A 288,358-nucleotide genomic window follows, 5' to 3' on the forward strand; every position below is an offset into this window, starting at 1 on the left:
AAACACTCACACCCAGTCAAAAGATCTGGGTTTAATCCATCACCGTTCTTTAGCCCACTCTGCCACCCCAGTTCAGACATGGCTATATGCAAATCAGTCTGACCCTGTGCCTCATGGGAACAGTCCAGCCCGAACTGCCAAGCCATGTCTTCCCTGGACCGGAAACAAGCTTCCGAGGACCGGTTTCTGGCATTCCAGCCGTCTTCAGCCCGGCTTGCTTGAAACCAGTGGCAAAGTGAGAAAGGGACTCAAGTCTGAGCATACCCTGCCTCACTTATGGCGGCAAAAAGCGGTATAAAAGGGGGTGGCTAAAGAACGGTGATGGATTAAACCCAGATCTTTTGACTGGGTGTGAGTGTTTGATTGATTCAGATGCTCCGTCCATCACCACCCCCTTTTGTACCAATTCATTCCTATGGGCCTCCTACTATTTACGATTCAGTATTACAGAATCGCAAATAGCGGGAGCTATTTCAAGGGTGCCAGGGTGTCTAAAGGACACCTTGTTGTATCCTTGAAATGTGCATGTGTGCACATGTGGCGCACATACATGCCCTAAGGGCATGAATGTGTGCCACATGGCACTTTAAAAAAAGCAAAATAGTGCTTTTTTAAAGGAAATTGCTACTTACCACCAACTTGAAGTTGGTGGTAATTAGCGATTCCTTAAGGCTGAAGTGCACTTTTATTAGTGCTACTTAGATTGCATTTAAGGAATCGCTATTTGCGATTCCTTAAATGCAAGAGCAAAATAAGGAATTGCAATTTTGCGATTCCTTATTTTGCAAGTAGGTTAAAACTTACCTACATTGCTGTCAGCCAAATACCGGTCAGTAACGCTGAAATTCTGCGAATTTCTGCGTTACCGCTTGGTATTTGGCCACCTACATCTGGCTCTAAGAGAACTACAAGACTAAGGTGAACAACACCTTGCAAACTAGATATGTCTTTTACATCCTTGCAAAATAGATGTGTAGTTTCCTACCCAGGTGCTTAACTGAACCTTACCCATAGATCCATCAAACAGCGGAATGCCATGGGTCGGCGAAATGACCGTTACGGTCAAAATTCAGGTGCTTTTGTTAGCGTAGCGTTGTTGGCCAAAGATGATAATGAATGTCACACTTGTAGGTAGAGCGCCGGATGGCACCATGAACAACAACAAAGGAGCACGCTGGAGCTAAACAAAGATATTGGCACGCTGTCACGACTGCCTTGGGTGGTTTGCTGTCACAGCGTGCTCCCAAACGTTGCACAGCAGCAGACTGTGCCGCGGAGAAGAGGAAACTTCACAGAGGATTGCGCAGAGCTGGAGGAAACGGTGACATGGAAGATGCCACAAAGCTGCGTGCGTCTTCATGAAGGTAGGTGTGCGTGCGCTGGTTGTAACACGCACCTCATTTTTTGGAACAGCAAGAGGCGGTTCAACTGGCACCATTGAAAAGTTGGTTATAAAAAATAAAATAACAAAAGACGAGAAATGTCTCACAGCCAAAGTTCCACATCACATGAACACCTCATAGTTGGCCAGCATAGCAGACATAATTAAACAGGTTGCCACTAGGGCACAACTCCTACCTAGTACTTGCGCCTCCTGTGCTCTTAATGGCGCTGTTGCTGTGTTGCCCAAAGAGGTCTTTACATTGGGACCCGTTCCACATTACCATCATCAGCAAAAGCACACCTTGAACATTGTAGTAGCTCCAACAAGACCAACCGAATATGTGTGTACGCCACCAAGCACGTTTCTGTGAAAGTGCCATTGTGGAAGGACCACTGCTCCAGAGCAGGCACAAATTAGGTTGTAGACACCAAAGCTCACACAATTGAAGGCACCTCCCTTCTCCTGAACGCGCAGTTCTTGTTGAAGTGGCCATTTGACACATGTACATGGGAAGCACCCTATGCGCAGCGTCCATGTAATAAAAGAAGAGTCTTACTGTACTTGAAGGCTCACTATGTGCAGCATCCATCAAGTAAAAGAAGTGGCTCACAGTATTTAAAGGCTCAGTTCTTGTTGTTGCGGCCTTATGAGAAGGGGTATGGCACGCTGGAGTAGGGGCTGTCCGTTGTAATGGACACTGCTGGGGTTGCATGGCGTGCTGCACCAGTTTCATTAGTGCCCTTTGTATCATAAAGTGTTTCAAGTTATCCTCTTGTGTGGCCAATAGTGACTCATACTTGTTGCGTCTTGTCCTTGTTGTCTGCTCCTGACATCTTCTCCCTGTTGTAGTTTCTTCCAAACATGTTATAGAAGGCATCGTTACGTTTCTTCAGGCTACTTGTACCACTTGTAGTGAGTGGGTAGGTCTCCAACTCATCACCAAAAATTAATGTAGTAAAGATGACACGCTGGTAAGTTGTAATCCAAGTAGGTTTATTCAGGTAGATAAACAGGTTATCATTAGCAAGTATATAAGTCCTGTAGGGCAGCCTGTAAGCTCATATCAGCAGCCCCACCAGGAGCAGCCTGCTAGCTGCTCAGCCCCTCTCACCAACTGTCTCTCCTCATCCAGTCACACAGGCATTCTACTCAAGGTCCATTCACCAACATTCCATACAGAAGACACACACACAGGCTGAGCAGCAATAACAGCTAGGACAGAGAAACATAGGGAATAAAATAGCATGCAAGAATACTACATATTGTTTTTGCACTGATTTAATTTTGTTTCTAAAATCCATAACTCCAGTTACACCTATCCCATTTACTTTGTTTTGGGGTCTAAATTTATATTAAAATCTGCCTTATTTGTATAAATTGGTGTTGGATTTCTTTTGAGTCATGTCAATTACCTATCGTCCAGGTTGGTACTCTGAAATGCTTAACACATGTCCCTCTAGTAAAGCCTGACTGCTCTTTGGCACTATACCAGAACTGAGCTAGGGATTATTGTTGTGAATCCAAGGACCATCTTTGGGGTACTGTGCGAGTGTTGCACATTGAAGCCTAAGCAGCATCACCACATAATACTCTACCTTCCTACAGAAGAGTTCATGGAAGGAAGAGTCGGCAATTCTCAGTCCATACCAGGCGGGGTTTCGAAAAAATACTTCAGGAATCAGACACTAATACCAATGATTGACTCCTACCTGACTCGTATCCATAGACGGCACCATTTTAATTGCATTAAATTGTATGCAACTGCACACAAATTACTTTGCAATATTTTTTCCTAATGCATACACACAATATGGCATTTGGCTCTGTGCTAATCACCGTCGTTTATATTACTTCCATAAATAAGCCCCAGCAGCAATCTGCACGTTTACTAGCAAAGAAGTTTCAATGTGTCACCTTGGGGAAAACTGAAAATGTATAGTGAAGTGCCACTTGCTCTGTGTCCTCTCGTCCAACTCAACTGCTCCTTCTCTATTCAGGAAGATTCCTTTGCGGCAGGGGGCTTGCATGGGGACAACCAACCAGCTCTCCGCTGCCAGGAGTGCCCGGAAGTCGTTTTGCGATGAGCTCTGCCTGTTACGTTTGAGCTGATGCCTGCCTGTTCCATCTGCGCTGAGGCCTGCCTGTTGCTGCTGAGCCTTGAAGGTGCCTTCGACCACAGCCCTGCTCACCACTTCACTCCTTGCTCGGCAGCTGACGGACTCCGATCAAGTCTCAAGCAATGAAAGAAACAGTCCACCCTGAAAAAGTCGGCACCTGCAACGCTCCTCTGTAGCATACCTATGCTCATCAATACTATAGACCCGGCCCCGGGAAATAGGTGCCGGTGCTTAGCACCTGAAAGCACCGGCACAGATTTGGCACTGGGCAGCATTCTGCTCGGGCGGCAACACAGGTCTGACTGCCTCACCTCGCTCCGCTAAGCGATTCCTTAATAACGAATCGGTAATTGAGATTCGTTATTAAAGAATACCTAGCCATTCATTCCTATGGGCCTCCTACTATTTACGATTCAGTATTACAGAATCGCAAATAGCGAGAGCTATTTCAAGGGTGCCTGGGTGTCTAAAGGACACCTTGTTGTATCCTTGAAATTTGCATGTGTGCACATGTGGCGCACATACATGCCCTAAGGGCATGGATGTGTGCCACATGGCACTTTTAAAAAAGCAAAATAGTGCTTTTTTAAAGGAAATCGCTACTTACCACCAACTTGAAGTTGGTGGTAATTAGCGATTCCTTAAGGCTGAAGTGCACTTTTATTAGTGCTACTTAGATTGCAGAGGTAGAGCGCCGGATGGCACCATGAACAACAACAAAGGAGCACGCTGGAGCTAAACAAAGATATTGGCACGCTGTCACGACTGCCTTGGGTGGTTTGCTGTCACAACGTGCTCCCAAACGTTGCACAGCAGCAGACTGTGCCGCGGAGAAGAGGAAACTTCACAGAGGATCGCGCAGAGCTGGAGGAAACTGTGACATGGAAGATGCCACAGAGCTGCGCAAGACTTCATGAAGGTAGGTGTGCGTGCGCTGGTTGTAACACGCGCCTCGTTTTTTGGAACAGCAAGAGGCGGTTCAACTGGCACCATTGAAAAGTTGGTTCTAAAAAACAAAATAACAAAAGACGAGAAATGTCTCACAGCCAAAGTTCCACATCACATGAACACCTCATAGTTGGCCAGCATAGCAGACATAATTAAACAGTTTGCCACTATTCGATTGGGTAACTTTTTGTGCACTTGGATTGGGTAAATTTTTGAAGGGTTTAAAAGAATATGGAAGGGTGATTTCGAAAGAGGGGCATTGTTTTTAAGTTGTTTTAAAGTTTTATAAAATGAAGAAAAAAAAATCTTATCCTTTTAGTGATTTTGAGATTTCTGTTAAAATAGGGCGTATTGTATGTTGTGTTGCTGAGGGTGTCACCCTCTTTTAATTTTCTTTTAACAAGTATTGAATTTTACCTATTTAAGATGTAGTAATATTTTGTCTGTCCGTACTTTTTGATCTTAATTGTGTGTGTTCTGTATTGTTTAAAAGACCATGGTCTAAATAAACAAGTTTCTCTCTCTCTCACTAGGGCACAACTCCTACCTAGTACTTGCGCCTCCTGTGCTCTTAATGGCGCTGTTGCTGTGTTGCCCAAAGAGGTCTTTACATTGGGACCCGTTCCACATTACCATCATCAGCAAAAGCACACCTTGAACATTGCAGTAGCTCCAACAAGACCAACCGAATATGTGTGTACGCCACCAAGCACGTTTCTGTGAAAGTGCCATTGTGGAAGGACCACTGCTCCAGAGCAGGCACAAATTAGGTTGTAGACACCAAAGCTCACACAATTGAAGGCACCTCCCTTCTCCTGAATGCGCAGTTCTTGTTGAAGTGGCCATTTGACACATTTACATGGGAAGCACCCTATGCGCAGCGTCCATGTAATAAAAGAAGAGTCTTACTGTACTTGAAGGCTCACTCTGTGCAGCATCCATGAAGTAAAAGAAGTGTCTCACAGTATTTAAAGGCTCAGATCTTGTTGTTGTGGCCTTATGAGAAGGGGTATGGCCCGCTTGAGTAGGGGCTGTCCGTTGTAATGGACACTGGTGGGGCTGCATGGCGTGCTGCACCAGTTTCATTAGTGCCCTTTGTAGCATAAAGTGTTTCAAGTTATCCTCTTGTGTGGCCAATAGTGACTCATACTTGTTGCGTCTTGTCCTTGTTGTATGCGCCTGACATCTTCTCCCTGTTGTAGTTTCTTCCAAACATGTTATAGAAGGCATCGTTAAGTTTCTTCAGGCTACTTGTACCACTTGTAGTGAGTGGGTAGGTCTCCAACTCATCACCAAAAATGTATGTAGTAAAGATGACACGCTGGTAAGTTGTAATCCAAGTAGGTTTATTCAGGTAGATAAACAGGTTATCATTAGCAAGTATATAAGTCCTGTACGGCAGCCTGTAAGCTCATATCAGCAGCCCCACCAGGAGCAGCCTTCTAGCTGCTCAGCCCCTCTCACCAACTGTCTCTCCTCATCCAGTCACACAGGCATTCTACTCAAGGTCCATTCACCAACATTCCATACAGAAGACACACACACAGGCTGAGCAGCAATAACAGCTAGGACAGAGAAACATAGGGAATAAAACAGCATGCAAGAATACTACATATTGTTTTTGCACTGATTTAATTTTGTTTCTAAAATCCATAACTCCAGTTACACCTATCCCATTTACTTTGTTTTGGGGTCTAAATTTATATTAGAATCTGCCTTATTTGTATAAATTGGTGTTGGATTTCTTTTGAGTCATGTCAATTACCTATCGTCCAGGTTGGTACTCTGAAATGCTTAACACATGTCCCTCTAGTAAAGCCTGACTGCTCTTTGGCACTATACCAGAACTGAGCTAGGGATTATTGTTGTGAATCCAAGGACCATCTTTGGGGTACTGTGCGAGTGTTGCACATTGAAGCCTAAGCAGCATCACCACATAATACTCTACCTTCCTACAGAAGAGTTCATGGAAGGAAGAGTCGGCAATTCTCAGTCCATACCAGGCGGGGTTTCGAAAAAATACCTCCACTGTGGACCAAATTTTTCGGCTCCAATTAATATACTGGAAAACACTGAGAATTGAGGGTGGCAGCCTCTATACAGTATTTTTAGACCTTCGCTCCGCCTTTGATCTTGTCCCCAGGGCCAAACTTTGGGCCGTCCTTCTTGATCTTGGCATCCTACGCACCTATTGACGGTTTTGATGAGGCTCCACAAGGTGAACTTTGGGCAGGTCAGGTGTGGGAAAAATGGTTCACTCTCATCTAGATGTCCCGTTGACAGGGGGGTAAGACAGGGTTGTGTCCTTGCACCGACCCTGTTCTGCCTCTATGTCAACGGAGTGATCAAGCATCTTAATGACGTTCCCCACAATGATGCTCAAAGGTTGGCTGGCAACAGGGTACCGGCAATTATGTTTTCCGATGATACCCTTTTGCTATCCAAAACCCAGATGGGGATTCAGAGAATACTGGATGGTTTCCAGGATTTTTGTACCATTCGTGGCTTGGAGATAAACTCTTTAAAAACGAAATTTGTGATCTTTAATCCACCACGAATTACCAGGGCTAATCCCAGGTTGGAGCGGATACCCTTGGAAAGGGTCAGTGTCTTTGATTACCTTGGGGTCACACTAAATAAAAATCTTACTTGGGGCCCCCAACAGATAAAATCTCAGTTAAAACTGGCCCAACTTTCGGGTGGCATCCTCAAAACATCCAACAAATCTTCAATCAAACCTTTGAGACCACCTATTGAGATCTACAAGGCAAAAGCTAGGGGTGCTATTATGTATGGGGGTGAACTGTGGGGTTACTCATTCATCATGACCGAAAATAAATTCCTAAGAGGGCTATTAGCTCTACCTCCGAGTACACCGCTGCTTCCCCTGAGGCTCGACCTGGGTATAAGACCAATACAAGAGGAGCTAGCACTTAAACCCTTGAGATTTTGGCGCAGACTCTGGGTTACCCCGGAGCTGCTACATTATAGAGACGAACTCAAGGAGATTCTGTCTTTTCCCGGGTCAGGGAAATTCCCCTGGCCTGCTCACATAAAGAAACAATTCATAAGGTTAAAACTTCCAGAGCTTTGGTTTAATCCAGAACAGGGGTGCACTAAACTTTCACGTACACAGCTTACAAATGTCTTTCGTGCAGATAGTCTGATCACTTCACAAAGTAATCCACATACTGGTTCCATAACAGCTTCCTTTCTTATGGTTAAAGATTCTTATCTTTATGAGGATTTTTAAGATAACATCTACCCTCTATTGGCAAAAAAATTATACGTGCAGTGAAGACACGTGTTTTGCCGCTCCGAGCCTTTACCTGCAAGTGGTCACTCTCCGCCCCGTCTAGCTGTCCAGCTTGTAAATCTGCCATTGAAAATGAGTTGCATGTCCTATTTTTTTGCCCAGGTTACTCTAAGGCAAGGAACTACTGGCTGTTTCCCCTATGTAAAAACCTAGGCCTTCGAAGATGCATGCAGGCATTCAGAATTTTAAAAACGGACACTTCCGGATTAACTGTATTTGCTGTGTCAAAATTTTTGGCTGCTATATGGTTTAAACGCAGGTTATTGATTGAACGAACTTAACCCTGTATCCTTATCCCTTGGCACACAGTGTTTTTTTTTACATGTTCTTAAATGTCAGATGATGTCATATAGCTAATTCTTTTTCTATATACAGTGTTAAGTTAGCATGAGCTTATTAAATGTTTAAACGCCATTTTTCCTTTCTGCTTCATTTTGCACACAACACATAATTGTTGTTTTAGCTTTCAACCCAGAAGAGCTTTGTGATTTACTTGAGAAATAATATGTTATTGCTCTGATATCAGTTTTGCTCGGTACACTGTCTGCACAGTGAGTGCTGAAGGCTCCAAGGATAACTCGACACGATGTTGTTGTGAGGTCTGATCTTCGCACTTCCATAGACATAACACACATGCTGCTGCCAAAATCTGGCTCTAGGTGAGTTTTATATTGTTGTGCTGAACACACACGTAACACACTTGATGGTGCTTTGCATGCAGAGAGCTGGTGGAAGATGATGTGATCCTCTGCCACTGAGATTTTGAGGTATGGGCCCGCCCTGCTAAAACCCAAATGAGACCTTCATAGATATAAAATACTATGCTAAATAGGGAGGGTGAGAATTAGGTGTTGTTAATTCCTATTCATTACAGCATCTTAGTATGCTGTCACCATTCGCCTTTTATGGACTAATAACTATGCTGATAACTTTGTTGCTTATAATATGTTTGCTAGTATTGTACAAGATACTGCGTTTGAGAACCTTGCATTAGTAAAGAAATATTTCAAATATGCATGTGTCCTCATTTACTCCACGTTCTGGTTTGCAATGATTATATAACGAAAGAGTGTTCATGTGTTCCACGATACCTGAGGTAATCTAAGTTCATGTTCTGGTCTGTCTAAGCATTGGGAGTTTGTTATGACCAATGAGACACTAGCTAGCTCGGTAAGGGGATTTTGGGTACTGAGGTGAGTTTTGGGCCATCCTAATTCACTGAGGTTCCAGGTCTCTATGCACAGTTCTGTAGGAGAACGGAATTCCCGCTACATGGCACCCATACGTTGTTGGCCTTATATCATGACACTCGAGTAGTATAGCATTTAATCCTTAAACCCTTCACTGCCTTTTCCGGAAAGCGGTGGTGTCGGAAAAACCTACCTATTTTTGACATAGGTCTTTTCAAGCTTGAATCTTAACTAAAACGGTTTCCTTGAAATTTCTACCCAGTTGTGCTACAAAGTTTACTTTGTTTTTCATATTTCTTGTGCCGTCATGGCTGCCGTGGACTTCCGCAGCGTAGTCGCATTGCGGTGCGAGATCATTTGCGGATGTACAATGTGCCTTTGGAAGGCTTGGCTGTGATCATGGTGGTGAGTGCAGATGCTGCTTACCCTTACGAACTGTTTTATTCGTGGGTGACATTTCCGGAGGTGGACGCTAATTCTCGTGTGTTCCACACGTACACTCCCACGGCTGTACCTAATGAGTATACCCCGTACAGGGCACAGGAAGTTCCTATTGACGTTTGGCAGCATCGAGTTTGGTTTGGTGGCGCCCTACCCCATTTTTTAACCGCTCCGAGGTTAGGTCCTTTGTCCATTCCAGGCGCTAGTTGGCCAGTTTTGGCTGGATTTACTACTCATCCTCTACACAGCAATTGTAACGTGGCTGAACTTCGACGACTACATGTAGTCGCAATTGCCGTGATTAGAGCCTTAGTGCATTACATGGGTCGTAATCTTCCGGGTGGAGCCCCGGGGGGTGCGGCGCTTCCGGCCGGACAGGGTGGTTTGAAACTCAGTCCCGTCATGGTCAATGCCGTAATGGGCAAGAAGCCCCAGGATAAGGATGATTTTCCTTCTGGCTGGCTGAGAAATTTGACCAGCTGGAAGCTGTATTTCCTAACACGACTCCTGGTGAAAAACACCGGATTCTTACGCTTAGTTTGCCGAAAGATTTGGCCCCTGAGCTTGTTGACTGTGAGACCTGGGGTAAGACTTGTGCAGCGGTCTATGCTAGGTGCTACGGCACCCCGTCTATGTCCGTGCTGTCTACGGTCCTTAAACGTGTTCTATATGTTCACGGACCGGAGTCTGCGGTAGAATTGGGCATTCGCCTGTGTGGCACCTTTGATGTAGTTTGCGATCTGATCCTTGCTAATGTCAAGGGTGATGCAGTGAACTTTCAGGTTGCTAACGCGTTGGCAGCGCTTCCCGATGCCGAGAAACCCCGACAATTAGCGAAAATTATTGTGGCGGCTTATAAAACCGTGGGTTGCAATAGTAAGGTTCTTAAGCCTTTTTCTGTTAAAGAGAAAAAGCAGCCCCAGGGACAAACTTCGGAAATGGAAGTTCAGACCAAGTCCAAAAAACAGAATTGGCCTAAAAAACAGAAACAGGGTAAGCATCAGCAACAACAACAAACCCAGGCTTCTCGTCCTGCGTCTCCGTTGCCTGCGCAGTAGGAACGTGTTTATGACTTGCGCTATCGCGCGACGATTAAAACTCCTGATCGATTTCAGGCTTCTGACCAACGCTCTCCTCGTTCCTTTCAGGACTCATCGGCCCGACAACCGGTGGTGGAGGGGGTGGCAGGGGTCGGGGTGGCCAACAAGGACGTGACCAGCCCCGCCCGAGGAACGGTGCAGAAAAGCAGGAGGGCTCTACGCCTAAACGACCGCAGTTTGCCAAGGAGAAATTTGCAGCCTTAACAGCGCATCGTTATGCCACAGATAGTGAGAACGCGGCTTCGGAATCTGACGTGGGTTCTGACCTTGCTGGACAGCGCGGCGGATATTACCATAGTGAAAGAGGCCCTGCGTCCACTACTGAAGGTGACAGCGACTGATACTTATGTTGTGATTGAAGCAGCTGATACAAGAGTTGCTCCCCCTGATAGACTTTTTGAAATTGTCCTGTTAATCGAGGGTGACATACAGCGAACCATAAAAGGAGTATTTTGGGAAAATCGTTCGTCTACATATGACATTTTGCTTTCGGAGGCTGACTGGCCCACACCTTTTGTGCTCGCAGCTCCGCGAGGGGAGGGAGGTAATCCTCCCCAGTTTCGCGAAGACTGTCTCGAAATAGGATGCGCTGCATTTTGCAGAAGAGTGGGCTCTGGCTCTAGCACCGGCTGTGTACCGCAATCAATGTGGTTGGGATAAATTGTCCCCACGCCACGAGATTCCTTTACGGTCTCAGCCACAACCTCAACCTCAATATCCCATACGGCGTGGAGCTAAGGCTTCCGTCGCGGCTATCCTTGAACAATTGGAATATCAAGGTGTAATTGAAACATGTGTGTCACCGATGAATAACCCTCTTTTTACTGTAAACAAGCCAGACGGTTCATATCGTTTGGTATTGGATTATCGGCATTTAAACTCGCATTGCCATAACTGTGCGATACAGAATACCCACGGCTCTGCTCTAGTGAATAGTCTTGTGCTTAAGAGGTATAAAACCACGCTTGACATTTCCAATGGTTTTTATGCCCATAGATTGGATGGTCTTAGTTCCCAATGGACCTCCTTTACTTGCGGCGGTGTCAAAAAACAATTTCGGCATTTGCCTATGGGCTATAAGAATAGTCCTGGGATTTTCACTGTCCGCATTGTCTCTCTTTTGGAGAGAATCGACCCGGATGCTTGTTCGTATGAGGATGACATATATCTAACAGACGACGAAATATGGGAGCATCTGTGTCGAGTCAACGGGATTGTTTGTACCTTTGCCAACTTAGGTTACAAATTCAACTTTGCAAAATCGCACATTGCAGAGTACACAGTGTTGTTTCTGAGCTACGAGCTCAACAATGAGGGAAAGGGATTGGCTCCTCACTTCCTGGAGAAATGCGCACAACTGCGCGCTCCGACAACACTGAAAAAATTACAATCTTTACTGGGCTTTTTGAATTTCGGGAGGACATACATTCCGGAATATGCCCAGAGTATCAAGCCGTGGTATGCTTTGATACAACCATCTTTTTCCAAGTCCTGCTGGCTGCCTGAGCATTCGGCTATTCTGCAGTCTTGGCAGGCTGATCTGCTCGCTTCTAAATTCTTACTGACTCGTGATAATCAGACCAACCTGGTGATAAGAATTATCCCTGGGACTGTAGGTTTCACGTGCCTGACTTTTAATGAAGGAGACACAGTACCTATTGCTTACAAGTCACACTTGTACACTTCGGCTGAGTTGTGCTTTTCCACTGTGGAGAAAGTTTTGACGGCTGTGCAGATGGCAATTCTTAAGGAACGTGCCCTGTCACAGGGAAAGCGCATCTTGGTTATTACACTGTGTCCTGCCTTGGAGGCAGTCACTAAAGCCAGTGTACCAAATTCTAAAGCTTTGCACCCTCGGTGGATACAATGGGCTGTATCCTTGACATCCCAGGATGTCACGTTTATCTTTGACGCCTCATTACGGTCGCAGGAGTACTTACAGTATGAATTTGTTCATCCAGCTCCTTTAGCAATGCGACCCCTGGAGGATTTCCATTGCATCATTTACACTGATGGTTCGGCGCAGGTTGCGCATGGCTCTAAACATGCCTATGTTTCCGCATGCGCCATTGTGGTCGGTGCCATGGTGAACGATGAGTTCAAGTCCAGTGTTGTGCACACGCAGACACTAGGGGACTGCACGGCACAATTAGCAGAGCTTCGTGCGCTGATGCTTGCATTGGAGTACGCTGATCCTAGTGTGACAACATTAATCGTAAGTGATCTTACTACTGTGTCCAGTCTTACAATGAGAACTTGTTCTTTTGGATTCAGAATGACTTTCATGATTCCAAGGGTAGCACAATAAAACATAAGATGATCTGGGTCCGAGTGGCTGAGCTTAAAGAGCAGTTGCCACTTGTGTTTGTGATTCATACACTCGGCCATCAGCGTGTAGGAGTCCACTCTGTCGGTAACTCACTTGCTGATGAAGCGGCGAAATCTGCAGTATCAAAATTTTTTGTTGCAGCAGTTACACGGTCCAAAAGTAAAATAGATGATGACATCTTGGCGGCTGTAGCTGCCACTGAGAAGGGAGGTAAATATCCTGCGGGGTTCCCTTCGAAGTACACATACCACTTAAGTCCCGATAAGGTTCCTTATGTGAAAATTCCTGATGTTGAGGAACGGTTGATTCCCAACTCAGATCGCAGAGCTACTTTGATTACAGCGGCGTATGAAGGTGTGGCGTCTGCGCATGCGGGCGTCTCAGCCACTGTAACTCAGCTACAACAAAGGTTCTGGTGGCAGGGACTGTACAAACAGAGGCGCGATTATGTCCTTCAATGTGACATTTGCCAGCAGATTAAGCCTTCAACTGCTGCGCGTCCGCCACAAACACAGTTGTACATATCTAATAAACCACTGGGTTGCGTTTATTTAGATCACTGCGGTCCTTTTTCTTCTGATACTGCGTATAAGTACATCTTAGTAGCAGTTGATTCATGCACACGCTTTGTGTGGGTATGGCCCCATCGCAGCGCTGATTCACTGACTGTCATAAGAGATTTGCGTGTCTTTGTAGGGATTTTTGCCTGTGGTACCTTCCATTCGGATCAGGGTCCGGCTTTCGCCTCTAAGGCGTTTAAGGATGCTATGATTTCGTTGGGGGTCCAAGTCAAGTTTTCGTCTCCGTACAGACCTGAGGGTAATAGTGTAGTGGAGCAAATGAACCGTGACTTAAAGCAATCTTTGACAGCTCGAGTAATAGGCACTGTCAGAAACTGGTTGGCCCACCTTAATGGCATGCAGCGTGCTCTAAACAATCTCCCTAGAAGGTCTCTGGGTGGGCGGACCCAGTACAAAATGCTTTTTGGTATCAAGATGGATGTCCCTGACCTCGACGGTCTAGACAGCGTGGCTCAAGCCACGGCCTTTGACGTAGATGAACATTGCAATGTTTTACAGGATCCACAAAAGACCAGAGACAGTCTTGCAAAGGAACATATGCCCTCCACATCGGATGATGCCTTGCAGATCCCGGTAGTTAGCTGGCTACCCAAAGTTGGAGAACTGGTTCGAGAGAAGATCGATAATAAGAAAGAACATGGTCCTTCCTATCGAGCACCGGTTCCCGTTCTTGGAGTGAAGGACACAAGAACAGTCATTTACCACCACTTCCAGGTCGTAAGGAAAACAGGTTTATCTCTATTGACAATGTCAAGATACACAGGGTGGCCGATTCTTCATAGTATGACACCGGCAGTCTCCTGTCCTTCGATTGTGAGAAATTCTGTTTTGGCCACTACTTCTAAAGCTGATCCAGGAGTGGCCCTTGAGATGCCTGCAGTTTCCAATCCATTATTGACTGCTTATCCCGTTGATGACATTGATGGCCTAGACTATGCCTATCCTGCTGATTTGTCGATGCCTCATCTGCAAACACGTTTGGCCACAGAATCCAGATTCTCCTTTGACTCTGTTTCAGTGACTTCGAAAAGACCCTCAGGTTGTGAATTTTATGCCTCCTTATTTAAAAAACATTTTTTGATTCCCCCTTGGACATATATTTGGCTGGTGCTTTTTTCAATTTACCTTTTTATGTCAATTGATTTTGTGTTTTATTTTTTCCGTATCATCGATGGACACTATGTCGAGGAGAGAACATGCATTCGGCATCTTAATGGAACTATGGCCCCCTTTTCCTCATCACATTCAGCTCACAGACTGAGAAGAGACTTGAATTGTGTTAACATCACTGCTTGGCCAGTTCTTGGTGGGATTGTGTGGGATGCTGTTAAATTTCAAATCCATGGCCCTACAGAAGTGGTTAATGTCCCTGGTGTACTGAGAGTGAACATGGGGGATGTGGTGAAACAAAACATACGTTCTGATGATTGGGATGTTCAGGCCATAGAATCATTATTCTCTGATTTGAAATATTATGCTGCCTTTGATGCTGAAGATTTATATTTAGAATCTGCTAATTATGGTGATTTATTTTGCTTTCAACATTTTGGTAACCATTTTCTGCATAAAACGAGTTCCAGAAGGGGTAGTGTAAATTACACACAGTGGGAACATTGTCCAGCACCATTACAAGGCAGCTCCAGTACATATTTGAAGAAGTACACTTATTTTACAGACTTTAATCAATCAAGTCCTGAGTCCTTTTATTTTAGGATGACACAGAAGTCCATGTCCAAGGTTAGACTTACCGATACTAAATTGTTGTATTCGAAGTCCTTTTTAGACAAATTAGCTGTTGAGGGCTACGAGCTATGGAAGGAAACCTTAAATCGGTTTGGGGTTCTAAAAGTTGGCAGGTACAAGGCAATTAGGCTTTGCACCGTGCATGTCTCATCCCAAATCATATGTTGTTTTTAAATTCTACTATTTCCCAGACAACATGCTTTGGATTGGCTACTTCAAAAAAATTGAATACCCCTACTATTCCTGATTTGGAAGAATATTCAGGTTGGAATAATTTCACAAAGTTTTCCATTCGAGAGTTGCAAACATTATTGCATAATTCATCCTTTAATATATCCAGTCTGTATCCGAAGGGTTGGCTGATGTGGCACAGAAGCTCTGATTCTTGCCAACGTCGCTTTCTGGGCTTAACTGAAGGTTTTACGCAGGTCAGGCCTGATCCCCGTTTTGATACTGATCATATGTCACCACTTACTCCATGGGCAAATTATGTCAGAATTGGCTACAACATTCTACATTAACTGCAGTTAAACTACATCGATCCCAGTTAACTGACAATGTTGATTTGAATGATTTCATTAAAAGGCCCTGCTAGTGGTAGATCTAAACGATGGATTTATGCTGTTTACAATGAAATCTGGAAACTTTCTCAAATTGAGGCTGCTAAGCACCTGAGGGCTATTGATCAAGCTAATTTGGAAAAGGTGCTTGCAGTTGTCGATAACAGTATTAACATGCTTTCTTCCCGCATTTACACGTTGAATAATATTGTTTCTTCTGTGGTTGATTTTGTAAATGAAGAAGTGTCTGTGTTATACCATGGTCAAAATCAATTGCGTTCTGTAATGCAATTTGCATGGACCCTGAAGACACTTAAGGCAGGTAGAGTGCCCTGGAGTTGCATGAACGTGTCCTCCCTCTTTGCCCCATTTAATTTGACTAACAAACAGCGCTTGCTTTCAATGCGTGATGCATCCTTTTCCATGTTACATATTGAGAGGTTGGAATCTTTACCGTTCTCTGTAGCTGAGGCCACTGCTGCAACGTGGCTTATCCACGGATTAATCACGTTACCTTTCGCCTTGTACAAGTTTACTAATTGTATGCGATATCTCGCGATAGGGAGATATGAACCATTAGGGAGCTCATTCCTCCACGAGGCATGGTCTCTTCCGTTCACATAGAGGTGCTTGAAAGACGAGAAAGAAGTGTATCTTAATGGGGAAGAATGTACAGAGTCCCCTGACCGTTCATTGATATGCAGGCACATCCAGTTACATGGTTCCTGTAATCAGGACCGGCCTAATTTAGCCTGTGTTTTGAAAGGGACTCCAGTTCCCGCAATTGTTCCCACATTCACATTACTGGCAAATGGTAGTTATTTACTGTTGAATAACGAAGAGTGTTGAGGTTTAATTAAAGGTATTGCTTATGTGGTAACTGTATCAGAACGTGTAGTCTGTTGCAAAAACGTTCTGTATCCCCCTACACATGGGAATTCAGTTATTTCCATCTGGCCGCGCATCCCAACCTTGAAAGCGGAGTTCAATGGTATGAGTAGAATAAGAGCCCTTTTGTCTCAAAAAGAGGTGGCCCTGAGTTCGGCCCGAGAAACATTCGTCATTCACATAGCTAACACGTGCACAGATGTGCAGGCGCTTTTAAATACTGATTTACCGTTACATTTTAGCGAGCTGGTTCTTCAAATCTTTAATGCCTCCTCCACTTCTGGCCTGGCTCACTTTTTTAAATTAGTTAGCAGTGGTCTCGTGACTTCATTTGAAAAAGTATTTGTAGTCATCCCTGCATTCTTTCATTCTATATTTTCAAGTCTGTTCAGTGGCATCCCTGTTTTGCTGGCATTAGCTGCGGCCGTTTTGGTGATATTTTGCTTTATTAAGCATGGATGCCCGTCCTGCGCTGGAAGCCACAGAGCCCCTCCTGCCACTGTTTCGCAACCGGATGCTTGATTACTATGGCATCCTGCCGCTGGCGACTTTAAGCACGGCATTTGGATTATCGTTTCGATTTTCCTATTTCACATGTGTCCAACCTGTGTTTCATTGCCTGAGATGCGAATTCGAATGGGCCCTTGATTTGTGTCTCTGCTTGGCGGTGTCTCCTGACGTCGATTTTAATCAACTGATGAGTCCCGTAGTTGCTCACGAGTTGGTTTGTACTGGCGAAAGGATTATGGCCTTGGCAGCGATGCATGGACTAATGGGTCATTGGGACATATTCGCGGCGGCGCATGAGTTCTTGGCGCACAGCTTTCTTGAGAACCCACTGAGTTGTCCTCTGATGATGCTAGAGGATCCAGTGCTGGAGGAGCACGTATGTTCTTTGCCCCTACTTAACTGGATGGCTGAACTGTTTTCGGATGATGACAGTGATTTCATGCTGGAGGCTGTTGCTGCATATTTTGCATATTCAGTCGTATCCTAAGATACCATGGAGACTTTAATTATTTGGGCACGTACCTGTTTGTATTTTTGGAAGGTGCCTTTTTCTTATAAACATTTTTTTATATACGCCCCGGGCCTATTGACTTAAACTAAAGGGGCCTTATATTCAAAGTAGTTTAGACCATTCCATTTGGCCACTGTAGGCCATCATGTATGCTTTTGAAAATTAGCTTAGCTCATTATTATTGAACTCTGCTTTCATGTTATGCCCCCATTCTGGTCTTTCCTTACCTTGATTTTTGCCCGTGCTCGGATCATTGGGGGGGTGTCATATAGCTAATTCTTTTTCTATATACAGTGTTAAGTTAGCATGAGCTTATTAAATGTTTAAACGCCATTTTTCCTTTCTGCTTCATTTTGCACACAACACATAATTGTTGTTTTAGCTTTCAACCCGGAAGAGCTTTGTGATTTACTTGAGAAATAATATGTTATTGCTCTGATATCAGTTTTGCTCGGTACACTGTCTGCACAGTGAGTGCTGAAGGCTCCAAGGATACCTCGACACAATGTTGTTGTGAGGTCTGATCTTCGCACTTCCATAGACATAACACACATGCTGCTGCCAAAATCTATTCAGAAAAGGGGGTGGTGATGAACAGAGTGTCTGAATTAAGCAGACCACTCTTACCCAGTCCAAATATCAGGGCTTGATCCATCACCGTTATTTAGCTCACTGCACCATCCCAGCTCAGAACCTGGCTATATGCAAATTAGTCTGTCCCTGGCCCAGTACATCATGAGAACAGGGCAGACCAAACTACCAAGCCAATTCTTCACCAGAAAGGAGACAAGCTACCGGGGACCGGTTTCTGGCATTTCAGCCGTCGTCGGCCCGGCTTGCTTGAATCCTGATGGTGCAGTGAGCAAGGGACTCATGTCTGAGTATACCCTGCCACACCTATAGTGGCCAAAAACGATTCAGAAAAGGGGGTGGTGATGAACAGAGTGTCTGAATTAAGCAGACCACTCTTACCCAGTCCAAAGATCAGGGCTTGATCCATCACCGTTATTTAGCTCACTGCACCATCCCAGCTCAGAACCTGGCTATATGCAAATTAGTCTGTCCCTGGCCCTGTGCATCATGGGAACAGGGCAGACCAAACTACCAAGCCAATTCTTCACCAGAAAGGAGACAAGCTACCAGGGACCGGTTTCTGGCATTTCAGCCGCCGTCGGCCCGGCTTGCTTGAATCCTGATGGTGCAGTAAGCAAGGGACTCATGTCTGAGTATACCCTGCCACACCTATAGTGGCCAAAAACGATTCAGAAAAGGGGGTGGTGATGAACAGTGTCTGAATTAAGCAGACCACTCTTACCCAGTCCAAAGATCAGGGCTTGATCCATCACCGTTATTTAGCTCACTGCACCATCCCAGCTCAGAACCTGGCTATATGCAAATTAGTCTGTCCCTGGCCAAGTGCATCATGGGAACAGGGCAGACCAAACTACCAAGCCAATTCTTCACCAGAAAGGAGACAAGCTACCGGTGACCGGTTTCTGGCATTTCAGCTGTCGTCGGCCCGGGTTGCTTGAATCCTGATGGTGCGTTGAGCAAGGGACTCATGTCTGAGTATACCCTGCCACACCTATAGTGGCCAAAAACGATTCAGAAAAGGGGGTGGTGATGAACAGAGTGTCTGAATTAAGCAGACCACTCTTACCCAGTCCAAAGATCAGGGCTTGATCCATCACCGTTATTTAGCTCACTGCACCATCCCAGCTCAGAACTTGGCTATATGCAAATTAGTCTGTCCCTGGCCCAGTGCATCATGGGAACAGGGCAGACCAAACTACCAAGCCAATTCTTCACCAGAAAGGAGACAAGCTACCGGGGACCGGTTTCTGGCATTTCAGCCGTCGTCGGCCCGGCTTGCTTGAATCCTGATGGTGCAGTGAGCAAGGGACTCATGTCTGAGTATACCCTGCCACACCTATAGTGGTAAAAAACGATTCAGAAAAGGGGGTGGTGATGAACAGAGTGTCTGAATTAAGCAGACTACTCTTACCCAGTCCAAAGATCAGGGCTTGATCCATCACCGTTATTTAAACGGTGATGGATCAAGCCCTGATCTTTGGACTGGGTAAGAGTGGTCTGCTTAATTCAGACACTCTGTTCATCACCACCCCCTTTTCTGAATCGCTGCCAAAATCTGGCTCTAGGCGGGTTTTATATTGTTGTGCTGAACACACACGTAACACACTTGATGGTGCTTCGCATGCAGAGAGCTGGTGGAAGATGATGTGATCCTCTGCCACTGAGATTTTGAGGTATGGGCCCGCCCTGCTAAAACCCAAATCAGACCTTCATAGATATAAAATACTATGCTAAATAGGGAGGGTGAGAATTAGGTGTTGTTAATTCCTATTCATTACAGCATCTTAGTATGCTGTCACCATTCGCCTTTTATGGACTAATAACTATGCTGAAAACTTTGTTGCATATAATATGTTTGCTAGTATTGTACAAGATGCTGCGTTTGAGAACCTTGCATTAGTAAATAAATATTTCAAATATGCACGTGTCCTCATTTACTCCACGTTCTGGTTTGCAATGATTATATAACGAAAGAGTGTTCATGTGTTCCACGATACCTAAGGTAATCTAAGTTCATGTTCTGGTCTGTCTAAGCATTGGGAGTTTGTTATGACCAATGAGACACTGTAGCTAGCTCGGTAAGGGGATTTTGGGTACTGAGGTGAGTTTTGGGCCATCCTAATTTACCTAGGTTCCAGGTCTCTTTGTACAGTTCTGTAGGAGAACGGAATTCCCGCTACAATGATATTATTTATTGTTTTAAAAAAAATTAATTTTAAATTTCTTTTTTACGGCTGATACCTATGTAACCTGTTTAACCCTTTTGTGTCGCTAATTCTGCTGTAATTGCTTCTCCCATGATGAACTTATACTGTATAATACTATAATGTTTTTTAACTACTGTCTTCTTTTATGGCGCAATACCGAAATAAAGATCTTTTGAATGAATGAACTTAAATTGCTGAAAACTGCTGGGTCGGTGTTACATGTAGAAGCCCACCCTCGTCCAAAACAACAACGCTGAAGCCAGGTACAAACACATTATAACCTCTTCAAAAACATGTTGAATGTGGAAACAGTATATTTTCGTCACAGGAGATGACTGGGCGAGAAGGGAAAGACAAACAGCCTGTTGCCTTTAACATCAGGGGTATAATGGCACTGTGACATCCCTGCATGAGCTATCACTCCATATGACATCATTGCTCACTGTCACTGACTATGATAATTCCCCTCCCCCGCCCATACACACACATATTTTTAGGATTTGTGCTCTTAGCAAGTGTTAATATTAATATATACGTTTGAACTTAAAAACGTAAGCACATCGGTAGGGAATGTATCCAGTCCTCAACCCTTGAAATCTAACCATCCCATTTTGCTGCAGGAATCCAGCCTAAAGAAGAAGGAATAAAACAATTAAACCCTGCCTTCCATCTGTTTTAGTAGCAACAGCTAGAAATTCAGGGTAGAAGCAGTGATGCACTAACTTTCACTTCCGGACTACAAGCTACAGCTGTTTCCGGGATAAACAGAATTCCACTTCCGGGTTCGCGCTGCTGCAGCAGAGAGGCAAAGATGGTGAGGCATCGGAGCACTGTGGACGAGAAGATGAAACTGCTGGAGGAGATTGACGGCATGGGCAACATCCAGCGCTTCATGTCCCCCCGCATGCAGACGACGCGGGCCGTGTGGAGCGTCATCAGCCAGCAGCTGGAAGACAAGGGGGTGCAGTTCTCGGCCTCTCAGTGCCGAGTCACCTGGAGGGATCTCAAGCACAACTTCTTTAAGGACCTGACGCAGCAGGGCAGCACATGGATGGTCAAGATGTCATCCCCCATCTACGAGAAACTGCTGGAGATGTGGAATAAAGCCGGTCGGCCAGAGGCCAACAAATCCCGTGAGTCTGTTCGGTTTAGTGTTGAGGTTACCTGGTTTGTTCGCCAGCCGGTTCTTTGCTCCCATGCTGAGTCGATGCCACCCCATGTGTGTTTTACAGTTCTTAAACGTAACACCAGTTTCCCGTTGCCTGTCGTTTCTTGTGGTATGTGTGTGCATGCATACATCTCTTTTTTCAATGTCTTGTGATTTCGTTTTTATTTGTAAACCTCTTTTTTTGCAGGTGTGTGCATGTTTCATTATGTCAATATTGGTATGTTTTACCTTCTGCCGAAATGTGTTTATTAGGGTGACCAACTGGCATGGGTGCAAATTCAGGACGGTGAGTGTAAAAATTCAGGACAATGGGTCAAAATTCAGGACAAAAATTCAGGACAAAGGGTAAAAATTCAGGACAAAACTTCGGGACATAAGGTACGTTTGAAAGAGATATCGGAGGAGGTTGCACTATAGTATATAAGTAATCCCATCTATATCCAAACATATTCATCCATTTGCAAACCTATCCATTATGTCTTCTTCCTTCCATCCAACCCCCATCCACACTTTCACTCATCCATCCATCCACCCTTTCACCCTATCCATCTGTACACTCATCCATCCTGTCTTCCACCCATCGATCCATCTAGCCATTAACCCTTTCAAAACATCCAGTCATTGTGTCACTTACTCATTCATTAACCCAGTCACTCATTTTACCACCCATTCACCTTTTCAGTCATCCATCCTTCCTCCCTTTCTCTCTCCATTGACCCTTTCACTTAGCCATCCTTCCTTCCATCCACCCATCCTTGTACTCATCCACTTGTGAATTCATCCATTAACCCTATCACTCATCCATTCTTTCACTCATCTATCCACCCATTCACTCGCCCATCATCCACCCTTTCACTCATCCATCCATCCTTTCGCTCATTATCCATCCATTCACCCTTTCATTCATCCATTCACCCTTTCACTAATGCATCCATCCATCCCTTCACTCACTCACTCGCCCACCTTTTCATATTAATTATGAGCTGAGTCTTTATCTGCAGAGTTGCATACAGAAGAGGCCCATCAAGAATTTCACCCTTGTTGTAGTTCCTAAGGCAAGTTCTAGGATAGGCCATGGGACGGACATACCCCTCACCCTCAATCTAAAATGGCGAGCTTCTTCTCCGGATATTGATGAACGCAGAAATTGAGCAGGGAGGTTGAGTTCAGTAACTTGCAGGCAATAAACACGACCCCTTAATCGGTCACAATGGACTGAGGGACTCCTAAAGTTCCAACCAGGCACAGGCTGCTGGCCGCCTCCAGTACGCGCCGGGGTCCACCTCAGATGCTTACCCCTTTATTGACCGGTGAAAGTCGAGGTGGAGAGCCATAAGGAGTCCTGGGGCAAAGGTATGGGTGCCAATTGCACAGCAGACTTCTCTATGTATGCGGTGGGGTAGGAGCAACGCAACCGATATAGCAGTGCTTCCGAAGAGCTGCTAAAGCCGGGAAATATCCCAAGCCTTGGAGCCTAAGCGCGGCTCGACCTTCTGTTGGCCATTCTTTGTACAGTGTATATACATGAATAGCCATATGAGCTATAAATTAAATACATGTGAGAGGAGGGCTAAGGAGAGATGAGGGGCACCATGGTGGGTGGTGGTCTGGGAATACATAAAGAAGGTCATGGAAGGGGCACCAACAAAGATTGATGCCTGGGCTCCACTAATGGACATAGTTTAGAGTTCGACAGTTCTTCCAGAGCCTTTGCAGCAACCACCTATAACGTTTTTGTGATACACAGTTACACAAAAACTACGCCTCATTGTTTAAAAAAAGTTTGCCATTTGCAAACAAATACAGAACAGAGACGTTTTAAGGCAAGGCCAAAGTGTGCAACTTCCAAGGACCCCCAGCTATAAAGCTCGCTCCCTCCCCTAGGAAGATATATTTCTATAATATTTATGTCTATTTATCACAACGTACGCCCTTCTCCTGTGTAGTTTTAAGGCTTGTTGGGCCCCAAGGCAACACATTTATCAGCTGTTTCTGCATGATTCAGTTTCTAAAACTTTAACATAGCTTAATATTATTGTACATTAAGTAAGCTTCAATTTTCAGAAAATGGTTAATAAAATTCACAAATGTTCCGAACAGGGGGGCTCTAAACATGTCATGCACAGGGCCACGAAAATCATTAAGATGACAATGATACAGGGCAATACCTATCAACAGTGGATCAGGAGCATCGACACTGGGTACATTGCACAACAATTACTGCTGCCTTTTACAGTGCAAACAGACAGCGGGGGACATTATCATTGCTTGCACTGGGGCCCAGTGCTCTCGTGTTACACCACCGCACACAGACCATATTTGAGCTGTCATTTAATCTATTTAATGTGTCGTGCAATGAAAAATTCTTGAAGAATAGCCAGAACTGCAGGAAAACTAAAAAAATGCATTAGGCTCGGATTCTGACATTAACAGTCCCGCAGCCTCCAATCCAGCAAAAGGAGCCTTGCGGCCTGGTCCCTTTAGGACGCGTTTTACTGAGTCTACAGGTCAGGGGTCGAGTAAGTGTCCCGAAAAATGTTAAAAGGGAAAGTCAAAACGTGCTTTGCGCGTTTCAGAAGTACCGGGGCTGGGTACATTAAAGCTGCTCTCATTGGCCCTGAATAAGGGCTAATGAGAGCCTTCCTGCACGTGCAGTGTACCTGCGAGCTCTAGGGTTGGCTGATGTCTTTCAAGCCAATCCTAAATCGCTTTTCTTGGTCTCCACAGCAAACGGTTGGGATTAGAAAGGCACATGATTGGCTGTGACCTAACAGCTGTTAAAATTACGGACAAATGGCGTCCGTTAAAGAAGCCTTCACGGACAACGGACAGACGGCCGAAATTACGGACTGTCCGTGAAAATTACGGACGGTTGGTCACCCTAGTGTTTATATGTGCATGTCAGCTTTGCTCCCATTACCTTATTGTAATACCTCTATCTTCATTTGCCTATGCACTTGTTAATTTCTTGTGGTTGCAGGTGCGGACGTGTTCTCGTTGTGCTTGAAATCTGGCTGAATTTGTACTTTCTGTATCTTATTAATGATGCGTGCGCTCTGTTGCTGGGAGGTGTATTGATTTGGGAGTCCTATTTACTGGGCACAAGTCCTAAACAATCATTGAAAATGCAATAGGTCTCGCCCTCATTTAAGTTAAAGCAATTCTGTTTGTAATTAGGTGGCTTGTTAGCTTTGCTTTTTTTGTGTCTTTCAAACGTTTATGTACATAACATGCATATGTATGTATGAATATATGTATATGTATGCATGCATTTATATTTGTATTTATATAGATATGCAGATTATAGATATGTTTATATAAACATATACATATATATATATATATAAATGCATATATATACGTATATATAAATATATGTGTGCGCGTAGAGAGTGGTAGAGAGAAGAGAGGTAGAGAGTGAGTAGTAGAGTGAGTAGTGGAGAGTGAGTAGTAGAGAGTAGTAGAGAGTAAATAGTAAGGTGAATAGTAGAGTGAGTAGTAGAGTGAATAGTAGAGTGGGTAGGACGTTGCAATGTCATTCATAACTTCTAACCTCTCCTCCCAAACACATGTCCCTTGGAAACACGCCCCCACTCAGACCTGAAGGTCACGCTCTGTAGACTCAGACTTTCACAGGTCTGTTGATAAAAGGCGGGTGAACCACTTCAATGGGTGATAACAGGAATTCCATTTAGTTCCTAGACACGGCACCCCTATTCCACCAGCTTTCAGTGCCAAGAGGGGTAAAGTGCCTGAATGGGGTTCATGTCAATGTGAGTGATTAGAAAGACGCTCACTTGCATACTGTATATGCACGCTTCCATTCTGCACAGTGCACATATTAATAGTGCTGTAAATTGTAAAAAAAATTGTAAAATATATGAAAGGAATACACTTTCCCAGTCCTTTGCTATTCTATCTGGGAGGCAGCCAGGCATGTCAGGGAGGTGGTTGCTTGTCTGGAGACGTCGCTGTGTCCTATAGGTGCGGTGACTGCCAGATAAGAAATACCCCCTGAGCTTCCTTCCTTATTTTATAAGAGTATGGTTGGTCCTAAATGGTAATATTCTATTTGGACTAGACCACAAACCTTCTATTGGGAGGCTGATTGCCGCGATATTACCTGGGATCCTGATTGGACAGCTCACGTCTTTGTGTCCCTTTTCCACTACGTTGTGATCTTTTGGAGAACGGCGGGGAACAATACAGAGGTTAGTGTCCCTCTTTCTAGTCACCTTGTGCCCGAGCCGTTGTTCTTTGGGCAGCTTAAACACAGCTACGTGCGTCCCTTCTCCCAGAGGGACTGACATGAGTATCATTGTCTGCTGTGAAGCTGAGCCCCAGCCGGCACCTCTAGTGGGAAACCAGTACAGCTCTGTGCAATATTTCAACGTCAGCAGCCTCTGTGCTAATGAACAGAAAGGAGAAACGACAACTTGATTCACCTCACTGATTAGTCGACTCTTTCCAAAATGCATGCTAGTCTTAAAAACATGACCCAAGACTGCTACGTTTAACAGATGGGCAGGGAAGTTTAAAAGACAGTTTCTGCTTTAACTGTTCATAAATACAGTATAACTAATAGTTTATTATCAATAGACTAAATATGAACCTTAAAGTAGCGCAATTTAATGTTCATCTCATGGGAGACTATGCGGTCTATTGCTTAAGCTGACGATTCTGAACCCTAATTGGGGGGAACAAGTAATCTGGCGGCTTCACCAGAGAAGCCGTGTGATCCTAGGCAAGTTGTTTAAACAAAGATGTCTTAGTTCTCTTAAAGCACAAAAGGAGATTTTAAATAGGGCGATTGACAGTATTCAGAGACACATAACACAATTACACAAAGAACCAATATTAAAATTTCTTTAAATTCATTTTGCACTCACACACAGATATTTACACAGCGCGTAACGTGCAGTATAGTCCATACTTAATGATGGAGTTCTGGTGGCATTACCCCTGAAATAAAAGGTCATAAGAAAGTGGATTTGAGCGCATACATCTTTGAATGGCTTAAACATAAATCTGTTCACATTTATCTATATGAACACACGGAATGCACATGCATGCGTACATTGCCGGCAATGGTGTCTGGTTTTCTCCACATATCAGCTCACCCTCCAAGGTTAAGAACAAACTCGCAGCTCCTTGATTTGTACACTATCTTGGTGTGATCTTGTTGCTGTTCGCATGGGGAATACTCAACTGCTACCAATCTGGCTCTTTTAAGTACTTTCCATGGTATGCGTTCACTCGATACTGCCAGAGGATTGCTCAAGGTTGATTTAAACGCATAGATTACACGTGTGGAACTTTGAATAGAACTTAAGTCAGGGGTGCGATACAAGTGGGCTCGGGGTGCTCGTCAACCCCGACTGTTCTCGTGCCTTGTTCAGATGGGGCAGAAGATCAGCCGCCAGGCTACATCTGGTGCCAGGGTGTGTGGCACGGGAAGAATGCCCCTGGTTCCCACACTCATGCGAAACGTGCATCCAAGGCAATCTTTTTAGATGGATCCCATTTTATGTGCAGGTAATCCCCACTTGCCATGATTCCCGCAGATCTGATCCTTCATTTCGTGCCGTCCGCGTCTTCCATAGGCCTGGACTATGCAAGTAGGGAAGGGGAATGCAGTGCGCGTGGGTGAGGGGGAGGGTGGTAGCGATAACCCAAACCATGACATTTATTCCAACCTTATCGAAACGTGTCCCTGTCTGTTTCTCTTTAGTGCATACAAAGAGGAGGCAGGGCTGACAGGGTGTTCAGTCTGCACTGACTTATTCAATTTAAGCTTCAAAATCAGACACTAATCAAGAAAAAAAGGATAGCGAATAAGAAGGGAGGCACAGAAAAAAGAAACTGAGATAAAAGTATTCTCGGTGCTCTGATTATTTAAATACGAGGATTGTCCCGAGGTCGTATATACATTCTACCTTTGAGTTAAATCGTTGGAGCATTCATGCGGTCAGGGGGACGCAAGGCCTGGAACTTTGATCTTTTTTTGCAGTAATAAGTGTCTCCGGGTCCATCGACGCCTTGCCATTTTTAGGTTTCGCCTGGCGTTCGCTGCGCAGCAGCGTTCGTGCAGGCGAAATCCTATATTAGAACAGTACGGGGGCTTTGGCCCGCCTGCTCTTCCATTGGCTAGCTCCATAAATGGAGGCTAGCCATTGGAAGGCATGGTTGTCCATCACTCTTTCCCCCATCGCGACGCGATTCGTGGGCGTTTCTGGGTCTTTTTTTAAGACCCGCCCCTTTTGTCGTCATGCCTTTCTGGGCGTTTTTTGTTGCCGGGACTTCATACTACAGGTAAGCATTTCTCCTTTCCCCACCATTAACCTCGGCGATTCCGAGTACACCCTTTCACGTTCCCCACGTTTCTTTTAGTGTTACGAGCACTTTTCACTGCTTGTTCCCCTTTGTTGCACCGCGCGCCTCCGTCGCACGATGCCTTTCCCCACCCGCCAACGCAGCCTCCCTGCAAACCCGGCCGCGGCTCCTGCGGGGTCCCTTCGGGGGGCGAGGGGTTCAGAGGCCTCTCACCTGGGAAGGGGGGGGGAGGGTATTTATTTCTCACCCAGGCTTGTTTTCTTTTTAATGCAAGCGGGTGTGCTCTGAGACATACATAAATCACTGCCACCATCTCCTGTGTGCGGAGTCAGGCGTTTTGATGCACAAAGACCCGGATTGCTTCGTGACCTTTAATGAATAATATAGCAACTCATTTGCCTGCAGCGGTGCTCTCTCTTCCGGATCAGCACTGTCATTGTAAGCGCCCGGATCCCACCTCCCCTGCGCGCGCCATGATGCTTGGGAGCTCACCAGATGCCAGGCACGACCCCCTGCAACGCCCCAGAGCGAGGGTCCTGTTACCTGGCTGGGGCTCCCACTGCGCCTCTCTTTGAGTCGAGTGGTATGCTGGGGCGGTATAAAGTGCAGGCTTTGGGTATCGTCCTGTACACTTCAAAACCTCTGTAGAGCAGTCATGTGGTAAGCTCTCCAATGCAAAGGACTATGGAGTCCCTGTGCCCCCTGTTGGGAAGTAAACCAAAGTCATGATTTGGGTAAAGTGGGGGGCATCCACAACCCCCCCCCACCCCCACTAATGATAGCTACTCCCTGGGTGAGGAAACCCGTGGGCACCACCCCTAAAGCATTGCTGGTTTTGTTATGCTCTTTTATTACATTACTGGTTGTATATAGCATTTGCTGTGCCGGTGAAATATTGCAACCCTACTTGCACAGTCTCTCTACAGCAGATGCTTTAACCCTCTGAGCTATCGTACTGGCGCCATCTTACTGCAGCTGCATGAGGCTGGTCCACTAAAGGCGACCACTGCCTAGAACATATGCCAACGAGGGGAATAATGTGGTAAATGTTATCAAAAGCGTGATCAGAAAAAGAATTTTCAATTATAGTGTAATAGCCGCCCCTCCTCACCCGAAATCCTGCCCAAATTATGTACATATTTATGTTGCGCTTTTGATACATCAGGGCCTCTGATGACAGGCTCTGATAGAAATAGGATTTGAGAGTGGAGCGTGCATAATTTCTCGCTTGCCTGGCCACTGCTCCTGGCCGTCATTAGGCCGCCAGCAGCTAGTAACTTATTGTGTAATGGTGGCATTAGCAAAAGAAAGTAGCCGGCCCGGCCAGAGGCTCATTACTACCTGACTGCTGCAGTAGTGTGGGAACTTGCTGATTAGGCCCAAACAACCACGGCATTCTGCTGAGTGCAGAGTTACTAGAATGTGGGTGCAGTATTTCCCTTGCGGTGATTCAGGTTTTGACGGTGTATCTCCGTGCACCTTTCACCTCGCCTTGTTTCTTTTGGTTTTGAAATGCGCAGTTATTTATGTAATATATGGCAGCAAACAGTCGAGCGCTCTCATCTGCGAGACAACATGAGTGATTGCCCCGGCGCTCACCATGATGGGAGGACCACCATATTTTGTTCTCTAGCCGGATCTTAGCATCGCTGTGGCGCGCCTTCTCCAGGCCCACTGTAGACTCCAGCGGCACAGCCTCTGTGACCCACAGCACACAAATGTATCCAGACACAGCACATGGTGCAGCATGACAACTGTTCCAGGAACCAATATTTTTTATTTACTTTATTTTGGGGTGTTCGATGTTTGTGGCCCTCTCCCTACGTAGTGTGGCACACTCTACATGCTGTACCGGGGAAACGGCAGGGTTTACAAAACCCTTAGTTGTACAGTATGGGGACAATTCAACGATTCTGTATGAATGCATGTGTTGGGGAGGGGTGATCAAGAGGGTGAGCGAGGGTCGTAAGGATGGAGCTAGGATGGAGAATCAATTATTTTTCATGACCTCCTCATCACTTCCTCCACCCAGCTCTTACAAAATGAGATGTTTTCACAGGCACCCAGTTGCCTATCTAAAAGAAAACATATATCAATTCTTACTCCGTATAAAGGAGAATTTATACTCGTAACCCCCTTGTTTTGTCTGTCGTCTTTAGGGGGCAGCTGCCCTGTTCCTCATTTCTCCCAAAGAAGTTCCTGCTTACCTTTTTGGCACTGTTTGAACTTCTTTCTGCTCTCTGTGGATTGTGTTCTTGACTTTTTCTGGACTTGTGCCCTGATTTCTGCTGGGTTTGCGTTCATCCACAAATCTGTGCTGGGATTGTTGGGGGCTGGGTGGTACATCTCCTGTGCTTGGCCTTCCCTTCACTGCTCACCCTGGGGCTTGGGTTGTTGTTTCTTTTCTGCATGGTGCTGTCAGCCTCCCTTTATTCAGGTGGACTTCCTCGCCCCCTCCCCTCCCAGGCTATTGGGGGCGGGTAACTAGCTTACTCCTTTCCTATCCTCCTACTGCGCTTGGGGCTGAGGTGTCCGCTGAGCAGCTCTTGCTTTTGTTCACCAGACAATTGGAAACAAGGGAAGTTCACGGAGGTAAATACAGCGTTAATTGATTCACATTTCTTACAAACAGTCGTCCTTCGCACCGGGTGTGCCAGGAAAGTTAAACCCCCAACTTCCTGTCCTCCATTCAGCTAGCACTGAGGCAGTTCGAGACCCTGCATGCGAGGACAGACACTTGTTAGCAAATCTGGCAGACCGGCCTTTAAAGAAAGAGAAAAGGTGGGGGGTGGTTTCACCTCCCCTATGACATTATACACATTCTTTTATCTTCCGAGGTTCAGTTATTATCATGCATTTTACGGTTTTTGTGCTTATTCGGGACGCGACAGGGAACCAATTGCGTTTGAGCATGTGCAGTTATCTTAGACGAGAAGAAGGTTAGAAAGAAACTGCCCCATGAAAGACACCGAAACGGGGAACAATGTAGCAAGAGCAATATACAAATTAATGATTTGTGGGGCGTGGCTTGAGCCCGAGCAAGATCGCATCTTAATCCGATTGCCCCGCTCCTTCTCCTGCATTTTTAAGGAAGTGAAGTCCAATTCTCACATCAGACACCCGATTTCGACACGCTGAAATAAGCTGAACACACAGGGCTGACATGTGATCGTGTTTCAAACCGTAGATAGATGGCTCAGATTGGATTTTCCTGCCTAGCACTCCAGTGCAGGGAAAGCAAAATGGCAACCTACATCAGCTCCGCACCTCACGGAACGTCCCACAGCCGTATATAGCAATAAACAAAGAGGTAGGGGGCTTATGGCGCTGAGACCAATCCGTAAACCCAGTAAAAGCAGTAACTCGCCCAAACAATTGCATATGCACGCGGCCTAGAAGCTCTGACGGACGTGCTCACAGCTTCACACAACAGCAGCTGTCACCTACAGCTGCCGTATCGCGTGGAGTTCTCCGAGCCCTAACATCGATGGAGTTTGCTGCGTGTGCCTGTCCTCGACAGAGACTTTTCTCTTTTGGAGCTGTCCCACTTGGACGGACTGCCATGCTGGCGTAAAAGGTTTCTTATCTTCTTTATGGGGCGAAACAGATGGCCCCAAAAAAGAAGATAAGAAACGTTTTACGCCAGCAATAAGTCGGGGAAGTTCGTCTGAATGGGACGGCTCTAAAAGAGAAAAGAGTACGTCACTTGAACCTCTTTTCCAATGGCTGGCCACAGTTTAGCATGAACTGTGACGCCAGCCAATGGAAAAGAGGGGCGGGGCTTAACCTCCCTAGTGAAATCTACCCAAAAACATAAGATCTCGCAAGAGATACTGCGCATGCGCAGCCTACGCTAGCCAAGACCTAAAAACAAAAGTGGGGGGACTGACCTAGTTTGGCAGCATGTAAGTGACATCACAGGAATTGACATCATAGAAAGTGGCATCACAATCCAGAACTTTACAGGAAGTGGCAGCACAAGAAGTGTAACATAAAAATCACAGATTTTTATTTTATGTAGCTAAGTAAGTAAGTTACTGCTTTTGAAAGAGTGATGCGTTCCTTGCAGCTCATTAGTTGCGATTATTCTAAAATAGCACAGTGAGCTATGGACTAGAATCAAAGCGCTTCATGCAAACCGCAAAGAATAGGTTTAGAACGTAATTGTTTTTTTCTCAAACTGTCCTTGTTCTATAGTTGCTAAAAAGGATTCTTTTGGGTACTAATAGTCTTATTTGTGCGGAAATCTCCGACCACTATGTTACTTTTTAAATGCTGACTTGCGTTTGTCGGTCCTGCACTGGTAACCTATGATCCCTCTAATTAAATTTGTCCGTGTGCGGCATGAGACCCTCTGTGGGCATGATTCCCCTGGCCATTTGCAAAACTCTTCCCGCGTAAGCTAGCTGTAGGGTTGAGCGCAAGATAAGGGTGGTAAAACAAATTATTTTTATTCATCGTCCAAATAGTAAAATTGTGTGAGGTTCTTTTTTACCAAATGTTTTGCCTCAATGCTTTTTGTACACAAATATTTTCATGCATCACAAAACAAGCACAACTTCCTTTTAGATTGCATACCTTTTTGATTCTCATGCTGCTTTTGAGCTCCCTGCCTATTAAACAAGACTTTATTTTTCACATAGCTCGAGCTCAGTTATCAAATAGATCATTTTCTAACTATGGCTTGCTTAAAGTCAAGGAAATGCAACCAATGCTGAAAATAAAAACAAACACCTATTCATCGTGCATCAAATGTAGGCACCTTTGCTGTGTGACTCATTTAGGGTGATGGGTTGAAAGAGTTTAAGCATCATGCCCTTTGTCAAGATATTAATAGAGCTGATAAAAAGGCAGAGGACTTGCCCTAACATTTTACATGAATTGCATTGTTTCGCACAGCACTCTAAGGCCATACCATTGGCAATGCAGGGCTGAGCATGTGTATTTTAACATGACTTAACAAAAAAAAGAGGAACTAGAGAAAAGTTCAGAAATAGTCAGCTGGGCACAACAATTTGACATGTCCCACAATTAAATAGTTTCTCTAGTTAGAAAAGTAATCTCTGTGCTGATGAGCAATCTGTTGATACATCCTTATACTCGCTTTATCTGCAACCTAAGTCCCTGAACTAAAAAGCAAATAATATTGTCAGTCGGTAAGAAATAGCGAATGCCCTGCTTGGACTCCTTAAAATTAATGATATTAGCAATAAAAAAAGTAACATCAAATAAAAAGCATTGGCATAGTCAATAGGTTTTGCCTTTTGAACCTTATAAGTTGGCAGTACGCAGTGGAGTAGGCAGTGTGTCATTGCCCCAAGTGCAAGGAAGGGAGTAGGCTCCTTGGATCCTGCATAAAATAAAAAATGAAGCGTTAATTAGGACAGTGCTTAGTGTCCTAGTGCTGCTGTCCCTGCTGTACAGCTGGAAAGTACTCCCATGGGAGTGCAGCATTAAAGTCAGGGCGAAGCGAGAGAGGCATAGTGAGGGGCTATAGGAGAGCATTGATGTTTTTTTTTTTTTTGCCTGAAAACGCTTGCATAGATTTGAGGTGCTCACATACTAAGCCACAAACATTTTTAGAAAGTGCACCGTAGTTTAACCAGTGTGTCATTATGCATTGGAATGGCTTTTGTGAGAGTGTAAAACACACCATGCAGTATTATTAAGGGTTCCTTGTCTGCAGGCGGGAAGTCAATCGATGGCCCGAGCTGGTGAGGCAGTTGTAAAATATAAGCCCTATGCAACCCGCCTTCAGCCCCCAAGCAGAAGAAATACAGCTTCAGACTGCCAGAAGGTGTACATTTTAAAATATTTTTTCATTCTATACATTTTAATCTCATGTGCAGTGTTTAATCCGTATGATTAACTAGTGTATATTGTACAGCTGTTGTCTTGCTGGATTGTTAGAAATCAGTTTAGAAAACAAACAAAACTTAAACCTTGAATGTATAAAGTTTGTAACTGAGAAGTCTGGTTTAAAGAAAAAAATACACCGCTATGGTATGTCTAGATAAATTGAAGGGGTGCTGACGTAAGAAATGAACTTGATTTTAACAAGATGTCTGTCTTCGAATCAAACTGTTTGCAATAAGTGTTCTTCCGAGTACATAAATGGGTAAACAGATCTTTTAATACAACTGACAGCACTCTTTTAGGTAGGTTATCAAACCAAAAATCGTAGAATGACTTGCAACAGATAAAACTGGAAGTCGTCAAAATGACTGCTATTCTTACATTTCCTGCGATTGCAGAAATGCGGGAATCATTTTACAGAAAAATCGTCAGTCGTAACTCCAGATACTTGGTAGAGCTGCTCTGCTTTCACAGTGTAGCATGCTATCCATGGAAAACGGTACAAAAGGGGGTGGTGATGGACGGAGCATCTGAATCAATCAAACACTCACACCCAGTCAAAAGATCTGGGTTTAATCCATCACCGTTCTTTAGCCCACTCTGCCACCCCAGTTCAGACATGGCTATATGCAAATCAGTCTGACCTTGTGCCTCATGGGAACAGTCCAGCCCGAACTGCCAAGCCATGTCTTCCCTGGACCGTAAACAAGCTTCCGAGGACCGGTTTCTGGCATTCCAGCCGTCTTCAGCCCGGCTTGCTTGAATCCAGTGGCAAAGTGAGCAAGGGACTCATGTCTGAGCATACCCTGCCACACTTATGGCGGCCAAAAGCAGTCCAGCCCGAACTGCCAAGCCATGTCTTCCCTGGACTGTTCCCATGAGGCACAGGGTCAGACTGATTTGCATATAGCCATGTCTGAACTGGGGTGGCTGAGTGGGCTAAAGAACGGTGATGGATTAAACCCAGATCTTTTGACTGGGTGTGAGTGTTTGATTGATTCATATGCTCCGTCCATCATCACCCCCTTTTGTACCGCTTTTGGCCGCCATAAGTGTGGCAGGGTATGCTCAGACGTGAGTCCCTTGCTCACTTTGCCACTGAATTCAAGCAAGTCGGGCTGAAGACGGCTGGAATGCCAGAAACCGGTCCTCGGAAGCTTGTTTCCGGTCCAGGGAAGACATGGCTTGGCAGTTCGGGCTGGACTGTTCCCTTGAGGCACAGGGTCAGACTGATTTGCATATAGCCATGTCTGAACTGGGGTGGCTGAGTGGGCTAAAGAACGGTGATGGATTAAACCCAGATCTTTTGACTGGGTGTGAGTGTTTGATTGATTCATATGCTCCGTCCATCACCACCCCCTTTTGTACCGCTTTTGGCCGCCATAAGTGTGGCAGGGTATGCTCAGACGTGAGTCCCTTGCTCACTTTGCCACTGAATTCAAGCAAGCCGGGCTGAAGACGGCTGGAATGCCAGAAACCGGTCCTCGGAAGCTTGTTTCCGGTCCAGGGAAGACATGGCTTGGCAGTTCGGGCTGGACTGTTCCCATGAGGCACAGGGTCAGACTGATTTGCATATAGCCATGTCTGAACTGGGGTGGCAGAGTGGGCTAAAGAACAGTGATGGATTAAACCCAGATCTTTTGACTGGGTGTGAGTGTTTGATTGATTCAGATGCTCCGTCCATCACCACCCCCTTTTGTACCTTCCATGGAAAACGGCACTTCATCGCCACACCTAAGGATATGGAAGGCTTTTTAAATGCCACAATACATACAGGTTGGAAGCATTTAACCTACTTGCAATCCAGGCTACAGTATAGTAACCTTGATAAGCCAGTGGCGTAATTCAGAATGCAACTACTCTAATTCTTTCACTGACTTACCCTTTGTCTAAAGCTTGATGTACACATACTAGTAACATAATGGTTGGCGGTAACATGATTTTAAACGTATGTCGTATGACCAGGTTTTAATAGATCAAATACTAATGAAAACTAAATCTAAGAACATTGTGGTCATGTGGGGAAAAGACTTTAAAGGCAGTAGTGAATATTGCTAGAAGCATAGTGGTGTCTGATTTTTTTTGTGAGAGCGCTGTTTCAGTGTGTGCAGTTGGTGGAGGAAAAGACTTTAGAGACAAAGGAGGGAGTATAGAAACAAAAAATAATGAAGGGCTGCGGACGAATGGCAAGAGTATGTCAAGTGAATCAAGTAGCCATTTGGCTAGCTCTAAAACGTGTCTTGCAATAAGCAAAGTATGTAGTACTTATAAGAAGAAAGGTCCCTTTAGCAGGATTTGTAAGAGTGTAAGTAGGAAAGTTAATCCTATTACAGAAGATGTTGACGATGATGAAACAAGTATGCAGGAAGTTGTGTTCAGTGTACAGGATGATAGTGTGTGTGTCAGGAGAAGAAAACTATGAAATGGCCAGCTGTACCATAACAATGGATGGTGTACAAATTTAGACAATGATTGATTTGTGTGCTTGGTACACTATTATGAAAAAGGACATGTTTGACCGGTTGTGGCCTTGTAGAGAATGGTATGAATCAGATGCTGGTCCGAGTAGTTATTTGGGCCACAGGAACCCTGTGAAGGGGTTTGGATTCAGAATGTGTCATGGCAAGGTTTATGTGGTCACCAAGGGTGATATGATTTTGGATTGGCCGCACATAATGGAACTAGGTATAAAAATAGATCCTTTCGTTAACCGTCCAGTGTATTCTGTGCATGATATCGTAGAAGTGAAGAATGCAGGGGGTAAGGAAAATATGGATTTGGAAAATGAGTTCTCATGTGTGTTTAGTGGTTGTTTGGGCAAGATGAAAGGCTTCAAACACAATTGTTTTGTGTGATAATGCTATCCCAGTTAGACAGTTAGTAATTGAGAAATGTACTCTTAAACTATAGAGCCAGAATTGAAGGAAATTCTGCAGGACTTGAGTAGGAAGGAAAACATTGAGCCTTTCGAGAGCTCCTTCTCTCAAGTGCAATGGAGATTTAAGACTTTGTGTGTATTTAAGGTGCTTGAATGAAGCCATTTGGGTGGACACCTTTCCTCTACCTAATCTACAAGTACTGATGTCATCGATTGGTGACACAAATAGTTTTTAACTAATGATCTCACAAGTGCATATCATCAAGTTGAATTAGGCGATGAATCCAAGCAATGTACAGATTTCTTAACACCAGAATGAATGTTCTAGTACAAAAAGATGCCTTTTGGTGTAGCTAATGCTACTGCAGTTTTCCAATCCAAAATGTACGGAATTTTTCAAGGGCTAAATGTTATTCCTAGACGATATTTTAATATTTTTGAAAATCAATGTGAACATAATAGCAATTTGAGACATGTTGCATTATGAAATTGTGTATACACTAGGACTGTCACGATTACCACTTGATGGTGAGGATGAATTCTTAAACAGTGAGAATGAATGTGATTGTGCCTTTACTTATGAGGATGTTGTGTAAAGGAGAGGAGTGTGGAAGTGGGCAGGAATTGCCAGAAATGGTGTGGCTACAGGAGATGGAAAAGGATGGGGTGTTAAGGCAAATTGAGGAGTATATTTCAGGTAGTTGGCCTAGAGAATGCCAACTAAGAGGGGAATGTACTGCTTTTTGGAAAGTAAAGGATGAATTGTCCACATGCAATACTATTGTGTTGGGAGGAGACAAAATTGTGCCCCCTTGTAGAGTACGTGAGTGTATTATCAAACTAAGCCATGAGGGGCACGGAAGAACGTGTAGTACTAAGCAGAAGATAAAGGAGAATCCAAGTTGTAGAACGCATCTTCTTCAGTAAGAGAAGCTTTTACTCAGGGGCGTGGCTAAGATGGCCACCATGGCGGACGTACTGAGCTGAGGCTCTGCGAGAGGGCTTCCACCTCGCTCATTAATATGCAGCCTGGCTGACTGTTGTTGGCGTTTACTGGCACAAGACCGTGCCAGGCATCCAGTACCGGTACTGGCGATCGCCGGGATGCCAGGAGATGACAGGAATCGGGTGGCAGGGGACGGCGTGGACAGTGAAATGGTGGCCATTGTGTTGGATGCTCCCCGCCTTGGAGCCTGAGCTGCTGGGGGCTTGCGGAGCCTCTGGGACCCCGGGGAGGACCGTGCATGCAGAGAGTGACATCCGCCAATGCCAAGACCACGAGTGAGGGGCCCGATCTCTATGGCCGAATTCAAGTACTCTGCACCCGACGTTAGAGGCCTGAAGTGACCGCCACCCAATCCTTGGTAGTCTGCCGCCCCAGAGGCGGTCGAGACCCTCCACCCCCCCCCCACCCCCACCCCCCGACTCACCTGCGGTTCGGGCGGCATCGCGGGTGGCTTGGCAGGGTCGTCCTGATTCCGGTGACCAACCTTGTTTGCCCTAGGAGTTGAGGAGGAGCCCAGGTGGGAGCGCTCGCGAGGTTGGCGGGAGGCCCGGTGCAATCAGTATACTTGGAGGCACGCCGCGACGGTTGGGCGGCCTGCCTGACTTGAAGGTGGCGGCCCTGCGGGACAAATGCTGTCATACTGTATAGGAGTGCAGCGCCAGAAATCCACAGGTGGCATCCACAGTTGCGTCTGCCGGGGAGTGGGCACCAGTCAGCGTGCACTGCCATGTTACTGGAAATGTGGAGAGGCCCAGCCTGACAGAAGCAGGGTAGGTTCCTCACTGGCTCCCTGGGGGCACTGGAACTTGGGAGACGGCCAGCCAGACCGCAGTCTGGCACTGTGACACGCCGGGGGAGATCTGGTGACTGCCAGGGGCCCCGGTGAGAACGACACCAACGCAAGGGTTAGTACCAGCGGCACCTTCTGCCTGGAGGGGTTGCCTGCCACGTTGCTGCCCAGGCGGAGAGTTGCTGAAGAGGCGTGCTGCGTGTGGTCCCACTTGTAGGGCGGTGGCAGCCAGGAGTTCGGCGACTGGAAGAACCGAGTGAGTTACACCCGACTGCACGACATGGCATGATCCGGAGGTCCACCCCAGAGGCCTGCTGTGTGTTCACGCTGCATGCCTCCTGGTGCCTGCGGATGCCACCATACCTTGGCTCCTCTCTGAAATATTTCCAGTGACAAGGGACTCAGATTAGTTACACTAACAGGAGACGCGGGACCGGTCGAACCGACACTTCGCCTGGTAGTCACTGCCGGACGCCAGTGCACGACCCCAGGGGCGAGAATGGGCAAACCAAGGGCGACGAAGGCGCCCCAGGGGGCTACATCAGACGCTACCAGCGGTCACTCTGCGGGGCCCCCTAAAGATGATACTGCGACAACAGATGTTTCCCTCTTGGCCAAATTGGACAGGGTTTTCCTGGCCATAGAGCAATCCTGGCAATCTATGGAGCAGCAACTGGGCACCCTCACAACGGACATTAGCCTCCTCCGCGATGACCACCACAAATTGTCAGATAAAGTCTCGGACACTGAAAAAAATGTCACTTCCATCCAGCCCAGGGTACAGACTCATCAAGACACAATGGTGGGCCTTATGTCTACCATGGAAGAACGAATTGATGTCTTTGAAGGGCGGTCGAGACGCTGCAATATACGTGTCCTTGGCCTGTCGGAGGGAATCGAAAAGACTGATGCTGTGGAGTACATGGAGACATGGGCTAAATCATTCACGCCCGCTGAGGCGCGGTCAGCGCTCTTCTCCATCGAGCAGGCTCTTCGAGTCCCGGCACGGCGCCCCCGGCCGGGCGCCCCGCCGCGCCCCATGCTGGCAAAGTTCTTGCACTTCAGATACCGGGATGCGGTGTTCACGGCGGCTCGTCAGGCGGGGCCACTCCGAGTGGAGAACAGAACCATCATGATTTTTCCTGACTATTCCCAAGCAGTCCAGCGCCAAAGGTCGTCCTTTCTGGAAGTGAAACGGCGGCTCATAACAGAAAAGATGCAGTGTTCCTTGCTATTTCCTGCCCGCCTCAAAGTCATGCAAGGCGGTATCACTCACTTCTTCGCGACCCCGGAGAAGGCGCATGATTGGTTGGACCAGCGCGGTGCCTCAAGTCCCCGTACGGAGTGTGCCCGCGAGCAGCACGCAGGAATGTCGGGATCCAGAAGACAGCGCTCAAGACCATGCAACCGACAGGGCACCTCCAGCTCGCTCCCACGCACCCTGGGGTCGCCAGACCTGGAATTAATCATGCAAGAAAGAAGGAAAGCCCTGAAGGCTGCGGCCAGCCTCCATTCTGCTACTCCAGCAACGGACATTGAGCAGGCTCCTCTCATATTTCCTCGTAAGAGAAGGCGACAGCGAAGCAACGCAGTCCGGAGTGGACTCAATGGCCTTGCCTGCGGTCACCCCAAGATCAGCTGATGACCTGATATGAATGGACGTTCGTCACTGGTAGAAAGTACCGGGGGAGGGAGATGTTTATTTGGTGCTGGCGCGTGTGATCCCTTTACGCGCGCATCCACTTATCACGGTACACCTGGTTGGCTATTTCACCACTTAAGTCAGCCAATGAGCAGCCATTACCTTGCACACACAGCCCACACGCTGAGGTACCTCGCAGGCACAGGCCACCACCCCCATACTGTGTTGATGTACTCGTACCGGTTGAGAGCTAGTTTGGACGTATCGCCCTTGTCGATAGGTCCCCCGCTTTGGGGCTGTGTTATGCCCCACCCCAGTTTCCCCTTCCCACTGAGTGTAGCCACACTGCACTGTGTCCCTATTAACGCGCAGAGAAGCAACAGCACTGACACCATGGCAGCACGGACATGGGAGGGACAGCTTAGAGCCCGGGGTCCTATGGAGGATACAAATTGATACTTGTATAGCACACTACTCACCCGCAAGGGTCTCAAGGCGCTTGTACGAATACCGCTGTGGAACCCTTCCTGGCTTTCCCTGTGAGGCTTCCACTCCTTGGCACCCCCAAGGTGGAGGCCAGGCATCCTTAGCGTTGTGGGGGCCGTTGTGGAGATTAAGCAAGCTATTGCCCAGAGTTGCAGAGTGGGACTCCATGATTGGAATAGGCACCGAGGCGAGAATTATCAGGTCCGTGGAATTTTTGAGCCCAAGACCCGCCGAGGCGGGGAATTGAACCCTGGTCCCGGGCCAGACCCCTGCGCATCATGTACGCACACAGATGGCCCAAAATGACACTGGTCCTCTGGATTTTAGGGGGTGACTACAATTGTGTACAAAACATAACACTGGATAGATCCCACCCCCCCCTCCGACATCCACTGTAGTGGCGCAGGGGAAGCAGTTTGCGACATGGGCGCACCATTGGGCTCTCGGCGATGCCTGGCGCACTCGTAACCCCACAGTTAGGCTTTACTCATTCCACTCAGTGCCCCATGAGCTTAGAGTGTGCTTGGATAGCTTTCTGTGCTCTACCGCATCATACCTCTCATTTCTGATGCAGACTATCTAGGCAGGACCATATCAGACCACGAAGCACTCACAATACGATGGTGCTCGCCACATCCCTCTGTCCCTGCATGACGTCTCCTTAGAGAATGTCTAGAAGACCCGGTTTTCCAACAAACACAGGCAGACCACATCAGCCAATACTTCCAGGAGAACACTGGTACTGCAACCACACGCCCGGCGAAATGGGACGCCTTTAAGGTTGTTATTCGGGGTACATGTATCCGACAAATCGTAGGAGTTCGTCAAGTTCTGGAGCGAGACATAAAAAGAAGGGAGCAGGCCTTGGCCTCTCTTACAAAGTAGACTAACCCAGATGGGGACGCAACGGCCCGAATTGCCGCCGCAAAAACGGCATATGAAGAGGCTTTAGTAAGCTTGCGTAGGTACAATTTTGTGGCATACGCGGTGCGTGTTCACTGGGATGGCGACAGGGCGGGAAAGCTACTGGCGTGGATGGTCAAGCAGGACTCTGCTCTTCCGCCAATCACAGCCGTTCGTAATGCTCTAGTTATCTTCTTATACTCCCAAGACTCTATACTGACTGCCTTTCAGGAGCATTACACATCATTATATGCCTGCTGGGCTCCGATACACGAGGAGGCCCTTTCCCAATTCCTGGCTCGTCATCAGTTACCCCAGATTGATCGAGACACTCGTCGAGACCTTGATGACCCCACCAGAGTGACGGAAATCAGACATGCTATGAAGACATTGGCTACCCACAAGGCCCCTGGATTGGACGGCCTTCCGTTGGAATTTTACCGCACCTTTGCATCCCAATTGATCCCCCAGCTGGAGAGACAATTGCAATCAGACCTGGATGGAGGCGCTCTGCCTCAATCCATGTGTGAATCGGTCACAATGTCTCTCCTTAAACTGGATAGAGATCCCCAGCAGTTTGGTTCTTACTGGCCTATAGCCCTCTTACCCGTGGACTATAATATCTATGGGAAGGTTCTGGCAGATAGGTGCGCCACCATCCTTCCGCAGCTGATCCATCCGGATCAGAATGGATTTGTGCCGGGCAGGAACACTTCCTCCAATATCTGGTGGCTGTTCCACGTGCAGGACCAGATCCGGGATCATTTTCCCCGTGCGGCATGTCTGGTCCTGGATCTGGAAAAAGCCTTCGATTCTCTATCATGGGTATATTTATTTCGGGTCTTGCAGCATGTGGGGATAGGTCCTCGCCTTCAGGCATACACTAGGCTTATATACACTGCTCCCACATCCAGAGTTAGGATAGGCCCCTTTATCTCTGCCTCCTTTTCTGTCCACGGTGGCACCCATCAGGGCTGACCGTTATCCCCCCTCCTCTTCGCCATGGCGATGTAGCCCTTAGCAGCCTGTCTTCTGGCCGAGTGGGAGGAGTGGGGAATTCCTGTTGCCAATTCCGTACATACATTGTCATTATATGCTGACTATGTCCTCATATATGTTTGAGAGATTGCAGCAGACCTCACCTCAATAACACGCATCTTGCAAGACTTTGAGGATGTGGCTGGACTACGCGTTAACTGGGTCAAGTCCCCAGTTTATCCCCCGGTACAGGCAATGCCTCAGTGCCAGCTGCGGCTGGGTAATGTTAACCTTTCGTGGAGTTCTCAGGCAGTACGGTACCTGGGTGTCTGTCTGTATCACACGCCGCAGGACATCTACGAGGGCAACTATTCTGGAAAGGTCTTTGACTCGCAGTTGCGGGTAAGAAAGCGGTCGCCAAAATGATCCTAGTCCCAAGACTCCTATATCTCTATTCTAACCTCCCGGTGGTTCCCCCTCGATCGTTCTTCAGCGAGCTGGATACCTTGCTGGGGACCCTTATCTGGGGTACTGGCTGTAGCGCATTGCCCTGGCAAAGTTGCAGTTGCCTATTGACCAAGGAGGGCTGGCTGCGCCATCCTTTGAGGCTTACTTTCTGGCCACCCTATTACAATGGGTGTCCAGCTGGATGGCGGGTCGGGCGCAACGAGAGCTGACCACGGCAGCTGGACAAGTGCAGACTCCCGCCGTCCACCGCATGCTACTACTGGGAGCTGCACCCCCGACCAGGCCACTCCAATTGATGACTGCGCGTGCCTGTCTTGCACGCATCTACAGACTGAATCGAGCGGCGCCCCCGTATTCCCCTCTCCTGCTGTTGATAGGGCTACCCAAAGGTCGCGTGGACTACACGGAGAAAATGCTGCACATATGGACGGAGCATGCCCTGACAGATGTTAGGGCCCTCTAGTTTGACGGACAACTGCAGACGTTTGAGGCGATCATAACGGACTTTGAGCTTCCAAGGGGGCAATTTTTGCTGCATAGACAACTGTTAAATGACTGTCGCAAACATTGGCACATGCTAGAGGACGAGCCCCCGACACAACCTGTCCTTCACACGATCCTACAGATGGGCCCGGGGAGGCACCTAGTTACTTGGATATACTAAACTATACGTTCCCTTCAGCAACCCTCACTTGCGTCCCTCAGGAAACAATGGGAAGACTACTTTCGCAGGCCGTTACATGATAGGGAATGGGTCAAAGCACTAGCGTACACCAAGAAAGTCTCCAGCAGCTACCGCTTCAAAAACATACAATTACATATCCTACATCGGGCATATCTCACTCTTGCGAAGCTTCAGAAGTACTTCCCCTGAGGGCACCTTCGTCTGCCCAAGATGTCGGGAGCCTGCAGCCTCCTTCTTCCACATGATGTGGGACTACCCGTCCCTCCATAGCTATTGGTGCACCGTCCATACTACTCTTGGAACGGTCACTGGTCTCCGGAATCTAAACACGTGGGAAGTTAGCGCCCTTGGTGTTGGCAGGCGGCGTAAGCACATGAAGGTCGAAATGCGCTTTGCCTCCCTTTTACTCCTTCTGGCCAAACGATGCATAACAATGCACTGGAAGGCACCTGCCGGTCCAGAAAACATTACATTATGCGCAAAGAGTTCAATCATTAATAATTATAGATAAAATAACACAGTCAAGTTCAATTAAACCCTCATTCCTCGTGGGAGGATGGTGGGATAAAGTTAGCCTCTGTTGTCTTTAATTAAATCAAGATTCTCTCTGCATAGTAATTGGAGAATCGTCATTTCATTACAAGACTGTAAGCTATCGTTATGCATGTTTAAAACCACTCAAGGCTACATTACTAACATGCTCTACTGATCTTAAATGGAACTTGGCGAAAGTACCAGCATTAGACCAGTCAGCCGCTTTAAGAATTTCTGGGAGAGAACCCCCTGCCCAGAAAACCTTACTAGCCTTAGCTCCCCTTGAAGAGTAGATCTCACTAAATCTAGTGAGATCTACGCCTGCTTCATTCATAATTGAGCAAATCCATCTTGGCAAAGTAGCATTTGAAACGGGTTTATGTGGTCTAACATAAGACAGGAGCAATTGATCAATGCCATCCACCCTAGGACTTTGAATTTTTAAGTCATACAGTTTCATGCAATTAACCACACACAGTTTTTCACAATCGTGGAAACTGGGATAGAATATGGACTGTGACATAGTCCTAGTTCTCCTCCAAATGTCAAAATTTTTAACACAAACTTTATTCCGTTTTTCAATCATAAGAATTTTTTTTTTTTCCTTAATCACAATAAATCACAATGCAGATCGTGTGGCATATCGTCGCACACTCCGCTAACACGTACATTAACAAGGTGCCAGTACAACTTTACAATGTGCGTACTTTTACAACAATACATTGTTGTATGTACATCACTTGACAGCAGGTATTCCCGTCTATATCTTTACCTTACGTTGTGAGAGTGTAATCATGCCGGATAGAACAATAGAACTACCCTGGATCCCTCCCTGCACACCTCACCTGCAGTTATCTAACTGGGGGCACCATCTGTATCCGCCTCACTGACCGAGTAAAAAAGTAACATTATGCGTAAAGACATGTACAAGACCCAGGATTCGGAACATATTCCTCCCCAATCTGGGGCGCTTAGGGATATTTTATGAGCAGCATCTATCCCCGTTACAGTATTGCTCAGCTACAGCCACGCTCATGCTACTTCTAACTGCGTTGGTTCCTCCTATCTTTTAAACGCATCACACAACACATCCCACGCCATTGCTATTGGTATTTTACTCAGTCCTCTCTGTTCTTCTCTGCGTATCGCAACACTTTCAGCGAGACTCCTTTTTATCACTTGCTCCCTCCAGGATTCTAAGCTAGGCGTCCTAGCAGCCTTCCATCAACCAGTTATTTGTCTCTTCGCTAGTAAGAGCGCTAGGTTGGCAAAACGCACTTTCACCTTGTACCCCTTGGGTTGGCGGTATAACCCCAGCAAACAGCTCCTTGCCGTGTTCCAAGTATTGTCTCCTATAATGTCTGTAAGCACACGCACAATCTGCACCCAACAATGGGATAGCACTAGACATGACCATAGCAAATACACAAACTCTGCTGCTGTCTCATCGAAGCATGGGCAATCAGGAAGGGTGGTTGGGAACATTTTGTGAAGCCTATGTGGAGTGAGGTATGCTCTCTGAAGGATCAGAAATTGCCTAAATTTGAACCGCGCATTGCGGGACACTATCTTTGGGTATGCCAGTACTCTCGCTCAGTCTTTGTCCCTCAGTCCCTCTGTTACATCAGCTTCCCATTACGCCTGCAATGCCCCAAGGGGTGGTGTTACTGTCCCTCTTATACCCACAGAAAGCCATTTTGTTAAATGTCTACCATTGCCCATTAAATGGAGCATGTGCGCTAATTCATTCGCAGGTGGCTCCTGTCCAGTTGGGGCCCATAGCTGTTTCACACAGTGTGACAATCCCGCGTTTAAGAGGAACAAGGTGTCCGTCAAGCCATTAGCATTTGTGAAATCAGCTTGTGACATTAATGTGCCCTCTTGAAATAGTGTTCCCACCATTGCTAATCCCCCCGTCTCACAGCTTGCAATTTGCCTCTGAGTAATTATTCCAGTTGGGATATAGGTAGTCCTACAAAAGGAATATTTGGAGCATATGGTACACGTTAGTGAGTGTGCTGTTTGGCGTAATTCCAGTATTTCAACGCTATTTGTAGTAGTGGTGGGTCTGTCGTAACACTTGGGTGCTTGCTCTGTAGTTTCACATGTCATTTATCTTGCGATCACATCCTGGTCGTGTACCCAATCTCCTGCAAAAATGAACACCTTCAGGAGAATAAAACCTGTTAGAAATTTCAAGAGCATTGATGTCAGAAACCCTTCTAAAGGAGATTAACCCGTTCCGTTCTTGCATCGGGCAACGGCCGACGCAAGCACTACCTCCCTGTTGCTGAGCATGACCGTTGGCAGACGCAGCCCCGCCCACCAAATAGAACGCCCGCACCACGGCAGAATTTGCACCACAGTCAACGGGTTAAACAAAGTAGAGTAGCACGTTTCATGGAGATTTGCTTGAGACATTAGCGTGTTGTCTTGCCAATTACAGAAAAGTTGAAAATCAAATTGACATCCCAAAGAGAGTTAAAACGTGATTTAGGGGGTCTTCTTAAGGTAACCCCTTTCATGACTCTTTTAATTAAGGCATTACTACCAATCGCTAGATTATTTATCAAAGCGTGACCTGAGGAAATTGCGGATTTCTAACAGTTTATAGTTCTGTAGGAAAGACCAGAATCAAAGAAATGTGCTTAGTAGTTAGCTGTTAGTTGAACAGGGGCTTCCATATGATCCAAATTCCTCTCCCTGCACCAACTACACCACTTTGTCTAAATGTCCAGGTATCTCTTCCTGGTGCCTGGTACCCAAGACTCGTCCAGTAAGCTTTTAGCTTCTCCTGAAGGGCTAGGATATCTCTCTGAACTCCTGAGATCCTCGAAGCAAGAAGGTTCATCTTCCCTTCTAGAATATAAGGATGCTTCTCTCAGTCTAAGCCCAGAAGCAGACCCAAAGATGCTGGGATAAAGCTGTGGATGTCTATTGAGAGTTCCATTACCCCGGGAAACCACACCTGGGACTTCCAAAAGGGAGTTATTTGGATGATATTGGAGAATTCTTGTCTCACTTTCCATAGCCCTCTCTGTATCATGGAGAAGGGGGTAAAAGCATAAGCCCTCTTCTTCCCCCAATCTTGTAGGAAGGCGTCCACTTCCAGGGCATACAGGGCTGATCTCCAGCTGAAGTAAGGCTGAACCTGACTAGTTAGTCTGCTGGCAAAGAGGTCCAACAGTATTGGGCCTCAAAGATTGTCTATCAAAGAAAAAATATCTGGATGTAGCATCCAGTCGCCCAAGTCTTTGAGATATCTTGAGTTCCAGTATGCTCCTACATTTGATACCCCTGGGATCAATTCTGCCCTGAGAGTAATGTTGTGTTGCCAGCAGAAATACCAGATTTGAGCTGCTATATCTGATAAGGTTTTGAATTTCGCTCCCCCAAACCTGTTTATATAGGAGACAGCTGAGAAGCTGTCTAGGCGAAACAGGGTGTTGGAATTCCCTAACTGCCCACTGAAGCTCATTATGGCATTCAGACCTGCTAGCGTCTCCAAGCAGTTTATGTGAAGAGATTGCTTCTCAAGGGACCATTTTCCCCAATTTCCATTTCTCCTAATCGTGCTCCCCAACCGCTTTTGCAAGCATCTGACTCCAGGATGAAGCCCGGTAGGTTCCCGTAGATGGCCTCGCCATTCCAAGCTTCTAGGTTCATCTGCTACCATAGAAGATCTTGTTGTGCGTCCTTGGAAAGGGGAAGTATGTCCCCGTACCAAAGACCTTTCTTTAAGCCCCACGCCGTGAGGGGACCAGGAGAGATTGCCTAAATTGACGAGGGGAGGAGGCCCAGAACTCGTGCTAGAGCCCTCAGAAGGATGGAATCTTTGGATAAGACTGACTTCAGTTCCTTCTTTATCATCAAAGCTTTTTTGTGTGGTAAAACTAACTGTGACAGGATGGTATTAGCCTGAAAACCAAGGAATTCTAGTTCCTGAGAGGGAGACATGACCGGCTACTCTGTGTTTACAATGAAACCCACTTTTCCAAGAGATTTATAGTTCTGGATAAGTGGGTCAGTACTTCTGATTTGCTCTGCACCATAATAAAGATACCGTCTAGGTAAAAAATTAGTCGAACTCCTCTTTCCCTCAGAAAGCTTACCACTTGAAAAAGAACTTTGATGAAACACCATGGAACTTACGAGAGGCCAAATGGGAGACAAAAGAATTGATAAAGAGTTCCCTTCCACAGAAAGTGGAGAAACTTTCGGCAATCCTAATCCATAGATATTGTAAAGTAGGCATCCTTGAAATCCAACTTTACCAGCCAATCTTGAGTTGGATTCCTTCCATCTTGAAGTGTCTGTAACCAAGAAACTATTTAGCTCTTTGAGGTTTATTACTGGTCGCCAGCCCTTGCCTTTCTTTAATACTAAAAGTATTGTGCTTTTAAAACCCTTTTTTGAAGGATCAATCAGAGTAACCTTCTCCCAAGCTCCTTTCTCTAACATTTGAGAATTTTCTAAGTCTATCAACATTGTTTGATCTGCATTCACGCACCTTTCTCTGGGTGTTTTCATCTGGATTGAGGTATCCCAGAAATCTATCTTGAAACCCGCTACGTTTTCCAGAACCCAAGTTTCTTGCGTTATTTTTTGCTATTTGTGAGGAAAAAACCTAGTCACCCCTCACCTTTAGGTTTAAATCTTTTTCTTGATATTTATCAACAAAAAAATCATCTCACTTTGAAGTGTATGCCAGATCATGGGCTACACAGAGCCCTTGCAATTGACTTACTGGTGAGTCAAACAATAAACGGGAAAGAACAGGAAAAAATAAACCGTCAACCCACTCCCTCCCCTCTCGCACCCGCCCTAGTTCACTGCGATTCTATAGTCTTATTTTAGGCCAGTGGTACTTCACTGCTGATTCGTATCTTGGTTAGCAAGGGTGTTGGTTTCAGGAAGGCGCAAGATGCCAAAGTACCTAGGCACGTAAGTTCTCGGAACTCTGGTGTGAATAGGGCCAGAAATGGCTGCCAGAGATCTCCAAAAGTCGAGCCATTCCCTGCCAGTGTAAGGGTTATCTTCTCCATCCCCAGTACATGCCATAAGCGTTGAAGCCAGCCCGTGTGGGTGGGAATTTGGGAGGTTTTCCAGTGGATCAAGATGTTTTGAGTAGCTGTTCCCAAGGCTATCGCTATCTGACGACCTCTTCTGTACTTGAGGGGGTATGTTAAAGGATTTGATACTCCTAGAAGAACATAGGCTGGGAATCTCATCTAATATCTGAGACCAGTATTGTTGTATGTGCTCACATTCCCACAGGAGGTCGGCCAGCGTTCATGTTTACCCGAACCCTCACCAGCAATCTGTGCTTTGTTTGGGGTCCGCTCTGTGAATGCGTTCTGGAGTGTAGTACCAGTAGGTTACTATTTTTGTTAGCGTTTCAGTTGGTCCCATATTGCTTGCCCTGCGTCGGGCCCTGTAGTATGCACCCCCCCATTCTTTACTGCTAAGTTCTCGTCCCAGGTCTGTCTCCCAGCGTATACGGCTTGCATTGTATGCATGTGTATGTTGAGTGAGTAGCATCCTGTATCGATCCGAAATTAATTTCTTATCCGACGTCCTTGTTATAAGCCATCTTTCATAAGATGTGAGATGCCTCAGTACATGTGGCTTATTGTCTGGCTGTAATGCCCAGTGTCTAAGTTGCAGGTAGTGTAACCTTTCTGACTCAGGGATTCCATAGTCAGATCTGACTTGTGGGAAGGAGAGCACTCCTCCTTCTTCGTCGAAGAGGTGCCCCAAGGCGTGGCATTCTGTAGTGCACCAATGTGTGAAGGCAGTCTCATCCAACCCTGGGCTAAATTCTGGATTGCCAAAGAGCGGGGTGAGGGTAAAGTGGTTAGCTTATGTTTCGTGTTAGTCTGGTCCCACGCTACTAATGTTGTTTGTGTGATGTAGGAGGCGTAAAAGTGGGGGAGGTGAATGCGGTTTCCTCAGAATGGGAATCTTCTGGAGTGATGTGCCTCCCACTGCTCGGTCCTGGAACAACCAATGTCTCTCCGACTCAGTGCGGTTCCACTTGACTAGATGTTGTAGTTGCGCAGCATCATAATAGAGTTGGAGGTGGGGGGTCCCCAGCCCCACCTCGCTAGGTGAAAGAGCACTAATAGTTTTCCTCATTCTTGGTTTGTGGCCCTACCAGATAAAGTGGGAGATCTCTTGTACCCGGTGTAGCCACCCTGGGGGAGGTCGCAGAGGGAGTATCTGAAATAAATATAAGATCTTTGAAAGATGGTCATTTTGATTGTGGCTACCCTCCCTAGCCATGAAATTGGGTAATGCTTCCACCGCCGCAAGTCTCGGCGGACCTGGGTGTGTAGCCTGTTATAATTGAGTGACGCTGTTGTTTGCAGAGTGGGCGCTAGTTGAATTCCCAGGTATGAGACCATGCTACCTGTTCACTGTATGGTATGCTTGTAGAAGTGAGATTCTGATCAGCCTCACTCGTGCAGGGACACCCTCTTGTCTACGGTCTCAGTAAATGAGGATCGACGCTGGAGTGGACCAAAATACAAGTTTATTATATCTCATGATATAACTCTGTCATACAGACACTGCAAGTGCCTGAGAGGGAACGAACTAGAACGGTTTAGAGTCTGTCTTTTATACTTTTTGGGTATCATAGGAGTTCACCAAAAAACCGAAGTCATGGTTACATCACATTTTACATGACCCTCTTATGTCATTTTTACATATGCTTACACAACCCCTACATGCTTGTACTGTAGAATCCTGATAAACTCCTACCCACGTCATCTTTGTAGATAGGCAAGGGAGGTTTCAGGCGTTGGCGGGCTAACAGATTAGACATCTGTGCACGTAGACCCTTCGGCAGGGCAGAGCTGCTGACTCTGACACATGAGCCTTATCAATACAACCAGCTTTCAGTGAACATGTAACTTCTAACTTCACCAGTGGCCCCGCAGAAACGCAAAATGGGGCTGGTAGACAAAATGGCTAGGAGCAGTGGCTAATTTAACAAGATCCAATTTTTTACCGTTTAACAATCCCTCCTTTTAGTCTCTGCTAAATACATTTTGTCCAATCAAAAATATATTTTAAACCTATATATATAAAAAAAACTTTGCAAATCCAGAGTACATAAAAAATGAAGAACCACATCAACGTTATACTGCAACAGTCGAAGATGTTCTATCTGCATCGTTCAAGCTTTCTATATCTATTTTCATAAATTCATCTAATTGTTGCTGGAGCATAAGCTGCTTGTTAACATCAGGAATATCCACTTTCATAGGAATGCAACACATGCATAAAGAAGTACAGAGGGGGCATATAATAGGCATACATTGAATACAAAGGCAACATCCTAGAATAGCACCCATTATACAGGCTGCAATAATAAGTAATTTCCATCCCCACTACATAATAATGCCCCAAAACCAACTAGACCAGGTCCATGTTCCAGTGTCTTGGTGTATCACAGTCGCTATGTTATGTAATTTAGAAGTGGCCTGATAAATGGAAGGTGCTTTGTCTGGTATATAAACACAGCAACTGGCACCAATAATTCGGCATGCACCTCCATGATTTGCAAGAATAACATCTAGAACCATACGGTTCTGCAAAACTACAAGACTTTCTGCCTGGAGTTCCACAGTGATGTTACCTAGAGCTGTAGTTGTCTGATTAACTACTGCCTCAACTACTCTAGTGAGTCTTCGTATGTTTCTACTGTTAAGAGGTGGCCCAACAAAGAAAAACATTCCCACGTTTATGTCAACATATTTTTGCATTGAGGTGTCAGTCTTATCCACTGCTTTGGCATCTATCATTCTCTTGGTCCGAGTTAATAAAGGATTGAGAGGCGATAGTCCAGTCTTATGATAAGAAGCTGGAGCTAAATAAACGGAAGGGAGGAGGAAAGATACATAACCTATCCCTGACCATCCTGGACGTAGGTAAAAATAACCCTTGTTCCCACAAATAAAATATGTATTGTGGGATGCTAGAAAACTACTTAGAGCCGGACCTGTTATTGTCAATACAGTGTTACAATCACTATTACCTATACAAATGGGACCAAAACTTTTTACACATAGGGGAGCTTGTGTGTTTGTTACTGTTATAATAGGGAATCCTTTCTCTAGTTTGGACTGTGTCCTTACAAAGACCTATCTCGTGACAGAGGTACCTCTAGCATATTCCTCAGTTTCCCATTCCGATCCCTTTGCTTGCAGATTACCATCATCGTCTGGATAACATCCTGTATTAATTTTTTTATTAAGACCCCTACATCAGCACTAGAAACGCCCCTAATTTTTGCTTCCCACAAAAGTGCAAACCAAGCACAACAAGAACCATTGTGGGAGAATAGGAGCGGAATGAGAGGAGTCCCCCTGCACCCTGATGTGCAGGTACCAATCCACAAACCCATCAATTAGAAATGTTAGTAATGCTATGAGTGTAATGTAACATTTGAATAAATTAATTATTTTTTGTAGGAGAGTATGTTTTTCATCTATCGGTGACAGTGTGAAATGGTAATGTTCGGACGGTGTGGATGTTGGAGGTACAAGTATGCACAGGAAATTTCACATGTACAAACCAGGTTATTGCACAAATTCCTATAACACTAATTAAACTTGTTGCTAAACAGATGGACATCCGTTTTCGTTTTTTCTCTCTCGAAGTGAAGCGTTGAATATCCTGGTGTTCTTCCTCCATATTTAGCGACCGAAAACCAACAATGTTCTTAACTGTATTGTCTCTTTTAAAATACTGCACAAAATGGTATTTTTTTCCTAAAGAGTCTATGGTTTATATCCAATGCATGTATCATTCAATGGGGAATTTTAGAGGAATAGCAAACATTTGAATTAAACAATACTTATTCACCTCAACAAAGTCCAAAATAAACAATAAAGAAAAAAAATTGTTGAAGGCTTGCAGTTCAATAATAGCAACATAAAAAATAAGTCAATATAGCAAGTACTCAGGAAAAATCGTCCACCAGCTAATTCCCTATCGCTTCAAGGATTGTTAGATATACTGCTTCTTTCCAAGGATGTAATTCGGGTCCCCTATAAAATCCTGTCGGGGAAAAGTCAAGGAACTGAAGCTCTGGGCCAAAGCAAACAACAGCTATCTTACTTCTGACTGGATTCCTTGGCCAAGAAGTGGAAAGTTCTGACTCTTCTCCAGCCCTGGGCAAAGTAGATTGATAATCACTCGAATAGTGTCAGGGTTTTCCTGTACCAAAAACCCTTAACTTCTCTCCATTCGAATACTGTAAGATGGATGATTTTGCCACAACTCAATTTGTAGTTCAGAAGGTTGGGTTCTTCCACGGATTCAGAATATCCATGCCGCAAACCACACCAAACCTAGTTCGGCCGCCTCTGCCGCACAGTCTCTTGCCAATTAGGCCCTCTAACTGGACCAGGCTCGCCGCACCCTCTTTTCAAAGTCCTTCATTCAGTGGGTAACACAAGGTCTCGAATTGTACCTCTCTCTTCCAGCTATCTTGGATCAGTGAAAAACAATTCTTCAGGTGTGGTAAAGTAATGATCCGTCTTTTCTTCGTTGCTGAGAATATTGTGTGCAATTCCTGCGTTCCCGGTTTCTGTAATATGAGGCAGATCGGCTTGCACTTTTTTACAGTGTGAGACATGTATCCAACTCCTTCTGTTCGTAACTCAGACTGCTGTTCTTGTTGCCAAGAGGACCTTTTCAGGCCCCTTCCAACGAGGTTCCAAGTTCTTCGAACTCTGGAAATTTCGTGTTAGAACCCAATCACCCAGGACCTTCAGAATTGTGAAGAAGTTAGTCTTGCACCTGTTGATGAATCAAAGAGAGATCGTCTGTAAGTTCCTTCATGTAATCGAACAAAATCGGATACTCAAGTTTCTCATTTTCTTAGGACGTGGGGGACCCCATATATTCATTTGCCTCCCAAATACCACCTCATGAGGTGTAAGGCCGGACTTGCCTTGTGCCACTGCTTGTGTGGATATGAGGGCTAATGGCAAAAAATCAGGCCACTTAAGCCCCGTTAAGGCCTGCACCTTAGCTAATTTAAGTTTCAAAGTCTCATTATAACGTTCCACCAAACTGGCAGATTGTGGATGATTAGCAGCATGACATTTCTGATGTATGCCCAAACGCTCAGTAATTAATTTAATAACATGTGCAATAAAATGAGGTCCATTATCACTCCATAAAATTCGACAAATCCCAAACCTAAGGAAATACTATTTTAAAAGGATCTTAGCTGTGGTGAGTGCAGTATTATCTTTCGTAGGATATGCCTCCACCCACTTACTGAAGGCACATACGATAACCAGGACATACTTAAGGTTATTGCATCTTTCTAGTTCAATGAAATCCATCTGCAGGGCTTCAAATGGTTCACTAGGTGGAGAGGACCCTCCCTTTGGAGTAGCCACTTTCTTCCCCGGATTGTGTTGCAAACAGATAATGCAGTGTCTAACATGACGCTAAGCTGTATTCCTTATATCTGGATGCTCCCATATTTGCTCTAACTGTGTGGTTATACTTTTTGTGCTAACATGTGCTGGGCCATGTGCCATAGTGACAAACGGTAATACATAAGAACTGGGTAATTTCCACCTGTCCCATCTGGCCCTTTTATCCAACAATTTTCACTGTCCAATATTCCTGTCTTTTCCCATTGTTCTTTTTCCTCCTTTGTTGAATCTCTCTAATTTCTTCGTTTACATCCTAATTTTTTTCTGCAGAGGAATACATTACATACTTTTTTCCTTGTTGGTTAAGTGCACTTTTTTTTTGCAGTACTGTCTGCAAACGCATTGCCTCTTCCCACATCATCTACTACTTTCTGGTGTGCGCTACACTTAACAATAGCCACCTGCTTTGGTAACGTTAATGGAGTCAATAATTCTGAATTAATTCTCCATGTTAGATCTTTGGTCCGTGTGACGTCAGAAACCCCCTTTCCTTTCTTTTTCATCATTTACTTGATTCTCATAATACTGGGCCATGTCCAAAATCTTTGGCGGAGTAGAGGAAGCCCACGTATTTTCAGCTATTCGTAATTTTTGCGAAATTTCAGGCTACAAGTTAGCTACGAGTTTGCCTACAAATAAATGTTGTCCTGTATTAGAAGATGTGTCTTGACCATGAAATGTCATTTCAAACCTTGTGAAGAAATCAGGGACGACTCCTCTTTCCTTTGTTTGCAAGCTACCAATTTCGCCATTGATATTTTCTTTGGTGACACAATCTTTTTTCAAATAAGTAATGATGTGGCCCAGTAAATCTAATCTAAGCTGTGGTGGTTTCTCCCTCGCTTTCCTATCAATATTCGCTTCTTGTAATTGCACCCAAGTACAACCAAAAGCCGCATGGTCCTGTTTGCGGACCATACAGCAAAGATCAGGGGGCAATCTCAATCCGAAAAACATATCTATATCAACTAAAGTCATAGCACAAGAAGTTACAGCGGCATTTAATTCCTCACAAAATGCACTCAGGTTTTTTCTAGGGTCAGGTAAAGAATTTTTAAGGGCCAATACGTCTGATTGCTTCCAAAGGGAATAAATCCATTGGAACTGGAAGCCGCATTAGCACCTTGACCGTCACCTACAGCTGCTTGAAACACAGGGGTCGCTTCTCGCATTGGAAAAGCTTTAGCCGAGGGTGACATGAGCCTCTTAAGTTTTCTTAAAGTAGAGTAAATATCTCTTCTACCACTAGTTTAAAAGGAGCAGCGGTCAGCGCTCCTTCATTTGTCCTTTTACATATCCTAATTAGTTCACAAGGAGCTTCCTCCTCCATGTTAGTCCTCCAGTCCTCTATTAGTGTATTAGCCATTTCCCCTACAATATACTGCTGAGTTATTTGTGGGTATTGTGTTAAAGTCGTGAAAACCTCATCCAATCGTATATCGTCATCCCGAACCCATTCACAAGCCCTAACCACTAATACCACTTTGTCATCTTCCTGAAGGGTAGATCTATGATGTCGTTTAGGAGCTGTGGGTGTACGGGCTCTGATCTTTCTATCAAGGACAGAGGTTACAGCAGAGACAGCAGGCAATGGAGGATACATTTTAACTACTGGGGGCAACTGGGGAGGCGCTGTCGGTACTGCATTATTCCCGAGAGGGTTTGGCGCATAAGGAGGCGGGGCTGGTCTGCAAAGCATTTCTTCTAGTTCTGAATCCTCCTCCTCTAAACTCTTAAACACTGCTTCTTCTTTAGTCACATATGCTTTCTGCAATTGAAGTTTAAACCGTCTCTAATCACTTTCTATGCTTTCTTCTTGTATTTTTAATTGTAACTCTTTAATCTTTTGCACAATAGTCTGCTCTTCAGCTTTCTTCCTCTCCTTGTCTTCTTTAATCTGTTTCTGTTTAATGTATTTTTTCCATAACGCTAAAGCATCACACATACTCTGCCTACTATTCTTTTTAAAAAGTTGTTCTTCTATATATTACAATTTATTTAAATCAAAGGTACCATGAAGTGGCCACTGTAAACTAGCATCTGGTTTTGTATATTCCATAATGCACTAAACAGTATGGAAGAAATACCATATTTAATGTATATTTCATAATTGAGAGTGCCTTCTAAAGGCACTGGCTGTCTTTTTTCTAAACCATTATTTTTGTTGCAACAACAACATAGTGCATGAAGAGTACTCAAAACAGGCATGTTTACCAAATACTTCCTAACAATAGCGTTAAGAGACTCTTATACCAAAACCAAAAGATGAGAAAAAAATTCTCACATTACCTGTCAAAGGCATTTGCGCAAATGACTTTTAATAACAAAAACCCCAAAAGGCAACCAATTCGATCCTACCTGATCGCAGTACTCCAACTCCCACCTGCCGATCTTCGGATCAATAGATCACCTCCAAAATGCCAACTGAAAAGCCCCAGTTGAGACACACAGCTGCCACAAAGGTCAGGTCTATAAGCTGAAAACCACCTTGGCCGCGAGAACAAATCTCAATCTGCGGGGTGCCCCTTAGTGTTTCTGTCCCGTCGAAACGACCTCCTTCTGGTCCAGCTGTGTCCCCCAATGGGGTACTACGTTGGGCGCCAATTGTAGAAGTGAGATTCCTATCAGTCTCATCGGTGCAGGGACACCCTCTTGTCTACAGGTTCAGTAAACGAGGATCGACATGATCATGAGATGACTCTGTCATAGAGACACTGCAAATGCCTGAGAGGGAACAAACTAGAACGGTTTAGAGTCTATTTTTATACTTTTTGGGTACTGTAGGAGTTCACCAAAAAAACCCGTAGTCATGGTTACATCACATTTTACATAACCCTCATGGCATTTTGTACATAACGCTTACACAACCCCTTACACAATGCCTACATGCTTGTACTGTAGAATCCTGATAAACCCCTACCCGCGTCATCTTTGTAGATAGGCAAGGGAGGTTACAGGTGTTGGTGGGCTTACAGATTAGACATCTGTACTCATAGGGCCTTCGGCAGGGCAGGGCTGCTGACTTTGACATGCAAGCCTTATCAATACAACCAGCTTTCAGTAAAAACGTAACTTTTAACTTCACCAGAGTCCCCTCAGAAACACAAAGTGGGGTTAGTAGACAAAATGGCTGAGAGCAGACGCTAATTTAACAAGATTCAATTATTTTGCCGTTTAACATGCTGATTCTGAAGGCTTACCTGTGCTTGTGGTGAAAAAGAGAGATTAAGTGCAACTGATTTCTCAATGTTAACCTTGAACCCTGAGGCCTTCGCAAAGGAGTCTAACTCCGACAGGAAGGTTACCAAGGCCACAGCTGGGTCTGATAATGTCACCAGTACATCGTCCCTGTACAAGCTTATGGTATGTACATCTCCCCCAAACCTCATCACGGTGATGTGTCAGTGCACTCTGACTCTTTGGGCCATGGGCTCCAAATACAGTGCAAAGAGCAGGGGTGATAGAGGGCACCTCTGTCTGCCTATGGGGAAGGGGTTCGACGTGTATCCGTTGACCCTGACTGACGCTGTGGGAAAACAATAGCAGTTTAAAATTTGCGTCCTCATTTTCTCGCCCAGACTGGAGCACTACACCGCCTGCTCTAGGTAAGGCTAGTGGACCCCATCGAAGGCCTTTTCCGTATCGATGGTGAGGAGCATATAATCTCCCTTGGATCCTTGAGACCTTCTCTATAATGTGTAAGACCCTCTATAATGTGTAAGACCCTCTTGGTGTTGTCACTGGTCTGTCATTGCGGGATAAATTCCGCCTGATCGGGATCGATCAAGCGTGACCTGTATATGTAGCCATCCTGTGTGTTAGAATCCCTGTATATAGTTTCAAATCGATGTTCAAAAGAGATATAGGGAGGTATGCACCGCAATTGGCCTTATCTTTCCCTGGTTTAGGGATAACAACTATAGCAGCCGCCAACATGGACCTTGGGATCGCGAAAGTGTTGCAGAGCCTAGTTAATAGTGCATCTAACACGGGACAGAACTATTTATAAAAGGCCGCTGTGTAGCCATCCGCCTCAGAAGATTTGGCTAATGTAAGTCATGATATGGCTCCTATGACTTCTTCCACTCATATGTCTCTCTCTAGATGATACGTCTGTTCTGGGGTTAATGCAGGGAGATGTGTCTCCGCTAGGTAGGCATCCCTATCTGCACCCTCCAACTTCTGTCCCGAGTATAGATGGGTATAAAAGTCACGGAAGGTCTCAGCTATTGCTGCGTCATCTGTTACGTGTCTCCCCATTGGGTCCTGTATCTTGTGTACCACTTGCAATTGTCTAGTCTCGCGCAATTTGTGTGCTAGCATACGACCACATCTGTCCCCTCCGACATAAAACGAGTGGTGTAATTGCCACGCTGAGCACTCTGCTCTTTCCTGATCGATGGCTGCTAGTTGTGTTCAAACTGCATTTAATTGGCGCCAGATTCTGGGTGCCCCCATCCTCTGGTGCATTTGTTCTAGTTCCCTTATTCTCTATGTAAGGTTTTCCCTGTTCTTTCTATGCTCAGCTTTATCTGCCGTCGAAATTGCATTTAACTCGCCTCTAATAACCGTCTTTATGGCCTCCCATCGGATCAACATGTGTGTGTTGGGGTTATAATTGTGCAATAGATAGTCTTCAATAGAGCTCTGTATTTGTGCAACTGCGTCCGGGCGCAGTAGGAGGGTGTCTCGGAGACGCCACTGCCGTGTGGGCCATTGAGTAGGGAAAAGAACTAGCGTGGACACGACCGGAGCGTGGTCCGATAGTGATGCCACTAAAATGTCGTCATCTGAAGTAAGGTCGCGGAGCGCCTCAGAACCTATCAGATAATTGAGTCTGGCGTGGGTTTGTGAGTGTTGGAGAAGAAGGAATATTCTCTGAGGTGGGGATGGCTACAGATCCACCAAGCCCAGTTCCCTCAGTCTGTCTAGTTCCTCTGTTGAGAGCGTGCCTGTATGACCGAAGCGCTGTGCTGACCTGTCGAGGGAGTTATTGAGCACTATGTTGAGGTCACCCCCCAAGAGTATCTTGCGCTTGACCGTTGCAGTGGCCTCTGTTAGCGCCTCATGGAGGAATCTCTCTTGGCCCTCATTTGGTGTGTATAGGGACCCGATGACTAACATGTGACCCCCACTCGCAAACTGGTAGGTCAGCAGCCTCCCTCTGACTTCGGCCACTTTCTGAACCACCCTTCCCAGAAAGGCCCTAGAAACCAATATTGCCACCCCTGCTGTTTTAGAAGAGCCGGACGAAAAAATCTGCATTGGGAACATACACGACTTAGTCGGTGACAGTCGCGCGAAAGCAGGCGCGTCTCCTGAAAGAGGCATATGTCCGCTTTGGTGCTTTCCAGGTGTGATAGAATCGCCGTGCGCTTGATAGGGTTGCTGAGACCTCTCACGTTCAACGTGAGAATCTTGAGTTTAGTGAGGGGCATCTAAGAGTCTGGAGACAGAGAGTGTAGCTAGTGACCCAAGGCTAAGCCAGTGTGTGCGGTCAAGGTCGTAGTCTCCATGGAGCACCTGCGCCTTATTACAAGACCCTTTTGTGTCAATAAGCAGTGAACGAGGAACCCAAAAAAAACCCTTGTAAACTAATATAACATGCATATGGGTAAGCGGGGAGAGTTCAAGAAACAGTCCGTCACCCAAGGACGACCGGTAGGAAGTTTTTACGGGGGTCCATAGTGTGGCCCTGTACTGCCTGTCCAGATGCGATTAGAGAAAAGGGAAGAAACCTCCCATATCGTGCACACTAAGTTTGCATCTTCGACATGGCCCTTGGTAAAGACTCCAGCACATATTGTTGTCCCTTTGTGATCTCTGCTGTGTCAAGTCTTTTAATGCTTCTTATTCGGCCATGATGCTGCCATCTCAGGGATGGATCGCCAGTGCCAGGGGTAGGGCTTTGCCTCCTACGTCCTCTTCAGGGAGGGCAACACCCAACAGACGACTTGCTTCCGAGAGTGATCTCAGCTGATGAAGTTTGCCATCCAGGCGGAAGATGAGCCGGAACGAATGACCCCAGGAGTATGAGATATCATGCTGGTGTAGGTGTGTAGTGATCAGTTGAAAGTCTTTACGTTTCTAGAGAGTGAGCATGGCGAGGTCTTGGTATAGCGTTGGGGTCTGATATCTAAAGGTGACCTGGTGCATAGATCTGGTCTTGCCGAGGGTTTCTTTTTTTGTTCAAGAGTCTTGTACACAGACTAATATGTGCACTGGCGGGGCTTTATCTGAACGGGGTGAACCCACCCTGTGTGCTCTCTCCCACTTTAGATCCGTGTTAGGCGGGTTGCAGAGAATGTGGTTGAACAGGTCTCTTGTGTAGGCGAAGATGTCACCTGCTTCCTCGTTGGTATTCAGCCCTCAGATCCTAATGTAATGTCTGCGTGAGCGATTTTTGAGATCCTCGAGGTGCGCCTGGAGATCTATATGTTCATCATGGAGGCGGATTACCTCCTGTTGCAAGGCTGCCATTTCAGTTTCTCTGCTGGCGCCTTTATCTTCCAGGGCGGGCACGCACACACCAATTTCGTCCACATCCCTTCTGACATCTTTGATTTCCGATGTTAGGTCGCGTTTGACTGCTTGCAAATTTTCGCGAAGGGTCGTGTACAGCGACTCACGGAAGGCACGGGTCACTGGTTCCTCCTTGCCGTTTTCCACCTGCGCTTGGATTGGGTCTCCCTTGTTTAGGTGCCCCCTTGTTATTTCCATCCTGGGGCGTGCAAAGAGGTCTTTTAATACTTAATCTTTTTCCGTCATGTGGATGTATGTCATAGTCCCGTTGACCGTCGGGCTGTCGTGTCCCCTACACAGGCAGGTCCGATACAGTCCCCAGGAGCCGAGTGTCCAGCTGGGCCAAGGGCATAGGGAGTCTCGCGAGGTGTCTCCTGGGTGGGTCCGGTGAGCGGCTGTCATCTCTCACTCCTCTGGGGGCTGGGATTCTCAAGCACCCCACTTCCAGAGGGAACCTATATTTCCCGCACACTCGGTGTCAGTCGCGGCCCGTGCAAAGCAGTGCATGGGTGTGAGCTGTCTCCGGAAGTCCCTGGTGTGTTTACCGGGGTGGTCCTCTCTTTGAGCCTGCCAAGGTGAAAGCCATGGATTACTTCTCCTCTGCAGCGGCTCCCTTTATTATAGACCCTCGCTTTGTGCACCTTCAGGCCCCTGTCAAGTTATGTCCAGATGGGCCAAGCTCATCCCTTTGTAGTCCGACTTGCTCTCTGGCTGGGGACCCCTCTCTTTGCTTTATGGCTCAAACCTGTGCTCGAAGCCTCTGCTCTCTAGCAGTGTGGTATGAGTTTCTTCCCCAATGCTTCGCTTCCTGAGTAATGCCAAGTCCACCATCCAATCAGACCCCGCTTCCTTAGTGAGGCCTGGCCAGAAGATGCCACTAGGATGGGCGGTAATTTACTGCTACCATCCCAGGCAGCCGAGTTGAGATCTCCTAGGCACGCAGCCACGCTCACCTTGTCTGGGCAACCACTGGCCTCTTCTGTGTCTCACTTCCGTCCTTGCCGTCTCCGCTGAGTCTGTGCCCTCCGTGCTTGCGTGTCTTCCAGGTTAGCATCAGGGGTCCGTCCTTGAGTATCATGGATGAACGGACCGATTGAGAGGTTGACGTGGTTATCTCAGCCGGTCCCCTGCCTAAGTGTTTAGTAGGATCAAGGAAACAAGTGGGGGAATTCACAGTGCATCGGCAGGCCGCACCCAAGCCTAGCCGAGCAGCCTCCGCAGGCCGCTGGGTCCCACCAGCTAATGGCGGCCACGCTCATGCTCTCCTTTGGCCCTCTTTTCCGGTCCCCTGCCTAAGTGTTTAGTAGGATCAAGGAAACAAGTGGGGGAATTCACAGTGCATCGGCAGGCCGCACCCAAGCCTAGCCGAGCAGCCTCCGCAGGCCGCTGGGTCCCACCAGCTAATGGCGGCCACGCTCATGCTCTCCTTTGGCCCTCTTTTCCGCTCCTCTGGTCCGGGTTTCCCACCTCCTGGGGTTTGAGCAATCTGACGGGCAAGCGGACGTTGCTCATACCAGTTACTCAAACTTGGGCGAGGCTCGGCGGGCCCGCTCACTCGCTTTTCGCAAATCGCAACTCTGTGCTGCCCCACCTTATGCGGGGAACGTCAGACCTCAACAATCCAGGGGGATAAAGGCAGCATCAGATAAGGCCTCTGTTCCTCGTCTGATTATTTGATGGAAACACCAGGCTCACCCGGGCCCGGCTTCACTGCTCCACCACGCCCGGTGCCGGTCCATCAACGTTCATACAGGCCGCTACGCGTAGGCAGAGAGTAGGCCCTTGTCGGTTCACGACCCCGGGCTCTCTGATTGCGGCAGCCACGTCTGTCTAAGACTTCTCCGTGCTCACCTCAACTGGGCCCGCCAGTGTTGGGCATGCAGGCCAGCTGACCGCCCCTGAAATCGCACAGAGTCTGCGGAGCCGGTCGCCGCGGTCTGTGGCCTTGCCCGTCACCGCTTGGATCACAGGCCGCTCCCCCTTTCATCTGGAGCTCTTTCTGCGCGATGCCACTGTCTCAGGAGCTCCCAGATTGTTCCCGGAGCCTCCAGGGATGGGACTGAACCGCATTCTGCCCTTTGTGCCCGGTCTGTGCAGAGGGAGTCACAGTTCTGGGCCGACTGCTGGGGGGAGCGAAGAAACAGCGTCCTAGCCTGCCACAATTTTGGCCACGCCCCCTCCCTCCACCTTTAGGGGTTTGTGAAAAGTAGGGTTGCTTACCTTGGTATCCTTGGTTAGAAGGTCTTGATCTTCCCCCACGAGATCTTGTAGCTCTTCCCCTTTGAGGGAAGAAGTTTGAGCTTGGGCGAAAGCCTCTTGAGTAAGCAGAGGGGCCCCTCTGTTCTTAGGAAGTAGAAATTGCGTCTGTAATTTCCCCGGCTAGCGGTTGGTCCTCTACTGCCAGCCGTGGAATGTACTGCTTTTTTTAAAAGAAAAGGATGAATTATCCACATGCAAAACTATTGTGTTGAGAGCAGACAAAATTGTGCCCCCTTGTAGAGTAAATGAGTGTATTCTCAAACTAGGCCATGAGGGGCACGGAAGCAGATCTAGTACTAAGCAGAAGATAAAGCAGAATTTTGGGTGGCCAGGAATGGATGCCTTGGTTGACAGTTCGGTAGGAAATTGTAGAGCATGTAGCGTGATTGATAAAAACCCTAGATTATACCCTTGAATACAGTGGAGTTACCGGAGAGACCTTGACTCAAACTTACAGTACACTTTATGGACCCTTTTTTCTACTTTGTCTTCTAAGTAAACTTATGCCATAGTACTTTATTGATGATTATTCGAAATGGCCAACAGTATGCACGGTGAGCAATGTTACCACTGATGAGGTTATTGAATTTCTTGAAAATGTATTTTCAAGGGAATGTATTCCAAAGTTGTTGGTATCAGATAATGGTGCACGGTTTACATCTGAGAAAATGCAATCGTTTTTGAAGAGCTCTGTATTTTAGCATATGAAAGTATTTTTGTACTTCCCGGAAGGTAAAGGTCAAGTAGAACGCTTCAACAGAACTATAAAGGAGACCATTCAATAGGTCTTAATCTGGTTTGCTATGGAAACAAGCACTGGCATTGCCAATAGGTCTCGCAGTAGGAAAGTTGGAGCTATTACAATTGCAAATAACAATGCCTTTTATTTTTGTTTTCATTTTAAAAACATAAAGGGCTTTGTCATTTACAAAACCAATAGCTCCAACTTTCCTACTGCGAGACCTATTGTGCACTGCACAGTGTGGGTGTGAGTGGTGTTGCGTGGGTGAGTGGCGTTGCGTGTGTGAGTGGCGTTGCGTGTGTGAGTGGCGTTGCGTGTGTGAGTGGCGTTGCGTGTGTGAGTGGCGTTGCGTGTGTGAGTGGCGTTGCGTGTGTGAGTGGCGTTGCGTGTGTGAGTGGCGTTGCGTGTGTGAGTGGCGTTGCGTGTGTGAGTGGCGTTGCGTGTGTGAGTGGCGTTGCGTGTGTGAGTGGCGTTGCGTCTGAGTGGCGTTGCATGTGTGAGTGGCGTTGCGTGTGTGAGTGGCGTTGCGTCTGAGTGGCGTTGCATGTGTGAGTGGCGTTGCGTTGCGTGTGTGAGTGGTGTTGCTTTGTGTGAGTGGCGTTGCGTGTGTGAGTGGCGTTGCGTGTGTGAGTGGCGTTGCATGTGTGAGTGGCGTTACGTGTGAGTGGCGTTGCGTGTGTGAGTGGCGTTGCGTCTGAGTGGCGTTGCATGTGTGAGTGGCGTTGCGTTGCGTGTGTGAGTGGTGTTGCTTTGTGTGAGTGGCGTTGCGTGTGTGAGTGGCGTTGCGTGTGTGAGTGGCGTTACGTGTGAGTGGCGTTGCATGTGTGAGTGGCGTTGCGTTGCGTGTGTGAGTGGTGTTGCTTTGTGTGAGTGGCGTTGCGTGGATGAGTGGCGTTGCATGTGTGAGTGTTGTTGAGTGGGTGAGTGGCGTTGCGTGTGTGAGTGGCGTTGCGTGGGTGAGTGGCGTTGCGTGGGTGAGTGGCGTTGCGTGGGTGAGTGGCAAGTTTGAAGTTCGGTGGTATTATATTTACATAATGCAGAGTGAAGTTCCCTCCTAATTCTGGCATATAAACATATATTCCCAGCATAGGTTTTATTTCAAATGCAGTGCTACGATGAATGAGCGCCAGGTCTGCTGGTGTTTCGAAAACATTGGCTGATTGAGTCTTGGTGTCAAAAACAACTGTGTAAGATGCTAATAATTTAATTCACTTGTGGTGGGTGCTGCACAGATGATGAGACAACAACAAATACACGTCTGCGAAGAATAAAGCTCTAGAAAGACCCTGAAAAGAGAGGCGGCCCTGAGTCAGCTTCTTCAGCACAGCAAAGGACAGTTGACTTCCCCACACTGGCAGATCTTCAGGCACCGCCGACTAAGGGGTCATTCAGCTGCTGCTGCAGGATTATACGAAAGACATCCCTGCCTGCTTTAGAATACTACCAGGGAACCCTTGTACTCGGATCTCTCTTTGGAGAAATCAAAGGCACAAACTGATCACGGTGAAACATCCTTGGCGAGCACGAGAACAAGATGAAATCGAGTCAGAGACCTTGGGGAAAACAAGCTCTTGGCATTGCTAAGATTAGGGGGGGGGAGGAGAAATGCGGCTCGGGAGCAAATGGTAACGAGCGCGTGAATGGGAAGAGCCGTGGGAGGTGGGAGGGGAAGTCGGAAAGTGCGAAGTGCAGGCGGGGGGCGGGGAGTGGAGCCTTTTGAATTGTGTGTGGCTTTCATGTGGAGTTCTGGGTGGGGTGCAGCCTGCGTGAGGAGGTGGTTGATGTGGTTGATGCATAGATACCGGCCTCTATCTGGTTGGTAGGTGTGCGGGCAGGTGCAGGTGTCATGAAATCGTATGTGGCCGTGTCCCTGCCTACCTACTCTGGAAATCGGAATGGCCCGAGGGTGGGGAGTGTGGGCCTGGAGTGGTTTGCCAGTGATGGGCAGATGAGTCACTGCTGTGAATGAGCTGTGCCAGCGTCCCGGAGATAAGAATTAACCCTTCACTGCCCAGGGCTGCACGAGGAGGATACTGCCAGTGGCGGGAGGCTGCGAGAGTGGATAGCAGTAGAGAATCGAGGTCTGCTGCGGGGGCACTCAGTGGTGGGCGAGGGGAAGTTGAAAGTTCTGCGCAGCACGCGTGCCTCCGCCTCGAAGCGCTTCCTGCCCTCGGGCAGGCTGTGTTTTGTCCCCATCGCGCGCTCTGGCCCTGGTCTCGGGAAGGCCCGGTATGAATGGATAGGAGGAGGGCACTTTCACAGGCTTGTGAATGGACCTATCGATTATCAGTGACGCTGCGTGTGCTGACGTCTGGCACCGCTTCATTCACCCTGTAGAGCGGTCTCGCGGCTCGACGTGGTGCATCCCGCGCACTCACGTCTGAGGAGCGCCAAGAACAGTCAATCAATGCGAGCTACGGAAACCCTGGAAGCAGCAATGATCTAGTTATTGAGTCTGCACTACACACACGCAGCTGTGCGCGCAGGAACAATGCCACAGTCCTGCCCCCGCCCAAGTCTCTGATGGTAATAAAGAGTTGAAATGAATCCATATTTCTTTAGTTTTCCATGCCCGTCTTGCATGGTAGGGTGGTGATAGCTACACAGTCCTGCCCCCGCCGAAGTCTCTGATGGTAATAAAGAGTAGAAATGAATCCATATTTCTTTAGTTTTCCATGTCCGTCTTGCATGGTAGGGTGGTTATAGCTACCCATTCCCCCTGACGGTTGTAAGTCTGAGAACTGTGCTGGCAGAGGCTGACGGGTGACATATTCTGAACCCCAGGAAGCCGCTCTCAGGGCAAGGCTGTGTTTGCGGGGAGAGAGAGGGGATGTGCTGGTGTGGGAGGGGGGAGGTGCTGGTGTGGGAGGAGTGCTGCTAGGGCAAGGCTGTGTTTGCGGGGAGAGAGAGGGGACGTGCTGGTGTGGGAGGGGGAAGGTGCTGGTGTGGGAGGAGTGCTGCTAGGGCAAGGCTGTGTTTGCGGGGAGAGAGAGGGGAGGTGCTGGTGTGGGAGGAGTGCTGCTAGGGCAAGGCTGTGTTTGCGGGGAGAGAGAGGGGAGGTGCTGGTGTGGGAGGGGGGAGTTGCTGGTGTGGGAGGAGTGCTGCTAGGGGAGGAGAAGCCCTGGCCGTGAATGCGCATGCATGTTTGCTCACGTGATTCACATGAACTGCAAGAAAACCGCGGGGCTGAAAGCCCTTGGTTTGTAGAGGATTTTGCCGACTTGAATTCTCCCCATTTCCCATTCCTGCGGAATGGTAAAGGCGAGACCTAAAAATATCTTCCGAATATGTTATGGTCTTATAGAGATACTCCTCATTCTGTGACCGGCAAGATGCCTTTTTGAGCTTGTAAAAGGAAAGAAGGTGTCCTCCAACCCCGTGGTGGTTGAAGAATAAGAATGAGGTGTTTCTAGTGCAAGTGGATAATGAAATGAGGAGGATGGTAGGGTTGTTGCAAGAACAAACGAAGTGTAAACAGAAGTGACATAAAAGAATGCTCACCATAAATGTGGAAGAGTATGTACATGTAAAAAAAACAGGTTTGGTGGAAAAGGGTGCATCACCTTTGTCAGAGCCTTTGAGAGGTGTTAAGGTTTTGGGGAGTGCAGATGAACTTGTGAATGGTAAGAGATGTAATTTACATTGTGTGAGTCTGTGTGGTATGAAGGAATGTGATGGTGAAGCAAGTTGTGAAGATGGTAGTGAAAGTGGGTGCATGGTGGGCGATGAAAAATGTTCAGGTAGGCTTCTGATGGATCCTGATGTTATAAATGAGAGGGAGGAGGAGGTGGAAGACAGTGAGTGTGACGTGACATTAGTAAATGATAATGGAGTTAATGGCAGTAGGATTAGACCAGATCTCTGTGAACTGCACAGTGCAAAGGGACAAGAGGTATGCGTGCAATGCAAGAGAGAAGAAATGACCTGGTCACTTGGAAGGGTATCTTCTGGGGTAGTTCTTGGTGTGTCCTATAGTGTTGGACTTTAACTCTGTTCAGATATAAGGTACATTCTATTGAAATCTTGATATGCATTTTAATTAGTGTATGAATATTCTTTCATTTAATTTCTTGTATTGTAATTTTTGTTTGGTTGTGTTACTGTGGAACGTGAGTGGTACATGAGTCGATGGCATTTTGGGCTAGAATGTGGAATATAACAGGGCATGGAATTCTAAGTGGGTCAATTGATGTTGGAGAATTGGAGCTGGGAGCTTGGCTCTTGGACGAGCCTGCACCGCTCCATTACTAATGCATTTCTTGAAATAAAAGTTGTTCCCTGAACATTCCTGTGTGGATCGTCTTTCCTACATCTACCCTTCCACACTTTTAACAGTGCACCCCTTTCACAGAGTTTCCAGTCAGCATTCACAGAGCTTTAACAGTGCCCCTTGGTTATACAACTGACTTTATACATTGACTAAACAATTGTTAGGCTCCACAGAATTATATATATATATATATATATATATATATATATATATATATATATATATATATATATATATATATATATATATATATATATATATATATATATATATTATATATATTATATATATTATATATATTATATATATTATATATATATATATATATATATATATATATATATATATATATATATATATATATATATATATATATATATATATATATATATATATATATATATATATATATATATATATATATATATATATATATATATATATATATATATACAAAAACACAAAGTTTACCCTCTGTGAGGACGCCCACTCGGAAAGTAACCTCTAACAGTGAGGACCGCAGCGCAGACAGCTTTCAGCCTTCAAACCTTTTCAAAAAAGCCAAACAGCAAACTGCTGAGTAGAGCACCTGCATTTTATTCACACAGTCACGCCCCAGTGGGCATGTACTTTCACATTGATGGGCGTGTGCTACAATGCATCTCGGTATTGGCAGTCTCTACACACAATCATATCCCACGTGGGTGTTTGCAGTTTTCGTGAATGTCAAAATGTTAAATCCAATGTTGGTTGCTGAATGCTGAGCAAACTGAATGTGCATGCCATAGTTCCGTCAATCACATTGAGCTTTCCGTTCAATTCTGCGCCCGAGCTTGCAGGCACTGAAGATCCGCTTTTTGGGCGGCAGTTCGTCCTCGTGGCTGGGTAAAGCCACAAAACATCCAAAAACACAAAGTTTACCCTCTGTGAGAACGCCCACTCGGAAAGTAACCTCTAACAGTGAGGACCGCAGCGCAAACAGCTTTCAGCCTTCAAACCTTTTCAAAATAGGCTTTACGCGTTTCAGACTTTCGCCCTTGTTCACAAGCCAAACAGAAACAGCAAACTGCTGAGTAGAGCACCTGCATTTTATTCACACATTCACGCCCCAGTGGGCATGTACTTCAGGGCACAAGTCCTAAAAAAAGAAGTGGGGGGACTCTCCAAGGTAGGCGTGGTCACAGGAAGTGACATCACGACAGGAAGTGACATCACAACAGGAAGTGACATCACATGTAAGGCAGATCTATCATTTGCATATAATGCAAGATTTAACAATTGAAGCTGCTTGGTACTTAAGCCTGTGACTTAAGGTCCCTGTGTGGAGGAATTAGCAGCCCAAATGTGGATGAAGTTTGGCGAAGGTGACATGAACACATTTTCAAAACGCTACAGGAAAGTTTGACTGCAAGATTTTGTATACATTACAGGTTCCCAGGGAGGCTGCTTCCCACACTCGGCAATGACTATTACACACAGTAGGGCTCCATATTCACGTTATTCTATCGATGAGTGTTATATGTTATCTCCCCACCTATTGTAAACTAGCGACTCTGTATTAAATAGTTTTGTCCCAGCTGCCTCTCTCCAGCTGTGGCTAGATTTATTTATTTTATTTATAAAGTTTTATATAGCGCGAACTTGATCCCGAAGGATATCAGAACGCTTCACAATTTGCAGCAAAGGTAACAAATCAGAACATTAGTCTAACATTGGGAATCTTGGCTGAAGACAATGGAGCTGCCGGGGCATTAACTTGGGTCAATGCCTAAATTTTAGATATATTAACTGGCCATTGTATTTATTTTAGCAGATTTATTTATTTCTATTTATTTTAGGAAATGTATTTAGTTTTGGTATATTTTAGTTTGACTTATTTGCCTTCATTTACTTCAGTGCAACAAAATATAAACATTGCTTTACTTTGTATTAATACTGTTTATTTTTGTGATAGTTCCTAACAAAAGGGCCGATTATGACTCATGCATTGTAATGGTTGTTTCCCCCTTTACAGAGACTACTTACTATAAAATCGGGGTGGGCCTAGCTCATGATGTCATTTTGTGGGGACCCCTTGAAGAAAGCGGGCAGAACCTTTGCAAAACTTTGTGCCCCCCTATCCAGTAGTGCAATTATCCAAACACTGACAGGATTGAGCCTAAATTAAAAATATACTGACATACGTAATGCCAAGTCAGACGTCATTATGGAGTCATGTTTAAATGAACAATCCAGCGCCATCCAACACCTCCCCATTCCACAAAATTATACAATTCAGACCGACAACACAAACTAGAAGGGGGCGTTGCTGTCATCATTAAACATTCCATGTGGAAAAAGCGACACACGGAAGAACACACAAGGGTACACCATCATACTACTTACATTTTGTAGCCTATTGTCAATTGTTCAATGCAGGGCTTAATTTGTGCCAGTGCTTAGCGCCGGCACTTAATTGGCAGGTCCGGGTCTAGTGGGACTCTGATTCTACACGCACGAGGCGCACAGTGCATGTAAAATGTTTTAATTTAACTTACAGCACACTTGCTAGTACTAATACTTAATTAACTCCTCAAGTCTCGTGCAGCCGCATCGCATTGTGTTTAGTTTTTCACATCTCAGTTTACCCTTAATTGTTCACGATCACTTGAATAATGAAATATTCTGAGTGGGAGAGCTCTTTGGCAGCACTCTGCCAGGTTTCTCTCTCGTCACTCTCATGCTGCTGTGTTAAAGAGCCTCGGTTCTACCGCACAAAGAATTAGGGTGACCAACTGGCATTGGTGCAAATTCAGGACGGTGAGTGTAAAAATTCAGGACAAAGGGTCAAAATTCAGGACACAAATTCAGGACAGGAGGTCAAAATTCAGGTCAAAATTCAGGACAAAACTTCAGGACAATAGGTACGTTTTACAGACACATCAGAGGTCGCGCAATAGTATATAAGTAAGCCCAGCCATTTCCAAAAGTATTCAACCATTTGCAAACCTATCCATCATTTATCCTTCCATCTATCATTTCACTCATCCATCCCCTCATCCATCCTTTCACTCATCCTCCATTATCCATCCACCCACCCTTTCACCCTATCCATCTGTACACTTATCCATCCACTCTTCATCCCATCCATCCATTCACTCATCCATTCAGCCATTTACCCTTTCACCAATCCAGCCATCCTTTCACTTACTAATCCTTCCACCCATGCACTCTTTTAGTCATCCATCCATCCTCCTTTTCTCTCTCCATCGACCCTTTCACTTAGCCTTCCTTCCATCCATCCATCCACCCACCCATCCATCCATCCATCTAACTCATCCACTCATGAATCCATCCATTGCCCCTATCGCTCATCCATCTATCATTTCACTCCTCCACACATCTATTCATCCTTTTGTCCATCTACCCTCCCTTTCACTCACTCATCCATCCTTACACCCACCCTTTCACTCATATGTCCATTCATTCACCCTTGCACTTATCAATCCATCAATCCATCCATCATTTCACTCATCCACCTACCCCCCATCATCCACCCACCATCCACCCACCCACTCATCCATCCTTTCACCCACCCACCATCCAATCCACTGATCCATCCTTTCACCCATCCACCATCCACCCACCCACTCATCCATCCATCCTTTCACCCACCCACTCATCATCCATCCTTTCACCCACCCACTCATCATCCATCCATCCTTTCACCCACCCACTTATCCATCCATCCATCCCTTCACCCACTCTCCATCCATCCTTTCACCCACCCATCCATCCATCCCTTCACCCACTCTCCATCCATCCATCCTTTCACCCACCCATCATCCATCCATCCATCCATCCATCTGTCCTTCCCCTCATCATCCATCCATCCCCTCATCATCCATCCATCCTTCCGCTCATCATCCGTCCATCCTTTTCCCTCATCATCCGTCCATCCTTTTCCCTCATCATCCATCCATCCTTTTCCCTCATCATCCATCCATCCTTCCCCTCATCATTCATCCATCCTTTTCCCTCATCATCTATCCATCCATCCATCTGTCCTTCCCCTCATCATCCATCCATCCTTTTCCCTCATCACCCATCCATCCTTTCCCCTCATCATCCATCCATCCTTTCCCCTCATCATCCATCCATCCATCCTTCCCCTCAACATCCATCCATCCTTCCCCTCATCATCCATCCATCCTTTCACCCACCCCCTCATCATCCATCCATTCCCTCATCATCCATCCATCCATCCCCTCATCATCCATCCATCCACCCTTCCCCTCATCATCCATCCTTTCACCCACTCCCTCATCATCCATTCATCCATCCTTCCCCTCATCATCCATCCATCCATCCTTCCCCTCATCCATCCTTCCTTTCATCCATCCTGTCCCTCACCCATCCATCCATCCCATCCATTTATCCTGCCCTTCATCCATCCATCCTTCCCCTTACCCATCCATCCATCCCATCCATTTAACCTGCCCCTCATCCATCCATCCTTCCCCTCCATCCATCCATCCATCCTTCTCCTCATCCATCATCCTTCCCCTCACTCATCCATCCGTCCCATCCATTTATCCTGCCCCTCATCCATCCATCCTTCATCCTTCCCCTCATCCATCCTTCCTTTCATCCATCCTTCCCCTCACCCATCCATCCATCCCATCCATTTATCCTGCCCTTCATCCATCCATCCTTCCCCTCCATCCATCCATCATTCCCTTCATCCATTTATCCTTCCCCTCATCCATCCATCCTTCCCTCCATCCCTCATCCTTCCCCTCATCCATCTTTCCCCTCATCAATCATCCAGCTACCCTTCCACCCATACATCCAGCTATTTACATTTTCTCTCCATCCTTCCCCTCACTCATCAATCCATCTATCCTCTCTCATTATCCATGTATTCAATCTTTCATTCATCCATTTACCCTTTCATTAATTCATCCAGCCATTAACACATCCCTTCACTTACTTACATGCCCACCTTTCCATATTAATTTTGAGCTGAGCCATTTTGAGAAGAGGCCCATCAAGAACTTCACCCTCGCTGCAGGGGCCGTTCCAGGACTGGGACAGAAGCCACCCAGGGCGGAGATAGGATCCACCACAGGGGGGGACAAGAGCCATCACAGGTGGGGGTGGACTGGAGCCACAACAGGCGGGGACAGTAGCAGGAGTCATCACAGGAGAGGGAACGTGATCCACCAAGGTGGGCACAGGGGTGGGCATGCAGTATTCTAATATCATCTTGGGCTTCTCGCCCCTCCTGCACAAGACAACGAGAAGACAGGCTCTCTGTCCAAAATGCCATCCCCCACTGTGATATACAGTACTTACAGGAGATACTACGAGAGAACTGATTGAACTGATTGTCCTCCATACTTTGTTAATCAGTGTGGGTGCGATTGAGCCATTTCTTTATTGTATTACATTATGCATGTTTGAAGAACCGAGGTTTGCTTACAAATTAGTGACAGTAATTAAGCTCGGGGAAGAGAAGCAGGTGCTGCCTCGGTGTAATCAGGGGTGTAATCTGGCCGAGTCTAGGATGTTTGGGGCCCTGGGTAGAAATGGAATGTGTGAGCCCCCCTCTAAATAGCAGATACAAGACGCATTCAGGGTTGTTTGTGTGTGAATGGATGCCCCCTGCTCCTGAACCTGCCGCCCCTCCCTCTCAGTCACCTTCAAGTACCTCTTAACAGCTCATCAAGGGCTGGAGGTGTGAGGGTTGCCTCTCAGTCACCTTCAAGTACCTCTTAACAGCTCATCAAGGGCTGGAGGTGTGAGGGTTGCCATCCCGCTGTGCCTCTACGGTGCTGCTGGGGGTCTGAGCTTTCATACAGCATCGGAGTCAAGAAGGGAGGTGGGGGCAAGCTGTGCCCGGTTAAAATTATGGACAAATGGTAGGTGCAGGGGCGTGGTGACCACCGGCGTGCTTGGTAACTTCCGGATTCAGCCAGCCACTCGCCCACCCGGAAATGCTTTATTTACTTTGTGCGCGCCGTGCTCCCGTTTCTTAATGGTGGACGCGGTTTTGATTTAGCAGGGTGGACGGCGTCCACCCTGAAAAACTCTCGGAAATAAGTGGGGGGGATGCCGTCCACCCACGTGGTACCCCGACTCGTGCCCTGATGTACTTTCACATTGATGGGCGTGTGCTACAATGCATCTTGGTATTGGCAGTCTCTACACACAATCATATCCCACGTGGGTGTTTGCCGTTTTCGTGAATGTCAAAATGTTAAATCCAATGTTGGTTGCTGAATGCTGAGCAAACTGAATGTGCATGCCATAGTTCCGTCAATCACATTGAGCTTTCCTTTCAATTCTGCGCCCGAGCTTGCAGGCACTGAAGATCCGCTTTTTGGGCGGCAGTTCGTCCTCGTGGCTGGGTAAAGCCACAAAACATCCAAAAACACAAAGTTTACCCTCTGTGAGGACGCCCACTCGGAAAGTAACCTCTAACATTGAGGACCGCAGCGCAGACAGCTTTCAGCCTTTAAACCTTTTCAAAATAGGCTTTACGCGTTTCAGACTTTCGCCCTTGTTCACAAGCCAAACAGAAACAGCAAACTGCTGAGTAGAGCACCTGCATTTTATTCACACAGTCACGCCCCAGTGGGCATGTACTTTCACATTGATGGGCGTGTGCTACAATGCATCTTGGTATTGGCAGTCTCTACACATATATATATATGTATATATATATATGTATGTATATATATATATATATATATATATATATATATATATATATATATATATATATAGATATATATATAGATATATATATATATATATATATATATATATATATATATATATATATATATATATATATATATATATATATATATATATATATATATATATATATATATATATATATATATATATATATATATATATATATATATATATATATATATATATATATATATATATATATATACCGAAACAAAAGTCCAAACGCCACCTCCAATCAATCCGATCGGCGAAGCAGGGAGAGACGGACCACCAGAACTGGGTTCAAATATATTTAATAGTGCAGGTAAGGTGAAACCGCAGCAGCATGAACCGTTTCGGGCCCAAGGGCCCTTGATCACATATATCCCTGTGGTGCCTACCAATATTACACTTGGGGACCCTTTAACGGACTTTACTCATGGGGGCTGTGAACTTACAGCTGTCCTGAGGGCAGTCCTTTAATGAATGGCAGCCAGGCTGTCTTTAACTGTGCAGGGAAGACATGGCTTGGCAGTTCGGGCTGGACTGTTCCCTTGAGGCACAGGGTCAGACTGATTTGCATATAGCCATGTCTGAACTGGCAGAGTGGGCTAAAGAACGATGATGGATTAAACCCAGATCTTTTGACTGGGTGTGAGTGTTTGATTGATTCAGATGCTCCGTCCATCACCACCCCCTTTTGTACTGCTGTCTTTAACTGTGCAGGCAGCACTCGCAGCTGAGCTCCAAAGTGTGGAAGTTGTTAACCGCGATCCCCTACAGCCGGGTGCAGTGAGTGACTCCACCCACATGCATTAGGATTTCTGGAGTGGTTTATGAGATTCCCTTTTAAGAGGGTCCCTCGCGTTTGGACACACACTTATTTTTACACCACTTTTTTCTGATGCAGTTAGTACACCTCCTTATGGTCTCCCTGCCTCTGCATCCATAATATGGCATGGCGCAGAGGAAGTAGAATTTGGTCATGTTCTCATGCGAAAGATGGTGCACTCTTAAGATAGTGCAGCGTTATATGCGCACCTGTACTGTGTGTATTTCAGGTAGGACTGCACCAGCGTCTGCACCAACTCCTGCCATACCAAAGTGCCCAGAAAGCTCAAGAAATGGCTATAAATGCCTGTCGCCCCTGTATGGAGTGCTCCAATTTGCTTGTAGCCAAGCACGTCTCATATTGCCCTCACAGTTTGAGGGTAATGCAAGACCTGTGGGCATCCTCCCCAAAGTGGATTGTATAAATCGGGCTCCAACTCCAACCTTATCAGTCAGCGGTTCATTTGTCATGGTCTTTTTGTATGTGTGGGGCTCCATTTTAGGGATACCTCTACTTCAGAATAGTTCAGAACGCTACTGGCTAGTAAACCAAAAAAATAATGTAGGTACATTTGCCAGTGGACTTTTGATGTTTTCCCCGGGAAAACCTACATTGTTTCAGAATGTTGGGAAGTGGACTAGGATGGCATGACAACCGCGCCAGGAGTTTTTGATCATAGAGGTAGGGTGGAAGGTTGTGCCCATACCCATCACTGGTAATCAGGCTGGTTGTGATTATTATATCTTACACATAACATTCTTTAACATATGGTTTCTTTTTTCCATTGAATATTTTACCTACTGCGTGTTTGATAAACAAAAGATTAGTGTTGTTATACTTCAGAGATTTAAAAGAGGGTGTTGTTGGCATATAGATTCATTCATTTCAATCGGGAGGAGACCGGAGGATGGTAATAAATAACATGACCTCTGAAGCTACTTATCATTTACCTCTGGTAGATGGGAATTTATTCTATTAGTATGTGTAAAAATAGTCTGTTTCCTCTTGTCTTTTCTCTTGGGAATCTTATTCTTTTCATAAATCTTGTTGAGAAAGATATCACCTAGTTTGACCATGGGTGGAATCTGACATCGGCTTAGTGTTCTAGTGCAGGGCACTACCCCCTGCCCCTACAAATTAAGATTTTGCTAAAGAGAACAGCTTCTAGAATAACAAACGTTTTTAGACTCCATTATTAGGTATATACCCCCCAAATGTGCACTTTGTTCTTACAAAGTGTGGCTCCCACTATATCCTCTTCAAATATTGGGCAGGTAATGGTAAAGAGCTGTTTGCCTTTCGCTGATGTTGCATGTGTTGACCTGCATCTTTGTGTTGTTATTTTGTATACAGTGTGCTTGCATGTTGCTTTTGTCATTGCCTACCTCGGTAGGACTTGCCCTCCTCATTCCTTTTAGATGCATTACTATATTGTTTGCAGGCGCCTGCTCTATGCTCCTGTGGCTCTTTGTATTGCCCGATTTGAAGCAGTTAATAAGCAATTCTTTTCTTTTCTTTCTTTTGTCTCCTGCAGCTGAGGATCCGATAACTTCTAGTAAGTGAGATCCAACACTACATTATTCTCAAATTTCTTTATTGAGTTTTCATCATGAACAACAGTAGAAGTGTTGTACCCACCAGCCCGCTTGCGGTCCAGTATGTCTTCCAAGCCATGACAATACATCTTTTCGCTAGTACCAAACCCAAAGGTATAACTGTAGTGGTGAGTTACTTTTAATCAGAACTAAACCCAGTAAACATATCTTAGTTGTGGGCACATGTTTCTAGCAAGACAGCTCAGACAATACACAGGTTATCACATGCAACCAACTCTCAGGCTTATCAAATATGCTGACAAAAGTGTGTAGGAAATCCGCCTTTTTTGCAGCGTCACCCCGTATTTCTCTACTTTTGCTGGACCCTATATTTTTGCTACCTTTACAACTCTGTGCACTTTAACCTTGCTGTAAGTATTAAAGTGCTTTGGCTGCACCTTTAAACATGGTCAAATTGGCATATTTTTAGTTGTTATATTGAAAGTAACTATAGGTCCCTAGTATATGGTACCAAGATGTGCGAGTGTTAAATGCCACTAGTGGACTGCAATACCCATTGTGCCATCCACTACTATGGTAGTGCAAACATGGCTTCATGCATACAGGTGTAGCTGAACTGTGGCAGTTTAAACACTAAATTCAACATGTCAATGTAAACCCTTTCAACAGACCAAAATATCCCTTTGTTAATAATAATAAATCACCCCTATGTTTGCTTTGTAGTCCACAAAGCAAGGTATTCAAAAGTAGAATATGTAGAAATCTAATGTTTACTTGTCCTTACAATGACTAGACCCCAAAAGCTACTTTTCCTTATGTGGGCCTAGCTGTACTATGTCGAAAATCAGAGTACACCGTCAGACCCTAATACTGTATCTCGGGAATGGGGCTAGCTAGAAGAATAGTTAAGCAACTTTTTTAATAGTGATTACAATCGAATTCAATTTGAAAGGTACATTTTCCCTTTCCGAAGGTCCTAGATTCTAATTTGCATTTGCTGTAAAACTTCTCCCAACCAGGGATTATCATTTGAAAAGGTGTGAGAAAAGTGTTAATGCTTCCTGGCAGCAAACAATTGACTCAGCTGAATGGGCAGACATGAGTACTGTGAATTTCCCAGAATATGCAGGGTGAAAGCTGTGAGCATTCTTTTTAACATTACAGTGTCAAATCTTCTTTGAGTGTCACAACCTGCTTGATGGGTCTGCCAGGTGAACATATAACACATTTCAGGTGCACTTGAAAGGCAGAGACCAGGACACCAAGATAATTGTTTTGTATCCACTGTCGGATTGTTGAAGGACTTAGTTTTATTTTACTGGACACCTGTCTCTGGGTTTTACTTCTAAGGCTGGAGGCACTTGAAAAAACTATAACAGGATGACAAGATCATTATTTTTTATCGACTGTCTGGTTGCTCATGAACCCTATTTTGTTCCACCAGACTTCGGACTTTGGGTTTATTGTGGGTGCTGTAGCTGCCCCAAACTGGATGTTAGTGTTCGATGTGAGAGTATATGAGGAATAACATATTACACTCACTACACATCACACCAGGGCACAAGTTTATTGTGGTCGAAGACTTTTGTCATCTTGAAAATGCCCAAAGTGAATAAGGTTAGTCCTGAGATATTTAATCCCTTTAGTTAAGTCCGTCCCACCCACAAGCCCACTCTAGGCAACTCCAGGCACCCACTTCAGATCACTCATGGTTCTGCGGAAAAACAGAAGGGTACTGGACCAGCTGACTGTGGTCTAAGAGTAGCCGTGAAGTACTGGATCTTCTTCCTCTTGTGCCCATGACATAGAAGTGAAATCATAATGCTGACCTCCTGTTCAACCTACTGGGAGACTGCACCCTAAAAGAAGGCCTGCAACTGCCCAGCCAACCAGTGGCAGGACTGTGCTGTTGGTCTCTACCTAACACCCATTGCATGTGAGTCTTTTTGCCTCCCCTGAGGGCCTAAGATCTTTAGAAGTGTACTCCTGCTGTGGATTGGGACTTAATGTGCTAAATTTAGAAGATGAAATCGTTTACCAGGATGAACATGGTTGGTATATCTGATCTTTGGTCCATCATAGTCAGTGTACAATTGCACCTAGGTCCCAGTTTACTGTGACCATTGACTATCATTGGCACTTTGTGCTTCTTTGCGCTATTCCTACTCCACTTAACACCATCGTTGCTGCAGCAATTCCCCTCCTGTGCTGTAGATCCTTGATTCCAGTTGTTCATGACGGCTCGGCTCGTCATCAGCACAGCTCAACCGTGCCTCATGACGAGCTTAGCTCATCATGAGCATCGAAGGGGTTAAAAGCTCAGAAATTCATATCACCAGTTCCTCCTATTATATTTTTGTTATTTTGGTGTCATCTTAATTCATTAAATGCTCTTATTTTTTATTGTTTTGCATTTTCACTTTATTCCCCTTAGTGCTTCTAAAGACTTGGGGATTCCAGGAGACCAACCATTATATAATACAGTGACTGGTGGACCACTCTCTCACAGCTGTCATAGTACCAAGATGAGTGGATGCATGTCTGCCCTTCTCATAAATGCCTGCCTGGCCTTGGAAACCCGGCCACTGTTCCATCTAAGTCAAGAAATGTATGTGTCTTATGTTCCACCTGTCACACCACTCTTAGCTCCAGCGCTGTACTGTCCTTGTATAGAACAACAAGCACATTAAGGTCATTTATCACCCTGTGTTAAGTGATGAGTAGTATAAATAGGGATTTAGGTCCGGCAGTGTAATAGCCATTGTCTAAAATTGTATCCTAGGCGCATACAAATATTTACAATGGGCAGCTTGGTAGCTGCAGGCAAAACTCCACAGACATTATGGACATGCCTTATAATGCTATATACTGGGTGTGAGTGTTTGATTGATTCAGATGCTCCGTCCATCACCACCCCCTTTTGTACTGCTTTTGGCTACAGTGTCAGCAACAAGAAATCCATCAAATAGCCCAGACAACTTTGACACCACTTGTTCTTGCAACAAAATATTGTTGAAAGTCTGGCACCACTAGATCGCTAATTTATTGGTTTCGTCAGCACTCTCTGTTCTGATTTCCCTTGCAAGAGTAATTTCAATTGTTGCTAATCTGGAGCCTGCGGTACGAAGCCATTTACCAGCTACAAATCCTGTGATTCGCTAAATCATAAGGTTTGTGACCGTCAAATGACTTTTACAAGTGTACTAAACCCATTTTGCAATTTGGTAACTAGTCACCAAATTAAAAAGGTGGTTTAGAAATTCTTTACAAATCGCAGTTTGGAAGAAGCTTAACTTCCAAATCCCGATTTGCAATGTTATGTATCAATGATTTGCGACTGTAATGCCAGCCGCTAGCCACAGATAGGTTGTTGATATCTGAAAGGAGTGGTGGCCCATTTGCTTTGTGAATGTAAATAAAAAGCTTGTGTGGATGTCGACAGTGTTCCGGTGGACCAACACCAGCTCTTAAACAAATTAAAAATATCGACTTTTTTTCTTAAATGCAGACAATTTCCTTAAAAGAAAACTGGTGCATTAAAAATGTTTACTTTATTTAAATACGATCACAGGTGGTCTGCTAACCAGCGCGCAGGCCCATTATGCTTACCATTGGATAAACCAAACACTCTATATGCCGCAGATTGCAGCAGACCACTGGCTAGCTCACCCTACACCTTTAGATGGCATGCTTTGTGCTGCTCCCTGCCTTAGGGACAAAAATCCAACTACTGTCACCTGCACAATAAATGCTTGGAACAGCCTCAACGTTCAGCTACACAGCCCACTACTCTACTCCCCACTGCTCCCACTTACTTACCACCCAGCCATACCACTCCTTCAGGAACAGCTATTCCACCAATTCAGGAAACAGACTAAAATTGCCACATGGGGGGACCTCTACCAAGACGGCCAATTCCGCACGCCTGAGCAGATATTCCAGGGGCTTCATCCATCCCCACTAGATGTCTCCTTATACAACCGCCTTCGACAGGGCATCCGATCTGTCACACCAGAGTTCCCTGTGGAGCCGCCTCCCCTCAATCCCTTACACCTGATGCTCAAAGCTCCTAGTTCGAGACATCTTGTATCCCTACAATACCACATAGTACATACGCAGCGGGTAGAACCTCTGACCCACTCACGCACAAACTGGAACTTGGAACTGGGCTATGAACTATCTAACGACCAATGGGAGTACTGCTGCTAACAAACTGAGCAGGTCTCAACCAGCAGCAGACTACGCATAACACATTAAAAGTTCCTCCATAGAATATACTATACCCCGGCCAAAATGTATAGATACAAGGTGCGAGAATCCGACAGATGCGACAGATGCAGGACCCCAGGTGCCGATTTCCTACATTTAGCCTGGTCCTGCCCTGTAATACAAGACTACTGGACTCAAGTCTTCAACGCTATAGCGTTAATGACGATGCCTGATATTGAACGTTCCCCGCTTTTGGCCCTTTTGGGATACACCAAACCTATCCCTGCGCTATACCTCAAATATATTGCCTTAGCGCTTCTGATGGCCAAGAGACGGATTGCCTGTCGATGGGGCAGGAGGAGGGTACCCAAGTTTAAAGACTGGCTTAATGACTTAATATTCTGCCACAAACAATTTTCCACTTATGCAGAGTTGCTACTGCTGTCCTCCCGACCACGGGACCTATGGGGACCCCTTACAGATTATCTATTGGCGCACCGGTGCACACCCCAGCTCGCAGATCCTATGGTTGGCATGCCCTGAAATAGTCCCCTTTACCATGTCTAGACGAACTACAGGCTCATGCTTATCACATAACACTTGCGCACCTCCCCTGCGCACCACCTGAACTTTATGCTGCAATGTTGGACCGGGACGTTCCCTGTTTCCAAACACAGATATAATAGAACTCCACAGCAAGCCTGACTCGAGATGTCAACCAGATACCCATTGATGCATAATGTAATGACTACGCACTGTCCTATCATGATACTGACTGATTAATAAACTGCTCATGTTTGTTACCACATAATGCAACGTCCCACATTGTTATGTACTCGCCTGTATCAGATAATGCAACCCAATGTCTGTAAGTTGTGCCCATAGCCAAGCTATCAGTGAAATTGATGTAATGTTCTATTGATAATCAATAAAAAAAAGACATGGTGGTCTGCTAACCCCAGCAGGCCCCCATCTCTGCGATAAAATACGATTGGAGTGAGTTGTAATTTACGACCTACCTCCATGAATATTGATGACATAGGGCCAATTGATACCTACTCTGAATGGGGATTTTGCAAACCAACCTATTAGTACATAGGTCGGCTCACAAAATCGGAATTGTTTTGGAAAAAGTCAATGTGCAATTTGTTAATTTTTTTGCATATCAATTCTTGTACATCTGGCCCCTGGTTCTTTATGGATTGCTCCCGGAACTTTCAGTGGGGTTATTATACAGGGCTGTCCTACCGATCAGACACATTGGCAATGCTAACCAAAAGTTAGAGAATTCTTTAATTCTAGAATGGCAAACAACACATTTTAATTAAATAGTTTTTCTAGGTTATGCCTAAATAGCCCAATACCTGCATCCCCTTCTCTGGAACGAAAGTGATTGATTTCCCCGGAAATCCAGATACCGCCTCAAATTCCTGCTAGTATTTACCTGGAATTGCAAACGGTTATCTCATATACTAGGTCATCCTCCGCATAAAGCAAAGTCACATATGCCTTATTTCCTATTACGCCTCCCTCATCAATAAGCCGGTTCCTCAGCAGTTATGTCAACATCACCAATAATGTTAGAAAAATCAAGGATGATAGCAGATTTTCCAGTTGCATGGCCCATTATATATTCCACTTTGATGTCAGCTTATCGTTTGATTTAACCCCTGGCACCCTGTTCTGGTACATTAATGATACCAACAGAATATATACTTGCCTCATCCATTATGTTTCAGGACTTTGGGTTTGCAGTGTTTGTTCACAGTACCAATTGCTTAATTAGCATTCAGACCAGCAATGGCATGTCAGTTGGCTCCCTAATGTAAAATGTCCAATTTCCAAAATAGTTGTATGATGTTCTTAGCCATATTACGCTGTCTGGTGACTCATCGTTTACCAATCCAACCATCATTCTTGTCAGCCTGTTTGTTAAAACTGTGCTTAATGTTTTATTGTCCACAATAATCGTGGACGGGGAGGTGCTATGCGTGACACTTTAATGGATCATTCCCAGCATGGGAAGTATTAGGCACTACTTTGATGGAGTCTGTCAGTTTCTCAATTTTCAGTGCCTCGTTATGTAACTCTAGAAATCTAGGAGCCTAACATCTGAGTATGTTTTAGAAAACTGGTGTGCAGACCTTTACCTTCTGGGTTCTTACTTGAATTTATGTGGTAGACCACCCGGTAGATGCTCCGAGTTGCAATATGTCAACCAATGTCCTCCTTCAGGTCTCAAGATCCTGGGAAGGGCTTGCAGACTCTGCATAGTACAGCAGAACCTTTAGTTGATGTTGGCCTGTTTCTGTGCTACTATCAGGAACTATAATGGGGGCCTCAAGCCCTCTGTTCCTTGTTGCCAACCAGGTCAGCAGTTAAATGCGGCTTTTTTAACATAATTGTAGATACCCATTTCATACGCACATATAAATAGATCCTTTGACTCTTTACTAGCCTCTTGTTGTCTTTAATATTCCACATCAGTATGACGTGCTCAGCTACATTCCATACACTCAAATCTTTTGTTTAGCATGTTTTCATTGTCTTATGGTGTTACACATTGATCTAGCGCCTCCATCAAATGAATGTGACGCCCAGCCCTCTCCGTCCTTCTGTGCAATTGCATTTGGTTTATTTATCAAGGAGGCTGTTGCACGGAGGTACTTCTGTTGGACATCAAACTGAAATGAGCACAAATATTCTTTGTGCAGCCCCGTAGGATACTTTGTTGTAGTTGATAACCCCTTAATTGCGAAGAAGATTCTATGTTCTCTGCTCATACTCTTTTTATTCAAGTAGCAAATATATACAACTTAAATCCCCTGTTCTTTTTATTACAGCAGCGGAAATACCTCTCTTTGATGATGAACCCGTTCAGTGTGCAGCATGTAAGTCCTTCCTAAGAATGCCTCGTACTGTCATTTGCCATAAATTTTGTATTGGTGGGGATTTGAGAGGCAAAGAGAATTGCTCCATTTACAGGCTTGTTCTTGGAAGTATCCTGGATAAAGCCCAGGTGTTCCTGAACTCATGTGAATCACCCCGATATTAATTGAAAGGACTACTTCAAGATATTTAGACTTCTTATGCTCAAAATTATTTTGGAATTGTAATAAGTCTCCCATAAAGATATATCTTTAGAAGTATCCCATACGTGTATCTCCCAATCGTTCCTGATTCTGATATGGTATTATCAATTTTGGATTTTCATTACTTTCGTAAATCATTGTGAGATTTTCCCTCTTTCTGACCCATTGTGTCCCACTCATTTGTTATTCTTGTGTTATCTTGTAAAGAATGTTTGCACAGTTTAACCCCACAGAGTAAATCACCTGTTGGTGCTTCATGGCTGAGAACTTGATGGTTTGAGAGTTAGAAGAGGTAAATTCTTAAAACAATAGGCTTGTTATCAGAATTACCCATGGGAGGACATCACTTTGATATGAGTAAATTTCCTTTCTTCTTTGGGCCACTAAGTGGAGGTTACACTCTTCAAATGAAACACACGAGAAGGGATTATTAATATCTGCTTGTGTAGCGTGTACAGTGAAATAAATAAATGCTTTTAAAATAGACTTTGAAATTAACTTTTAAGAATTCTGTCTCGAGATTAGTACAACAGGTAATTAAAACCAGTCCACAAAAATTGGTAATCTGGAGCAGACTGAGATGGAGAAAGATTAATGAAAGTTCTGTCTTTCCTCTTTAATTGTAGGAAATAGGATTCGGAAAAAAGAGGAAGTGTTTGTCTGAGTTAAATGGGGGTCAAGTTTTGTTCAGAATGAATGAGCTTGATGATGTGATTATTGGTTGAAGTAGCCCCAAAGTGTGATGATAATTGAAGTATTGGTGCACCGTGGGGTTTGTGGGCTGTTGAGGTATAACATGGATCAGATAGGCCAGTTTATAGATGTGCAGATTAATTATAATAAATACAGACAGTAAAGGGCTGAAATATTGTTTATCATTTGTGGGCCTGTTCAGATGCTTTATTACATGTATCAGGTGTATGTTTGGAGACAACCTGAGTAAGGCATAAATATTGCTGAAGGGCACCGAAACACTGCTTAAAGGTGTATTGAAACGTTGTCAATAAGTCAGAAAAAACGTCCCTTTGGGCTGTTTAGAAGCATACCATCACTTATACGTGTCACATCCATACATATCCAACCTATATCACCAACGATTGTCACAGAAACCAAAAGCTAATATAGAAATATTTTATTCAATGGATCCTTTGTTCAATATAAACCCATTAAAAATACTAATAAACAATAAAACAATAATTATCACAATAATCAATGATTCACATGTGTGAAATAGTACTCATTACATTCAAAACAAGGGAGAATGCAATTAATAGTAAAAAATAAATTTTAAAACACACAAAGCACCAAACCAACAATCATTACAGGTTCAACATGTCATAATAAGCTGTTATTATTTTGTCAATGGGAACCAATTTGGTTTGGTGCCTATAAGTAGCGACTCTTTTCAGTGGTATAAGCTGATCCGACTGTGAGAGAAACATATTGAGTTTTTTATGATTAATATTTTCATACCTTTTATGTCATTAATTGATGTGATTGTATTATGTTTTGTTAAATGGATGATTTATAGGATATATATTGATTTGTAATACTTGTATCTGTTTTTTATGAGTTACACTTTTATCTTATCATATAGCTTGTTTACCTATATGATTTTTATTCATACTAATTAAATATATATGTGTATACAGTTCATTTTTTGTTATTTCTTCACACTACTGATTCTGGTATAATTGGTCATTTACTCTGCTGACGTCCTAGGTCTGTTTTCCCACATAAGCTGATCCGACTACCTTCTTAAGGGTCAATGATTCGACATTTCCCAACACTTCATCAACAATGGTGATGAAGTACTGATAATGAGTTTTTGTACAGGGATCTGGCTCCTTCAATTTGGCAAATCTTCTTTCTTGTGTATTCCACAATCGAATGAAGGGAGAAAACCCCACTAGTGCCCTTTAATACACGGGGCATATGCAGAAACAGATAACCTGCCTTTAGGTATAAAACCGGACACTCCAAGTTAACAGATTCTCCTTGTGGCACCAACTTCTCCTTAGTCCGAAGCCGAATTGCTGGAACTCAACAGTCTCCTGACGCCTTCTGGTCGTAGTTGGTTACGCTTTATACTCTGAACAAGGTGAAATGTTGACCAAGTCCAAGCATGCTAGTTTATAAAACCATGTTAGGGATGATGGCATGAAGCAGGCAGTTTGGGCACCAGTGTATTTTTATGGAATAGGAGCCAATGTGACATGCATGTTGGATGAGTGAGTAGTGACAAGTGACATGTTTTTTAAAGAAAATAATTGTTACGTTGTATGAACACAATGTGCATTAAAATAATAAATGTATAGTGGAGAAAAGTATAACTCATGTATACATTGCCTCCTTCATGCAGGAAGGATAACACTGCGAAAGGAGACTTGGCAGAGATCTTCTGTGAGGGCATGTTCATGACTAAACTCAGAATATCAATATGAATCAGAAAAGCCAAGTTCTTCAACAGAATGCAAGAATAAAAATATTTACTTTTTGTGTTTTTGTGACTCTGTTACTTGCCACAGAGAGTGACTGATGGATTCTTCCATTCTTTCTCAGCTCCACCCAATCTTAAAAGGCAACCCAGACAGAAGACAACATTTAGTAAGTGTAAAATAAGTGTAAGACATCCAAAAATGATTGGGTCCATTTCTATTGTGCATTTAAAGGAAACCCAAAACTTGAAGAAGCTAATTGTTGGGCAGGTGCTGGGGACTAGGCGAGCCCTCAGCTTTCAGATGACTGCTCAAGACCTGATTTCACTAAAGGCTGACGCTCATGGCCCTGCAGTCAGACTTTCCATGAAAGTGTGATTCATAGCGGTATTTATCCTCAATGGGTACTTCTTTTTTTTGTAAATCTTTTTATTGAAATAATAAAAACAAGCAAGGCAAGTACACAATACAGACGGATATCAGTTCAGAAGAGAGGGAGAACAAAACACCATACAGTAGGATGCTCAAGTCATATTAGGGGATGGGAGCAGGGAAGAGACAGTATACAGAATCAATTATTTCACATATTCAACAAAGGAATGGCAGGCTAGGGGGAAAGTGGAATTTCAGGGGCCTCCGCGAGAGGAGGAGTGCAAATGTCTCCACAATAAGTATTCCAGTGGCCCCATACCTTACCCCATTTCCTGGGTCTTCCCCTTGATACATAGGCCGTTTTCTCCCTAAATATGCACCAGTCCATGTTTTCCACCCAAGCCTCAACAGAGGGAGATCTGGGAGAGCCCCACAGCTGCGCTATATCCCTCTTTGCTACCATATTTCCTAGGGTTGCCCAATGTGTCTGTGGGACATTGTAGTCATTTGGTTCCCACACATTGAGGAGACAACGTCTGGCCTCGGGCAACAAATCAACTCCAGTAGCCTCCCTCATCCTATTGTGCACATCCTTCCAAAAAGTGGCTATTGCTGGACACTCCCAAATTATATGTAGGAATGTCCCAAGCAGCCCACACCCTCGTTTACAAAGACCATCATTTGAGTAACCCATTTTAACCAAGCGTGGGCCAGTAACATAGACTCTATGCAGAATCTTCAATTGTATAAACCGGAAATGGGCCGGAATCGCGACCTCCTTGGGAGAAGAGATGGCAGATTGCCAATCCTCGTCATCTAATTCAAGACCGTCTCGGGTCCACATCTCCCGGAGGGACACCAACAGGTCAGTCCTACCATTAATTAGCTTTTTATAAATCAGAGAGATAGTACTATCTGGCACATGACCATCCAATATTCTATCCTCAAGTGGAGAAGACTCTGGAATATCGGCACTAAAAGCGAAGTCAAGGCATGATAAGCCTGTGCATATCGAAAATATTCCCTGTCACTCAGGTCGTACTCCGCCTTCAATTCCTCAAAAGTCTTAAATTTGCCTTTCACCCAGAGGTTACCCACAGTACTAATACCGATCATATCCCACCTTTCAAATCCTTTAGTTTTCCATAGGTTACCTAGCTTCTCGGAAGCGAAAAGTGGGGTAGCACGGGTCAGTCGATCCCTCCATCCCATCGCATCATTAGCACTGTGCCAGGTCCGAACAGCAATCTTTGTGGGCCCGGAAAGTTTCCCTCTACTCAAACGTGAATAAAGCGCTCTATAATAATCACCCCCCGGTAATTCCCACTTATCCAAGGCAAACGCTGGGTTTATTCCGGGGCTATACATACCGTGGTTAATGGCCCCCACTTGTGACGCCCAATAATACAACTTGATATCAGGGAGGGCGATGCCACCGTCGTACCACGGAAGCGTCAACTTAGCGAGGGCGATACGCGAACGCCCATCCCAGATCAACTTTCTCTGAAGACCCTCAATAGCACGAAAATAGCTCGCAGGAATTACATCAAAAGTATTCTGAAGGGCATACAAAAATCTTGGTAGCGACATCATCTTAAAAAGCGCAGCACGGCCGAGCGGCGAGCGCGGTAGCTGACGCCAGCGCACTACGTCCGACTTCAGCCAGGTTAACGGTGGAAGCAAATTCTGTTCATACCGGTCAGCCGGATTTAACGAAACATAAACCCCAAGATACTTAAAACCTGTCTGTGCGATCTGGATGGAGCAACAACGCGGCAGAAGAGGGACATCCCCTGACAGGACATATAGGCAAGACTTAGTCCAATTAATGACTAGACCCGGTTTTTTCCTGAAGGAGGCGAGGACATCGAACAAAACAATTAACGAAGTTAGGTACAACAATATGTCGTCCGGGTAAAGCGAAATACGATCCTCGAGGTCAGGGGCCCACCGGATACCCTTCATCGACGGTTCCCATCTAATCCATGCAGCAAGAGGCTCAAGAGCAAGAGCAAACAAAAGCGGAGATAATGGAAAACCCTGTCTCGTGCCCCTGCCGAGAACAAAGGGCTCCGAGACCCTACCATTCACTACCACTTGCGCCAATGGCTCCTCATACAGGAGCTTGACCCAGCCTATGGAGCCAGGGCCAAACCCGAACTTGGCAAGTACAGCCCACAAATATGGCCACTCCACCGTATCAAAAGCCATTGTGGCATCCAGGGAGGCCAAGATGGCCGGCTCACGCAACAACGAAGTCCTCGCGAGAACACCATGTAAACGTCGCAGGTTCAGAGCCATATTCCGATGCGGAATGAAACCGGACTGGTCCGGGTGAATCAAGTCACCAATTACCTATATCACTCGGTTAGCCAGTATCTTAGAAAGGATCTTGGGTTCCGCATTAAGGAGTGATATAGGCCTATAGGAGGCACATCGGTCCCTTGGTTTCCCCTCCTTATGTATCATCACGATGGTCGCGAGACGCTGGTCACGAGGAAGGGAGCCACCATCTCGCGATTCCAGGAACATGTCACGGAGATATGGCACGATCTTGACGCGGCGCAATTTATAAAGTACAATGGGGAGACCATTAGGTCCCATTGCTTTTCCTGAACGGATAGAACGGATAGCAAGAGCCACCATATCCGCCGTTATTGCGGCATCTAGCAACTCTCTATCAGTCAGATAAGCTGGGCAACGCAATGTCACGTAACAATAAATGGGAGTCTTCCTCCGGCCTATTAGATATGGGCGAATACACTTCTCGGAAATGCTCCGCGAAACTCTGGACAATCTCTTCGGGTTCAGTCACAAGCGTACCATTTAATTTCTCTCTCGCAGGAACCACACGATTGGCCCTCTCTTTTTTATCTAACCATGCTATCAGCTTGCCAGCTTTATCCCAGACATCGTACAATCAACCTTGTTGTTCCCTGCCCATAACTTTTGCAGCGTCCGTGACCAGACCCTATAGTCAAATTGCTTAAGACGCATAACATGTACCTTCTCACGGGTGACTCCCGATTCCAATTCACTCTCCAGTTCGGCGATCTCTGCCTCAAGCCTAACGACCTCCTCGCGGCTACTCTTCTTAGATCCAGCAATCAATGATAGCGCCTGACCTCGGATGACTGTCTTAAAGGCCTCCCAGAGCGATATTGCGGAGGTGACCGATCCCAAGTTCTCAACAAAATACTGGTCAAGTGACCTGACCATCTCCGAACGGGTCTTAGGGTTACAGAGATACCACGGATTAACTGGGGCTACTCGCCCCTCTGACCTGATATTTACATCTAATCCGATCCACAGTGGAGAGTGGTCGGGTATTCCCCGCGCCAGGTGTCTTACTTCAGTTATGGAGGGGGTGTGCGCCGCCGGTACTAAAAGGTAGTCAATCCTGGAAAGGCTACCATGTGCGCCTGAGTGGAAAGTGTACTGATTCTGCGCTGGGTGCAACAATCTCCAACATTCCACTAACCCCAATGTGTCAATAAAGCCACTATGCCAATTCTGTGACCCAGCAAGGTCTCTGGGTGGGTGTCGATCCTCCCTGCCAGAGACGACCGAGTTGAAATCCCCGCCCACCACCAGAATTCCCTCGGGAAGTCCCAACACTAAGCGCCCCAGGTCAGCAAAAGTTGTTGACTGTAGTCCCGGGGGACGTAAACTGAGATCAAGGATATGGTCTTAAACTCCCATCATCCAGTGAGGGCTGCGTAACGCCCCCTATCATCTAAATCTGTTACATCTATTTCTAAGGGGAGGGACTTCCTAACTAAAATACCCACCCCTCGGGATCCAGAGGTGAACCCTGCATGGGCAACAATATGATATCCCCTCCGGTTTATGGCACGACAGGTGTTACCGATCAAATGCATTTCTTGCAACAATACCACATCGGGAGACAGCCTTTTCAACAATTGTGACACAACCCCTCGTTTTATCTTATCCCCCAACCCATTCACATTCCAGCTCCGTAATCTCAGTCCCCTACTCCCATCCCAGCAGCGGTAGCAGATCCACCTCCCCTCCGAAACCAACACCCACATCAGATAATAAAACAATACGTTGCCTTGCAATAAACTTAAACACACCCACTGAAACATCCCCCCACCCCCAAACCAAATACCCGTTACAACTCCCACCACCTTGCACCCCTGCGGAATTTCAAATAACCACCCCAATTTGCAGTGTGCCTGTCGCCCTTATATCAAACAAGTCTACAAAAAGAAACCCCCTAGGAGGAGGAGAGTCAACCTATCGCCCCGCCACTCCCAGACATGACACATTAAATCCTACATCCAATGTCCTCGAACCATTGCAGTATGCTCAGTAAAGTTCGGTGGCCGGATACCATGTTTCTATTCCTGTTCCATCGGGCCGCCCTCCGCTCCTCTAGAATGTTCCTCCCGGTCACATTGACGTGGTAGAGTATCAAGCCACTCTCCCGCATTCTCTGGTCGATCAAAGAAATATGTACGTTCCTTGTATTCCACACGAAGTCTAGCCGGGAATAACATTACGTATTTCAGTTCCATGTCTCTCAATCGTCTTTTGATGCCCAGAAATCCAAGTCTCTGTTTTTGGACTGCCTGTGTAAAATCCGGGTAGAAACTTACAGTGGTGTTTTCATATTTTGTAGGTCCATTCAGCCATGAGGCCTGCAGGATAGCGTCTCTATCTCGGAAATTAAAAATTCTGGCGATGAGAGGTCTCGGTGGGGCACCCACCTTTGGTTTACCTGCCGGAACTCTGTGAGCTCGCTCAACTGAGAAGAACTTGATCTTCCACAAACAGATCGGCAGCCGGATCTTCTGACTTTTCCGGGACCCCAATAATGCGTACGTTGTTACGCTGGGCCCTACTTTCAAAGTCTTCCAACCGGCGAGCAAAAAGATCATTTGAGGTCCGTAAGTTGCGAACCTCGGTCTGCAAGTCAGATACGTCACCCGCTAGGCTGGCAGTTTTCAGATCTAAAGATTTGACCTTTTCGTTAGTTTTTGATAAGTCCGTACGGATCAAATTCACATCGATCGAAACTGTGTCCAGCTTGTGGGCGAGAATCTCAAATTACTGGCCGATGGACGCCTTCATACTATCAATGGCGCCCATGACGTCTTGCAAAGTCAATTCCGCCAATGAGGAGGGATCCTCCCTAGAACCATCAAGTGATCTGCTCGGTCCACCAGGGGATCCTTTAGAGTGGGCATACCGGTCCATATTGTTTGCTTGGGTATAGGTACCCCGCCGAGTTGTCTTAGATTTTGTCTTGTCGCCATCAGGTTTGGTCGCCATTGCAGACAAGATGGCCTTCCACAGTATGTTCACTCGGGAGAAATGGCTGCGATCAAAGCATCTGCAGCGACCAGAGGCCACAGTCCGTTAGGGCCCTTTATCCAATGTCAGGATAACTCCTTATGATTGTCAAGCCGTCAAAAAAGGGGCCTCCGCTGGTATCAGGCTGCACTTTCAGAGAGGGTCTGTACAGAGCCACGAAAAAACGAAAGTGAAAGTACAAGTCTGTGGTGCCCCAGGCCGCTGTTGTTCAACTACTGCCCGGATGGCATGTCAACTCGAGCTCCGGGCATCTCCGAGGGGCAGGCCGCAACCTTCAAATCGATGTTATTCCGGTTCCCGGAGTCCGTTTCAAATTTGGACATCGATGTCCGCCTCAGCTATGGTTCGTCTTCAATTACCCGTCGATTTAGTCAGGATAATTTTCAGGATAGATGCGGGAGGTAGCGAGGGTATCGGGAGCCCTGTGCTCACGCGACCATCTTGGTTTGCGTGCAAAGCTCCTCCCCCCTCAATGGGTACTTTAAATAAATACTTAACAGGTGCCCTACAAGTGAAAGGCTGAGATTATGTAAACTGGTTCTAAGAAATAACCCCCAAAAATACTCGAATTTCAGGTAAGTCTTGAATCTGCCATTGGATAGAAATGGTCCCATTTTGAGACTGCTGCTGAGAATTTGAGATTGAGGTAAGAGAAATGCACACAGGTCAAGTAGGAATTAGGATTCTGTGATTTCTTAACCACATCAATGCTACAGCAATTCTCCCTCTGTGCTGAGAGCCTTTGAATCCCATGGTTCATGACAAGCTCAGCTCGTCATGAGCACACAAGCAGTGTACTGCATGACGAGCTGAGCTCGTCATGAGCATGGAAGGGGTTAAATAGATGCAGAATGTTACTAGTTTTAATATGCAACCTGCATGCAAGTGGTGATCTAAATTCAGGAATTATGGAGCACGGTGCTCAGTTCAAATATTGAGTTTGCTGTAAAACTTGGCTATAAATTAACTGAATGTTAGAGTATTATATTTAACATTTGAATACTAAACGTGTCTCAAAGTAGCAGGGAGAGAGAGTAGGATCAGAGCACTAGGATAACCTTGTGCCCTAGTTCTTAGTCACTAAGGTGTCTGAGTAAAAGGATGTAACAAGGAGATCTTCCGAGTTTGTTAACTAGCAACACTTTGGGAGGAGATGGTCATGCAGCCAGGTGTGGGTTTAACCCGCTCGAGAAGAGGCCATTATGACCAGCATTGCTGTATTAATATTGCAATGTGGTATAAAGAGGGCTGGACAGGTGGTCTAGTTACCCCATACATTCCTAATGGGCTAAGAAATAGGCCATCATTTTATTTGAATAGAAGTGAATTGTAAATAGCAAATGGGTAAGTTGATCGATCAGTAATGTTGTTCGATCGAGCCTGAATAGGTTAATTTTCAGAGTGTATATACAGATGTGTTGTCTACTCTAGTGTGAACAATCCTAATCACAGTACTTTCCATCTCCTTCATATAGAAGATGCCATTGATGAGAAAATTAGAGAGCAGAAGACTGAATTAACAAAGAGAATAAAGTTAGAAGGTAAGTTTTGAGAGACTTTAAACACCAATGTCTTTGTTTTGTTTTGTTTTTGATGTGCTTTTTTAAAGTTGGCATAACTTTTAAGTCTTTGCCTCATGCATAAATACTGCTTTCTGTTCCATTAATATTAACTGCACCATAATATTGGGCTGAACCACTACTATTAAGATACTGGAGATGTATAGAGCTTCAGTGTTCCTCAGCCTGTAGACAACACCTTTTCTATTGGATTAAGGTGAACTAGATGCAGCTCTGACAGTGCCCCTCCATTTTGAACAGCAGCAGGCAATTACTCCTGTACCAGGATCTTCCCCCAGCCTGGGAGTCTGTATATCATGTAAAAAGGCCCGATTATCTTCCACTGTGGCCGTAGCCACTGGCGTGTATACCGATTCGTAGTGACGTGCTAGTTCGTCTGCAATCTGCTGTGGGCCCTGTACCAGTGTGTCTTCCTGCGTACGTATTTGTGCTATCCAATTTTTTTCCTTTTCTTTCTTTCCTAATCATGCCAGTAGTTTCCCTGCATTGTCTCCCTGCCCGTAAATAGTATGCTGGGTTTTTGTAAGTCTGTCAGCGACCTTCTCTCGTGTGTATGCCCTGTATTCCTCCTGTGCTAGCTTCAATGCATGTGCCGTGTCTTCAGTAGTATCTATTGTATGTGCTCTCTCTGCCCTGTCTACTGCTTCCTCGAGGTCTCCTATATATTTCTGCTGATCTCTCTTTTTGCCTGTAAATGCCGAAATACCCTCGCCCTGCAAGACCGCTTTATATGCCTCCCACAGTGTCGATGGTGACGTGACCGAATGCTCGTTTTCCTCAAAATAGTGCTTGGTTGTCTGGAGTAATGCTTTCCGAATCGTCTTATCTTGTAAATAGCCTGGTTTAATGGGGAAGAGTCGCCGATCCTGTAGGTTTGACGACGTGTATGTGACGCTGCCTGGGGAATGATCAGAGATACTCCTCGGGTGGTGTTGTACTTCTGTCATGCCCAATATCCCAGTGGCTAGAGTGAAGACATAGTCAAGTCTAGAGAGATTATTATGGGCCCGCGAGTGTTACGTAAACTGTTTATCTGTTGGGTATCTAGTTCTCCACACATCCCCAAGACCCATCGCTTCCACAAAGTCCCTTAATCTTCGTGTCTCCCGCTGGCCTCCCTCGCAGGTTGTCTATCAAAGTCTGCGTTGAAATCTCCCCCCATAATCAATTCTCCCTCAGGGAGGGCGAGAAGGAACTTCCCCAAATCTGCCAATGTATCCTGGTGCAGCGTCGGTGGGACATACACCGAGACCATATTATATTTCTTGCCATCCCATTGACCCGATATAGTAGCAACCTTACATAGTCATCATTATAAGTGTGGGACACCACCATTGGAAAACGCTTGTTCACTAAAACACCAACTCCCCTGGACCCTGAGGAGAATTCTGCATGTGCCGCCATGTGGAGCCCCCATCTATTCAGTGCCTTGACCGCTGTACCCTGCATATGTGTCTCCTGAATCAGTGCTCATCAGTTGTATTTCGCTGCCTCCCCACTGTCACTGGCCCTCACCGGGTCTTGTCACCGGCCTCAGAGGCCCTTCCTGTGTATATCGCCCCCGTTTCACCTTTTGGGCCACACCAGCACTGAAGGCGTCGCACTGCCTTGGGCGTCCCTCTGTCACCTGCGCTGTAGTTTAACCCCCCGGGTGTTCCTCCGGCTCCCTCGCTGTGCTCCGTCCAGACACTCTGCTCTGATGTCGCACTATTTATCTTGCGGTACAAAAGGGGGTGGTGATGGACGGAGCATCTGAATCAATCAAACACTCGCACCCAGTCAAAAGATCTGGGTTTAATCCATCACCGTTCTTTAGCCCACTCTGCCACCCCAGTTCAGACATGGCTATATGCAAATCAGTCTGACCCTGTGCTTCATGGGAACAGTCCAGCTAGAACCGTCTATCACCAACCCCTTTTATACCGCACTATTTATCTTGGCCCGGGGGGGTCCGCTTCGAGCCGCCGCAATTGTGCCAGCTGTAAAAAGTACTTGCGATCGGCAACAATCCAGCCCGGCTCCTTGAAACAGGAGCGGGTCGCCGCCCTGCCGTCCGTCCGGCCGCCGTGCGTGCTCCGACGTGCGGCCCTGGCTTTCACTGTGGGTCCTGGCTTCGTTTATGGATGTTAGGCCTCAGCTCTACCCCTTCTCCTTTCCCAGTTCTGGGGACACTGCGCTCCTTACCGGATCACATTTTCAGGTAGCGGGACACACACTGTCGCTGTTCCTACGCTCTGAGCACTTCAGGTCGCAGGATTAATTCAGGATTTGTGGGTCAAGGCTGTCTGGTATCGGGAGCCTCTCTAGGGTGCGGCTATCTTGAGTCGGTCGCCAGCCACGCCCCAGAAATTGTGTTTCTTTAACACACAGATAATTGTCCAGAGGAGAGACTTCAGACAAATACAAAAATCTATTTAAATCTCCTTAGTACCTGAATATGTTTTGACACACATCTAATTACTGCTCAGCTTTTTTCACTCTTGTATTATCACTGTATTACCAAAATTTAGTCACAAATCATTAATGTTTTAACACCAAATCTGATTTGATGGTAACCATTCGCAAATGGGATGGGGGACCCAAGTGACCCCTTCCCCTTTGTGAATGTAAACAAAAACCTATTTTAGAAGCAGGCAATGGTCCAAGAGATCCTGCATGGTCCTAAAAGAGTTTGTAAAATTCTTCTTCTTTTTTTTATTTTTTATAAACGCATCCTGTTTTCCTTACCGGAAAACGGGCTACATTTAAAAACAAAAACAAAAAAAACTATACTTTATTAAAATGTAAAAACAGACATGGTGGTTTGCTGACCACAGCAAACTACCATTCTTGTGACTTTTACAAATCATAGTGGGTCTCAATTTTCGACCTATCTTATGCATATTAACAAAGTAGTTCAAATTGTGACCCGCCACAACATATCGTTATTTTGCGAAGTAGCCTTTTAATTCATAGGTAGTTCACAAAATACTGAATCCCTTTTAATAGATTCCTAATAAGAAACTAAAAATCGTTATTTTGTGCTATTTACTATTTCTTATTGGGGATCTTTGTACAGCAGACCTTTAGCTACTAGCTAGGTGGTGCTGCCCAATTCGAAAAACTTCTGCAGATTGCAAATTCTGACAACCTCTCTGTGGGGCTGGCCTCAGACGTTTTCCATCTTTATTTAAAACAGTCCAGGGACACAAGTTTTTTTAGGCTTATGGTATCATTAATATCTGTTCATTAGTTGCCTGTTGCTAATGTCTGAAGGGTGGCACCATTGCTTATATGAACTGGACACCAGGCTTCAAATCACAGTAATTTGGTAGTTTTCCCAGTTCATTCAATTGAAGAATGCCTACATTACAATCATTAGAATGTTTACAATTGTTCAGTGAAAGCCCATGACTGAATATATTATGTTTTTCTTGTAAGATGGAGCCATGTGGTGATCATCATGGCTCACAATGAGAGCATGGGAAGGGTTCTGAACCACACTGTAGTGGAGCCAGGATGGCTTGCCTCTGGATGCTGACAGTCTTTGGCACACCAGCAGCAAATACCTAAAATATACACTGACAACGTAATGTGTCAATCAACTCTTCTCTTACTTTTTCAGACTCTGATGATTTTTCTGGAGTCCCCACCTCTTCCTCCGGTGAGTTGTTTTCTTATTCGTTTATTACCTGCTCTCTCATCCTTTCATTCCATTTTGCTATCTTTAATTGTGCACTTATCCTATGTTTTCATCGTTCTCCTATGGGTGTCAGTGTAGACAGTGCCTATGTCACGATGTAGTGCAAAACTATGGTCAACACGATAAACCCTCTGACACTTGGCTAACTAATCTATATATAAAATGGTTCCCTTCAGTACTGATTTAGCCTGTAGACGGTTTAGCACAATAAAGGGTGAACCAATATTGGCAAAGTAATTGGAAAATTCCTTTTTAACAATCATTTAAAAAAAGTTTCACTTGTGTGTCAACAATATTCGAATTGTCATGAACACAGTCAGTTGAGTCGTAGCTAGACATTTTATTGACATCAAATACACAATGTATTTCTTTGGAAATGTTAACTGTTACTCTGTTACATTCACATAGCTGTCTTAGTTACACAGAAAATGCAGGTGCATAACGTGCAGTGATTCCACAACATCCTAAAATGACAAATCCCATTGTAAACATTCACCTGAGGTATATGCATTTTTCTCAAGTGTCCATAAATGCACCCTGAGGTAGTTCAATTCATAAAGTCCGAGACCCTCACTTTTCTTAAAGGCCCAAGTCTTATTTAGTGAATCGAGTCAATTCATCAATTAAATGAACTTAAATGAACTTCACGAAGCATGAAAACTATGATCCATTTTGGTCTGACACTTTAAGGCCTCATTAGTAAAGTGTTACAGTGGACCATCCAAAAACGGCCTGGGTGAAAGGGTAAAAACAGTGTCATGTATTGTTAGTGACCTCACACCACCGTCTCACTGTGAGGGAGATGTGAGTAATCGTGAGTGTCAAAAAGGAGCTGCATTAACAGAAGCTCGTGGCCATCGAGTGCGGTGCAGACTGGGCTGCAAGAATCGTACTGGCCTCATTCAGCCAGGTCTGTGTGTAAAAAGCGACTTTGAACATCTGCAGACTGCTCTCATCAGGCGCCGACTACCGCAACAGGCTGGGCTCAGCTGACTGCATTGATTTGTAAAGAACCGAAACCCGCCGCGGCTGCCTCAGAGGTGGTACTATTTCAATTGGCCTGCAGTTCATTTCTGCTCGTAGCAGTGAGTTTTGAGAAAACCATTGAATCCGGGAGTGGCGCCTCCCTTGTAATGTTGCTTTTCAGCAACTAGCAGTTCCCCACCCACCAACCCCCGTTAATGCCAATAACACCTTTTGGTGGCAGCGGGTGGCATTATCTGCAGAGGATCACATTTAGCACTGACTGTTCTTTCTATCTTGAATGGGCACTCGCCGCCAGCGTTAGAGTTTCCAGTCCAGGGAGGACCTGGCCTGGCAGTTCGGGCTGGACTGTTCCCATTAGGCGCAGGGTCAAGACTGATTTGCATATGGTTGGGTCCAAACTGGAATGCACGGTGAGCAAAAAACGATGGATTTAGGCCCAGATCTCTGTACTGGGGTGAATGTATGACATTGATCTGCATTCTGTCCATCAATCGGTGTTTTTGCATTTGTCACCCCGAGTGGGACGGGTATGCTCAGACGTGAGTCCCGTGCTCTCCATGCCACTGGAATCAAGCTATCCTGGCTGATAAGGGCTGAAAGCCCAAAACTGGTCCTAGGATGCTTGTTTCCAGGCCAGGGAGGACCTGGCCTGGCAGTTCGTGCTGGACTGATCCCATTGGGCGCAGGGTCAAGACTGATTTGCATATGGCTGGGTCCAAACTCGACTCGCATGGTGAGCAAAACAACGATGGATTTAGGCCCAGATCTCTGTACTGTGGTGAATGTATGACATTGTTCTGCATTCTGTCCATCCATTGTTCTTTTTGGAGTGGGGCCACAGGCACATTTTGTTGGTGCACTTAGACAGACTCTGTCTCACTGTAACGCTGCTGGGTGCATAACCCCCCGCACTTGGCCCACTAAGTCCATACACACACACACACACATGTACATTTCCATGTATATATTGCACCAAACAGATTACCCAAGACGTGATTAGTTTTAGTTGTGGAAAAACATGGGCTCAATTTGTTAATTTCATATGCATGCTCACCTAACCCACGTTATAAATCAAGATGACAAGCTCTCAAACAGTTAATGTCATAAATCAGGGAGGCGCAAAACATCATTTGTCACCACATGGCCATAAATCATTCCAAAATGACAGGGCATAAATCATGCATTGTTCCTAGATCATGAATCAATGTTGTCACGTTGCCATCCTGTCATCTGCTTGTCATCCTTTCTGGCTGAGGCAATCGTTGTTGTGTAGTTCCTATAAACTATATGGGATCGGGGTGTTTAGACCAAGTAGACTGTGGGAATGGTGTCCAGACTGATTCCAGACACCGCCACCGGGTATGTTAGCCTGTATTCCAGCTAGCTCATAGTCCAACTCAAACTCCTCTTACTAAGGAGAGAATAGTTCTTGGCAACTATTGCACATGACCACTCTGTCCCATCAGAGATCGTGGAAACAGTACCGTGCTTTTCACTCAGTCACCCGTGTTCACTTTGTCTCAGAGAGATACACAGAATAAACGGTGGGGACGTTTTTAATAAGCATTTATTGAACCAGCGTCATTCTAGTGTAAAATAGGTGTGCTGAAACAACCCTAAGACAGAAACAGACATCATTGATTGTAAGCACCATCAGAGTAAAAAGCTGGTAGATTTCTACCATAATAATAACACAATGAATACAGGTAGGTATAAAAATACATGACAGTAATAATGCGTACTCCTACGATGCGACCCTAACTAGATGTACCTAACTGTACCTAGCATGTATGTAGTTGTAGAGCCAAGAATCCCTCTAGGATAAAGTCAACCCCTTTACTTGAAGTGAGAGACTGTGGGACCCCGTCTTGGTCTTGAGATGGAAACCCCGCGAGGTGGAGTGTCTGCGTGCAGGAACCTCAGCGTCTCGCGTCAGTGTGTCAGCATGGACGTCCTTTTTTCCTCTTCCTGTCTCAGCACAGATATGGCGTGTGTTTATATACCCAAAGTGTTATCTTCAGGGGATCTACCTTGCTGTGTCATGTCGGACTTAGGATGATGGAAGGAATGACCCTTATACATAGTTATTATGCAGGAGATGGTAGTCCTGCTGAGTTTACAAGAATCCTCATGCATAATGAATGAGGCAAGTTTTCAGGGAAAACCCCACGTCCTGTAAGCAGTAACATAACTAGGTAAAAGGCCAGTCCCAAGAACCGTTATGTAGTGTAATGGCAGGGGAAATATAGGTGAAAGGTTTGGTTGCTACCTGAGCCTATATTGGGGTACCTGTATGAAACATAACATCATACACGCCGCTTAAGGGGTCAATATGTTTTTTGTTAGTTTAACTCTCTTGTGAGGGGGGTAGCTTCTTAATGCTGCTTAGTCCCAACTCGCTACCTAGTCTGTGTTTTTTTTGCCCTGCTGTAAGTCTGGGGGGTGTTGGCTGCAAGGGCTTTGCTCTGCTTTCTCCCCCTGTCGGGCCCACTCACCCTGCCTTAAGACATCCCCCTGTTGAGTGGCTTTTTTTTGGGCACAAGCCTAACCAGATGAGCCACCTTTCCAAAAAATGCCCCTCATTTTTACTGCCAGCACATAGTGGTACTTTGGTGGGTCTTGCAGTACTGCACACTGTCCCTCCTATTTTCAGTGTAACCTGGACCGGGGGGACACTGTGACTTATAACTCGCCTGGTGACTTTGAGGGTTGCGTGGCAGTCCGACCCCCTACATTGAAGGGGTCAAACCATTACTGTGCCCTTATTGCTCATTGGCTGTGCTCTAAACCTGGTGTGTTTTGGCCTAGTCAATGGGTCAGTGGGGCTATTTCCCCTTTGATTTGACTGTCGGGCTGCCACCAAAACCAGACAAAACCTTTCTTACGGGCCCACAGCAGCTGTTATGGCGCCGGCTCTCTATGCCCCCTTCAGGGTGGCCTCTGCAATAACCCCGCACTTGGTTGACTCTAGAACACACACCCACATGTACATTTTCATGTATAAATTGCATCAGAGTAACCAAGACATGATTACGTTTAGTTGTGGCAAAATATAAGCGTAATTTATTAATTTTGCATGCATGAACACCTAATCCAAGATATAAATCAATATGACAAGCTGTCAGTTAGTGTCATATTTTATGGAGGTGCAAAACATTATTTGTCACAAGGTCATAAATCATTCCAAAATGACAGGTCCTAAATCATGCATTGTTGCTAAATTAGTGTTGTCACATCACCATTCAGTTATGTCATCCTCTTGTCCTCCTTTTTGGCACCTTTTACTGCTCAGGCAATCATTAATGCTACTTAAGGGATCAATAGGTTTCTTGTTGGATTAACTCTCTTTGGAGGGGGTAACCCTCTAGTGTTGCTTAGGCCGAACTCGCTACCTAGTCTCCGTGTTTTTGTGCCCTGCCGTCTGTCTGGCGGGTCTGGACTGCGAGGGCAGTGCTCTGCTTACTCTCCCTGTTCGCCCCAATCAGTCTGTCTTAAGGCATCTCCAGGTGAGTGCCCTTTCTTTTGGCACACCGCCTTACCAGGTGAGCCACCTTACCAACAAATGTCCCCCATTTGTACCGCCATGCTGCTAGTGAGGTCACATCTCTAGCAGCTCCCTCCTTTTATAGTCCAGTGGGGACAATGGCGTGCTCTCGTTTAGTTCAACTCTCTCTTTCTTTTTCTTTTTTTTTGTTTGGTTTGCATGCATCTTGCCAAGACCTTGGCCGCCTACAGATTGGCCCTAAACACACTCATCCCCTCCTCTGACAGGTGCACTCCATCGGGCGCGTACACCTCCCGGCGTCTCTGATGGATCAGCCGCTGCTGTATCCTCTCCAGGCCTTTTGGCTTTTCAAAAGTTGTTCACTGCAATATTCAGCTTCCTCCTGGAGTTGTCCCAGCACTGTTGGAGATGCCCCCCTCCCCTGCCATGTGAGCCCGGGGATAATTTCTGACCAGATTATGATTGATCTGCAGAAAGCCCTTCCTGCCAAACTGGGCTAGGTCCTTGTTCCCTAGGTAAATGATCAAGACCTCCAGGTACCTGAGGGATGATGCGCACAAATATCACGCGTTGCAGAATTTTGCCCCCATCCCATCCCTGGGTAGCCCCACCTTCTGATATCCGTGGCTTTTAGCCAATCGGCTGAGCTGCCAGCAGATTTTAGTTACAATATAAATTATTTGTGGGTGGTACCATACTAATTTTAGGAATTGTGGAGTGTTCTAAGGTGATTTTACCCCGTGAAAAGGCCTTCTGCTGGTATTTCATGAATCATGTTTGAGAGAAAACTCTTTTTCTTATGTTTTTCCCATAGAGGTCATGAAAGGTGCTCCATGAGCTAAAATGACAGCATATTTTCTGTAAATTAAGACTATCTTTCTCAGCTGTATGAGAAAAAAAAATTCCTAGCTATCGAGAAGGAAACTTTAAATTCTATTAAGGACAAGGAGGCGAAGATTATGCATTTTATTCTAGACTTCATTAAATCATCAGCCTTCAACCAGCACAAGTAAGAAAAAACATTAAAGACTACAACTCCCATGAAACGCTGGGGATGAGTCGCAATAGCAACTGTAGTCCAATCATAACACAGTCCGATCTATATAAATGTGTGATGTGCCTTCCTGTTCACCATCTTCGCTGGAGGAAGTTTACCTTGAATGCCTGTCCTGTTAGAATTTCTGATTATTACCTACAAAAAGGAGAGGTAACCCACATTATCCAATCCTTTATAAGGGTTTACACAAATGTTTGTCATGTGTATAATTCAGTAACATTGAATCTTTTGCAGCATGAATGAGAACATCAAAACCAAGCTCAATAGATATCCATTTACATACTTAAATCAATTATTAACTTTACTTACTGGTAGCGAAGTATAATAGGGAGGGCCAAGAGATTGTTCGGTGATGTCTCTGGGCGGGATAATCCTCACTTCCTTGTCCTTAATAGAATTGAAACTTTCCTTCTTGTTAGCTAGCATTTCTTTTATTCTATGCCCGATCTGGAGGTGAGGACTATGCATTTTAAAAGCATGCTTACCAACATACCTGCGGCCTCAAAAATGGGTTTGAAATAAAACTTCTTAAAGGTCGACTTGGATGACCAGTCCGTTGCACTTATAATGTCCTCCAGACTGCCACCTACCTGGATGACCTCAGACGCCCTGACCTCCCTTGTGGAATGACCCCCAAAATATCCATACCGGCTTCCGCTATGATCCATCGTACCCACATGGCTATGGAAGTTGAGGATACCGCCTTAAATGATTTCTGCATGGCAATCCCAAATTGCCTCTCACCTGCCGGTCTGCTGTCATATACTCTTATCCCCTAATGCATCTTACCACACATAACTTAGGGTTCTCTGAAAATGCAGAGTAAGATACTGAGACTTAGTTCTCCTAGATATGGTAAACGTGACCCTTTCTGGTGTGAAAACTCTAGCTGAAATATCAAGTGCCCTTACATCCGACAATCTCTTGCATGATATTAGACATAAAGGGATGGTAAGCTTTGCAAAAAGTTATTTTCGGGAGAAGTACTTATTAGTCTCCCCTTGCGAAGCTCCATTGTTGCGTCTCTGCCCCGCACCTCTCTGGTTCAGGTCGGTGTTCGAGGTCCTCCTCCAGTCGCAGGCTCCTGCCTTTGCCTCATTCCTAGTGGTCCAGCTGTGCCAGCCTTTCTGTTTGTTTTTCAGTTTTTTAGGTCTTGCCAAGTCAGTGCATGCACTGTCTGGTTGAGAGATGCTGTATACACTATAGTGGGGGAAGCTCCACCCACTTTCCGCCCATCTTTTAGATTGGCTCTAATCATAAATTCTGCATTGTGATTGGTGTTTGGCTTGTTAGTCCCGCCTCCTGACGCCTATGTCGTCATTTTGCTCTTTCCGAGGCTATCAGCCCCTTTACTCGAACACTATTTGCTGCCCTGTGTGTCCCCCCTGCCCCTCTCTCAGTTCGCAGATTTTTCGCTCCCCCCCCTCACCCCACCACTAATGTTCGTGCTTTTTTCAACATGGAAGCTGCCATTTGTAATGCAATACGTCTCACCTAAATGCGAGTTGTATTGCATTGCAAGTACTTGTTTGAAAATATTGCACAGTCACAAGCACGCCCATTTCGCGAAAAGGAAGCGCAAACACCTGAAGTGAGGTGTTTCACGCCTGAGTGTGTGCAGGGCTCCCGTGCACTGAGGAGAGCCCCGCACACTGGGCAGAGGAAGATGGAGCTTCCCTGATTGCTTCGACGTCGGAGAGGGGAATTCAGAAGCTGCTCTGATTGTGATAGAGAAGCCGAGGATGCTGCGTTGGCAGTCTGCCCAGTGTGTTACACGGTGTAGGCCACGAGCATTGCGCAGGCTCTTTTAAATGCCGCCCTGCTGTTGCGAGTTCAGCCCCATGCATCGAGTAGCTGTGTAGAAAGCCATGACCGAGGCACCGTGTGCTGTGAAGGGACAGCCCATTTCCTCAGCTACATGAGGCTGCATTTGTAACATATGTCTCTCATCTCATGTACTTCTACATAAAGACCTTTGGGCATCAAGCTCGGCGTGGAGACAGGCGTGCAGCGCCATTACACGACAGTCATCCGGCCGGATCCTTTATCCACTTGACCCAGCTCACCTTGTTTTCCACCCCCTCAAACTCTTCCAAAGTGGGATTCAAACCTAGAACCCTCCAGCAGTGCTGCAAACCTGGGCTACTTTTCCTTACAGTGTGCACACACCACTTGTGGGATGCCGTTCTTTAATTAATGTTAGGCGTGTTACCTGTGCCTTTATTAGTTGATTCTCCCCGCTACTGTTTTTATTAATTGTTTTTTAATAATTGGTTTCCCCCATCAATTTTTTTTAATAATTAGTTCCCGTCCGTTGCTGTTTTTATTTTTAAAACTTTCCAGATGATGCTATGAACACGTAGGCAAGTGCGGGTTCCGAGGCTGTCTCCGGTCAACCCGTGAGGCCCGCTTTACTTGTGGTAATATAGTGATGAAATTCGGCATAACTGTAATGGCGGCATTAATTGGGGGTCCCCGAGGTAAGGTTCAAACTTATCATGTTGGGACACGCTTTACTGTGTCTGTTAAGCTTGTCCGTTCGTGCTCTGATGAAAGGGAATGTAGCAGGAATAAGAGGGCACAGCTTTCAGCCTTTTCATTGTCCGCACTGCTCAGATGGCTGGCCTAGCTAGAAGCACTTTTGAATTCACACCTTCAATGTTGAGGCAGGCACCTTTACCCCTCTGTCAATCTCCGACCTCATGTGTAGTGCTGCTCGATGTGGAATCTATGTCAGCCGCAGTTTATGCACAAATGTCCAGTGGTTCAAGGTCCTATGCCAGGTGCTACACTGGGGTTGCTTAGTATAACTAAGAATCCTCTCTAGAGCTGTTGCTAATGTGCGATCTTCGAAATCTGAGTGCAAGCCACGTCAGTCAGGCAGCAAGCAGACCTTAGTCAGCGCTGTAGAGGTAATCTGGAGTAGGCTGCAGCCCACTTGGCGCCATTAAAAGAACAGCCCGGAGCCTCCTTCTTGCATGTGTGCACTGCTTCAGAGATTAGAACTATTACCCACTAGCTCTGTCACACATCGAGCAGATGTGCACCTGTGAACATGTAGGTCTGGATATCGAGAGAGTTAGCGCCTATTTATGTTCCCTATTGGAGAGTATCGGCGTAGGGCTCGGAGTATCGTGCACAGCTTTGCTGAGGCAATTCTGTCACGTTATGCCTCCCTGGTGGGCACCCACTGCAGCACAGATGTCAGTGGTGGCCCCAGGGGCCATAGCCCACTTTTCTCCTCCCGTCGCTAGCAGATACATGAGTAAGGCTGCCAGGCTATGCTGTCTGCACAACAAACAATGCTCGGCTGTAGCGCGCTCTCTCCAACGTTGCAGAATCGGCATTAGCTGTAAAGTTTCGGATTGCCCAGCTCTCCCATGTTGTTGCATTGCTCTCTCCTTCTTTTGCCTCATTTTTCACTGCACTACTATCAATTTCACCTCTCTCACTCTCACACAGTTTTTCTCTTTCTCAGACACCACACTTTCCCAATCAGACCTTTATAAGAAATGCTTCTTGAGTTGTTTATCAAACACATTCTCATGCACACATTTTCTCGAAAATGCACACACCCAATTTATACGCGCACACACATTACTCTTGCACATGCTTTCAGACATCTCTCTCTTCTCTCACACACTGGTTCATCCTCACAGACACACTCTCTCACTAAAGCTCTTTCACGCTCACTCTCAGCTTTCCCTATCTGATACGTTCCATCAACGGTGACCCTCGACATTTTGAACAGGTGAAAGAAAATACCTTTTTCATTGTTCATTCTCCCCTTAAATATGTTGCTTTAAGCAACCCCTAACTTTCAGAAGAATTCCATGTTAAAGAACAGTAGATGTTGCAGTGCCCAGTATAATGTGCTGCATGGCTAAATACTTACAAGGTCCCAAAGGCGAGACGGATTGCATTGAAAATGCTTGTTTGTCTATGTGTGCCTTTTGACTGTCCGTTGTCTTTTTTGGTCTGTCTGTGGCGTTTTTCTATTCTGTTCTGTTGCTGCTTTCACTGTTTGTATTTTATATTTCCTGTTTTGCCTTTGTTCCCCTTCCTGCCACTGCTGCCTCTGCGGCCCCATCTCCCCTGCGTGTTCCCGCCTCCCAACTGCTCTCCCTCCCCCGACCTCTTCTTAATGGCGGCCGCTGGCAAGCCCGTCTGGGCCTGAACCTGACCCTACAGCTACCAGGGCCAGGGACCCTGGTCCTCTGACACCCCCACCCCTACGACTCAGCAACCCTGGACACAACAACAATTGCCAGCTCTTGTTGCCGAGCATCACCCAAGGCCTATTCTCCTGCCGACACTGCTGCCGCGCCTTCACCCACCATTTGGAAAAAAGGGGACCCCTACTCCTAATGTATTCACTACTAGTAGGGAATAAATTGAACTATTTTTTGAAAAGCAAACAGTAGTGAACTCAATTAGTAAGCCAAAAAACCCAAGGAAACCACAATTAAATTATTTAAATAAATATTGTGACATGTAGACAAAATTAATTGAAACAAAACATGCTGTTTGTATACAAAATAGTTTTTTTTTAGTTTATTTAAATAGTTTTCTTCATTTTTGTTGAAAATGTCTTTTATAAAAATACATATATTCAATTAAAAGGTCAATGACATACATTTTATAATTCAATTAGATTGTGAAGACATATTGAAAAACAAGAAAGAGAAAAAGAGACACAAATGACTAGGTTGTTAGGTCGGGCTAGTGGAGTTAGCAAAGCGGTGGATGGAAACTCTACACGCGTTTCGGCTATTGCCTTCTTCAGGAGTCCGTCATTTGCAATAGGACATAAAACACAACAGTAGTGATTTGGTAGCAAACTATTTAAGATTATTTCGTGGTTTTATTCAGGTAAATTTTCCAGCGGGGGGGACAGCGCTCCCGTTACCTTGTTATCGTACTCCTTTCTCTTATTGATATCCGATTCTTGAGAGACTTGCAGGGGCACTTAGGTAAATCAGTAGATGGTAGATTTGCTTGGTATTAGGTAGCTGGTTCACAGTATTATGCGATATTTGGAAGTCTATGGAGGGTCACAACGACAGTCCGTTAAAACGTGAACCGGCTGTAATGCACGATGCAATCTTGTTCGTAGTGTCTGTAGTTAATGCAGATAATTTATTTCATCTCTTGATCGTCAGAGGACCCAGGACGCTGACAGACCTTATCGGTGTCAGACGTCGTGATATGTTATGTTATGTTATGTTATGTTAATTTTAATTTCTATAGCGCACGGCTACTCCATTGGAGTGTCCCGGCGCTTTTATTGGCAGCTCATAAGAAGAAAAACATAACACAGAGAAAATAAAAACATCCATTAACAGCAAAGGAGACATACTAGAGGGTAACAAGCCAGGTTTTAAGGCCCTTCCTGAAAGACAGCAGATTAGAGGTACAGCGTAAGGCCAATGGCAGAGTGTTCCAGAGCTGTGGTGCCCTCAGTCTAAAGGAGCGCCCCCCCCCAATGCGGGCCCTCTTTGCTCGGGGGACCACCGCAAGAAACAGGGATTCAGATCGCATAGATCGGGCCGGGCGGTAAAAGACAAGCCTACGTTGAAGATATTTTGCTCCCGAACCAAAGAGCGCCTTATGAGCCAGAGTCAAAGCCTTAATATAGATGGGGTTCTGAATGTCGTTGGTCGTGGTAGCCGAACCGACCTCCAGACCCCAACAGTTACCGCCAACCCACCGGACGCCAATGCACCCAAACCCCTGAGTTACATCCTCCTCAACGTGCGGTCCCTGTACAGACACGCAGTAGAAATCTAGGACCTCAACACCCTTTCGCCCGATGTCGCCTTCCATACAGAAACCTGGACCAACTCCAGCTCCACAACCGCCATCCCCGACGGGTACAAAATCTAGAGGAAAGACAGCCCCAACCACCCTGGAGGAGGCCTCACCATCGTCCACAAAAGCTCCCGCCGACTGACAACCTCCATCTCGAACGACTCCTCGCCCCCTATGGAGCACATCCACTTCCAAATCTAGGTCAACCCCAGAACTACTCTATGCGGAACTCTCGTCTACAGACCTCCTGGACCCCGCACCCCGTTAACTAACATCATCTCAAAGTACATTGTGCCCCACGCCCTCGCCTCCACGATCTACGTATTGCTCGGAGACCTGAATTTCCACTTGACGACCTCAGGGACCCCCAACTTCACCACCCTTCTAGACAACCTCGCGAACATCGGACTGAAGCAACTAGTCACAACTCCCACCCTCAAGGCGGGACACACCCTCGACCTCCTCTTCGCTGGAGGAATCAACATTCACTTCAGTCACACCATGCAACCCCCCTGGATGGACCACCACTGCGTTCACTTCTCCTTCTTGAAACCCCCTGCAAATAAGCCAGTGCCCCGCCCCCATGTAGAAGCTGGAGCAAGATCACCGAAGAACACCTTGCCTCTGCCCACAGCCGCACTCCCTTCCCCACCCCAACCGACACCCACTCTGCGGCCAACGAGCTCCACAAATGGATCGCCTACTGTGCCAACACGCTTGCACCCCTCGAGAAATCCGACGGACAACACACCACGAAAGTCACTGGTTCCCCACGGACCAATGAGAATCCAAGCGCTCGCGCTGACGACTCGAGAAAGCGTGGAGGGACAGCAAAAACCCGGAAGCACGCCCCGCCTTCAGGACCACCACTACAGCACAGCACCAGCTCATCAGATCTACGAAGAGAAACATCATCCAGGATGAAATCCTCTCGAACTCCTGCAACTCCAAGAAACTCTTCTACATCATACAAGAATTCACCAGACCCCCCTGCGAAACCTCTGACGCCCCTCCCTCCCAGGACTTCTGCTACAAACTCTATTCCTTCTTCCACCACAAGATCAGGATACTGTACGACAACTTCGACGAACAGAACCAAGGCCCTGACCCAACACCTTCCACCAGCAACTCCACTCAGCCAACCATCCTCGGCTGGACCCCTGTCACCACAGAAGACACTGCAAAGACCATGAGGAACATACTCTCTGGAACACCCACTGACCCCTGCCCGCCACACATCTTCCACAGGGCCGCCTCCACCATCGAACCAGAACTACGACTGACAATTAACTGCACCCTCGAAACAAGCACATTCCCCGACCATGGAAATGCGCAGAAGTCAAACCTCTCCTCAAGAAGCCTTCCGCAGACCCAACGGACCTCAAGAACTACAGGCCCATCTCCCTCCTCCCCTTCGCCTCCAAAATCACTGAGAAGATAATCAATATCCAGCTAACGAACTTCATAGAATCCAACGCATCCTCAGCACATCTCAGTCCGGGTTCTGCAGTAACCACAGCATCTGAAAGAGACACGTTAGTGATAGATTCCTTACCTTAGAATATCCCCAGGCGTCAGACTGGATCCGGAAATTTTAGCGTAGCAGTACCCTTGCGCGTCGGTAGGCGTCATCTGCGGCTCCGTGTCCGTCGTCGGCGTAATGGGCGCCATGATGACGTCGTTGGAGTACTTAGGCGGCACCTCCGTGTGCTGACGTCAGTTCTTCTTTTTTCCGCGCCAGCAGCGCAGATCCGGAAAAAGTGGTACCTTAGTCACTTTTTGACTAAACTTTTTTGAGATCTTTTTGATCATTCTCAGAGTCTTCGACTCCGATCGGTGCCGATAGGGATGCCAGGTTTCAAGCCTTGTGGGGACTGCGACCGACTGATGTCGGTCACCGACCCTCACCGTCGGTGTCTGGGCGTCGATCACGACAACAAGGCCTGCTCCGACTGTCGGGCCTTAACCTCGAAAGCTAGGCGGGAGCGGTCCTGCAAGCGGCTCGAGCTCCAGCAGTCGGCCCCGCGCCGTGAGAGGTCCCGGTCCGGACGGAGGTCGAGGGACCGGTCGCGGGGGCGGAGCCATCACAGCTCCGGGAGTCAACATCACTCCTCAGGTTCGAAGTCGTCGTCAGGTAAGCACAAGAAGTCGAAGAGACGTCATCGCTCTTCCGACTCCCCCTCGGGTGACACCGCCCACGCGGCTCCTTCGGAGTCGCGGGCGTCGCAACCTGCCCCATACCCTTCGGTCCCTGGGCAGCAAGCGACGCCGGAGGAGATCGAGCGCTTCCTCATGGCCATGAGGTCCCTCACTCCTCCGGCGGGTTCCGCGGCGTCTTCGGGCCCATCGGACCCGTCTGGGGCTCCCGTCTGGGGGTCCTAGCGGGTCGGGTGCTTCGGCCCCGACGGCAGCGGGTGCTTCGGCCCCGACGCCGCCGGCGCCTTCGGGCCCGGCGCAGCAGGGCCCCACTGGATCTGCTTCCGGATCGTCGCCGGTCGACCTGACGACCTCACCGGCGCCGGTTCCACAGGTGTCACCTCCTGCGCCGTCCTCGGGCGGCGCCGTCCCCAATACCTCCCTCGACCCGGTTCTCGAAGCCGCTCTCGACGCCGCTTGGGGAGTTATACTTCAATGAACGAGATGGGTTATGAGGAGGAGTATTGGGAGGGGTCTGAGGACCCTCTGACACGTGAGTGTCAGTCCCAGGAGGACTGGACAGGTGGATTTGGGGATGCCAGTGGTCTGGACACCTTGCCAGACACTGGTTTTGTCTGGCCTCCTAGCGTGGCTACGGAGGAGGGGGCAACATTCAGTGTGGTGTTGACGCGGGCAGCCAAGGCCTTGGGCCTTGAGCTCCCAGTCGCGGCCGTGAGGACTAATCTCCTCACTGAGGTCCTTAAACCGCAGTCAAGCTCTACCGAGCCTCTGCTGCCGTTTAATGAGGCCTTGACTGACGTTCTTTTGGGCAGTTGGTCCAGGCCCGCTACAGGTCAGCCTGTAGATAGGAACGTGGCCAGACGCCACCGCCCGGCTCTGGGCGACCCTTGTTTCCTGTCCACCCACCCCACCCCTGAGAGCCTGGTCATCCAGGCCTCTAATTCCCAGACCGCATTCCCGTCTGCTCCCCCTGATCGGGAATCCAAGAGGTATGAGAATTATGGAAAGAAAATATTCTCCTCCCTTAGTTTGGGACTGCGGTCTTCCAACACCGCATGCCTCTTGGGCCGTTACACCCGATCCCTGTGGGACACGGTCGCGGACGTGCTGCCACAATGCCCGGCGAAGGTCAAGGCTAAACTCGCCCAAGCCCTTGTGGAGGGTCGAGATGCGGCACGTTTTCCATCCGGTGTGGGCTGGATACCACCGACTCACTGGGCAGAGCGATGGCAACGACGGTGGCGATTCATCGCCACGCCTGGTTGAGGTCCGCCAACTTTTCAGCGGATGTCCAGAATACCCTGATGGACAAGCCCTTTTGATGGCCGTCGCCTCTTTGGCAACAAGGCAGACCATGCGCTTGAGCGCTTTAAGGACTCAAGGGCTACGGCCAGATCCTTGGGCCTCTCGGCCCGCGCCAGCAAACGGGTGCCTTTCGCTCCTTTCGTGGCCAAGGAAGGGGCGACCCCACACGTTCTGCCAGCCACGCACCGCAGACTAACATACAACGCGGTGGCGGCCATGGAAATCACCGTGGAGGCGGTCGGGGACAACGGCGAGGCCAGTCCACACCATCCCCCGCAGCATCCGCCTCAAAACCCTCCTAGTCCGTGCTTTCAGGCCCATGTGACGCCAGTGGGGGGCAGGGTTCGCCATCACCACTCCCACTGGCGCACTGTCACATCGGACAGGTGGGTGCTGCAAATCGTCCGAAGGGGCTACTCCCTCCCCTTCGAGACGACTCCTCAAGCCATGCCACCGCAATACCACCGCGTATCGGGGGATCATATGCGGCTTCTGCAGGAGGAAGTTACGGCCCTCTTGGCCAAGGGGGCCATCGAGCGCGTTCCTGGGCCAGAAGTAGGGTGTGGTTGCTACTCCCACTACTTTCTGGTACCCAAGAAGGGCAAAGGGGGCCTACGCCCTATCTTGGATCTACGGAACGTCAACGGCTTCCTCCGGAAGGAGAAGTTCAAAATGCTGACACTGGCTCAGGTCTTAGCTGCCCTGGACCCAGGAGACTGGATGGTAGCGTTGGACTTGCAGGACGCTTATTTCCACATCCCCGTCCTGCCGGCCCACCGGCGCTACCTGCGGTTCACGGTAGGCCACGAGCACTTTCAGTTTACCGTGCTCCCCTTCGGCCTTACCAGCGCCCCACGGGTGTTCACGAAAGTGATGGCGGTGGTCGCAGCTCATCTGCGCAGGTTAGGGGTTTCAGTCTTCCCCTACCTCGACAACTGGTTGTTGAAGGCGGGCTCGCCCCAGACAGTCGCCAGCCACCTCCAGACACTGCCATGTGGTATTGCAACAAACAGGGCGGGGTGGGGTCGTGGACCCTATGCCAGGAGGCTCTGCACCTCTGGCAGTGGCTGGAACATCAGGACGTGACCCTGGTGGTTCAACACCTGGCAGGTTCTCTGAACGCCAGGTCGGCCGAACTCAGCCGTCGGTGCATGATGGATCACGAATGGCGTCTGAACTCGGACGTGGCGCAAGGCCTCTTTCAGCAGTGGGGAGAGCCTTGGTTAGATCTATTCGCCACAGAAGAGAACGCGCAATGTCATCAGTTCTGCGCTTTGGAATTTCCAAGGCGGCACTCGCTCGGAGACGCTTTTCGTCGCGAGTGGAGTTGCGTCTCTTTTACGCCTTTCCGCCTATACCACTTCTGCCCAGAGTGTTGAAGAAGATCAAACGCGACCGGGCCCAAGTCATCCTTGTGACTCCGGACTGGGCACGAAGGTACTGGTATCCCGAGCTACTCAGTATGTCAGTCGATCCCCCGGTTCGTCTGCCTCTTCAGGAGGACCTTCTGTCGCAGCAGCAGGGGACGGTCCTCCACCCGAACCTGTCCAGTCTCCACCTCCATGCTTGGAGATTGAGCGGCGACAGTTGAGGCCATTTGACTTGCCTCCTGAAGTCTGTAATATCATTCTGGTGGCCAGGCGGCCCTCCACTAAGTCGGTATACGCCTGCAGGTGCAACAGATTTGTGGCATGGTGCACAGCAAAGGCTGTGGATCCTCTCTCTGCCCCTCTTTCTGAGGTTCTTCTCTTCCTTCTTTCTCTTGCCCAGCAGGGCTCTGCTCTGGGCACTATCAAGGGCTACCTTTCTGCCCTTTCAGCCTTTCTAAGGCTGCCTGATCAACCATCTTTGTTCAAGTCCCCTATTGTAAATCGTTTTCTGAAGGGCATCACACACATGTTTCCACCTGTTCTCTTCGTGATGCCTCAGTGGGACTTGAACCTGGTTCTTACTTTTCTGATGTGCGCTCCCTTCGAGCCACTTCACAACTGTCCTATCCGCCTTCTTACTCTGAAGACTGCTTTCCTGGTTGCCATCACCTCTGCCAGGAGGGTGAGTGAGCTCCAGGCTCTATCCTCTAAACCTCCTTTCCTTTCTGTCCATCCGGACAAGGTTGTGTTGCGGACAAAACGCTCTTTCCTGCCCAAGGTAGTCACAGCCTTCCACATTGGTCAGTCCATCACCTTGCCCACCTTCTTCCCGCCTCCGCATCCCTCGAAAGAGGAAGAGAGGCTCCACCGTCTGGACCCAAAACGTGCGCTCTCATACTATCTGGATCGCACACGCCAGTTCCGGGTGGATGACCAACTCTTTGTTGGTTACGTGGGCGCTAAGAAAGGACGGGCGGTGCACAAACTGACCATCTCTCGGTGGATCGTGTTGTGCATCCAAGAGTGCTACTCTATGGCTAAGAAGGAACCTCCTGTTGGGCTGAGGGCCCATTCCACTCTGGCCACGGCGACTACTACTGCCCTGGGCCGAGGAGTCCCCTTGCAGGACATTTGTCAGGCAGCTACGCGGGCCTCGTTGCACACGTTCGCAAGACACTACTGCCTGGACAGCCAAGTCCGGAGCGATGACTTCTTTGGCCGTTCTGTCCCCAAGGACTTTCTGGTGTGATTATTGGTTCGCAGACCCACCACCGGGGTTGGTATTGCTGGGGTATCTATTCTAAGGTAAGGAATCTATCACTAACTTGTCTCTTTCAGATGCACAAGTTACTACTTGTGTAACGATATATCTGTAAGAGACATTAGTTAGTGATAGATTCCTTACCGACCCACCCGTCCTCCCCGTTCTGCGAACTGATATCTAGGGTTAAGGTCATCCCCTTTCAGGGCCCTAGTTTCAATGGCACCTGTGTTGGTTTTTGACATGGCTCTGCGTTTTTGGCGCGAAAAAGCTGTGTCTAAGAACTGACGTCAGCACCCGGAGGTGGCGTCTAAGTACTCAGACGACTTCATCACGGCACCCACGACGAACGTGGAGCCGCAGACGACGCCTACCGACACGCAAGGGTACTGCTACTCAAAAATTTCCGGATCCAGTCTGACGCCTAGGGATATTCTAAGATAAGGAATCTATCACTAACTAATGTCTCTTACGGATATATCGTTACACAAGTAGTACCTTGTGCACCGAGAGAGCCCTCCTAGCTACCACTGATGACATCCACACACTCCTTGACCAAGCCTACACTTCAACACTCATTCTACTAGACCTCTCCGCAGCCTTCAACACTCTTTCCCACCGCACACTAGCCACCAGATTCCACAATACTGGCATACAGGGAACTGCTCAAGACTGGATCTGCTTCTTCCTCACCAGCCGAAAGAATCAGACTCCTGCTCTTTCTCTCGGACCCCACAGAGATCAGATGCGGAGTACCCCTAGGATCCTCCCTCAGCCCACACTCTTCAACATCTACATGGCCCCCCTTACAACCATTGTCAGAAAACACTGCTTTAGCATAGTATCCTACGCCGATGACACCCAGCTCATTCTCTCTCTCACCAAAGGAACCCAACATTACCAGGCACAACTTCCTGGAAGGAATGAAGGATGTTGCACCCTGGATGAGCAGCAGCTACCTGAAGCTCAACTCGGAAAAAACGGAAGTCCTTATCCTCAGATCCACCCCCTCCGCATGGGACAACCCCTGGTGGCCCCCCGCCCCCGGCAACCCTCCCACGGATCACGCTTGCAACCTCTGCATCATACTCGACTCCTCCATCACCATAAACCGACAGATCAATGCTGTATCCTCCACATACTCTGCAAGATCTTCAAATGGATCCCCCCCGAATCCAGGGAGACCGTCACCCACACAGTCATCGCCAGCAGGCTGGACTACGGGAACGCCCTCTACGCCGGAATCAAAAAATCTCTACTCCACAAACTCCAGACTGTCCAGAACACCACAGCCAGACTTGTCCTCAGCATCCCAAGACAAGACCACATCACCCAGCACCTACGAGACCTCCACTGGCTCCCTATCGAAAAAAGAATTGATCTTCAAGCTGCTCACACACCTACAAAGCCCTCCACAACACCGGACACCACCAGAGAAACCTCCGCTCCACTGACCCAGCCTTGGCTGAAATCCCCCGCATCCACAGAGCCAGAACGGGAGGCAGAATCTTCTCCTACAATGCGCGCAAGAACTGGGTCTAACTCCCCCTCAGCATCAGACGATGCCCCACGCTGCAAGCATTCAGGAAGAGCCTCAAGACTTGGCTTTTCAGAGGACTGGAGCTGCCCGAAAGCACCCCCCAGCGCCTTGAGACCCTCACAGGAGAGTAGTACTCTCTATAACTCCCCTGATTTATTGATTGATTGATTATCTTGCTAATTCAAGATTAGTCTTAATACCGCATGATCATCCCACAGGCCAGAATATCTGGGCTCCGGTGGTCTAGAAAGTTGAATACCCTTTATTAGTTTTCGAGACATCCAAGGGTGTTACTCAAACGGCCTGTTGTCAATGGTATAATTTCCGGCTGAGATGGCTGACCTAAAGGAATTAACTGTATGATATGCCAGCCCTGACTGCACCAATTCGGACGACATTTTAAATATATGAGTAATTTCTGCCTTCAAGGGATCCAGTTGTCTCTCCAAACACCAACGATGTAATCCTCTCCAAGCCAAGCAATATTTTTTGATGGTGCCAGTAGCCTCTTAGGTAAAGCTTGCAGCGTCTGCTGAAAGATGGCCGTCTTTTCAGCTTCCCTGGAAATCCTCCATGCCATTAGGTAGAGATGTCCTATTAGCTCCAATGGCTGCTGACAGTCCTGATGGTCCCAGAGGATGGACGTGAATGAGGACAGTTCTATCAGGACATGCCATGACAGTTCCATCAATGTTGGAAATCATGCCTGCGCCTTCCAAATCAGCGTCCCTAACACAATGATGCTGTTTGTCGTCTGACCTGAGCCGCTACTCTGGGAATCATCATAAATGGTGGAAAGGGATACTGCTGTTCTTTCGACCAGTCTTAAAAGAAACCATCCGCTGGTAGTGTTTCCAGATCCAGTCGCCAGTTTGTGTATCATGTATCATGCTAACTGATGGTTCAGTCAACATACAAATAAATACAAGTCACATGGACCTCATCTGTCAATAAGGGCCAGGAAAGTTGTGCGATTCATTTACCAGTTGGTGCTGTCCATTAAGTTCCTGGAATTCCAGTCTGCTACCATGTTCTGGATCCCTGGAAGGTATTCTGCAGTCACCGAATTCTGTTTCTGCAGGCAGTTGTGCCAGAAGTTCTTCGCTATATCCGACACGGTCTTCGAGCGAGTGCCTCCCAACTAATTGATGTATTGAACTGCTGAGACTTTGTCCATTCACAATAGAATACAACAAGATACTCTGTCCCTGGTGAGGGATTTGACTGCAAAGGATCTAGCCAGGAGTTCCAGGCTATTGATATGTAATTGCAGTTCCTCCTCCGACCATCTGCCTTACATTGACACATCTCCACTTCTGGCCCCCTAGCCCATACAAATATATCCGGTGTTGTTCCATAAATCACTTTCCCATTACAGGTGTCCATGTGGTCGATCCACCAATGGAGTTCTGTCTTCGCTTCGGGTGACAAGGAGATTGGTTCCAAGTAAGTTAGCCTGAAGGAGATTCTGTCCTGCCTCAGGACATTTCTGAGTTCCTTCTGTATTTTGGAGACCTTCGAAGTTGGAAGGCTCAGGGATGCTGCGACTTAATCGATGAGAAATCCCAGTTCCTGGAGGAAGGGAATAGTCAAACTTAGATTATGTCTGAGTGGCACTTGAGACTGGTCCATGAGAAGAATGTCATCCAGATAGATGATCATCTGTACTCTCCTTGTGCGGAGGACCTCCGCAACACCATGGGGCCGATGAGAGACCGAAGGGGAGAGCCAGAAACTCTTAAACCTGTCCCCTCCATACTTACTAGAGAAATCTCTGATGAGGTGGGTAAATGAGAACCAAGAGGTAGGAGTCTTTGAGATCCAGCCTCACCATCCAGTCCCCTATTAGGAGTATGTCTCTTAGAAAACGGATACCCTCCATCTTGAAGTAGCGGTACACCAGCCACTTGTTGAATTCTCTCAAGTTTATGTCTGGCCTGAAGCCCTTCTCCTTCTTCTCTTTGAGGAATAAGTTGCTCAAAAACCCATTTGAATGAAGTACTGACCTGAAAATGTTGCATTTTCCAGAAGCTCTGTCCTTTCTGAATCCATTAGATTTATCTCTTCGGTTGAGAAGACCAGCGGTCTTGGGCTTACCTCCTGAACTGGAGATCCGTAGAATTTTATGTGGAAGCCCCGAAACATTTGGAGGACCCATGGGTTTGCTTTAATCCTCCCCTAATCGTAAGCATACTTTAGAATTCTCACCCTAGATTTTGAGGAGAACAAAGGATACTGCTTACCGGAATTTCCTATGGCATGTTTGTACTTCCTCTGCCGGCTCAGTTTCCTTTTCCTCTGCCTGACCCCCTTCTGGTGTAGCAGGTTCCCTGACGACCATCGTTCAGCTGTTGTTTCTCTCTTACTGGCCTCTAGAGGGGCCTTGTTGGTATGACCAGCTGGAGGAGCAACCCCTACCTCGCCTGGCCACTGCAAAAACCTTCCCAGGAAATATATTTTTAATGTAGGATTGCACCTTGTCTAGGACGGAGGGTGCCACAAATTTTTCTAGCATTTTGCCGAAGGGTTTCCCAAACAGATTACCCTGAGATTTGAACCCGGCTTCTGAGGTAGGGAACTTCCCAAGTTTGGGGTCTATCTTCATAAGGAGGTATCTCCTTCTTTCGGCCCTGACTTGCAGTTTGCATTGCCTACCAAGAAGATAGCCCTCTGCACCCAACCAGACACTATCACTGAACTGTTTGTTTGCACTTGCATTGGCAATTTTAAAAACTTACTCACCAGCTGATCTTGGTTCCCCGCGCAGCCGACTGAATGCTGCTGCGGGAGGAGACCGAGCAAACTTCACCCCCTGACGCCACTTGGCGAGCGCCGAGGCCACGCCCCCTTACCGAGGCCACGCCCCCTTTCATCTCCTCCTACACTACAAATCATGTGCTTCCATCGAACGCGCAGTGGACGAGCGCAGCGGGCGCGCCTAAGGCAAGCCCGTCTGTGCCCGTCCACTCCCGGCCGGGCCCAGGGGCCACGTCCCCTGGTCGGTCTGGCGGAATGAGGCGTGTATACAGCTCAAGCCGTTTACATCGGCTGCGCCCACCGGTCTCATCCTGCTGTGGCCTTTCCCGACATCCCTTGGAGATTCCTCGCTGCTGCATGCACTGCAAATCAGAGCTAATCACCACTACCACTACCGCTACCAGATCTGAGGTAAAGGACTACTCCATGCTTCTGCTCAATTGCAGGTCTCTAGTGAAACATTGCTTAGAAATCTCCTTGCTTTTAGATGAATATACACCGGATGTGATCTTTTTGACCGAGACATGGTTAAATCAAGATTCCCAGCCGGATTTGGCACAGGCCATTATCCCGGGATACCAGATAGCACGGGTTGATCGACCACTGGGCAGAGGCGGTGGCCTTGCGATCATTTATAAGGAGAGCTATGTCTGCCGCTGCCTGACAGAGGAGATTGAAGATTGTGAAAATTTTTCTTTTGCAATCGAGTTTTCCCCTAATACCACTTTTACGGGTATTCTTATCTATCGCCCTCCGGGAGCTATTGGACAATTCAACACCTCCCTTCTGTCGGTGGCATCCCAATTGATTGTCTCTCCCTCTAATTTCACTGTATTGGGAGATTTTAATATCCATTTTGACAATCTGTTGGACCCTACGGCACTAGAGATGATGTCAAGTCTAGCTGCCATCCAACTTGAGCAATTAGTTCCCTCCTCTACGCATGAAAAAGGTCATCTCTTAGATCCGATCTTCAGTAATAGTGACCAACTTAAAGTAGGCACTATAAGTAGCCTTCCATGGTCGGATCATTTTCTGATAGCCTTCACCTGGACCACCAGTAAACCCCCTCCATCCTTCCCTACATCTCGGAAAATCCGAAATTGGTCCAAAATCTCTATAGACAACTGGACGGAGGCTCTTAGCACCACCAGACCGATACTCTCCCATGACCCGACGACAAACAACAATAAGTACAATGAGTGGATCACTGCCTCTCTTGACGTGGTTCTCCCTTTACATCCATCTGGGTCAAAGAGGCAGAGTAAATCAGCACCGTGGTACACAGAAGATCTTAGGGACCAAAAGCGCTCCTGTAAGAGACTAGAGAGAAAATGGCGTTTGACCTACAATCCTTCTGATAAAGCCACCTACAGGGAAGCCATCAGGAACTATAAATTGGCAATAAAAATTTCACAAGCAACTTACTATAATGATAAAATAACAACGTCCAAGTCTAAGCCGAAAGAAATATATCGTATAGTGAGCTCCCTGATAAAACCTTCCCTGTCCATCGTAGATAATGGTAGTTCCCCTTCTAAATGCGATGAGCTGGTTGATTTCTTTTTTCAGAAAGTTAATAAAATCTACCTCTCTTTTCCCGATCCAGCTACTGACTCACTCCCACAATACTCGGACTCAGCACGGGACATGGTAACTCCCTTTCACAACAAGCTGGAGTCCTTTCCATTGCTGAATTTGGAAACACTGGAGTCTCTGGCACAAAAAATAAAATCTGGCTCACCTCGTGACCCTGCTCCTCCGGCCTCGCTGGGGTTGGCCAGTAAAACCATCTTCCCTACTCTTCTGGAATTATTGAACTCCTCCATTTCAAGTGGGATGGTACCTGCGACATGGAAGCATGCAATGGTACGGGCCTTGTTAAAAAAACCTTCCCTCGACCCAGCTAATCCTAGCAACTATCGCCCGATTTCTCTGCTCCCATGGGCATCAAAGATCCTGGAAAAGTACGTCAATACCATTCTGACGAAGTTTTTCGAGGAAAACCACCTCCTCGATGCTTCCCAGACGGGCTTTCGCCCAAAACATGGGACAGAGACCGCCCTATTGGCTGTGACTGAGGAGGCGAGACGGATCTTGGATCGTGGGGGATCAGTGGCAGTGATCCTCCTCGATCTGAGTGCCGCGTTCGACACGGTACATCATAAAATTCTGTTGAACCGTCTCGCCGACCTAGGAGTGTCCGGAGAAGCCCTGGTTTGGTTTGAGTCTTTTCTATCGGACAGAACCTTCCAGGTCTTTGACGGCACATCCATGTCATCAGACAGGCCTCTGGGGTGTGGAGTCCCGCAGGGGTCATCCTTGAGCCCCACGCTCTTCAACGCATATATGAGGCCGCTGGCTGGGATTGTTCGTCCGCATGGGATTAACATTATCTCCTATGCGGAAGACACCCAGCTGGTGGTCTCCCTTACACAGAAGAGTGGCCTCCAATCACCGCCCAATCTAGCGGCGTGTATGGAGGAAGTTAGGAGCTGGATGATGAGCTCATGCCTGAAGCTCAACGACGATAAGACCGAGCTCATGCTCCTGGGCCCGGCAGCCCCCTCTACCATGGAGCTGCTTTGGCCCGCGAGCATGGGGGCGGCCCCTGCCCCCAGAGACAACATCAAAAGTCTGGGGGTATGGTTGGATAAGTCGTTGAGCCTCAATACACAGGCCACCAAGGTGTCAGCCACATGTTTTGGTCTCCTTAGGGTGATAAAAAAATTCTTCCCCTTCTTCCATTTGAGGCCAGACAAATAATCATACAGGGCCTTGTCCAATCTCGTCTGGATTTTAATAATGCCCTCTATCTCGGTGCACCAGACTACGCCTTTAAAAAACTCCAGCGCACTCAAAATTGTGCTGCCCATGCGCTACTGAGAGTCCCACGAAGAACTTCAATAAAAAATGGCCTAAGAACGCTACACTGGCTGCCTATCAGGGACAGAGTGAAGTTCAAAGCGCTGTGCATTGCTCATCAGACCCTTTGGGAAACTGGTCCAGAAATCAACCGCTCCCTGATTTCCCCCTACTTGCCCAACAAGGTGCTTCGATCTTCGACTGCATCACTGGCCAAAATTCCTAGAATCTTAAGAGCCAGAGCAGGTGGACGTTCGTTCTCGTACAATGTGTCAAAATTGTGGAACACCCTCCCTCTGCAGTTGAGATGCAATTCCAACCTAACTAGCTTCCGGAAGCATCTTAAAACTTTTCTATTTTAGCTACCACAAACTACTCCTGTTCCTCTGAAGGTATTTCTGTGTAGTCACAGCGCCTGGACGCCTCAGGGCAACTGTAGCGCTTTATAAATTTTATTTTCATTTCATTTCTGTGGACATGGGAACACCTGTCTAGAAGTTTATCTTGGCATGTCCTCCTAGATCTAGCTATGCTCATTTTGACATCTATGTCCGGCATGGCCATAGCCTTTCCTTTCAAAGAGGGTCTGGGACACTCTGCCCTAAGTCTCTCCCTGACTTCTATCTCCAGAGGCTGACAGATCTCACTGGCTACGTAGTCCACTAGCTTTTGGTCTGAGATCCACTCCGACGACCGGGGAAGATAAATACCAGCGGGATCAAACATATCTGAGTGTCCAACGATTCCGTCCAGTGAATCGGAGGAATTTGATCCGGGGTGCCATAGTCTGCCTGAGTCCCTATCATAATCGGAGGAGATGCCCCAATCCGACTCACCCTCCCATATATAGGGAACCCCACTATTGAGGTCTAAATTTGGAGTAACCGCGTCTCTATTTTCTCCGGGTTTGTCTACCTTCCGGTAGGCTGCTTGCTTAACCATGCGCACACTCTTACGGAAGGTCTCTCTGTTTTTTTTTAAACCTTCCAGGTGCCCCATGCCACAGTTAGATGCCTTTTCTCTCCCGGCCACACTTCCATCAGGGCTGCTCCTAACGATGAAGGGTCGCTGAAAACCACAGGATGTTCTTGGACAAATTTTCTACGTTATCCTGCAGGGGGGCCAGCGCTTTAGAAATTCCCTGAGAAAGCACTTGGTCCACCTCTACAGGTAGGCTCTGGGGAGGCCACTCCTCTTCTGCCTCTTGAAAAGAGGAACAATCATGATCTCTGAACTGTCCCATATTACTTGAGGGTCTGAGCACAAAATACTACAATATAACACCCAAACAAAACACTTGCCAGCTCCCTCGCAAGTGCTCTTTCACTGCATTAAATGGTTGCAATAAGGTGTAATCGCCATCAAGTGGCATCTGAAAGAGACACGTTAGTGATAGATTCCTTACCTTAGAATATCCCCTGGCGTTAGACTGGATCCGGAAACTTTTGCGTAGCAATACCCCTGCGCGTTGGTAGGCGTCGTCCACGGCTCCGCGTCTGTCGTCGGCGTCGTTAGCGCCGTAATGACGTCGTAGGTGTACTTAGACGCCGCCCTTGCGCCCTGACGTCAGTTCTTCTTTTCTCCGCGCCAGTTAGCGCAGATCCAGAGAAGCTCTACCCCATAGTCACTTTTTGACTAAACTTTTTTGATCTTTTGATCTGTTTTTTCTCGAGTCGTTCGACTCCTACGGTGCCGGTAGGTATGCCCGGCTTCAAACCCTGCTCCAAGTGCAGCCGACTGATGTCGGTTACCGACCCCCATCGCCGATGTCTTCAGTGTCTAGGCCTCGACCACGACGACTGAACCTGCTCCGACTGCCGGGCCCTGACGTCTAAGGCTAGGTGGGAGCGGTCCCGCAAGCGACTTGAGCTCCGGCAGTCGGCCCCACGCCGTTCAAGGTCCCGGTCCCACAGGAGGTCAAGGGACCGGTCGCGGGGTCGGAGCCCTCATAGCTCCGAGAGTCTGCATCGGTCTTCCGGATCAAGATCCTCCGGTAAGAGGCATGAGAGGTCGGAAAGGCGTCATCGCTCTTCCGACCCACCCCGACGCTCGCGCGATGCGCCGGGGGTTCGGGTGACACCACTCACGCGGCTCAGACGGAGTCGCGGGCGTTGCATCCTGCCCCACACCTTCCGGTCCCTGGGCACAATGCGACGCCAGAGGAGATCGAGCGGTACCTCATGGCCATGAGGTCTCTCCCTCCTCCGCTGGGCTCCGTGGCGCCTTCGGGCCCAGCGGTCCCGGCTGGGGGGCCTAGCCGGTCGGGTGCTTCGGCTCTGACGCCGTCGGGTGCTCCGGCCCCTGCGCCGCCGGTGACTTATGCCGTCCCCGATCCTGCCCTCGATTCGGTTCCGGCACCAGAGCGGCACCGCTGGGCGCCGCTCTCGACGTCGTATGGAGAATTTTATTTCCACAAACCGGCCCCATCCTTTGAACCTGAATTTCAGGTGATGGGTGACGAGGGAGATTGGGAGGGGTCTCTGGACCCTCTGGCACAGCTGTGCCAATCTCAATAGCCTGGACATGTGAGCTTGGGGATGCCAGTACTGGACACTACGCCAGACACTGGTTATGTCTCCCCTCCAATCGTGTCTACGGAGGAGGGGGCTGCCTACAGTGTAGTGTTGACGCGGGCGGCCAAGGCATTGGGCCTAGAGCTCCCCGTCGCGGCCGTGAGGACTAACCTCCTCACTGAGGTCCTTAAACCACAGGCAAGCTCGGCTGAGGCCTTGTGTGACGTTCTTTTGGGCACTTGGTCCAAGCACGCTACAGGTCAGCCTGTAATAGGAACGTGGCCAGACGCTACCGCCCGGCTCCGGGCGACCCTAGCTTCTTGTCCACCCAACCCACCCCGAGAGCCTGGTTATCCAGGCCTCTACTTCCCAGACCGCATTCCCGACGGCTCCGCCCGATCGGGAATCCAAGAGGTACGAGCAATTCAGAAAGAAGGTGTTCTCGTCCCTGAGTTTGGGACTGCAGTCAGTCAATACCGCATGCCTCTTGAGCTGTTACACCCACACCCTGTGGGACACGGTCGCGGACGTGCTGCCACAATGTCCGGAGGAGGCCCGGACTAAACTTGCCCAAGCCTTTGCGGAGGGTCGAGATGCGGCACGCTATTCCATCCGGTGTGGGCTGGATACAACGGACTCACTAGGCAGAGCGATGGCAACGATGGTGGCTGTTCGACGCCACGCCTGGTTGAAGACCGCCAACTTTTCGGCTGACGTCCAGGCCACCCTTCTGGACATGACTATGGGATGGCCGTCGCCTCTTTGGCGACAAGGCAGACCATGCGCTTGAGCGTTTTAAGGACTCCAGGGCTACGGCCAAGTCCTTGGGCCTCACGGCCCCACGCCAGCAAACAGGTGCCTTTCGCTCCTTTCGTGGCCAAGGAAGGGGCGCTCCCACACGTGCTGCCAGCCACGCACTGCAGACTAATACACAACGCGTTGGCGGCCGTGGAAACCGCCGTGGCGGCGGTCGGGGACAACGGGGAGGCAAGTCCACACCTTCCCCTGCAGCATCCACCTCAAAACCCTCCTAGTCCGTGCTTTCAGGCCCATGTGACGCCAGTGGGGGGCAGGGTTCGCCATCACCACTTCCACTGGCGCACTGTCATATCGGACGTGTGGGTGCTGCAAATCGTCCCAAGGGGTTACTCCATCCCCTTCGAAGCGACCCCTCCAGCCATGCCACTGCAATTCCACTGCGTATCAGGGGATCACTTGCAACTTCTACAAGAGGAAGTTACGGGTCTCTTGGCCAAGGGGGCCATCAAGCGCGTTCCTGGGCCAGACGTAGGGTGTGGCTCACTGGTTAGAGGAGGCAGACCTGGAAGCAGAGGTCAGCCCGGGACCAGGGTTCAATTCCTGGCTCGGCGGGGTCTTGAGTCCAAAAATGTCCATGGACTCGACAATTCTCGCTCCGGTGCCTACTCGATTCACGGGTTCACACTCTGCGACTCTGGGCAATAGCTTGCTTAATCTCCACAACGGCCCCTCGCAGCGGGATGCCTGGCTTTCACCTTGTGGATACCCTGCCGGGGTTATCTCACAGGCGAATACCAGGACGGGTTCCCTAGGCAAGCGCTTAGAAACCGCTCGGTGATTTGCGCTATATAAATTCCTGTACATTTACATTTTACATCGAGCGCGTTCCTCGGCCAGAAGTAGGGTGTGGTTGTTACTCCCACTATTTTCCGGTACCCAAGAAGGGCAAAGGGGGCCTGCGCTCTATCTTGTACCTACGGAACATCAACGGCTTCCTCCAGAAGGAGAAGTTCAAAATGCTGACATTGGCTCAGGTCTTAGCTGCCCTGGACCCAGGAGACTGGATGGTATCGTTGGACTTGCAGGACGCTTATTTCCACATCCCCGTCCTGCCGGCCCACCGGCGCTAACTGCATTCACGGTAGGCCACGAGCACTTTCAGTTTACCATGCTCCCCTTCGGCCTTACCAGTGCCCCACGGGTGTTCGCGAAAGTGATGGCGGTGGTCGCAGCTCATCTGCGCAGGTTAGGGGTTTCAGTCTTCCCCTACCTCGACGACTGGTTGTTGAAGGCAGGGTCGCCCCAGACAGTCGTCAGCCACCTCCAGACAACGGCGGACGTCCTGCACCAGCTGGGGTTTTCCATCAACGTGCCAAAGTCACACCTGTGCCCCTCTCAGAAGCGCCTCTTCATCGGAGCTGTCCTCGACTCGGCGCAGTTTCGGGTTTATCCTCCCGAACAGCGGGTCCGGGATATTCAGGCTCCGATTCCAATCTTTCAGCCTTTATCCTGGGTCTCGGTCAGGTTGACGCTCCGGCTTCTGGGGCTGATGGCCTCCTGCATCCTTCTGGTGCATCACGCCAGGTGGCGGATGCGGGCTCTGCAGTGGGACCTGAAATTTCAGTAGGCCCAGCATCAGGGCAACCTGTCCGACCATGTCATGATCTCGGAGGGCACTGCGAGACAGCTGCAGTAGTGGCTCACGAACCGCGATTGGGTCAGCGGCAGATCCCTCTCTCTTACCCAACCGGAGCACATAGTTGTGACGGACACGTCCCTCCAGGGCTGGGGAGGCCACATGGGAGAGGGGGAGATCAGAGGCCTCTGGTCTCCGGCGGAGTCCCAGCTCCATATCAACCTTCTGGAGCTGCGGGCGATTCGTCTAGCACTGAAGGCATTCCTCCTCTCTGTCCGAGGGAGTGTAGTGCAGGTGTTCACGTAGAACACCTCCGCCATGTGGTACTGCAATAAACAGGGCGGGGTGGGGTCGTGGACCCTCTGCCAGGAGGCTCTGCGCCTCTGGCAGTGGCTGGAACATCAGGGCGTGACCCTGGTGGTTCAACACCTGGCAGGTTCTCTGAACGCCAGGGAGGACGAGCTCAGCCGAAGGTGCATGATGGATCACGAATGGCGTCTGAACTCGGACGTGGCACAAGGCCTCTTTCTGCAGTGGGGAGAGCCTTGGTTAGATCTATTCGCCACCGAAGAGAACGCGCCATGTCCTCAGTTCTGCGCGTTGGAATTTCCAAGGCGGCAGTCGCGGGGATGCTTTTCGTCACGATTGGAGTTGCGGTCTGTTGTACGCCTTTCCGCCTACACCCCTTTGCCCAGATTGCTGAAGAAAATCAAGCGCGACCGGGACCAAGTCATCCTTGTGGCTCCGGACTGGGCGCGAAGTTACTGGTATCCCGAGCTACTCAGTATGTCAGCCAATCCCCCGATTCGTCTGCCTCTTCAGGAGGACCTTCTGTCGCAGCAACAGGGGACGGTCCTCCACCCGAACCTGTCCAGTCTCCACCTCCATGCTTGGAGATTGAGCGGCGACAGTTGAGGCCACTTGACTTGCCTCCTGAAGTCTGTAATATCATTCTGGCGGCCAGGCATCCCTCCACGAAGTCGGTATACGCCTGCAGGTGGAACAGATTTGTGGCATGGTGCACAGCAAAGGCTGTGGATCCTCTCAATGCCCCTCTTTCTGAGGTTCTCCTCTTCGTCAGCGCTCGAGGGCGGCGTCTAAGTACTCCGACGACGTCATTCCGGCGCTAACGACGCCAACGACTGACGCGGACGCCGCCTACCGACGCGCAGGGGTATTGCTACGCAAAAGTTTCCGGATCCAGTCTGACGCCTGGGGATATTCTAAGGTAAGGAATCTATCACTAACTAATGTCTCTTACAGATATATCGTTACACAAGTAGTAACTTGTGCGTTGCAGCCATTCAGCTACTTGTGTGGGAAATACCACTGTGCGGTGTCAAAATTCAATTCAATTCAAATAATCTTCATTCGGATACAGAATATCCATAAAAGCACAGGTCACATTAAAAAAAGAGAACAATTTTCAATAAAAATCAATAAATAACAATGATTAACAAGGACTTGTATGTACAGCACGGTCTGTAATATAAATATTCATGTTATAGCAGAATGACAAATATATAGAACGACCATTCCTTAAAGTGGCTCAGTTGTTCTTGGCAATAGCAGCATAAAGAGATAAGTGCAAGTTACAAATTGAATTGATATACAGACAATGAGGTACAAACAGATAACAGTACAGCGTAATATGTTAAAGTACAGTGAAAAAATAGCAGAATGAATATAGTATGTTAAAGTGCATATATTTAATAAACCATACTATACAGGGCAAACATTTCTACGGAATGCCACAAAACATTAAAAATTAAGGTTCACAGCGAGTAGCAGCTAGGTGTGATCATGAGGAATGATGTTTTTAAGGGGTGCTCATTGAAGCGCGTGAGCGAACTGCCGCCTTTAGAAAATAAATTACTCTAAAGGTTAAGTCAACACTTCTAAGATTGAGAATTTTCGTGTAGGCTATTCTAAAGTCGATAATGGTAGTTGACTTAAAGAAAGGAATCAGGAATTGTTTCTTTTATAACAAAATCACAAAAGAATTGGAAATGTAATGTTGATTGGTTGCTCCGATTGCCACAAGGGCATGGCATTTGCCCAAGGTTAGTATTAAAGCCTATTGAGAAGCACAATAGATATTTTAAGGTGCCTGCCCTAAGGCGGAACAGCAGGCTTCTCTCCCCGCGGCTTAAATTCAGTAGGAGATAACTGGATGGCAAATGAAATGGAGGGCAGTTAATAGAAGCTAGAGACATATACCTTGTGACTGTTGACTTAGCAAGTTTCATATTATATCTTGAATAATTATATTTATCATATAGGGCCTCTTGTATGGTCTTTTTAGTTATGCCCTCCATATTATTTGGATTCAAGAAAATGAGACTGAGATTCACGCCAGTCAGGCTGTTTCTGACAGTGGCCAGCCACAGGATGCCTCCACCCTTACTGCATTTCAGGCAATCCGTTATAATTTCTCTGGTTAATGACGCTGCCGGATTTTGCCAGACTTTTAACCAGAATATGGCCGGACGGGACCTAATGTAATCCCCAAAATAAGGCAGCTGAAGTTCCTGATGACAAATAAAATTTGGAGACGAAATTGGGATCCCCAAAAGTCTTCGACAAAATCGGTTTTCTTCTCCCTGAATAGTACTACTTTTTGCATAGCCCCAGACCTCAGCACCGTAAGTAGCCATGGGTATGCACTGTACTTTATAAATTTTAATTATTGAGAGCACTACCTCAGTCTTTTTTGGTTGCGGGAGGCATAAAATTGAATTAATCCCCTTTAGAAATGTATTCCTACCGTGAGTCAGATGAGCTGCCCAGGAGCCAATGTCTGAAAACATTAGTCCTAGGTACGGGAAAGTGCGAGTGCCTAAAAGGCGCTCTGATCCTGAGGTAATTGCGTGAATAAAGTGCTTTATGTGGCCACAACACATTACAAACGATTTCTTAAAATTAGTGCATAGATCTAGACCAGCCATAAAATCAACAAATCCTCTAACTAAAATGCGGAGTGCGTTTGGGGTGCAGCCCATTAGGACCCCCATCATCTGCATATAATAAAACGGGGAGTATATTGCCATTGATTTTTGGAACATTGGGAGTGAGTTCCGATAAGGCTTTATGTAAATCATTAATATACAGAATAAACAAGAGAGGGGCCAGTACACACCCCTGCTTGACCGCTCTACCTATATTAATGTTCCCTGAAACCTCTCCCTCCTTGCCAATCCTCACCCAAGCTTTCAAGTCCCTGTGTAAAAAAGCTAAAAAATGCACTAAAACCTCATCCAAGCCATACTTTAAAAGTGCTAACAATAGACGTGACCTATTTACAAAGTCAAAGGCTGAGGAGAGATCCATAAAAGCCAGATTTATAGGGGAATGGCGGGCTATGGTATATTTGCCAATAATCAGGTTAAGATTTAAACATTGTTCAACTGTTCCCAGTTTACTTCTGAACCCTAGCTGGGATTTATTTAAAATCTGTTCCTCCTCAGCCCAAGATCTAATTTATATTGAATATTATTCCCCCAAGTATCTTAAGGGTGTTATCAATCAGGGAGATTGGTCTATAGCAGCTTGGGTTGGAATGGTCCCCTTTTTTAAAAATTGGGACAATAATAATGGTAGACCATGTGCTTGGTATAAAGGTATCTACTAGGTTGTTAAAAACGTTGAGTAAAAGAGGGGCCCAGAACTCGGGTTGTTTTTAATAAGGTCTATGGGAAGCCCATCGGCGCCAAGTGCCTTATTGGCCAAGCTTTGATTAAGTGCATCCTCGACTTCTGTTATTGATATCTGGTTGCGTGCTACATTAGAAAAGTCAAAGGGCTCCTTGCTCTGGGGGGGAGGGGGGGGGGGGGAGCTGCATACATTTTAGAGAAATGAGCTTCCCAGGCCTCACTTGTTATATTGCAACTTAAAGGCGTAAGTGGAAGACCCATGGATCTCATATCTTTGACAGCTGCCCAAAAGCTATTTCCATTGTTAAGACTGGCAGCGCAAACAAGCTTATCCCTGAGTTCTTTTAAGGTCTCCTCTTTCCGCTGCCTTATCACTTGTTTGTAGTGCTGTCTGAGAGATCCAACAAGGGTTACATCCCTGGGCACCGCTGCTAGTGCTACACGGAGCTCTCTATTTGCTTGAGAACAGGCAATCTCAAACCATCTGGGATTCGAGTTGGTGTTAGATGCGGGCTTTGAAATTAATCATTTAATGCCAGCACATAGGTCACAAAAAATGTTGGCCACCTCTAAGATTGGGTCATTAGAGAACAGACAAGTGTTAATGGAGGGTAAGTGAGCTGTGATCATCAGACCCTCCAGGATTTCGCGATTTGCAGCGAAATTGGCACTTTTGTAAAAATGCCGCGATTTTTACAAAAATGCCCACGAAATCGGCACTTTTGTAGAAATTGCGGTATTTTTACAAACGATAATCCATGCTGCTTTATCCTGGGGGGTCTGATTACATGGAAACAACTGAATTTATGTACTTTTGATTAAGTGTCACTCTGTGTCACGCTAAAGACACTGAAATGTCACACATATGCACACAGAAAAACATGGGACTGTCACACATAAGGACAATAAAAACTTGCCAGCACCGAACTGGATGAATATGATTGCCGGGTTTACTGTCAGAAACGCGTCCTTTATTGGACAAGTACAAGAGTTACATTAAGCCCCCCAATAAAGGCAACGTAAAGGTAACGTAAGAGCTGTTCTTTGAACGTCCTTCCTTCGTTTGCATCGCCGACGATCCTAAACTAAAGAGTTGGGGGCAGATGTATTAAGATTCCATTTCGCGATTTCTAAATAGCGATTTTTAAGGAATCGCTATTTAGAAATCGGAAAATGGGATGTATGTAAAAAATCGCTATTTTTTTGCGATTTCTTAATCTTTCTTATTTGCGAATTCGCAATTTGCGAAGTCGCAATTAAGGAATAATTTTCCATTCATTCCTATGGGCCAGGAGGCCCATAGGAATGATTGTGAAATTATTCTCAATTTGCGATTCGCAATTTTCTAATCGCAAATTGAGAATAATTTCAAGGGTGCAGGGGTGTCTCAAGGACACCCTGCTGCACCCCTGAAATGTACATGTGTGTGCATATGGCGCACATACATGCCCTATGGGCATGTGTGTGCGTCACATGCCACCTTCAAAAATGCCAAATTGTGCATTTTTTAAAGAATTCGCAAATTAACATCAACTACAAGTTGGTGTTAATTTGCGATTTCGTAACCAAAATTCGCAATTGAAAAATGCTACATACATACAGCCTGATTCATGAAAACCGGAATCTGCGATTCTCAATTAGCGATTAACTGCGAATCGCAATTGAGAAATCGCAGAACGGTATTCATGATGTTTAGCGAGAAAAAAAAGCGAATCGCACGTGGCCGCAAAAACCGTTTGCGATTATCGAAAATCGCAGAAAAATCGCAATTTTCCGGCTACATCCGTGTCGGATTTACGATATCGCAAATAGCGATATCGTTAATTGCGAGATCGCAAAATCGCGAAATCGGGAAAACGGGAAGTCGCATTTCGAGCACAGTGATGACATCACAACCAGGAAGCAGCCAGTTCCCACCCCCATTCACCACAGTGAGGCAGACCTCGAGGCAGCCACAGAGACAGCTCCTGCAAGGACACCTTGGATTACCACTTCCAACTACACTGCAGCTATGGCTGAGAAGGCAGTACCTGGGCCCAGCGACTCCACCGGGCGCAAGAGAAAACTAAAGTTCTCCGAGCAGGAGTTGGAGCACTTAATTGAAGGGGTGGTGGAGAATTCCAATTTAAATTTAAATTTTCAATTTCCAATTTAAAACATTTATAAAGCGCAACGTTCACCGTTCGGTTTCTTGGCGCTAGTGAAGGATCCGGCAACTGAGGCAGAATAGACCTGTCGTAGGGCAAGAATGGGCCCGTTACACGGAGAAGGCCTGTTTGAAAAGGAACGTTTTTAGGTCTTTGCGGAAAGAAACATAATGAGTGGCAAAACGAAGGTGGTCGGGGAGGGAGTTCCAAAATGTAGGAGCCAAGGTAGAAAAATTGGCTCCACCCCACTTTTTGCGCTTGAAACATGGGATTTGAAGGAGAGACTTGCAAGAGGAACGAAGCTCTCTGGTGGGGACGTATTCGACCATAGACCAACCGGGCCGCCTGGTTCTGGACCATCTGGAGCCTCCGCAGGCTGTATGCCGGGATGCCGTTGTATAGGGCGTTGGCATAATCCAGCCGCGATATCACCAGTGCGGCCATGATTAACTTGAGTGCCTGGGGGGAAGAAGCGGGAGACGGTGCGGATGGTTCGGAGGGTGAGGAAGCAGGAGGAGACTACAGAGCTAATTTGTGAATGGAGGGTGAGATGGTTGTTCATTTTGACACCCAGTGTTTTGACTGTGGTTGAAGGAGTGGGGGGGGACCAAGAGAGGAGGGCCAGAAGAGAGAGTTCCAGGGACTGGAAGAACCACCAGTGAGAACCAACTTGGTTTTATCCTGGTTCAACTTGAGATGGTTGTGGTTCATCCAGTCCCTGATGAAGATCATAGTGGACTGGAAGTTAGAGACAGAGAGGGGAGAAGAGGATAGGTCGAAGATGAGCTGGAGGTCATTCCCATAATTGAACACGGTGACCTCCTGAAGTGCGAAAATGAGAGGAAATATATAAAGGTTGAACAGTAAGGGGGAGAGAGAGGAGCCCTGGGGAACACCACAGGTGACAGGGAGTGAAGTGGTCGTGAAGTCCCCTAGCCGAACCGCCTGGGTGCGGTCCCTCAGGAAGGAGGAAAGCCATACCAGGGCTGATCCCTCAATTCCAGCCGCCTTGACACGGGACAATAAGATGGTGTGGTCCACCGTGTCAAAGGCGGCGGAGAGATCGAGGAGCACCAGCGCCTGGTATTTGTTGTGATCCATTCCCTTCCTGAGGTTGTCTAGGACCGATACCACAACTGATTCGGTCGAGTGCCTGGGGCGGAAGCCGGCCTGGCGGGAAGCCAGACCCCCATTTGCCTCTACATGGGCACTGAGTACCGCGGTGACATGGCGCTCCAGCACCTTGCCCAAAAAGGGCAGCAGGGAAATGGGGCGGTAGTTGGCAGAGATGGACGGGTCAGCGCCAGGCTTCTTTAAAATGGGCACTATGGTGGCTGATTTGAGCGCGGGGGTCACTACTCCCTGCGTTAGGGAACTATTGAGGAAAGTAATGGGGGGTTCGGGACAGAAGGAGTAAATTTGTTGCAGGATTCATGCCGGACAGATGTCTGCCGGAGAGCCCGATTTTACTTTGGGGAGTATCTCCAAGAATACTTCCTCAGTGAGGGGGGGAATGGAGGTAAGATGGCATTGAACAGTGGGGGGGGGAAGGATCACTCCAAACTGTTCGGGAGGGAGTCAAGGAGGGTGCCCGAGCAGGAGAAGCGCAGGATCTGGGTCGGGATAGCTGCCGCTGTGAACTCTGTGGGTGTGGCCGACAGGTCACTCGATGAACTGAAGAAACGGTGGTACGACCTCCGAGGTCGTGCCAAGGAGAAGGTAGCCGAGAGGCTTGGAGAGTCCCTAGCCACTGGAGGGGGAGGACCTACAGTCCCTCCAAACACCCCCATGGAGGATCGAGTCGAAGACACGCTGGAGGCTGAGGCGTGCATCGGAGTCACCCGATTGGACTCATCCCGCCCCACCCAAGAGAGCCAAGGTAAGTGGCATGCGACTGCGACCCTGTCCCCTATGAATGGCCATGACCCTATAGCCTCCCATAATGTTCCAAAGTCATGCCATCGGTGCACATCAGGTAATGCCCTAAAGCATTGTGGGACATGTAGTGTGGCCACAATGTACAAGTACCCCAATGCAGCCAGACAGGTTCAAAAGTACGCAATGCCATAGGCAGTCAGGGAATGTCACCCAGCATGCATGTAGCAACTGCACGTGTGACAGATACATGCAACTAATGTACGTCCACTTCCCCTCACAGGTGGCGCAGACAGCAGCGACAGCGAGAGGCTGCACATAGATGAGGAAGCACAGGATGACGAGGAGGTGCCTTTACAAACACAGCCTCCTGCGTCTGCCGCAGCACAAACCCCTGTAGCCCGGCCCACTACCACTGTGCCTCCAGCCTCTGCCGCAGCACCAACCCCTGCAGCCCGGCCCATTACCACTGTGCCTCCAGCCTCTGCCGCACCAGCAATGCCTAGCTTGACTCCACCAGCAGCTGGCGCATCAACATCAGGTCCCGCGACAGCGGCGACACAGCGGCCACCCACTGTGGCAGGCCAGCAGAGCAGGCGTGGCAGGGCTCGCCTGCAGACCAATGCTCCCAGCACCAGGAGGGGGAATGGACAGCGGCTGCCGAGTATGAGTGTTGAACGTCGAATGCTCCGGATTCACCAGCTGCAGGCACGCCGGCAAGGGGCCATACAGCTGCAGCTGTAGAACATTGGCCGCAATGTGACAGGGGTGGGGGACGGATGGCCCGCATGACTGCAGCCATGGAGGCCAACACAGCTGCAATGATTTCACAGCGCAACACGGCCCGCCGCCGCCACGTCAGCTACTGACCCGGCTGACGACTTACACCCGGTCAAACTATGTTGTAGGCAATGCCACCTCGCAGCTATAGCGCCGGTCCCTGGCGCAGCAGCAGCAGCTCATTCAATGCTGCGAGGATGTGGCCAGGGTACTTGAGCACCTGACCACTGCCGTGATGGCACTTCACCCTGCTCTACCTGCCACTGTCGGGGGTGACGATGCCAGTGAGGGGACATCAAGTGTGAGCAGCCACTCTGCCTCACACGTAGGGGCGCTGAGACGCAGCACCAGGCCCACTGCAGGAACACGTGCTGTGGCTGAGGAGGAGCCGGAGAGGTGCTTGGGTGCTTCGCGCCGGAGGCGCACCTGGCTGAATTGTACTTGTACAGGCACAGGCTGAACATAAGCCTGCCCTGTGTATTGGACGCAGCAGTATGCTGAAATACTGTTTGCAATGGAAGGATGGCAACTGGAAACATTATTGTGATTCAAACAATAATATTTAATTTAGCATCACACATTGGCGTTGTGTCATTATTAAATTTTGCATGCAATTGTGATTTGTTGGGTGAGGGGAGAGGGTGCACTAGAAACTGTTCATTGTGATGTGGTTGCGGCGTCTGTGGCCTTCAGCTGGGTTCTCCCCGCGTGCATGGTGCGCATGTGCAGGTGGCCGGTCGTCCCCTTCCGATTCACTACCAGAGATGTCGACAGGTATCCGGCGCTTGGTAGCAATGTTGTGTAGTATAGCACACACAGCCACAATGCGGCAGCACACTTCAGGACTGTAGTACATGGCCCAACCTGTCTTGTGAAGTATGCGGAATCTGCTATTCTAGTAGCCCAAAAGTTCTCTCAATGCAATTCCTTGTGCGTATGTGTGCTACGTTGTAACGCTGTTGCTGTGGTGTAGCAGGGTTGAGGTATGGGGTGAGGAGGTATTCACGCAGGGCGTAGCCACTGTCACCTGAATGAGAGGAGCAGAGGGTGAGTGCCTGTGCAGCGCAGCTACTTCATCGCACTGTCACATTGTGGGCAAAGTGTACTTACCAAGTAGGTGTCCTTCCCCAAAGTCTCCCCTGGCCAGTCGTGTGTGGAGGCCGCTGTGCCGGAATATGAATGAGTCATGTGTACTCCCCGGGTACTGTGCCACTATGTCCGTGATGTATGTCTTTGCATTGCAGACCATCTGGATGTTGAGGGAGTGGTAGGACTTGCGATTGCGGTACATGTACTCCGTTGCAGCTGGTGGGCAGATGTGGATGTGGGTACAGTCAATGCATCCTATCACGTGTGGGAAATGCGCAACATTATAGAATTGTAGCTTGGTCTCATCCAATTCCTGTTGGCTTGTTGGAAATTTGATGTGGTGGTGTAGCTGGGTCAGCATTGCGTCAAGGAAACTCCCTAGGCAGCGGGACATGGTGGGCTGGGATATCCCCCCAGCAGCCGCAACTATCCCCTGGAAGCTCCCGGAGGCCAGGAGGTGCAGGCTACACAATACCTGGACATGTATTGGCACGGCATTGGTCCGCCTTGTTGGGTGCTGCATCAGGGGGTCAAGGTCCTGAATTAGCTTGATGATCATTGCCCCATTCAGGCAATACTTTGCGTAAATTTGCTCTCTGGTTTGGCCCAGCAGGGTGACCCGCTGGCGGAAGATCCTGGCCTGGATTCTGCGTCTTCTCCGTGCTGCTCGCTGTAGCCTTCGCCGCCTGACCACCATGTACATTCCTGGCATTGTGACGCTCCTTATGCTGATGCTGCTTCTCCTTAAGTGTGTTTGGGCAGGCCAGCACCAGTTGCTGATAGGCCAACGGTTTTTCAAATTTTTTTTTACTATGGGTTTGATGGTTACCACCTGCTTTGGGTTGTCTTTAAATTGCGCCTCGCAAAATGCGATTTTGTTTTTTTTCGCTAATTGCGATTTGTCATGAATCCCGATTGCGAGGAATTTGCGATTTCGCTATTATTTTCGCAGAATCCGTGATTTCTCGCTATTTCCGATTCGCAAATGGTCTACTGCCGGGATTCTGCGAATCTTTTAGCGATTTCGCAAATCTGTGTTTGCGAATTCGCATTTTTCATGGTGAATTCCGATTATGGGAATTGCGCCCGCGATAGCATTTTCGCAGCTATTGCGAGCGCAATTTAGCTTCATGAATCAGGCCGATAGCATTTAAGGAATCGCAAAATTGCGATTCCTTAAATGTTATGGCAAAATAAGGAATCGCATATTTTTGCGATTCCTTAATTTGCGAATTTTTGATGCATGCCAAAACATGCAAATAGACCGTTTGCGATTCGCAAACGGCTTGATACATCTAGGCCTAAGTGAGCCTGGTATGTGACAAACCTGCGCCATCTAGTGGCTAAACTGAAACTTGCATGATGCAACATTTGCAAACATTTGCAATTTGCAGCAAAACTAAATAGGGAAACCGCCTTGGACCGGGCCTGACTTAATCTTTCTGGGACCATAATGGTCAAACACCTTTGAACCCCACTAACAGGTTTGCTTGTGGGTGTGCACAAACTTCCCTGTCAAATGCCCTTTCAATGACGTTACTTATATGAAAAAGTATTTGTGAGTTATTTTTTTTTACTTGTGTATACTATCTTCTGAGAAATTACATTTCGATTTAAATTTAAAATAAACTTTAGGACGCACTGACTTAGTGAATCGGGCACAAGAGAATTATCCGAAAGGAAATATTTTTCTGGCATTTTCCATATCAGCTTTAGAAAAACTACTTCGTAGTAATACCAACTGCTATTTTCTTTTTGAAATTTCATTTACTCTGAAAGTTTTCCACGCCGGTTTACCCATCCGCGGCCCATCTGCGTTACCTTTATTTTGATCAACGTTGACAACTGTCGCTGCATTGTCTCCCAGGCTTGTTCTGGATTTCCTCTGTTCACAGAAGTGTGTCATACACTGCAAACTAGATACAGAATGGTTGAAGGTTTTGGGCACAGCTGCTGCATGGGGGAGGCGCTTACACCGCGCTATAAAGCGCCGCCTTGCCCCAAGCAACGTGGGACGCCTGTAATGCTGTTTTGCTGCCATGGGCTGCTGACGGGCAGTCTTTTGCTTTTCGAGGGAAACAAAGTGTCTACATTGTAAATAAACCAAATATACATAGGTTCATGTTGTTAAATAACTAAAAAAGCTAAGATATCTGTGTTTGTTGTAGGAAAAATGGCCAAATAAAATGCCGCAAAATTGCCGCTAAATTTCCATATTTGTGCCGCTAAATTTCAATTTTTGTGCCGCTAAATTTGCTAATCGATGCCGCTATATCCTGGGGGGTCTGGATCATATTGGAAAACAGTTTGCCATTATCAATGGCCTTCCAGACTATCCTCAAGTTGTCCATCGAGTGAGTTAAATGTCTTGCACCCGGCTCTTCAGTAAAAACAAGTCTGGGGGCAAACCTGATTGCTGTTAAAATGGGGTTGTGGTCACCAAAGACAGTCTGTAAAACCTCTGCTTTTGCTCCAAAAGCTTCTAATGAAGCCGAAATAAAGAAGTAATCTATCGTCGAGGCGCAACCACAACCCCTGTAAGTTGTAATGGGACTGTCATTGTGATGGATATTGGCAATATCCATCACATTCAGTAGATTGTGATTTGATAAGAGGTCCAATAATTCTTGCCCTCCTTTACATGTGTGTGTGTCTGAAGTTGAGGTTGTGACTACAACGTTTGCCCTTGTCATTAAAATCACCGCCCAGGCAAATTCCTGCCAGCTTGCCAGACTCAATTGGATTTTGTAGCGAAGAAACAAAACAAAACAAATCAATATAATTCCTATTTGGTGCATTTATAAAATTATTATTATAAAAATTAATAAAAGAAATTGAGATCCCTTTTGTGCAAATAACAGCTTGAAAATTGTCGTAATTTGTAACAAGGGTTTTAACACTACCACCTGAGGAGATATTAATCCATATAGAAAGACCGCCAGATGGGCGGCCTTGTTTGGGAGTGGGTACAATGATGTTGAAGCATTCAAACCCCTCTAAATACAAGTCTGTTGTTGCCCACGTTTCCTGGAACATGAGAATGTCGTATTTTGGGACTAAGTTTTCCCAATCTTCAGAACCTATCTTGGAAGCTAAACCGGCAATGTTCCAGGTTAGAACATTCGAATTTGGATCATGTAGTTCTGTTGTGTCATGTTCTACAGGAGTGGGCTTGGGGTCATATAGTTCTAAAGTAACAAAGCTAGGCGACAGAAGTTAATGACTACGCAATCCCCCTCTATGTTCTTTACTGAAGAGCCAACCCACACTACCCTGCGCACCATTATGATATCACTTACGTTTGTCATCTTTAAACCTTTGTGTTTAATCAGCCAATCTGCACTTTTATTATGCAATTGCTCCCATGTCTCTTTTTTATTTATTTATTTTTAGGTCCTCATCCTACCATTTAACTTGTAGGCGATACTCCATTTCCCAATCTGAGGGCCGTATGAAAATAGAGTCTTTCCACACAAGAAACAGCTGTTTCCACTCCCACCCCTCACACACATCGCATGAGAAGGATCAAGACTGACAGCCAATAATTGACTTACTCATTGGACCCCGTTCCTCTGACACCAGTCAACCAACAAAACCCAAACCTTTTCCTGACTTCTAGAATCACAAACTATATCTAATTGACTAGTTCGTATGATATTATTTTTACATTCAGAGAAAAGGGGTGGGGCAGCCAATTTCCAAGCTTTACATATTTCTCACCTACCCAACAAAATAACATTGAAAATTAATCTACCAGCCCTTTTGTTTGAAGCCAATATATTATCTTGGCATAAACCAAAAGAAAATGAGTAACAGTGTAATTTCTTTTTTTTTTTTTATTCAAATCTTTTTTATTGAAGATTGGAGAAAATGAAAGCAAAGACAATACAATAAATCTTCCAATACATAGATGGGTGCAGTATTGGCACAATGACGCTTACAATAATCAAAGGAACAGAGAAAAATAGGGAAAGTAAAGAGGAAAGGAGGAATAAGAGAGAAAGGAGGAATGAGAGAAAAAGGACAAATGTATCAATATATCAATAGCAATCGGTTTACAGAAGCATGGGTCGCAGTGTAGGCGACAGTAAGTACACAGTAAAGCATTCAAGCGTGGAAAGCATTTAAACGTGGAAAATATGGGACCAAACAGAGATACTGAATTCTATAAAGACAGACAATCTGTTGAAGTTTGTATCATGGAGGCTCAAAGTGGGAGGATGACGCATCCAAGGAGGACCACAGTTTTTTGTTAGAAGGCTTCCATGTGCTGACTGTAGTGCCGGATTGTCCGCCCCTCTCAAGAAGGAAAGCCATTCCAGCCATATTTTAAAGTTGACTTCAGCAAAATATTTCCATTTATAGAGGATGACCTTGCACGCCAATGTCAACATGATATCTAGCAGTTGTCGGTCATATATGTCCGGTAATTGTGTTTCTAAAGGGCCCAAAATGACATATACAAATTCCTGGACGGGTGTGATTCCAAATACTTGTTGAATATATGCAAATATTTTTCTCCAAAATGATCTTAATAGGGAACAATCAAAAAGCATGTGCGCCAGGTCTCCAGGTGCTTCCTGGCAGTTCCAGCAATTAGGCGTGTCCTTCAGATTACATTTAAACAGCTTCTGAGGGGTCCAGAACACTCTGTTCAGCAACATGTATTTCGTTTGACATAGAATCGGGGATACCTTATTTGATAATGCAGTGTTGTGTATTACCTCCCAATCTATTGATATACCTGTCGAGTTAGGTTCCGACTCCCACTTGCTTTCCGTTAACTTATGTGGTTTCTTGGGCAGGGGGAGGAGCAATTTATATATTCTAGATACAAAATGGTCAGCATGGTACAGTAGCCGGAGACGGGTCAATAGCCATGGTAAGTCTGTAGTGAGGGCACGTTTAGAGATTGCAGCTTTCAGTTTCAAGAATTGATAGAATTCTATGGGTGGCAAATTAAATTTCTCTTGCAGTGTCGAAAAAGGTATGGACCTACCATTTTCATAAAGGTCATTTACCATATGGATACCACGTGTAGCCCACAACTCCCAATAAAGGGTCTTCCCCTCTATCCGAAACATAGGGTTATGCCATAGCGAGAGTAGGGTAGATATCTTAATTACCGAATCAGTTTTATGGGACTGGTCAAGCCTGAGGAGTGCCCTTCTGGTATTTAGTAGGATGTATTTGGAGTGGGGTAAATGGGTCAAGTCTATGCTGAGGAGAGCCGAGAGGGGTGCATGCGCCATTAATGATCGCTCAATAGATAGCCACACTGGAGTATAGGATGTAGAATCAACTAGCCAAAGAGCCCCTTGCTTACAAAGGAACGAGGGTAGGCCCAGGCCGCCCTTTTCTTTTGCCAGTTGCAACTTTTTCAATGATATCCTGGCTTTTTTCCCTCGCCACAGAAACTCTCCAAACAACCTGTCCACTTTTTTGATGAATTCGTCCGAGAAAGTCATTGGGAGCATGCAAGCCAGGTAGTTAACCAGAGGTGTGCACATCATTTTAAGAGTCTCAGCCCTACCCCACCAGGACAAAAACTTGGGTGACCAGCTATCTAATAACGCAGAGATCTTTTTTAATGTTAGGTCCACATTCACTTTCAGGGTTGTTATTAAGTCTTTCTCAAAATCTAAGCCCAGATATTTAAAAGCTTTTGGCTGCCAGGTGAGGCCAGATGAACCAAGTATTTCTTTACCCCCGATGTTATTTAGCAGCTTGACTTCTGTTTTGTCCTTATTCAGCTTGTACCCTGAAACTTTAGAAAACCCGTCAATTGTGTCCATTAAAGCCGGGATAGCCTCGTCAGCTCTCTCCGTCAAAATTAGCACATCATCGGCGTATGCAGTTAATTTCACAGTACAGTCATCAAACGGAACACCAGCAATGGCCTCATTATTTCGGATATGGTATAGAAAAGGTTCTATCGCTAGTAAAAACAGAGATGGTGATAATGGGCACCCTTGCCTTGTTCCCTGTTTCAAGCAGAAGGAAGAAGAAAACGAGCCACCCGCTCTAACCCTAGCTGTAGGTCCGGCATACAGAGCCATTACAAGTTTAGTGAATGTCTTCCCTAGATTAAATTTGTGTAAAACTGCCTCCAGGAAGGTCCAATCTACCTTGTCGAAGGCTTTTTCAGCGTCTAGTGTGACTGCTACCGTGGGGGTATTCAAAATTTTTGCTTTTTCTAAGGCGTGGGCTAATACTCTGGTGTTATCGCTAGACAGTCTGTGTTTTAAGAAACCCGCTTGAGATGGGTGTACGAGGGTAGGGAGAACTTTTTGTAATCGGGCTGATAAATCATGGCTAGCAACTTACAGTCTAAATTAATCAGGGAAATCGGCCTATAATTTTTTGGTAACGATGGGTCTTTGCCATCCTTTGGTAGAACTGCGATAGTCGCCTCTGCCAGTGTGCCTCTCACTTCACCTGACTCCGTGAACTCGTGGAAGAGGTGCAGAAGAGGTTCAACTAGATCTGTTGCAAAACTTTTGTAAAATTTAGCCGTAAAGCCATCAGGGCCAGGTGCTCTTCCCACATTTCAACCCTCTGATTGCTTTCTCCACCTCACTAATAGAGATCGGTTCATTAAGGCTGTGTTGTTCTTCCGGCCCTAGCTTTGGCAGGTCACACTCCTGCAAATACCCTTGAATTTTATCCTCAGCAACCGATTCATTTTTAGCATACAGGCCCTCATAAAAGTCTTTAAAGACCTCAGTTATTTTTTGGGGGTCAGAATGGCTTAGAGTCCTTTATGACATTAATAGAATTTTTCTGCACTTTGAATTTTAGGTATGCAGCCAGGCTTTTACCAGCCTTGTTAGATTCGCAGAGCTTAAATTTCCGCCTTCTGTCCAGCCACACTCCCGCCCTTTCGCTCACCAGCTTGTTATATTTGTATTTTCTATTAGTCATGGTATTAAGTGTCTCCCGGTCCCTTGTCATTTGGTGTCTGTTTTCCAGATTAGCTATCTCAGTTTCTAACGCTTCCAATTTTGCATTGCAATCTCTGTTCATTGCTGATCGGATTTTGATGCACACCCCCCTTAAGGTACTTTTCAAAGCCTCCCAGCGCACAAGATCTGAAGTGTCCCCTCTCCTGTTTATCTCCAAATATGACCGAATGGCTGTTTGAATGGCAGCTTTATTTTGTTCTTTGTTTAAGATTTCCTCATTGAGTCTCCATGACGTTTGTTTAGGGGAGGGTTTGATGTTGCTGATGGAAAGGGAAATGCATGAGTGGTCTGACAATACTCTCGGTTCTATTGATGTATCTTCTATCCTTGCAACTCCATTTTGTGTAATGAGGAGGTAGTCAACGCGGGAGTACGAATCGTGAGGGGAAGAGTAAAATGTGTAGTTCCTGTCAGTAGGGTTTTGTATTCTCCATGTATCAACCAAATTAAAACGATGACACAATTTAATGAAAGCATTATGTGATTTGTTCGGTTTAAACACACACTTCGAATCTCTGTCTAGGGCAGGATCAAATGGAAGGTTACAGTCACCCCCTAGTATATGTACTGCCGTATCAGGTATCGTTGCAATCTGTTTGACTAAGTCCTGCCAAAAGTTTAGATCATTAGTGTTAGGTGCGTAAACATTCGTGACAAAGAATTCCGTGTTGTCTCTGGCGAGCTTTACTGTGACCCAGCGTCCCTTTTCATCTGATGAGGAAGACACTAGTTCTATCTTGGATCTTTTCGATAATATTATCAGAACCCCATTCTTTTTACCAAGTGCACTTGACCCCACAACCTCCAAATAAAACTTATTGCGTAGAGTATAGAGCTGTTTAGTGTCTAGTTTGGTCTCCTGTAACAGAACAATGTCCCCTCTCTGCCTACGCACATAGTCTAATATCTTCTGTTTTTTTATGGGTTGGTTCAAACCTTTAACATTCATAGACAGAATTTTTAGCTGGTCAAGTGAGGCCGTTCCAAGCGGAGTGGAGAGTGGAGAGTGCGACATTTATACTAGTACATGTATCATGAGTGCATTACGAATCCCAGGAAGTAACGTGCCACGCGGCACCTTATGTGAGGAGCACCCTGCTTTAACAAATATGTGGCTAAATGGACAGAAACCATGAGCAGACGCTTGGGCACACAGGTATGGTACATGAATGATCCAAGTGTGGGTATACAGATACAGCATGTGAATGATACAACTTGTCCAGTCAAGAGAAAAGGGATAGATTAGAAGAGAAAGGAAAAGCAAAGAAAAAAGAGGAGGAATGAAAAGCAAAAATGCAAACCATAACATACAACACACATCCCCCCCCTCTGCCCCCCCATCCCCCCCACCCCACCCACAGTGCAGAAGCATGGCGACGTGAGGAAAACCGCAGTAACCCTCCCGTCCATACCAATCTTGCATAAACAGTGGAACAACTATGCACAATGCATATGACCATTTACGTGAGCAGTGAAAACATTGAAATGGTGTGGTTTAACCAATAAAGAACCAATAAAGCACCAATAAAGTACATTCTTGATAACCTGATATAATCTGAAATACTTCACGAGATTATAGCAATAGAACGGCAAGTAAAAGCAATATAGAGTACAATAAGGACCCTTGTAAGATATTATAGCATCATATCCTTCATCAAGGGCACCCTAAGGGCTAGTAGACTCTAGGCCTATTCAGTACTGATATGTAGCATAAGCAAAAGCAATAAACTGCCAATGAGCGTTCACTTAGTCAAAGAATCTCAGCACGGCCATGGTGAGACCTGATCAACGCCGAAGCAACCTGTCGGTGTGCTGAGACATGGACATATTTAGATCATTACAAATAACATCTCCTCGGTACCCGCAACAATATTAACCAAACAAGGCAAATCAACTCAAGTCAAAAAGGTTAGATCAGCAACAGCAGATCGATGTCAGTTCGATAACAAGAAATGAAGAGTAAAGAGATTTCCAGGATGTTGAGCCAAACCCTTACGCCACATTACAACTCACGGTAGTACTTCCAGTGTCAGAAGGCGTCTGCGAGCATGGAGCCTGATCCGGCAAGTGACAAGCCTACCAGGCCTGCGGTCCTATCAGGGTAGAGATAGTCAATTGAAAGCAGCAACTCCCAGAGATGTTCATTTGTATCCTGAAGCTGAGGCCGCCAGATTGTCTGGGTTGTTGGTTTCCATGTCTCGTTCCATATCGCGTTCTTCCAATTCCTCAAGCATGCGTTTGAGCTTCATAGGATCCGTGAAATAGTGAGGCGATCCACGTATTGTTACTTTGTACCTCGCCGGGCCCACAAAACCAAATTGATATCCTCTCAATGTTAGTTGTGGTCGTAGGGCTAAGAAGGCTTTCCTGATTTCTACAGTCTCTTTACTGTAGTCTTGAGAGATATAGACCTTGGCGTCCCTCCACAGGATATGATTGTGCTTCCGCACAAAGGCAGGTATTTGCTCCACATGTTGATAGCGCAACGGCTTACAGACGATGGGCCTAGGACCTTTTTGCGTCTTAGTGATTCTTCCTGGTACTCTATGTGCTCTATCAAATTCTAGAGGGTTGGTAAAAGTCAGGTTCGTGGCTTTAGCAAACCATGATTCCAAGAACTGAATACACGACCCTTCTGAATCTTCGGACCCCTCCGAAACCCCAAAAATGCGTAGGTTCCCTCTTCTATTTCTGTCTTCCAACTCAGCCAATTGTCTAGTAGTCTGGTCGGAGGAGATGTGTAGGTGTTTCAGAGCTGCCGAGGTTTTAACCTCTATATCTTCCAAACGACTAATCCTGGATTCCGTTTCTGTTAAACGCGCATTAGTGTCTCTGATATCTTGACGGATTGCCACCACTTCCTCTTTAGTGACCTTGGCTAGGTCCTTCACTTCATCCAGCCTATTCAGTATCATATCAAGTGCGTCCGTAGTGACTTTCTTTGGTTTATTCGGCGATCCCGGGTTCGAGTGGTCCGATTTAAGTCTTTTAAGGGTACCCTGGTCTTTGGTATCCATCGTGAATACTTAGAGCCTTGAGTGGTGCCCTGAAAGTCCCTCTCCGGCAAGCACGTGGGGTAGATTAGACAACACCGATCTATAGAAGAGAATGGTTGGCCAGATCTCAGTTCACCAGTAGATATAGCACTCCACCAAGTGGGTCCTGAGGTATAGGGCGTCACATATATTCATTCAGGGTGTGCACGTGGTGCATGTGGTGTCATTGGAGAGATCACTGTAATCTGATGTCAGGCATTCCAGGCACTCAGCACAGCTACATTAAACCCCCATGGTCAGATTGGGAATGTGTGCCTATTTTCCTTCCCAGGTGCTAGTAAATCTGCCAACATTGCTCGTCTGGCGGTTTTTTCAGGCTTATTGAAGCGAAAGGCAGGGTGGAAAGGCACTTCGTTTCGATTTTCTCGGCATTACCGAGTGGCGGCCGCCATCTTGGTTAAGGTAAAGGAAGCCCCGACATGGTCGATCGCACTTTACTCACGCGATCATTGTCCTTATCCTGAAATTCAAATCACCGCTGGGCATTGCCGCTGCAACATACACCAATCCTCCTCGTGGTTGCAGACTTCACTGCCTCGTCGGAGATTACTCCGTGCCCCGTTTCCGCTCCTCTGCCTACGTTGCCACCATGAACGTCCGGAGCCTCGCTCGGTACAACTCCTGTTCTGCTGCAGCTACGGCCACATAGAGCAGCTCACCGCATTCAGGTAGTGATCCGGCGTCCGAATCCTCGGTCACATCTGTGATGCAGACTCAGGAAAGCGTCCCAATTCCCGATGTAAGAGCTTGTGACGGGAGGAGAGACGCTCTACACCGCCATCTTCCTCGGCGTCCAAGCCACGCCCCCCAGTAACAGTGTAATTTCTAACTGAATTTCTGTAACATCTTCCAAAAATTCAACAATATCGATCCAAAATTAAGCGATAGCTGGGCAATTTAAAAACATATGACAATCGTTTGCCTGGGGATCTTGACACCTCGGGCATATGCACTGTGATCCAGAAAATGTGGTCAATTTAGCTGGGGTCCAATAAACCCGATGAGTAAAGAGATGATAGCGCTTAAAATAAGCAGGTTTAACTATCTCTCGTAGTAATAAAAAAGAAGCCAGCCATACCTCACTCAAGTTCATATTTTCTAAGACATTTTGCCATAGCTTTAGGATATCATCATTTATATTATCCTCTACTTCAATTAAAATGTGATACCACAAAGCTATCTCCTTATTCATTTTCCCCGTCTTCATAGCCTTAGTTAACCAAGTATCATCTTCATGCTCAACCCACTGCTGTCTGGCCCACCAAGCTGAACCATGATAGTATTTAAATCGGGTTAATTTTCCTTGAGTACATAAAGTCCCATGAAAGCAAATCTACACCCATTTTTAAATCTCCCCAACGAGAAAACCCTGCTTGCTTTAATGGTAGGCTAAGCACATCATCCAAACATTCTGGGGTGCCTGGGGAACCCCAAATCGGCGAGTAGTCGGAATAATAAGAAACTCCCATTTCATTTCTTATATAAACCCAGTTTTTCACTGCCTGTAACAGGATCTTAAGTCTAACCTTTTTTAAAAAAAAATGGGGTCCCCAAATTTAAACAGGAATTGCCCCTGCTCATCCCCTAGTTCATTCAACATAGCACTATAAATCCGACCCAATCCAGAGTCACCTGGTTTGTTTAATAGCATCCTAAAATTTTTAAAGTGAAACACGTGTAACGCCAGGCCCCCCTTCTCCAACCTCCTCCTAAGATTTTCCATGAGATACGAGCACCCTTTGATGCCCAAACAAAGCTGCAGATCTTTCCCTGCAACTTTGCAACCTCAATCTTGTCAATTGGAAGGGGTATATTATTAAAAAGAAAAGTAATTTTTGGGAGGATAATCATTTTAATTAAGTTGACCCTCCCATGTATGTTGAGAGGGAGGTTTGCCCATCTATTCAATAATTTCCCCACCTCATGGCTAATCTTTCTCCAATTAACAGTAGAAACGTCTGCTAACTTCTGAGTAATTAAAATACCAAGATATCGCTTCTGGGATTTAGCCCCAGGGGCCCCAGATGTTTGATTCCATTCCATTACCTCTGTTTTGTCTCTATTCACAATATATCCAGAGATATCTCCAAAGGACTCCGCTCTAGCCAGCAACTTAGGTATAGAAACTCCGGGATTCTGTGTATATAAAATTAAATCGTCTGCATATAGTGCTAGTTTAGCCTTGAAGTTGTTATATCTGAACTGAGAAATAGTAGTATCTTGCCTAATCGATGCCGCCAGAGGTTCAATGTAAATATTAAATAACAATGGCAACAACGGGCACCCCTGCCTTGTACCTCGCATGATGTTGAACTACTCAGTTAATTCCCCATTAACTAACACTCTGGCTGTAGGTGCTCTATGGAGTGCCTGGACAGCTTTTATTAGGTTCTTAGGAAATCCAAAATTTTCCAGAGACTCCCATAGATACAGCCAGTGGACTTGGTCGAACGCTTTAGCAGCGTCAACTGCCACCATGGTTACAGGAAGGTTATAGCGTTCTGCCAAATCCACTATCCCCAACATTATACCAGTTAGCTCATTGAGCTGCCTTCCAGGGATGAACCCCCTCTGATCCGTATGAATGACGCTTTTGATAATTTTGGCCTCCCTAGTCGCCAATATCCCTGTGAACACCTTATAATCCGAGTTCAAAAGGGATACAGGCCTATAATGTTCGGCAACAAGCGGCTCCTTATTTGGTTTTAAAATTAAAACTATCATAGCCTCTGCCCATGAAGCCGGGGGGTCCTCCCCATCCCTCAATATATGCTGACAAAAAATTCCTTAAGCACTGATATTAAATTATCCTCTAACACCAAGTACAACTCTATCGGGAGGTCATCTGGGCCCACCGCTTTTCCTCTTGCCATCCTTCTCAGCTGTAGGCATATTTCTTCCTCAGTTATACCAGAGGCTAAAATAAGACTGATGATCATTAAGAAATGTAAGCTCCACTCTTTCCAAAAAGTCCTTGATTTTTTTTGACATCGGGCTCAATCTCCTCACTATATAGTTTGGCCATAGATCCCCGTACTTCTGCTCCAATTTCGGCATTAGTATCTAAAATCTGACCAGTGGAAATCTCTCTCAGGCTGCTAATTTGATTTCAAACTCTATCCGTTTTAGCTTTCCAGGCTAAAAGCCTGCCACTCCTCTCCCCATATGAAAAATTCTGAAGTTTGCTAACCTTCCATCTGCTTATTAAGATATTATCCAGCCCACTCTTATATTCTGCTTGAAGACTCTCCAATTCCTTAGTAAGGAGTGGTACCCTACAGAAAGACTCTAAGGAAGCCCTTTGTAATTCCTGCTCCTTACTTTGAATATTTTCAAGAAGGTCTTTCTCTCTCTTCCTAGAACTGCAATTCTTCCCGATCATGGCGGATGTGATCTCAGCCCTTAAAAAAGCCTTAAAGGGATCCCAGATAACCTGAATCTTTGCTGAGCCCACGTTGACCTAAAATCAAAGCCTCCTCCCGCTACTTTGATTGCACTATTTCATCAAGCAATATTGTCTGATCCAATGTCCATCTTATAACTCCTCTCTTTTCTTGTAATCCCAAAGAGAGTAAAACAGCAGAATGATCGGAGAGGATAGTAGGTATATGCTCAACCCTTTCCACTTCTCCATATAAACACTGATCAATTAAAAAGTAATCTGTGCGGGATTGATGGCCATATTTTTCGCTATAGTAAGTATATCCCTTATTGTTCCCTTTTTACCTCTCCAAAAATCCACTAAATGTAATTCTTGCATCAATATTTTAAGTGCCGTCATTGAGTTTACCGGAGTGTTATACTTTCTCCTTGAGGTCCTATCTAAATCTGGGCTTTGAGCTAAATTAAAATCGCCTCAGATAACCACTGGGGCATTAACTAGCAAGAGGGCAGCCTCCAATTTAATCAGAGGGTCTTGATTGTCTTGATTTGGGCCATAGTAGCTTACACATATTATTTACCGATTTTGGAGACGGAGCTGGAGTCTCTGTGTAGCAGCAGTGGGGCCACGATCAGGAGGTGAACCACGCACCCCACAAACGAGGATTTCCATCACTTCTCGCGTTTCCTGCTCCACGGGAAACGCTCGCAGCTGGGTGCGGAGTGGCTACCTGAACTTGGATACTCCATAGCCCAGAAGGCACAAGGGCATAGCAGAACCCGCCCGCAATGCCCACACCAGGTGCATAAAGCCAGCACCTTTCCTGCGTATCGCGGGACGCGCCGGGCGAAGCCCGGGCAAAGGCAGGCCCTCTTAGGCCCTCAGAGGCCTGAGGAGACTGGACTGGGCCTTAGACCCTGGTTGTCGATCTAAGCCACGGACTACAGATCTGTAAGCATACCCTAGCTTCTTCTGTCCCTTTGGTAATCTATGTTTGGGACCCTTATTGTCGACCAGCCGCACCCTGCAGTTTAATTGACACGGGACTTGTGTTTGTTATTCCTTCTGTTTCCCTTTTTTTTTTGTTAAGGGAAATGACAACCCGCGAAACAAGAAGTATGGCTGCGGCAAGTGGCAAAAAATTGACGGGCACACTGGATGACTTTATTATACGCACCAACTCCCTAATTGACCAAGGAATCGTACTAATGGAAAGAAGGGACTCTCAAGACCTTGTACTAGCCAAAAGATCGTCCCTGGGCCATATTGCTTCTGCACATACCCCTGACAACTCTTTAAGAATCACCAATCCTTTGCAGCCTCATGCTGAGGTCCACAATACCACCTGTAATCAGCCAGCCTTTCAAGACCTACTGTCCCTTGATCCCCAGGCCCAGACCCTCTCGGAAACTAGTTCGGTAGTTACTTTAGTAGATATCCAAGCTGAGAACAGTAATAACCAAAAGAGGGGGAAACGGGAGGGGGCCATTCCCAAATGTAAGCGCACTAACATCACTATCCCCGTTGGACCCAGGAAAGCAAATTTAGCTAAGGGAGGGAGCACTAGTGTTAGCACTAATGTTAGCGGTAGTACAGAGGAGGGGAGGGAAACAGCTGGGCAAAAAACTGGGATGGAAGAGGATCGACCTGTAACTCTACAACTACCCCCGAGCATCCTTGATGACACCATTCTGGATAATACCTTGGCTGACATCCTTGATAGCACCATAGCCGACAGCACAGGAGCTATAGAAGCAAAGGATGATTCCTTAGTTTGTACCTTAACAAAACTCATCAAAACCTTACTCACTCCTTTAGAAGCAAGGCTTCACAGTATAGAAACACAGCTCCAGGAACTACACAAGGACATAAGATCCCAGAACACTAACCATGCTAAAAGGGCAAACTATGCAACTGTTCTAGCTAGCAAAACCCAGCCAATGAACAAACGTCCAGCAGTGGCAAAAAATGCAACACCCAAGATTCCCCCGCCAAATCTCCCCAACCCTGAGTGCAACAAAGCATGTGCCAAACCCCCTGTAGCAAATGAGCCCACTAACCAAACAAGATCAGATGGTCCTATTACCCCCTCTCCAAACCCTGATATAGTCCACCACGAAAAGACCCGAAGCGTCGAAATATCAACTTACCGTCAGATGCCTGTCCCTATGTGATAGTTCTGACAGGGATCCCGGACCTGGCCCCCTCAACTACAGAACCCTTTTGGGCACTTAAAAACAAGGTATGCCACTGGCTAAACAACAACTATCCTCTACCTCAGAATATCTATAGTAATATCTTAATGGTCGAGAGAGTCCCTTGGGTGGGGCATAACAGGAAAAGATCACAGGGGGATTGTGTAGTAGTAACTTTTGAGGACCCCCGAACTGTGGAGCATATTTGCTTGGGAACCTCCTGAAATAAAGGTACTACGATTATGGCCAGACCTCTGTCTTATTTTTATATGCCTGTGGAGCAACCAGATAATGGATGGAGTTGGATGAGGGATATTGACTAGGTTAGGGGAGGGAGGAGGCGCGAGGTGCACAGGGACTTGAAACTTTTTAGCTGGAGAGGGGGTGACGATGTGGGTTGGAATTTAATACAACGAAGAGCTGGGAGGATCAACCATGGTGGTAATCAGCTCAGTGGAGAATGGTCTGGCCCTCCGTTTATTCCTCCCCTAATCCCCTGTTACAATCGATACAGCGAATTGGAAGCTGCCGACTGCCTACCAGCACAGGTAAAGGTCTCTCAGGCCTTTCCTGTCCCATCTCCTGCATTAGACAACTTGGTTAGAAGTCGATCTAGGTCGCCGGAATGTCCTGATAACCCACTTCTAATATTGTCTCCCTCGTTATACGGGGATAATAATCCAAATGCCCAGGGTTTAAATTCGTCCATGTGTTTGATGACTGATGAGGACCACTCTGCCCTGACAGGAATTGGCAAATGCGGACAAAAGAAACTCATAGTATCGGACTACCTATCCCATCCGGTCTCAACCCATGGTAGTGGCAATGACCCTGTCCCAGCACACACCAATGGCCAAAATAGTTATCTGAATATCATCTCTTGGAACATAGCGGGTTTGGGGAAAAAAATATCACTTCCCGACTGGAATGATTTAATTGGAAAGTATGACTTGTGCATTTTTCAAGAAACTTGGTGCCTTGAACCAATGTACAAGTCTGGTTATTCCACTTTCTATGTTCCAGCCATCTCTTCCGGACGGGGTCGCCCATCTGGCGGCCTGCTAATTTGGGTCAATATCTCCCTAAATTGTAAAATTACCTCCCATTATAGCACCTCTCCTGATATGATTAGGCTAATGATCCGGGTTCCTCAAGCCGCAGTGATTCTGGGGCTCTTTAATATCTATGCCAGAGGTCTGCAAGGGAGGGGGAAATCTCCAACTATTTCCTTGCTAGCAGATTCACTCCATACTTGCCCCCCAGACTTTTTGCCCATAATTGCCGGCGATTTTAATTGTACTTTTGAACCGCTGGTACCGAACCATTACCCAATCATATTACGGACAGGGACTGGTTTGAACATTTTAGGAGGCTGAATGAAGGGTCAGGGGTACCTGATAGCAGTGAGCCCTCTGTTTATTGTACACAACCGCTGTCCGACATCGCGACCCTCATTGATCGCGTAGGGCAGATAGAGGTTGAGTCAGCTATTAATAAAATTGTTCAAGGTAAGGCACCAGGCCAGGATGGCATTCCTGGCGATCTGTTCCGTGCCAACCCTAAGCAGTGGGCCAAGTTCTTCTCCCTTTTGATCAACGCCCTTCTCCATGGGTCTCCAGTCCCAAGTTCATGGAAGGGGGCTGAGGTGATCCCTATCTATAAAAAGGGGCCAAGAGGTGACCCTGCCAACTATCGTCGAATCAGCCTGATTGATGCTGGTCAGAAGGTGGTTGGCAGAGTTCTTTTGGAAAGGATCCTCTCCTGGGCGGAGGAGAATAACATCATCTCCCATTTTCAGGCAGGCTTTAGGGCCTGCACAGGCACTGTCGACCAGGCATTTAGGCTAGTACTACTCCATTGGAAGACAGTATCCATTGGTAAAGTCGGTCTGTACTTGGCCTTTATTGACCTGAAGACCGCGTTCGATCTGGTTCCTCGAGAGCGCCTATGGATGGTCTTTCAGGAGATGGGGTTCCCTTTGCCCATTCTGAACCTGTTGGCCCGCATGCACGACGGAACGTATGCATGCATCCGGTGGGGCACGCAGGAGCAGAAAACTGCCAAAATCCCGGTAAACAGAGGTGTTCGTCAAGGATGCGTCCTGGCGCCGACCCTCTTTTCTTGGTTTGTAAATGGGGTTGTCTCTTTTCTATCTGACATCGATGCAGATGCCCCCAGCCTGGCCGGTGTCAAAGTCCCCGCTATGCTTTTTGCTGACGATACGTTATTGGTTTCTAAAACGCCCATGGGGCTCCAAAAGCTTTTGGATCGGTTTTGTGTTTTTTGTAATTTAAGGGGCTTGGTTATTAACACCTCCAAAACAAAACTCCTTTATTTTAACCCCAGTGGGAAAGCCAATCGCACGGTCACACCTAATGAGGAGCCAATAGAGCATGTTAAAATGTTTGACTACTTAGGGATTAGGATATCCGACCAACTCAAATGGAAGCCACATATTGAAAAAATGGTCCTAAACCTTAAACGTGTCGTGGGCGTCATCGGCAGGGAGCACAGATCCTCATTATCCAGACCCATAGCCCCGGCACTGGAGATCTATTCCGCAAAAGCTATAGGCAGCGCACTGTACGGAGCGGAGCTCTGGGGTTTTAATAATGTTGCTTCCCTAGTCATGGCTGAAAATAATTTCTTTAGGGAGCTTCTGTCCCTACCCAGGGACACATCTAATAAACCTCTGCAATACGACCTTGGCCGCAGATCTATTAAAGACCTTATTATCCTGCGTCCGCTTCTCTATTGGGCTCGTCTGTGGCGTACACCTGAGCTAGTTAGCTACGCAGACAGCCTTAGAAAAGTTATGAATATGCAGGGGTCTCATAAAATGGTTTGGCTATCAAAAGTTAAGAAGCCGTTAATGGCTATTGGTCTTAGTGTTGCATGGGAGACCAGAGCATCGGTTTCTAAACTGGAGGTCAAGCGAGCATATTGGTCGTGGGTCGATGCCCAAGATTCTAGAGCTGATAATCTGGGTAGACTTACAGACGAGTTTCGTCTGCACAAGACAGTACACTCTCTCGAACCCTATATGGACTTTATCAGAAAACCCAAAGATAGGGCCTTATACATACAGTTTAGATTGGGAACCCTACCGGTTCGTGAACGCACTTCCAAGTGGAAACCCCCTCACCAAACACTTGCCACTTGTCCGTTCTGTAATGTTGCACTAGAAACCATTCCACACCTTTTTTTTGTCTGTAGCGCCTATAGTAAACCCCGATCGAAATGGCTAAAACCTGTTTGTCGGCAGCTCGAGACTAGGAGCTATGTCTCTGCTTTAAGAATCCTACAGACAGATCCTAACACTACTTTGATCTGTGGGGTAGCTAAATTTCTCAGCTGGGCATGGGTGATTAGACTTAAAGTCTTATTATAAATTTTACTTGGTGACTCCTTTTTTTAAATCATGTTCAAAGCTGTAAATGGTTTAATGTCTTTTTTATTCTTGTCTTTTAATTATTTATGAAGAGTTTTATTAATCAAAAACATGTATTGTATTTTAATTGTTATGTGCTTTTAAGATATTTTTATATCGAAATAAAGCTTTGATTGGCTTACACATACTATTGCTCTATTCTGCATTTTAATGTTCACAATTATCCACCTCCCTGAAGAGTCTGTAGATTGACTTTCTAATTTAATACCACTGTTAGATCTTATAATAAGGGCAACTCCTCTTGTACTGCCCCTCTGATTTGAGCTAACAATATCCTGGAACCAAGACCATTTTTTAATCTTATTTAAACATTCCTCCTCTTCTAAATGTGTCTCCTGTAAAAGGATAATATTAGCCTTGGATATTTTGTAAGGAACTCCATAACACTAGCCAGTTTTTTCGTAGACCTCACCCCATTCACATTCCATGAGGTGAAATGTACTAAGTTCTTACTCATTTCTTAATTGGATAAACTCCCTCCCTCTCACCATGACACAACAAGGCTTAACATAAAAATATACACAAAACGGCAGGTTGAGGACCATACTTTTTTTAAAAAAATTCCTAGATGCTCCCAACACTCTGTGCTCCTCCTTCCCTATCCCCCAGGGAACGCCCCCCCCCCACTATCTCCTAGGGCGCAAGCGCCTTCGAGATACCCCTATGCTAACAAGGTGAGTCCGGCTTCCTAGTTCAAAATTACCAATCTCATGTCTAGATATTTACATATTCACACAGATAGGCATTATTACTTTTACTTGGATATTATTGTAAGTTATCACATTTTACTACAGGTTTCATGTTACTCTGATAGCTTAATTCCTTGTCTTGACCAATCATATCTTTATTGTGGCGACTAACCTCGACTACTTCCTATCTGTAGTTTTTCAAACTATCTCTTCATACGGACCTAAGAGAAAAACTCCTCACTATTCTGCTCCTCCCATCTTTTTTAACAAAGCATCCACTTCCTCTGGCTCCTGAAAGTTATACATTTTATTGTTCCACATAACTTTCAACATTGCGGGGAACTTCATATGCACTTGCGCTCCCTTAAGCCTAAGTTTAGTCATCTTTGAGCCTAATAGCCACTGGCGCTCCGCTGTTCTTTTCCCCATATCCAAACGAATTGAATATGTACAGTCTCCGAATGTTGATGACCTTTCTTTTAGAGCCTTTGTTAAGACGAGCTCCTTGATTATGTAAGTGTGGAAACAGACAAGAATCTTCCTCGGGACATTCCTACCCGGCTGCAGCCTATATGGGTCTCTATGCACCCTCTGGAGTTCGTTCTCCCAGTCGATGTCCACTCTATCTGGGAGTAGCTCCCTCAGTAACCGAGAGACAAAACCCTTTAGGTCTGCCCCTTCCGCGTTCTCATTGATTCCCAGAATTCGTATATTATTTCTCCTAGCCTGCAGTTCAAGCCTTTCCATATCTTGCTGAAGCTCCTTATTCCCTTGTTTTAATTTCTCAATCTCTCTGAGATTGGAAGCAGTAGTCTCTCCCAGAGCTTTAACCTCCTCTTCAAGATTCTCAGTTCGCTTGGCTAAACCATCGATCCTCTGCTCCAAAATCTCCCCCCTATACTGAATCGCTTTCTGATTATTTTCAAAGTCTCAAATTTGGCTAGGATTTCTTCCCTAAAACTAGCCAAGAAGTCCCCCAATTTCCCGCCAGCAGCGCCTATATTGCTTTCCTCTTGAGTAACATGTGATGCAGCTGCGACAGTAGCAACAGAGGCAGCAGTAGCCACGCTGATGGCGCAGTCCAGATCAGCTCCATCAATCTCATTAGGTACATTTACATACTTGTCTAATCGAACCTGAAGTGTCTCCCTTGAATTCTCTTGACCCTCCAAAAGGGGAGAAAAACGATTTTCCAGCCTCAGGGAAATCCCCAGCTGGTCCGAGGAGCCAGTTTTTTTTTTACAGAGTTTGATACAGTTTTTGCACTCCATATATTCCTCCCTTCCTTCCCTCTACCGTGTTTGGGAGCCAGCAACCTGCTTCATTTTCTTAAAGTACGACCTTAAGGAGGGTATTGGCTTAGAGGCTGTCTGTGACTTATTCGATCCACTCTTTTTAGCTGATAGTTTTTTAGTATTCTTTTTAAGCTGGGTTTTTGGTGTCACGACTCGAGAAGAATCACTACCTATATCCTTAACAGACCCTTTCTTAGATGTATCCAGATCTGACTGAAGTTGATACCAGCTCCTTATTGCCGTGGCTCTTCCTCCTCTTGTGTTCGCGGTCGTGCCCCCTTTATTACATTTTGAATCGTCGTATGATAGACCTATAGGCGCAACCGCCCTCTCTTCCTTCTCAGGTATGATTGCACAATAGTGTACACCAGGTACTGACGCCCGAGATTGGGATTCACTCTCCATCCAGCCTTCCTCACTTAAAAAGTGACTCTTAGGTCCGACTCTCTCCTGAGTTAATCCTGCTAGGGAAACAATACATTTTTTAGGGTTTGCCACAGCATACTTAACAAACATAGATTGCTTCCTCAGACCCCACTCTTTAAATAACTCCGGGGTACAGACTCTGAATTTCAGAAATTTAAACTTCTCTGCACCCCTCCCGTACTGCTGAATCACAGGACTGCCTCGCTTACCCACAAAGAGCACAGTAGTATGGAGCTTCTTCCAGCTCTCTGCCGTGCAGCTCCAATGCCCATATGAGGCGGAGCCGCGTCTCTCGGCGGCCGGTGTAAAAAGAGAGTTACCGAGACCCATACGAGGTTACCTTGTGATGGATATGAAAAAACATCCAAAACCGATTACCACACAGTCTTAAGGGCTTCGGGCTACGGGGGAGCGTTATCCATGACTGCAGTTTACATACAATGCTCCTTGTAAAAAACACAAACCCCCAACCACAGCCGAGCAGTATCTCTCGCAATTCAGAACCAGGCGACGGCGTCCTCACAGATCAAAAGCTGGCATTACATCCTCCCGTAGCGTGAATCTAGGGCCGGGCTCTCCTTCGCACAGGGTGTCTCCCGACTGGCGTCAGCCAGCCGCCATGTTCCCTGACCTCCCATGTCTGTCTGATTTTTCCTTAAGGGTGGGACGCCTGCTAATACTAAAACATAGGGGCAAGCAGCCGGAGGTTGGCTGGGGTTTTCTTTATTAGCCGCCACAAACTCACTAACATTGTTCACAGTAGGGGGTTTTGCTCTCTGGGTATTGCAAACTAAAGTGGTGGTGTTTGCATGGTTCGAGGTGGCTGCATAAGTAGCTAAGTGAACAGGTTGGTATACATTATTAATAGCACTAGACATAGCTAGTTCATACTGGGCTCCAGTGGGTTTAGGTTTCAAACACTCCCTTATTTTACAACAAGTAACACAAGCGCTAGGGGTGCTAGTATGAGGGGGTTGTGTGAGCGTTAACACTTGCTTGTGGTTATTAGGGCTAATTACGCTCGGTATGCTAGAAACCTGGGGCTTGAGGGACTCCCCCGTTGTGAAGCCTGCTTATGAGTGGTGTTCCGGCCTGGTTTGTTCACCAATGACTCTAAGCGATCTAAAGGTTTCCAGAGATCAGCAAAACTCTGTCAACAAGTGTTTTAATGCAGTCATATACAGAGTCCGCTATAATGTCAATTGCAGTATCGCCGAGTTTAAAGCAGGATGAGTGGCCAATCCCGGTCTCAGTCTGGGTATAAGTAGACTGATTTGATACTACGGGTACTGTTAAAACAACAGTAACAGTGGCGTTAGTTGAACTCGGAGCCACATTTACCCCGGCGCCTTTGATCCATGAACTCAGGGCAGTACACTGCTTATTTAAACAAGGTGGTTGTTTTCTTTTGGAGTTCGTAGGTTTGATCAACTTCCTTTTTCTCTTTGTCCCGGTAGTTGCTGAGTTTGGGGAGACATTTATGTCTGGTACAATGTCTGTATTGCTTATCGCTACAAGGAGATCACTGTCAGTGGTAGTAGCAGCCTCATTGACCTCATTCCTTTCCGCATTGTGTGTGCGTTCCAAAAGTTGGGTGTCCCTGATAGAGGTAGCTGATAAACTTGGTGTCAGGGGTGGGCTGGTGCAATCACTGTCCACAATGAAAGGAGCAGTCCGAGGAGTTGTGAGACCCAAAGACAAACACCTCTCAGTTAGCTCTATTTTAGTGGCAACACTATTCACAACTCCTTCCAACATACTGCCTATAGCAGTGGAAGTGCAAGAGCTTGATATGGTGGCACGATTCCCCATAGCGTATTATTCCTCTAATCCTTCACAAGTATTATTAATAGGAGGGTGGATGACTCACCACAGTGGATGGATGATGGATGCTGCTTGTCAGAGGGGTGGCCCTGCCCGGCGCCCTTGGCCCAGGCCCGTTGCAGGAGCCCTCGCCTGTTCTTGTGTGCCTCCTGGCGTGTAGGATGTCGTCCGCGACAGGCGCGCCGCTCAGAATGCTGGGAAGTGTAGTTCCCCCAACTTGCGGTGGCCAGCGGTCCGCACCCAGTAGTAACAGCGTGTCCCCAGGTTGACCGGTAAGGCTTATGGCAAGTGGCAAGTACCAAGAGCTCCCCAATGTGCGCAGCGCTGCAGTGATGAGTTCAGGGGTAAATTGGAGCAGACTCAGCTATGCATTGCGTCCAAACAAATTACTTGCCCTCCAGGCCTTCTGCAGTGTGTGTAGGCCACCAAGGTCCTGGGTTATTATGGAGGTCCAGAAACAGTGCCAAGTGCGTCTCGTCTATTGCCTCCTCTCCACGCTGTGCACATGTCCCTCAGCCATCAGAGGAACCAGGGCCTCGCCGCTGCCTTTGCGGTCTCTCTTCTTCTGTCACACAGCCCCCGGTAAGTCCAGTATGTAAAGGGAAATGCTTCTATGTTCCCACAATTTTTGCTCTGCAGTAAGGAGCCTCACAGAGTTTGCCGGCACGTCTTAGTGAATCCTGCGCCGTCTGTTGCCTCAACCAACTGCAGCTGAGCAGCGTCCCACTTGCGGTGTCAAAATGAGAGGGTTGTAAGGGAGAACCCTGAGGAAATCCCCAAAGGAAAATCATTCATTCATTCAAATAGATTTATTCGACAAATTAAGTCATTAAAGCATTTAACAAAAGCAGATAAAGGTGTAGATAAAAACAATTACCACAATATAAAACTTAACCTAGTTAAAACCGCATGACATCAGTATATTAAAACTAATTATTGGATACGATAAATGTTACAATTTTCAAGGCGAAGAATTGGCTTCCCACCAAGTTTGATCACGCATCTTCCAGAACATCTCCATTAGAAAATGTAATTAACTAATTCACTTTTTTTAGGTTTGGCATAGGGAATTAGATCTTAGCGCCCACGACCATCCTAGATATTTTGTCATTGCTATAACAATGGATGCTGTTGTATCAGTGCGCAAAATTCTTTCAGCTTCACTGGCCCTTCAAGTTCCTAAAAGCTTACAGATTGGTGACAACCAAACTCGACGGTAGCATCATATCCAGCACAAACAAATAGTAAATGTGCCAGAGATTCAACGCTATCCTTGCAAAGGAAAATCCTCCACATGGTTTACCCAAAACACATGTGCAAGCCTGGTGAGAGCGCTCGCAAGCCGCCCAAGTGGCCGCGACGCACCTGACAGTACCAAAGCTAGCACAACACAGTGCCTTTTCAGGACCCGTATGGGATCGTGGAGCGCGCTCAGGCAAATTCCTTCTACGCGTGAAAGATATAATGGAATAACCAGCGATAACAGTAACAAGCATGTATTAAATTTAAAAAAAAAGAAGTTAATGAGCAATAATCATGTCAATGAGGATAGTTAAGAAGGCAATGACTTAACCGTGTTATGATTGAACTATGGTTGTTATGGAGACTCATCCCCAATGGTTCATGGAAAATGTAGTCTTTAATGTTTTTTCTTACTTATGTTCTTTGAAGGCTGTTGAGTCAATAAAGTCTAGAATGAAATGCATAATCCTTGCATTCATGTCCCAATCAGAGTGTTCTAAAGATCAACTAGAGCGCTAACAGTCTTATTTATGACAAAAGTATGGCACACCTGAAGCCATCTTGATTGAATCAAACTGGGAAAACTTAAAACATTTAATTTAGAAAGGAACAAAATAAGGGGGTTTGCTTTGTCATCAAAATTATGGTTAGTGCTGTAGAAAGACCAATTAGGCACATTTTAAGTGAGTTCTCAAATGGCTCCCTCTTCTATTTCATTAAAACATTATACAGACTTCCTGGCCCGCTATGGGTTTGACCGGGTCTGGCACTCCGGATTTGTTGAGGTTCCCGGGGGGTGGCCATCCTTCTGAGGCGAGGGCTCCCCTTCACCGTAGTTGACGTGCCCACCGACACACAGGGGACGTTTGTGGCTGTGTCGGGAATGGTTGAGGGTAAACCCGTGAGCCTCCTTTGCACCTATGTTCCCCCAGCGATCTTGTCATCCACCCTTCGGCGTCTCACACAGGTGGTCTCCTCCCTACCCCAAGGCCTTACTGTCATCGGAGGAGACTTTAATGCTGTCCTACAGCCCTCTAGAGACGTGACGGGCCCTCCTCCGCCACATCGGCTGACCTTCGCGAAGAGCCTCGAGGGGGTGGACCTCGGCAATGGGTTTCTGTGATGTATGGAGAGTGTGGCATCCCCGGAAGACACAATATACACACACGTCAGCCACTCACCACACCCACTCCCGCATAGACCTCATTCTGATGCCTGCCTTGGATTGCCAGCTGGTGTCCGGGGTGGAGATCCTTCCAAGGGGAATCTCCGACCATTCCCCCGTTTCCCTCCGCATCGGATCTCCCTCCGCAGGCCCTAGGACAACCTGGCGATTGAATGTGTGGTTTTTGCAAGACTCCGAGTTGGTGGAGTCCCTTGGCCGGGAACTCCGCCACTACTTTTCCGCAAATATTGGATCTGTCCCTTCGCAGGGAACGCTCTGGGAAGCGAGCAAGGCTGTGCTCTGGGGGGTGGCCAGGGGGTTAGTACATGCCGATGCGCCCGGCCCAAGTCACCCAACTGGTACAGCTGGAATCCCGAGCTGTTGGTCTAGAACAGGCTCAACTGGCTAATGATACCGCCGACTCCTCTAGGCAGCTGGCGCTTGTCCGTGACGAGATTCGTCGTCTCTCCCTGGAATCGGCCAAAATGTTGTAGCGTTCTTCCGTGGCCCGTATTTATGGCTGGGGTGACAAGAATGGCAAACTGCTCCATAACCGGATGTCCTACCCTAAAGCACACCGTATCATCCTAGAGATCCGAACGGTCAATGGGACCCATTAGGTGACATCGCGAGCTATTGCACAAACCTTTGCTCAGTATTATGCGGCTCTGTATGCGACACGTCCCCCCAGAGCCTCCCTCGATTAATTGATGGAGAGATCTGGAACTTGCCTTCCGTGTCACTCCAGAGAAACCGCAGACACCCTAGACGGCCCTCTTACCCTGGAGGAAATCCATGGAGCTATCACCCTGCTGCACTCCGGCAAAACACCCGGACCCGATGGATTCCCCAGTACTACTCTGTATTCCGTGATGACCTGGTCCCCCATTTAACAGCGCTTTTCTGCCAGGTGGTTGAAGACGGGTTCTTCCCACCCGAGTCTGATGTAGCGACCATGGTGGTCAACCCGAAGACAAAACCGCCATCCCTAAATTGCTCTGATTACCGCCAAATTTCGCTGATAAACACTGAAATCAAAATCTTCGCTACTGCAGTGGCCCAGCAACTCCGACCTCTCCTACAAGATCTGGTCCACCCTGACCAATGTGGGTTCATGCCGGCCAGGGGCACCCGCCATTGCATCCGCCGCCTCCACTTGGCGTTGGCCCATCGGCACCGACTGTCCCCGTACTTGGCGCTTCTCCTCGTTGACTTCGAGAAGGCCTTTGACACGGTGGACTGGGGGTACTTGAGAAATGTCCTGGAACGTATGGGTTTTGATCTTCCCTTCCGCCGCCTGGTCCAGGTTCTCTGTAACAGCCCTAGAGCCCGAGTCCTCGTCAACGGTGCGATCTCTGATCCATTTCCGATCCGGAGGGGCACCCGACAGGGTTGCCCTCTCTCCCCCCTCCTATTTGCGCTGGCGATGGAGCCCCTGGTGGCGTTAATTCGGCAGGACTCCCTTATCCGGGGTTGGGTATGGTACCAGAGCCAAGTGGATAAAATCGCCCTATACGTGGGCGATGTTCTGCTCTACTTGGCTGACCCGGAACATTCCGGCCCTAGAGCTCTGACAGCCTTGTCCGACTTTGAACAGGTCTCGGGTCTTCGTCCCAACCCGGCGAAGTCAACTCTAGTTCCTCTACACCTCACCCGAGCATGCTTTGACTGGCAGGCGATGATCCCCCTCCGGAGACAATCATTCAAGTACCTGGGAGTATGGGTGACCCTCCTGCCGGAGTTGAAATGGGCCCTCAATATTGCCCCCCTGGTCTCCCGGATGAAAACCGATCTTAAGAACTGGCAGTCCCTGCCCCTTAACCCGCTGGGCAGTAGTGCCCTTTTCAAAATGATGATCCTTCCCCGCTTCCTCTACATTCTCCAAAACACCACGGTCCACCTCTCGAGTAGCTGGTTCAGGGAACTGGACGGCGCACTTACCCGGTTTCTGTGGGGTGGTGGGCGGTCACGACTGTCCCTATCCCATTGCCGTATTCCCCCCTTTGACGGGGGTATGGGTGTCACCAACCTTCATTTCTATTACCTAGCTACAAGACTTATTGTGCTTCATGATTGGTTTGCGGGCGGCTGGTCCGACCCTGCTTATCGGGTAGAGCTTGCTGTCCTAGACTTAGCGCAGCTTCAGGGCTACCTGTATGGCTCCCCAATGCCACAAACCCTACCCCCACTCACCAGGTCGGAGTTCATGGCTTGGCGTGCTGCCCTTTGCCTGGTGACCTGGGACCGAAAGCTAACTAGATAGATGCCCCTCTGGCATGGCACCTGGTTGAGAGAGGTCTCATCCCTGGAGGGTTTCCGCCACTGGGACCTGGTGGGGATATCACAACTTGGGGACGTGTGGGTGGGAGATCACTCCAGCCGTCCCCGGTCCTCAGAAGCTTGTTTCCGGTCCAGGGAAGACATGGATTGGCAGTTCGGGCTGGACTGTTCCCATGAGGCACAGGGTCAGACTGATTTGCATATAGCCATGTCTGAACTAGGGTGGCAGAGTGGGCTAAAGAACGGTGATGGATTAAACTCAGATCTTTTGACTGGGTGTGAGTGTTTGATTGATTCAGATGCTCCGTCCATCACCACCCCCTTTTGTACCGACAACTAGCATAGACACGCTCTCTTCCCCTCCCAGTTCTACAAATATTTGCAGCTCCGTCACGCCCTACATATACACCTCCCAACACCCACCTACCTCCCGGAGTTCAATCCTTTAGAAGCCCAAGTCATGATGGGTAACCTGGGGAGAGGGGGGTGTCCCGTATATATCGAGCTCTGATAAATAATTGTCCCACATCCCTGGACCATCTTAGGGAACGGTGGGAGGGGTGGGTGGGCCCGGGTGGGCCCCCTGGACGAGGCAGATTGGCGCGATGCCCTAATGGCACCTAAAACCCTTACCACATCTTCGAAACTGCGCCTAATACAGCTTTACTATCTCCACACGGCATATCTCACTCCAGTGCGTCTCTTTCTAGCCGGTTTGAGAGCATCCCCGATTGTGCGCGCTGTGGAGCCCCAGCCTACTTTTATCACATGGTGTGGCTGTGTCCGGCCTTAGATCCGTTCTGGGGGGGAGGGGGGGCCTTGGGATGGGAGGTTCCCCACGACCCGAGGCGCTTATTATTGGGAGTGTTTGATGGCCTAGATGGCTCCCGGGCCGACAAGCGCATCCTAGGAACAGCGTTGGCTGTGGCGAAGCGGGATATAGCAGCTAGATGGTCCCAAGCTGAGGCGCCGGCACTAGGGAGGTGGAGGAGAGGGGTGGACTGGTGTGGGATGCAGGAAGAATCTCTCTTTGAAGCCCGGGGATGCCCAGAAATGTTCAACAAAGTGTGGGGCAAATGGTTTGGCCTACTATCACCCTGAGGGGCCCTTGTCTGATTTCTCAGTGGGAGGTGATGAGACTATTTCCTTATTCAGGAAGGACTAATGTGATTTATGCTATCATCGGGGAGGGAGAGGGGTCTTTATTTTTAACTATGATGTGTGACTTGTTATCTATGAACTTTTTTGTATCAAACTTCAATAAACTTGATTATCAAAAAAACATTATGCAGACTGAACATGCAGTTTCAATGCCAGTTAGCTCCCTGGTGATCAGCAGCTTTACTACAGTGTTCTAATGAGCAACTAAAGTGCTAAAATTATGAATATATGCAAAAGTGTGGCACATCTGAATGCCATCTTGATGGAATCAAAGTGGAAAACTGAAAGCATTTTATATTGAGGATACTGCAGTAAATGAAGAAATTAGGGAGCTTCTTAACAAATAAGTCCCAACAGAGTAAAAAGAGCCCAAATGTAGCAATAGTATAACCCAAATATAGCTCAAGTCTTCCCCAATTTTTCCCGGTTTTATTTAGCACAGGCTGGACCTGAAGATATTGGAGTGCTTTACATGAGTATCAGTTACATTATACAAGGACACATTCGTTTTGGTTTTAGGAATGGGGAGATTAAGTGATTTGCCCAGAATCACAGGATGTCGAGCTGACACCGAAAATTGAACCCGGTTCCCTAGTTGCAAACTCCGGAGCTCCTGCCATAACGCCACATCTCTTCGTATGTGTAACATATAATCAAGTGATCAACTGGATAGAAAAACAAAGATAGCAAATAATTTAAAAGTGTTTTGTTGCTATTTGAAAACTCAAAAAATATGTAATCATTTCAGTTTTTTAAAGCACTAAACATAATTTCTAGGGGAATAAGATCATCTCATTTTTATAATTTCTAAAGGAAATACTTTAGGTATTGCAGTTTGGATTACATCAAAATGAGGTCAGACGTGCCACGCTTTTGTAATAAAAGTGGAATGTTAGCAAGCTAGTTGTTCATTAGAATACTGTTGGGAGGCCGAGGTCAGGGGAACTGACTGGGATAATCGAGGGCAGGGATGAGGGTGCAGAGGCAACACGTTGACCACGCTGGGCAGGCAGGAGGGACAGTGGCAGCAGAATGGACCATGACAAGCATGGGAAAGTGGGGCAGGGGCAAAAAACCAACCATGTAGGTCAGGCAAGAGAGGCTGTGGCAATATGACAGGCCATTGAGGGCAGAAGGAAGAGGTGGTGGCAGTACAACCAAACATGCCAACAGACCCAGTCCAGGCAGAAGACTCACAATGTTTTAAGCCCAGAAGAACTTTATTTTATCTGTCTCCTGCCTAAAATTGCCTCTTTTTCAATATAAGTCGATGGGGAAAATCAGTTCCCCAGTTTTTTCCCCAAAAATCTCCCTCTTATCAAGTTCAACATGTTGGCAAGTATGGTACATTTGTCCACAGATGGCAGGAGGAATGGGGTAGGGACATGGACTTGGATAACAGAAGGCAGGAGGGAGATCGACAGTGGCACCAAATTGGCCTTATTGGGCAGGCATCACGGGTTGCACAAGCACAATACACAACACAGGGCATTGGGGATGGCAGTTCAGCACAATGGACCATGGGAAGCAATAGGAAGGCGACAGGGCCATTTGCATGGACAACAGAGGGGATAGAGGCAAGGGCAGCAAGCTGACCATAACGAACAGACAGGAGGTAGAGTTGCTGCATAACGGAACATGAAGGGCAGGAGGGATGGGGGCAATGGCACGACAAAACATACCAGACAACGGCAGGAGAGAGGGATAGGGGCTGCACATGGAAAACGGATGGCATTGGGTAGGGCAGGAGAAGCAAGCTGGCCATATTGGGCTGGCAGAATGGGCACTGGAAGCCCAAAACACCATGGAGGGCAATAGTGAGACTATAATGGCATACACACAGACAACAGAGGGGAGTTGGGGGGGTCACATAGCAGGTTGGGAGTGGCTGTGGGAGCACAGAATACCATGCATGGCAAGCAGGAGGGTTAGTGGCAGAACAACTGCCATGATGGGCATGAGCAAGAAAGAAGGGGCATGCTTAAAGGACCATGGTAGACAGAAGTGAGGGGTAGGTGCTGGACACAGACAAGAGAGGGCAGGGGAAGGGGGTTCACAACAGGCCATGCGGGGCAGGCAGGAGGAGCAGTTACAGCACAACAGAGCACAGAGGGAAGAAGGGACCGGCAGCAAAATGGACCATGGAGGGCATGAGGCAGGGGATAGGGGCATGGAATTCGGATAGGCAAGATGGGGGTAGCAGGGAGGGGCAGTGGCAGTGGCAGCGGCAGCTCAATATAACACTCAGAGTAGATAGGAAGGGCAGTGGCAGGACCATGAAACATGATGGGCAAAAAGGAGGAAACAGAGGCATGCACACAGACATCGGAGGGCAGGGGGAAGCATAGTAGGTGCAGCAAGCTAAGCACAGAGCCAAAGTATGAGGGCAATGAAGGGACATAGAATTGGACAACAGAGGGCAGGAGGAGTGGGCGGGGACATCAAGCCAAATGGAGGGCAGTGGCAGCATATCAGACCATGCAGGGCAGAAGGGAGGGGCTGGTGCATGTACTCGGACAACAGAGGGTAGGGAGGAGATGGATGGGACAACAAGCTAACTGTTCAGGGCAAGTGGGAAGAGCAGTGGCAGTGGCAGAACAATGGCCACATAGGACTGTAATGAAGGAGTAGGGGCATGGACTTGGACAATGGCTGGCAAGGAGGCGGGAGCAGGAGCAGCAAGCTGGGGTGGGGGCAGTACAATACCAGGCCCTGCGTCCAACCTCCCCCCGCCCACCATGTACATCGATGGGCATCTTACTAAGCATTAAAAAACCAGTAGAAATTCACTGAAAGAACCAAAGGTTACAGGTACATTATAGTTAGGCTCAAATTTCACTCCTACAAAACCAGTGAAATTCACTGAATAAATGGTTACCTGAGCTAACAATAACTATCGCCCCCACAATGCACTGCTTATGACCTCACATATTACATCACTTATGACATCACTCATTTAAAAAAAATCTATTTATTGACATTTCTTTTTTTCTCCAAACAATAACGATAGTGCAATGACATCATACATATTTAACCTCATTAGCGCGCTGAGGATGATGGTACAGTGTTCCATTGTGCTTTCGCATATTGTGTATATGGAAGTACGGAAAGGTTGCACTGCGCTCACAATAAAGGACCCAGTGAGACTTTGTGGTACACAACGTGCCTATGTTCTGTACATAATGCATCCTGTATTTGAACTGTAGGAGAGGGCTACAACAAAATTAGGACAAAGTAATCAATTCAGGGAAGGGGTGACCGCCTGAGACCTGTTGCCAAGTGAGATCTCTGCCAAATGTAGGTGGTGGAACCGTATGCTGTAGGGGGCTAGACTATGATTGTGGGACACACTTTCAGAACACAACATTTGGATTGCCTTGTGCCCTAAACTCTCTTGAAATACCTCTGCAGACACTTCTAGGCCCTGTAGGTGTGACACTATAGCCTCCCAACTACTGGCCAGACTCATGACATCACTCATGACATCATCCACAGAACCACTCACACAACCACTCACTGATCTCTGGAGACACTCGCACACACCCACTCACTGACCCATCCAGCCACAAAAAAGACAAAAATAAAGAATACCACAGCTCACTTAACTGCTGGTCACCGCCTCTTCTTCATCCTCTTTTGTAGCCTCCAGGAAGCAGGAAGCACACAGCCTCCCAGACCCCCCTAGCCAATCACGACGTTGCTGTCAGCATGACAGTAGTGTTGTGATTGGTTTGAGCGCCCTGGTTTGATGCTCAGACAGGGAGTGGGTGCCTGTGCATGTTCTTCATGCAGCCTTTCAATACAGTCAGTGGCGAACATGCTAAGCGCACATAAAGTGTTGCCGGCCCAAGACAGCCGGCCAAACCGTCATGCGCACTTATGGTGCAGCAACCACTCTTCCTCCGACAGCCAAGTCCCACTCCGCCCTAACCCGGCTCGAGCTCCGTACAACAAATAAAATGATAATAACGTAATGTTATTAACGTTGCGTTCTCATTATTTTATTCTTCCTTTGATCTCAATGCCTTAGCGGAGGAACCACCCCTGGCTCTCACCTAGCCTCTCAGCCCACTCTCGTTTTCTACCTGTAAAAAAAAAATTGTTATTGTGCATGATGAAAGCCGTTGTGGCAAGCGCGCATTATTTTCAGAGGGGACAACTGGATTGCAGAAAGGTATGCATGAATGTATGTTACCTGCCAGTTTCACTTGTGTTTTTTGTTACTATGATTCTTCCGTTGCCTGAGCCAACTATAATTTGGCGCCCTTTACTCGTTTTCCTAGTCTTGTTTATACCCAATCGACAGTCTTATTATGTCCATTACGTTTCCCTGCTGTCATCCTTATTGCTGCCTTTTTTAAATATATTTATTTTCAACACCTATATCTGTGTTAAGGTGAGCGGATTGCACACAGTTGTGATAACCGCAGCCGAAACCACACACTTGAACATTAAACAATCTTTTTTAATAAACCATTTAAAAAAGTTAATTTGAAAAATCTCAAATAGGACGCAACCCATGAAACCGAAGTAAAAAGTATGACAATTTTCATTTCTGGTTTAACAATCCTAACATTTCCATTTTGTTTTGACAGAAGCCTTTCGCTTTAGTCCAATTCCAATGACTGCTGCTACAGGTAACGTTTTCTATCTGTAGCCTAGATGTATTTACATTTACTTTCTAATTTTACGTTTTTGAATACCAGCTCTCTTCCTTTCTTACAGGGGATTTTCTTTCCTCGTTTAACGCAGATTCAGCACCAGGTGAGAATTGGGAAACATTATTCGACTAATTGTCTTCTATTTGTAAACCGCTGGGAACTACCACCACCGTGTGGCACTTCCAAGAACTGCTTCTCAAAGCTTTAAACTAAATGAAAACGGAGTCTCTCACGCACTGCAAACGTATGCACAATCTGCCAACCTTTCCTAGTTAACCTAACATTAGTGAATTGTGGCCATTTTATTGTTGAAAGGCTAAATAGATCTGCTAGACTTCGAACATAGGTGCAGAGAGTTAAACACGAGATTCTACAGTGGGTGTATTACTCCACTGAACCTGGAAACTGGCTTGAATTAGTAGTTCCAAGGGTCTGAGGCTGACAAGCGTTGGGCTGTGGGTTGGTGCTCAGTTGGGGAGAAAGTGGATGCTAGTATTAGGAGAGAGCCTGTACATTATTATTCAGATGTTGCAGTTTTAATCCTCTCATGTGGTGCAGGAAATTCTTCCCATCAGTGTGTCTTGCTGTATTTGCTAGAACAGGAAGTAGGCGAAGGCCCTCCGAGTTGGATGACTGGAAAGATAACACTACGACTTGTTTGAAAGCATCTCCCTGTTAAGGATTTCTAAAGTGAAGTATCCATGGCTGTCTGAAGCAGAAGATGCACTTTTAGGAATGTATCTTGTGGAGACCTGACAAACATACTACCAGGATTTATGTTTAGAGCCATAACAGAAGAGGTTTGAACTACTTGCACTACTCGTGTTTGATTCCTGCAGCACTTCAACATGAGATAAAACGATTAACCACTGAGGGATGAGAGAAAATCTTTGGGTGCAATAAGATTGATTAAGTATATAATTATTTTTAAGTCGTTAAATCAGTGACTCCGCCAAAGCGCTAAGACAAAAGTATTTACTGTCCCACTATTATCAGATACAGGCATAATTCAAAGAATTGGGTTGTCGATTATTTGAGCATGTATGAGAATGGATATTTAACTACCTGTAGATTGAGGGAGATGAAGAGTTGAGGGGCACGGTTGAATAATACATTGTTGTTACTCCTTGCTTGTGGCTGTATGTTCTTAAATAGGTTTATATTTTTGTAAATGAAGAATACATTAAATGGTGATGCTTTCTACACTGAATTGAATATTACAGCTGCAGTGACTTTGTTTAAGGTGGTTCCCGGATATACAGGGCCAGATGTAGGTAATCCAAATTTACCGATTATAATATACAGAATTTTACCGATTCGGTATTTTAGAACCGGTAAATGCTATGTAGAAAAAAATTCGGTAAGTATTACTGATTCGGTACGATTCGGTATTTACCGATTCAGTAATTCCCATTCATTCCTATGGGCCTCCAGGCCCATAGGAATGAATGTGAATTACCGAATAGGTAAATACCGATTCTGTAAAATAGGGAAACATTCAAGGGCGGCAGGGTGTCACATTGACACCCTGTTGCACCCCTGAATAGTGCTTGTGTGCACATGTATGAAAGGGTAATTGTGCCATCAAGGGTTTTTGTTAAACTGTTGAATATTCAGAATTATATATTATTTTGTGGCAATCCGGCAGAGATTGCTTCTGCCTGTTGAACTGTGAGGATCGCCTTCGACCTTTGTTTAGCCAGGACTGCTGTGTTAAGTGAACTTCATGTAAAAGTGACCGAGGGCCTGCCAATCGTTTAAATATACAGAGAACTGAAGTACAGACTAGATGTACGTGTTTATCAGCAGTGCCACCTCTAAAGTTACACAGGGAGAGATAAAATCAGTCGATTCCTGTCTTTACAGATGATTGCACTCAGTGCTACCATCTACTTGAATTTGAGGCCCATTTAAACTCCATAATCTTCATTAATCTATAAGAAAGGGTATTCATGATTTGATTTGTTTGTCCTGAGGATGGTCTCCATAACGCAAGTCTAGAGACCGAAACGTTGACTGCGCTTGTTCCACCGCTTGTAATGATAGAATCTGTAAATAGGTGGATAAGCTACAACAATTGCTGCAAATAGGCTGTTTTATTGATATATTTCCTATTGTAGCTTTTGCAACAAATGGTATACCCATGTATATTTTATTCTTGTTTTGTGAACAATTAAAAGAAACAGAACTTTTCCATACACCCTGCTATTGCTCTCTCTTTTTATTACCGTCTGGTATTAGCTCTATTTGTCTAAAAACTTTGTCTGACACAAATTGTGCATCAGTGGTGTCAAATGTTTAGGACCACAAAATAATATATAATTCTGAATATTCATCAGTTTAACAAAAACCCTTGACGGCACAATTACCCTTTCATACCAATCGCCCAAGCCCTCAAGGGTATATTGGGTTGCTCATTCTTAGTTGACATGTGTGCACATGTGGCACACATACATGCCCTAAGGGCATGCATGTCTGCCACATGGCACTGTTGAAAATGCACAGATTTGCATTTTCAAAGGTATTCGGTATTTACCACCAACTAATAGTTGGTGGTAAATAACGAATCCTTAGAGCAGATAAGCACTCTTAAAAGTGCTTTCTATATGCCATTTACCGATTTGGTAAATACCGAATCGGTAAATAATGATTCGGTAAATACAGAATCGGTAAATACCGATTCGGTATTTGCCGAATCATCCCCTACATCTGAAATGGCTCAATACCGGTCGGTAAGCCTGAAATTTACTGAATTTCGGGTTTAGCGACCGGTAATGGGCCACCTACATTGGGCCCACAATGTTTATGACTGTGTGAAAAGCAGCACAACTAAAGTACCTTGGTTCATTTTACCTCTATTGGCAGATCAGCATCCTCCTTCATTTCTCATTATTCCCTTCCCAAACATTTAATGCAGAAACACTGCTGCAAATCTAATAGGAAGATGAACCATCTAAACATGTGTCTTGTTTTTAACTGAGAAAAATCTGTAACTTTTTAACATAAAGTAAGAAGTAACCAAAAGAAAAAGGTGCAAAATGCATTCCTCTTGTGGCAATTTATTTTTTCACCACATGCTAGCGTATAGCTGCTGGTCCCAGCCACATAGATCGATATGTGTCTGAGGTGGCTAAATTTATGTGCTTGAAAATTATTAAATTTGTTTCTTGCTGTCTTTAGCATGTTTCATTGTGCAAATAAATTGTGAAGCAAAAAAAAAATTCAGTATCTGAACTGAACACCAAGGTCTTAACTTGGATGTGGTGCACGCATTTCTAGAGCTATCCATTTTATTTTCCCTTCTCATCTTAACTATTTTGAGATTAAGAGCCTGATCCCAAATGGCTTAGAGTACTTGCACCTCTTTTTCCATGGAGCAGGAATACTGGATCTGATTTTACCAGCCATATATTCCAGCCAATAAAATCACATGAGGCTTTGGTTGCAACAGCAGCAACGCCCCATCACCCGGCACATTCTGAGCTTCTCACCGTTCCAAACCTATTGTTCCCTTCCCGTCTTTCTCAAGCCACCTCCCCCTTACCACCTTTGGTGACACAGGAGTTAAATGTGATTGTTAACCCCCCACACAACATGGAATACAGTCTGGAACTCTGCACGGTGATTACATGTCCCCCACAGTTATTCTCCATTCCGAGGAGACTAATTTGTATTAGGTAGAATTCTATACACAGAAACTAGCCAGTAATGGTAATCCTGCCTGCTAGGAATTTCCATATCAAATTCCCCCCCCCCCAGTCTAAACAGGGCCTGAAGAGGAGAGCCTATTAAAGTTTCAGTTTACTACACATAGTTTTCTTTTCATTGCAGATACTGGGAGCTTTTCAGAAGAGATTTCCTCTGACCAAGGAATACCAGTTTCTCTCCAAGACTGCTCTATTCCCTCTTCTCATCTCCCCCGCGTACAAGACCTCCATGGTGGACCACAGACCTTTCTTCTGAGAGGTGAGTAGGAAGCTGTGTAAACTGAGACCACTCTAATATTTCCGGCGGACAGTGGGCCATCTTACAACCCTTTACAGTTTGAAATGGTAGATTGGGTGGCTTTTCTCCCGGGGTAACTGAAGTTGACTCCAGTATTGGAACTTTCATAGACTCACATGCTTGAATCATTTCCCGTCTTCGAGATGGGAGTCCCCGGTGCATTATTTTTTTATTTTACAGAGTTTTATATAGCGCGACCTTGACCCGAATTGGGTATCAGAGAACTTTACATATCACCAGTTGCATTACATGAGGACACATTCGTTTTTGTTAGACACGGGTAGATTAAGTGATTTGCCCAAAATCACAGGATGTTCAGCCGAGACTCGATCCCAGTTCCCCAGATTCGAGGTAGTCTGCCCTTGCCATTAGGCCAACTCTTCTCCCCTTATAATAGCAATGCAAAGTTACCATTCCATTTATAATCTTTATTTGCCACTAGGGCCATAAAAGTGCAAGAACAATAAAACAGATAATGTACACTTGTAGTTATAAAAGAAGAAACACACAGTGCATAAGAGTTACAACAGGGATGTAAAATAATGTGTAAAATTATCTACAATCTATTAAAAACGAAATAAAAGCAACCGTCCGGAGATGGGCTGTAATCTAACATTTTTACAAAGGCTAAAAATGTAGGTCAAAGGTACAAATCCTCAAGCATGAGTAGACAGTTGCTCAACCTGTGGAAATTCAGTGCACTTGTTCTTCCGAGGGAATCTACTTTAGACAGGCCTGCCGGATGTGCCACATGCAATTTAGGAACCGTGATACCACAGAATTAGAGGATGGGTGTCATACTTTAAAACACTGTAAGCCTCAATGCAGCGCACAAAACCCAAATTCTTGCATAGCTAGAGTAGCCAACGCTTGCGCTGCAGTCAATAGGCAGGACAGAGGAGCAGCACATGTAGTTCGGACTCCTCCATGTATTTACATGCAGGGCATTCGCCCCTTTGGTCTTTCTCCCATTTGCTCGTTACACATAAGGCCCTAGGCGCCCCCTAGTTTTATAACATATTATAGACATTGTTAAAGCAGAGACCAAATATATATTTCAACCAATCAGGTTGCCCTGTCCTCTAGAACACTCTTGTAAGAAGCTCCAGCCCATCAGATGTTCAACCACACATCTTGCTATGGAGACTCCACTGAGCTCTGCTCAGTTTCTTCAGTCTACAGTTTTTTCAACGTCTTTATCACCCGTATTTTCTTCTTTACAGAGGATTCTGGACTTCTAGTCCCCTCAGCTTCAGTCTTCAGTTCCTTTCGTCCTAAGTACATAAGGAAAAGAAGAGCCTCTTCAGAGCTTGTGCTACCTGCTCTAAGAAGAGGCCTTATACCGATGACCCCCACAAGGACTGCATATATTGCCTTTACCCCCAACCATAAGGGCAAAGAATGCAAGGTGTGTTGCACCTATTCAAATTAGACATTAGGCGTCTACTATATGGCTCCAGAAGATAAAGACAAGAAAGTGCCCACTTTCAAGTGAGGAAGCGCCATCTTCTTTCAGAAGGTCTTATAAGAGAGGGAGATCACCTCACTCTTCAAGTTAACGACCTAAAAAAGCATAAATAAAAAACACACACGTGTGACAGACACAGCTCTTCAAACTCTCCTCCTAAAGAGCAAAAGGAGGTCAAAGAGAGTAATTCTAGGGAGAGTAGACCAAAAAAATTCAGATCTGAAGTGCCTACACCACCCCCTCAGGAGAAGCATGCTTTTAAGAAACCCTCTTCTGTACCCCTGACTGACAGACTCTAACAAACAACTTACCGTCAATGTAATCATCATCGGTGCCACCATTGATGAAGAAAACCTCACTGTCGTCATCCGCGCAGATTCCAAGAGACCCTCGTCGATGAATTGTACTCAACCGTCGACACCACTGCTGATGACACCATCATTGTCTAAGTGTCCGATTCGAGTGACGGATCCACTTCCATCGATGTAGTCCTCCGTCACCATTTCTACTACGTTGCATCCTCTGACAACCACCTAGAATTCTTCGGAGTTGGCTACATCTCAGTCGGGGCCGCCATCTTTGATCCCGCCCACGATTTAAAAATCTTGATAGAGTGAACAGGACAGAAAACGACACCTGCCCACACCGCTCCTAGTTATTCACACCCATTAGTTCCATCACAGCTATTAGAGGAGCCGGACTCAAATGAGGATAGTCCTTTCGGATATACTCACAGTCCATCAGAACTTTACGTAAAGTGCCAAGAAGACGAGTATGAAGATGAGCATGAGGATCAGCACTATTATGTACCTCAAGACCAACATCACCAGCAGTATCAGGAGGAGATTGTTTGCATGCCATCTTCGCTGCTCACTGGCTTACAGTTCATGATGTCAAATTATGAGAAATGATTTCCGGTCACATCTGCTCCCTCTGAGCAACCTTCTATACCAGGTCCAGCCCTGTCTATCCCTCCATCCACTACACAGCTAAACTTTACATTGTTACCTATCTCTGCACACCATTCACCACAGGCTCCTCTCCACCAAGATACTATGACTTTTGTGAGGAGGGGGAACTACATACCCACACCATTTTCTCTGTCACCAATACCAGTTGATTCTCCACCTCAAGATACTGGTAGATTCCATAATTTGCTGGAGCGCGCAGCAACGCGCTTTTACTTGTCTATGCCTTCTTCACAAACAGACTGTTTCCTTTATGATTTTTAGGAACCTTTTAGAAAGACTGTATGAGCGGTGCCCATTGTGATTTATATCTCGGAAGAGGGCTTGAAGGTCATGAAGACTCCTTCCACAATATTGGCAGTCCTTCTCTGCCTTGAGAAAAAGTATAAGGCTCCAGAAGATGCACCTTCTTGTCCTATTGGTCACCCAAACCCAACTCCGTCATCTCACAAGCGGCACAGCATTAATCGAAAAATCCATTAGCACCAATAATGGCGCCGCCTGACAAAGAAGTCAGAGCCTCGACCGTGCAGGGAAAAGATTCTCTTCAATGACGGCACTCGCAGTTTTAGGATGATACGACCGCCAAATGGAGCATGACCTGGCACTGTACCTAGATCAACTTTTGGATGATAGTAAAATAGAGGCCAAAAAGATTCTTCAGGAAGGGGAGCGCACATCCTCCGAGGTCAGCGACTGTGCCATGGACAATGCCACCACAGCCTTTAGATTACTTGCAGGTTCAGCCATTTTACGCCACCAGGGCTGGCTCAGAGCTACATCCTTCTGGCCTGAGGTCCAGAACAAAATCCTTGACCTGCTTTAAGATGGGGAAGCACTTTTCGGCGAACACGTCAATGAAGTGCTTCACAGTTTCAAGGCGGATACTGACACAGCTAAGTCGTGGGGGATGCTTCAGTATCATAAAGTACCTTTTCGAGGGACTCGAGGAAGAGGTCTTCCATCGTACAGGGGAGGCTACCAACAATATTGTTACCCCTCTTACACTTCCTCCTCCCCAACTCTATCGTCCTCAATACTCACAACGTCAGCCACCACAAATGTCAGCCACCATGTCCACCCTCGACCTTCAAGACGCATATTTCCCTATCCCCATTTATCCCTCTCACAGGAAGTACCTGTGATTCACAAGAGCTATTATCAATTCAGAGTCCTTCTTTCTGGCCTCAAGACTGCACCGCGGATATTCACAAAGTGCTTGGCTATGGTAGCAGCCCTCACAAGGTAAGAAAAGCACCAAGTGTTCCCCTATTTAGACGATTGGTTAGTCAAGGCACCATACATTTCCGTAGCTTAGACGTCCACAGTAGCCTGAACAACTCTGTTCAGCAAATTAGGCCTTACCCTAACACTGGAAAAGTCAGTCTTGCATCCTTCAAAAACTATCACATTTCTAGGAGCAACACTCAACACAACACTCAGCAAAGTACGTTCCTCAGCCGAGAGACAATTCAAACTGATATCTCTAGCACAAATCATGCAAAAAAGAAAATCTCTTCCAGTTCGCTGTTGCAAATCCCTCTGAGGGATGATGTCTTTCTGAATACCTCTTGTTCTATTCTGTCGTCTAAGGATGCGTCCTGTCCAGGAGGAACTAGATAAGCAATGGCTACAAGCAGCGGGATCTTTTGAAGATCTACTCATGAGCACATCGTAAATGGTCCAACCCATCTCTTGGATAAAACAAAGAAATATCTGTTGGTCTGTCTTTTCTAGCCACACCTTCTCCTCCCGTAATTACTACTGATTCCTCCCTCGATAGATGGAGAGCATTCCTTCAAGACTTACAGGTCAGCAGCTGATTGCACCAGCCCCACTGCCATCGTCGCATCAACTTGTTTGAGCTTAAAGCAGTTTGTCCTGCCTTAAAGGAAGGAAAAAACTCAACAGTTCTTGTCCGGATGGACAACACAACCACAATGCACTACATCAACAAGCAGGGTAGCACCAGATCTCACCTTCTCTCTCAAGAAGTGCATTGCATTTGGGAATGGGCAATTTGCAATAGAGTATTCCTAAGGGCAGAACATCTTCCCCACAACCAGAACACAACAGCAGGCCTTCTCAGCAGGTTAAAACCGTCTTGCAAAGAATGGGAACCTGCGACTCTCAATAAAAGCTTTCTCCATTGGGGCAAGCCAAGTCTCCACCTTTCTGCAACCCCACTTAACAAAAAATGCCAGTTCTTCGCATGCTGGCATCACCATCAGGGATCATGGGGGAATGCATTTTTGATGGTATGGTCAGACATCTTTGCTCCAGTTCCTCCTCTTCTACTAAGGCTACTCTCAAAGATGAAAGCCGTACCCTGCAGGATCATCCTCATAGCACCCTCCTGGCCACGCCAGCATTGGTTCACAGAACTCCTCTTACTCTCGGAGAAATTATTTTGGCTCATATTCCATACCTCTTGATTTGTCCCAGTGAAAAGTGCTGCATCCAAATGCCAAATCTCTATTTATCGACCTGCTCTGACTGCTGAGAACAATGAGTTTGCCTATCTGAACCTATTGTCTGAATGCAAGAAGATACTATCGGCTGAAGAGGAAGCATTGGGTGCCAACAAACTAACTTACATCCTTTTTCCTCTTCACCTCATGCGGTTCTCCCTTATCTCCAAGTCTGCCTAGCAGCTATCTCTCGCTGTAGGAGGTCTGCTTCTTTGCCTTCTTTTGGTCAGCTAGGATTTGCAAGCAAATAGGATTCCAGAATTCTGGCACAGGTCCATCATCTAACTGATCTTTAAGGGTGGATTGAAATCGGAACCCAGACATTACCACCTTTTAGAGCACATAGACAACAACGCAAAACTGTATGCACGCTTTCTGCTTGATAATCTTAAAGCATTGGCAAATGAAGGACAGATCATCCCCAGGAACCAGTGTGGCTTTAAAGATATCTGCAGCACTTCTACAAATTTAATTGCACTGGCCTTGATGCATGATAAGGTAATCGGTAGCTGCTCGGTGCTTTATTGATTTCAACGTTGCTTTTGATCGCATCCCTAGGGATTCCTTGTGGCGGAAATTGCATGGCTGTGCCGCCCATTAAACCTATTGAGCGGCTGTATTCAAATACATGGGTGCAGGTAAAGCTGGAGTTGGTGCACGCATCTCACAGAAGCTTCCCACAAAAATCAGGTGGAAGCAGGGATGTGTGCTAATGCCTCTACTATTCAATCTGTACATCACTGACCTATCAGAGGCCCTAGAACGTCGTCAACTGCCATACCCAGAAATTGGGAGGGCCTCACATGGCACATCTACGCTACATGGACAACCTTGTCCTGTTAAGCCACACTAAAATTGGCCTGCAGCGACAGCTATCAAATCTGCACTCCTACATCAGCAAGAATAGTCATGAAATGAATAAGTAAATAACACCAAATCCAAGATTGTCATGTCCAGAAGGAAGATCACAGAACGGGGACAGTGGTACCTAAATGGGGAGTGGCTTTCGCAAAGCGCTGAGTACAAATACTTTGGGATCCATCTCTATATCAGAGACACCTTCATTACCCACAAGAACATCCTGAAAACTAAAGGCAGCAGCTTTTTGTTTTGCTTCATGACTTTATTTCCGAAACTGTCGGGTCCGAGCCTAGAGCCTTTATTTCAGGTAATGAAGGCCAAGGCAATACCAACACTAATGTAAGGGAGCGAAATCACCCTGGATTAAGAGGCTGTCCTGCTAAACAAGATCATTATTAGAAGCTTGAATTCAACCTCACCAATCAGACCGGGGCCAGGAGCAGTTCCTATCTAAATTCCTGCCATAAACTCAGAATTGCCCCACAAGACAGCCTGAATAGCTTAGTCTGGTGTGACCTAAGCGGCTCGTGACCCACCTTTACCTATAATCGCCACCTTCAAGCTAAACTGAGCCAGCTTTTGCTTAAAGAAGCATGGGTCAAAAAAATCTTCTACAGTCGCCATTCAAAGAATTGTCAACAATTACTGCAAAAAACCTATCAAGGCTAGATGATGTAGCTGTTCTGAGCAGCCGCTCCCTAGCCTGGGTAGTAATCAGTTCCTACAAACCACGAAAACAGTAGCCATATGTCACAGGTACTTACCCGAGGTGGCTAAAGTCTAGGTTTTTAGCGCTCAGACTAGGGGGAGTGTAATTTGCGCGGTCACACCCCGGTATGGTGGAATTCCACAATAAAAGAAGAAAAGCACCAACTCTGTAATCGAGTAAGGAAACCATAATCCACATTTTGGCATCTGCTTTTCCTTGTTACGGTTTAGGAAAGGTCTACTTCGAACAGACTCTAACTCTCTGATGGTCCAAACCTGCTGCCAGGCTGTAATTGCAAGCCTGAACTCCGAGAACACCATGCCAAATGTTAAAATTGTCAAGTTTTTTTCAAGCCGTTGCAGTGAAATTATGCACAGCGATAATACCACTGATTTTTAAGGCTGGATTTGAAAATTGATTTACTACCCAATCCTGTGGCCCTGTGAGGTAGCTCCCTTATTATCCTTTCTCCTCAATATTATGGATTGCTGCCACCTTTCTGTCTTTTGAGCTTTGGCACTAGGAATTGATCCAATAAACCTTTCCAATTTTGTGGCATTGCTCTTCTTACCATATATATTAATTCAAATTTTATCATCTCGGCCTGCTGTTATTCTTCTGTAATTTTGTGGCTACCCTGCACTTTGCACCTTTTATGAACCGCATCCGTGCGGCGCGAATTCCCCGCCCATGCTGACTCCGCCTTGCGCGGGCGGAGTCATGACAGAACGGTTCCGTCATCAGCACAGCTCAACCAACGCTGATGACGGAACCGTTCCGTCATCAGCATCGAAGGGGTTAAGAACCTTATTTACTTCTCAGGGTTGGATGATCTCCGAGTGCATTTTCATATTAGGATGGTTTCAGGTAATCCGACTTGTTTTTGCCAAAAGTAAGGCACGCCGAGTCTTGCTGCGATTCTTCTGCTATTTTACGTTTGTATCTCTTATCAAGCACTTCTTTTACTGCTTAGAGGTGGATGATCTTAAAGTGGTGGAAGACATAATGATGATAATCGCAGCATCTAACGTGGTCCAAGGTAACTACACTTGTTCCTGCCAAATTAAGGCATTGCCTTCTGCTGCACATCTGCTCTAGTACTTTAATCAACATCTGCATTCCGCGGAGATTGATGTTTTTAACTTTTTTTATGTTCGCAAATTTTTTGCCACTTTTCTGCAAATATTATATTTTACCTAATTTTATCTTGTATAGCATAGATTGGCTCCGTTTTTAATAAGGTTTTGATTAACCGAATAATAACCCATTCATTTACTCCTTGTGCTTCTTGGCACTATTCGTACTTAAAACTTAAAAAATGTAACACTCCGGTTCTACATATTGGATTTTTGTCATTTTGGTGGTTTCTATTTTTGTAAAGTAGTTTGGGATTTTTCTTATGTTGTGTTTTCACTTTATTACTGTTTGAGTGCACATTGCCTCCAAGTTAAACTTGCTTGCATTTGTGCCAAGCTACCAGAGGGTTAAGCACAGGTAGTAACTTTTTTGGTACACCCTGCGAAGAATTGTGCTTATTATTTGAGTGGGGCTTTCATCCCTCTCAACTTATAACCCAATTCTTTACATATGGGATGTCTTTTATTGGATACATTCATTATCACTTTATCAACCTGTGGCAAGATTTATTGTTTATTATTTTAGGGTCGTTTAAAATAAATACAGCCTTCATAAAGTCTCATACAACAAAACAATATTAATGGAACCTAATTTCATATACCAGTCGAACAGTTAAAAACATTTTAAAGACAATTACTATATTTTATAAGCAAATCGGTTACCACTGAACCCAAAATTCAGACTCAAGTGTCTGCAGTATTTGTAATTCCCTAAGAATCCTTACAAATTGATCTTTAAAACGGTGCATCAACAGTACAAAAAAATATTCTAAAACACCTTTTAACAAAGATAAACCTTTCGATTAGCTGAAGAAAACTTGCTTTAGAAAATCTAAGTTCTATACCATATCGTTACACTTCAAAGATATGTGTTGAGATATTTCCGTGTATGCCTGATTTTTCCCTTAAAATTAACCATTGACACATTCATCACACCCTTGTGAGCATGGTATGACTTTGATTAACTAACACCCACGTATACTACGTAGTATTTCTGCCCCAAGTTCATTGGTATGTTCAAGACTAATTATTATGATTTTCCTATTTAGGCGTTGTCATTAAATTGCATCTTGAACTTTGCAGGTTAACCCTTTCTTTATTTGGTCTCATCCAGTACCTAAGTGGGCAACCTTTTCCAACTGTGTGTTGTCTGCATGAGTTATTATGGAATGGGTCTCTGTGAGAGTCCACTCTGTGAACTAAATAATTGCACATCTAAAAGGCCACCTTTTGACATAGTACAACTCTGCTGTCCTGGTCTCATAAATGGCAGCACTATCCTCCCCCAACGCAGATTGTTTTGAAGGAATCAATTCCACAACTTAGATGGCATCATATCATGCTGGTTTTACAAGCTCAACAGGATACATTCTTATCCAAAGAGCTCCATTGCTGTTTCCAAATATTGAGGTCACCTTTCCATCAAATTCACTGCATGAGAAAGTGTCACCTGTATACCCTGTTGGGTGATTAGTCGTGCTTTATAAATCCTGATTGATTGACATTGTTGAGCTGCCACTAGCCTCAGCCACAGTGTTTGTTGTCTTATAAAACAATATTGAGCAAAATGTTTTATTCCGGCCATTAGGCACTAGATAAAAAGAATTCCACCACTATAATACTTTGGTTTCAGTTACTTTCTTCCTTACCACATTTCTGCATACAAGTTACAATATCTTACCAATTTATCCCCTATTGATACCTAAAAATAGGAAATGTAGACTAACGCCATTAAGTGAGGTGTTCTGAAAGCGTTTTAAACTACTTTTCGGATTATTTTCCGCCACAAAACCTATCAGTGTATTTGTATACTTTTGTGATGCACTTAATTGTAAGGTGTTTAGGCCTATGGCGTGCACTTCCCGTAGAGGCCACAGTGCAAATCAAGGTTTCTTCTAAGTAAGCACTCTATGTGGTGTATTGTGCTCCTAATCTGCTAATTCTCTGCAGTGCCTTATCAGGGATACAAAGCCCTCTGATTGCAAATGCAATACAAAGCAATACTGAAATAAAACCAAATCTGCCTTCACAGGAGTATTGGTCAACTAGCAAGGCATCCTCGAAAATAGTCCTGCTTTAAACGAAGATGGAATGGCAACAGTGTGTCTTCATTATAGTGCTACAGTACTCTGTATCAAATGCTAGGCTGTAATGAAGGTGCTGTTGCCAGCTGATCTCAAAAGTGAAAGAAAGCAAGGGCTGAGCTATGCATAGCACCAGTGGTATGGCTAAGAAGGCAGTCCTGAAGGCTTACATTAGTCAGCTCAAACAAATATTAAAATCTAAGAGAGATAAAATAAAAAAAATCCACCAGTACATACATGACTCATTAATGCACAGTTTATGTATTGGTGACTTAAGACCCTCCTCTAGTTCATAATAGCGGTGGTATACATAGCTTGCTTTTTTCCTTTTTATTCTAAATTCCTTTCAGCATTTCACTTGCGAATGCTCTTTGACAAATGTCCTAACAAAGCCTCTAGAAACTTGCATCACTGGGATCGAAAGGGTACATCATCTTATCTGTAGTTTTCAACTAATGTGCCTTTCATAAACTAACAACATGCAACTGATGACTAATCGTGACAGCCAAACCTCATGTTTGTGTTGGATTGTCTATATTCACTTGCCCTCAGCACATATACACTGTGCAGTCACCTCACTTTACTCTCTGGTAGCACTGTTACCATTACTTATGCACATTTGTTCAATTATTTCAAACAAAATTGACTTAACTCAAAGCGATGTGGCTGTACTTCTCTTTTCACAACTTGAACTGGTTTTGTGCGCAACATGACTTAACATTAATGGCCATGGGGACATATTATTTGATTCCATATTAGCTTGATTTTATATTTCAAAATGATTCTAAAGGAGTCACTTCTTTGTTTGCGGTTTTAAGTCCCCAGTTACTTTGGAATACAGGGCTGACTCTTGTCTTTGCTGTATACAGCCATACATTCAGTGCAGTGATGTGGGACCATCCGCCCTAATCTGGCATATGCATGGCTATATGTAGATGTAGATTTACATCCCCGGCAAAATACAACATTTGCTCTCAAGTTGAGGCAAAGGTGAAAAGTAACCAATCTGTTCCTTTCATTTTTTTATTGATTTATGGTACTTGTAGTTTGTTTTCTATTATAAATCCTGGACTAAATACTAGACTCCAGAGCAAAACCCGCCCTGAACAAGCTACTAACACTAGAGCTATACAATAAAACAGACTTAATCAGTTCCTATGTAAATATGGAACATTGATTATTTGAAAGAAATCATGTGTGAAGTGGTATTTCTGAAGTGTTGTCCATATCTAATTGGGGGTAAATGTGTGCTGTAGATAGTAAAAGGGGCGCACATACAAACAATAGGTAGTAAAGTCCTGGTAGCAGTCGGTGGCACCCGTGGCAATCTTCTCCAAGAATCTTTGGTTTCTGGCACATACTACAATTGACATCCAAATCTCATGTCTGTGTTGTATTATCAATAGTTTCTTGCCATCAACACACATGCACTGTGCCATCATCTCACTTCACCCTTTTTGTAGCACCATTGCTTATGTATGTATACAGTTGTTTCAAACAAGAATAAGCAATGGTTGTCTTTCTTTACATTTTGAGTTGATGTTGTGTACAACTTTATTGAACTTAATGGCTGTGGTGATACAGTTGATCCCACAATTGTTTGATTTTGATCTCAAAATAATTCAGAAGAAATGCCTTCATTGTGTATTGGGTGTATGGATGTAGTCCGGCCACCTGAAAGCGAAGCAGCCAATAGGAGGCAGATTTGTGTCTCTCCTTTATTGGTTGTGTGCCATGGCCTGGGAGAGAGGTCTTGTGTACCTCTGCCCAAGGTGCCACAGCAGCAGTGCAAGTCTTGAAATGAAAATGCTTTGGGCCCTTGTTTAATAATGCTGCTGTATCAGCAGCAACATTTTTTTCATGCAATATGTATACATTGCTGACCACTGTATATTCTTTGCAATCACGAATGCAATACCTTAACTAAGTCCTAGTGTTGTAAAATGAGTTCCAGTTGAACCGCGGAGATGCCTACTCAAATTAAGCACTGTCCACTGATAAGTTTGAATTTTAGAGAGTAACTACAGGCAACAGGACTCTGGTGCGTTAAGGCAGTTTCAGTTTTGTCACAGGCACTCCAGCCTTTTTTGGACTTTATTCCCACACGACAACACAAAAAGTGTTTTGTCAGACAAGATAATGAGCAGTGAAGCATGTAAAATATTGTGGACATACTTATTGTTTCGGTTATTCAGATTGTCTGTTCTAGCCATTGATACAAGCTTACAGCATTCGCTGATGACTAAACTGTAGATGGCATCCCTCCATAGCCTAGAGCCATGAGTAAATATAAAGAGGAGCCATGTGTCAACAAACATGGTGCTGTGCAACAATAGCTGTACGAAGAATCCTTTGTGGTGAAACAAATCAAAAAGGGTAATCCATCAACAATCGCCTGGCAACCAGACTGTCATCTGTAAACAAGTAGCAGGATTGTTAGAAATCAAAGGTACTCCGATAGGGTCTTAATCACAATGCCCCAATAGTTGAACTGTCCAGCACCAAAACAGTTGATGATGCACTAACTAATACCCATTGGACTACTGCCTGATCAAACATGTATCCATTCACTAGGTGCATTGAATGCAAACTCTCTCTGTGGTTGTCCTGACAGAATTGTTTCCCTCCATTTTCTTTAGCTTTGGATGCCCTTACCAGGGCGCAACCTTCGGATAATGAAAAGTTGTGTGACTCTTGGCAAACCTGAATGAAACAAAATGGCTTAGCTGCAGCTCTCTTAGCCAACACTCTGGCTAATTCTAGACAGCTGGATTATCATTACAGTGAGACTTTGACTTGTTACATGTATTATGAATTGTTTAGAATTGTTACTTACTTTCCTTGTGCATAATTTGTTTGTGGGGTGTATAAATGTGTATAATAGTATCAACGACTGGTCTCAGCAATATTTCATAATGAATGTCTCAGCTTTTCTCCTTTGTATGAGTTAACTGCCCTCACTGCTTAATCCACAGGACATGGCACATCCGCTCATCACCAGTGCATGGGCTCCGCTGAGATCACAGCCCACAACTCTGAGCTCATGAGCCACACCCTGCTACAAATGCAGCAAACACTACAGGACCTGGCAAACAGTGTCCTGCGCCTGGAGCACCGGCAGGAGCAACAGCAGCAGCAGATTGTATCGCTTCTGACGCAAATCAGCAACAGTGCTTTCAGGGCCAGGGACAGCAAGTCCTAGACCACCTTAAAAGTATTACCGCTGAGAGCATGAATGCGTGACCATGCTTTCTTGGGCATGGACAGGACTTATTCAGATACTGCACTATGGAATAAGACCTGGCCATCCTAAAGCACAACATTCAGCTGGTAGACTTGGCGCTACTTATTAGGACGGTGTGCCATTAGCATCAACATCTAAAGGCTACCACTGTTCCAGGTAATTAGAACAATGTTTTCTTCGGTTTTCCACATGTTGGCCTGCTTTATTTCAGCCAGGAGCCATCAGTCTTCCAGCTGGCTCTAAAACACAGGATTTGGAAAATACATCTAATCAGTCATCTAGTAAGAAGTGGGACAGACCTCATATAATCCACTTTCTCAGCACCGTATTCTTAGATTTAGAAGTTGCTGGCCCATGTCTCATACAAAGAAACATGGGTCTGCCTAGGCGATGCCAAGGAAGTTTTTTCAACACCTATTATCCCGTTCCACTTTCCAAATAATGAATAACCGCATTTGTTTTAAAGGATTTATTGGCCGTTTATGTATTTCAGTGACTTCTGTTTTAATCAGTGGCAGTCAAGTGAAGCAAAGGTGCTTAGCTGATGGACAGGAATTGCACTGAACCCGACTCGTGCTCAGCAATGGATTATGGATATTTCGATAACTTCAGCGCTGCTATGTCAGAAACATCTTGGATATATACATTAGGCCTTCATTCCCCAAACACCTTTTAACTTTAGCATGTTCTCGAAAGATTGTGCAATCCTTTGAACTTTCATCATTGATGGGGCATCATGAGCTACACTGTGTCAACAGTTTCCTAATGTGTGGCTAGTTCTCAGAAGACTTCTGCAGTCATGCGGTGTATAACAGGATTGTTTTAAAAAGTAAAATGCTATTTTTCCGTCTTCCAATATGCTTTTAAAACTGATCAAATGCAAATAATGTATATCTACCAAAAGCTGCCATTCACAATTATCCAAAAAAGGAATCTGTATTTACAGTGAGATGGTGCTTTCTTTCCTTTTTAGTTCCAAGTTTTGCTGATGCCTTGACGTGTGTGTAAGTGGTTGTTTCTGATGGAGATACTCAAGTCATCACATGGTGTAAATTCATGTCAGTGTTTGTGACCTTGTCTAGGTTCTCAAGGAAGTCCTCTGCCTGTGCCTCCTTTCAGTACAGTATTAATTGTGCTGTAAATGCAGTTGGAGTGGCCTAAGTGTCCCGAGTGGCAAAGCAGCTAATGAGCTTGATTTCTGGATCCGTGTTTCGTCAGAAGTCCTATGTTTTAGAGCCCGTGAGATTAAATCTGTTCTTACAATTTCCTATTCATGGCAGCCACTGTTTCAGGGGGGACTGAGATGTCTATTTAAATGCTTAACTGAGGTGGAGGACCCGTTGACATCTACTGCAGTGCCTCAGCTGCACTCTAGACTTCAATAGTTTGTCCACCGCAGCGCTCAAAAAAATCTAGTGATACACCAGAAGGATTTTCTTTTAAAAGATAACAAAGTTGTGGTACGAGGGAAAAGCTTCCCTTATAACCAGAGTTTTTTTTGTTTTAGTTTCCTTCACGTTCAATGCACTCACCATGTTGACAGCCTTGTCAACAAAGTGGAAGCAGACTACACATTAGGTGTGGTCTGCGTTCACTTTCATATGGGTTAGTGGTATAATTCTATCCCCTGTGCACCGGTCTGTGGGGGACAGGTACAGATGGAAATAGGACCTTGTTCCCCTTCCAGTGGTACCTCTCCCAAGTGAATCCTTATTTAGGGATCATCATGGCATTATGAGCTACAAGCACAGGTCTACCCACTAGAGACCCAAAGGGATGCAGGGAAACCAGGCCTGGGCAGGTATTCCTTCATTAAAATTTGGCTGCAAGCAGTCTTTCTTCCCCCATAGGGGGCGGGAATAGTTGGGTGGATTTAATCCCAAAAGCCCTCCTAGGGGGGCAGAAAGCCAAACAGATATCAGTCTTTCTGACCTGACTAGCCAACCCCTGGATGAATTGAGGTTCTTTAACCAAAATCTACTGTTGGTGAACTTTAAGGTCTCTGGACACCAGGGGAGAATAGGCTCAGAAATAAAAAAGGAGGCGGACTGCTCACCCAGGTATCGCACCTTATCTGCCCCCGGGGGACAGGCAAGCACTAGACAGCAGAGAAAAAATCTCTATCGCAAGAGTGGATTTTTTTTTTTTTAACTTTACATATGTTTAACTGAGTGCTGCTAAGTCCCCAAATCATTGTACTTCTTTGCTGAATGGCTGCGCTTTTCAGGCTTAGGTCAGCTGCCACCTGGGCAAACCTACCACAAACCCAAGTATTTCTGACAACTAGACACGTGGGGCAGTCTAAGATAGTGTGCCTCTTGTGGCTCCTACACATTTTCTTACACACAATGCCCGGCAAACCTCGAACATTGCCTACAATCAGACATGTTCCTTCCTCTTCTGTGATGGAACCTTTCACACACCACAGGAATGCACAAAATTCCTACCACACAGCGTTCCCTACATGTCCCAATGAAAACGCTATCCCACTTGAGAGTCTAAGCCTAGTGCCTCTGCCACAAAAGGCCTAAGATTTCAATTTGGAGAAATCGGCAATCGGGGTAGCTCGGAAACCTATCAAAGTCAGACATTTTTTTAAACTAGGCACATGGGGGAATACAGGGTGGTGTCCCCGTGTGGGTCCCCCAACATTTTCTTACCCACAATGCCCTGAAAATCTCAAACTTTTAGTAAAATCGCATATTTATCTTCAATTTCTGTGAAGTGATTTTTTCAGAAATCACAGTGATCTAGAAAAAATTCCTGCCATCCAGCATTCGTCCACTTGTACCGATAAAAGTGCACCCCACTTGTGTGGCTGAGCCTATTGCCCCAACAGGCATAAATCAAACCTTGGTCAACGAGAGTTACCACGATGGACTCCCATTGACCCTGGTTTAATGCATGCCTGTCACTGGTACTACGTCCAGGCACGCAATGGGTTGTGTTTTTATCTGAACAAGTGGTAATACATGTGTGGCTCCCCACAGATTCCAGAAGTTTTCCTCACAGAAATATGAGAAAAATATGTGTTTTAGCCAACTTTTAAGGTTTGCAAGGACCTGTAGGTAAAAATAAATAATTAAAAACCTGGTGAGAGCCACTCCAGTCGCCTCACCCTGGATTCCCCCAGGAGTTTAGTTTAACAAAAATGTACAGGTCTGGTAGGTTTCCATAGTTGCCAGCACAGCTAGGATCCAAAATCCACAGATACCAACATGGAAAAAAAAGGGTCAGTTTTCAGTGGGAAAATGTGGTGTGGCCGGTTTTGGAGTATTTTCCTGTCTTGCCTACTAGGCCTGTCCACACACTTAAGGTACCATTTTATTGGTAGACTTGTGGGAACACATAATTACCCAATGGATTTATCTGCTTTTGTGTCTTCCAAATGTAAGCCATTGTGCAAGAAATAAGACATTTTGCATAATACCCTCTGAATCACATGCTAATATGGATACCCACAAATTCAGAGATGTACAGGTAGCCACTGCTCCTAAATTTAGTATCTGCTATACATTTCAGAAATACATAGGTTTTCTTCATACTTATTTTCCACTCATGATATTTTACCTTATGATTTGCTGTTTTGTCATTATACAATGAAAAATTATTGTAAGGTGCAACTCAGATGTTGGCCCTGTGGTACCTTGAGTTCTTGGAGAACCTACATACCCTAAATATCCCCGCATTAGAAGAGTCTAGCTGACGTAACAGTATACTGATTTCCTAACTCCCCCATCATGACAAGGAGTTACAGATTAAAACATTGTCACAAATAGCGATTTGTTTTATTCTTTCTTTCTTTGTTTCCCTTTTTTCCTTCTTTCCCCAACTCATGTTCAATATTTTTGTATTTTAACAGTGGATTTATTTGAGAAAATCTTGAGTCCTTGCTGAATTCAGAATTGTGTCTAGTTTTCAGAAGTCTATAGCTTTCCGGTATCACCCATGGGTGTCACATCTGTGTCTACCACAAACTGGAAGTAGGTTGAAAGCACAAAAATCAGGAAAATAGACTATTTTGAAAAATGACGAAACTGTGGTAAAAAATGTTTTTTATTCAGCTCTGCATGTTGTGAAAGGTGGCAAGACTGTGACTTTAGTACAGCAAACCTCTCAATGCCTTTTTTAGGAGAGAATGACTTTTTTGTGGAGCACTTTTTTCCCTATTTTCCCTCCAAAAAGATAACTTATGTGGAAGGAAAATTGTGGAGGCCTAAGCACGAACTACCCCAAATAGCTGAAAAAGGCTTAGCATTGTATAGTGGAAAAGGCCTGGCATCAAAAGGGTTAATAAGATTCCCATTTTGATATTTGCAACAGTTTGTACTGCAGCAGTCATTATGTACTACAGATAAACTTTTATTTTGTGATTCACATTTAATTGCTGTGAGGACAAGCACATTGAAAGCACTGGATTGTAAACAGACCTGGTTCCATTGACCCGTCACTAAACTTTGGAGCTTTTAGATGATGAGCTAGAAAGCTCCCTTAATTCACTGCATCACACAGGCCCCCAATACAGTGACCCCCATGGCAAAGAACCTCAACCAGCGTTCAAAACTACCAACAAATGCTTTGAGTGGGATGCTAGCCATTATGAGAAGAAACAGTTGTAAACTGGAGCAACAGTATAGTTAAATCATGTCTACATCACATTGAGATGTTCACAAAAGCAATAAGGAGGCTTGCCAGAGTGTCAAGAAAAATACTTTGCTTCTCACGTCAACTAAATCCAGTGAAAACAAAATTGAAAATCTGAATGGAGAGGATAGAAACCAGGATGCTTTATAAACATTTTTGCATAACTTGCTTATTATCTTCATGGACAAGATCCTGAAGATCTGGTGGATGTTGTTGAGAAACCAGAACAACCTCTCACAAAGCAAAGACTAATCTAATGGCTCTATTATTTTAGTCTTTACCACAACAAGCACTGAAGGCATGAGGAAGAAAACTACTGGAACAGCATTCCATGTGAGACTTGTTTGGCTTCTGCTTTAAAAATAACATCACCTACAGTCAGCCAAGACATTTTAAGATGTCCTAAACACCATCCTTCTATGACGTAAATACCCAAAGGTTTTAACAGTCTGTAATCACCGCTTTACAACAGAAATCAACATCCAGCTGCTTGATTCTGATGTTATTGAGCTTCCCCAGGAGGGGGTGTTGTTCTGGTCACTGGGGTCGTCCAGGTGGTGCTTGAGTCCGCCGAGTAGGATGTCGTCGGTGGATGGAAGACCCTGGTGTGCAGTGAGGTCTGCAATTTTATAGGAGAATGGCGGTCCATGGCCCGTGGGACCTGCAGATGAGTGTGCCACAGAGGATGGTTTGGGGTTGGTCCGGATCCGGAATTTGAGGTGTTCTATGTATGGGCCGGGATGCCCGCCACCCCTCCCAACACCAATCCCCATGGCAGGAGACAGAGATAGATTTGAACTTTTGGAAGGCGGGGGGGCCTCACGACCCCCCAGGCCTTATTTATTAAAATATGAAACAAAATTTAAAACTTTAAATTAAAACGTTTCATGTATCATGTACAAATTCAACTTCAATTACATTTTGATGAAGACAGGTATTCAGGCTAACCTTAACAAATCTCTAATACAAAGATTTCCTAGCCGAGTCTAACATCATGACAAATGCATTACATCGAATTTGTACAACCTAACATTAAGGGCCAACGGCAAGGTCTTAACTGGTGTCAGATCCCTATCACCAACTTCCCGCCCTCACGTGTGTGTGGCGCATGCGCAGAGGACTTTACCCTCGCAGCCAACTGTAACTTCCCTTGTCGTGGGGGCCCCCTTTCACTCGACGCCATCTTAAGGTCGTCCGAGTTCCCGTGCGAGGTATCCGTAAATCCGTAAAAAGGACAGCGTGGACTCCCCTTGCCCCCCCCCCTTTCCCCGCACTCTCTTCCGCCGGAGCGGATATCCGGCCCCCGGGAAATTCTGGGATGGGGCATATAGCGGTCTCCCCCTGGGAGGGGCCTATGGCCGTCTCCCCCTGGGCGACCCATCCGTAGTGGGTGCCGCCCCCCCCCCGTGGGAGGGGCCAATGGCCGCCTCCCCCCAGGCGCTCCCATCCATAATGGGTGGCGCCCCCCCTAGGGACCTTGAAATCACTGCTCACCGATCATGACCTTACCGCCCGACCGAAGGCTAAATAAATACAATTAGTTACCTACTATGGGAAAGAAAAACTATGTTTACTCTTGTAACCGCTTGATAAAACCACTGATTTCAACATTGCTACAAAGGAAAAAAGGTCCTAAAGCACAGCACAATCTTTATTGCATCCATTATTTCACATTTCTACAAAGGAGAAAAAGGCCTATAAGCAAGTATTCAATTACGCGCATACGTTTGTCATCAATTCATGCTGCAAGCAGCGACTCCAATACATGTTTTGTTACAATCAAATAGCAACATACGACTTTATTCATTTCAAAATACTTTGCAATAGGGGCTGGTGGGCGGGTCAAAAAACTGCAGCTTGTTCCCTTGAGGGCTCACGAGCGACGAGTGGTGCAGCCTTCAGAGCGCAGGAACAAGAGGACGCTTCCTTGGATTCCCACGCCTTTTATCCAGCAGCAGGAGGGCGGGGCCGCGCCCCCAGCACGCCCATCGGTACACGGACTTCCGGGCGGGTGTTTAGGACAACCCTTTTTTGGGCGGTAGTGGCGTGCCCCGGCCACGCCGCTTTGGGCATACCGGCCGGGACACGCCCCCCGCCCACAATGGTTTCCCGGGGGATCGGGGCACCCGACCATACGTTCGGGGTGACCGAGTGGTCTCCCCTTTCCATATGGGCCGGGATGCCCGCCACCCCTCCCAACACCAATCCCCATGGGGGGAGACAGAGACAGATTTGAACTTTTGGAAGGCGGGGGGGCCTCACGACCCCCCGGCCGTATTTATTAAAATATGAAACAAAATTTAAAACTTTAAATTAAAACGTTTCATGTATCATGTACAAATTCAACTTCAATTACATTTTGATGAAGACAGGTATTCAGGCTAACCTTAACAAATCTCTAATACAAAGATTTCCTAGCCGAGTCTAACATCATGACAAATGCATTACATCGAATTTGTACAACCTAACATTAAGGGCCAACGGCAAGGTCTTAACCGGTGTCAGATTCCTATCACCAACTTGCCGCCCTCACGTGTGAGTGGCGCATGCGCAGAGGACTTTACCCTCGCAGCCAACTGTAACTTTCCTTGTCGTGGGGGCCCCCTTTCACTCGACGCCATCTTAAGGTCGTCCGAGTTCCCGTGTGAGGTATCCGTAAGAAGGACAGCATGGACTACCCCCCCCTTTCCCCGCACTCTCTTCCGCCGGAGCGGATATCCGGCCCCCGGGAAATTCTGGGGAGGGGCATATAGCCGTCTCCCCCTGGGAGGGGCCTATGGCCGTCTCCCCCTGGGCGACCCATCCGTAGTGGGTGCCCCCCCCCCGGGCGCTCCCATCCATAATGGGTGGCGCCCCCCCCCAGGGACCTTGAAATCACTGCTCACCGATCATGACCTTACCGCCACAGGCCAGATAGTTGACCGACTATCTGGCCCCCCCACACCCCCTATAGGTCATGTCTCCTCAAACCCACTAGCCAAGCTAACATGTCTCCTATCAGTAAGTCATTACCCACCCTGGACAGGTGTACCCCATCATCCGAATAACAGTGATCGCCCCAGATGCACCCATGAGAAATGGTTTGGAGATGAGCAGAGCGAAACAATTTCTCCATTTTATTGTTGGCCCTCTTTACTGAATGGTTCAACGCTGTCGTAGACAAGCCACCCCGCCATACCCTCCTGGGAATCATGTGAGACCAGGCAATCGTACATCCCGGGAGCCTTTTTGCTAACCAGCTAACTACAGAAAGTATGTGCTCAACTAAAGCCCGTCTGCCCAGTCTTACCAAGTCATTGCCCCCTATGTGCACTATGACTACAGATGGCGGTGACCTGTGCCACCCTAATAGTTCCTCCACAAAACTTTGCAGTCGGTCAATACAGAGGCCGCCCTTCCCATGGAAGGACACCCTGAACCCATATTCCTCAGATGTGTGGATCGCATCACCTGTCTTGAATATGTCCCCGGCACGCCTCACGTATGAGTGGCCCACGACCCAGACCACTCGATTTCCATTCCGTAATCCTGTTGCGGTGGTTAGCTGATACTGGGCTGATCCCAATTTCCGCCCTGCGTCACAGGCTCGTGAAACTGTAATCCAAAGAAAAGGCAACAAGCGTGAGTGCATTTCATCAGTCTTTTACAACATGTGCAGTCGCACATACCTCTTGAAACAATTCGAAGACCAACGGCCTAACTGTTTCACCTCGTCTGCCTGCAGACCTAGAGCCGTATCTTCTGTAGCGGCCCCTATTCTGAATGAATGAGTCCCAAAATCACTCTGGTTCAAGCCCGCTGCTGCAATCGTAATTGCCAGCACCCTCTGAAACTGAAATCTTGTCAACGGGGTGCCGTCCGTATGACGCAGCAGGGCCCCCCCCCCCCCCACGTTGTCAACCTTTGTTTTAGGTAGGCCTCAACATGCCTCACTGGACAACCGGGACTACTTGGAGCACGCTGCAACACAACACTATTCCCCTGGGCCTCCTGGTCCGTTTTTGACCTGGCTATCGAGATCAGCAGAGAATCCCTCCTTACTTGGATGTGATCCCTGCGCAGACCTCCTTCCATATCTTTCTTATTTGCTGCCACTAGTTCGCTCACCCGCAGGGCCCCATAGAACGCCAATGTGAACGCTGCTCGGAATAGTATTACCTCGTTAGGCGAGGAGCATGTCTCTTCTAGTTTAGCCAGCAAGGTGGTCAACTTATCAAAACCTATCGGGTGCCTGTTATCCTTCCTGCAACCCTCTAAGCGCCGCCAGCCGCGCAGACCCTTCCTGACTAGAAAGGAGTCCGTCGGGTCCCTCATCCTATGGAGCTGTGCCATAAATGATATGGCGGCCTTATTCCGGTTTGTGGTTGCCGCCGACCGGCCTTCCTTATGAAGTGCCACTAAAAATTGGACAAAGGACTCCTCCTGTCCCCATCTATGCTCCCATGCCGGCCCCAAAAAGGCGCAGTACGAGCGGAACTCCCCTTCATAAGTTTTCCTTGTCCTCGGCGGTAAACTGTCTGCCACGAGGTTTGTAGTCCGGGGCACCGATTTGCCACAGTGCTTCGGAAAATGGTGCCGCCACTAGCTCCTCTGAGGATAAACAATCCCTGAAAGCCTGTATTTTGAAACGAGAGAGTGCATCAGCTGCATTATTCAGTACACCCGGCACATGTTTTGCCCTGAACTGTACGTTTAATCTCATGCATCGCAACACAATCTCTTTCAGCAATCGTAAGATCCATTTGCAGCGTGCTGCCTGCTGATTATTGCACTCAACCACAGTCATGTTATTGGACCAAAATACCACCGAGCGGTCTCTGAAATCCTCCGGCCATGCCAACAGAGCCACCCAGATGGTGAAGAGTTCTAGGAAACCAATGTTACTCGTCAGGCCGTTTGTTTGCCACCACGCCGGCCATTTTTGTGCCGTCCAGCGGTTTCCGAGGATCGCACCAAACCCCACGCTGCCCGCCGAGTCCGTCCATAAGCCGAGTTCCGACGACGAGGCTGGGGGTTTGCTCTAGACCACTCGGCCGTTGAAGTCCGCCAGGAATGCCAGCCAAATGAGCATGTCCTGGCGAACCTCAGCCGACAGTCTCGTGCGGTGGTGCCCTTCCCTGAGGCCTACCATGGACTGGGCAATGGATCGAGAGAAAGGGTGAGCCATCGGTATCACTCTTAATGCAAAATTAAGCTGACCCACTGTCTGCTGCAAGTGGTGCAATGTCACCTTCTCAGTCCGGAGACACTGCAACAAGGAAGCCCTAAATTTGGCGATCTTCTCCGCCGGCAAGCGGAAGCACCCCTCTACGGAGTCTAGTAGTTCTATGCCCAGAAACTCCAGGGAGGTAGTCGGCCCTACTGTCTTACCGGGCGCCAATGGAACCCCGAAACCCCGCATGAGCACGCAGAAGTCCTGCAATGCCCGTGCACAGTCCCGAGTGCCCGCTGGGCCGAGAAAGAGAAAATCATCAAGATAATGCATCACTTGTTGGTGCCCTGTGGCCTTTGTGAACACCCACTCCAGAAACGAGCTAAACATTTCAAAATAGGCGCACAAAATTGAACAACCCATTGGCATGCACATATCCATGTAGTATTTCCCCTGAAACGTAAAGCCCAACAAGCGCTGATCTTGAGGATGCACCGGAAGCAACCTGAATGCAGATTCGATGTCTGATTTTGCTAACAATGCGCCGGGACCCAGGCGATTCTACAGCACTACAGCGTCATCGAAAGATGCATACCTTACACTGCAAACCTCAGGGTCGATCGCCTCATTGACAGAAGCCCCCTTTGGTGCCGACAAATTGTGAATGAGCCTGTACTCCCCCGGGTCCCTTTTTGGCACCACCCCTAATGGGGAGCACACAAAATCAGCCGTTGGTGGGTCACCAAACGGTCCTGTCACTCGCCCCAGGCTAACCTCTTTGGCGATCTTTTTGGCGGCAACTGTCGGGTTGTGCTGCACGGACAATTGGTTCTTACAAGAAGTGGTCCCACGAAAATTGCCCACCGGGATCCTGAAGCCATATGAGAAACCATCTCGCAGAATCCCGGCGGACGCATGATCAGGGTATCTGTTCAGCCAAGGGGTCAAAGCCAAGACATCTACGGGCGAAGATGTGTGCTTCCGGAGCACCGTATCAATCCTGCTTGGTACCCCCTTTGACTCCTGTGCCATTGGCCCTGGATCGGCAGCTAGTTTCAGGGTGCGAGGTGTTACCACAGCCAGAGCACGCGTGCCGGAACCTACACGTTCCCTGCGGCCTGTTACACGTTCCTTTATTGAAACCCCAACACACCCCTCGCTTACTTCCGTTCCCGCCCGATCTAGGCTGAGACTCCCCCCCCCCCCCCCCCCACCCCCCTCCGTAGCTCGGACGAAAGGGCTGTGACTGCCTCTGTGGAAATGCCCTGGAGCCATTCATGCTTGACCCCAAACCACCCGCTGATCCTGGCAAGAGCTGCGCATGCCATGATACCGTATCCAGACAATCCCAGGTCAAAGCCTCGTTAAACTCTTTCGGTTTTCTAAAAGCCACATCATACCCTTTCCACTCCTCACCTCCATACTTCTCATGGAAGTTCGTGATCCTGCTCTGATAACAAGCCAAGTCACTCAACAGTTCTGGTGTACGTTCAGCGATAATAGCCACAAAGATAGAAAAGGCCCTGATCCAGTTCATCATTGACTCCTCGACCCTGAAGTCCGCCATCTTTGCCCGCCATACACTGGGGTGCCATAAATCCTTCTGGGTCTTTGCATATTCTAGCTCTCGATGATCAGTCAACAATGAAAACATATTAATATACTTGTTGGCCCACACCATCTCTTTAGTAACCATGGGAACATGTTGCGCCAAGCTTGCCCGCCTTGATGGTACCGCGCCCTCCCCCATCATTGGTAACGATCTCTTACCGGCTTCCGCCGCACTTCCAGCCATGTCCGTTGCTTTATCTTGGTTGTCTGCCGGGACCACCTTCGCCACCTGTGGGGAAATAGAAGGCACATTCGCTGCCCCAGCATCCCTTGTCTGCCGTAACTGCTCAATAATTAGTCTAGCTTCTTCGGCCGGGTCTCCCGCAGCCGCGGATCCCCCCGCTCCCTTTTTCAACCATAGTAACACAGCCGCTAACTGAAGCGCTAATTCCGGAGGCATCTGATCGTTCTCCAGCGGTGTGATGACCACAGGGATAGGCAACCCCCCGTCCGGTATGGGTACCGGGCTGGCCGCTGGTGCTACTGGGATTGGAGGTATCTCCACCGGGACTGAGGCCTCGCTAGGACCCGCTTTCACCCTCCTCTTTTTTCCCTTATCCCCTGGGGTAACGTTTGGCAAAGCCGGCCCTATGACTCTCTTAGCTCGCCCTGAGGGGGCAGCTTGAGCTTCCACCTGTTTCCTGAGGGCTGCCAAGCCGCGATCCAGCCGGTCTACTTTACCGAATTTTCAGTCCATCGCCGCAACCTGGTTCACCAATGTGCGCAGCATTCGTTCCATCTCGGAGCTCTTTCCAGACTTCTTGTCAGGCATGTCCGCGTTCAACGTTAGCTCGGCCTGTCCTTCGGAAGTGACTCGAACTCTAGCTACGCCTTGATGACTGAAACAGAAAAACAAAGATTACAAGTTCAAAAAACTGCAGCTTGTTCCCTTGAGGGCTCACTAGCGACGAGAGGTGCAGCCTTCAGAGCGCAGGAACAAGAGGACGCTTCCTTGGATTCCTGCGCCTTTTATCCAGCAGCGGGAGGGCGGGGCCGCGCCCCCAGCACGCCCATCGGTACACGGACTTCCGGGCGGGTGTTTAGGACAACCCTTTTTTGGGCGGTAGTGGCGTGCCCCGGCCACGCCGCTTTGGGCATACCGGCCGGGACACGTCCCCCGCCCGCAATGGTTTCCCGGGGGATCGGGGCACCCAACCATACGTTCGGGGTGACCGAGTGGTCTCCCCTTTCCAGTCGCCCTTCAGACTTATTTGAAACCTCTGCTTTATAAGCAAAATCCCAGAAGGGGAGATTACTTGTTAGCTTCTGGGCCTTGCAAGTTATATCACTGCTTTATTAAAGAAACCGTCAGCAGACAAACTTTATACCTATCTCAAACCTCTTCTTTATAAGCAGAATTCTGGAGTGGGAGTTTGCTGGTCTTCTTCAAGACTGTAAAGTAAATGAAGGATGCCCCCTCTGCTTTTTGGTGAGAGCAGTGAGAGAGAGGCTTGCTCGAAAGCAAGCCTCTCTCTATCTAAAGCAGCCTCTAAAGCAGCCTGCACTGATCTTCTCTGTGCTGACCCAGGACTGAAGAGAAACAAAGTAACAAGTTACATTGTTTCTCTTTAGTCAGAGCCACGAGCCAGGCCTGGAAAAAGGATGGGGATGGGGGCCCCAGAGACCGCATTCTCCACAGGGCACAGCCTCTGGGAAGGGACGCAGCAGCACAGAGCTGACAGGGGCAGGAGAAGGTTTGCAGCTCCCTCCAGGAACAGGATCTGCGGGGACGCATTCCAAGGTAAACCAGCATTTGCAATATATGGTTTTGCAATATATGCATTTGCAAATATGCAAGTCATATATGGTTTGAATTGGAAGTGTTAGATGTGGAACGGTGTTGTGTGGATTGGATCTTCGTAGTGAAATAATGTGGTATGGTGTGCAGTGTAATTATGTAGATAGTAATTGTGTGGTATAGAGTGTACTGGAATAATGTGGAGTGGGCTTGTGTGTAATGGAGTGGGATTGTGTGTCTTGGATAGAGATTATCTGGAATGGTATTTTGTGTTATGGCGTTGTATGTAGTGAAGTTTACTTATGTGGTGTGCTGTTAAATATTGTAGCATGATGTGGAATTCTGTGGTTTAGGTTGGATGTAAGTGGTGTGTTGTGTAATTGTGTTGTTGGTTTGAATTATTGTATTGTAATTGCATTTATATAGCGCTTACTACCGCCGACGAGGCGTCAAATTATGTTGTTTGTTGTTGAATTATTTGGTGTGGAATGGAAATGTGTAGAGTTGAATTTATGTGACGTGGAAGTGTGCGCTGTTGAGTGGAATTAAGAGGCTTGGTGTGAAGTGTAGTAATGTGGAATGTTGCTACTTGGCATAGGCTGGATTTATGTGAAGTGTATTTATGCAATATGGAGTAGAGCATAATTATGTGGAGGTAAATTATGTGGTGCTGAATGTTATTATGTGTAGTGTGATTATGTTGTGTGATGAATTTTGGAATTGTGTGACATTTGGAATTATGTGGCATGGTGTGGTTGTATAATAGTGCGGAGTGGAATTATGCAGCATGTTGCAGAGTTTTATTTTGTGGAGGGTAATTATGTGTTTTGAATTGGAGCGTAAATATGTTGTGTGAAGTATAATTATATAGGTTGAAGTGGAATTATGTGTAGTTGAATTGTGTTGTGTGGAGTGGAATGATTTGCTTTGGATTGGTATCAAGTTGTGTGGAATGTTATGTGATGTGGAATTATGTGGTATAGAATGTTGTAGGGTTAAATTATTTATAGTTGAATTGTGTGGCATGGAATTATGAGATGTTCAAATGTGCTGTGTGAGGTAGACTTAGCATAGCTGCCAAGGTTTCAGATTGCAATATGTGATATTTTCATAATTTCAGTGTAGTTATGAGTGACATTTCAATGACTATGAGTGACACTTTCTCGTGAGCAAAATCAAGCAATGAAGAGGAGGGAAACATATCAATATTAGAAATTACGCCCATTTGAGCAACTAGAGGCTCTAAGAAAGTCACTGAAGTAAAGTGCCCTAACAGCAGGCTACTGAAAACTGAGCAGAGTCACACTGTGTGAATGTCACACATTATTACAGTTAAATTATGAAATCGTCACACTTACTAATCTGAAACCTTGGCATCCATGAGTTAATCAGTGTGAAAATGTCCTCTAATTGAGGTGTATTCCTCTGCACCCGCATGGTGCCCCACCTGCCAGGTTCTTTGCAAACTTGCAAGCGCCGAGCAGTTTTCCAAAGCTACATGTTAATGTAAGTCTACAAAATAAATACATAGGATGTTCTCTGCAGAAATAAGAAGTTTGCCTGCGCCAGGTTACACTTACTCCAGCACTTTAAAAGTGGCAGTTTATTCAAGGACCAATCAGGCCTCTCATAATATCTGGTTCCTCTGCAATGAAATGCTGCCCAAAAAAATTGAAATGCTTATCTGTGGTCACATTAAACCTTCCAAAAGAGCTGCTTTCATCTATGAGTAATCAGTCCGTTTCTGGGATGCTAAAATCACAGTAAGACCCAGTGACTTACCCTGTAGTGCCTCCTCAGTGATCTTCTGTTTGAGGTAGGATGCAACTGGGATCTAACATGTTTCAGGACTATGTGGTCTAGACTGCCCTGGTCTGCAGTGTTTCATCCATTTAGCCAGGAGTGCGAGGAGGGGAGATCCGTGCCTGAAGCAGTATGTGCAGTGGTGCCTCTGATGCTCCCAGAATAGTTCGGACACAGCTCCCTGGGCCACAGTAGGCACTTGGACCCTCGGCACAATCAGCTCATCTGCGGAGCAAGGTCTGTTGGTGCATTAATACAACACCTGCTGAATGGAGGGGGCCCTGAGGCCTCTTCTGTGTGTTTGTAAATTGAGAGGCTGGATGAGGCAATATAGTAGACTGTTAGCGCATGCCTCTCAATGGGCTCTAGTCAAAAGAGGAGCATTGAGGACAGCTGGAGGGCCAACAGGCGTTGGATGGCTGTGAGGTGACTGACCACTGTAACAAGTGGAACTATGAGAGATGACTGGCGGCGCTAACTCTCTGAGGAGCAATTATTCATGGCAGTAAGGGGAGGGGTGGTTATGTCTATGCACTCCGAGAGTGTATTGTGCGGTATCAATACACTGTCACCTGGGTACAGTAACGCTTTCGTAATCCGTTGCCACTCATTTAGCAATTACTCAATGTAACACCCCTAATCAGTGCAGCTATATATCTATTTTGCATCTGAAGAAATCAACGCTCTGACACAGGTAAGAGTTACCAATACACTTAGGTCACAGGAGTTACGGGCCCTTCACAATTAACGTTTTTGTTTTTCATTCCGGTATGTCTGCTGCTGAAAGTAGCTATTACCGTCATGTGAAAGTTTCAAAGAAAACAAGTAGGAATCAGCCTGGAAACAGACTCCAGCATGTTATTCCTTTAATACTTACTCATCGTTATTTCTGTTCCCCCAACAACAAAACAGCAATGAAATTGGGCACTTCAGCTCTGTGGTGTCATCGTTTTGGAATCTTAGATCCCAGCTCCTCCATGCAGAGCTGTCATTTTTGCACATCCCTCCCCACATGGAGGTGGATGTTATCCCGGGTCACATCACCCACTCCAGAGCACAGGTGCCCTTCTCAAGACCCTAGCTCCTGTCAGGAACCAGTCCTTGCATATGTCGCACTTGAAACGGCTGACATCGTAGGGCTGCCGGTGCATGGCGCGCATCTGCAACAAATCCTCGCAAGACCAAACTTTATGGACCTACTACAGAAATACGGCAAAATCTTGTGGGCATAGGAAAGGGACATTCATTATAGGACTACCCCACAGGCAGCTGTACTGCATAACAAAATTTACCGCATCGCGGACCGGGGAAGCACCAGAAAACAGACGGCGGCCACATGGAAATAGTACTACACCAGAATTGATTAGCAGCACTGATAACCGAGGAGGCGCAAGGCCTAATATGCATGATTTTGCATTTCAGTGCGGTGATGCAGATCACCACACTGAAATGCGTTAGTCTAACACCAGATGCATGGTACTTGGCTGGGCTAAATTAAGTGGCGTGAATTTGGACAAGCTGTGCACGCCAAGGCTTTTATGTCATGGGGTATAAATGGGCGTTTGTCAATTTTTCTTTGAAGAAAAAAATGGGCAGTTTTTTTTACCTTCCGGTACATTTCTGAACAATTTATTAAGCTAAATTGTATTGTTGCATTGTGTATGCGTGCAGGAAAGAACAAGTGTCTGGCACATGCAAAAATTAATCCTATGTCTCAGTATTAACTTCCACACTTCTAAGCAGTAATTCCAATCCTAGAATGAGTTACCTGTTTGCTTTACAATGAAAGTTAGTTAAACAAGTAAGAGCTTTTCAAGCCTGTATAATTAGCAAGGGCTTTAAAGGGACTTGTTTTCGTGCAAGGTTTTGCTTTTCCCAGTTCACGGAAGGGATAAAAAACATCTCCAGATAATAATAGGTTTGACAGGATGGTGTGATAGCAAAATGTTGATACGTGTGGATCTGGTGAGGACTGCGGGCAGCAAGTGTGTGATACGCTATTTGCATAAGAAAATACTATATATTGTTTTTGTTATCCTCCATTAGTTATTAGTAAGGAAGTGGGTAGGGAAGCGTTCACCAACAGCATTCGGGTACTCTTAGGGAGACAAAGAATGCTCTGGCCTGTGGTAGATGCTGCCCAGAAGTCATAGGTATATGTATCAGGAGCTGCCATTGGAAGGAAGTGGAAATGCGCTTTAGATGTTGCCGGTATTGATGGCTACTGTGTGGTTGTAGACTTCGCTGGGCTGACAGTTGGGGAAATCCTACGTTGTCCCTGTAGGTTTAATTACATGAATCGCGCATTCTCTCTGGTGTTTGTCCTTGGGGTACTTGCTGACTGCTGCTACGCATGGGATCAGATTTGCCATTGACAGGAGGTATGGTTTAGTGGGATACGTAGTGTAAATTAATGTTGGTGTGAGGAAACAAAAATCGGACCCTTTGTCCATTTAATATTATTGTGTGCATCATGCAGAGGATGAAAAGTAGCAGAACGGCTTTGATGCCGTAGAGGCTAGCAGCAAGAACTGTTTTGGGGGTCAGTTGAAGAGATTGTTTAACGTGTTTAAACTACTACAGTGACATTGGGGAGGGCAGCAGGAGAAAGGCTCTGTCTTTACTGGTAGGAAGTGGTTAGATGGGGACTGGCCAACAGTCTTTCTGTCGGTGGTGGACTGGGGAGCAGTGGGTTGCGGTCACGGGTTCACAGTGACATCTGAAGGGTGGTTTTAAGGGCGGGCAGGAAAACAGAACTACGGGTTTTGTAGGGGTGACAGAGTTAATGGATGCGTTAGTAGCAGGCACAAAGGCAATGGTCTGTGTTTGGAGTTATTTTACTGAGCGGGCATCGCTTGAAGGTGGGTCATCAAGTAGGAGGATGTGTTTGGCGGGCCGGCTGGAGGAAGCATTATGTAACTTTGCTGTAGGGTGCAGCAGCAGTATTTACTGATATACGTAAATCGCCCAATGAAAGGGTGGATGTGACCTATGGAGGAACCAGAATCTTTTTTTTATGGCTGGGGTGATCCCCTGCAGTGCGGCAGGTTGCGGGCATGAGAGCTCTTGACGAACGCGGAGAATGGGGGGGCCCCCACATGTACTTTGCAGGGGGGCCCCCTCAAGTTTCATTATGCCAATGTTAAGGCGTTTTATCGTGCACTTACCATTCAAGTGTACTTGGATGGGAGACCACCTGTGATACCACTAGCATTTTAAAAAACCACAGTTGTACTTCTATTGGGACTACCTCTCAGGCGTCCCTTGTGTTTCGTTTCATTTAAAAAATAAAAAGGAGAGAGGAAAAGCAACGGAAACACTATTTGTTCTGGTATCTTGCGTTTCTTGGTGCCAAGTTCTATTGCTCTCGCACCATTTCTTTATGTCCTCAAACCTTGTGTTATATGTCCGGATTTGCCAGTATCTTTTAACCAGAATACTTGTGTGACTGGTTTCGTCAGTACGTCTATCGTGATACATTTTTGTATCTCTATAACTTATATCAACTAAAAGCACCAGCCACTGAGTTGGGAGCGGGCCCCACCAAATCATCCTCAAAGGCCTCGACGAGCAACAATCAGAACGCACACGGGGATGGTGGAAAAAGCAGAATACCTCATAAAAGGGTCCCACAAGTAGAGATTCCTCCGGAAGCTGTGCCCTACGTGGTAATTTTAACGGGGGTCCCGCAGTTAACTGAAAATAAGAAGGAGGGATATGCTGATCTCAAGAACAAAATTATCCATTGGTTGCGGTTGCACAGGCCGATAGCACCTAACATAGATGGGGACATAGTACATGTTAGACGGATCAACTGGCTGGGGAGTAGAACTAAAGATATTGAGGGGGACCTAGTGGTGGTCAATTTTAGAGACCCTCGGGCAGTTGACTACATCCTAAATTGGCCACCGGGGAATGGGGAAACCTGTATTATCCCACGGGCTTTAACATACTTCTACCCCCGGTCAGAAGCCACTAACTCTAAATATTCTAACAGACCACAGTCTTATAGGCCGCCCTTCACACTACCCTATATTAATAATCACTCCCAGTATGGGCATCAGTTCACCAGGGTGCCTGATCTACACTCCGCCTGGCCCATGGTCCCCCATAGACACATGCTGAACCAGGGCTCCAGTATGAACCACCTGAGACCCTTTACCCCGTTGGATACTTACAATCGGTTTTCCCAGCTGTCAGGGCTGGAAGACTACGATTGAAGTTGGGGGCATGGGGGGGGGGAAAATGATAATGAACTTCCTGGGGATGAGGATCCTCGTCCACCTTGTGGTAGCATAGATACTGAAGAAGCTAGTCTATCCACAGCCCATATGGCGACCACCAATGACATAACTGAGGATTCTAGGCTAGCGGGGCCCTTGATGAGTATGGCTGGTTGCTTTGCAACCCCCATTTCATTGGCCCAGGAGGGGGGGAGCCCTATGACCAGGGTGGTTAACGAGAGTTTGCCCAAGGTGGGTTACACTTCTATGCCCAGAGGAAGGCGGGTAATAAACCTCCTTTCTTGGAATATTGCTGGGCTAAAGAGGAAGCTAGAAATCCCGGAGTGGCACACACTCATTGAGCAGTTTGATGTCTGCCTGTTCCAGGAGACATGGAGTCTTGTTCCTCTACATAAATCGGGGTATACTACCCACTCTGTGCCCGCTGTAAGTAAGGGAAAGGGCAGACCATCGGGTGGTCTCATAGTTTGGATAAAAATAGATCTGAACTGGGTGGTCACAAGCCATAATGTGGAGTGTAATGATATACTCCACCTTTCAGCAAGAGGACGGGAGGATGTCGCCAGGCTTGACCTTTTTAATGTTTATGCGAGAGGGACTCAGGGTGACTCTCCCTCTTTGACCTTAACAGCCCTGGACTCGGCCTTAACCAATTGCCCCTGCTCAGCAAAAATTCTTGTGGGGGGTGATTTTAATTGTACATTTGAACCCCTTCTCGGAGACGACCCCTTAGGAATCGAAGAGGAGGATTCAAAATGGTCCATACCAACTCTTTCCCTGCCCCCTATTAGGAAGTGGTCACCTAGGGCCATACAAATTAATGCACTGACAAGGGACCACAAATTAAGAGCCCTTAATGGTAGGACTATATCTGATCAGTCAGGGGCATTGACCTTTAATAGACTCTCAGGGCCGTCCCGAATCAATTACATCCTAATGGACGTTGGATTCTGGCCGGACCTAATTGATATGGAGGTCGTCCCAAGCCAGGATAGTGACCACAATCCCCTGTGTTGCAAGTTCAATTGGGGTGTTCTGAATGACAGGCGAGCGATTGTCACCTTAAAAACAACTAAAGAAGTTATCCCATTTAACAATAACCGTAGACTGAAATGGGATAAGGCTAACCTTAATGAGGGCGATATAGGAATCATCAAAGGGATGGTTGAGGGTTTGTCTTCCAACTTAGAAATCTGGGTTGGTGAAAATCGGACCGTCAATCGCCAACACCCCTCCCTTGACTCTGCCTATAAAGCCACAATAGATCAAGTTGGCCAATTTTTTATCTCGAAGGGGAAAAGTAATAGGGCTCCCGCTATACCCTCTACTCTTTGTAAATCATGGTATAATGATCATTGTAAGAGCAAAAGGAAAAAATTGACAAAAGCTCTGCTTTCAGGGGACCCTTTACTGGTTAGAGCGGCCAGGAAGGATTATCTGAAAGCATTATCATTGGCCAAACGGGAGTGGGAGGAACAGCATTGGCAGGATCTTTCCAAGGCTGTGAGCAGTAGGAACCCGAACCTTTTTTGGGAATTGGTTAATAGAACAAGGCAGAGAAAATCGCAACCATTGGCTGATCATATAACTTGCCAGCAATGGTTTACTCATTTTTCATCCCTATATGGAGACTCGGAGGAAACAACTAGTCCTGGGGTGAATAGCCTGGGTGAAGGGGACCCCATAGATGATAATGTCCTTTTATTTTCAACCGCAGAAGTAGTGATGGCGATTAGACACCTAACCCCTAAGAAAGCCGCCGGGCAGGATGGGATCCCTGGAGATCTGTTGATGGTGGAGCCAGAGGCCTGGGCCAAATTAATTGCGATAATAATGAATCTGATCACGAGGGGACACCAGGTTCCAGACTCCTGGAAAGGGGCCGAGGTAGTTACTGTGTATAAGAAGGGGGCTAGAGATGACCCTGCGAACTACAGACCCATCAGTTTGATAGACATAATCCAGAAAGTGGTCGGCAGGGTCATCATCTCAAGAGTAGGCGACTGGATAGAGGAGGCTAGTATACTCTCCCACTTACAAGCGGGGTTCAGAAGGAAGGTAGGCACGATGGACCAGGTCTTTCGTCTTTTTGCCATCTATTGGAAGGCGGTTACCATCATGAAAGGCAGTTTGTACATGGCCTTCATCGATCTCAAAACTGCATTCGACCTGGTCCCTCGTACAAAACTTTGGGAAATTCTTGGAGAGATGGGTTTTCCCAGTGGTCTTCTGAGCCTAATCGTAAAGCTTCACGAGGGGAACTATGCGAGGGTTAGATGGGGATCCCAGGGACAACTAACAGACAGGATCCCAGTGCGGAGAGGAGTACGTCAGGGCTGTGTCATGGCTCCGACCCTCTTCTCCCTATTCGTAAACGGAGTGGTTGACCATCTAAAGGGGGAGGAGTCGGATGCCCCATCCCTGGCGGGGGAGAGAATCCCCACACTTCTCTTCGCTGATGACACCCTATTAATTTCCAAATCCCCGGTGGGCTTACAAAAACTCTTGAATCGGTTTAGCTCCTTCTGCACCACCCGAGGCTTAACAATCAATACATCAAAAACCAAATTGATGGCTTTTGCACCCTCAAAAAGATTTAAAAATAATTTTGTGCTCAATAACGCCCCCCTCGAGCTGGTCGAGTCTTTTGACTACCTTGGTGTCCGGATTAACAGCCACATGACCTGGAAGGATCATCTTTCCAAAATGTTATTAAATCATCGGAGAGTATCCGGGGTGACGCTGAAGGAGATCCGTGAATCAACTAGTAAACCGGTCTCCCCAGCTATGACCATCTATGAGGGACAGATTCTTCCTGCAGCACTTTACGGCTCCGAACTTTGGGGGTTTGAAGGGGTTTCGGATTTGATGAGAGCGGAAAACAATTTTTTTAGGAAAGTGGTAGCTCTTCCCGCTTCCACCCCAATGATCCCACTAAGACTAGATCTGGGCAGAAAAACAGTAAAGGACTTGGTGAGGCTACGCCCGTTGCTATTCTGGTCCCGCCTAAGAAGAACTGAGGAGCTCGCAAAGTATGCAGAAGGGCTGGATGAACTACTACTACTGGACACATGTAAAAAAATAGGATGGCTAAATAAATTGAAAGAATTGGCTTTCAGCTTGGGTCTAAGAGAGGCATGGGAGTTGCAATCACCACCACCCAAAGATGTTATAAAAAAACTATACTGGGACTGGGTACAGAGCAACGCTACGAGGCTTACGAATGTGGGCTCACTTACTGACCAATTTTTGTCAATTAAGTGTGTGCGAAAATTGGAACCCTTTCTCGACTTAATAACCAAACCGTTGGATCGAGCGCTGTACCTAAAATTGCGATATGGGACACTCCCGGTTCATGACTTTACGGTGAGATGGTGGAATACAGATGCCCGCTTGCGTGCATGCCCTGGCTGTGCGGCCCCAAAGGAATCGGTGGCTCACTTGTTTTTTGCCTGCCCAGCCTATAAAGGGGCGCGGAAATTCTGGTTGAAACCCGTCTGTAGGGAATTAGGGCTGAGGTGCCATAGCCAGGCACTACGTGTCCTCTCTACAGATTCTTCATCTGCCAGTATGATCTGTGGGGTGGCTAAATGTTTGGGAAGCGCGTGGATGACACGTTCCCGCTTACTGAAACTACACTCCGGAGGTTCCACAAGCTGAGGACGTATTTACTGCTAGCAAATCAACGACTGAGGTGTCCATGTTTTTATTGTATTTTATAATCTTTTATTGGTAAATTTGAAATGTTTATGTATATGTATTCTTTTATGGTGATAATTTGCCGAATAAAGATATTCAAACGTATCTCTATACCGACTCATATGTGCGGTTGATGCCGTGCTTGACGTGCTCCTGCGTGTGTGGGGTGCCATAGATAGTCCATGCATATGTGTACATATGTTATGTTTAAATGGCTCTATGCATATATGTTTTTGTTTCTGTATATGTAGGAGACATCTGTATCTCTATATAGGTCTCTCTCCTGGTATCCACTGTTGTGGATGCTCATTGTGTTTTCTCTGAATTTACCATGATGCTCTCCTTTCCTTCGGGGAATAATTTCTGCGGATCCCTAGGATCCAGTTCTCAGTTCTGCTTTTTGTCCTTGTTGCCAGATGCTTATCGATTTTCTTTCCATTGCACAATGGCCCTATTGTTTGCCTGTTTTTCCTTCGCCCCCTTCGTTTCGAGTGAAGGACTCCATGCTGCCTTCTGCTAGACTGGTTTTGCCATTGCTTCTACTTCTTGCTATTGCTTTATTTTCAGAGCACATTTTTTCTTGTAACAGCCACTTTTGTACTTGCTGTTCCCAACTGTATGGTTTATCATTATTCACAGACTAGTTCTCTTGTAGAACTTTGTGAGGCTCGGTCGCAGGCCCTCCTCCATGGGGGTATAGCTATAGATGCTAATTCTAAGTTAAGGAATTTGCGGCTAGATGTCTCTATCAGATGGACAAGTTGCTTACCTTTGGTAACAATGTATCTGGTAGAGACACAGTCTAGCCGCAGATTCCTCAACGCCCACCCATCCTCCCTGCTCTGCGAAGACTTTCTCAGGTTGGGTTGGTACACCAACTGGTCTTTCTGCCAGTGGTTTCTGTCTCAATGAATGGTTGGTCTGCTTTCCATCTTTGCCCACGTCAGGAAGTCTTCTTCTGTGTTACCTGTTACTTTCACCACCCATTCTTGCATTTGGGTGGTTGTTTCATATATGCATGGACACTCTTGTCCCCTGCTTGCATTCCAGTGTGGGGGTTGGTCATCCCCCTCTTATGGTTTTATCTCCTTGGTTGGGTGTCTCTTGTCTCTGACACTGTCAATAGGTAATATTTAGTGTGCATTGTCAAACGCTCACTGTTGTTGAAGGATTGTTTACATTTACCGTGACATTCTCTTCCAGGGGATCCTCATCAAAGTCATAAACACTGAATATTCCCGCCCATGTGCGGGACCCCGGAAACAATATAAAAATATATATGTAAAAAACACATATATCTCGCTCCACATATATGTATGTACATATATTATTTTTCTCACACCAATGCAGCTCCATAACTGAGGCTAAAACAATGTAAACACATATACATGCACTGCAATTAGTTAGGAAGCAAAAGGAAAGAAAACACATTAGGTCAAATAACCTTTGAACTTTGTGTTTTAATGAGTAGACTACTCATAAATCCTGAAAATTGCTTGCAAATAGACATTGTTAGCCCTCAGGCTGCATTGTAAAAACAATAGCATAGAAAATGAAACCATTTTCAACAAAAACTGGCACCGTGCCTTTAAGGCAGCCATGACCCCAGGCTTCCCATCATGCCTCAGGGGTGACAGTTAGGTCAGTTGTTCTTTCCGGCTCCTTCAGTCAGGACCCTGGTGAAACAGCTCCCTTTCTTTTTGGCTTTTTGTCAAAAATATTATTGTTACCAACAATTTTTTGCTTTCACTCAACGTCTTTTAGACATAGGGTGTTACTGAAACCTTTTTTAGGCTTAAAAAAGGTGATTTTTCTGTCAAGAGATGCCTTCCCTCTTTGACAAATGCCCTTCATGTGGAAGGAAGATGGCCAAGACTGGCACTCATTCAGTGTGTATCCTGTGCCTACCAGAATCTCATTCCTCTAAAACCTGTGAACATTGCCAGGTTTTAACATCCAGGACTCTGAAAGAACGTGAGAGAATTCGGGTTTATGGGCTTTCTGAGAGAGGAAGATCTCCCAAGAAGCAGAAAAGTCGGAAGGCGCGGTCGACGTCGAAAGAAGCCCGGACTGGTTCACATTCGGCGTCGGGATCGGCGTTGGAGAAGCAGTCGACGGCGACGAAGAAGATGTCTTCAGCGTCTACATCTAAGGTACCTCCGCTACAGACAGCGTCGAGGGATAGGTCACCGTCGAAGCAGAAGAGCTCGACGGCGAGCCACCTAACGTCTAAGCAGCATCGTCATGCTGTGACGTCGAGGCATTCTCCGTCGACGCCTGGCCATCGGCGTCGAGACATCCTCCGTCGACCACTAGTCATGGACGTTCGGCGTCGAGGGAGCCTCTGTCGACACATCGTCGGTCGACGTCGAAGCAGCCCACGTCGTTGCCCGATCAAGAGCGTTCGACGTCGAAGCGGCATTCGGTCTCGAGGCACGCCCAGTCGCCGTCAAAACACCGGCGATCGGCGTCGAAACAGCCTCCGTCGACGTCGAGCAGACAACCTTCAACGGCGCGATGCTCCACGCTGAAGGACAGTCATCGACACCCGAGGTCGACGTTGGAGAAATCACAGTCGACGTCGAGAGAGCGTCTACCTGCTCGGCGTCGATACAGCCACCGTCGATACAGCCACCGTCGATGGATCAGCGAAGATCCAGGGAACGGAGCGTTTCGCAGCCAGAGAACATCTCTCCTGCAAGGTCACAGGAGAGGTCACCTTTGAAGCAGGTGATTCAGGAGAAAGAGAGTGACTCATTGGGCCAGGCACACGTCCTAGGACCGCAGTTGGGTTCTCCAGGTTCAGCATCGGCTGCGGAGGTGGAACAATCTCCAGTACAGGATCCTCCTGCCAAGAAAAGGAGAGTTGCAGAAGAGCGATCTCGGTCGAGGTCTTCCTCTAGATCTCTAGTGAGCCTGTCCTCGTCTTCCTCTTCATCTCGGAGTGGCAGATACTCGGATGGACAAAACAGCGATTCGGATAGGGAGAAGTCCAAATCCCCTGCAAGGTCGCAACAAGATCAAACGGATCAGCCTCCACGGTCACGTTCACCAGTGAAGGATCCCATCCACAAATCTCCTACTATTCGTCTTTCACCAAGGTGGAATAGACCTCTTCACCACTGGGCCAAGGACAAGGAGACGGCAGATCGGCTAAGACGGTATCGAGACCAGGCTCTCCCCTGCAAGGAACGGTCTCGCTCTAGGCACTCAAGTAAGAGAAAATCTCGTCACAGAGAGCGATCTCGTTCTAGAACGCGCTCAAGTAGAAGATCTAGGTCCAGGAGGACATGTAGCTCTTCAAGTTCTTCGAGGACCCGGTCTCACAGGGAGTACTCTCCGACCCTAACAAGCAGTCCACGCTCGAGGATATCTCCAACTGAGGATATTTTCTCGTTCCAAGACATCTTAGGCAGGGGAGCCCTGAAGCTGGCAGTGCCTATGACAGCTCCGCAGATCAAGACGACGGTCATATTTGAAACCCTACAACACAGAACGGCACCCAAACCTTTGTTGCCGTTGGTCCCGGGTATTTTGGAACCAGTGAATGAAGTCTTCCTCACTCCGGCAACGGTGAAGTCTGTTCCAGCGAGGATTCTCAAGAAGTATCGTCCTCCTGATGAGGATCCTCTGTTCCTCAAGTCTGATCCCCCGCCAGATTCAGTAATCAGTGTGGCGGCTAGAAAATCCAATGCAGTAGCTTCCTCATCCACGGTACCACCGGATAACGACAGCAAGGTGCAAGACTCATGGGGGAGAAGAGTTTGTAACACCTCAGCTTCTTTCCTCAAAGTCTCCAATGCGGAAGCGCTGTTCGGCAGGTATGATAGAGCTCTGTGGGACTCACTTCAGAGGTTTTCTGCAAAACTTCCTCAGGAAGATAGAAAGGACTTTGAGGAGGTTCTGATGGAGGGCGGTCAAGTCTCCAATCAGATTATAGGAGAGGCGGCAGATGGGGCAACGCTGGCTGCGCATGGCTATGTGCATGGAATCACAGCCAGGAGATACTCATGGTTACGCCTCACAGCATTGAAACCAGAGGCTCAAGCCAGAATCCTAAATCTTCCTTTTTCAGGCACGTCTCTCTTTGGAGCGAGTGCTGATGAGGAGATGCAACGGATGAAGACCGAGTTAGACACCCTCAAAGCCGTGGGGCTTGAAAAGAAAAAGGAATTCCGGAAGAAGTTCCGTTCGGACAACAAGGGCTCTTCGAAGCAGAGGGTTCAAACCCCTCACTGGCAGAAAGGCCAGAACCAGCAAGGCCAACAAAAGTCGCAATACAAAGGCAAGCGCAATTCCAAACGCCAGACTTCGGATGCGTCCTCTTCAGCAGGATCTGGAGGACAAATGGGACCAGCATTCAGATCAATGGGACGATCAGATCACTTTGTCGGAGGTAGCTCAATCTTCCCTCCAGTGGTGGACAAAGAGACAGAACATGCAGGTGGGAGTTCTCTTCCATCAACCTCCTCCTACTCAAACGATCATCACAGACGCATTGTTGCAAGGCTGGGGGGCGCACATGGGTCCTCTACAAGTGCAGGGTCTGTGGTCTTCCAAAGAAAGCACTTATCACATCAACTTGCTGGAATTGAGAGCGGTCCACCTGGCTCTCAAAGCGTTCCTTTCCTCGCTTCAGAAGGAAATGGTTCTAGTACAGACGGACAACACCACCACGATGTACTATTTGAACAAGCAGGGAGGAACCCGCTCAAGGACACTGTCTCTGGAAGCTCAGCGCATCTGGCATTGGCTTCTGGCTCGCAAGTTGTCTGTTCAAGCAGTCCACCTCCCGGGAGAGCAGAACGTGAGGGCGGACGCACTAAGTCGGCACTTTGAAGACAAAGAAGACTGGGTTCTCAACGACGAAGTGCTAGAAGACATTTTCCAGTCATGGGGTCGTCCTTCCATAGATCTCTTCGCGGACGACGTAAACAGCAAATGCCCAAGCTTCGCCTCCAGGTTCTATCGACCAGGAACAAGAGGGAATGCTCTTTTAATCGACTGGTCAGGGCAATTTGTGTACGCCTTTCCATCCCTTCCGCTGATCCCGAAGGTGGTGAGCAAGCTGAACCACTTGTGCACAACAATGATTCTGATTGCCCCCGACTGGCCGAGGCAATGGTGGTACACGGACCTACTTCACCTGTCAGTGTCTCCTCACAAGAGGCTTCCATGCAGGCCGGTCCTGTTATCGAAGATGAACGGGAGGATTCACCATCCCAACCTTCCGTCACTGAACTTGGCAGCATCGCTCCTGAGGTCATTCAGTACGGCCATCTAGGACTGCCACAGGACTGCATGTCCATTCTGAGAGAAGCACGACGTCCTTCCACAAGACATTCTTATGCATGCAAGTGGAAGAGGTTGTATATGTGGTGCATGCAGAATGGTCACAATCCGGTGAAGTCAGGAAGAAGCAGTTCTTCCATACTTGTTGTTTAACTCCATTAAGGTGCATTTAGCCGCTATAACAGCTTATAGGCGATCACCTTCACAGACTTCTTTTTTCCAGCTTCCAGCAGTAAAAGATTTCCTGCAAGGTCTGAAAAAGGTGTACCCTCCTGTACGGCCTCCTTCTCCGCCCTGGGAGCTGAACCTATTACCATCAAAATTGATGAGCCCACCTTTTGAGCCCATTCATAAAGCTACTTTACAGCATATTTCCTGGAAAACGGCTTTTTTGGTAGCGATTACGTCAGCCCGTAGGGTGAGCGAAATTCAGGCCCTCTGTACTAAAGAACCGTATACAGTGTTTCATTTAAACAGAGTGGTGCTCAGAACGCACCCTTCTTTCCTGCCGAAAGTGGTATCAGATTTTCATGTCAATCAGTCTATCTCTTTACCCACTTTCTTTCCTAATCCCTCTACTCCAGCTGAGAGGGTGTTGCACCCTTTGGACCTGAAAAGGGTTTTAAAGTTCTATCTGGACAGGTCCAAGTCTATTCGACATTCTGATCAATTGTTTGTTAACTACGGATCGATCAGAACTGGTCATGCAGCGTCGAAACGTTCCATTTCCAGGTGGATCGTTTCGTGTATCAAGCTTGCTTACCAATTGGCGCAGAAACCTCTGGGGGGTACTCCTAAAGCGCATTCCACTAGAGGTAGATCGGCCACGGCGGCTTACCTGCATCATGTGCCCATGTCTGAGATTTGTAAAGCGGCGACCTGGAGGTCTGTCCATACATTTACCAGTGATTACTGTCTAGATTCTGACACAAGAGCAGATACCCAGGTGGGCCAGGCCTCCCTGAGGAATCTGTTTAACAGCTTTTGGATGTTATGATTTGGTTGGGTCATGTACTTCTCATTTACCTGCAGGTGGTTGATGGGCTTGCTATTCTATTCAGTGCTTATGACTATTGATGAGGATCCCCTGGAAGAGAAGGATAAGTTACTTACCTGTACTCCTAGTTCTCTTCCAGGGGTATCCTCATCAAAGTCATAAGCAACCCACCCGCATCCCCAGGTAAATGAGATTTGGTACTATTTCAATCTTGTGGTTGAGCCCTGTCTTCAGGGTTATGCAAAGAACAACTGACCTAACTGTCACCCCTGAGGCATGATGGGAAGCCTGGGGTCATGGCTGCCTTACAGGCACGGTGCCAGTTTTTGTTGAAAATGGTTTCATTTTCTATGCTATTGTTTTTACAATGCAGCCTGAGGGCTAACAATGTCTATTTGCAAGCAATTTTCAGGATTTATGAGTAGTCTACTCATTAAAACACAAAGTTCAAAGGTTATTTGACCTAATGTGTTTTCTTTCCTTTTGCTTCCTAACTAATTGCAGTGCATGCATATGTGTTTACATTGTTTTAGCCTCAGTTATGGAGCTGCATTGGTGTGAGAAAAATAATATATGTACATACCTATATATGTGGAGCGAGATATATGTGTTTTTTACATATATATTTTTATATTGTTTCCGGGGTCCCGCACATGGGCAGGAATATTCAGTGCTTATGACTTTGATGAGGATACCCCTGGAAGAGAAATAGGATTACAGGTAAGTAACTTATCCTTCATGTCCATTACTGTTTGCCTCATACAAGGGTATAGTTCTTCCCTAATGCGGGGCCTTTCTGTAGGGTGAGTACTTTACTCTCACACTTGTTTCAGTGTAATTTTTGGGTCTTTTCACTAAAGTCCATTTATGATGTTTCACATCATTTGTTATTATTGTTGTTTCAAATAATTTTTGATCTTTTTGGCACACTGTTCTCCATCCAGGTTTAGTGGTGGCTCTGCATTCTGGCGCGGAAAAGTTTCAGGGTAGAAAACTAACATGAGCACGCCGGGAGGTACTTTTATGGCTCCATTGACGTCAGGGCGGACCCACTTAACGCCGTCCCCCATTGCGCAGAGGTACTGCTGAAAAATCTCTGGAGCCTGGGGAAATTCTAAGTTAAGGAATCTGTGGCTAGTCTGTGTCTCTACCAGATACATCATTACCGAAGGTAAGTAACTTGTCCAACAAGTGTATTAAGGAATTAGAAGCCAGCATTTACAAACGACAATGCCACAAGCTAATGAAAAATATGGGCGGAGCTTCATGCCCATACTCCAGTACAGCATGCCTCGTAGAGGAGCGCATGCGCTGCCCAGACTCGACCAAAAGACTGTGTGAGCTTAACCCCTTCCATGCTCATGACGAGCTCAGCTCGTCATGCAGTACACTGCTTGTGTGCTCATGACGAGCTGAGCTCGTCATGAACAATGGGATTCATAGATCATCAGCGTGGAGGATGAATTGCTGTAGCATTGATAGTGTTAAATACTGTGAGAGCCAGAATATTGGAACATTTCTAAATCTGAAAAGATTTTCTTAATTTGGCTAGCAAATAACGCACGGATACCAGTTGCCTAAGCAATAAAATTCAAACTATTATGAGCAGCCTTTAAAATGAGCAATTAATTTACCTCACATTATCTACATATTCGGGCATTGTGCTACTTCCTCAGCCAGAATTTGAGTTAAAATAAGGAAAATCAGATCACGCAAACAAGAGTCATCCATAAACTGAAAGGAGATAAATGTGTTTGGCGGATGGGTATCCAAATCTGGAACGTGTTAAACCTAGTTCTAGGAAATCAAACAAACCCTACAGCCTTCAAAAGTAGTTAAAAGAGTTGCCTCTACAAAGAGTTGCCTCTACAAAGACTCTTTTATCAGCAGTGCAATCACCAATCTTGTCCTCAAATTCAGTCCATCCATATATAACCTCCAGCACTGATTTCTCTTTTCTCAGTTCTTGAAAAAGTCGACAACCATTAATCAATAGTCACACAGAATGCTTCTGGAATGCCATCTGGTTGTGAATTGTTTTATGTGACACAAGGATGTGATTGTGTATGTGCACCTATTTTGGGTCCTTGGAAGATTGCTCAAGCCCTTGTAATAGATTGGACGAAGACTAGGACCATGGTATCTCAGTCCCTAAGTCAAGCATGTGCAGTATGAAGGCTAGCAGGAACTGTATACACATACATTTCAAAGTCCTGATCCTCCTCCCATATTTTACCTTTCGCCAATTTAATGGTGCTTCCTGGTAAATAGTAGAGGTAATCTCACTCTCACAATTTATAAGTTTTCAGAACAGCTGCTGAATGATCCATGACAAATCCTGATATGAAACTGTTTATTTTTTATTCCTCATAATTTCTCCGCTTCACCTTTACTGTTTGTCCTGAGCAATTACGTTTTTAGCATATGCTGCAATTCACATAAGGAACAAAACCCAACAACATAGAATGAGTAATGTATTTAAACACTGTATATAAATTAACCCGGCATACAGGACATGAACCCTAAATTCAGTTAGATTACAACCCAAATCTGCATATGGTTTAATATGATTCTAAATCTAACCTTGGAGCCAAATCCATTGGCACTAGCTCTGAAGTTAGAGTCTCCTGCTCAATCTCTGGAGTCTCCAACACTGGCACTGACCACGGAGAGACCACAGCCTTCACAAAGGCAATGCTAGCCCTTTTCTACTTCACTCGGGCTCACTCTGGTTTGCTAGCATACCCCAAAGTAGCCTATGGGGCCCTTGATGGAGTTTCCTTTAATGGCTGCATCCAATGCACCAGTTAAGCCTAACTCCCCTAGCCAGCACCTCCTGTCACCATTCCAGCGCTTTCCTTAAAACTGTCTACCAACTTTAGAGCTGCTTCAAGATTTACAATTTTTTTTTAAATAAGGCTATTTTGGTATAAATCAGCAATTAATAAAGGAATTGCTTCCTTATGGACCCCACGTCATAGTGAATAGTTTGGCTGGCCTGGCTTTAGGCACTCTTTCATTCAGACACTATTTACCACTACAAGGATAGCAGTTAATCCGATCGTCTTATTCCCCCTCAGGATGGATGCTGGTAGCTATCTTGTAGTCCTGCTCATTTCCTTCAAATTGGATCAGGTGTGTTCTTCTGGGTCTGCAACGGAGGACTTGGCTTCACTCACAGCTATGTTACACAAAGTCATCCACTGAACTACAAACTCTCCAGGGGACTTTAGAGAACAACTGTGACTTCCGATCATGATAGCTGCAGAAGTGTAGGAGCTGCAGAGATGATTTAACCTGGTATGGAATCAATATGACCCATGTGAAACCTACTGCAAGACCTATGGTGAAGAGTAAACACCTGCGGTCTCAAATGTTAGAATGGTGATGCAGGCTTCGAGAAGGCCAACGATAATAGGGAGAAGTACAAAGAGAAAAGAGGATTCCTGCATCACATTTTTCAGCCCTCTTGATGTCCAGTTTAGCTCGGGCTAGCTAGACTGCAAGATTCTTGCAGTTGTTGGGTATTTTATTTCCGCTCCATGTAGGCTTTATTTCAGGAACCATTGTCCAAGTACTCATCGTCTAGCCCAGTCCCACAGAGAGCATCACATGAAGACTCCAGTGATTACTCCTGGATTATGTTCTTTCTGGAGAGAGAAGGAGTTTTGTATAGTGGAAGTTTTAATTCTTTTATGGTAGCACAGAGGGTTAATATCCCTGCTGCAAAGGATGTGTACCATGCAGATCACAAAGTACATATAGTTTAAAAAGGTCAGTGGTTTTTTTTCAGAGAGATCCTTTTGTTTCTAGAAGTGTAGATGTTAAAATTCTAACATGCAACAGTGAACTAATAACTGTCATCAAAGAGCTGCATGCAAACTGCAAGGTATACATTAGAGCCTTTAGATTTTTTTCCTCCGTCTTTCATTATTCTAATGTTTCAAAAAGGGTTCATTTCTGTAAAAGAAAATCCTTATTATTAAATGTATCCCCCAACTATGGGGTTATGTTTTAAATTCTGAGTCTGGGCTTCTCCAGACTAAGCTCTCTTAAACACTTAGGGGCACATTAGGATGGCGGGCGGACTTTGTCCGTCCGTCATCCCGTCGTACAGAGGGACCGCTCGCTATAAGGGCGGGGGTCCCGTGCCTGCCATTAGGATGCGCCCGCTACAGTGGCGGGCGCATCCTGCATCCCTAACATTGTGGCGGGTGGTGGACTCAGCACCACCCACCCCAATGTTAGGGAGTCATGTTGTGCACTTTCATGCACAACATGGCAGGCACCCCGCGGTGCCTGCCATATTGTGCATGGAACTGCATGGGGGTACCATAGGTACCCCCACGGAGTCCTTTTACGCCCCGGTCGCAAGTCGACCGGGGCAGGAAATGCGGCGGACGGTCTTTCCGTCCGCCGCAGATCGCCCAGCCATAATAATATGGCGGGGGGTCTTTTCAGCACGGATGGCGGGCGGATTGCCCCCACCGGGCAGGCGGGGACCACCGCTGGCCCGGCTAGGGTAATCCGCCCGCCATCCTAATGGGGCCCCCACTGTCTACCAGTATGGATGACACTCGTCTTGTAGTCTTCTCGCTTATGTGACATTTCCTATACATTGATTTACACACATATGATTGATTGTCTCTGTGTAACTTGTGTATGATGTAAAGTGCTCTGACACCATAAACTGGTACAGGTAGCGCTATATAACTAATCAAATACTTCTGAAAGAGAGTGGATATGGAGAATTGAGGGTGCTCTTTTAAAGGGTGGCAGTGAGGGAGTCCGTGGGAGGCGCCAACAAAATTGTCGCACATGGCTCCACCAGCGCTAAAGCCGGCCCTGACTGCATCAAGCACCATCTTTAAGAACCTGTACTGGTGAATCAATTTTAACAATATTTGTTTTTGTAACAGCATTCTGAAATTTGATATAGTGAACCAAAAGGATGCCCATTTTCTCTAAATGAGTCTTTTATTTTCCCCGCCTTCATTATGCTTAGCCCCAATCCCTTTTCGTGTATGTCTCTTCAATTAACGTTTCCTTTTTTCTAAGCATGGATGCTCCTGGCACTAAGTGCCTGTGTTTCAATCAACCCCACATCCTCTGACCTTCACAGGTTCCTCATATGCAGTAACAGTAAGCTCAAATCTCACTACATACCCCCTGTGAAGAAATGGGGTGTATTATATGGTGTGGTTGCACAACCTTACACAGTAATACCTTTTTTGGGCCCTCAGGTTTTGTTTGTCAAACCTTCAGCTCAACCCTGGGTAGCTTTGCCTCTGAGTGTCAAAGTTTACATAAAGAAACAAGTTTAAAGTAGGAGGAGGGGGCAAGATGGCCTGCGTAACGTTGTAGAGGGAAGTCGCACTATACTCCCTCTCCAGACCTAGGATATGCAGAAGGCAGTATGAGGCAGCATGTGGCTGATTTACCGACTGATCAAGAAGCTACAAGGGCCGAATACAAGAACAAACTTGAGCGCTGGCTTCCAGCTGCAATTCCGGCACGGAGTTCTAACTACATTGAGGACATTGAAGAATTTCGTGTTGGAAATATACAGTAGTAAGAATCCTGAAAGAATGGCACAACGAGGGAGACTGGAAAAGGGCAAGGACAAAGAAAAACCACAGCCCGCACCTACCAGCGCGGGCAAGGTACAGGCTCAGAGAGATGTGCTCGGCACTGGAACAATTCCCAAGATACTGCCCCCAGCAAAGCGCTTGACGCCAGCGGTAAGCACAGTTTCCAGAGTACAGCAAAGAAAAATTGAAAAGGAAAAAAAGGTGACCCAGACTGCAGCAGCCCGCAGCGAGTCGACTCAGGACTCGCAACCGGGGGAGTAAAGACAGCTCTGCGATCGTCGAAACGTCCAAGCGCCGGGGAGGAAAAAAGGCAAAGACAGTAAAGATTCTGCACTCAGGCAGCCTACCCTGACGGAGTCCTTCAGTGTTAAAGGTTTAACGTCCACGGCAAACAAACCCCAGGCGACCCACTCACCGCTGCAGGACGCTATGCTGGAACCCGCCGTCCTCGAGGACGTAAGCATTGTGGCTGCTAGGCAACAGGAGGGAGCGGCTGCAGAACACACGCTTCCCGCGGAAATGGATGCAGTAGCTGAAAACGAGCAGGAGGGGCTGGAAGGCAGCCTTAGACAAACGGCGAGACAGACGGTGAGCGAAGGGGTCACTGGGGAAACAGAGCACCGAAATAATGCCCAGATGTTGAATGCTTTCAGACAATTAGAGACTGAAATGGGCTTGGATAATGCGCAATCACAGTGTGCAAAATGGGGGAGTCTGGCAAGTCTGGAGTCACAAAAAGAACACAGGAAGATAGAAGGAGACAGATTTTTCTTGGTCAATTAAGGCTCAGACTCTACCCCTGTGAGTAGTGGTGAGGATGAAGATAAGGATACTAGTGATTTAAGCTCTGACCTGGAGGATAGCAGTGACTCCAAAGGGAAAAGTACACAGAAAAGGCGGACAGCAGCGGCAAGACGCGGAGGGGAGGGATCCCCTGCTAACACGCATAAGAAACTGCCCTGGGACTATTCTGCCACTTCAAGTGTGTATAAGGAGGACACCCAAGGGGAAGGAGCAGTAGGGGGGAATGATAAGGGATCCCTACAGCATGATACACTGGACCTGCTGTTTAAGACTCTAAAGCAGATGCAGGCAGAAGCCAGGGCTAAAAGTCAGAGAGCCAGGCATGACACCAAAAAAATTCAAGCAGCAATCAGAAAAGTAAATAAAAAATATGAAGAGGTTGAGGAGAGAGTGGAAGTGGTGGAAGAAAGAACAGGCAGGCTTGAAGACGAGGTAACGGGATGGCAGGCATTCAAAATGGAACAGACGAAAGCTGTTGAAGATCTACAATGGAAAGTTGAGGATTTTAAAAACCGCCAGAGGCGTAACAATGTGAGACTTCTTGGCCTAGACGAAGGGATTGAGGGGCAGAATCCAAGAGGATACGTCATCAAATTGTTACAAGGTGCCTTTCCGGAAGCTAAATGGCAATGGGAGCTCAAAGTCCAAAGGGCTCACAGATATCCATTAACAATTAAGAAAAGAAAGGGCGGTAATTCAGATACTTTGCCAAGAGCCATGCTAGTGTTCTTCGGTAATTTTTTGGCAAGACAGGAAATTATGGAGAAAGCCAGGCCAGATTCTGAGAGAACATTTGAAGGAGTAGCGTTTTTTGCAAGGCCTGATTTTTTCCATATGACTGTGGAAAGACGATGGCGGCTTAGGCAATTGATTTCCTCTTTTCAGAGTCAAGGGGCTGAGGCATATCTAATGTTTCCGGCAAAACTAAAAGTCCTAGTGGGAGGTCATACCAGGATGTTTTTTTCAGAAATAAAGGCTGGGGAATACTTAGCTAAACTTACTGAGCAGCATAGGGGGAGGAACAACAATAAGTGATAGAGCCGAGACACTGTTGGGAAGTCGGTAAATAGATAGAAAGCCAGGTTCAATAAAGGGAAGGAGAGGGATGCGACACTACAACACACAGCAGTCACACATAGGTCATGTGTGACCTGTTTGCCTGTGGAAGGGGGGGAGGGATCCTATGGGGGGAGGGGCAATAAGGGAGGGGAAAACACAAGGGTGTTGGTAATGGATGCACGGAGTATACAGCACAGAAACTCAAAATACACAGAATGGAGGATGGTTGGATAGACAGTCACACAGAAGGAGGTAGAAAGAGAACTAAGTGGGTGACTAGTAGGGAAAATCCCAGTAAGCATATATGGCGGTAAGGATAGCTTCATTGAATATCTGCGGTCTTAATAATGGGGAAAAGAGGCAGAAGGTAGCCGCCATGCTAAGATTCTGGAAACTGGATATAATATACCAACAGGAAACGCATGTTATTGGAAAGGATAAGTACATGCTAGATCAGATGGGGTTTGAGGTGCTTGCTTATACAGGACAAGAAACCAGAACTAAAGGGGTAGCAATCCTAGCAAAAAAGGTGCTGTCAAACTCAAAAGAAAGAAGGAGGATCAAGATGGGAGGTGGGCATTGTTGGAAGGGGAAACAAATGCTGGGAGATTTACGCTTGTTTCTTTGCATGGATCTAATGATGATGAACCTGAGATGCTGGAACATCTTGATCTAGATCTGTCACTATGGCCAGAGCCTGTAATATGCTGTGGGGATTTCAATATTAATGGACTGGATGGATTGGGCACAAAGGTTGGCGTAGGGGGCGGATATGGTGGTCGGAGCACAAAGCACTACAGAATTTAATTCGACATAACGCTCTGGTGGATATTTGGGCTGAGAATAACCAAATAGGGACAGGAAGCACGTATTATTCAGCACCCCATAGGATGATTGCTAGGCTGGATTATTTTTTCATTTCTAGCTCTTTGGCAGGCGGGGCCCAAATAGAACGTCTTCCAAGGATAGTGTCGGACCATAATCCGTTGGTGTTAAGAATCCCAGTGATCAACGCAGGGGAAAATGAAACTAGCACATGGACATTTGAGTGAGGGTTGTTGAAGGAGGAGAAAGATGTCACTCGGATGCAGGAATGGATTGCACAATTCTGGGAGATCAACAGGGGCACAGCCCCAGTGGATATTGTGTGGGACGCATTCAAGGCTGGAGTTAGGGGGGAGACCCTGAGCTACACACTATTAAGGAACAAAAAGGAAAAGATCAGGATGGAAGAGAGGGTGAGAAAGCTGGAGTTGCTGGAAGAAGATGTAGTTCGGGCCATAAGCAGGCAAGATCCTATAGAGCAGATTCTGTTGGAAATAGAGCTAAATAAAGCAGAGGCGGGCGAAAGCCTGGCACAGAAAGCGGCAGGGAATTTTCTAGCAAAAAAAGAAAAGTGCTATGAATATAATGAAAGGGTGGGACATCTGCTGGCAATCCGGACTAGGCAAACCCTAGCAGCAGGGTAGATAAAAGAGATTAAAGACGGCACAGGGAATATAGTAAAGAAAGTGGAAGAGGTGCAGGAAGTCTTTAGGAGATTCTATGAAAACCTGTATGAGCAAGATCTAACTAATACAGAGGCTGGATTTACGGAATACTTATCGCACATATCACACACAGGGTTAAATCCGGAGGATAAAGGAAAGTTGGAATGTCCATTAACACTCCAAGAAGTCAGAGAAGCAGCATTTAATCTGCCATCAGGGAAAGCAACAGGACCGGACCAAATACCCGCAGAATTTTATAAGACATTTTGGGACATAATAGGGGAGGATATGTGGGCCAGTTTTAGACAGGCACAGGCAGGAAGGGCTGTTCCGCACTCCTGGGCAGGGGCGGACATAATAGTGTTATTAAAAAAGGATAAATCCCTTTTAGAACCAGGATCATACAGGCCAATAACACTCCTCAACGCGGATACAAAAATATACTCAAAATCACTGGCACAAAGGTTAAGTAAGGTTATCGAGGGGTTAGTCATTACATCACAGCATGGATTTATTCCAGGGAAAGGGACAACCCAGCACACAAGGCAAATGATAACCATTTTAGATGCTGCGGAGGTTGCAGGAGATCCTGTCGCAGCTATCTTCTTGGACGCGGACAAGGCGTTTGACAGGGTCTCCTGGGACTATCTGTGGAAGGCCCTGGAATGGTCAGGGTTAGGCAAGGGGTATATAAAAGCAATACAGCCCCAAAACAAACAGCCGACAGCAAGGATAAGAATTAATAAAACCTATACAAAGGCAGTCCAGATAAAACGAGGGACCAGGCAGGGCTGTCCAGCCGCGCCTTTGCTGTTGCCTTATACTTGGACCCGCTGCTAAAGAAACTTGCTAGTAATCGTAATATTCCCCCTGTTAGGCTGCATGATGAGGAATATAAATTGTTTGCCTATGCGGACGATGTGGCCATTATAACTCTGGAGCCAGGGATAGCAATAGGTGAAATAGAGCAAGAAGCAAGGAACTTCGGCTTAATATCAGGATATCTTATAAATCAGGAGAAAACTCAGATAGTGCAGAACAGATTCACAACATATCAGGATGTCAGGGTGGTTCAGGAAGCGGTATACCTAGGCATTAGAGTCACGCGGATCTAGAGAGACTGGTAGGGATAAATATGGAACCCTTGTTAGGGAAAGTAAAAACTAATACTGAAAGGATTAATAATCTACACCTGACTCTAATGGGGCGTATCAACGTGATCAAAATGTTTGTATCTCTTCAGAGCTATACCTCTAATTTTTGATTGCATGTGGTTTAACAGATTAGAAGTAATATTAAATAGATTGATATGGGCGCAAGGAAAAACAAGGAGAGCGTATCGATTTATGACACTCCCTAGGGACAAGGGGGGTTGGGGGCACCTGATTTCAGATTTTATTATTGGGCGACGGCACTGCAATACTCACAGGGGCTGATTGGAGGGGGAAGTGCCAGTCCAAGGGGGGAAGGACCCGGTTTTGTGAATGTGTATAAAGCTTTGGTGGGCAGGGAGGCGGAGAATGCAATACTAAATACGGTAGACTATACTTACTTCAAACACACTAGGTTCAAGACCTTAAGAGCAATATATAAAATTTGGAAGGCCGTTGCGAAAAAATTGGGAATAGGTAGATTTAACAGATATATAAGACTGTATACAAATCACTCACTCACAGGGGAGATCTTCAGGGATGTAGTTATGAAAGAATGGGACAATAAGGGGATCAAGAAATTAGGGGATATAATGGATCCGGATGGAGGGATTTTACAATTCCAGGAGATTCAAAGTAAATTTGAGATATCGGGAAGTAACTTTTTTAAGTACCTGCAAGTAAGGAGCTACTTCCATAATAAAAAAGAGGGCATCTTAGGGTTTGGTCATTGCAGGATAATGTACTATATAGAACGCAGCAGATACTGTACAATAAGACAACTGTATGCAGAACTTTATGCACTAAAAGGGGATGACAGGGGCAAATATGCTAGGAAATGGATGGAAAAAGTGGCTTCGCATCCGGAGGAACTACAGGCTTCTTTAGGCCTAGGCCGGACAGTTTTGTGCTCAGCGACATTACAAGCGCAGCATTACAAAACAGTATATTCATTATACCATACCCCAGCCAGAATCGCACAGTGGGGGGGGGGGGGGACCACTGGAATAACCTGTCCGCGTTGTGACTCGAGTAATGCAGGTATTGTACACATGTTCGCGCAATGTCCACAATTGTGTACATTGAAATTGGCAATCAAGGAATTTATGGAAGGGTCACTGGGGATTAAGATCAAAATGACAGATGAATTGATAATGCTTGGGGTGAGTGTAGGTGCAGAAGGCCTCCCCACAGAATTTTTATTCATGGCAATGGCAGTATATTGGATTGGCATAGCAAGAACATGGCTTGACAGGATGCCCCCACGTTTCAGATGTGGGTAGCAAGGCTATTATCTGCATACAATATGGAGAAAGCTATATATGAGAGGAAGGGTAGAAGGGCAAGAGCACTGGGTGAAAGAATATGGATGTCCATAGAGAATTGGAAGATTAGGGCAGGTTAGCTCTACTTTACTGAAATTAACGAAAGGACGTATTCATATTTGATATAAAAATAGAGCGGGTGGTTGAAATAGGATTATCTGTTTTTACTGCTAATTTTGTTAGATTCATCTTGGTTTTTTGTCTGTATACTAATGTGTATTTTTAAATATGTGTACTGTAACAAAAAAAATAAAAATAAAAAATAAAGGAACAAGTTTAAAGCATTTGAATAGCACCAAAATAATTGAAGAAGAAATCAAGAAGACAACAAAGTAACCCAACAATAATTTATAAAAATAGACCGTATTTTAATGCATTTTATACAACACCATCCAGAGAGATCGAATTTACAAGGTATAGTAAATTGGGTTTTTCACTCAACCACAGACAAGCATTGACAAATTCAATGAATTTGACACATAGAAACTTTTTCACTAAAACGTTTGGCTGGTTGGAATGCGGTCACTTAGAGTCACTTTAGCTGACCAACTTCAGTAGGGAGCCTGTCAGGGGAAACAGCAATGTCCTCAGAGGCATTGCCTCAGTTGATGAAGCAGTTCTCAGTCAGTTCCAGGCACTTTCATCTGCTGCTGGGCTTTCCTATGGAAGTGGTCCTGATGCAAGGGATGAAGGATGTTGTAGATCGTCAAAGGATGCTATGGATGCAATACGGTCAATGAGGGGGTCTTGCTGCGACTACTCCTCGGTCCATGAAGGGGGCGAGGAAGTCCTGCTCACAGGGTTGACACCCCTGGAAGACCTTTCGGTACTGGCTGAAGTCCAGTCGCCACTAAACCACTGATTGCTCAATATAGCGGTCACAGGCCAATCCTTCTTGGGCCGATAACTCGTCCTCTGGAGGTCCCAGCTGCACCTCCACAACACTCTTGGTCTCAGTGAACTTGGGTGCATCTTTGTGTGTAAGGTCCTGGGATCTCGTGCTGCACAGCAGTGGTTGGCAGCAGGTGGTATACTTTGGCCTGCCAACTTGCTTCAGCATGCTTCTCAGCTGGTGTGTCCCTGTGCTGTGAACAGGAAGGCAGCTCGCTGACCTTTGGAATCTCTTGGCTTGCGCTGGGCTCTAAAGACGCCTTCTCCTAGAGCATAACACAGCAGGCACAGTCCCTCTGCTTTGCTGGCCACCAGGTTCAGCATGTGCAGTCAATGCTGTTGCAGCCTCTCTTTGCTGATTCCACAGAGTAGCAGGGCAGTCTTTCTTCAGATCTTCTTCCATTCCAATAGAAATCTGAGTTGATTAAATGTTTAATGTATATGGTTAATTAAAACATTTACAATGTACAATAATGATAAAACCCGAGATCTGAGTTCAGGATTCCAGGGGTGTCCTACTTAAGCTCAGAAAATGCCCTCTAAAATAAGAATGTCCACATTGGGATTTTGTTTCTGAAAAAAAAATGTTTGGTGTGTGGCAACTGAAACAATGGCAGCTGCACCTACACTTTCAGTGCATTCACAGGCACCACTATGGCATTGGCTACTGTGAGGCACAGACAACACCCCTGGGCTGATGGTGATCTCTTTATTTGGTGAGTGGCAGTCTGGCTGGGGGGTGGAGGAGATGGCCTCTGCCACCCTGATGGATGGCGAGCAGCCCACCAGGATCTAAATCAGGCTCTAAATGTTTAAAGTGTGGTACGTGGCAGAGTGAGCTTTGCTTCACCTAAATGATCATCTGTTCACTTGAATCTTGCCACAGCCTCGGGCTCATCTTCTCTATGATCCCAAACTTTCTAATATTTTGTTTCTCATCAGACCACGCCATTCCTTTCTGATGAGCTGAGTAACAAGGAAACCATTCTTACATGATGTTGGCTGGTCGCTGTACCACCTTGAATCATAGGCAACAGCAAGACCAACACGGTTACCCAAGCCCATTAAGATTAAGGGCTTTATTTAGAGTTCAGCGGACAGGATAATCCATCACAAACGTGGCGGATGTTCTTTCTCTCGTATTACAGGTGCAACATAGCCTAGTGTACTTGTAATACAGTGAACGGGATGCCCTCCACATATTCATGGAGTACCCCTTCTGCCAAACTAAAAAAAATCAATAAATCGCCTGCATTACTGTGATGCTAGTCTTGATTGAAAACTGCAGATCCGACACCCTCATCACTAAACGCAGGGTAAAATCTAGAAAATGGTTGAAAAATAAATGGCTTTCAGAAGAGACACATAGGGTAAACTGCCAGATAGATCCGTGAAATCATTTGGGAAGAATTCTAATCTTCTGCTGCATGATGTGCCTCGTGCAATTTTTGAGTACATGCATGGCATCACCTTGCAGACAAAACTCTCTTGCAAACCTGCATATCAGAAATACATAGCTCACTCAACTCATCTAAGGGCCACTCTTCTTCTTTCATGAACTGACAGGCTTAGACTCTCCAGCAGTAGCGGTGGTCTCAACTCAGAGACAATGAGGTGACCCCATAACTTTCATCCAAGATGGAATTAATACTCTAACGTCTAAAGTATACCCCCCAGTAATCATCCCACAACGGGAGACCTATGTGGTTGGCACTCTACCCTGCCACACTCTTTGTGTATATTCCGCTTTAGGACCTGGTAGGACAAAGCTTATTAGTTCAGCAAACCCACTACCACACTAGGTGAAACCTTCAAACACTAGGATGTCCTCGAGCTGCTCAAACATGCACAAACTGCTGAAAGAGCCCAACAGCAACTGTGAGTCCCGCCAACTACAGAGCACTCTGTGGGCCCTTCTGCTTCACGAGGAGTCTAGTCCGCTTGAAATACTAGTCTCTCTACTTGAATGGAACGGTAGAAGGTACTGGGTGAAGTCCAGGCCGGACACCCCCCACCAGAGCCAACTCTGAATAAAGTTAGAGAACGATCACCTGCTTAAGGAAGGTGCTAGGCTTGCTGGCTGATCCCAGCAGCTTCAATATATATAATATACCAATTTAAGGCAGAAATCCGGAACACTAGCCAATGCCTAGCCAGAGATCTAATCCAAATGTGTCTAGGGCGCTTAGGAGCTGAGGTAGATTTTCTCTCAAGATGGCAGCGCCTTCAGTTGTGCATTCGAATATGGGCTTGTGGTCCCATACACCCCTCGCGGACCCAATATTCAAACATCTACGTGTAAACTAAGTTCTCCACAGATACATTTCAGCAGCGGGCAGATCCAATATACACTTCTTTGGGTCAATAGCGCAAGAACCACACTCCACGCTGTTACTTGAAGCGTAAAAGGCCATTTTATTAGGACAAGGTTGCACTCCTTTAGACTTTATTACATAGTACATAAATGCAATAAGTGTACTTTCACCCACCCATACCGACTCATTCTCCATTCTTCCTTCTCAAAACCATCTCACCTGTTTGATTCTTTCCCATGCACTCGGTGACCTCCTTCCTCTCCCCATTCTCACTTTCACTTGCCATTGACTGTCTGGAATGCCCTCCGAGCATCCTCTGTTGAATTTCCTTCATTGCCTTCTGCACCCCGCTATCAGTCACCCGTGTACCGTTTTCCCCCTCGGAAGGTGGATCGCCCGTTGTGACTCACCACCCCTCCAAAGTACCGCCAACCAGGGAACCCCCGTAGGGCGGTTCACTGCCCAACCCCCTGCTCCCAGGCACCTTTTGCCTCCTGTCCGCCGACCCCGCGCCACCCCGTGGACGACCAATCCACCACCCAAACGTATGTTCTATATAATTCACTGTTGATGGGACAACTGTCAGTCAGGAAAGGTGCCAAGGTTCCCAGCACCACTTGAAACCCCAAGTTCCTGTGCAGTGAATGCATCCGTGAAAAACCTAAAAATCCTCATACTCCTTCTCAGGGGTCTTACCAATAAGTAGTCCATCGAAAAGCAGCAAATAAATCAACAGAGAATCTGAAATATGAAAAGACATCTTTATTACAATTAATTGTGAGGCTACGTCGCCCAGTCACACCTAAAGCAACTGAATGAGGTAGTCTGCCTGAATGGTCTCCGCACAGACCTTTTATATCATTTATTATGCCCTAGGCACACATTCTTTCTTTGAAGTACATTATTGTTGGTCACTCCCAGGACGTGCACACAAAGCACTGTATGATGACAAACCCACTTTCAAGATAAGTCCACGCCATAAACAATGTCCATATAATGCGTACATTCTCTAGCTGACAAGGCCGGATAAACCCAAAACATTAAGATCACAGCCCATGTCATAAATAGCTTGTGGATGCAGGAAAAGGAACAGATGGAAGTAAGATAGGCATGTTTGTGTGTAGTAAATCTTTACAATGTCCTGTGCTCTGATCTATAATCTTGATCAGCAAAAGGGCAGGAACTGGCTTGGCAAGGTTAGCCTCAAGCAACAGGGTCAGCTTTCGTCAGGTCATGCAGAAGTCAGCACAAACCCATGCTAAGGTTATGTCCTTAAATACTTGTTCTGCCATAGGAGTGAAGACTAGAACGATCCATGCTCAAGGCATTCGATAAAGTGATAATATATGTCTGAGCTTTACCTTACCTATTTTTCAATACTATGCTTCACTTTTTCTTTTTTTCTCTGTAGGCTATGGTAGGCTTATAACTCGTTGGGCAAAGCTGATAGAATATATTGTTTCCATTTTTGTGTCTGCTTTCCTTTCCCTATTCTACTATATTTCTGCGCCATGAAAGACTCCTTGATTATAGAATGTTTACAAGACAATGCCGCAAGGAATATTTTAGATCTTATGTTGATAGAGAGGCTTCTTTAAGATGTTTGAACTGTACTAATGACATAGCGTTCAGCGAATTTTTCTTTTACCTAGGCATTTAAATATATACCTTCATATTTCTTTTTTTTTTTTTGTTGTTTTCGGGGGGATGCTCGGCGGGGATGCTGGGGCGGTCTAGACGGATGTCACGTCCCTGGATCCTCCTGGACCAGGTAACCTCTAGTGGTGGCGGTTGGTGGGGGGGTGGGATCCTTGGATGGGGGAGGGGGGGAGGGAGGGTCGAGGGGCGGGATTGGTTGGTGGAAGGGTGGAAAAACGAGAACAAAGGAAGGTGGTACAATTTTGGACAAAGATTCGTTGAGAAGGACAATAACATGATTAGTGATCTGAGTGATGAGATATATAAACAATTAAATGGCAAGCATTAGAATATGCACTATTAATGCGGGAGGACTGAATGACTGGAGGGAGAGGCAGAGACTGGCATTCTTAGTAAGGCATGAAAGGATTGATATTATCTGTATACAAGAAACCCATCTCCCATGGTCAAAACGTAATCTACTTTCACAGGGTGGCTTTGAGTTAATAGCTTGCTCTACACAGACGTCTACAATCCGAGGTGTAGCTATATTAATTCGTGGTTCTCTAGGTAAAGCAAGGAAAGTGAAGGCGGATAGCAATGGGAGATGGGTAATTGCTGACTTAGACTTCGGTTTCTCGTTATGTGTAGTGTACGGCTCCAATCAAGATGAGCCTGAAATATTCGACTTTTTAGAAACTGAACTTGTAGGTTGGCCTACACCGTTGATAATAACGGGGGATTTTAATATATCGGCTGATTGGGTCGGATCTGAACCATATGCAGGTCGAAAACCCAAGGTCTCTCAATCTATTCGATCTCTTCTGAGCTCTCATGGGATGATCGACGTATGGGGGGCCAAAAACCCCCTTGGATTTTGGATACACATACTTTTCTAATCCTGCCCAAAAATACACGAAATTAGATTACTTCCTGATCTCGTCCTCTGAGTTATCGAAAGTTGACATACTTAAACTTCCTAAAGTGGTGTCTGACCATAACCCAATAATTCTTTCATATAGTATAGGTCAGAGGGAAAGAAAAAGCAATTCCTGGTCCTTTGAGAAAAAGCTCCTTAGTGATAAAAGATTTATAGATCATCTGAAAAATTGGGTCCCACAATTTTTTGCAGCAAATAGGTACAGTGCGTCTAGAAACACAGTCTGGGAAACTTTTAAGGCAGCATTGAGGGGTGAAACTATTAGCTGTTCAGCTAGATTAAGAAAGGAAGATAGAAAGAAGATTGAGGGCTTAATGAAAGAGTTAGTGAAAGTAGAAGAGCAACATATGACTGATATAATCAAAGGGGTTAATACTACTGCAAGTCAGGAAGCTTTACTTACAATCAAAGCCGCACTCCAGAGAGAAGTAACTATGAAAGTCACAGGAGAATACCAATCGAATAGGGTTAAAAGATATGAGACCGGTGAGCAGGCAGGGAGAGCACTTGCCCTCAGGTTAAGGCAGGAAAAAACAAGAAACACTATTGTATGTATAGAAGAGGATGAGATCAGGTATACAGAAAGTAAGGACATTTTAAGAGTATTCGAGAAATTTTATCAGCAGTTGTATGAGCAGGAAGAACCTACTAAGAAACCAGGGGAAGGAATACGAGATCGGGGCCCACTTTTAGAAGACTCAGTTAAAAAAAAATTGGAAGAAGAAATTTCATTACTAGAAGTAACAGTTGTATTGCGGAAATTGGCCTCAGGTAAAGCTTCAGGCCCCGATGGGATACCTTTAGAAGTCTATAAAACAATAGAAACCGAAATCACTCCACTTCTGGTAGATTTGTTTAATGGGGTTATGTGTACAGGATTAACACCCTCCTCTTGGAAAGAAACAAATATAGCAATCTTCCATAAAAAGGGGAAACCAGCGGAAAAGGCGGGGTCCTACCGACCCATTTCACTAATAAATTCCGATACTAAGCTTTATTCTAAAATTTTGGCAAAGAGGTTGGGCAGGGTCATTGGCGGTCTAGTATCCCCATGGCAGCATGGGTTTGTCCCCGTCGGGGTACAACGGATCATACATGTAGGGCAATATCTTTGTTTGATGCCCAGGTTGCCGTGGGGGGGGATGTCGCTATGATCCTGCTCGACGCAGAGAAGGCGTTTGATCGTGTGGACTGGAGCTTTCTCTGGGCTATTTTAGAGGCGAGGGGATTTGGTCCCAATATTATAGGGGCCCTTAAAGCCATGTATGTAGAACCAACAGCTAAGGTAACAGCAATGGGCGAGAAATCAGGGGTTATACATATAAAAAGAGGGACTCGGCATGGCTGTCCCTGTTCCCCTATCCTATTCGCTCTGTATATTGACCCCCTTATACAGTGTATTCTTGACTGCCCAGAGATAGCTCCAGTGATATGCAATGGCTATTCAAGTAAAATACTGGCCTACGCTGACGATCTTGCAGTGCTAACAAATAATCCACAACAAACTCTTCCTATTCTAATTCAGATGGCTAAATTGTTTGGGGAAGAGTCAGGCTATCTTCTAAATGAAACAAAAACGCAGGTTATTTGTTCTAAAAATATAGCCAAAACTGACTATAGATTCGTCGACTCTGCCATATATTTAGGGGTAAAAATCAATGCCAATGTTGAGAAAATTGTAAGTGAGAATTATCTGCCACTTATTAAGGATATTGAGAAGGAATTAAAAAGAATAGATGTGCTACACCTCTCATTAATAGGAAGGGTAAATGCAGTTAAAATGTTTATGTTCCCTAGAGTTCTCTACTTATTTCGGGCCATCCCTTTAGCAATAGAGGACAGGATCATGAAACAACTTGAATCTATGTTTATCAGATTCGTATGGCAATATGGCAGGGTAAGGCGATCTACAAACTTAATGGCACTGCCTAGAGAAAGGGGTGGGATGGGATTGCCGAATTTAAAGTTATATCATTGTGCCTGCTTGCTAACCCAAATGACTACTCTATTTCAATCTACATCTGTACCTGATATAACACCTGGGTTTGTAGATCAACAATGTCCGCCCCAGATATATAGGATGCTATTGGGTGAAAAGACTATAAATGTATTTCAGTGTGAATTGGAACAAAGCTTTTATAAAAAAACAAGATTGAAGACACTGATTGGCGCATGTAAGGTTTGGAAAGCAATTATGAAAATGTTTAATATCCCGAAAATCTATTCCTATCTGCAACTGTATAACTCATCTCTCTTTCCTCAACTAAAAAATGATGATAATTTGCTGATGTGGAAAATGCTGGGGCTTAGAACCTTGGGAGATTTAATGGAAGAAGGTGAACTTCTGGGGTTCGAAATGCTGCAGGAAAGATTTGGTATTCCAGACAGTCAATGGCTGGTTTATGGTCAAGTTACCAGGGCAATTAAGGCAGTCAAGCCACAGATTTCACATACAGCAGATTTTCCACTGATTGAGTTACTAAATAGAGGTTGTAGGAAGATTAAGATTTTATATAATTGCTTATTGGACCAAATCCCGGATGATATTGAGAAGGTTGAGTCTAACTGGGCGACAAAATTAGGAGATTCTGATGTTGATCTGGATCTTGCTCTCGTATTGAATAAAAAAAAATTCCGGGCATCAAACCTTCGCGCACAACACTACAAGACTATTTTTAATCTTTACCATACACCCGCAAAGATATTTGCCTGGGGTCTAAGCGAAAATGATAATTGTCCCAGATGTAATGAAAGCCAGGCAGACATTGTACATATGTTTTCTTCATGTAAACAGTTGGAAAATGTTAAAAAAGAAATAATGAAATTTATGGAGGGGCTGCTAGGTCAGTCCATCGACCTATCCCCTACCTTAATTTTACTGGGTACAGACTCTAAGTTGGGTTTAGGCGAGGCTGAAAGAGATCTAATATTTTTATCTGTTGCTGTACTTAGAATCTTAATTTCTGCAGCGTGGAAAGATACGAACCCCCCATCCTTTCAGATGTGGCTCTCGAGATTTCTAGGAATTCATAACATAGAATCCTGCCTCTATGAATATAAAGGCATGAGGCAGCGTAAGGAGGGTATACGCTTATGGGCTCCTGTAACTAATTGGAGAACAGATAGAAATGGATAACATTTTTGTTCGTCTCCAATTAATTGAAACTGATTTCTAACCCTATTTATCTATTTATTTTTCTCGTTCCCGCTAACAAGATGTAATTAAAAATGTATGTAAATATATCAAATATTTATCAAATTCTTATCATGTATGTAATAATTGTTGAAATTTGTCCATTTATGTACCATTTTTATCAATAAAAAAAAACCCATGCTAAGGTTATGTCCTTAAATACTTGTTCTGCCATGGTGAGAGCCTACTGTAAGGGCAATGAACAAAATGGCTGCTATTTACAAGATGGAACCCGGGGGTTAAAAACAGAACCTTCAAATACACAGTGAATCCATTGGTGTAACATGATGAAAACACTCATGCATACCGCATTCGTCATTTGCGGTTCGCTGATACCAAATTCATAACAGAATCATGATATTTAAAACACAGGTTCAGAATTTTCAGAACCACATCCGCCACCTTGTGGCATCCAGTGGCTGACCAGCCACCACTTCCCCATGCGTCTTGCGCAAACAAATAACATATCTAAGGCAATCCCATGTCCAGGAAAGGTGCCCCCTCCTCAGTGAAAGACCATGCCACTTTGCTTGTATCCTGTGTAACCAAACCTTTGTCGGGCCAAACCGTGTCAGTAACAGCAGGCCCCCCCCCCCCCTTGTTTGGTGAACGACCATCCACCACCTGTGCCTGTACTCAAATTTACAGAGCACATTGCGTCGGGCCAAACCATGGCCGGGACATTGCCCCCCCAATGCGTTGAACGACCCCCCCCACCGCGTGAACAAATCCCATATTGCAACTCACTCCTCATCTGCGAAAGGTGCCCCCCGTGGTGAACGACCAATCCACCACCTCTGCCTGCATCCCGAGAGTCATTTGGGCCAAACTTTGCTTGCAACAAGTGCCTCCTTGGCTGGTGAACAACCATCCACTGTTTTACAGGCGTCCCGCATAGACAAAGGGTTCCGGGCTAAAACCTTGTTAGTGCTAAGTACCCCCTTTCCGATGAACGACCATCCACCTTTTTTGCCCGCCTCCACTGTGAACCTGTAGGATTCAATGCGACCACCCTCTTGGTTGCATCCTGTGTAAACAGACAGGATTCCTGGGCCAAATTCTATCCAGTGCCAAGTGCCCCCTTTGCGGTGAACGACCATCCACCTTTTTGCACGCAACCAGTAGAACGGAAAAATCTGGGCCCAAACGTTGCTTTTTTGATGCGCGCCCCTTCATTGGTAAACAACCACCCACCCATTTGCTTGCCTTCAATGGAGATAGATAGGATGCTGGGGCCCAAAACCTTATCAGTGCCAAATTTCCCCTTCACGATGGACGACCATCCACCTTCTTGCTCGCCACCATTGTAGACAGATGAGATTTGATGGAATCGAAATTTTGTTTGTGGCACTTGCCCCCCTCTCTTTGAATGACCAGTCCACCCTTCTGCCTTCATCCCGTGTAAACCGCTCAGAAATATTTAGGCCAAAACTTTGCTTATGACAAGAGCCCCTCTCACGGTGAACAACCATCCACCACCAGGGCCTGCACCCAAAGGCACCAGTAACTTTTATGGAAGGGGTCGACCTTGTCCCTGCAGGTAGCCCCCTTCCCAGCGCAATTCCACTCCCCTCACCTGTACCTTCGTCAGCCAATAGCTTCCCCCCTTCGACTCATTCTGATGTTAGGCCCCAAGTCATCAGGGCGACCTCATTGCCACCAGTATCTGCTTCCTTGCACCATGTCCCCCTCCATGCATCATCGTGTAAAACCATACCCACGATATCCCAGCATACGTCTGTCTCCCACCTGAAACCTCAGATTGGGGCGACTCATTATTTCACATAACACAGTGTCAAACGTCCAGACAAAAAAAAAAATACATCCCCCAGATTCCTTCATCATTGTACAGCCCTTGTGCAACTGGGTAGTTCGCCTCTTCTGACGGTCCATGCCCAAGAGAAAGGGTGCCACTCCCGCCAGGCGACCGCCTGGGTTCCTGCTCCACTCCCAACTCCTGAGAGTCCATCCAGGACCTCCTACTCCTGTTCAGTCGCTGATGTTCCCGCTGTCGTCATCCCCAGTACTCGCCTGTAACCGTACCTGTCTCCTAGAGCAACACAAACCAAACTAATTACTGGAACCCCCCCCCCCCGGGCAACCCCACTTAACCGCCACCCCATTTGCACTGCATCTTGCACTCCACCAACCTACTCCCTATTCTCATGGCATACCCCCACATCCATGTCCGCAACCCCTCACTCATCAGCAGACTTCCATGCCGCATATCAACTGTCACACACTGGGCATAATTCCGAAAAAATTCCATAACGCTGCAGTGTTTGAGCTGCGCGATCCCACGATGGAGGGGCAGGCCGCTGCGGACCCCCTACTGCTTCTGGCCAGCGTCTGGAGGCCGTTGTGCGCACCACTGGCATCCCCATCTGCCGGAACAATACCGGTCCTGGTTCCCCACCCCCCCCCAACCAGGTCGCTCCAACCAGGTGAGGCCCGAGCACCACCGGGCCTCGTGCCGTGCATGGCGGTGCTTCACCCCTACTCACAGTGCCCCAAACATCACCTGTGTCCCCGACCTCCTCCCACGGCCTTCCCACGCAGCATCCCCAAAACAAGGCCCCTGCAATAACTAGTGTAGCCACACTCCGGAGGTGTCATTCGCCATAGCTGGCATAAATCAACCACTACTTCTACGTATCCACTGGGAGGGCGGGATTTTTGATCTCTATCTTATCACTCTAGATCTAAACCCCGTTCTGGTCGATTGAATCTTTATTGCCTGTCATTGAGGAAAGAAAGTGCATCCAATACCAGGTTAGTTTGATCAATAATGGGCTTGACTCTGAAAAACCACAGACTACTTCTAAATTTTAAAGGTTTATTACAGAGTCATTGATAACTGCAAGTACAGACATCTCAAAATGAGATTCAAAAGATATAGAGGCACTCATACAAACATGTGTTCTCTGAAATTTCTTAAGCGAGCAAAGAACACTACTAGGACTAGCTCCAGAATCAGCAGGGATGCAAGCATAGACACGAATTGCGATCTATCCGACATTTACAAAGGAAGGAAGGAATCAGGTTAGGCTGTCCCTACCCTGTACTAGATGGTATCCCTACTTAACCAGGTCCCAACCTATCAAAGGTGTCAGCTGTGAATTTCTTCCTGAGAAGATCACCCACTCTTAGTCTTTGGTGAAAACCTATGATCTCCAGTCATGACCCCTCTCTGCCTACCCATCCGCTCTCTGAAGGGTCCTCAGGCATCTGCTCTCACTCCACCCAGGGGTGCTGTCTCTAATGCAAAACACAATTACAATCGAAACGCCCCTCACGAGACGCCCCTCACGTGGTGTCGGTTCGGGCTTTTTCCATGATGATCTTCCTCTGGGCCTCGTGTTTAGCGTTGACCTTGCTTCTCAGGCTCTTCTCCGGCCCGCTGATACCCCCTAAACATTCCTGAATCCTCCTCCATGTCTGCACCAGTCTACTCGAACAGAGCTCTATTCATCAAACTTTTAATCGAGACCCCCTCGCACCTGCAGACAGACATCCGCAACTTGAATCCCAATTCTCATAGACTTTTAACAGAAGTTTGCAACTTATTTCTCAACACAACTCGACATGTTTCAGCACGTGCAAATTAGAAAAACCCTTTCCTCTCTTCAGGCCTACAACCCTTCTCGCAGAGGTTTATTCTCTTCAAATCCTTTCGTGAATTAAAATAACATGTTAACACTTTATTCTTGGAATATAAAGCTAGCGAATAAACAAAATTACTATAACATTAGTGCAATCCATGTTTATGTATACGGATACATTTCTAAACTCTTCTGCCCTGGCCATGAGGCCTGCTCCCTTCTATGCTTGGCAGCATGACATTCCTCCATTAGCAGCTACATAACATGGATCATGATTAATCACGTCTAATAAGAATACATTTTCCACACATTTCTGCTATAGCCCATACACTTATAGGGGCTTTCTATTTCTACTAAAACACTCTTGTATAAGTACGGATATATTTTCTCATTTCTCAAGTTACATTAGCTAACTTTACACCATGATCTTATACATCTGGCGTATACGTACGTTTTATTCAAATTGCGCTCTCTCAGTTCCCCCCTTTGATGACCTCCAGGGATCATCACTAATACATCAATTTGAATATTTCACACAGCGCTTGTTGCAAGGCTCCCTCGTTTCAGCATTTCGAGAGCCCTCAGACTCTTGTACTGAGTGTCTTGCATGGCAGCTAATCTCCGTTCCTGTTCTCTCCTGGATCTCTCCAACCTATTTGATCTGTACCATTGGTACGACCTCACCAATCCCCACAACACGATCATGCAGATCAGTATTATGATGATAGGTTTCAGTATGTACCATACAAAGCTCTTCCCTATGTTGGCGAACCAACCTCCAACTTTACCCATTCCATGACCCACTTTTTCCCAAACATTTACTTTAGTCAGGTCTTCGATCTCTTTGTGAATGTTAGTTATGTTCATGATAACTTTCTCCAGAGGTTTTGAATTGTCTGGAATGTAAGTGCAACATTCCTGGACCTTCAAAGCCTTACAGACTCCGCCCTCTTTTGCTAGCAGAACGTCTAACGCAAGACGGTTCTGAAGCACCATGGCCCTTATCGATTGCATCTCTCCCTCCACCAGCATTAAGGAACTAGCAGTACTGGCAGACAACCTGTCTACGACTGTTGCCAGTCTTCTAATCTTGACATCATTGAGGATCAGTCCTAAAATAGGAAATGCAGCGCCAAATACATCTCCAACTAGTTCTGCATCCCCTACGTCTCTTCTTCCTCTTGTTGAGGCCTTGCCCTCTATGATCTCTAAGTCTTGGGCATGGTATATTTTGGGGAAGACAATTGCCAAATAACATGATCCGTACCAGTTATCAGGTAGTCTCACGTAGGCATTTCTTCCACATACAAAATATACATTTGGAATCACTTGCATTCCCTTCAAAAAGTCCTTTGTGTAATACTCTAATCTAAGAGCATGCTCACAACTGACCTCCCCTACGAATACATTTTCGTAGTACGTTTTGCTTCTGTGAAGGCATAACTTCCCTTTCTGTGTTCTATCCAAAGCTATAGGACCACTACTACCCTTCTTTTTGTGATCCTTCTCCTTCTCGGTCCAATCTGTCTTCCACTGTCCTGATTTCTTCAGAATCTTTTGCCTTCTATAACGATCATCCACTTGCCCTATAAACTTTTTCTCGACTTCTGACACTTTGCAAGTCAGATTATTTCTGCGGGCATGTGAAGTATCTAGAGTATCCCAAGGAATGAAGAACTTTGCCAATCTGTCTTCACTCTTATAATAGTCCCACTTATTCATTTGCTTGTAATTTGGGACTTCAGGTAACACTGAATCATAATTAGAAAAATAATACTCAAAACTATCTCTACCATAAAATATGCTAAGCAATAAGCTACATGTGATGCCATAAGTCAGGGGTAGGTGATGATACCTAATGCCTTCATCTACAGACGCGGGCAGCTGCATACATACATAACAGTCTTTGACTTCCATGGCATCGACATACTCATATAATAATTTGGCATAAGCATTTGACCTATAGTCGCCTTGGGACTCATCGATGTGTAACCTACGGGCTTCTGCTGCTAATAACGCTTTCTCCTGTACTGTTTCCCCTTTCTTACCAGCAGCAGTGGGTTCTGGTGTCACTACAGATTTTGCGTCTGGTACCCCTGCCTCACTCTTGTGTCCCATCACATATGACACGACACAGTAACTACTAAAGCTATAAGAAGTATCAGTCCCACTATAAGTGTGCCTATTATACATTTGGCTCTGCGGTTTGGATTACCGGCCTCCATGTTCCTCAGACGGTATGGTTCCTTTCTCTTTTTCAACACAAAGTTCCTTCTCTTGAGTTCCTTTACAGTCTCTCTTATCTCGACTTCAGTCTTTAGAACCACACAATCGGAAGCTGGCAATCTCTTTTTGCAAAAGTCTTTTCGAACTTTATCTCAGACAACCCTAGCCCTTCTCCGTCAACTTAAAGGAAACCCCTAAGTTTTCTCTGCATACCTAGGCGCTAGGTTATCTTCTTACTCTTGTTTATTTACAAAGTCTTTAAGCATCGACAATGAGGCTTGTACCAGCGGCTTGAATAGCATAGTTCAATATTTCCAAACGAAGGATGTGCTCTTCATGACTTGTTATCGTTGTTCCAAAGTCGGGGAATTGCAATTCGGTGAAGAACATGTGCTTTAACTTGCTCAAGTAGGGAGGGTTGGGGATTTTGAACGTTAGTGACCCTTCGGTTTCGACTCCAGGCACCAACAGCTGTACTTCTACTGTAATGATGGGTTCAGTGCTGGTCACTATCACCGCCCTTATTCTCCTTGTGACTCGTTCCCAAGACATCTGTCGCCAGATATGTCCACTCAGGAGTGGCGTATCTTCTGCTAGGCACACGTACTCTCCTTGACCTTCTTGGACCAGCTGCTTCAGCGCCCAGAGCACCTTCGTCCGGATCTGAGTCTTCGGATATTGGAGCAAGGGTTCTCTCTGGAGTTGACCTCAGACTTGACCTTCTTCTTTGCGGCCAGGTAGCCTCTCCACGCCTTGCCCTTCCGCTTCTTGTCCTTCTGCTTTGCTCGTGCTCACTTTCAGCTTGGTCAGCGTCTGATTCATACTCCCAGCTGCTTCCTCCTTCAGTGGCGTCGTCGGTTTCACTGTTGTACTGACCGTCCTCAGCTTGGTCAGACACGCTCCCAGCTTCTTCTGACACCCCTACAGCTTGGCTGGCCCCCTCTATGGCTTCTCGGTCCACAGCTGGACTTGCATCCGAGAGGGGAGCTGTTTCTTCCAGAGGTGCTGGAACTCTCCGCGTGTGAGACGCGTGGATCCAGTTGGGCAGACCTCCCACTTTCACAGCAGTGTTCGATATTAGGATGATCTGGTATGGCCCACGCCAGCGGACATCTAGGCAGCTTCTTCTGACGTGCTTTTTGACCAGTACCCAGTCTCCAGGGCACAGGTCATGACACAAGTCCTGGCACGACGGGACCTCAGCAGCCTGCACCTGAAGGGACACAGAATGAATGGCATCAGACAGACCCTTACAATAGTCCAGGATCATATCATCTGTGATATTCAACAAGGCTGCAGTCGGCACTGATGGCAATCTCATTGCCCTCCCCATTAACACCTCGTGTGGCGATAGTCCCGTTCTTCTGTCTGGGGTACTACGGATGCTCATGAGAACTAGTGGCAAGGCATCGGGCCAACTCAGAGATGTTGATGAACACATTTTGGCAATTCGGGACTTTATGGTGCCGTTTATCTGCTCCACAATTCCCGAAGCTTCTGGTCGATAGCTACAATGCAATTTCTGGTCTATGTTCAGGGCTGCACAAATCATCTTCACAAGCTCGCTGTTGAAGTGTGTTCCCCTATCTGATTCCAAAGAGGCCGGTACCCCGAAGCGCGGAATGAGCTCCCTAAGCAATAACTTGGCTACTGTGAGGGTGTCACACCTGCGTGTAGGGTATGCCTCGACCCATCTGGAAAATATGCAAACAACCACCAGCACGTATCGAAGGCGGTTGCACCTTGGCATTTCAATGAAATCAATTTGCATTCGATTGAATGGACCTCCAGACCTCCCTATGTGACTCAATGCAACTGGTGTTCTTTTCCCTATGTTCAGCTGCTGACAGGTCACACAACGCTGGCACACTGCTTCGGCTGCTACTCTGAACTTAGGGTTGTACCAGGTTTGTCTGAATACTCTCAGCATAGCGTCTCTCCCTAGGTGTACTGGACCATGTATTTGTCTCGCCATTGGGCTCACCAACTCGTTTGGCAACACTGCCCTTCCATCGGATGAAACCCAAAAGTCGGTGTCGCCTATCACACATCCTGCAGTTTCCCATGTTCTTTTCTCAAAATCGGGTGCATTTTCTTGTACACATTTTAACTCGTCCCAAGTATCTACAGTCTCCAATATCATAGCTAATTCAGTCCTTACACTGATTCCACCCACTTCCACCTCCGTGAAGGAGTATCCCTGCTCGGCACAGTATCGTGCCACCTCGTCCGCGTATCTATTGCCCTGTGACCCAAAGTCTTGGTTTCTTGTGTGCGCGGTACATTTCACGACGGCAATAGCTGCCGGACATTGCAAGGCTTCCAACAATAGGCGTACAAACTCTCCATTTCGAATGGGGGAACCTGAAGAGGTCATGTAACCCCTTTGAGACCATAATTGCCCGTAATCATGAACTACCCCAAAACCATATTGGCTATCGGTGTATATGGTGACTCGAATTTTGTTGCTTGCCAGGCAGGCACGCGTCAATGCAATAATTTCAGCTACCTGAGCGGAGTGTACTCCTTCCAGGCATGCGGCTTCCACAACTCCGGTAATTGTACAAACAGCATAAGCTGCTCTCAACTGACCAACATCGTCTCTTACACATGAGCCATCGACAAAGAAAACTTCATCAGGGTCAGTCAGTGGCTCATCCACGATGTCGGGTCTCGGTTTGGTGCATAGTTCAGTCACATCGAGGCAATCGTGGTCTGTACATACATCATCATCAATGTCACTTGGGAGTGGCATCAATGTAGCAGGGTTCAAAACAGAGCATCTCTTGAGGGTCACGTTCTCTGCAGCAAGAATGACTTGCTCATAGCGCGTGAGCCTGCTAATGGTCAGATGCTGTGTTTTGGTCCTGGTCATCAACAGTTCAACAGAATGTGGCACATACACCTCTAACTGATGTCCCATAACTATATTCTCACACCGCTCAATGCTGACACCCGTTGCAGCAACGGATTTGAGACATCCGGGCAACGCTGCGGCTACTGGGTCTAAGGTAGCCGAAAAGTAGGCAACTGGTCTACGGGCATTCCCATGGATTTGGACCAGGACTGACAAAGCACAACCCTCTCTTTCACAACAGTAAAGCAAGAATGGTTTGTCGTAATCTGGCATTCCCAGAGCAGGAGCACGACACAGGTCCTCTCTCAGCTGCAGGAACGCCATAAAACAATCTTTGTCCCATGGTACCGGATCACTCACCTCCTTGTGCGTCAGTTTTTGCAAGGGTTTTGCTTTCAGTGAAAAGTTCGCTATCCACTGTCGGCAATAACCCACCATCCCTAGGAACATCCTGACCTCTCTCTGTGTTTTAGGTGCGTTCATTTTCATGATCGCCTCTATTCTGTCTGGTGACACCTTCCGCTTTCCCTTTTCAATCCTGTGCCCCAAATACTGCACTTCTGTCAGGCAGTACTGTAATTTGCTCGGAGACACCTTGTGCCCGTTTACAGCTAGGTGATTTAGCAATGCAATGGAGTCCTCCCTGCAAGCTTCTTCAGTTTCTGACGCGACAAGTAGGTCGTCTATGTATTGGACCAGAACCGAATTCTGGGGCAGTACTAGACTTTCAAGATTTTTCTTCAAAAGCTGGTTAAAGATCGATGGGCTCTCTGTATACCCCTGTGGGATACGACACCATGTTAATACGCGACCTTCCAGCTTAAAAGCTAAAAGGAAATGGCTATCCTCGTCCAAAGGGATTGAAAAGAAAGCCTGACAAAGGTCTATCACTGTGAACCATTCGGCTTGGAACGGTATCTGAAACAATATCACTGATGGATTCGGTACCACTGGACAACATGAAAAAACTATGTTATTGATTTTTCGGAGGTCCTGCACTATTCTGAATTTCCCACTTGGTTTCTGCAAACCCATAATCGGGGAGTTACACGGACTACCCACGATTTCTTTCAGTATTCCCTGTTTAATCATGGACTCGATCACGGGTTTTATACCTGCAATCGTTTCTGGGGTCAATTTGTATTGGGGTGTTCTCGGAAACTCAGCATTCGGTTTTACTATGATTTTCACTGGGTCGACTCCCTTGACTAGTCCAATCTCTTCCCCAGTGAAATCCCACACTTCTGGTGCCACGGTCTCCCTTAGATCCCAGGGGAGCTCATCCACTGTCAGAGTGGGATACAGCTCCACGCACGTTCTTGAGTTTGCGACCTTAAAGTCAGCGTCATCATCATTAGTCAGTACCTCCACTCCCTGTGGTGTACAGTATATTGTACAATTTAACTTGCACAATAAATCTCTTCCCAACAGACATACAGGACTAGAATCACAAACCACAAACTGATGTTCATAGCTGTATTTCCCTATTTTCACTAGCACTGGTTCTGTCAATGGGCTTGTCATTCTCCTGTTTGCGACCCCCACCACTTCAATCGTCTCTCCGGACATTGGCAGACCTGGAACTACGGCTGATCTTATCGTGGATCGAGTGGCCCCTGTGTCTACTAAGAAAGTCGTGGGGCACCCTGCCACTTCGGCCTCAACGTATGGTCCCCTTTGATCCACTTCTAAGACGGCCCGATGGTATAGTCTTCTCTCTCCACTCTCTGTCCTGTTAGGGGATCAACGTAGTAACACTCTTCTCCTCCTACGAAAAGAGGCATCTGTCTATAGGTCTTCCCCCTGTCGCTACTCGGGGTGGCTGAGGGAACTGGGCTCGTGGTGCTGGGGTCCCCCCTTTGACCACCTTTCCTTGGTATGCTGTTGCCCCGTTTCCTGGAGTGTTTTGAACCCCTTCCTCCTCTATCTCTAGTTCTCCAATCTCTACGTTGTAGGGGCACTCGCGTTTCCAATGTCCCACTTCGTTACATTGGTGGCACCGGGTCGTCTTTTTCAATGTCGCAATATCTACCCTAAGTCTGAAGTTGGAGTTCTCCTCATTACCTTTGTTCTGGTTATTCGGTCTCCTGCCCCCAGTCCCTGTTCCCTGTTGCTGTTGTCCACCCTTACCAGCTGACTGCATCTGTACCACCATCAGTTTTTCTTTTAGCTTCTTGGCTTTTGAATCTATCTCATCGCTGCAGTACCTAGCATATCTCAGAATTTCGTCCAAGGGTTTATTTTGCCAACAAATCAAGTGTTGCTGAATCATTAAACAAATATCCGGTCTTAAGCCCAAAACGAATTTAGACACAAACTGCCCTATGTCTTTAGGATCCATTACGTCCAACCCGCTATATTGTTTAAACGCCTTCAGCAACCTTTCATAATATTCATGGACTGTCTCCTTGGGTTCCTGCCTAGTTCGATCTATTTTGACCCAATCTATGTCCTGCATTGGCACCTTATCCTTCAGCCAAGTCATCACTCTCTCATATTTTGCCATTACTGTCTCGGACGGCCCATTAGTCTGTGCATCTCTCTCTGGTTCTGATGTGGGCCATTCAGCACTGACCTTACATGCTGACCACAAGTCTCCTGGTACTACAATGTCAAACAGAGTGTTCAGGTCAATCCAGAGTACTTTGGAGATTTTTACGAACCTCTCTACCTGCTTATACCACTCCACTGGATTCTCCCTCAATTTAGGAAAGGAATTGGTAAAGGCAGCTAAGTCCCCCCTACTCCAGGGCACATGCACGTAGCTCCCGTTTGCAACCTCACGCAAAGGGTATGCCTCTATCCCTCTGGGGACATCCCGAGTGTGCTTCTCCTGACGGTCCCTTTCTTGGACCATCTTTCTTCCCATTTATCCAGTGCTCTCCATGTCCTTATTCCAGTGATCAGTTCCCTTATGTGTGTTTTTAATCCGATTGTTCTTCTCTCATCTAGGTCCTGATCTGAATAATGTAGCCGGTGGTTACCCTGTAATGCTTTGGTCCTTGACAAGTCTACCATGTATTTTCCGGCCAGTTCAACTAATTTCTCATGTGCTGCTCTCGCTTTCCTAGTGACGTCCTTTGCCATGAACAGTATCTCATCTTGCTCGTACATGTCCATTCTCTCCAGAGGCAAAGTACCATCTACCATGTCATCCAGATCTGATCTTAAACTGGCGACATCAAGTCTCTTTGCTTTTATCTCGGCTTGCAGTATGTCTTTCTTAGGGTGTTCATTGATCTCCCTCCCATCCCAGCTCCGAGTCCTACGCCTAGGCTCAGGGGCGTTAAGGAGAGTCCTCCCTTGTTCCCATCTTTCTAAGTCCCATGCTCGGCCATCTTCCCTTGGAGGGTGGTGAAACACTGCCCTGTTTCCCCCAATTTCATGTTGTCCACCCTGCCTGTTCTCCTTGGCCCCTTGATAGGACTCTCTGCTGTTCTCCACCCTGTCGCTATTCCTTCTTTGTCTAGTGTCACTCAGTATCTGGTAAGCTCCTTCTCGACTCCCCATGTCCCCCGGATTCCGTTCATGTCCGTGCTCACAGGGGTCATGGCGATACCTCTCGCAACTTTTGTTTTGTCCACTATTGCCAGACGTATGGTGTGTACACTTAAAGCTGTCTCTGTACTCTTGCGTTCTCCTATCCCCTTCACTGTGAATGGGGCGGGACACCCCCCCACACTCCGGGCTCCTGTTCTCCAATCCTGGTCTACCTCCACTTCTGGTGCGACAAGTATCTTCTCTATTTTCCTGACTCCTCCCGTCCCACTCCGGACTGCTTTCGCCAGCCCCGCAGTGAGTCCGGATCCTGCTATCTTGGCTTTCCCTTTCAGCTTCCGCTGCTATCAGGCTCTTGTGAGCCTCTACTGTCGCATCCCATTCCTTCAGGTACTCTCTTAACTCCGGGAAGGATTTCCGCCCTGATCCCCTCAGATCCATCGGCTACCTCGGGCCCCCCTGATCTCTTGTGGGATCTACTGCTGTGTGTACTGGGGTGCTCCAATCCCTTGGTCCTGGCAGCTGTCTTGGGGAATTGATCGTATCTTTCCTCCTCGCCACTTCTACTCTCTCCCTGTCCACTCGTACCGGTTCCTCCCCGCCGGCTCTCTCGGGGTCATAAATCGATACTATAGGACCTATAGTAACAGGTACTTGCAGGGTGTCTGGCAGTGCATAGGATGTGGCACGCTCCGTTTCTGGCGCCTTTTGTACCACAAACCTTCCGACTACCCTCTGCACCGGACTAGGTTGAGGCAATGCTTTATTTGCAGTGGGATCCCAATCTGTGCTAGGAAGCGGTCTATACTCCCCTATGCCAGCCCCCCCTTCTCTACTGGGCTCGGCATTTTCTGTCTCTCTATGATACGGGGGTGGTCTATCTGTTAGCAACCTATTTATCAGGCTGTCCTCTGTCTCACCCTCATCATCTTCCTCGAATGGGCTCTTGTTTCCCGCCACCTCTATCACTGGGTACAGTTTGTTTACTTCAAGGTTATGCACTCTCCATCTTTTAGCATCCGCATCCCATTTGGCATCCTGCACTGCTCTTACCGATCTTTTCACCCTTTCTTGGCGCCTGTTCTGGTTTCTATCGTGCGCCGCCCTAATCCATGCATTGAGGGCTTCAAACTGGGTCGGTCTAGGCAGAGGTCTCATTGAGGTCATAACTGTTTTTAATCGATGCAATACCTCTAATCTAAACGTCCCGTACTTTGGAAACGTCAGTTCCTCATTCCCTTCTGTAATCTTACACCAATTTGAAATCCACAATATAGTATGCAACCCAACATTCGTTGCCATATAATCTGCCGGCGTACCCTCCGGCGGGGCTTCTTCCCCATCATAAGATCTCCGCCTCTCTCTCTTAAACGCCGCTCTTATACATTTAAAACATTTCATGATTAAACGCACAATGTCCTGCTTCGCTATTCTGTTTACTTCCTGGTGACAATCCGCCAATCCTAGCGCGGCTTTGCTAGCTGGCCTATCACAGCGCGGTCTCACCCGTACCGGTCAATCCCAGCGCGGCACTTGCTGACGTCACTCGACTCCCTCTCGCAGCAGTTCCCCTCCTTTCTCAGCTCGTCTCCCGGTCACGCATGCGTCCCATTCATACACTGAAAAATGACTACTTCCGACCAAGCGATCACTTTTCTTGACTGTACGTCCACAGTCTATCTGTAATTGTCACCACAACTGGCGAAATGCCTATCACGGTCCTGCGGGCGATCAATGGTACCTCATGACCCCCTTCACTCTTGGTTGACAATTACTCGGGATGTCCGGTACACCCGAACCACTTAAGCTCTCTTCTGAATTTAAGATTTGCACCGGTTGCGCGCGCTCACAACCTATTCCACAGTCACTCTACAGGCATTCAACTCCGCCAAACATTACAACATAGATGCAACACAAAAACACCGCAATCTAACACGCATGACCCTTTATACTCACTTTCGACCGTTACTGCTGCGTTTCTTTCTCGCGCCGTCAGCACCCTCTTCGGCAGGCGGTTCTTCCGATCATCGATTCTCGATTTCTAGGGGCCTTGGGGTAATCTAACCTGGCCTAGATCACCTTCCTCAAGAAGGCAACCATCCTCTATAGCTACCAACTGGGAGGGCGGGATTTTTGATCTCTATCTTATCACTCTAGATCTAAACCCCGTTCTGGTCGATTGAATCTTTATTGCCTGTCATTGAGGAAAGAAAGTGCATCCAATACCAGGTTAGTTTGATCAATAATGGGCTCGACTCTGAAAAACCACAGACTACTTCTAAGTTTTAAAGGTTTATTACAGAGTCATTGATAACTGCAAGTACAGACATCTCAAAATGAGATTCAAAAGATATAGAGGCACTAATACAAATATGTGTTCTCTGAAATTTCTTAAGCGAGCAAAGAACACTACTAGGACTAGCTCCAGAATCAGCAGGGATGCAAGCATAGACACGAATTGCGATCTATCCGACATTTACAAAGGAAGGAAGGAATCAGGTTAGGCTGTCCCTACCCTGTACTAGATGGTATCCCTACTTAACCAGGTCCCAACCTATCAAAGGTGTCAGCTGTGAATGTCTTCCTGAGAAGATCACCCACTCTTAGTCTTTGGTGAAAACCTATGATCTCCAGTCATGACCCCTCTCTGCCTTCCCATCTGCTCTCTGAAGGGTCCTCAGGCATCTGCTCTCACTCCACCCAGGGGTGCTGTCTCTAATGCAAAACACAATTACAATCGAAACGCCCCTCACGAGACGCCCCTCACGTGGTGTCGGTTCGGGCTTTTTCCATGATGATCTTCCTCTGGGCCTCGTGTTTAGCGTTGACCTTGCTTCTCAGGCTCTTCTCCGGCCCGCTGATACCCCCTAAACATTCCTGAATCCTCCTCCATGTCTGCACCAGTCTACTCAAACAGAGCTCTATTCATCAAACTTTTAATCGAGACCCCCTCGCACCTGCAGACCGACATCCGCAACTTGAATCCCAATTCTCATAGACTTTTAACAGAAGTTTGCAACTTATTTCTCAACACAACTCGACATGTTTCAGCACGTGCAAATTAGAAAAACCCTTTCCTCTCTTCAGGCCTACAACCCTTCTCGCAGAGGTTTATTCTCTTCAAATCCTTTCGTGAATTAAAATAACATGTTAACACTTTATTCTTGGAATATAAAGCTAGCGAATAAACAAAATTACTATAACATTAGTGCAATCCATGTTTATGTATACGTATACATTTCTAAACTCTTCTGCCCTGGCCATGAGGCCTGCTCCCTTCTATGCTTGGCAGCATGACATTCCTCCATTAGCAGCTACATAACATGGATCATGATTAATCACGTCTAATAAGAATACATTTTCCACACATTTCTGCTATAGCCCATACACTTATAGGGGCTTTCTATTTCTACTAAAACACTCTTGTATAAGTACGGATATATTTTCTCATTTCTCAAGTTACATTAGCTAACTTTACACCATGATCTTATACATCTGGCGTATACGTACGTTTTATTCAAATTGCGCTCTCTCACACTTTATGCAGGAGAAGAGACTGCATATAAGTCCCCTAGGCCCTCCCCTGCACCGACTCCCTACACGTGCAACTCCGCCCCTCCCCCCAAAGGGGGTGCAGGCCCGCAATAGGAGGCCCTTCTATGTCAAATATATGCAGCAGCGCGCCCCCCCACCCGCCGAGCCCACGTGTGTTCCAGCCGAACCTCGTGTCATATATATATCACATATAAAAATATGTTACGGCTGGACCCTGCTCCACGTTCCCCAACTCCTCTCTAGGGCAGGCAGCTTGCATCATTACCGGGCGAAGGTGCCAGAGCCCGCAGACAGACACTGCCACCCGCCCGCTCCCCCCCTCCCTTTCCCCCCACAGCCATCCTAATCACAATGCGACACATCGCGAGCCCCACCCGACAAGGGGGCGCCTCCCGCCGAGCGGTGACCCACGTGCGTCACAAAGCCGCCCCCCCCCCCGCCCACAAGCAAAGGAAGCGAAAAACACGTAAGCGGCAAAAGTAAACAGGGCCTGCCGCCCCCGCCCCAAACTCCCACCGGACTCCACAACAGGGTGCCCACTCCAACTTGCCACAGCCACATTACCGAGTGCGCCGAACCACAGCAGCACCTACGCTGGCCCCGCACATGACTGCCGGCCGGCCCTTCACCCGCCCGATGAGCACACTGCCCCAGCATCTCCCACCGCCGCTCGGCTCCGCACCACAGACAGCTGACCCTAGCATGGCACCAAAGCCCATAACCCCCATAAACTTTCCTGCACTACACCCTAAAACCGCAGCCATAAAACAAAAACCTCTTCCCGCCGATCGACAAATCGGCCCCTGCCCCAACCACCCACCTACCGACCACAAAGGTTTCTTAAGTCCCCCCGGTGGTTCTTAGGTGTTCAGAAGAGGCTGATTCTCCTCTCCTAACACCTTTTAAGCCCTCCTAGATCCCACCCCTTCCCCTTGCCCCTCTAAATCCCACCCCCACACCTTGTCCTTCCGGTCTATGGGCGAATTCCCCAGGGGAAGAAGTGCAAACATATGAGACAATACTTATCCAGAAGCAACACGTAAAAGCCCCGTAGCAATATCTGGATTTGAACAAGGAAGCACTTAAGTCGTGTATGGATTGCTTCGGTGTTTGGTGCCCAGACCTACAGAGTAGAAACTAATTCCACCCCGTGGGCACAGTGGAGAAATCACAGTCGAGGAACTTGAACATTTATCTTCCTCGAGCTCCTGCAATAAGGAGTCTGGGAAAGTATTTACATTATTGCTAGAGGAGAGGAGCGGGTCAGGCGCAAACAAACTGTGAAGGGTTACTTTGAGAGTATAATTTATGTTAAAACAGAACAGAGATAAACGTACCTTCTAACATTGATGTAGACGTCTCGATCCCGTCACAGCAGCCAGCACCAGAACTAGAATTCTGTGAAGGGAACACTGTTTATGTCACAGCCTTTGCGTGTGACGTCACGAGGCGAAGTGTTCCTGGAGACAAAGGGGCTGCTCGGGAGAGGTCACTGTTGCAGCAGACCGAAACAGAGAACGCTGTTGAGGCAGTTTGTCGGGTAGTAGTCCTTCATCTGTCAAGGCCCATGACTGAATCGGTTTCATAGTCCTAATTACTAATCCTGTGATGAAACAGGCTATTTTCGCAAAGTTCACTGCCCCCACCCAATGGTGTGGAACCAGATGGAATCGCCCACGCAGTGTCAGTGATGTCACAGTGACATGTTGAAAGGGCTCCATTGTGACGCGTCCCTTGTGAAAAAGGCACGTTACCTGGGCAGTGCAGCACTCGGCGCGAGTACAGTAGCCAGGAAGGACCACCTCTGGGGTCTGGAGCTGGAGACACAGAGAGGCCAGCTCGCAATGGGCAGACCAGCCCCTAACGGAAACATGGTGAAAGCAAAAGTGAAAAGGTGAGTGGATAAACACAATCAAAACTGAACTAAAAACCAAAGTGAAAAGCTACTTGAAACTGGCTTGAATATCCCCTGATACTCTAAACCTTAATTCCTTCACCCCACACACAACTAAAGATCGTCCTAACCAGGGCAAAAGTCCTATAAAAAGAAGTGGGGGGACTAACCAAGTAAGACAATATGCAAATGACCTCATGACATCAAGACATAGCGCCATAAAAGAAAATAGTGCTATTTAAATTATTTGTGTAAATACTGGTACAGACTAGCCCATCTGACAGTCTTACAGTGTCTTTATTTATGTACAGGGATAGAACAAAGGCAAAAGCATGCCTCTCTTAAGTACCTGTGAAGAGAAGACAAGCTGTGTGCCTTTGTTTCCCTCTGTGGCATTTACATTTGAATGTAAGGTTCCTGGCACCCCCCAGTCAGCATATGCAAAGAAAAGGAGGCCTGATGGTCCCTTAACTTCAGCCCAGCTGGAGGTGAAAAAAGGCTCCCTCGCTGCCTGCACGTTGCGGCTGGGAATGGATTGATGCAGCTGACGGGAGGGACTAAGCACCTCTGTCTCCGCCGAGTGATTTCACTACTCTGGATACGATTGGCCACTGCTCCGCCCTGATTCAGGCTGAGACCCGCCGGTCTGAAACACAAACTGTCATTACTCACGTGTACCCCTGTCTTGAGAAAGACCCGCCGCGACCACCTACTGGGGCGCATGAGGGTCGAAACGTCGACTCATGTCATAGGTCCAGAACCACAGGATCCCAATAGGAAGACTAGGAATCCTTGGCTGTAAATCAGCATCTGGCCAATGACACACTTGTATATATTTGTATATAGGAAATCCCTTCTCGCTGTATATTTTTTTCACCCATTGAGCACTATTCACTAAAAGTCACACCGTCTTAACGTGCATTGTATGTTATCATTGAATGATGTAATTCAGATACAAAATGAATGAATTCTGATATAAATTGCATAATATAATTTCTTGATCTCACGACCTTTATTTTGAGCATTCATTTCTCAGTCAGTCAGTCAAATGCTTTATTCGATAAATAAATATCATAAAAAAACATAGTACAATACCACAAATAATTACACAGAGAAAATAACATAGACAAAGATTTCATTGTGTCAGTGTAAATGTTATACAGTATAAATATGTCTAAAAATATATTAAAAGTTACAAGGGCTTTTGACCTATAATAAAATCATAAAAACAGGCAATATAATTCATAGAATATCAACAGGGATAGGTGTAACCTTGGAAATCTTATTCCTTGTCTGAGTAGCAGCAACTAGAAAACTAGCAACATGAAATATTATTCGTGGGGAATTTAATTGTTGTAAATAAAGAAGGGCTGGCCTAACCTGTATAAAACCCACCTCCCTCAGAATTGGGAACAAGAATTTCTTTCTTATTTCGTGATAGTATTCGCAGAACATAATAAAATGTAGGGTGTCCTGAATCGAAAAATCATCACATTGACATGGATCAGCCCACTCTGGAAGACACCAATTTTTAAAACAACCAAGAGAAAAATGAATCAAATAAAAACGAAATCTTTTTAAAAGGTGCCGATGAAAGGGTTTGATTAACTATGGTGAGGTAGGGTTCAGGACCTGGGGAGCTAATTAGGGCATAATTAGTTCTGACAGTTGGTTTCATCAACTCTACCTCCTCCAGCTCTAGAGAGAGTAAGTCCATCATAACGTTTTTAGTCAATCCGATGTCCTTCCTCACTATAGAGTCTGGAGACGAAAAGAGTTCTGGACGTCCCAACTTGTGAAAACCAGATTTAATATAAGTCAACCAAGGAATTTTGTTAGACTTATCCAACTTCAAACAGTCCAATACTATAGTGTGGTTCAAAGTGATTTCTTGGTTCAACCAAGTTTTGAATCAACATATTAGCAGGGCTATTTTAATTTGGTCTGTTACATACCCGAGCCCCAGCTCAGTATGGATAGAGAATGTTGGAGAAGACTGGGGGACAGTCAGAACTGATCTCAGGAATTTGTTTTCAATGGTCTGGATATTCACTTGCGGCGAGTAGCCCCATATCTGACAGCCATATGTTTCTATCGCTAGGCATTTAGCTTATAAACCTTAATGAGGGCTTCTATCGGCCTGGCCCCTAGCTTTTTTGAAAAGCCCATAAGTGCAAATGTGGTTCTAGCGAAAGCCATACTGCGGCTGTTTTTTTCCGGGCCCCAGTTACCACCTTCATCAAAAAGAACTCCCAGGTATGGGAATATAGGAACTCTACGAACTACCTCCCCAGAGCAGTAGAAGGTTTTAACTTTTGAGTCCCTACGGGCCTTTCCTGTGATCATGACTTGAGACTTTTGTGTTTATTTTCAAGTCTAATTCCTCCATGAAGCTTCATAAAGCATCTAACAGTTTTTGCAGACCCACCCCTGTGCGTGCCAGGCGGACCGCGTCGTCCGCATAAAGGAGAAGTGGGATAACCAGTTCCCCAATACGCGCTACATCGTGTGACACGTCCTTCAAAGCAGGCTCCAGGGCATTAATGTATAGTGTGAACAGGAGGGGGCCCAGAATACACCCCTGTCTGACCCCCCCTCTCTGACCTAAAGTGACTTGTGCAACGCCCCTCAGTATTTACTCTAATTACAGCTAAAAGACCTGAATGCAAGTCTGCTAAAAAGTTACTAATGGTGGGTCAATACCAATGTTTAATAATATTTGCCACAGCTTTGACCTATTGACTAGGTCAAATGCTGAGGAGAGGTCCATAAACCCCATGTAAAGTGACCCCTCCTTAGCTATAGTATACTTACTGATTAAAAGTTGGAGGTTAAGACATTGGTCAAGGGTACTCTTTTTGGCTCTGAAACCATATTGTACATTAGACAGGACCCCTCTTTCGGATAACGAATCTGTTAATTTACATAGGACCACCCTGCCCAATATTTTTACAGACGAATCAATGAGGGAAATCGGCCTGTAGCAGAACCGGTCCTGTCTATTCCCCTTCTTAAAAACTATAATTATAATTGAGGTGGCCCAGGTAGCTGGCATCCTGTTTTGTCCCTGAGAATTAAACACATTTAACAAAATTGTGGACCAAAAATGTGGAGCAGCTTTAAATAAATCAGCAGGAACCCCATCAGGGCCCGGGGCTTTATTCTGTGACATTTCTCCTATGGCCCTTTCCACTTCGGTGACGTCAAATACCACCCCAGGGGTAACATTCTCCGGGAGACAATTATCTGTCCTATGGTCGTCTCCAGGCAGCCTATAGATATTCTCAAAATGATTAATCCATACACTATCGGGGATATTGCAACTCAAAGGGGAATTTTCATCATTTGAGAACAGGGGTTGGTTTAAGGTGGCCCAGAATTTCCCACTGTCTTGCAACACTTCGGGAGGTAAAAGTTTAATCCAGGCCTCCTCCTTCAGTTCCCGTTTTCTAGTTAATAATTCCTGTTTATAAGCTGCTCTAAGGCTAGCTATAACACCCTGTCCCTTGGAGAGGATTTTAAAACTTTAAGGAGGGCGGCATGGGCTCTAGTGCAACTGCTATTGAACCACCTCTTACCAGTATAACTTGTCTGCCTTCCCTCACTCTGTAGACTCAGATTGATTTGATGACAAATGATACCAAAGGCGTCGATCGTATGTGCACCCTGTGACTCAGTATCCAGACATATATTAACCTCCCTTTTCACCTTGAGTAAAACCTCGCCTAAAAAGCTTTCGGGAACCACTTTAGACCATCTCAGTCTTCTACCTTCATGTTTCAGGGTCACATCTTTCCCCCCTATTTGCAGCACATCCTTAAAGCAAAGGAGGTCTCCCGGTTCCATCTCTAGTATTACAGGATTGTGATCACTATAAGCAGAGACCTCAGTAAAATAACTTAAAACTCTACACAGCATAAAAGATGTTAGAAAAATATAGTCTATAATTGTCCCTATGTCTCTCCCCTTAAAAGTTGGCGTTCTAGTACTAAACTTCACACAGCTGGACTCATAAAGGTTCCAGCTAGCTAGAAATAACTCCAAGTCTTCACCCTGCTTTGAGTGTTCAAAATGAGACAGGACTGAAAGCGGGGGACCCTCGTAGCCTTCAGACCCACACAGTTTATCACGGGGATGAGTATTGAAGTCTCCCATAAATATGATCTCGAATGTATTTGACATTAAAGAATACAATGTAAGAAACTTCTCTAATAGCGCTAAATTATTGTCTTCGCTATCCATAGAATTTTAAAAATGTATAAATAATATTTTACTTGTCCCCGATACTGACAATTCCACTATTAGACTATTATCGGAATCCTACTATGTTGAGCTGGGATGGAAAAATATTGATAACCATCTAGGGAGAAGCAGTTCGATGGGTCCCAGGTCTCCTGAAGTGAAATTATATCAAATGTTTTTAGAAACCCCACCCATTTTTCATCCTCCATTTTTGCCCTTACACCTGCTACGTTCCAGTTTACGATTCTGCAGGGCAGGACTTGTTTCATCATATGGGATACAGTGTCAATGTTACCATTTAGTCAGTCGTTTTCGTCCATTCCTGATAAGGGAGAAAAACGATTGGATAATGGCATACCCAACTCACTGGGGGGCTCTGAAGCCCGCAGTGAGTTCCCTGCAGGGTTATGCTGTTGGTAACATGGGGCGTTTAGAGGGAGTATAGGGGGTCTAATTAACTGTGCATTCAGGTTCCGCCCTCTTCGTATGAGTGGTGGGTAGAAGAATCCCAGGGGAAGCAGCCTAATACCTGAAATTGTCAATTCTGACCCATCCCAGAAGAGTCGGTTCGCCATATCCTGTGTCTTAAAATTAATGACAACACAGTCACCTTTCAATGTTTTCTCTCTGGGACCCACCCACCCCACTCGTCTAACCATACTTTTAGAATCAGCTATGTCAGCTTCCCCACTAGAATACTGAGTACACCAATTCCTTGTTATTCTCATTAGTTCCTGGGTACTTTCTACCGCATTCAATTTTAGAGGAGGTACCCCTGTTAGGACCGCCACTAAGGGTGCGGCCTGGGGTGGAAGATGCAGCTTAGATTTGGCAGGGGACAGGAGATGGCTCTTTAACAGGTTGATACAAGACCACTGGGCTATGCCTGTTGGCTTTTTCTGGTATAGGTGTCCTAGGGAGAGAGTGTTTACCATTTACAGTGGTTACCTTATCTACACCCGGAGTGTTAACATTTAAGGGCAGATTACCCAAAACACAAGTCGCTGCAATATTAGTCTGACTGGGATTGGTAGGGATGGGGCTCTGTATAGTTGGTGCTGGGCTCAGGGACCTGCAAAATTCTTGGATGAACATATCTATTGCCTCGCATCTCTTCAATAATCCCGCTACACATGTGTTTAGAGTATCCACTATCCATTCATTTCTCAATTTATGTGTGTACCAGAGAGCATCTGTTTTTGATTGAATTATTAAGCAGTGTCAAAGTAATGTGTCTTACCCAATAGAACCATTTTTTGCTTCACCTGGGAATGGAATGCAGGCAATATGTAGGTACGGCTGAACATGTCCCGGTGTCTGAAAATGACACCGGGACAAGTTCAGCATATTTCTGTGGGGCCCAACTTCTCGCATGGGGGCGGCATCCACCCTGTGAAAAGAGTGTGGGGACGCCGTGTACCTGCGTGTACCCCCAACTCGAGCCCTGGTCCTAACTCCAAACACCTGCCTACCAGCACCATTCTACCAACCCTCCTCCAACAAATTCCTCCTTTCCCCTATTCCTGCCTGCCTCTTCGCTTCCCCTTTCTCTTTCCTGTCCTTTCCCATTTCCCAGTCTTTGTTTTTCTTCCTTTCCTTTGTAGTTCCCTTCTGTTTTTTCCCTTTTCCTTTATCCCACTCCCCTAACCCTTTCCTTGCCTTAAATTCCATTGCCTTCCCTTCCAATTTTTTTCTTTAATTTCCACCAACTCCCATTTCCCATTCTTAACCCTTTCATTTCTCTCCTTACCAAACTTTCCAGCATCCCTTCTAACCCTCTACAGTCTACACCGTTCCATTACTTTTCACCCCTGTCCCTAACTATACTCCCTGTTCCATCCCTTTCCTTAACTTCCCTTACGATTAACTTCTTTCCCTTCTCTTTCATTTCTCTGTTCTTTCTCATGTCATATTTGACACCCTCCTTTCACTTTCCCTTTTGCATCACTGTCCTCTTTCTGTTCCCCCATTGCACTTCTTTCCCTTTCCTTCCTTTCCTCACTCCTTTTATTATTTCCCTGTTTACCTTACCATCCACCCATGCCTATTCCTCTCCCTCCTTTCCTTTACATCCCTCCATTTCTATTTAATCCCCCTCCCTTCTCTCCATTTACTGTAACTTCCGTCACTCTGACCCTTTCATCTTATTTCTTCTGTCCTCCGCTCTCTGCTTCTTTCTTTCCCTCAAGTTGCTCCACTTTCCTTTCCTTGTCTCCAGTTTCCTCCATGGCCCTTTCCATTCTTTGTCTCCTGTTCCCACCACCACAATTTCCATTCCCTATCTCCTGATGCCCCCACTTTCATTTCCTTCTTTCTTTTCCCTTCCTTCTCTCCAATTCCATTATTTTCCTTCTGTTTCCCTTTCGATTTCCCTGTTCATTTACTTTATCCTCCTTTTTCTTCACTTCCTTTCAGTTAAGTTCTCTTCCATTCTATTTTCCTTTTCCTTCCTTTCCCTGATTCCCCCTTCCCTTTTCATCCAATCCTTTCTCATCCCTCCCCCTTCATTTCCCTTCCTTTTGTTTTCATTCTTTTTAATTTCCTTTCATTCTATTCACTTCATTTCACCTTCTCTTTCCCTACTTTCCTGTCTGTTCCCATCCACTTCCTCTCCCTTCCCATCTGTTCATTCCCTTTCTCTTTTTTTTCGCCATTCTGTTACTTTTCCTTTCATTCCTTTCTTCTCTCTTTTTCCCTTTCCTTCCTTTTTCTATGTTTTCTTTTCCTATCTCTTTTCCATTTTAACCTTACCTTACCCTCCTTTCCCTTTACTTTGTCTTTCCATACCTATTTCTTTCACATTCTCTTCTCTTCCTTTTCTTTCTTTTTCTTTCCTTTTCCCTTCCCTTCCCTTCCCTTCCCTTCCCTTTCTATTCCATTCATTTTCATCTCTTTCTCTTTACTTTTGCTCTCCCATTCCCTTGCATTGGAAACCATTATAAAGAAAATGAAAGGGAGGGATAGGAAGGGAATAAAGTGGAAGAGAAAAGAGAGGAATGGAAAGGGACGGGAAGAAGTAAAAATAGGAAAGGGAATAGAAATGGGAGAAAATGGAAGGGAAAAGAAGGGAAAGGAAATCGAAGGGAAGGGAAGAGGGAGGTAAAGAAAGGGGAAGGAAAAGAATGAAAGGGAATGAAAGGCATAAAAATGAAAGGAAGGAAAGGGAATGCATGAAAAAGGAAGGAGGAAGGGAAGTTAAAGGAAGGGAAGGAAAGACTCAGAAAGGAAAGAAAAAGAAAAGAAGGGGAAAGGAAGGGTAAGGAAAGGAAGGGTTGGGAAATCATTGGAAAGGAAAGGAACTAACTGTACGGAACATAAGAAGAGAAAGGGAAGAAAGAGAAAGGGTAGGAGAGAAAGAGAAAGGAAAAGGAAAGAAAGGGGAAGGAAGAGGAAAGTAAGGGAAGGCAAAGGAAGCAAAGAGCAATACAATCCTTCCATTCTATTCCATTTTCTTTTTCCCTCACTTTCCTCTTTTCCCTTTCTTTTCTCATTTCCTTTCCTTCCTTTCCCTCCCACTTCTTTTCATTTCCTTTTTGTTTACCTTCTCTTCTGTTCTTTTCCCTTTTCTTTTATTTTTCCTTCCCCTTCTTTCCCCTTCCATTCATCATTTCATTCATCTTTTCCTTGCTTTTCCTTTCCCCCTCCTTTCCCTTTCCATCCTTTCTCTTTCCTTCCTTGACCTCTCTATCCCTTCCCATCCACTCTTTTCTTTTCCTTGCCTTTCTCTTTCTTTCCCATTTTTAGGCCTCGCCTAGCATTGCAGCGCACATGCGCTGGTCACTCTGCGAGACATATTGGGGTAGAGGAGATTTTACAAAGGGACTTGAAGGCCCACCCCTTATTTTCATTGCGTTGCGTCACCGTTTATGGTTAACGCTGGCTTCCAATTGAAAAGGAAGTTACTTGGTTACCGTCCTTTCTCCTTTTCGTCCAGCCCATCCGGACTGGATTGTCTGCTTCACAGCTGTCGTGAAGCAATTTCTTATCTATAGGGGGTGTGTAGTGAGTAACATGTTTACGATATCTTGTTTTTTCAGCTTGTTTAAATTTGTCCTCAGATATTTTTATACTGGAGGATGGCAGCACCTGGAGACAGACATGCCCGGGGTGACTTTTTATTCCATTTGCTCGCGAAGCCCCCAAGAGTAATGTTTTCCCATGTGCAGTAATGTTTTCTTTTCCGTGTGCAGCACTGATTACAACATTACCAGAGCTGCTCTCTGTATTTGCCTGCAAAGCCCCCAGAGTAATGTTTTACAATGTGCAGTAATGTTTTCTTTCCCGTGTGCAGCGCAATTACAAAATATTCCAGGGCTGCTTTCCGTGCCCAGCCCCGCCTGTTGTGGGAGCTGCTGTGAAAACGGCCTGACTCATGGCTGCCAGTGGAAAGCCCCCGCTCTGCTATCGTAATACAAGCAATGACAATGTCCCCGCACCCATCCTAACCAGGGCCAGCGTCCCTGGTCCTCCATCACCTGGGGCCTCAGCTACCACTGAAGGCAGGGGGTGCGCACACAACCTCTCGACCTCATATGATCTTGGCAGGGAAGGCTGGACTCAGAAACACCCCGATGCTCCGGGACCTAGGTGTGGGAAAGGCGTTCCGCCCACTCGCGAGACAAATATGGGTTTAGAAATGATCCATTGTGTCCTCCTTATAAGTGCATTGCCATGACGCACCCCTAGCTGTACGTAAAGATGAAAAGGCAGAAATGATACCCATGTGCCTGAGATCACTGACATTTATAGGTGGCCCACAGAAAATTCTATTTGTCTCTGAGAACTTCTTAGCCACTGACCTTCGACACTGTCCCGCATCTAATTTCAGGCAGCTATGGCAAAAAAGAGAACTCAGACCTAAAGAATGAAAAGAAAATCACTTGCCCAAGATCACACAGTGGGTGGGGAGTTGTTTGGGGGAGCTGGGACTGCACAGGATGTCTGACCCAGTTCTCTTTAGGTGGCAGCGGTATAGATTTATCGACACGTAATTAAGCACATTTAGAGACTTTCGATAAATGTAAGTGACCTGCGTTATTAGATCACAATTGATGCGATATTATCACAGCTTCGGTATTAACAATATGGCGATGCAAACACAGAAAAAAGTGCATTATAACATATAAAATGGCTGCACACTTATCTCCCGTTCTCGCTACCCATTTAAATAAATAAATTTAACAAATTGCAACGGCCCCCTAGTGACTCATAATTCGCTCCCAAAAACCATATGACCATTGTTTACACTGTTGCTGGGAGTGATGTTGCCGACATTGGTTGAAAGTGTGGAGGGCTGCAGGGGGCATAAGCAGTGGCAAACCGGGCTGCTAGAGGCAGACGCAGAGCAAGGACGGCACACAGGCAGCCAGGCCTGCGGTGGGGTGCTGTTCTCTTATAATCGCCATGCATCATTTGTATGTGCCCATTAAACTTGCGTGGCTCTGTGGCTTGTCTCCCAGCTCTGCCAACGGTACAGTGTGTGGCAACTCCTAGAAGTGGCTGGCAGCTCCTGGAAAGAGAGAGTGGGGGGGGGGGAGGAACAATAGGAGTCTGACAGCTGTAGAAGAATAAAAGTCTGGCCGCTCTGTTGGGGTCTGGCAGATCAGGAAGAGGTTTCCTTAAACAGTGTCAGAGCAGGCGTAGGCATGGCCAGACGGCTCCAAGAGGTTGGAAGGGGAAGCCATTCTCATGTGCACTGTACTCTGCACTGTTTACAGTGCAACCCAGGGGCGTAACACAGGCCCACGTAGCCCCCGCAGTGCGGGGGGGCCTCAGGCCCCCAACCTCCAGGGGGGCCCCTTAGCAGAGTACTCCGGCCGGAGAGCCAGGGCCGTAGCCAGGACACAGGCAGCTTGTGCATGATTAAAACTCTTTAAATTAAAATGTGCACAATGAGAAAAGAAAATATTCAACCTTTGAAATGCAGCCTTACTAAAGAAAAATAACCTCTGCAATGAGGCCCCTTCGAAAATACAGCAGTTGTTGTGTTGCTGATAGCAGGCTGCGGAAGCAGGAAGGCAGTTTGTCCAGGGTATGACCTCTGAGAGAGGCGGAGGCAGATAGTTCACGTGCATGAAAAGTTTAGTTAACTCCCCTCAGCATTGTCTCTGCATGCGTGCTGGGAGTCTGACCTGACTAGAGAAAAAGAGCGGGCAATTCCAAAGAGGGACGGAAAGTCTCTCTCTTTGCCTGTAGCCTGAATCTTTCTGACACACAGGAAATGGAACGGAATCTTTCCCCAGACATGACATCCTCTGTGGAGTGGGTAAGTTTTGCATTTCTTTCACATATGCACTCTTTGGCAGAAAGGGACCACTGGACAACTTTCCTGATGTATTGCAATGAGCAGTAAATACAACAAAAGTAATGTTTGAAAAGCATAGTTAGTCCTGCAGGTACATGCCATAAATCCTTGCATGTTATAGTTTTGAGCGCTAATGTACATTTTAAATAACAACAATCGACTTCACTGTCAGGATGATAACTGCAATTGGTGTTTTAATGTAATCCCAAAACATCAGGTATTACTTTCACACTTCAGAATTGATGCTTGCACACTTATAAATGGTGCCAGTGGGCCCTATTATGTGTAACACAATCAACCACTCAAACTTTTAATCCAATCGCACTTTGAATTTCTGTTTTACCACAAAAAATCATGCCTGTGAACATCAGTTCATGTAAGATAGTTACAGGAAAGCAAGGACAGCTCTAAAGCCTGCTACATGACCTAATGCTCCTTGGTAGATTTGCACACCTGTCCCTGCTAGCAGTATGTACATGTTTTGCGAAGGAGTCTTGAAATGATGATTGCTTCCTGTCTCTCTATTTTGTAAATGTTAGTGAGGTTTGCACAGTTGTCATCTAGGGTATTTATTTTGTAAAGTGAGTTTCAGCACCTGAAAAACCTGAGGTAGTGCGCTCTACAAATATGCATGATATAACATTTACTTCCAGTGACTTACTTGTTTTAAGAGCTGCTGCCCATGCTGCTCATGTTTTGTGCAAGTTTTTCACTCATCTCCTACCGTTCTCTACCTATATTGTGAGGGAGCGTTCTCCTGCTACTTCATATAACTATGTGAAGGACACTTGCACAACTCCTTTCTGTGATGCACCATGTTGTGGGAGAGATGCCTGCCCAACTAATTTCCATGGATCAGCTGCTTTTCCTAAGAGTAATTTTTAGGGTCCAGCCTGAGAGAGCATGCGCTTTGCTTACAAGACACTCTTGTCTAGAGGAAAGGGCTTGGAGCCTGCCAGTTTCTTACCATTTGGCTTGTGTGACACTCTTCTTTACAGCCTAGTAATTTATCACTGCATGCCTAACATAATTTCTGTTCATCTCTGTGGAGCTGGGACCAAGCACTGATTGATTCGACTTAATCAGTGTCCGTTGCAGCTCCTGACCTGATTGAGGTACTATTTTGTTCTTTTTAACTTTTAGTGCCCTGCAAACAGACGGCGTATGACTGGCAAAAAAATACCCAGAAGGACAAATAAAATTGCAAAAGTTTAATTTGTATAGTTAACTTTTATTTTATTTTGGTAAGTCTTCTTTTCTCACTTTGCACTCATGTTTTATATTATTTTTGATCATGGGCGCTATTCTCAAAAAATTGGGATTATGTTATTGCAAAGCGACATCCTTTCTTTCTTATCTGAAATTTCTGAAATGATGCTTTAACACATAATCATGCAGGACACCCAAAACCACCCCACTCAAATCCGCCCCACTCAATTCAATCCACACCAGACCAATCCAATCCAAATCACTCACCCCAATCCAAACCACTCCTATCCAAACCACTCACCCCAATCAAATCCACTCCATACCTCCACACTCCAATCCTCCCAACCCGTCCCACTCTAGTCTGCTCCACTCCAATCCAAAACAATCTGCCCCACTGCAATCTGCCCTATTCCAGCCCCAAACAATCTGCCCCACTTCAATCCAAAGCAATCTGCCCCACTCCAACTGCCCCACTCCAGTCCAAACCACCTCACCCCAATCCATCCACTCCAAACCAATTCACCCCACTTTAATCTGAAACAATATTTCCCACTCCAATCTGCCCCAATCCAAAACAATCTGACCCTCTCCAATTTGCTCACTCTAAACTGCCCCACTCCGATCCAAAACAATCTCCTTCATTCCAATGTGCCCCACTCCAATCCAAAATAAATCTGTCCCACTCTGCTCCAAAACAATCCAACCCACTCCAATCTACCCTATCCCAATCTGCCCCACTCCAATCCAAATCAATCCGCCCCAATCCAAAACAATCTGCCCCACTCAATCCAAAACAATCTGTCGTAATCCAATCCAAAACAATTTGTCCTACTCCAATCCAAAACAATCTGCCCCACTCCAAAACAATCTGCCCCACTCCAAACCATCCCACTGTAATCTACCCTATTCCAATCTGCTCCAGTCCAATCTAAAACAATCGGCCCCACTCCAATCGGCCCCACTCCAATCCAAAACAATCTGCCCTCTCCAATCCAAAACAATCTGCCCCACTCCAATCCAAAATAATCTGCCCCACTCCAATCCAAAATAATCTGCCCCACTTCAATCCAAACAGTCTGCCCCACTTCAATCCAAAACAATTTACCCCACTCCAGTCCAAACCAATTTGCCCCACTCCAATCCAAAACAATCTGTCCCAGTCCAATCCGCCCACTACAATCCAAAACAATATTCCCTACTCCAATTGTCCCTAATCCATTCTGCCCCACTCCAGTCTGCCCCACTCCAATTCAAAACAGACAGCCCCACTTTAAACCACCCAACTCAAAACTAAAACAATTTTCCCACTATAGTTCCCCCACTTCAATCTTCCCTACTCTAATTTGCCCCACTCCAATCCAATCCACCGCACCCCAATCCACCCCCTCCATCCCAATTCACCACACTCTAATCCACCCAATCCCCACACTCCAATCCACTCCACACCAATCCAATCTAGCCCAATCCAGCCTAGTCAAATCTACTCCAATCCAATTCACCTTATCCCCATCCTAGCCACCGCACTCTAATCCAGTCCGCTCCGATTCACTCCACTCCAAAACAATTTGCCCCAGTCCAATCCATCCCACTCTTGTCCAAAACAATTTACACTACTCCAATCTAAAACAATCTGCTCCACTCCATTCCACCCCAATCCCAAACAGATTGCCCCACCAGTCTGCCCCACTCCAATCCAAAACAATCAGCCCCACTCCAATCTGCCCCAATCCAAAACAATCCACACCACTCCAATCTGCCCCACTCCAATCCAAAACAATCTGCCCCACTCCATTCCAAAACAGTCTCCTTCATTCCAATCTTCCCCACTCCAATCCAAAAGAATTTGTCCCACTGAATCCAAAACAATTTGCCCCACTCCAAAACAATCTTTCCCACTCCAATCCATTCCACACCAATCCCAAACAATCTACCCTATTCCAATCTACCCCACTCCAATCTAAAACAATCTGCCCCACTCCAATCCAAAACAATGTGCCCCACTTCACTCCAAACAATCTGCCCCACTCCAATCCAAAACAGTCTGCCCCACTCCAATCCAAAACAATCTTCCCCAACCCAATCAGCCCCACTCAATTCCAAACAATATGCTCCACTCCAATCAGCCCCACTCCAATGTGTCCAACTCCAATCCAAAGCAACCTGCCCCACTCCAAATTCTAAACATTCCACCCCACTGCAATCCAACCACTTTACCCTAATACAATCCAACCCGATCCAATCTAATCCATCCCACCCAAATCCAATTTACCACACTCCAAAGTAATCCACCCCACTCCATTTCAATCCACCTCAATCCAATCCATCCCAATCTGTTCACCCCACCCAATCCACCTCAATTTAATCCACCCCTTTGCAATCCACTCTAATGCACTCCAATCCACCCCATGCCAATCTAGTCCACCCACTCCAATCCACCCCACCCCACTCCATTTAATCCAACCCACTCTATCCCAATCCAATCCACCCCAATCTACTCCAGTCCAGTCCACCCTACTACCGCAGTCCACTCTACCCTATTCCACCATACTCCACTCCACACCACTCTACGGTAGTCCACTCTGACACTGCACTCTACAACACTCTCTGGCACTGAACCAGTGAACTCTACTCCCCTCTACTCAACTCTATGACACTCTACTTCCCCATCTCCACTCTACTCCAACAAATCCAGTGTACTGGACTCTTATTCCCCCACTTCACTCTAGGAACCTCCGTGCCACTAACTTGTAGCCAACCCGGACCGCAGCCACACTGGCGTACAACATGGCAAAACCACATTGGCCTTGCCAGTGCTTGTTATAGTTGCTGTCTATATTGTGCCTTTTTTGTCCTAGTCTAAGGAAAGCTTGCACTGCATCTGCCAATGTTTCTATGTTTGAAGAAAACTTGCAAAGGTACTTTTGTGTTTTACCTCTACTGCTTGTGTGAGCGAAGCTTCTAGTCTTGCTGTCTAAGTTATACCTCTTCTCTGTGTGATGAAATCTCACCTTCTAGCCTGTGTTCTATCTAGTTTGTGTTGCCAAGAAGCCTACAATGCTGCTATTTGTGCAGTACGATTACTGCATTTGAGTTAAGTTTGAAATGCTGCTGCTTCTGTCCCCTGCTCCCTATGAGTGGAACCTTATTTGTTGCTGCTTTCACATTCTGTTGCAAATATTTCAGTGATTTCTTTGCCCCCACACCATTGAGCTACATACACTCAAACACAGTGTCCTACGTAAAATCTGGGTGAGAAACTGACTTGACTGGGCTGAAGGACCACAGTGATGGACTGCAGAGAACAAGTTGTGAGAGAAGAACAAACACAATGCAGTCAAGGAAGAGGCAGGACAACAGGCAAAGATGGGAGGAAATAAATGAAAGTGGGAGAGTAAAGGAAAATGAAGTGACCCCTTAATACGATAGACCTTTGCAACTACTACACTATTTCTCTCTTTCCCATTTCAAAATAAGCTTTAGATGGAGCATCTTGGTCTCAAATCAGTATCGCATAGCACAACATGGCCTCCCCCGTCATGTATATGCAGACGTTCTTCTACACCATAGAATGGGGCTGATAGTGCTGTTGAATCTGGGTAACATGAGAGGAGAGGTGTATGCTGGCTGTCAGTGTCCACATTCTTTTCGATGTGGCTGTATCATTCACAATTAACATCTGTCATAATGGATTTTACAGAGGTGGGTATTCAAGGCAGTCTAAACCAACATTGCTAAGACAGTGCCTTGAATACCTACCCATGCTTGAATTTAACAAAATCTCAGCAGCCTCGGTTTCCCAGTTTTGCTTGCTGTTAGAACTTGGAGTATTGGTTGAGAGAGTGAAAACCCACCTCAAATAATAATCACAAGCCTTATCAACATAAACCACTAGAGTCACTAACTAAACCTATGCTTAACTCTCGGGTAGCTTGCCACACAACAAACAGTCAGTCTTACCTTTGAGGTAATGTGTAAATTATTTATGCAGTACTCAAACAGTAATAAAGTGAAAACACAACAAAACAAAAATCCCAAGCCAATTGAGGAAAATGTAGTAAATTTTAATGAACAAGACTATACCAAATCGATAAAAATCCATTAAGTAGAACAGGAGATATGAATACGTCAATCGTGGCCATCTGATCGTGTTAGACCAGTTCAAAATCAAAAGTTAAGGATGACCGTGATGGAGCGAGGGTCGGATGCAGGGACTAGGTTCCTGCCAGTGGAAGGTTTACGTGGAAGGTTTACCTTCTGACTTAGAAAGTTTTATGGGGAAAATGTGGTCTCTGAAGAGGCAAGCTGGATTTGAAGTGGTGTTTGATGACGGTGGGTTGCTTATGAGCGGAATCACGGTGTTGTTGTTGACGAAGGCGGGAAAGCGAGTGGGTGAAGTTTGAAGTCCAGGCCTCGGATGGCCTCAAGGTTGATCGGATGCTGTTTGACATGGATCCTGGTGTGGCCCTCTCTACGTTCAGCATCCCAGCACGACTGGCAATTTGACATCAATGACAGGAGCTCTGAGTCCCACTTCTTGCAGTTTAGGGACAGGAGAAGTTGACTTTAACACCCGCCAAGGGTCTGTGTATAATTAAATTGATTTACTATTGCATGATCACCATTTGTGAATGCTTTGCACTTGAAAATGAAGCCATTTACCTATGTACGACTACCAGTACGGCTTCAGATCATGCTGTAGCTAGGAGACTACTACCTTACACGTCGTGAACCATGCCCTCTAGATGAATGTTACCACTGCCTCCTGATATTTCAGGACCTCTCTCCTTCCTTTAACACACCGATGATACACTGCTTTACTTGAAAGTCTCCTCCAATTCTAACATCCAGTGCCTCAAACACTGCCTGCATACCATGCAAACCTGGATGCCCAGCCCCTAGCAGAAGCTCAACCTAACCAAGATAGAATTTCTGTTGTTTGAAAAAGCACCCAAACGCAGTGTGCAATTTCAAATCTTGCATACTGTACATTTCCCCTACAAATACTACTTTGGAAAGAATATAAGTATTGTGCACAGCTTTATGTTTCGTCATAGCTGAGGGCCAGGCCCCCCTAAAAATATCATTCTGGCTACGGGCCGTCGGAGATTTCCTGATTGTGTCCAGAGGGGCCCCCTCCACGTACCTTGCAGGGGGGCCCCCTCAAGTTTCGTTACGCCACTGGTGCAACCCTCCTCAGTTTCCACACACTGACCCTGCCCCAAACTGCCAATGCTTGGTAAAAGTCAGAGCTCTGGTGTAGGTAGTTTAGCCAGACCCCCTGTGTCAGCATCGCGCTTTATTCCCGTAATTTAAATGACCACCTCAGTGCTGTATGGGAGTTGTAGTTCTTTACTTTGGCTTCAGAATGTTTTTGAAGGCACAGAGATCTGAGGACTTGAAAGCAACATTCTGCGGGTAGCAAGGAGTTGGCGCCCATGGTGTAAAGGCGAGCACATGGCGTGCTTGGTGTAACGCCCCGTATATTGCATGTGTAAGTTGATGCCTCTTGTCAAATATATATAACCGGGGCATGGCGTGTGTGTGGGTTCTGTGAAATGTGGGGGCAGGGGGCTGCCATTCCCAAGTGGCTGGTATAAATGAACTGGACACACATATAACGTTTCATGTAGATCAGACACTCGCATGACTCCAGGGTAAGACTGGGAATACGTGGAGCGTGAGAAAGGGCTCGGACACAGACAGATTGGACATACAAAACAGGACCACGGGCAGGGCGAGCACATGGGGCACTGTCGAGAAATTGAACAAAACCAGGTGTAAAGGGATTAAACACGCACTCATAAGCACAACTCGAACCCACAGGGGCTGTGCAGTAGGATACTACTCACAACGCGGGAGCTGGGGAGCGTTTCCCTCTCAGAACTGTGCTGCACAAAAGTTCATACATGCCTGTTTGTGCACCTATATATCTCTGTCAGAGCATGGCTCGCTGTCTCTTTTCATTGCTAATTCCCTGCCTCGCTCATACTGATTCCCGCTCGCACATGCTCTTTTTGCTTCCCCTCTCTAATCGGACTCCAACTCTATCCCCGTCAAATTTTCTCTCTCCCGCTTTCTCTTTCACACTTCGTTAATCTCTTTCTCAGTTTCCTTTCTCTCTTTTCTACATCCCCTATCTTTTTTTCTAATCACACACTCTTTCCCCATTCTCTCTCCCTGCCTGTCTTTTCGAATAAATAATGGCAGAAGTAAAAGTCTAAAATTCGATTATCTACAGAGACAAGAAATAACAATGACATCAGTTGAGATATTTTGTATTTAGTGGAAACCAAACAGAAGAGAGGCCACTGCCAGCACTACAACATTTAAAAAATGGAAATAATTAGAAGTGCACTGTAAACCAGCCATCAAGAGAACCTGTTGCTGCTGTGCTGCTGTTCTGCGTAGGAGCAGGCTGCCACTTGTTCTCCCTTACTGCCAACCCCCCTGGACTACCAACTGCTCGCCGGACCCGCTTCGCAGTTTAAGGAGGGAGCTGTCTTGCATCTGGGCCAGAGCGTGAGGGGCATAGAAGCATCTGCGGCAGGGCTGCGAGCAGAGCTGGAGGGACTCCGTTTCCCAGGAGCCCCTGCTCAGACCATTGTCCACACCTGGTCTGCTCTCCCTGCTGGCCACGCCCCCCGCCCCTGTGTGGTGAAAACCTTCGTTTGCCAGAACTTCGTGGGACTCTACTAACTGTTGCTGCTGTGCTGCTGTTCAGCGTAGGAGCAGGCTGCCACTTGTTCTCCCTTACTGCCAACCCCCCTGGACTACCAACTGCTCGCCGGACCCGCTTCGCGGATCCCGCTTCGCAGTTTAAGGAGGGAGCTGTCTTGCATCTGGGCCAGAGCGTGAGGGGCATAGAAGCATCTGCGGCAGGGCTGCGAGCAGAGCAGGAGGACTCCGTTTCCCAGGAGCCCCTGCTCAGACCATTGTCCACACCTGGTCCGCTCTCCCTGCTGGCCACGCCTCCCGCCCCTTCATAGCACCAACAGGATACCGCTGCGAGCGAGCGCGCGGGAGAAGCCCGGGACAAGGGTGGGACCGTCTGTGGCCGTCAGGGGCCGAAGGAGGCTGGGCTGGGCCTGGTCTCTAACGCCCGAACTTTGCCCACTGCTGTGCACAGGTTAGTCAGCTCACGGGTCACTTTATATGTCTGAGTCTACCCCAGTTATGTATAGTTCACTGCCTTCCTGTGTTGGAGTCTTGATCCTTGGGCCGCTCAATAAATATTTCGAGAAGGCTCACAAGGAAATTGACAAAGAACTCCTACTAGCGGAGAGACGTGCTGAGCGTCGATGCTCTATAGAACAACTTAAACAAAAAAAACAATGTCTACTCCACCAGATCCAAGTAATTCACAGGATATGGGAAGTATTGGTAGGCTGGACGGAGATATTGATCCACTTAGTACTGACCAAATCCCTAGTATTTTTTGCGTGCATAACACACCGTTCGCTCATTCCGCCTCAAATAGTGAAGGCATTCTAAATAGCCCTCCTATTGTTGTTTCCAATAGCCTTATTGATCTAAATACCCCTGCCGCCCTGACTATAGCCCCTCAACTTCATTCAACTCTTACTAATCACTCAGTAGATAGTGTAGCTCCCACGGAGGAGATTCCACCACACACCAAGATTGATACTGGGATTAAACCTATGAATTTACGAAGGGTTGTTTGCTCCCCGCCTAGGAAAAAAAGTAAAAAGGGTGGTGTTAAAAGAAAAGGCCCTAACCATCAGGGTTCCCCACCCCCTCCAGCAAACCCTAATACAAATGTAACCGATTTTCCAGTGAGGGAGGCACCACCAGTTATCCACCTTTCACCATCGCTCCCTGAAGAAATACCACACATGTTCAAACAAGAGCATATTGAACTTTTCGATAAGCTCTTAAAAGCGTATATGCTTCCACTAATGGAGAGAGTCAGGATCTTGGGGGAAAAAATGGATAGCTTATTAGATTCAGCTGATCCAGCCCCACTTCCCCATTCAATTAATTCCAAGGCCCAGTCCCATCTGAAAGGTCAGCCTAGTACTTCTACTACGACCCCAAGTAAACTTCAAAAAAAGAATGGAAACATAATTCCTAACAACCGTAGTGTCCCCCCTAAAATCTACTAAACCAATGTTAGCACCCAAGCCAGTTAAAGAGAAGCCAGTGATGGCTGCAAATAAACCAATCCCATCTACAAACAAGGTAACGATGTTCTCCCGGGTAGACAAAATTAAAGCCACAAATCAAAGAGCACCTTTTAATCGTAGAAACACAGTGGTCTACCCCCTGACTCGGCAACATTTGTGATTGTTTTAACCGGCGTCCCTCCGATCTTAAATGGTGGCCTGGAACACAATGTAAACTTAAAAACCAAAGTTATCTTCTGGCTGAGAGCAAATAGACCCCTCCCTGCCCACCTAAATGGAGAAATCATTTCGGTAAGAAGATGTAACTGGGTGGGTCTTCGTCCAAAAGATATAGATGGAGACATTGTGATTATCAACTTTAAAGACCACAGAGTTGTTTCACACATTAGTGACTGGTACTCAGGGAATAAGGAAGGAGGTATTACTACACGAAATTTAAGCTACTTCTACCCAGAGGCTTTGATTAGACCCCCTGTTTACCCCAGATCTAGTAGTTATATCCACCCTCCGAATTTGGCAACCATACATCCCTCTTTGCCCACCCTGTTAATAATCCCATTACTTCCTTTCCCCCTCCTCCCAGTTGTCATCCCCCTAGCCACTTTTCTATACCATACAATCGTATTAACCATACCAACTACAATGAGCACTGGAATATTCCGCTGCACAATTTGTATGAACCCCTATCAGGGTTGGACTATAATGATTGACTTGTTACTCCACATATAGTTCCAGAGGCTAACTTAGATTGTACGGGTATTCTTTCTACCCTAGGTATTGCTACTCCCTATGTAGAAGCAATGAAGGTCAAGCCTTTGTACTATGGAAATGGGAAGTTTGACCCATTGGTTGGGGCGTGGGGTATGAAATTGGAAACAAATGTGGAGGTTCAGGTTGTTGTGACTCAGGGGTTGAAGACAAGGTGACTGGCCTCAATGGAGAGACCCTTGTTGGGTGCCGGGAATCAGTGTTGGTAGACTACGTTGAGGCTGGTCTGGATAGAAACGATATAAGGAGTGATGATGTACCCCTACAGGATACACCAAGTTATAGGGGGCCGTTTGATGTTAATGGAGTTCTTCTACCTCATGATGTCATATCCCCCTACCCCAAGGCCAAAACTATTGACCAGGTGGCCTTAAGTGGCACTAAGTTTGGTAGTTGGAACATAGCTGGGCTTGAGTCCCGTCTGTGTACTCCGGATTGGGTGAATTTTATACAGCAAGGTGATGTATGGTCTTTCCAAGAAACCTGGGCACACTCACCGGTGTTATTTGTTGGCTACTTAAACTTTAGCAAGCCAGCAATTAAAGGCCACAGAGGTCGTGCCATGGGAGGGTTGACCATCTGGGTACGTCAGTACGAAGGTGTAAGAGTGGAGTAGGTTTTGATTGATAGCCCCAATATTCTAATAGTTAGCGTAAAATCTACCAAAGGCCTTAACATTCTCCTGATTAATATTTATGTTAGGGGCATCCAGGGCAGAAGGGTTTCTCCAACCCTCCGCCTCCTGGATGATTTCCTATCAGGAGTACGTGCAGATGGGCCCACGGTTGTGATGGGGGACTTTAATTCCTGTTTCGAACCCTTGAGTGCAGATGATGCCTCACTTACCGAGGCTGAAGATATGACCTGGGGGATTCCCCAGCTTGAGCTACCCCCGATTGGTAAATGGACACAAGCTGCTACATTCATAAAAGGGGTGTGCCTGGACCAGGGCTTGCGAGCATTAAATGGTAGAATGCGATCAGATAGGATGGGTAGACACACCTTTAGCAACGGCAGACACAGTAGTCGCATTGACTACATTTTAGTCGATGTTACGCTGTGGGCTGCAGTTGAGGATATGGAGGTGATGTCCCGCCCGGAAAGTGACCATGACCCGTTGGTAGTGAAATTAAGGGATCACAGCTTTAATGGGTCAGAAAGACGTATCCCATATGCCGTTCAGGATGAAGTCGTACTTAGTAACGACATGAGAAGGGTACGTTGGCCAAAAATTTCTGTTAATGTTGAGGCACGTAAGGAGATTAGAACTCTGGTAGCTAACTCCTTGGAAGGAATCCTTAAATGTGAGTCACAGGACGATATTAATGCAACTATTTCTAACACTCACACCAGCTTATTTTTGGAATTGAAAAAGCTGTTTGTGAAGTCAATCTCTAAGCAGGGTAGGAGGGGGAAATTGAAAACTATAACCTGGTATAATGAGGAGTGTCGCCGGACCCACGAGGACTTGTTTACAGCAATTAAGCAAAGAAACCTTAGTCAAAATAGGTCCTGTAGAAAGGCTTACAAAGATGCCAAATAAAAAGCCAAGACCAACTGGGACGAGGAACGGTGGCTATCACTATCTGAAGCATGTAGCTCGCAGAATATGCGACCGTTCTGGCATCTTCTAGAATGGGGTATATCCCAGGAAAACCGCCCTAGTCCTGCTTCGGTAGGCCAACACCAGTGGGTATGCTACTTTGAGGAACAATTTAAGAATCATAGTAGTGCCCTGGTAGATATTCCCTGCCCTCCGCTGGCTGCTCCTCTCATGTTTACGAGCAGTGAAGTTAAACATGTCTTGCAATCTATACCGAGGGGTAAGGCACCAGGCCCGGACTGCATACCAGCTGATATATTCCAGAATGACCAGGATACATAGTCCTATTGGCTAATGCCCTAGCCTCTGGTGCTAAGGTCCCCGAGTCCTGGTATGGGGCAGAAATCCTGCCAATTTACAAGAAAGGAGATCGGTCGGTTCCTTCCAACTACCGGCCGATCAGCCTTATAGATGCGGTTCAAAAAATCATAGCCCGCCTTGTACTTGGCAGGATTCAGGATTGGATTTCTGAGTTTAATATTCTTACTCCACTCCAGGCAGGGTTTCGGTCCCATGTGAGCACCCTAGACCAGGTCCTACGGTTCATTCTTCTTTATTGGAAGACTGTCATCCCTGGCAAAGGTATTCTTTACGCAGCCTTTGTGGACTTAAGGTCTGCATTTGACCTTGTCCCAAGGGCAAGGTTGTGGAACTGTCTAGCAAAGTTGGGTATGCCAGCCCCCCTTGTTCACCTTTTGGTGAATTTACACGCTCGTACCTTTGGCCAAGTACGCTGGGGTAAACCAGGGGAGCTAACGGATAAATTTCCAGTTGTTAAAGGTGTAAGGCAAGGGTGTGTATTAGCCCCTACCCTTTTTTCATTATATATAAATGGGGTCATAAACTATTTTATCAATCACCCCACCGATGCCCCGTCCCTGGCTGGTATGAAAATCCCTTTGCTCATGTTCGCTGACGACACTCTTCTAATCTCTAAGACCAGACAGGGTCTCCAACAGGCCCTGACAAGATTTGAATTGTTTTGCAGCGAGCATGAGCTAGAGGTGAATGTGTCAAAAACAAAATTTATGATACTTAGAGGTCACACTCCTATTACAGCTAGGGTCACCATGGGGGGCACACCACTGGAACAGACTAAACATTTTACTTACCTCGAAGTAACGCTTAGTGAGACCCTTAGCTGGTCCAACAGGTTGATTTATTGGCATTAAAGCATGCACAGATAGGAGGAGCCCTGATTAAAGAACATTAAACCTCCTTTACCCTGCCCATGTCCCCTTTAATGAAGATATATGGAGCGAAAGTACTGTGGAGCTCTGGGGTTATAGTAACCTGGATCCCCTGAAAGCTGCTCAAAATAAATTCCTCAGGGTGGCCATTGGCCTTCCACAGTCTACACCGCGGATCCCACTTTTGTATGATCTTGGGTGCCAGCCTGTGGAGGACCTAGCCAGATTGCGACCATTAGCATTCTGGCGTCGCCTTTGGACAACGCCCGAACTCCAACTCTATGCGCGAGCTTGCATCGAGGTTAGAGATCTTCCGGGTGCACTCAACATAGGTTGGTTCAAGGATTTAAGAACTATGCTCTGTGCCCTGGGGCATGGAGAACTATGGTTAAACCCTGCTACTGCATCCTTCCCCTCCAAAAAGGACTTGAAGGCACAATACTGGGATTGGGTTGTACAAAAAGACATTCGGGACTGACTGCTAGCAACCTTACTGGCTTATTTATTGTTATAAAGGATGTCCCCTGCCTTGAAAAATATTGGGATGCCATAACCAAGCCTATGGACCGCAAATTATTCCATCAATATAGATGCGGTTCCCTGCCCTTAAGGGAGTTTACCAAAACGTGGGGTAAGGGAGGGGCTGGGCATTGCCCTAGGTGTCCAGGTCAGGGTGAAAGTATAAATCATTTTCTTTTCGTCTGCCCACTGTACGCTGCCCCCAGATCCAAGTGGTTAAGTCCAGTTTGTAGGAATTTGGGCACACGCTCAGCCGCAAATGCTAGTAGGATATTAAGGACAGATCTGTCACCTGTGATTGTTACTGGTGTAGCAAAATATTTAGGTTGGGCCTGGATAATAAGAACAAGGTTCATCAACTCGATTTAGATTTTTTAACCTAAAATGTCAGGCTTTATTGCTTATGTGTTAATGTATAACAATTCATTGAGCTCAAGCTACTATGGTTACTCAACTAAGGATATATTGTAATCATTTAAAAGTCTGTTCAAATGAAGTCTTGTATAATTGATTTAATACGTTCTTAGACTGTTTTAATAATGTTTTATTCTTTTAAAAGAAACACATGTATTTTGTTATTGTAATTTGTGATGCATGTCTTTTATGATGTATAATCGAATAAAGACTTCTTTGAGACTTTGAGAGAAACTTTTCAAAATACCTTTTTGGAACAACTGTAAACTTTATACTATAATCACTTTTTTCCCCTTCGTGCAGAGCCCGTTTGCAAGTAATTTCGCACGTACACAAAGGGTACAATTTCTTAGCTGCTACTTTCTCCCATGCTTTAAAATATCGCGCACATACCCCGGTTTTGGCCCTGGGCTCACTGTGCCACTGGAATCAAGCTATCCTGGCTGAAGAGGGGTGAAACCCCGAAACCGGTCCTAGGAGGCTTGTTTCGGTTCCAGGGAGGACCTGGCTTGGCAGCTCGGCTGGACTGTTCCCATGAGGCTCAGGGTCATGACTGATTTGCATATGGCCAGGTCTATTTGGGGTGGCATGGTGAGCAAAATAATGATGGATTTAACCCAGATCTCTTGATTGGGGGTGATTTCTTCTTCTCTCTCTGCCCCCCCCCCAACACACTCTTTAAAAAAAAACTTTAATAAGCTTGGCGCCGTCTTCCCGGACACCGCGCTATGCAATGCAATAGGTGTTGCTTTTGGTATTGTAAATAACAATGCTTTTTAATTTTTTTAAAAGGCATTCCCATTTACAATGTCAATAGCTAAAAATTATGTCATTGCGAGGACTATTGCATTGTAAATGCTTGTTTCCATTCCACTCCACACCTTTCCCTTTCTTTCCCATCCCATCTTTTCCCATCACTTCACTTGCCTTCTCTTCAAATCCCTTCTTTTCATTTCCTTTCTCATTTTTCCTTTCCTTTTTTATTCCCTTTGGAAAGCAATGTAAGGAAAGGAAAGGAAAGGTAAAGAAGGGACAGGAAACGCAAGGGAAGGGAAATTAAAGTGAAGGGAAAGGACAGGGAAATGAAATGAAGCAGTGTTCAGAGAAGAGGAAGGGAAAGATGGGATGGGGAAAGAAAAGGATGGAAGAGTAAAAGGGCGGACTGAAGGAAAGGATATGGAAAGGAAGAAAAGTAGAGAAGTTATAGAATGGAAAAGAAAGAAAGAGAAGGGATATGTGAGTGAAAAGCTTAGGAAATATAAGAGGAATGGACAGATGTATCAAACTACAATGAATGTCATTACCACACTGCCTTTACCAAGCGTCCATTACAGTGCAATACCTTTACCATGCATTGCCTTTACCACGCAAGTCTTTACCACACATATGTCTTTACCAACTTTAACAAGCATGCCTTTATTATAAAATAGTAAGTATATATCATATAAGTCAAACCCCTAATATATATACTTACCTGGGGGGTGGAGCCTGCTATCCAGCCACAGGATCAGGAAGGACTTTTAAATCGTAACAGATACCTGATCCCTGAACATACCCCTGGCGCTGAGGAAGGCTACATAGATGCCGAAATGCATTCGCCAACAACGAGGGTCATTCTGCTGAAATAAAGGTGTCTCCATCAGTTTCCCCGCTTGTGACCTCATTTCTTCGTTTGAAGGATTGGATTTGCATGTTGTAGCGCGGTTTCCAGAGACGCGCTTATGAGGTCCCCGCAGCGTTAAGACGGTCTTGGCACACCCTGGTTCCCGTTTCGACGGATCGCTTGCCTCCAAGTTATTGGAATTGCCACGGCCCACCAGCAGGCTCGGGAGAAATGGAAGCGGTGTAGAAATCATCTGATTTCTCATTGGGCAAGGAGGATTTTCCACCGAGTCCCCGCCGAAGATTAACCCGGAGGCTTGAGGGTTGATGCGGTCAGGGGACGCAAGGAGACAGCCAAAAATCGGCAGGATGCATAGGGACTCACAATCTTGCTGATACTCGATCCACCCCCGCCATATCCAACCAGCCAGAAACACTGAATTCTGGGACTTGCAGGCATTGTTCTACTGGCAGCCTGCGTGCACGAAAGTGATTGACACTTACCTGGGGGGTGGAGCCTGCTATCCAGCCACAGGATCAAGAAGGACTTTTAAATCGTAACCGATACCTGAGCCCTGAACATACCCCTGGCGCTGAGGAAGGCGGAAGGCTACATAGATGCCGAAATGCATTCGCCAACAACGAGGGTCATTCTGCTGAAATAAAGGTGTCTCCATCAGTTTCCCCACTTGTGACCTCATTTCTTCGTTTGAAGGATTGGATTTGCATATATATATATATATATATATATATATATATATATATATATATATATATATATATATATATATAACTATCCTTATCGACTTCCAAACTCACCCACCCCTTACCACCCAGATATCCTTACCCACCCTAAAAATACACTTACCCATCCTAAATCCTAAAATATCTTTGCCACCCAAAATCCCTTACCCACCCTAAAACACACTTGACACTCAAATACCCTTCCCTAAAAATACCCTGGCCACCCAAAAAACCTTTACCCTCCCTGAATCCTAAAAATACACATGCCACCAAAATACCTTTGCTCACCCTTAACCCTAACAATACCATCACCTTCCAAATACCCTTACACGCCCTAAACCCTAACAGTACCCGTACCACTCAAATACCCTTACCCACCCTAAATCCTAAAAATACATTTGCTACCCAAATACCCATACCCACCCTGAACCCTCAAAACACTCTTACCACCCTTCACCCAATCATGTGTCCTAGTAAGACCTAGTAGGAAACATTGCCATTTCTGCATGTACACAGATCTTTCCTAAAGTTGCCTTCACTTTTTCACATCTAGTCTTTACACATATTTGCATATGTGACACTTGGGTTACTTTCTTGGAAATATCGTCCTTGCTTACACAAATAAACTTCAGGAGAGCACTATCACACTGCCTTGGCATTATGTACAAGGGCTACATGTACATTGTGCAAATGTGTTTGTCATTTACGTCCATATGGTGACACAGATATCTGTATAGTACACACAATGGCAGCCTGATCTCAATCTCGGCCTAAGGCAAGGATGCCTTTTTCTCTATATACAAATCTGTTTCCGGGTATAGTCAGAGGAGGCACTTCTGCTGACTTCGAGAGTTCTCTACATGCTGAAGCATTTACCCAGCAGCTGACTGACATCTCTGTGGGGGGTGTCCAGTTCATGACAAGGACGTGGTCTTACATTCGTACCATCCAGGTAATGGTGTTGGATCATTCAGTAAGCGTTTCTTAGCAGAACATACACATACACCTTAGACACGTAGGCTAGGGTTTTGCATAGTAGAAGTATGCCGAATTGTTATACTATTTCAGATGTTTGTACTTATATGGTGTTTCAGCGCAATGGTGGAACTTTTCATTCTGTTCACTGTCCAACCGCTTAATACAACTTTCATTTATTTCTGTTTATTGATCATTGCAGCACATATTTTCTATACAAGAATCACTCGGGTACAATAAAGACTGAAAATGTCCCTTTGTGTGTTCTTTTAATATTTCTCAGAGCAAACAAGAGCACGAGTGTATGAGGGAAAGGTTCTAGGTCTGTTACCATGGTTCCTGAGAGAACAGGGTTGTCATGTTCAGTGGTTGCCAGAACTGTTTGCCCCCTGTCCAGGTTAGGAGGCTAATGGTGGTACTGTGAGCTAGCTGGTCCAAGGGACAACATACTCTGGATGGGTGCACGGACTCAGTCTGGCTCCCTCCCAACGTTTTTGTCGCCCACAAAAGTGCATTTTCAACTGATTAGTGGAAACTACACGACAACCCTTACCCACAACTAAACCCTAACAACACCCATACAACCCAAATACCATAAAAATGTCCTTACCACCCAAATACCCTTACCCACCCTAAACAAAACCTAAGCACCCTATAACCTTACATTCAAAAAAAGTGTGTGTGTGTGTGTGGGTGTGTGTGTGTGTGTGTATATATATATATATATATATATATATATATATATATATATATATTCACTGAAAAAAACATAGGTTATAGACCATATATAGTTAGGAATTCGCATTTACAAAACCTTATTTTACTCACACAAAACCATTGAAATTCCATATATAGTTAGTTGCACTAACTATATATCGCGCACCCGCAATCCACTGCTGATGATGTCACATATTACATCATTCATGACATGGTCAGTGACATCACTGATGACATCTCAAATGACATCACTGATGACATCTCAAATGACATCACTGATGACATCACTGATGACATCTCATTTGACATTACTGATCACATCACTGATGATATCATTCATGTGATAATACGATGAACCTCTTCAGACTCTAATATAACCTTAGATACAATCAGTGTAAACAGACACTCACAGACTGTCACTCATCCATGGAGTTACTCACACACCTAGTCAGTCATGCAAAGAATCAATCACACCTCCATTTCCTCAACTATACAGTTATACAAACTTTACTTATTCAAACATATACTAACACATATTTACTCTTTTATACAATCCCTGATACAAGTTCACAATGATCCATACAGCCACTCACACATTCACTGGCTCTTATGCACAGTTATTTATATATGTCAACTCTCACATGTACTGTGTTTTACATATGTACTTACTTTGACATGTAGCACTGAGATATCCATTCACTCACCAATACACTCATGCACACAGTCAACCGCCCATACAGCTGTTTCCACATGCACTTTTGAAACCATACATCTAGTGAATCAACTGCTCACACATCTATGCACAGAGTCATACACCTCCCAGCCACCCACACACACACTCAGTCTCCCATACAAATACTTGGGCAACCAATCAATAACCCATATAGTTACTCATATAGCTACTTATCAACACATGCAACAGTTTACAGAACAACAGACATAATGATGCACAAATTAAGACAGTTTAGTCACTAACCTATGCACTCAGTGAGACACATTTAATCACTCACTCATCCAGTCAGTCATGCACCTACTAAATCCTTCATCCAGACACTTATACATCCACTCATTCTTCAATATGTAAGACATATTTTAACTTTACAGAAACATGCAGTCACTGGATGTTGTCATCAGTGATGTCATTTGAGATGTCATCAGTGATGTCATCAGTGATGTCACTGACCATGTCATGAATGATGTAATATGTGACATCATCAGCAGTGGATTGCGGGTGCGCGATATATAGTTAGTGCAACTAACTATATATGGAATTTCAATGGTTTTGTGTGAGTAAAATAAGGTTTTGTAAATGCGAATTCCTAACTATATATGGTCTATAACCTATGGTTTTTTCAGTGAATTTTCAAGGTTTTGTAAATGCTAATTCCTAACTATATATGGTCTATAACCTATGGTTTTTTCAGTGAATTTTCAAGGTTTTGTAAATGCTAATTCCTAACTATATATGGTCTATAACCTATGGTTTTTTCAGTGAATATATATATATACATACATATATAAACATATATCATCTGTATATCTATATAAATACAAACATAAATGCATGCATACATATACTTATATGCATACAGATGCATGTTATTTACATGAAAGTTGAAAAAACACTAATAAAAGCAAAGCTAAAAAGCCACCTCATTACAAACAGAATGGCTTTAACTTAAACGAGGGCGAGATCTATTGCATTTTCAATGCTTGTTTACTTTGGTTCCATCAAGAAGGCATTCAGATGTGTCACACATTTGCCATAAATTCTGAATGTTAGCACTCTAGTTGCACATTAGATCACTGTAGTAAAGCTACTGCTCACCAGGGACGTCTGCTGCTGGTATTCAAAGTGCATGTTTCAGTCTGCATGTCAGAATTTGTTTAATAAAATAGAAGAGGATTTGAGACGTCACTCAAAATGATCCCTAATTTTTCTTTCTGAAGCACTAATCATACTTTCTATGGAAAAATTAACCCCCTCATGTTGTTCCTTTTTAAATTGAGTGTTTTCAGACTTACCACTTCATTCCAATCAAGATGGCTTCTGGTGTACCATACTTTTGTCATAAGTAAGACTGTTAGCGCTCTAGTTGTTCTTTAGAACACTCTGGGACATTCTGTCATTGGGCTATACTTGGGGTACATCTGGGTGATATTTGGGCTACATTTAGGCTCTTTTGTCTCTGGTGGCCATCTTGGGAGACTGTATGTCAGAATTTTTTAATGAAATTGAAGAGGGTTTGAGAAGTCACTCAAAATGTGCCCTAATTTTTCTTTCTGCAGCACTAATCATAATTCATATGGCAAAATATACCCCCTCATTTTGTTCCTTTTTAAATTAAATGTTTTAAGAGTTACCACTTTATTCCAATCAAGATGGCTTCAGGTGTGCCATACCTTTGTAATAAGTAGGACTGTTAGCGCTCTAGTTGTTCTTTAGAACACTCTGGGACATTCTGTCATTGGGCTATACTTGGGCTACATCTGGGTAATATTTGGGCTACATTTGGGCTCTTTTGTCTCTGGTGGCCATTTTGGGAGACTGCATGTCAGAATTTTTTAATGAAATAGAAGAGGATTTGAAAAGTCACTCAAAATGTGCCCTAATTTGTCTTTATGCAGCACTAATAATACCTTCTATTGCATAATATACCCCCTCATTTTGTTCCTTTTTAAATTAAATGTTTTAAGAGTTACCACTTTATTCCCATCACGATGGCTCCAGGTGTGCTATACCTTTGTAATAAGTAGGACTGTTAGCGCTCTAGTTGTTCTTTAGAACACTCTGGGACATTCTGTCATTGGGCTATACTTGGGCTACATCTGGGTGATATTTGGGCTACATTTGGGCTCTTTTGTCTCTGGTGGCCATTTTGGGAGACTGCATGTCAGAATGTTTTAATGAAATAGAAAAGGATTTGAGAAGTCACTCAAAATGTGCCCTAATTTTTCATTCTGCAGCACTAATCATACTTTCTATGGCAAAATATACCCCCTCATATTGTTTCTTTTTAAAATAAAGGTTTTAAGAGTTACCACTTTATTCCAATCAAGATGGCTTCAGGTGTGCCATACCTTTGTAATAAGTAGGACTGTTAGCGCTCTAGTTGTTCTTTAGAACACTCTGGGACATTCTGTCATTGGGCTATACTTGGGCTACATCTGGGTGATATTTGGGCTACATTTGGGCTCTTTTGTCTCTGGTGGCCATTTTGGGAGACTGCATGTCAGAATGTTTTAATGAAATAGAAAAGGATTTGAGAAGTCACTCAAAATGTGCCCTAATTTTTCATTCTGCAGCACTAATCATACTTTCTATGGCAAAATATACCCCCTCATGTTGTTTCTTTTTAAATTAAATGTTTTAAGAGTTACCACTTTATTCCAATCAAGATGGCTTCAGGTGTGCCATACCTTTGTAATAAGTAGGACTGTTAGCGCTCTAGTTGTTCTTTAGAACACTCTGGGACATTCTGTCATTGGGCTATACTTGGGCTACATCTGGGTGATATTTGGGCTACATTTGGGCTCTTTTGTCTCTGGTGGCCATTTTGGGAGACTGCATGTCAGAATGTTTTAATGAAATAGAAAAGGATTTGAGAAGTCACTCAAAATGTGCCCTAATTTTTCATTCTGCAGCACTAATCATACTTTCTATGGCAAAATATACCCCCTCATGTTGTTTCTTTTTAAATTAAATGTTTTAAGAGTTACCACTTTATTCCAATCAAGATGGCTTCAGGTGTGCCATACCTTTGTAATAAGTAGGACTGTTAGCGCTCTAGTTGTTCTTTAGAACACTCTAGGAGGCTGCAGTAGAACACAAAGGAATCAACTGACAGTCTCTGTCCTTGTTGGATGTACATGTTTTACTGAGAATGTCAGACTTCATTTTCACATGACTGAGAAAGATAATGTGAATTTACAGAAAATATGCTTTCAGTTTAGCTTATAGATCCCCTTCCAAACCACTGTGGGAAAATCATGAGATATTAGTTTTCTTTCAAACAATATTCATGATATCACAGCAGAAGGTTTTTTCACATGGTAAAATCACCTTAGAACCCACCACAATTCCTAAAACGAGTATGGTACCATCAACAAATGATTTATATTGTAACTAAAGTCCTAAAACCCTCTATTAACTACAATGCTTTTTAATGAGGTGCTAACATGTATATTGGTCCCAAGATGGCTGCCAACACTTCTTGGATGAAGTGCTGACAGCCAATCAGATCAGATGTGTGGTTAGGCTCCGCCCAGATATATATCTTTTTTTGAACCTAAATTACTCAAAATCCACTGGAGCACATATATTGAGACCTAGCAAAGGCACATCGGGCTAACAGTCCCTACAATTTTGCCAAGTTTCGTGCAAATCCATTCAGCCGTTCGAGCTAAAAGTGAGGCCAACCGCCCTATGGAAATTAACATGAGAATACGCGTTTTGGGACCCCCCTTTTTTCTCGGCCCCCCCTTGATGAAACCCCCCCAAATTGTCAGGGGCTGCTCAGAAACAAAATGTTCAATTTTCCTGAAAATTTCAGCCAATTCCGTCCACAAACGCCAAAGTTATTAGACATAGAATTTTCAAAAATCCCATAGAGAAAAAATCCTAACTATATATACCTACTGGCGACCGCCAGTAGGTGATATATATATATATATATATATA

At 46.1% G+C, this 288,358-nt stretch overlaps 1 protein-coding gene across 7 annotated transcripts; it reads left to right on the forward strand.

The window, feature by feature from the left end:
- Positions 1–21,198: 21,198 nt before the first annotated feature.
- On the forward strand, positions 21,199–191,816 carry LOC147685330 (uncharacterized). Of its 7 annotated transcripts, none has more exons than XM_086941252.1 (10): positions 21,213–21,552; positions 77,498–77,518; positions 84,572–84,619; positions 87,383–87,427; positions 94,446–94,511; positions 98,155–98,193; positions 171,026–171,067; positions 171,156–171,194; positions 174,923–175,057; positions 187,769–188,986. In XM_086941252.1, exons 1-10 carry the CDS (start codon positions 21,231–21,233, stop codon positions 187,993–187,995), a joined length of 984 nt encoding a protein of 327 aa, XP_086797378.1. In that variant the 5' UTR covers positions 21,213–21,230; the 3' UTR covers positions 187,996–188,986. The 7 variants fall into 7 exon arrangements, with proteins under 7 accessions (XP_086797381.1, XP_086797383.1, XP_086797380.1 ...); XM_086941253.1 differs by having other exon boundaries at positions 94,449–94,511; XM_086941255.1 differs by lacking the exon at positions 77,498–77,518 and having other exon boundaries at positions 21,199–21,570; positions 94,449–94,511; positions 187,769–191,816.
- The last annotated feature ends 96,542 nt before the right edge of the window (positions 191,817–288,358 follow it).

The sequence above is a fragment of the Lissotriton vulgaris genome, chromosome 10 (genome assembly GCF_964263255.1).
Source record: "Lissotriton vulgaris chromosome 10, aLisVul1.2, whole genome shotgun sequence".
Classification (NCBI taxonomy): domain Eukaryota; kingdom Metazoa; phylum Chordata; class Amphibia; order Caudata; family Salamandridae; genus Lissotriton; species Lissotriton vulgaris.

Coding starts and splice junctions, on each gene's coding strand:
- LOC147685330 (XM_086941252.1), top strand. CDS start 21,231: ATGGTGAGGCATCGGAGCACTGTGGACGAGAAGATGAAACTGCTGGAG. Junction 98,194..171,025: donor AGTCCCCACCTCTTCCTCCG/GTGAGTTGTTTT, acceptor TTGTTTTGACAG/AAGCCTTTCGCTTTAGTCCA. Junction 175,058..187,768: donor ACAGACCTTTCTTCTGAGAG/GTGAGTAGGAAG, acceptor CTTAATCCACAG/GACATGGCACATCCGCTCAT.